General features: G+C 53.7%; 11 protein-coding genes, 1 non-coding gene and 1 pseudogene across 23 annotated transcripts; 8 read left to right on the top strand and 5 right to left on the bottom strand.

The window, feature by feature from the left end:
• The first annotated feature begins 8,117 nt into the window (after positions 1–8,117).
• On the top strand, positions 8,118–8,246 carry LOC149854629 (small Cajal body-specific RNA 15). The gene has a single exon (XR_016438822.1).
• Positions 8,247–14,022: 5,776 nt separating this feature from the next.
• Positions 14,023–15,517, top strand: LOC149854628 (C-type natriuretic peptide 1-like). The gene is made up of 2 exons (XM_090024679.1): positions 14,023–14,115; positions 15,212–15,517. Exons 1-2 carry the CDS (start codon positions 14,023–14,025, stop codon positions 15,515–15,517), a joined length of 399 nt encoding a protein of 132 aa, XP_089880805.1.
• A 9,176-nt stretch (positions 15,518–24,693) lies between these two features.
• LOC149854627 (U2 spliceosomal RNA) lies at positions 24,694–24,822 on the top strand (annotated as a pseudogene).
• A 1,293-nt stretch (positions 24,823–26,115) lies between these two features.
• On the top strand, positions 26,116–26,794 carry LOC149854626 (natriuretic peptides B-like). The gene is made up of 3 exons (XM_090023680.1): positions 26,116–26,259; positions 26,335–26,566; positions 26,663–26,794. Exons 1-3 carry the CDS (start codon positions 26,119–26,121, stop codon positions 26,686–26,688), a joined length of 399 nt encoding a protein of 132 aa, XP_089879806.1. The 5' UTR covers positions 26,116–26,118; the 3' UTR covers positions 26,689–26,794.
• A 17-nt stretch (positions 26,795–26,811) lies between these two features.
• Positions 26,812–33,556, top strand: NPPA (natriuretic peptide A). Its single transcript, XM_090023679.1, has 5 exons — positions 26,812–27,323; positions 27,433–27,757; positions 29,953–30,270; positions 31,827–32,112; positions 33,349–33,556. The coding sequence occupies exons 3-5, from the start codon at positions 30,151–30,153 to the stop codon at positions 33,363–33,365; spliced, it is 423 nt and encodes a 140-aa protein (XP_089879805.1). The 5' UTR covers positions 26,812–27,323; positions 27,433–27,757; positions 29,953–30,150; the 3' UTR covers positions 33,366–33,556.
• Positions 33,557–42,641: 9,085 nt separating this feature from the next.
• On the bottom strand, positions 42,642–63,601 carry CLCN6 (Cl-/H+ antiporter 6). The gene is made up of 23 exons (XM_090024037.1): positions 63,514–63,601; positions 63,362–63,424; positions 63,215–63,280; positions 62,824–62,889; positions 62,215–62,281; positions 61,404–61,510; positions 61,075–61,201; positions 60,332–60,399; positions 59,703–59,761; positions 58,262–58,394; positions 57,367–57,480; positions 56,952–57,118; positions 55,281–55,407; positions 54,838–54,964; positions 54,382–54,535; positions 54,130–54,289; positions 53,887–53,993; positions 53,088–53,274; positions 52,379–52,536; positions 51,761–51,917; positions 49,974–50,081; positions 49,136–49,261; positions 42,642–46,440 (listed from the first exon to the last, which is right to left on the bottom strand). Exons 1-23 carry the CDS (start codon positions 63,580–63,582, stop codon positions 46,360–46,362), a joined length of 2,598 nt encoding a protein of 865 aa, XP_089880163.1. The 5' UTR covers positions 63,583–63,601; the 3' UTR covers positions 42,642–46,359.
• Positions 63,602–63,751: 150 nt separating this feature from the next.
• On the top strand, positions 63,752–72,348 carry MTHFR (methylenetetrahydrofolate reductase). The gene is made up of 12 exons (XM_090024473.1): positions 63,752–63,839; positions 64,543–64,788; positions 65,804–66,042; positions 66,452–66,562; positions 66,781–66,974; positions 67,599–67,849; positions 68,082–68,216; positions 68,550–68,730; positions 68,919–69,101; positions 70,822–70,923; positions 71,165–71,284; positions 71,726–72,348. Exons 2-12 carry the CDS (start codon positions 64,553–64,555, stop codon positions 71,921–71,923), a joined length of 1,950 nt encoding a protein of 649 aa, XP_089880599.1. The 5' UTR covers positions 63,752–63,839; positions 64,543–64,552; the 3' UTR covers positions 71,924–72,348.
• An 832-nt stretch (positions 72,349–73,180) lies between these two features.
• C12H1orf167 (chromosome 12 C1orf167 homolog) lies at positions 73,181–97,190 on the bottom strand. 5 transcript variants are annotated; one of them, XM_090024426.1, is made up of 21 exons: positions 97,051–97,190; positions 89,231–91,092; positions 88,460–88,500; positions 87,728–87,947; positions 87,376–87,551; positions 86,761–86,858; positions 86,098–86,383; positions 83,168–83,349; positions 82,616–82,802; positions 81,623–81,821; positions 80,926–81,092; positions 80,689–80,812; positions 80,263–80,417; positions 79,490–79,698; positions 78,804–78,948; positions 76,472–76,730; positions 75,828–75,936; positions 75,374–75,605; positions 74,643–74,778; positions 73,982–74,092; positions 73,181–73,479 (listed from the first exon to the last, which is right to left on the bottom strand). In XM_090024426.1, the coding sequence occupies exons 1-21, from the start codon at positions 97,106–97,108 to the stop codon at positions 73,420–73,422; spliced, it is 5,016 nt and encodes a 1,671-aa protein (XP_089880552.1). In that variant the 5' UTR covers positions 97,109–97,190; the 3' UTR covers positions 73,181–73,419. The 5 variants fall into 5 exon arrangements, with proteins under 5 accessions (XP_089880552.1, XP_089880551.1, XP_089880554.1 ...); XM_090024425.1 differs by having other exon boundaries at positions 86,098–86,386; positions 97,051–97,189; XM_090024428.1 differs by having other exon boundaries at positions 86,200–86,386; positions 97,051–97,189.
• A 345-nt stretch (positions 97,191–97,535) lies between these two features.
• On the bottom strand, positions 97,536–109,115 carry AGTRAP (angiotensin II receptor associated protein). 5 transcript variants are annotated; one of them, XM_090024420.1, is made up of 5 exons: positions 109,020–109,115; positions 103,396–103,430; positions 102,378–102,489; positions 101,071–101,269; positions 97,536–98,453 (listed from the first exon to the last, which is right to left on the bottom strand). In XM_090024420.1, exons 1-5 carry the CDS (start codon positions 109,044–109,046, stop codon positions 98,344–98,346), a joined length of 483 nt encoding a protein of 160 aa, XP_089880546.1. In that variant the 5' UTR covers positions 109,047–109,115; the 3' UTR covers positions 97,536–98,343. The 5 variants fall into 5 exon arrangements, with proteins under 5 accessions (XP_089880546.1, XP_089880545.1, XP_089880543.1 ...); XM_090024419.1 differs by lacking the exon at positions 109,020–109,115 and adding an exon at positions 108,763–108,886; XM_090024417.1 differs by lacking the exon at positions 109,020–109,115 and adding an exon at positions 108,342–108,708.
• Positions 109,116–113,290: 4,175 nt separating this feature from the next.
• Positions 113,291–127,791, bottom strand: DRAXIN (dorsal inhibitory axon guidance protein). 2 transcript variants are annotated; one of them, XM_090023132.1, is made up of 7 exons: positions 127,667–127,791; positions 120,976–121,454; positions 119,675–119,862; positions 118,719–118,830; positions 117,528–117,617; positions 117,156–117,245; positions 113,291–114,585 (listed from the first exon to the last, which is right to left on the bottom strand). In XM_090023132.1, the coding sequence occupies exons 2-7, from the start codon at positions 121,430–121,432 to the stop codon at positions 114,473–114,475; spliced, it is 1,050 nt and encodes a 349-aa protein (XP_089879258.1). In that variant the 5' UTR covers positions 121,433–121,454; positions 127,667–127,791; the 3' UTR covers positions 113,291–114,472. The 2 variants fall into 2 exon arrangements, with proteins under 2 accessions (XP_089879258.1, XP_089879259.1); XM_090023133.1 differs by lacking the exon at positions 127,667–127,791 and adding an exon at positions 124,273–127,654.
• Positions 127,792–127,983: 192 nt separating this feature from the next.
• On the top strand, positions 127,984–134,258 carry MAD2L2 (mitotic arrest deficient 2 like 2). 3 transcript variants are annotated; one of them, XM_090023136.1, is made up of 9 exons: positions 127,984–128,398; positions 129,142–129,193; positions 129,590–129,708; positions 129,997–130,068; positions 131,271–131,371; positions 131,474–131,568; positions 132,572–132,645; positions 133,004–133,096; positions 133,663–134,258. In XM_090023136.1, exons 2-9 carry the CDS (start codon positions 129,154–129,156, stop codon positions 133,702–133,704), a joined length of 636 nt encoding a protein of 211 aa, XP_089879262.1. In that variant the 5' UTR covers positions 127,984–128,398; positions 129,142–129,153; the 3' UTR covers positions 133,705–134,258. The 3 variants fall into 3 exon arrangements, with proteins under 3 accessions (XP_089879262.1, XP_089879261.1, XP_089879260.1); XM_090023135.1 differs by lacking the exon at positions 127,984–128,398 and adding an exon at positions 128,427–128,533; XM_090023134.1 differs by lacking the exon at positions 127,984–128,398 and adding an exon at positions 128,573–128,977.
• A 612-nt stretch (positions 134,259–134,870) lies between these two features.
• Positions 134,871–141,905, bottom strand: LOC149854618 (F-box only protein 6-like). The gene is made up of 5 exons (XM_090023131.1): positions 141,523–141,905; positions 141,309–141,435; positions 140,781–140,876; positions 139,559–139,694; positions 134,871–136,228 (listed from the first exon to the last, which is right to left on the bottom strand). The coding sequence occupies exons 1-5, from the start codon at positions 141,794–141,796 to the stop codon at positions 136,082–136,084; spliced, it is 780 nt and encodes a 259-aa protein (XP_089879257.1). The 5' UTR covers positions 141,797–141,905; the 3' UTR covers positions 134,871–136,081.
• Positions 141,906–143,778: 1,873 nt separating this feature from the next.
• FBXO2 (F-box protein 2) lies at positions 143,779–149,738 on the top strand. Its single transcript, XM_090023137.1, has 6 exons — positions 143,779–143,796; positions 145,566–145,823; positions 147,290–147,416; positions 147,504–147,599; positions 147,967–148,102; positions 148,352–149,738. Exons 2-6 carry the CDS (start codon positions 145,574–145,576, stop codon positions 148,484–148,486), a joined length of 744 nt encoding a protein of 247 aa, XP_089879263.1. The 5' UTR covers positions 143,779–143,796; positions 145,566–145,573; the 3' UTR covers positions 148,487–149,738.
• Positions 149,739–217,433: the final 67,695 nt, after the last annotated feature.

Below are 217,433 nucleotides of genomic sequence, written 5' to 3'. Positions count from 1 at the left end.
AAACTCCCAGAGAAGGCACTGCAACTTGTTCACGCCACTCTGTATCTGCAGGCAGCTGAGTGCGGAGCAGGGTGTGAGGCTGAAGTGTGGACAGGCCCCATCCTTCATTCCCCCAGATAAGGGGACCCGCAGCTGCGATAGGGACCTGTCATTCTCTCACCAGGGGCAACAAGCTCTCCAGCACAATCTCAGCCCCTTGTTTCCTGCCCCTGCTCCCCAGCTCTCTGCCCCAGGAATTCCTGCCGGCCTTCATTCCACCTTCCACAAATGGCTTGAAAAACATGTCCACCCAGCAGCCCTGTGCTGCCTGGGTTGGCAGAAACAAGACAGCAGGTTTCTTGGCCTGGAACAGTGGCTCCAGGGACATGAACTGATTGAATGGAGGGTCTGGCTTTGCAGCTAAATTAAGAAATATCAAATCCAGCTGCCTAATCTGGCCTCCCAGGCTGGGGTGATCTATATGGAGTTTAAAAATACAACTCCATTATGGGCCTGAAAAACCCATGCAACAGGATAATCAGGTGGTGCATATGCTAGCATCCTCTATATTTTAACAGAAGCACCACTGATTAGCAGGAGGTCCCCTGGTTTCTTCACAGAAGCCAAGCGGCAGTGCCTTAATTGCCTGGATTGGTGTCACTACAGCACTCAACTCTTTCTGCAGTGGTAAGGAGACACAGACCTGTACAGAGCTTCATAACCATCACAGAGGCAGGTAACTATCACCACCATGTTACCTTGGGATGGGCAGTGAAACAGTGGTCCAGGATACAGCAGGAGATGGTAACAGAGGCAGGAGTTTCCTGTATTACCTCTCATAGGTTCAGGGAGGAACAGACCCAGAAGCAGCTAAAGTTTGAAGGGAACAATAACAAGCATGTGGATGCTGAAGAGGCTTTGTGAGCCACAGATCAAGACGTGGGGTTATTAGTTTTACCCACCTGGAGTCTACATTGGCTCGATTCCCTTCTAACTGCACACCAGCTTTACCCTGGCAGAAAGGCACTGATTACAATGGAGTCTCCCCAGATTTACATCAAGAGATAGAAAAGGGACCCCCACTGATGGAGACTGGCAGAGAGAGCTGGGTTTTTAAAAATGGCCAAAGCCCATTTCACTTCAAAACCTGGGCTATTTCCCTGAAAAGCTATTTTCATAGACACCCACCCCAAAACAGGAAGCCTCACTCAGGGCAACACAACCCCCCTCATTAACAACTTTGAGACAACTCCCTTCCTCAGTGCAAGCAGAGTTGCAGCTAGGACTCAGTGGTGTATCCAGTACTGTATTTGCACTCTAAACTAAACATTCAACCACCAAAACTGCCCCTCTGCACAGCAATAGCACTGGGTGCCCAAAAAGGATCCATGCACCCCAGGCCCGAAGGACTTGTGGTACCATTATGCTTGTCAGATGCCTCTGACCTATCTGGATGTAGGAGTGCAGCTTTATCACATCCTTTCATTGTTCTCATGGCCAGTATTTCAGCATCTCTTGGTCACTTCCTGGCCTGGGATGTGATGTCACAGTTCACAGTGGTCTTTGCACTTCAACACCAGCGAAAAAAATGTACTGTTATGCCCAGGATAACATGGTAACCCCCTCCCCTGCCGCTCACCCTCTTGGTCAAACAAGCCAGCAGCAATGTGAAGAATCTCAGCGGGTGACAGAAGCTAAGAGCACTTCATGCCTTTAGGGTGCTCCAGGCTTGTGCCTTCTTTTAGTAGCACAAGAAGCAGATGTAGTATTGTGTTGGCCTCTGATTAAACACAAATTAAGAGCTTCAAGCTGAGAGCCCTGTTCTTAGCATGCCGCAGGGACTTTGTGGGAGGGTATGCAAGTCCATGTTGCAGCTCTGCTTGCTTTGTCTGCCACTGATCCCTCCTGCAGCACAGACCCTGTGATGACAGTTTAGTTACTGGGTGGGTTCAGATATCGCCGGATCTTGCATTAGGCAGCTTCTATGTGCACTTTCTTCCAAAGCTTCCAGCCAAGATTTTCAAATGTGGCTTTGGGGGAAAATCAATGTGAGACCCCAGATAGAGGGTCGGGACTACATAGCCTTGGCCTCTTCCCTGCTCTTTTGATCTCATTCCTCCATTGGCAACACACTTGTACGTGGGAGAACTTCCCGATGCCTGTCATCTCTTCCTCCTGTCAGGCCAGGGAGCGAGTGTTGCTTAAGAATGATGGATGGGGAAAACATCTGCTCTTCCAAAACTGTTAAGGCCCAGATCTTAGTACTTCAGGGTCTGTGGTGGCCAGAGAGAGCAGGGAGGTCACTTCAAAAAAACCCTGTCTTCCCTCAGAAACCTGCATGTCACTGTTTGTTGACCCATGTGCTTGCTTATTCAGATGCCGATATGTCTCACTGCTCACAGCCTGCATTGCTATCTGTCTTTGAGACAGTACATCCATGCACACTGCCAGTGCACCCAGGCCATATTATACCCCAGATTCTCAGCTGCATGCATTTACACCAGAACATTTGGCCTCAGACACAGAAGATCCCTCAGAGCCAAACTTGAGGATCATGGACAAGGCAAGATGAGGGGCAGGTGTTTGCCTTCTAGGGCCTTGCGTGTCTGATCACAGCAGTTAATCTGGCAAAAAATTCACCTGAAAATAACTGCTGGGTTAGTAGTCTGCTCACGTAGCATATGCAAGGTCCAGGCCACGCACCGGGGCATAGAGGAGGAGGTTTTGGAGCCTGTTCTATATTTTTACATTATCTGTTAGGGGTTGGAACGTGCAGTTGTTTTTACAACACAAAATTACACACCCATCTCATCAGTGGTGTTGTTCTCCATCCTGCACCCTGTCCTGTTGAGGAGCAGTCATGTTGGGAGGTGGAACTACTAGAAGAAGCACACACTGCGCTCTCCAGGCGGCAACACTTTGGCTCCACGCTACCTTACAACTAAGATCCACTTTATATACAGGAATGACTGTCTGGGGGAGAGGCAGGTTTCTGAGCCCAAACACATCTCCTCATGCCAGCTCCATCATCACAGCCTACCATTGCCTTATAGCAGTATAGTTCATTCCTGTGCCCGCACTACGGAGGCTACGGCTGCCTTACCGACACCACGGCAGCCGAGGTGATGCAGCGTGTGCAGGTAGAGGAGTCCTTTAAGTAAATGAGACAGAAAAGGACCAACGCTCCTCTTTTCTCCAGGCACATAGAGTCAGGAGCTGTGTCCTAAAGGGAAGCCAATAGCCCTGCCCATCAGGTGGGATGGGAAGGGTAAGCAGGCCACAGCCTGCCCCTTGCCACCTCAAGGTCATGGCAAGGGCACAAGGTGCAGTGCAGCCGGTGGGCTATTGGTAGGGGAACGCACCGTGTCTGATCCCCCTCGGCCAGGGCTTCAGCAGCAAGCAGCTACAGGGAAGTGTGGAGTCCTCGAGTGCTCAGCGCGACAGGGGAGGTGAGACTGCGGAGCTGACAGCTGGGCTTATCTGGAGCATGAGTGCAGGCTCCAGCCCTGTAGCCCGAGCACCTTATCGGCCCTCCCAAAGTGTTAGCTTTTGAAACGCTACCGCTAATCTGCCAGCACTGACAGGCGACGATGACGATATCCTGCCCGGCTGGCAGGAGGCCACCCTGCCCTCTGCCACAGAAGGACGTGGCTATTTCCAGGGGTTTGGCTCACACCCCAAGTATTTTCTGGGAAAGCAGAGGAGTGCTGTCAAACTAAGAACAGCAAGCTGATAACAATCGCTGCAGCCATGACCGGTTACTAATAAAGGGAAGATCAGAGAGGTCTATCTGCCACCATATTCCTCTTGCAGAGGCCCTCCACTGGCCTTTCCCACTCACACTCACCCCTCACTGTAAATAAAGGGGCTTCACCAGCTCCATCCAGCTCGGCTGGACCCATCTGAGTGTCCCACCGTTGTCTCAGCCCAGCTCCCGACATGATGGATTCTGCTTCCACCGCCTAAAGAGGGCAGGTGCCTGGCTGCCCTGCTGTGCCTGTCCATTGCCTCTACAAGCAGGACCTAGTTATGCCTTAATGCTGGTCCCCAGCGGCCAAACTCAGGGTCATACACGGTCCCTTTGTCAGACCACAGCTGATCGCTCCCTAAAAAACAGGCAGAGACTCCTGAAAGAGGATCATGGACTTCATGCAGCCGCTCAGTTTTCAGTAAGTTCAGTTCCTCTTGGGTACAACGCACAGTGGCAGAGGGAAGAATCAATGCAGCACCTATGTCTGGCCTTGGTGCCTTCCTGTCTGTGCTTACCACCGTCTGCACACCCAAGGGTGGGAGCTGTATAAACCAGCGTGCTTAAATCACGCAAAAAACCTGCCCCTTATCGTGGCATTTGCCTTGGGAGGTAACAAACCCCCGAGATCAGCAGGCCCTGTTCACACAGCTCCAACCCACTCCAGGGCAGATAAAATACTGCTACATTTGAGCAACACTGACCAGGTTTTAATCTGCAGCTGAAACATTCGAAACTTTTTTTTCCTTAAATAAAAGCTCATATCCTGCAAACATCTACCCTGAAAGGCCTGATCAGCACACCTGACGGGCTGGACTTGGACCACGGATGGGAAGCCTGACGCCCTGGCACCCACCCCGTGCTGGGAGATATAACACCTCTACTCATTTACGGATCACCCCCCCCACCACACACACACGCTTTCCGGAAATGCACATGTACGACTGCTCCTGCATTCCTGCACAGGGTGCCAGAGTCCATTGCCTGCCTTGTTGTGGAAGAAGCCTTTGGACCCTAACGGGACAGTACGTACCATGCTCCCAGATGTGACAGGCCATTTTATCAGCAGCGCTTGGCATTTGTTTCGCTCTAGTGCCGTGTTTATTCACGCCGCGGTCCGGGATGGACTCTCTGCTTGCCAGCAGAGGTCACCATGCGCTTCGTTCAGGATGGAGAAGGAGGGGGGCGAATGCAGAGATGGGGCTTGGGGAAAGCAGCATTTGCCAAACCCCACGGGCTGCTGGGAATACAGAGCCTCTCCCTTGCTGCTCCCACCCAGGGCAGCACACAGAAGCCCTGTGCCCTTTCCCATGGCCACACCAAATGGGCCCCCACTCTCCTCCCAACGGCCACATAGCAGGCCTCGATGAAAGGGGAGGTGGCCCGATCTCACATGGAAACCAAGGGTCCTGGAGCACTAACTTCAGTTCGGTCACCCTCCATTCACACTGGTGACCCTGGTCCTGCTCTCTCCCAGCCCGGGCAGAGAGTCACAGCCATTTGACAGCCATTTGACTCAAGCCCAGCAGTCTCCAGGGGAAGACGATGGAACAGCTTAAAACCGTCTCCCCGCTGGGCCTCATTAGTGTCAGCAGAGTGTGATGAATGCATCTGACAAACCTAATCCGGGACCTTTGCCATCAAAACCCAACGCTCCAGAACCACCTCCAGCCTGCTGCTAAATGCCAGGCTGGCGTCTTCCTCCACCCCAGGCAGGAGATGGGGCCGCGCTGCTGAATACCAAAGGACGGCGCACGAAGAGAGGCACATTGGTGAGGGCAGTTAAACTGGGCAGAACAGGAGGCAGTTCCCAGACGGCCCCCGAGAAAGGTGCTGGGTTCCTGTCCTGCACTCCCACAGAAACGGCCTTTCAGTGCAGGCGTCTTCCAAGACGAACCCTGGAGGGTGATACACCCAGCTCCCACTTCTCCTCAGCCATGCCCCCTTCAACGAAAGAGAATTTTCCCCAATGGGAAATAACTAAACAGTCCAGTCTTGGCCTGCCAGGTAGTCATCAGATTGCCCGAATCCCTTCACGGCTTCCTTGCAGAGACTTGATGGGCTTCTGCAGGGACAGGGCTGCCTGCTTCTGCCACCCAAACATGCCTTCAGGTCCTACCCAGCAGCCCCCTACTGCCCATCCCAGGGGGAAAGCACTAACAATAAGATGGCTCCAGCCTGGAAGGATGGGAAATGACAGCACCAGACTGTTCACGACATCTGGGACACGGGCCAAATTCTGCTCTCAGAGAACCTGCTGTAAACCCCGTGGAGATGCTCCAGATTTACCCCAGTGTCAGGGAGCCAAGTGGGCTCCTGGCTGTCCCTCAGGGCTGGAGAGAGCGGGCACTGCAGGATGCATCGAGAGGGAAGGCAGCAGTGACAGGGAGCGAGGTAAGCACCAGCCACTGGGTAATTACCAGTTGCGCGCAGGCTCCTGACGCTGTGCACTGAACCCTGGCACAGCTCTGCAGGAGCAGGTTCAGGTACCCAGGCAAATGTTAATGTCTAATAATGAGGGGCCTCTGGTGCCAGCGTCTATCGGGGACCCGGTGAGCCTGCTTTGACGAAAGCACTGCGCCCACGTCACTGCCCTTGGAGCCAGGAAATGCCAGTGAGGATGGAGGCGGCTCTGTGGGTCAATAAACCCAGAGAGAGGCGGATAATGGAGTCCTGCATCACTGCTCAAGCGGGACCAGAATGGATTAACTGGTGTCCAGCTAAGCAGCTCACTCACCTCCAGCCTTGGGACTTAGTCCCCTTCACAGCCAGCTCTGAAGCAGGGGCAGAAACACTGCAGGAGGCATCTGGCATGTTGTCTGTCATCAGCAAAGATCTCCCAGAACTTCACACACAAAGCTGCAGGATGCCGCTGAAAGCCGGTGAGGGCCCTGGTCCCTGTGTTATGGGTGGAGAAGCAGAGAAATATGTGCTGTACCTGTGTCTGGTGCAGCGTCACACAACCAGCCCCCGGCAGACCTGGCATGGGAGAGCCCAAGGAGCTGGTGGAATTTCTCCAGCGAAGCAAAGTTGTGTCTGAAAACGCCAGCTCAGTGTTCAAAGCAACTCGCGTCCTACCACTCTTTGGGGCTTTCAAAGCTAACATCTTACCTGGATTCCTGGTTTGCAATCAGTTAAAAACAGTGGTTTCAATCCAACTCGGACTGGAATCAAATTCCAAAACCCCAAAGACATTTTGTGAGCCACAATCCCTGTTTCACCCCAGCTTTGCTTGCAATCCCAGAGCCCCTTGCTTGAACTCAGTGTCATGCTTCTCCACTTGTAAGTGTAGGGCAGTGCGAGAATGAACTAAGCAGCCTTGGGGTCTGAGTTCAGTGCCATAGGCTCATTTCTCCTCTGGCTGTCCTGGGTTAGAAGCTGGACTTTACAAGGACCACAATTTGCAGTTTACATTAGGCCTGATGTATTCAGGGGTCCCTCATGTGGATCCAGTCTCATCACTTTAGACGTCCAAAGGTAAGGACATTTCAAATATCTAAAGGGCCATGGGCAGGCAAGGTGCACGTGAGCCGGACAAGAGTCTGTCTGTATGCACAGAGGAAGCAGGATGGCATGAGGAGGCTGAACAGGAGTGTGGACACAGGTAGCACCAAATTTGTGCTGATCAAGAAGCCACACTGCCTTAAACTCCCTGGGCACGTCTACATGTGCAATTAATGTGAAGCAATAAACTTTGGATCTTATTGCTCCAGAGTTTATTTTCCCAGGTGAATGGTACCACAGCATGCTGAGCCAGGTCAGAGCACCCCTGGCTGGCAAGGGACCCCAAGGTTAGCTTGCCAGCCTGGGGTGCGCCAACCCAGCTCAGCGTGCAGCAGAAAGGCTGGCTGGGGCACGCAGGTGCTCCACTGTGGGGCTAGCCAGCAGGCAGCCCCCGTCCCGAAGCACCCTCATGCCCCGGTCAGCTGGGGCAGCATCTGCACATGTGGCGCTGTGGAGTAAAAAATTCCACAGCAGAATAGTACTTGTATTTACAAATACTATCCTGCTGTGGAGTTAATTAGTTTACTTCAGCCTAATAGGGCTGCAAGTGTAGACGCAGTGTTTACTGGGGAGCTAATTTGTCTTGTGTAGCTGCATCCCCTGTGGAGAAACCTGCTGGTATTCTCAGCTCTTTGCGAGGGAGATGGGACTGCAAAAGCCTCACCAGAATTTTTCCCCTCTACTGATAGCCCTCCCACCAACTACAGCCTCTTTGCTGAATGCATGAGCCTCATGAAGCAGTCACTGCAAAGGCTGCTAAGCAGGCAGTAAGGCTGGCCTAGTGGTTTAAGTACTAGGCTAGCATGCTAGTACTACAGGTTCAAATCCCACTTCTGGCTTTTAACAAGAAGAGAGATAGCTTCAAAGGCATCAGATGACTACTTCTGTGGAGGGATAAGAAAGTGGAGCCTGTGAAGTTAAATAGCTCTACTGGTACTATCCTCCTAGATTGATTTGGTAGAAAAACAGGACCTGGCTATGCAATGGAGTCAGGGCTACTTGTCTACCAACAACCTGTTTTGCTTAATCTACTAAATGGAGACCACACTGAAAGGTGCACATGTGTAATGGGGGGCACTGGTTACCAGAACAAATGACTCATGGAGGGTGCTTGATGGAGGCTGGTTCTCTCTCCATCACAAATCATTAAGCGAGATGGAAGGTGAAGCCTGTGGCCTGTGCCGAGAAGGAGAGACCAGATGATCACAGATCTTAAGGCTAGAAGGACACATTAGGAAGCTACTTCTGTGGCAGCTGTTCACATGCTCAGAGTGATGCTGGACAACAGGCTGGCAGGGGGAGCGAAGAGGATGTTAGTGTCCCAAGATACCCACAGACACAGAGAGCTTCTGCTGTCACCTTATTATGCAGGGAGGAATGCAAAGATCCTCCAAGGGGGAGGGCAATGCTTGCCTCTCATCAGATTTGGGGAGACAGCTCCAGTGTCACAGACTAACAGTCCAGGTCAAGTATGTTCCTGACCTGTTTCTCTCTCCCTTTAACCTAGAACCACCACAGAAATGGTGGTGATATTATGCTGGCACTGAAAACCTTGGGCCACTCCAAGAACACTTGTCCAGCCCAGCGTCATCCAAATGCAATGACAATGAGGCCAGTTTCCTTTCAGTGGCAAAGTACGTCCTTTCTGAGGACACCAGTGAGAACAAAAGTTGGTCAGACCTCCCCGGTAGCAGTCCTGGGAAAGGAAGGAAAGTCCAGTGGCAAAGGGGCTAGTACTTCTGCCCACAGGACCCTTCAAAGACAGTGAAGAGCTCAGATATTAGTGAGAGGGGTCACAGACAGATGCTCAGACACAGTCCATGCCCCCCACCCCCCACCCTGGACTCTCAGGCCACAACACAAACAGCTTCTCCCTCATATTGCCTCATCCCTGAACCTCTTTCAACTAGAAGCTGCCCCATCCCCTGGGAAGGGACAACAGAAAACTCCATGAAGCCCCTCTTGAGTCACATTGCCCCTTGTTCTCAGCCTGGTCCAGCAGTTTGCTGCAGCCTAGGCCCTGCTGCTGCTGTCCCAACACCTTTTCAAATCATGCTTTTCCTGGGACACGACACTGGACTGAAGTCTGAGGTCAGGGTGAAGAGGTTCAAACAGGAGTGACTAACAAGGTGATGGGGCCTGCAGGCAGGAGCAGGGAGAGCAGCAAGCAAGTGGAAGGGGAGAGAGAGTCACTTGAATCCTTTTGTCTGCCAGATCCCAACCCAGGTCCTGCTCTGGCATGTGCCTGGTGCTAGCAGCAGGTGGACAGCAAATAGAGCAGTGCACTTGAATGTGTAAGTGAGGGGGATGACAAACAGGGCATGATCTCAGTGTGGCGCGTGACCAGAGACCCCAGGAAAGTCCCCAGCATTTCGACAAAAGCTAGACGTTCTGATTGTTGGGACTCATTATAGCGTCCAAGGGACAAAACATGATCCACAGCCAGCACACACAGAAACTAAACTCTCTCGTAGCCCCTGGCAAGCCCAGGCAAGGATATAGGCAGGGGAAGCAACACCCAGTTAATTACATCTATCTAGTTATCAAGGGTGCTCAGGCCAAAGCCTCTGGCGGGGATAACACATGTGCTGCCAGCACAGGCCAGTGCTAATACTGCAGCTATAAAGATAATAGAATCATAGAAAATGAGGGTTGGAGGGACCTCAGGAGGTCACATCTAGTCCAACCCCCTGCTCAAAGCAGGGCCAGCCCCGGCTAGGGTGTTCCCGCCAAGGCTTTGTGTAGCCGGGCCTTAAAAACCTCCAAGGACGGAGATTTCACCATCTCTCTAGGTAACCTGTTCCTGTGCTTCACCCCCCCACCCCAGTGAGGTTTTTCCTAATATCCAACTTAACTCTTCCTTGCTGCAACTTGAGACCATTGCTCCTTGCTCTGTCATCTGCCCCCGCCGTTCAGCTCCATCCTTTTTGGAACCCCCTTCAGGGAGTTAAAGGCTGCTATCAAATCTCCCCCTCAATCTCCTCTTCTGCAGACTAAATAAGTCCAGTTCCCTCAGCCTCTCCTCAGAAGTCATGTGCCCCAGCCCCCAAACCATTTTTGTTCTTTCCAACTTGTTCACATCCTTTCTGTAGTGGGGGGCCCAAAATTGGAGACAGGACTCCAGGTATGGCCTCACCAGGGCAGAACAGAGGGGAATAATCACTTCCCTCCATCTGCTGGCAGTGCTCTTACTTATGCAGCTCCATAAGCCGTTAGCCTTCTTGGCAACAAGGACATACTGCTGGCTCATATTCAGCTTATTGTCCACTGTAATCCCTAGGTCCTTTTCTGCAGAGCTGCTGCTTAGCCAGTTGCTCCCCGGCCTGAACCGATCCATAGGATTGTTGTCTTAAGTGCAGGACTTTGCACTTGTCCCTGTTGAACCTCAAGAGATTTCTTTTGGGCTAGTCCTCCAATATGTCTAGGCCACTCTGAATCCTAGCCCTACCCTCCAACATATCTACTACTCTCCCCAGCTTGGTGTCATCTGTGAACCTGCTGAGGCTGTAATCCATCCCATCCTCCAGATGGTTAATGAATATATTGAACAAAAACCAGCCGCAGGACCGACCCCTGGGGCACTCCACTTGATACCAGATGATTTCCCTTCTCAGTGGGGCTCCAGTGTGATGCAGCTGCATTGACAAAACTGCTTGGCAATCTAACAATAGCCTCCTCCTCTCCCATCATGAAAAGACGCTCAAATCCCCATCTCTTTTGGACACATATTGCCAAGGATATAGGTAATCCTAGTGCTTTAAGTTGGTTTTCAGATGAATAACTGGTGAAAATGCTGAACACAGACACACAAATTGCTTTTACATACCCAGTGCCAATGAAAATTTCAGCCTCATCAAAATGACAACCAGGAGAGCCAGATGGCTCCTCACTGCTATTTTCTCCATAACACTTTAGCGCAATGGCTTCCAACTTCCTGCACAGCATGTGCAAGAGGAAGATTCATTATTCTCCTTTTAGGGAAATTCCCATTGTTTGCCAGGGGCCCAAAATGTCAGGCGTCAAGAGCAGGGAAGTGATGGCACTATAGGAGAAAAAACAGCCATTCAAAGCAAATACTTTCTGATTTCAAAGCAAGTTGGTACCTCTCCAGGAACTGGGACTGGCCCAAGCACATAGCCATCTATCGTGATACCCTCTTCACCATAACATCTGAGGGGGGACTTGGTGTTCATCCATAAGTATGTAAGGGGTGAATATCTGGGAGAAAAAAACCAGCTATTCATGAGGGCACCCCAGGGGAGGACAAGGAGCAATGACCATAAACTGTTAGAGGATGGTTTTAGGCTGGATGTAAGGAAGAACTTTTTTACCGTAAGGGTGACCAGAATCTGGACTAGACTTCCCAAAGAGGTGGTGCTCGCCCCATCCTTGGGGGTCTTCAAGAGGAGACTGGACGGGCACCTGGCTGGGATCATTTGATCTCAGCAGTATTCCTGCCCGCAGCAGGGAGCTGGCCTCCATCTTTTGAGGTCCCTTCCAGCCCTTAATTTTTATGATTCTTTGATACTGGCCAGGTCTTCCTGACAGCCTCAGGAGACTCCAACTGTAACAAGTCTAATTCATGTCTTCACCCTTTGGGTACAGGCTCCATGCCTGTTTGCCTGTGTTCAGGATGCAATGATAGTTTTGAAGATGGGCAGAAACAGGTTCAGTTTCTCCTGTTCCCACAAGCATTTCAGTGAATCCTGGCTGACAGCAGCTGCAGACAAGCAAGGAAAAACATGATTTTTTTGGTGACCAGGGCCTCAAGGCTATAAATGATGGACCTGTTGATTTAGAAAGGAGAGTAGATCCCCATAGTCCAATTATGAGAATCAATCATACAGTGAATCAAAAGAAGGCTTAAGGCACCTTCACCCACCCCATAACTGAAGGGGAAGTAGGTCAAGAGATCCCTGACTGAGATCAGCTGGAAGAAATTCATGCAAATGAAGAAACAAGCTCATTTCACAGAAAGGCTCCCAATGAGGGGACACGCCAAAAGTAGCCTCATGTGACAGATGATCTTTTAAATTCCTCTTGGGATGAAGTCATATAGTGTTGAAGTGGAGACAACTGCTAACCTAGAAACATGGATGCACCTGAGGCTCCTACTCCCAAGGGCATCAGGAGAGGAATAGATGTGGTGTTTGAGACTGGCTGGGGTAGGGAACACCTTGGCATGAGATGTGCCATAAAACAGGGGCTGGAGCATAATGCGGAGTAGCTGAATATACACGGACACCCCAGGATGCCCCTACCATCGGTTTGGAGGACCCATGGCCCTGTGTAGTCAGGCTCCCACTGGCACGTCATGCAGAGTCACACAACTTACACCCGCATGGGGGTCTGTCCGTGGGAGACTGGAAAAATCAGTAGCAGCTTCCCAGGGACATGATCTGTGGGATTAAACCCAACACCTATGGGCAGGCTGCAGCTGGCCCCGCACAGCTCTGGAGTGGGAAGCTCCTCCCAATCTCCCTTCTGTGAATTGCTTCGCTGTCAGGGCAGAGGGACGGGGGCACGAGCTGGGGTGAAAGCATCTGTTTCCATCTAGAATGAAGGCTCCATACAGGCCGGGGGGAAGGAATATAGGCTGCACCTACTCAACAGGGATCAGAGCTGCCTCCCCACCCCAGAAACCACGTCATGCAGAATCCCCTACTGCAGCAAAGCCCCAGGCATGGGGCCCTGCCCTGCAATCAGCCCAATCTGCCTCTAACCCCTGTGCTGCCCTATTGCCCTGGGGAAGGTTGCAGGAGGAAGGAAAGAGATCCTTGGAGAACAAGCAAGAGGGGGCAAGAGGTGATCCCAGGCTTTCCTCCAGCATGGGGTGGTGCCTGCAGGGGATTTCAGTTTGGTCCCTTAGAAGGAGGAGCCTCCTGCCAAATCCACCCCCAGAACACAGTGCTCAGACATCCCCTGAAGTCATGGGCATGGAAGCAGCACTAGGAGCTGGCACCTTCTTGATGCCCACGGGAAATTTTCCTGGGGGAAAAGGCGAAGTTAGAAGGGAGCCTGTAGTGGAAAGGGGCTCAGCTGTTGTCAGACAGGGAATCTTCCTCCCTTTGTAATGCTGAAGCCAGTTGGGAATCCTCTCCCCTAAGCAGGTTGCAGCACCCCCTTCCCACCCAAGCCAGCAAGACCATGAATGCCAACCAATGCAACTTGCTGGGACAACCGGTCATACTTGTAGGACTCGAGATTCCTTGGCACTCTCCAAATCCCAGCCTGTCTCCTCCCTGAGAAGAATTCATATTTATTTATACTAATATCATTTTAATTAATAATCATTGTAGAACACCCCAAACCTCTCTGCATTTGCTGCTGTACAAGAGCCAAGCAGCTGTATGTGGAGGGGGCCTGCAAGTACACTGCACTACCCATCTCATCCCCTGGTTCTCAGGGTTTTGTTTCTGCAAAGGGACCAAAAAAGCCAGCCCAAGGTTTAGCAATGAACTCAGGCACCATCTAGCTAAATCAATTGACACACAGGTAGCATCAGGAAAGCAGGCAGCAGGGACCTCAGATCCACAGCCACAGAGCGATGCTGTGCTGCCAGAGTGCAGCCCCAGCCAAGGGAGAAGGGTTAGTTCCCTCCTCCCTTTGGGCTAATGAGAACAGGTCAGCACCTCTTAAACCAATCCTTGCTCTGGCAGGAGCTCCAAGGTGGGCTTGGGAGGGGTGTGGGGGGGGTGTGGGGGGGAAAAAGATAAAAAGGCTGGTACGAAGCAACGTTGCCACTGGAGAGAACCAAGAGGAGGAGGAATCAGAGACACCGGGGTACAAGGATGAAACTCAAACTCATTCTCTGCTGTGGATGTCTGCTGCTTCTGCTCCTCAGCCAGGACCAGGCAAGGGCCAAGCCCATTTCCAGCTTGCAGGTAAGAGACTGGCTGCTCCAACTGACAACCAGGGGCTTCTCCTTTCTTAGAAGTTGGGGGTACTTGCTCTAAAGCTTAAGATAAGCTAGGGCTCTTCTTACCCATCTCAGGGACCAGAAGATGCTCCGCTGGTAGTAATGCTTAGGAGCACAAGGCTGGGACACATGGGCTGTTGAGTGGGATGAAAGCTGTTCATTGCCCAAATTTGCTCTGTATTGATGTAATAGCAAGTGTTTTTTCCCCTCAAAGGTGTTGGAGGAGATTTAGGGTCAGTCTGGAATTGGGTGAAGCCATAAAACTCCGGGGAAGCAGCAGCTGCAGTTTCTTTCCCAGAGCACAGGACTCCCCCGACAGCCTTACCCAGGCATCAGCAGTCTCAGCCCTTGACTCTGCAGGTTCACCTGACAGCAGAAGGGCTAGGGTCTGCTTGCATGGGTTACACAAGGAGGGGACTCTCACCTTTTCAGGAGGATTCAGCTCCTTGCCCGAGAGCCGGGAAAGCCAGACACATTGTGCGTGTGCAGGAATATGACACAATAAAGCAGGGTACTTGGACCAGCCATGATTCGGTGCTTGAATTAATCTGCCAGCATCCCACTACTCCTACCTGTCCTGCAGCCCTCCAGCCCCCAAAGAAACACTTGACCCAGCACCAGCCTCAGCTCTCAACCCTTTCTCTGCTTCTCTGATCATCTCCTCTGCCTATTTTCCCATCCTCCCAAAGCACGCTTGCCCTGGCCACTTCCACCCTGTGCCCCCAAGCCATCCCGGACACCAGGCTCCCACATCCACCAGAGACTCAGCCCTCATTTCCTTTGTCAAGTTTCCAGGCTTTGGTTTCCTTGTCAAATTAGGACTAATGGTAGCTCATTGCAATAGCTCATGGCCCTACAGACAACACCAAGGTAAGGTATTAGGAGGACTAGAAAGAACTGAAATCATGGGCATTGCTTTCCAGGGTCATTTATAAACATTTTTCCATTAAAATAGGTGTATTTAAAGTGAGCACAGACCAAGGTCTATATGAAAATAAACAGGAGTCCCTGAACCCCACCTCCCTCCTGATCCCCTCCCCGACGTCTTTTGCATCTTTCAGAGCCTGTCCAGATTGCTAGATGAGGATGTGGAGCATCCCTTGACTTCAGAGGAGAGGGACCATGAGCAAGAGGACGTGATTCCCACAGGCACCTTTGACCAACAGGCCCCTGAGCTCCAGTGGGCCCGGAAATCCAGGGACCAGTCGGAGGGGGCCCTCCTCAGTGATGCCGCTGTCCAGAGACTCTTCAGCGACCTCCTGGGTTCATCCAGGACACACAAAGGCAGAAGCAAGAAAGGTCTCTCCAGGGGCTGCTTTGGGGTCAAACTAGACAGAATTGGATCCTTGAGTGGACTGGGGTGCTAAGTACTTGCTATGGTAAGACAGCAAGAGTTAGACTGTGTATATGTTGGAGGGGTGGGGTACGGGGATAGAGAGGGAAATTGCTTTGTAAAGGTCCCTAACGTAACATCTATCCCTCCTTCTCCCACTCACAATAGACTAAAGCTACCTTGGCACGATGTCTGGTGGATACTTGGCTCATTCACAGAACACCCCCAATGCTTCCTTTATGTGACTTACATGTCGTCTATCCCAGCGAAGGCTTAGGGTCGCATATAGTAAGAGAACGGAAGAACTTACAAGAGCAACTAGCACATCAAGACAAAACAGAGACCCTACCAGCACTTCGCTTCCCTCCTCCACATCAGCTGTGTGCGCTTCATCCCACTGAAGACGTCAGACCAGAAAAGCTTTTGCCAAATCCCTAGCGACACTGGTACGAAAGCAGAGAAGCCGCCTTGAGCAGGATAGCTGACCCTGGCTGTAGAATAGGGAGAAGCCAGTTACCCTCTTGAGTCCTTTCCCATGATAATTCCTTCTGCTTTCTTGACAGGACTTCCAAGACACATTGCCTTTCAGTGAGGTGTTCACCCCTGATAGCCACCAATTCACCTACGGATGTACTAACTGACTCCCACCTCACCCCAGCCCTCATACACTTGACTGCTTAGAAACAGACCAATGCTACCTTGTTTGTTTGCATCAAAAAAACCCTTAATTTATATAAAAAACCCTTTTCTCTGGAATTTAATAATGCAAGTATGTTGGTCTCATTTATGTGCAAAGAACGGTCCCCATTGTATCACAGACATCACAAATAAATGGGGTTTCACACTCTGGTGAGTTCATTTTGAGCCTTTATTCTGTTTTCTTCCTTCTAGTTTATCATTCCTGGGGACAAAAGTGATTCCCCGATTTGTCAAATCGATAAAATAAACACGATCCATTCGAGTTCACCTGTTTCAGATGGTTGCTCAGTGGCTACAATGGACAAGCTAGAGGTTGTTTGGCTAAAACCTGGCATGTTTGAAGGTTTTAAAAAAAATCTTTAAGAAAAATCTCTCATGGTAACAAGTTGGCAACACAGGTCAGAGGCAAGGCTGATGCATCAACTTCACAATTGGGCATCACTAGGGTTTGGATCCAAGCCATGAAGCTCTCTATGCTTTGAGCGGAAAGGGGGAGCGACTTTATCTGACAGCAACAGCAGGCTGTTATACTCTATGCAGACCAGTCACTAGAAGAGTATGCAATATTGTCTACTACCATTTTACACTGATAGGAGGCCCTTGTGCTTGCCTAATCCAAGATGTCACTTTAGCCAAGATAAATGTGGAGATGCAATTAAAATGCCTTGGGGGAAATATTGCCTGGCTAAGGCACAGTTATGCTTGGGGGGAGGGGGGAAGTCCTCCTTTAAAGGATTCCCACTGGCATCCTCTAAGACGAACTAGCTCAGGAATTACAAATAATCTGGGTTATTTCACTCTTCTCAGGAAAATCTGCCCTGAATCTAGCCCAGCTTTCCAGTGGCACCAGATTTGTTCACTGTTACTTGACAAACACAATGCACTCCCTAAGGTCTGACGACACAGTGCTGCTGGTGGTGACCACTCCACCTGTGTGCCTGGTCCGATTAAAACTGGTGGGGCTGTCCATGTAAATGCTCTGAACAAGGATCACATTATGGGCATGGCTGTTCATTGCCAGCCCAGCTCTACAGATGCACAGACCAGAACCCCAGTTGGTTTTGCTGAAGGCATAAGCTGTGCAAAGGTATTCCTGTCCACTGTTGCCAGGAACACCCTTAAAATCAGGTTCCCATGGATACTGCATGACTCTCACATTGAGTAAACTCCTTGAAACAAACACCTTGCACCAATGCTTGTTCCTGGCAGCATTCCCAGAAAGGACTCACAAGAGAAGCATATGCACTGGTTCCAGCCAACTTTGCCAGTAAATGAACAGCAAGGAGCACCAAGTGAAAGAGAGCTAACATCGTCCCAATCTTTAAGAAGGGGAGGAAGGAGGACCCGGAGAAGTACAGACCAGTCAGCCTTACATCTATCCCTGGGAAAAATCCTGGAAAAAATTATCAAGGAGCACATCTGTGGGAGCCCGCTGGATAATGTGATGCGGAGGGGTAACCAACACGGGTTTTTAGCAGGCAGGTCCTACCTGACTAACCTAGTTTCCTTTTACGACAAGGCCACCCATTGTTTAGATGCAGGAGTTGAGGTGGATATCATATATCTGGATTTCAAGAAGGCCTTTGACCTGGTATCCCATACCATCCTTATAAATAAACTGAGGGGATTTGCCTTGGATGATTACACGATAGAATGGGCAGCAAATTGGCTCAAGGGCCGCACTCAGAGGGTGGTAGTGGATGGGTCGGTGTCCACCTGGAAAGATGTGGGCAGTGGAGTCCCTTAGGGCTCAGTTCTGGGGCCGGTGCTGTTCAACATTTTCATCAGTGCTTTGGATGAAGGGGTGGGAAGCACCCTGTCCAAATTTGCAGACGACACAAAATTATGAGGTGCAGAGGAACCAGATCCAGGCCGATCTAGATAGCCTGGGGAAGTGGGCAGAGAGCAACAGGATGCAATTCAATAAGAACAAGTGCAAGGTGCTGCATTTAGGGAGGAAGACCTGCCAACATACCGACAGGCTGGGGGCGACCTTCTCAGCTCCACTGAGGCAGAAAAAGGTCTTGGAGTCACTGTTGACTCCAGGATGAACACGAGTCGTCAGTGTGAAGCAGTTGGCAGAGCCAGTCACACCTGGTCGTGCATCCGTAGGTGCTTCACCAACAGGTCCAGGGAGGTGATTCTCCCTCTCTGAGGCACTGGTCAGACCGCAGCTGGAGCACTGTGTCCAGTTCCGGATGTCGTAGTTCAAGCGGGATGCGGACAACCTGGAGAAGAGCCACTCATCTGATTAGAGGCCTGCAGGGAAGGCCCTACGAGGAAAGGCTAAGGGATCTTAACCTCTTCAGCCTCTCCAAGAGAAGGCTGAGAGGGGACCTTGTGGCAGCATACAAATTCATAAGGGGAGAGCAACATGAAGTAGGCGACGAGCTGTTCACCAGGGCACCCACTGGGACAACAAGGAACAATGGCCATAAGCTACTGGAGAGTAGGTTTAGGCTGGACATTAGGAGGAAGTTCTTCACGGTCAGGGTTGCCAGGATCTGGAATGGGCTCCCAAGGGAGGTGGAGCTCGCCCCATCCTTGGGGGTCTTCAAGAGGAGACTGGACAGGCACCTGGCTGGGATCACACGATCCCAGGGTTGGTGACTCTTTTCTTGCCTGCCGCAGGCAGAGGGTCAGACTAGATGACCCACTGAGGTCCCTTCCGACTCTGTGAATCTAAAATTAGAGGAAGCTGAGAGCACTTTGATAATCAGCCCCGTAAGCAGGTATCTGGCTTCAGCCGGAGACATGCCCGTGGCTTCTGGACCTGATTAAGGGTTTCACATCAACAGTAGCTTCATAGGAACTCTGACTTTATTGGATTTGCACCGTCCTTTGTCAGAGTGGAGATTTGCCCAGTAGAAGGACCCCAGGGAAGAACAAAACCAGAGTCTCACCCTAGGGCCTAGACATTGCTGCTAATTTATCATCAGAGTCCTGATTTATCATCAGACATTGCTGCTAATTTATCATCAGCATGGCATCAGGTGGGTATCACAAAGCACAGGATCCCTTAGGAATAATGGCGCCTGCAGGGCCCCTCTGACTTCCTCAAGGTATCAGTAGCTCCTTCCCTCATTTACCTGTGGTTTCATTTAATCCTTTATAAGTCCTTTTAGCATTTAAGGACCTCCATCGGTTTTATTCTGGTTTCTTTCTCCCTTTCGGCCCTTGTTCTTTCAATCTTAACATTCACTTTAGATGTGAAGATATAAAAGCTGAAAACACCACCAAAAATTCTCTAAAAGCAAAAAACATATTCGATGATCCAATGTAGTCACTGCAGCAATAGTCCCATAATGGAAAACCCAGACACTGCTCCTGAGAGCTGTTGACTTAGAAATGGTATTTAAAGGCCTGTTGTTTGGGAATTGGCTTCTATGTATAAAGGTATGCATTGTAAGGGGCCAAGATGGGCAGCTGGGGTTAAATGGATTTCTAAATAGCTTGGGAGACGCACACAGCTTCTCATGGCCCTGAAAGCAGACACAAGCACAACACGGCCAATGGATGGACAAAGCCTGAGAATGAAGCGGGGCATGCCGTAGCACAAACAAAACTGGTGCCATGGGTGACCCTGTGTGTGCTAAGGTGCAGCGGGGTGACAGCTGCAGGGTGGTGGCCCCTGCTGTGATGCCTGCCAGCTGTGGAGGAGATGGGTGCAGGGGGGTCCTGGGGCCCTACATCCCTAGCTGCTGACAGGTAAAACTCATGCCAAGACTGTGTCTGTCCTGGGGCAGTTGATTGTACTGATTCTTTCTTCTCCTTAGCCTGGTTTTGTAGGTGCTAATTGATGCTCATTAAGTTGTGATGTAGCAGCTAGGTCCTGTGTATTGAGCTGGTCCGAGTGAATCATGGTTAACTGGGAACTGGGAACACAGCAGCTCAGCAGCCAGGCCTGCAGTGATGTCTCCCCTCCCGCCCCAAGATGGACACAGTCAGTCCCACAGCACCCATGGCACCAGTTTTGCTTGGCCGCAGCTTGCAGGGCAGTTCCCTCCAAACTCCTGCACCCATCTCCTTAAAACTTGGCAGGCTTTGTGGCCTCAGTAAGGGCGACCAGCCCTGCAGTTTTGACCCCCCCATGTTGTAACACGTAGACGTGACAGGAGTTTTGCTTTCAAGAATTTGGGGTGCAGTTTCCCCCAAACCCCTGTACTGATCATCTTGAAGCTTGGCAGTATTCATCCTCTCCGCAGAGTCTACCACCTCTGAAAATGTCATCCAAATCAGACAAAAAAACAACAGCTATAGATATTTCATTGTTTCCCCACTATACCCTACGGCCGGATCTCTGAAGCGCTTCAGGAAGCCGAACGAGGCCAGTGCGCTGACCTGGACGTGCTGCTCAAGACCCCAAAGTGTCCAAAGTTTCTCCGGATCCGAAGCCTCACATAGCCCTATGTACTACACTGTCCCATAACACAAGATAAGTGACACCAGCAATAAGGCCTCAGAGAGCAGGGGGGCCTAAGTCTCGGTTTTGGGGGAACAGACCAAATTAGGAGAAAGCCCGGAAAGCTACGTGGGCGTGTGACCACAGAGAGACAACCAACCAGAGATAGCCACAGATGGAAAGTCATCATCGGGAGTCACCACGGGGGAAGGAGAATACAAAAGCAGAAACTTGGAATTAACAGAGGGTCCCTCCCTTTGTCCTGTCCCTCCTTGTCATCCTCCTCTTCTTCCTTGAGAGGGGTTCCTATCCCCATCCCCCGGGAAGGGTCCCTGAGCCCGCCATGGACAGAGGGCATACAAAAAGCCTGCCTCATGTACCCCACTGGGGGGCAAGGGGGGTGTTGTGGGCCTTGGCATCTCACCTCCAGACTTCTGACACCTAAGAAAAAGAGCCTCAGAGTGGAGCCTGCATCCTGCCCAGATGTACCTGGACTCCGATGACAGCCCTAGGATTGGCAGATACAGAATTGCTTGACTGTTTGTATTGTTGCGTTTTTGTTATCACTCTGTATCAATAAATTTGCCTATTATTGACTGGCAGGTGTTGTGGTCAGGTCGGTCTGAGGATTGTACCAGCCTGGCACAAAGGTATAAGGGCTGGGTTCCTAAAATCCAGTTTCAACAAAAGCCTCTGGCTAACTATCTTGAGTAGTTTTCCCCCTGCTCATTGCTTATTCTATCTAAGAAGCCAGCTTTTCTTTCCCCTTCATTAATGCCTTGGCTGCCCCAGCGAGAGTGAACAAGACTGTCCCATGCTGGTGAAGAGCATTTGAATCATTTGCTTGGACACGTCCGATTTGTAAGCATCATAGCTCTGAAGTAAGCCATGAACTCTATTATGCTCCATGCTGGGTTTCATCGGCACAAGGGCTTTAACACAGAGCATTTCCTCTGTGCACCTGAAGCACAGAACTGGAAGGGTCAGAGTCCAGCCCTGAACAGGTGCAGGACTTGTTGCTCCTAAACCATCTCAGACAGATGCTGATACGGCTGCTTCCTGAAAACCTCCAACAAAAGAGATACCACAGGTTCCCTGGGCAGCTCGGCCCGATGTCCTCTAGTTCTGACACTCAGGGAGTTTTCCCCTGAGCTTTAATCAGCTCATTGCTGTCCAAGGAAGGATCACGCCAGAGAGAGGTTGAGCAGAGGCTGGTAGATTGGTTTATATCCCAAATGTAGGTGGAGGTGTAAAGGGCTTGTATGGATTATCCTGTGCTAGGCCCTGGCCCTGCCACCAGATCAGTATGTATGAACCCCATCCCTATGCATTCTGCCAGTCTCAGGATGGGGCCATACATGGAAGAAACAACGCAACAACCCTCTCCCTATCATGCAAAGACTTTGAGGCCCTGCACAAAAATAAACACAAGCTTAAAATAACAAACCTGCCACTAAAGGCACAAAGAAAGTCTCTTCTTGGGAAATGAGAAGCAGGGTCTGTGCACTTGCTGATAGCCAGGACAGGAAACATAGCTAGTAAGGCTACACACTGCGCAAATCAAAATTTTAAGCTAATTGGATCTGGATTTGTGTCAGCAGCTCGGGAACTGCTCTATACAGCGGCGGTTCCCAAACTCTGACAGATTGCGCACCACCAATTTAAAATGATGCGACCTTAAGTACCACCAGCAAATTTTTCAGTTCAACATTAAGTACCACCAGCAAATTTTTGTCATAGATTCATAGATATAGAAGTAATTATAATCAATCTGTTAATGCATACCACTGACAGGTTGTCTGCATGCCACTGGTGATACATGCATCACAGATCGGGAACTGCTGCTATACAGCTTCCTTCTCCACTTCAGCCAGGCTATACTCAAACCCTGGAAATAGGGATGCACAGACAGAGTCTGACAAATGTCTTAGTATTTAATGTGCCTGTGTCTCCAAAAGATTTGCAGATGGTTCAAGACACAGGCTTCTTTCCCAGGTAGAACTGGGTGACAAGACAGGCCTAATGTGATCTGAGGAGGGTGGCTGTGTTGAAGCAGAACAATTAAGCCACTGGTGCCAAATAGGTGGTAATGGGGGGTGGGGAGAGCTGAAAGTGTAATTCTGCATATCTTAGCACTGTCAGGATCAGTGATTTGCTTGTCATCAATCCCCACACACTGAAAGAGGCAGAGCAGTTTGCCGTGTGTGTGCTTGTTTGTAAGCACTTCAAGCAAAGACCCCCCTTTTCATGTGTTTAGGTAGGAGCTGGGTACACAGCTGGCTCTGGTGGGCTAACAGCTATTTACCAGTAACTGAACTGCAAAAATGAGTGCACAAGAACCTGTGGCAGGTGCATTTTAAAACATCCCTGCATTTCTGTCAGATTAGCGTTCAAGTTCATTGAATAAGGAACTGAAACAAAAAAACACATGCTATCTCTGACTGGATACAGCTAAGTGACACTCTGAATTTGAAACAATTGAACTGCAGGGGTTTTGAAAGGGTTGAACTGCAGAGCCTGAGCTCAAACATCACATTCGGTTAAGGAAATTGCTAGCAAACATTCATAAATTAAAAACAAAACAAACAAAAAAACGCCCCCAAACCAAACCCTAATCACAAGCTTGCTCACTGCAAACTTTCAGCTCAGCTCTACAGTTATTCTTGCCAGTTCTTTCACTAAAATTAGGTCATTTCAAACATGAAGGCCTCATTGTCCTCCTATTTTCTTCAATTAATAGAGTTGCATTAGTGTTGCCGAAGATGACCCATTGGAGCTTCGAGTTGTCCCTGCTCTTTAGTTGCTCTTACTTAATGTCATGCCCTGTTACGTATTCCCAGGACCAGTCTACTCCAAAAATGCAGTTCTCCAGAGACAGAAGGGAAAGAGGCCAGACTCTGATTTCAGTGTATGCCATCCAAGGGGAGTTGACATGGTGTACCAGACTTGCTTCAGATACATGGCAGTGACATGCTCTGAGGTCTTCCCTCTGTGGCCATTCTGCAGGGGGCCGTTTGCAGACACTGAGATCTCAAGAGCTGCCACGGGGCTGTAGAGCGTACCAGACTGTAGAGGCCTCTTCCTGCTAGTTCCCCTTGTTCCCTCCAGCTTTCCTACACTCCCACTTCCCTCTTCACCAGCAATCTCAGACTTGCCACAAACCACATCTGCAACCAGTATGATCGAATCCCGTGAAAGTCTTGGTCTGTGGTTTCAGAAGCTGACCACCAAGCGTTCCCCTGGAGTCTCGCTTCCTGAACAACCAGAACTTGCCGCTGATCTTGGTGTAAACCCAGGGCCAGGAAAGGTGCTCTAGATTTATACAGGTGTAAAAAGCCCAGATGCCTGTGGTTTAGCACTGCAAAAAGCCCACTTCTGAGCAGAATCCTGCAGGAGACAAATGAGGATGCATCTGAAATGCTCAACAACTCTGGTTCCATATAGGATGCTGGGTTACCAGGTAGGCTTATCACTTGGGCATTTGTGCCAGCAGTTGAAAAAATTTTAAATTTCTCAAAATGTAACAAAACAAGCGACGGCACTTGAAAGGTCCCTTAACTACACCCCTGAAGACTCAAGCCAGGTGCATTTGTGCTGTAAATAACTCACTCATTACTGTTAGCATTCAAAAATTCACAGCAGACCTTTGATGCTAGCCTGCTCGTAAGATGCATGAGAACGCTCTCTCTAGCAGTGTCATTTCAGTCCGTCCAGAGCAGTGGTGTATGAATCTGCAGGCTGTGGCTGTAAAAGGTGAAGAGACCAGGGGAATGGCAGATGTTCTGTGAGATGCAGTGAAATGACCTGCCCAGGCTAAAAAGCATCACTGGCATTTTACCAAATATGCCTAGTTCCTGCAGACCCCATCAGGAGAGATGCCCAGCTCCTCCCAGGATGTGACCCTGGGTCCGAGTCAGACCAGCAGATCTCACTGTCCTGCCACAGAGCTACATCTATTCTTATTTTCCTGTTAGCCTCTTAGTTTGCTGGCATCACCCCTTACCCCCCGGCCTCCACTGGCTCATCCTTCCCTACCACGAAAAACATAACCCACAGGGGAAGCAGTGTGACCACGTGGGCGAGCTCCCCAGGGCAGGTGATTGTCTCTGATATGTCCTCCATAGGAGGTCTATATTGAGCAGATTCTTTTTGGTATTGGGTGGTGGAACCGGAGCGTGCTCCATCCACTCCATGCATTGACCTGGTATTGCAGTGCTTCCAGGACCGGTGCAAAAAAACAGAAAAACAAAACAAAACAAAAAAAACTTCCTTTTCAAGGCCCTGCCCATCCTCACGCATCACCTTCAGCATCAAGAAGTCTATTCCTGGCCCTGTTCCAGCCCACAGGCTCTACCTCCAGCACTCACTCATTCACAGAGCCTCTTCGCTGCTCTCCTCCAGGGCCAGCCTTAAACCTCTCCTTTGCCCTAATACCTACTAGACGCCTGACAGACCGCTGGCCTAGAAAGAACCATACCCACCACACTCACCCATGTGGTCTGGGACTCCCCATCTTTCTGCATCCATCTAGTGTCTGGTGTCCAAAATTTGGGGCAGAAACTCTCTTTTTGTTGTATATAGTTATACAAATCATAACAAAGCCCACCGTCACTATTGATACGAGAGTCCCTTTAACTTCAGCAGCAGACAAGCTCCGAGGCCTTGAAATGCAGTGGAAATGCTCCCACCAACTTTGGAGCTGGCCCCGAGGAATCAGTGATGACAAGATGAAAATGCTGCGAGGCACCAAGAGACTAGGGCCACATCGGCACAGACAAGAGGAGCTTGTAGATGAAATAGGCAAAGAATGGGACTTGCACAAGGTCACACAGCAAAAGAGATATGAACTGTACCTAGGTGCCCTGACTGGCCAGGGCAGTGCCCTTCCGTAATGGCCACCCTAAGGGCTGTAGGAAGACTCAGCAAATCCCTTGGGATCAGGCCCAGCACCCATGAAAACTGTACCCTTTTGCACTGGACGGTGACCACTTCAGTGGGAGATTCACAGAGGGTTCGACTGCAGCTGATACGTAACAGCAGGAAAGGCCCAAGGCAAAACCAACAGGAGAAGGAAGAGGATGCTAGGCCTAGCACTACTAGCATTGGCAAGCTGGGATGTTTAAACTCATAGAGCATCTCCATCCTCTCCTGGGGTTTTCCAGGAGGCGCGATCTTGCCTCGGGAATCGCTCACCCCGAGACATGCCACGAGGAGCGGGAGGCGCAGGGCTCGGTGGGCTGCGAGTGGCGACCGCTGAGCCTCACCCTCTCTAGTGCTTAAGTCATTGGGAAGGGGCGAACTGGCTTCCAGCAAGCCAGGAGTGGGGCGGAGGGGGCTCACAGGCAGGCAGGTCCCTTTACCGCCAAGGGCTGGCAGGCCCCGTCGGGGGAGGCAGGAGCCGGCTTGGGCAGGGCTGGGAGACGGGGCCGCGCCTGGCCCGGCCCATGGCCCCGGGGGGTGCCGGCTGCAGCCAGCTGCCCGCTCCGCACCCCGCTATAAAGGAGGCCCGTCGGGCGGCGCGGCCAGCCGGCAGGATGGAGGCCGCCCGGCGCCGCGCCCCGCCGCCGCCGCCGCTGCTGCTGCTGCTGCTGCTGCTGCTGCTCTGGGCGCCCGCGGGGGCCCGGCTGCTGCCCCCCGACGGCCCCGGGCCCGGCCCCGAGCTCCGCGCCCTGCAGGTAAGTGCGGGCGGGCGCGGGCGGCAGCGGCCGGGCCTGAGCCGGCCCCCGCCACCGCCCGCCTGTCCCGCGCAGGCCCTGCTGCGGCTGCTGGAGCCCCGCGACGCCGGGCCGGGGTCGGGGCAGGAGCAGGACGGCGCGGACGGGCCCCCCGACGAGCCCGGCGCCCCCGGCTCGCCCCTGCCCGCGGCCTGGCGGAGCCTGCTGGCGGCGCCGCGGCGGAGCCGGCACTTCTCGGGCTGCTTCGGCACCAGGATGGAGCGGATCGGGGCGCAGAGCGCGCTCGGCTGCCAGCGCTACCGAGCCCGTACGTGCCGGGGGGGCGGGGCGCGGCGCGGCGCGGCGCGGCGGGGGGCGGGGCGGGGCCGCGCGCGGCGCTCACGGCCTCTCCCGGCCCTCACAGGCGCCTGGCGGCGGGCGAGCAGCTGAGGCGCGGCGCAGACGGAGCGACCCCCGCGGGCGGCCCGGCCAGCACCGCGGACAGCGCCGGGGCCGCCCCCGCCGCCGCCAGCCCCATTAAAGCTCCCGTGGCTCAGCCGCCGGCCCGGCTCTTCCTTCCCGTCGCGGCAGGGGAGGGCGCGGGGCCGGGCCCTGCGGCGGGACGCGGGCGGGCCGGGCCCTAGGCCTGGCTGACGCCTCCCGGGCGCCGCCCGCCCTCGCCCGGGGCCGGCTCGGGCCCGGGCAAAATCCGGCCGCCGCCAGCGGCGGGCGGCGCGGGGCTGGAGCGGAGGGAGGCGGCGGGGGGCAGGCCGGGCCGCCCGCCCGCGGGGGAGGGGGCAGCTGGCAGCGAAGCAGCTGCATCCCCCGCCCAGCTGCCCCTGGCCGTGGGAGGCGCCGTGAACCAAGCGGCCCTTCCCGCGAGCTCAGGCCAGGGCCCCCAGCTAGGACTCGGCCCTGGGGGCCCGCGGGGGGGAACTCTGCCCAGGGGGAAGGGAGGGGCAGCCCCAGCCCTGGGGCAGCTTTGTGTCCCAGGTCCTGCACCTCCCTGCCCCCTCTGCAGTCTCCCCGGCCCCAGGGGCTCCAGGGACCAAGCCCTTCACGGAGCACGACCGCCCGTGCCCCAGGTGACTGTATACACCGCCACAGACGCTGGATATGACATTACTGACTCCTGACAGAGCGGCTCCCTACAATAAGAGTTTCCTCCATGGCTCATTTTAACCCCCTGTCTAGAGCCACGCGTTCATCAGGGAGCAAAAAGGCTAAAACGGGGTGGAGGCCAGACCTGGCCATGCCTGACGACACTGACAGCTGAGGAAGCAGCGAGGAAGCACATCTCAGGACACGGCAGCGGCTGGTCGCTAAGAGGGCTCCGCTGTGGGGAGCCCAGCTCGCCGCTTCATCGCTGCTTCGGTCTCCCCAGGACCCCATCGCTCGGGGATAAGCCCTGCTGTTCACAGCAGCTTTGCCCGAGTGAGGACACTGGGATTCAACGTGCAAGGAAAAGAGAGTTGAACTATATTGATTAAGGGCCCAGACCCCACCGTCATATACTCTGGTATCTTTAATGCAGCTGTTGGGAGGTGGGAGTGGGCAAAGTGTGGTCCTAAAAATGAGGCGCACAGGCAGATTCTCTTCCTGTCTCTGCCACGGACACCCTGTAAGAGTCCAGTTCAAGTCACTTACCCTAAACTCTTCAGATGCGGTCACTGTTAGTGTTCCTGGCTTTCTGGGTCAAGACCTAGATGAAGACCCTGATCTCTGATTTTCAAGAGTATGAGACAGTCCAATACCCATAAAGTCCACTGACCTGTGCTCTGAACAGGGAGTAGCACACTGAGAAATCAGGGTTTAGGTGCCTCGTATTAGTCACTTCCCCACCCCAAAATGTGTGTGCATATGTGTGTGTGTGTGCGCATGTGCCTGTGTGTGTGCGCATGTGTGTACATTTTAGACTGTCATCTCCATGCCCCTTAGTCCCCATCTTCAGAACAGGGATAATAAAAGCTCTTTGCATAGAGGTGTTGTGAAGACAGACACATGGCCGTCCATGAAGCCTTCAAAACCTACAGAGCCCAGTGCCCCAGCAAAGCCCACAAAGCAGCTAATTGTTCTGCCTTCAGTGAAGGATTTGAAGAGCATGCAATAAATAAAACAGAGTCACCCCAATCAGGAGAGAGCAAGATAGCCGAGAGCTGTTCACCCACCCTGGGCACTGACAGAGGCAGAGGTCCTGTGGAAAAAAATTGGGTATGACAGTGTAATTATGGGGCCATCATAGCACCTACGTACAGAGAGCCAAATTGAGGTTGCACAGGAAAGCTTCATTTTGGCATTTTCTAACCTTTGAGCGTTTGACTTGCAGCCTTCATAATGCCCTATTCAAGTTGGGGATTTGCGCATGCGTACGCACAGTGTTTATATAGTCACACACACTGTATGCGAACAACAAGCAGCATATCCTTTTTAATAAATATTTCAGGAAATTCTTTTCAAGCTCTGACTTTTCATCATTTAAAACGCTGGAGATTCACTCAGACTAGGAAATGCAGTGCCGGCACAGAGTCACTCTTTACCTTCATCTCTAACACGGGAAGCCAGTCATGCAAGATGCAAAGTACATTGTATATTTCATAGCTTAAAACACCCTTGCAAACCGAGACACCGTTACTACCCCTCCTTTTACTCATATAGAGTTGAAAAGTAAATGCAGATAATTTAGGAATATACAGATTCAGCATAAATCACTATCAATCACTATATGGACTTCTAAAAATCAGCTGAATGCTAGAATAGTGAACTCTAACAAAACAGAAGCTATTTGTTCTTGCACTGAATACATGCATTTGTGTACACCCCCTCTAACCCTAACCCCCGCCCCAGACATGCACATTCTCTTAAACCAAGTTTTGAAAAGCTTCACTCAGATCTCACAGCACAAACATCCTCTTTCAAGCTGACGCAACCGTGTGCCAAATTCATTGCACATGTCTCAGGAGCAGTCTCCTCTGAATGCGATTCCCTCTGCATTTCCTTGAAGTTACTTACAGTCAGACCCTGTAGTCCATGCTTATGGAAAACTCCTATCGACTTAAGTGTGACTAGCGTCCCAATGCTCAAAGGCATGGCAGTTGCCGTTGCTAATAAAGTAATTCTGGAAAGGCTCAGCAACCCTAAAGTGTCCCTCCAAGAGTTATTAGTATTACAATAGCGCTGAAGCACCTCAGATCAGGACCCTGCTGTTGTAGGCAGTGTACAAGCAAGTAACATAAAGACTGTGTAGTGTAGCGCGATTGCCTTTAAAACCATGGAGAAGAAAAGAGCCCAGAACCAGAGATTTTCAGTACATGCCATAGCATGCAGCAGCTGGAGGTCTTCCATGTAACAGGGAAGTCTGTGAGACACTTGATCTCCTAGAAGGAAGTTTACCTTCCTCTGTTTCTACTCTCCCTGAAGCTCGTGTCTTTGGCCTCTTCTTTCTCTATATAAGGCATTTCCTTCCCAAAAAGCTCCTTATTAAGCGGAATCTAGAGCCATCTCAAAGTTGTTTTCCCATCCCCGTGAATCGGACTATGGGGGTCTCTTGTAACAAAATTGCTAAGAATTTCTAGCTGGACTATGTAATCTCAGTGCCTGGTATCAAGGAGGGGAGGGTGGGGAAAGAGCGACATGAAATCATTGACTTGTGACAGACATTCCTCAGTAGCAGCCACCTCCTAATGACAGCTAATAAAGGGAATCTTCTTTTGACAGAGCTGCATGCCTGCTGTAGGACTGGAATGTACCCCCGATAAACCCCCCGATAACCTAGGAAGCAGGGATCACACCCAAAGAGTATAAAAGAGCAGCCAGAAAGAGGAGCAAACAGAACGAAGGAGTGAGCCATCGAGACCAGAAAGGACCTCTCAGAAGCAGCTCCAACTTGCTCCTATTCCAAGCCAACCCAGCAGGATGGACACAAAAGGTTCATTTCTCTACGGGCTCCTGTTGCTGCTGCTCTTCCAGTTCCAGTCCAACCGAGCCAACCCCATCTACAGCCTCAGCCCTGCCAAAGAACTGGCCAGCATGGAGGTGAGGACTCTGCTTTGTAATATTAGGCTATTAGTGTTAGTGAGGTAGGATGGGGTGTCACCTGTTCTCTTTAGGGCAGCTACTCCATCCGGCATAGATTTACAAGCAGAAATCTGGCTGGGGCACCCCACCATTATACGCCCTGTCAGCTTTAACCCTTTGCAAGAGAGGGCTTGCATTCTGCTTGGGGAACCCTGAAGTCCTGAGACCTTCCGATCCCTTCAGAGGGATGCCGAGAGCCATCCAGCTGTGGAGTGCCTGCCTCCTCAGCACAAACACCTGCTCTGAGCAAAAGTAAAGGCAAGTCCCAAGAGGGACTTCAGAAAGGGGTGGCTGCCACTTTCCCAGGGAAGAAAGGAGACTTGGAAATCTCTCACTGAATCACAGGTGCATTAAAGCAGAGAACAGTGAAGCTGTCAGTGTGCATTTACACGGGCAGCACGTGAATACGTGAGCTGGGGTGGGGTACTGCTGGCACCTGTCTTACATGGACTTTGTACTGTTTGAACAGAGACACTGCGTGCTCATTCAGAACAGCATCCAGTGCTAGGAGGTTATGTTTATACACAGGCTATATTGCTATATCAGCCTAGGGTTCAATACAAAACTAAGGCTCAACCTTGCAAGATGCAGCGAGGTTAGCTGGGTGCTTAAAACTAAACATGTACCCAACTGCTTTGCTGGATTGGGACCAGAGAGCGGCAGATATGCCCCGATGCTGCTAGAAGACTGGCAAGAGTTAAGCCTAAATTCTTTGCACGATGCCTCCAAGCTTGCCAGGTTCTGCTCCTGCAAGCTGCCAAAGGCAGTACATCCAAAGAGACCTGCTCCTCACCCCAGGGCATCCAGCCCTAGGATCAGCTCCCAGCTGATCCGAACAGTCTTTGTAGGCAACCTGCTCCTAGGGTAAGTCAAGGCAGCACCGACCAATTTAAAATTTCCCCCCGAGGACAGGCTTAAAAAATGCCCATTCTACTGAGTTGCACTGACTGCAGCTTTGGGGCTTCCTTCAAAAGCTTCCCTATATAAATCCCATTGCAGTAACCCAAAGGTGGCAGAGATCGGGTGAATCGGCGTGAGGTCTGCAGAAGGCTGCACAGCTGGCAGCCTCCTGGCTAGCCCAAGCTTTGCACTGCAGGCAGCAGCTTCAGCCAGAGACACTGAGAGATGGCCCCAGAAATGCCCCACAGCTGTGCACCATTTGGGAGACAGTCAGGTACATCCTTCTGGAGAGGATGCAGACCTGGATTTCACTCCTTCCCCAATGTACTTCCCCTTCCCTGCAAGGAGTGTCACTGCCATCTGTGCCAGCTCCTCTCACCTTTGCTTAGGGCTGCATGGTGCTTTTGCAGTAAGAAAAAAAAAAAAATCAGACCAGTCTGGGTTGGACAAGGAGGAAACAAGAGCTGCTGGTCCTTGGTAGCCTGACGGTTCTCCAGTTTGCCCCCACTGCACCCCCACTTTCTGGGATGAGGGGTGATACCAAGATAACATGGGTGGAAAGGAAAGTGAGAAGCCCATGGATATGGAGGTTGAAGTCTGCTTTTCCCTTGCAGGCACTCCTGGAGAGGCTGGAGGACAAGTTCTCACTGATGGAAGCCCTGGAGTCTAGCCCCGACCTGCAGGAGCCTAAAGCCGAGGAAGAGATGCCAGCAGAGCTCTTAGAGGACAGTGACGTCCCAAAGCCTGAGCCCAGGTTCACCCCTAGTGCCTCTCAGTCCTACCGTGACCCCTTCCTCAAGAGGCTGAGGGGGCTGCAGGCCCCCAAGATGATGCGCGACTCCGGCTGCTTTGGGAGGAGGATTGACAGAATCGGGTCCCTGAGCGGGATGGGCTGCAATGGTGAGTCCCCTTATAACCCCCCTTGCACACATTGGCCATCAGTTCTCACTCCCCCTATACTCACCCCAGCCCTTCAGTTTTACCCACTCTCACTTCAGGGCCCTCTGCCATGCTTTCCCTCTGTTTAGGTATCCTTCAAGCTCAGGCACCCACCACCCAAGCAATGCTGCTTCCCTTCACTCTCCTCCCAGACTGGTGCCTTGGCTCCCCCTTGTCCAATGTTCATCTCACCTTAGCGAGACAGTTGACTCAGTGGGCAAGAAACAACTCTCTGGGCCTGGGCCTGGCCCTGCCATACCCTGTGGATAAGTCACTGTGCAAACTAGTGGCGCTTGATAAAGTTACCTGAACACTGGGCAATGCAAAGTGCCTAGATACCATGGCGGTGGGCACCACAGAAAGCCTGGGAGATTGTGCTTCAAGTGCCAGAGATATCCAGGTTTGGAAGAGATCATACACATTTTCAGCCTTACATGAGGCTCACATTGTCACTGCCTCACATGTTTGCTTAAAGAAAAAAGGAAAGCTCCAAAAAGAAGGGTTTTAATGAGGGTTCGATAGAAAAGCTCCGCAGAAACGGCCTTTTGTCCGTATCCACACACTTCCTACTTCAGCCAGCCGGGACTGCAAACCAGTGCATCAAGCTGGTCTGCTTCCCGTGTCCCTGCCAACAGACATGCCACAAGGAAACCCAAGCACAGAGAGGATGGGGAGTCGTTTTGTTTGGTACAGATTTAGGACTGGATCTCTTGCTGGTGTGAGCCAGAACAGTTGAATCAACAGGGCGATACAGGTTCCCACCAGCTGAGCACCAACCGCAGTAACTAACTAGTATCAGATAAATCCTCTTTTTGAGGAGGTGGGGAAGGGAATATTTTAATACCATTTTAAAAAGACAGTGCCTTCATTAAGAAGCGCTCAGGCATGGTTTCTAATATTATGCCCTAGACATCTTTTTACTTGCGTTCTCCTTCCTCGACAGCATATTAGCACAGCATGCGATACCACTGTGCAGCTCTTTCAAGGAGATCTATGGATGAAAGTTGCTACACGTTTCACAAAGCAGAGTAAAGCCTCAGGGGCAAAGTAGTTTTCTAGAGGTTATGCAAGAGAGCTGCCTTGGGCAATTTGATCTGATTTTTAGTCAAGACCTCTGGCGAGAAGGGTGATGTGGGTAACTACAAGCCCTGAAAGGCACAGCAAGTGGCAATAACTTCTCCTCTGTTTTGCTTGCAGGCTCCAGGAAGAATTAAAGCCACTTCCCAGCACTCTTGAAGGATGCTTTCCAGTGCCCATTTCTCCCCGGATGCTTACCATGTGCTTTCTAAACTCTGTCATGGAAAAAAGTTGTGCCTATTTATTTATTTTTATTTATTTATTTATTCAATGTTTTATAAAAAGAACATTTCTTACTTTCGCACCAACAGATCATGTTGAAATAAAACTAACACATTAGTCTTCTAGGCTGGATTTTTCTCTTGTTTGTTGCATTAAAAAGGATGTGGTTTTTTTCCTGAATCAAAGTGCGTATATTTTATGAAGTGCTCTCATCTCCAGGAGGCGGCATCTTACTGATTTACTAGTGATGGACTTCAGAAAACAGCATAGCCGAGCTGGCGAGACGTGAGGGGAACACCTACACCCCTCACTGCCATACCTAAGCCAGATGTGCCTGCTATTAGGATTAGTTACAAGAGCAAGAGACTTGTGCTCATATGGATTAGTCCATTAGGGGAGCCAGTTGAAGCTCTCTCAGTAGGAGAATCCTCTTGCTGGTACAAACTCTCTCCATGGGGCACAGGCTGCAGAATGGGATGGGCCACCTGGGCCATGGCCTGACCAACTTTTAGCACATTAATTTCGCTAGCTATGCAGTTAAAAGAAATAGCTATACAGTTTTAACCAGAATGACAACTGTGGATTTGTGGGTTATATAAATGAACGTGCTAAAAGTGGGCTGGGTGGCCCACCCTGTTTTGTGGCTTGTGCCATGGGGGTTTGCTGGAATAGGTCTGCCCACAGAGCTGTGACCAGCAAGCTCTTTACAACATAGGTAGAAAACTGTTAGGGGTTGGTTTGCACATTTCTTACAAGGGGAGGAAGGGCACATAGCATGTGCTTAACAGCACAAACCAGAGACAAATCAGCAATCAGGTACTTTGATTAGCACCTGCAAAGCATAGCATTTGTAGCGCTTGTGCTGCAGACCCCCCGGGCTCAGAGCCCTGGACTGCAAGCACGAGTCTCCCGGATTTGGGGGTGAGTGTGAATCCCACCATTCTGCAGCCATTTCTGTTTGGTCTTCCCTGGACACCCGTCTCCACCCTGCTGTGGTAATCACAGCCACATGAACACATAGCGAGTTACCTTAGGAACAGGCCTAGGGCCATCTAACTGCAGCTCCGATGGATTCTGGGCTAGCACCCATGATCCAGAGCTTTCTGAGAATGGGTATCTAAAGCTTAGCTTCCACAGCCATCCCTCACTTTTAGAGAAAGCCTGAATGCTAAATATACAGGTTGATTTTCCCAAGTGCCTAACCTACATCATGCTGTTCACATGGAGGTCACCCCAGCTCCAGGTGCCTCCCACTTCTGCAAATCAGCATGCACACTTGGGCATCTAAGGCTAATCATCAGCTTCTGCTTCCACACACCCCAGAAAGCTGTGGTCCACAAGCCAGCAACCTGTTTGTCTTTGCACTGGTGCGCAGATCATGAGACCAGGTCTGATCTCAGATGCACTGGAATAGAGCAGGAGCGACCCCACCAGAAGCAACAGAACTATGCCAGAGTGATGGACAGGGAGATGGAGCCACCTGGGAATTAGTGCTTGCACCAAGCTTAAAATTTGGCCCTCAGAAACACCAGGAGGATGTGGCTATATTGCATTGCAGGGGAATGGAGGACGTGGTCTCATATGCTCCTGATCGCAGCTTTCCCTGTTGCACCCCCCCATGCTCCTTGCTGGGTGCAAGTCTCTCATGCCTACAGACCCACACATCGGTAGGACTGACACACACACGGTTTCTGATCAGCTGTTGCCTGACATGGAACCAATATCCTCCAAGTCACTGCTTGCATGAGTATAAGCCTCCCAGCTGCATTTGACCTTGGGAGCTTTTCTAACAGGACGAGCAGTAACTAGCTGCCTGATGGCAATTCGCTCACACTGCCAACATCACCCATAAGAGGCCACAAGTGGCAGAAGGCAGTGATGCAAGCCAACAGCATCAGAGAGGGTTTCTTTGCAGGGAAAGCCCACACAACAGCATCCACATAGTCTGTGCAGTTACTGGGAGACACTGGAGCCTTGCCTTAGCCATGTAAGTGATGGTTACTTGGAGTTTTAAAAGGCTCTCAGTAAACTAGTGGTATTCTGTAGCATCCCAGCTATGAGGGGTTGATGGATGCAAACCAGACACAAAGACCACCAGCTGCCACAACCCAGGTCAGGGAAAGAAGGAACATATTTGTCATGCCTCCTTTTACTGGCCAGCCAGCTTTTTCCTCAGCTAGGCCAAAATCTGAACTCAAAACAGATGGTGCACTGAGGAGGGAGAAATGCTCACAGCATGGCATGATGAGCTGCTTTGATTACCAGTGCTAGGTTTGCTGGGAGATGAATAACAGCCCACCGTCTAGAGCAAATTTCAAAAGTACCTTGCTTGCAGGTGACTCAGCAACTGACTGGAGCATGGGATGAACTGCAGCTGCTGAAAAATAACGCATCTTCCTCCCCATCGCTATCGCAGTCACTAACAGGCCCAGTAATGGAGTTAAATACAGAGGCTTAGAGGAACAGCTGCTAATTCCTTCCCTTTTATACCTGGGAAGAAATGAGTGCTGCCTTGACTGCACGTCCACATGCTTCTGGGAAATGTAGTTCCAGCCACATCATTTAAAAGAACCTGCTTTAATGAATGAATCTTGTTTGGTGATCACTGAGTGATGAGTTGCTGTCAAGGTATATCATGTCAGGCTACTTATTTGTAGGGGAAAGCTGCTGATTCTTTATGGAGGGATAAATTGACCCACGTCCCAGTAGCTGAATGGCCAGGATTTTGGAGGGGAGAGAGAGGAGTTTTGTGGTAAGAGACTGTGCACTCACAATCTGGAAACTTTGGTCTCAACCTTTAGAGCAAGGGTGGGCAAAATATAGCCTGAGGGCTAGATTGGGCCCACTGAGGGTCTGTGTCTGACCTGCGGTGGGTCCCTTGGTCCCACACAGCCCAGGCATGGGGGGCAGCTTGGGCCGTAGCATACGCAGCTGGTCCCACTGCTCCTGGGCATGCAGGAGGGTTGGGGCAGCTGGGGGCCGGACTCGCTTCCTGGCAGCCCTAGCGGCAGCAGCTCCTCCCAGCTGCCGCTGCCAAACCTGGCCCTGCTGCCGGAGCACCCTGGTCCATGCGCCCCAGACCCACTGCTGGGGGTGGGACCTGTGGGGGTAGGGCTCTCAGCCAGGCAGCTAGGATGGGACCATGGACTGTCAGGGAGCAGTATTCAGGAGCAAGACTGGTGGGCAGGGCTAGGGAGACCCTGGGGTCTTGGGGCAGCGAGAGCAAGGGGCTGGGACCTGGGACACAGCTGTGATCTGCTGCTCGCATGTGCCTGCGATGGGCGCTGGTGCCACGGGACCTGAACCCAGGCACAGTCTTGCCCATCTTTCCAGTGGTGTCTCCGTCCTGGAGCTGGGCACCTAAAGAGGAGGAGGAAGCATGGGTGGTGAGTGCAGCTAGGTCTGAGATGCGAGCTTGGTGCCATCAAGACAGTGCATTTGCCTAGAGGCAGAGACGTAGGAGCCCAGGGGACTTTGCCAGGAGAAACCCAAGTACTTGGGGACTATAGGCACCACCCGGCCTGGGCATGGCTGAGTGGGAGTGTTGAGGATCTCAGAGATGCCTATACATTGGTCTAAGAAGCCTAAGATGGCCTAGTCCCTTTGCAGATAAAGCAGGGCAGTGTTTTCCATAAAGGCAACATGCTGCCGCCTTGCAGCAGAGACTGAGGAAACTCCAGTGCTGTCCCATGGGGCTGGTCCCAGCAGGAGCACTGTAGGAGGCAGCCATGAGACATCGGCACCATGCGCCAGGCCAGTGAGAAGCTGCAGGCTGGGGAAAGCAATAACAATCCTGGCTCGAGCAGCACGACCAGCCCCTGCTGGAGCCGCATTTCATCGACACATCAGGGCTTTGCAAATCCTCCCTCCCTGCCGGCCCCCCGGGCACAAAACACTCAGGAGGGGAGTGGAACGTGCTAAAAGTGGAAAGAAGAGTCTGGGCTGCCCGACCCGCTGGCCAGGTGACTCCGGCAACCCCAAGCCAGTTCCTGGTGGAACGAGTCTGTGTTTGCTGCCGGCCATAAGTTAATAGCCCCTGCGGTCTGGGAGAAGCTGGTTGAGGGAGGTCATCTAGGAAAAAGCATCCCCTGCTCACTGAGTTTTATGGCTAAGCGTCTGCAGGAGATCGTGGAGCCAGGTCGGGAGCACGGGCTGGGGTCCCGTAGAGCTGGGGAAGTCTGCGGCCAGAGGGCCGGCCCAAACTCAAGGTGCCAGCTGTGGTCAAGGGGGGCTGGCCCAGGACCAGCGTCTGCATGGAAGTGCCAAGTGCGTTCCTTACACGGGAGGGGGACAGTGTTGTCCAGTGGTCTGAGCTCAGCTCCTGCAGGCATGGGGTAAACCACAGCTTTGTTCGCTGCCTCGGTTTCCCCACTGCTGGGTAGCTATAATCACACGCGCGTGCCTGCCAGGGGGGTTGGGAGAGGCGGCAGGAGCTGGTCTGTGCTGGTTGGGTGAAAATTGCCCTGGGTACTGAGGAGCTGTGGGGTTTCACGGTTCCCTTCTCTGCATCTTCCTGGCCCTGTAGCCCACTTGCTGGTCTCCCCTGGCAAATGCAGCCCCAGCCCCAGCCCCAGCCCCAGCCTCTCCTGGGGCTGAAGCTCACTGGACTGCACCCCTGCCTCTGATGCAGCGTGTGATCGCTGGGCCCCCAGGCTCCTGCTTGCTCTCCCCTTCTCACTAGCTGTGAGGCGGCGTCGGGAGCACTGGACCCGGACTCCTTTTCAACGGCCCATGGGGAAGCTCGGTGTCAGGGCACCAGCTCAGTTGAAACTCCCTGCCTTCCTGCAGGCTGCCCCAGCCTGAGCTCCAGTGAATCTGTGTCCGCAGGACAACCCCCTTTATCCCTGCTTACAGTCTCAGCAGAGACACCGAGGCCCAGGCGGGCTCAGCTCCTAGAGCACCCAGTTCTCCCCAGCACCCAAGGCGCATGCTGCTGGGGGAACCATGACTAGTTACTGGAGCTGGGCAGGACCAGTGGGCCCCTGCTGCCAGGCCCTGCACAAGCCCGGAGCCACACAGGGCTTAGGAGCCGACCAGCCCACAGAGCTATTTCTCCAGCCGTTTAAGATCAAACATTTTCTTTCCTCTCCCTCCTGTGCTACTCCCCACCAAGCCTTGACCCAAAGTCCAGGAAATAAGAGGCTGAGGGGCTGGCGTTGCTCTGCTGCATCCCCCAGAAGAACTAGGGGCAGAGGCTCGGCGGTGCCAAGGAGCGTGGGGCAGAACAAATCCCACGGGGCTTTCCCCGATGAACGCTGCAATGTACACCCACTAGCTCTGGCCCCAGGGAGCTGAGCCCAGTTACAGCTACAGGGGACAGGGAGCCCCTTGGGGCAGGGACAGCGCCAGACACAAGGGGCCCTGGCCCATCCTTGGAGCTCCCAGGAAACAGTACAGATAGCAAGCAATTAAGACACGAGAGGGTGTCGTCTTTACATGCCATTCTCCCCTGCTGAGAGCATCCTTCCTCAGTACCACTCCCACATGCCTGGCCACGGCCACAATGCCCATTAGTGTTTGCCGGCCAGTTGTCCAACGCTTGTCTAATTGTTTCTGCGAGAGAGAAGCAAGAGCCCAGCGGCCTCACAGGGAGATAACGGGGTGCATTTTTGGTGCTTCTCTCACACATTGGAAGTGTGAAACCTCTTGAGACAAGTAGGCAGGAATGCGGGCCCCGCCGGCAGTCCTGCTGGAGCCATCCCTGTCCAGGCCCTGGCCCCGATAACTGTAAAAGGGAATCTTCTGCTGGCTCCCATTGCCGATGCTTTATCGTGGGCGAGTGACAGAATGCAGGGGCTTCGTGCCTGGGGCATGACTCTTTCCACTGTGGTGCATATAAGTGGAGGGGGACAAGACTGCCAGCTCACAGCAGGAAGGAGGAGAGCACCAGGCCAAGGGAAGACGGGAAGATGGGCCTGTGGAGTACAACTGCCCACCAGGTCTCCCTGCTGCTGACGCTGCTCTTTCTCATTATCACTCAGCTCCAGGGACAGGTTAGAGCCCATCCCACGTATGGCTTGGTCTCCACTCCTGAACTAGCTGATTTAAAGGTAGAACGCCGAGGTCTATGACGCTGGCCAGGGTGAGCAGGGAGGGCTGGCTCTGCTGCCCTACTAGCTCCCGCCGAGGCCAACATAACGCTCTCCTGCCTGACATCTCTCTTTCTCTCTATGCATTTTAGACCCTGCTGGAGCGCCTGGAGGACAAGCTCCCATTAGAAGATGCAGGAGGACTTAGCGAGGGAGCTGCAGATCACAGGAACCCCTGGGACAGACAGTATCTTGGACCCCAAGGGGAAGACCCTGCCTTGGGGCACGGGAGCTGGGAGCTGCAGGAGAAGCCTCCTTCCAGCCTGAGGAGCAAACTGCAAGCCCTGCTGACCTCCCCCCACAGCTTGAGAAGGGCCTCAGACTGCTTTGGCCAGCGGTTAGACAAGATAGCGGCCCAGAGTGGGCTGGGATGCAACAGATACAGGGTAAGGGGGGCTGGGAAGGGGACTGTGATGGGGCAGCCAGGAGGAGGGCTCTGGTGAACCATGGGCCTCTGTTTTGTAATGCTTCCGCTGGAGCCCCCTCACTCCCTCCTCATCACAGGCTGTAGCACCCAGGCGGCTAGTTCTAAATCCCAGGCTTAAAATACACGTAAGAGTGAGTCACCCAACATGCTGGTCTCTGGGGCCTGGCTATGAGGGGTGAGCTGCTCCTGGCTGACAGCCCAGACCCCTCTGCTGTCGTGCAAAGAGCTCCTCGCACCAGGCCCTGGGGGTGGGGGTCTCAGACCCCACCTGAGACAACCTTCTCCAGGGCCATGCTTTGATTCCAGAGGGGGGGAATTTGCCACCTGCTACCATGAAGGACCATAATCTTTAGGGTCCATTGCTCAGGGGGATATGGCAAAACTCATCCCCTCAGAGGCAGCTTGCACCTTTGCATTGCCATATCACTACACGTGCTGTACATACATGGAACCAACCCCCAAAGTGCTGGAGAAACCAGCTAATGCCAGACCAGAGGTGGTGGTAGGGGAACAGCATGACTTCGTTAGGCAGCCTGATCAGAGGAAGAGACCTGTAGGTAGGGGAGGCAGAGCAGAAGTACTGTTTCATCTGCTCTTTCTTGGCAGCACCTAGCAAAACCTGCATAAAGGCAGGAGGGGGAGTGCAAGAAGGGCAACACCTGGGAGGTGCTGGGCTACGAGGCTGGCACAACTAGGCATCAGCATGCCATAGAAGCTGGCAGGGCAGGGACCTCCGGCAGAGATGCCCCTTAGCCTGGGAGCAAGGCTGGACGAGGTGTTGGGAAGAAGCTAGGTGTTGATAGAGGGGACCTGCTTGACCCGGTCAGCTCTGCAAAGCAGCAGTCTCATATACATACCCATACAGCACCTAGCACCATAGGGCCCTGATCTCTAGGCACTAAGATAACAAATACTTTGACTAGATTTCCACCATTACAGCAGTATGACCTCTTCTTCCTGCATTTTTGATGCTAGGCCTGGAAACAGGGACGATCCTTATCTTCCCTTCTCTGAGACCCAGGCATCTACAGCTCAAGAGAATCAGAGCTCCCTGAGCTGGCCCTGTTATCCCAGATGTAGTAGGTAGTGTTTGCCTGGTAGCCACCTTCACTTGCAAAGCAACCATGTGCCTCTCCCCACTGCCCAACCTCACGGTGGAAGGACCGACTCTCTGAAGCACGAAGCGGAGCAGCGCAGCTGTGAGTTGAGCTTCAGCACCTTGGACAGAAAGAGCAGTCCTGGCTCTTTCCTTCAATAAAGGAGTGCAATAAGAGGACAAGGCTCATTTGTAAGTGTGGGTGGTTGGTTGTGGGGGTAATTAAAATGCTCGACTGTAATGAGCCCACCACCCCCCTGGGAAAGAATTTAAATCAGGCACTGGGTTGCATTAAGCATAGCTGTGCAACCATGGTATTAACCCACCTGGGCTGCCAGGTATAAAATGCAAGGCAAAGCAGGAGAGGAGCACCCTGCCCTGCCCCACCCTGGTGCTTTTTTTCCAAGCAATAACCTCACCTCCCATCATGACACCTTGGCAGAGCCTGTCAGTCTCTTGGTCTCACTCCAGCCAGCTGCAAGGCTATTGTGGACAGTAGGGAGGCTGAGCTTGCGCTGTGCTCTCAGACAATGTCCTGAATAAGGCCTGCATCTGGACTCCTGTTTTGGAGGTCGGGGAGGAAGCCACCAGGCCTGGGCTCCCTCTAGAGCAGACAGGAGAGGCAGAGCCTGGTGCTTCCTTGCTTCCTGCATTTAAACACACAAGTCCTGAGTTGAAGCCATTCCCCTTGTTTCTACCCCGGACACTCAAGGCAATGAGCAGGAGGGAAGTACAATAGTTGGTAGCGCAGCAGCAGTAGCATGGGGTAGCATGGGGATAGATGAACAAAGAGCCAGGACTACCCAGTGTACGATGCTGTATGAGGTGCAGTGAGGGGAGAGGGGCAGTCACCAGTGCTGCCAGTCTCCAAGACTGCACTGTGGGATCCCTTGGGCACCTCTGCTCCACACAATGACTGGGACCGGGGCTGAATTGAGCAAGTCCCATTTCTTACCAGAGAGAGGCAGTCACACACCTGGGGAAAATAAAGCCAGCGCCAGCACCCATTAATGGCTAGGGAGGAAATCAGGATGAGCTCCAGCTAAGGAAAAACCAGAAGAATCTTGCGTACAAACACCTCTCAGGCGTGGGATGGAGGAGGGGGGAAAAAATAACCCGGAAGAATCTCATTTCCTGTACAAAAGGACCAAGCCACAGCAGAGCACATAGGAGCAGAGGGGTAAGGACACCCAAACAGTACAGGCTTTAAAAACAGGTTTCTGAAAGGGATAAAAAAACTGCTGCTTTAGGGTATAATCCAGGGGGGAGCCAACCCTTCAGCGGGGCAGGTACAAGAAAATGCATCCTGCAGACAGATGCCACCTTGCTGTCCAGAGGGCTGCTTCCTTGTAAGCAACTGGTACTGGCCGCTGTCAGAAAGGGAAGGGACTAGAATAATCACTCGTATCAACAATTATAGTAGTTCTTGCTGGTGCCCTATCCACAAGTGCCATTTCTTACATGGAAAAAATTCTGATTTTTTGAGTTGGGTCTATTTCACCATTGATTCCCCACCAAATCACAGGTGTCAAACAAATAAGCCAAGCAGAAAGAGAAAGAACCCACGAGGCCCAGGACGTGCAGAAGGATACACACCAACATTTTACTCTCAGACAGGTTATGGTTACACAAATATGTCCCAAGTGCCAAAGTTCAAAATAAAAATATATTCATACAAATTTAAAAAAAATAGTTTATGTACACCGTGGAATCAGCTTCCGTCATCTCCGAACAGAACAGTGCAAAAAAACCAAACGGAAACCAACACAAATGAGATACGTTGCTACAATCGGAACAACTCACAGGACAGAGGGGTCACAACCTGAACCACTACGAACACTGCACAGGGACCTGGGACACCGAGCCAGTGCCCCCCACTGTCCCAAGCTTTCGCCATCAATACTGAGCCAGTACTCAGACTCTGTTCTTTAGTGTTGCTCTGAGTAAGGGTTACAGGCACCTGTGTTAGGCTGATATTTCTTTGTATGCCGAGGAGCAGCCAGTGCCAGACCAGAAGCAGTTAAACATGTGAGGAAGTTACAAGACTGGCTAGGGGCACGGGGAAGTCTGATGAGGCTAACAAGAGCCTTTGGACCCACCACCCTGGCAGGCGAGACGTGCTGCGTTACAGACCGCCATGCTGTTCCATTAGCCCCTCGGACCCAGGTGCTATGGCCAACCCCGCTAGGCAGACGCAGCAAGTCCACTCATGGATTTCGCTTCAAAAGACCAGCGGGGTCCCATCCCCTGCCCCAAGCTGTGCTCTCTAGCACAGCGAGAAGAGGAAGTCGCTCCCTTTGCTGGAGGTTTGTACATGGGACAGGCGGGCAAAGCAAATGGCACTGGAAGAGGGCTGGAGCCAAGCAGCACAGGGTGCTCAGACATGCCTGGGCAGTACCTTTCAGCCAGGTTCGTTGTCTTCCAGAATGAAAATGAGATGTTCAGCCACACCCTGCACTGCCCCAGCCCGAGGAGGAAGAGAATGGGACAGAATTAGCTCAAGGCAACGGGCTAGAAGGGAAGCAGGAGACCAAACAGGACTTGGGAGAGATGAGGTGGGAGGGACAGGACTGGCACTCAAGGGGGAAGAGGTAGGCATGGCAGGGTCTGGTCAATGCCAGCAGCACATCCTGCAGCATCCCAAACTCCACCCGAGGGAGGTCTTCACGCTGCTTTAGTGGGTTGTTCTACTGCATGACTGGGACCAACCCAGGAGCAATGGCAGCGAGCTCTAGAGAGGCTATTTCATACCTGCAGCCTAGCTCTGGAAGGAGAAAGGGGCCACCTGGAGCTCTTTCCTGGATATGTTTGTTCTCGCTCAGAACAGGGACACAGACATCCTTGTCCCCAGAGCACAGGGGAAGCGAGCTCTATAGAAGCCACCTCTCAGCGCTCCTCACAGGGACTCGGGGGAGGCTCACAGAAATCCTCCCACAAGGCAGAAGCACACGTCCAAATCTATTCCCTGGGTAGCTATTTAGACTAACATGGCATAGCAGCTAAGACAGCTGCCTTTGGGAATGACAACGGCCCTGAGGAGCACAGCAGTACTACTCCCACCCAGCGACACAGTCTGAGTGAAGGCACAAGATAGAGGGGCTGGCACTAAGATCCCTTTGCTTCACGCTGTGGGGCTCACACCTCACCTGAGCTAAGCAGAGAAGGCTCCTACAAGCGAGCAGGACTGCTTAGAGCGGTGGCGGCAGAGAAAGGCAGCTGGAAGGTGGTGGAAATGGGTTTAAACTCCCACCCCAGAGGGCATCCCCAAGCCAGAAGGCACGGTTCCAACAGCATCCAGACAACCAGAGGAGCCAGAGGCTGAGGGCAAGGGTGCGGTGACAGGCATCAGGCTTATCTCATCATACTCTGGATGGCACAGACCTTTGCCCGTTCTGAGAACAGAAGCAGGGCTCAGCCAGAGGTCTGCTATCAGCCTCCAGTGAGGGAGCAGAAAGGGAGAGGCCTGGAGAAGGTTGACAAACTCTCACGGGAGACACTGTGGCAGACCCTCCAGGGACTTGCCAACGGCAGCAAGGAGTCAATAACCCAGTCTTGGCTTGCACTGTGCCTTCCTTCTGCAACAACTCGTCTACCTGCAAAGATCAACTGCACCCAGACCCTACAGCTTGGGTCTATTCACACTGCCACCCTACGCAGATGAGATCTGCTCTGAAACCAGCTTGGTCACCTGGAGTATCCCCCCCCCACACCCCAAGGCAGAGGCTGTCCCAAGAGCTAGCCAGAGTGGGACACTCCTGCCACCTCACTGCAAGCAAACCAGTGCACCACAGGCCCCACCAGTTTCACCCTGAAGAGGCCAGACACTCCCCTGCACATAGGACACAGAAATGGTGACTTCTGCCCTCCAGATAGCTCCTAACAAGCCAGGAACCCAGACACGTCCTCTTGGCACCCAACAGGTTAACAGGACTGCAGGGAAGCCTCTCTCAGAAGCATTCCCTGGGCTCCTCAGCCCAGCCTCTCCAAGGGAGCAAAGCAAAAAAGCTCTGTGCTTTATCAAGCCCATCAGAGCCTGGGCCCCTGGAGGCAACGAGGCCAGCTTCCCACAGAGGGTTATCTGAATGCAAACCCACAAGGGCAGGAGCCTGCTGGAACAATACAGGTGCTGGCCAGGATGGTACCTGTTGAGGCACCAGACTGGCTGCGACTGGCTCCAAAGTGCTGCCTTGGCCCTCCAGGCGATTCTGCTGCCGCCAAGATCCTGGTGCACTGGGAGTTGTGGACAGCCCCTACCACTGCTGCTCTTGAACCCAGCAATCACAAGCCTTGAGTGCCCCTGCTGCCCTGTCAGCATCACACCTCTGCTGCCCACAGCAGGGATGATGTGGACTGAGCCAGTGGATGGGGGCAGCAGCTGGGAGAAGCTTGTGAATTTAAGCAGGAGGAGCAACGCATTCCTCTGGGGAGTGAGGAAGTAGCCCTTCCTCCTTCTCCTTAGTCCTAGCAATGAAAACACCCTGGGATCCCCAGGCCTGAACCGAGACAGCAGGCCACAATGCCTGTATAACACTCCTATGAGGCGTTCCACTGCATTACAGGAAAAAACAAGAACACCCTATATAAAAGCTCTCTTCCAAGGGGAATCCTTGGCCACAGCTAAGGGGGTGAGGGGCTGGGATCACTTTCTCATGTCACTCTGTGAAGCATTCCTCATCCAAAAGAGGCACAGCTACAAGCTACTGTGGATTCCTGATTTGCACCAGCAGCTGATTGCTGAGAGCAATGGGACAGCAGGGATCCCAGCACTGGAAGGGCAGGAAGGAGCTTGGAGAAGTGACATGAACAGACATACACCAGAGAAAAACTGGTGCAACTGGGGTCTCCTGGGGGGAGAGAGCAATCTGGGAATAGCCATTCACCTAGGAGCGGGCTCTTTGTTAGCAAATTGCAGTGTCTGATTTCAGCCATGGCAATGGTGCCTTCTCATGTGAGTAAGGCACCTGCTGCAGGAGCAAGGAGGGAGACAGAATAAACGAGGAGGTGGGGGAGCATGGTTTTTACCCTGTAGGCAGAGCAGTGCCAGGGCAACACCTGATGCCAGACCTGGCAGGAGCAGGGAAGGAGCAATGTTTCGGGCTCAGAGTGGTCAATGAAATGCCTCTCTAGGCCAGCCAAAAGCTTCAGGTGCAGGTGTTTCCTTGGTCCTCTGGCCAGCTAGGTGGTCTTCAGTCCCCAGCCTCCGTGCGTGAGGAGCCGCTCCGCAAGGCGGCCATCTGGGGTCCAAGCGGAATGTGGGTGTGATGGAGGGGGTGGCACCAGGCTGGGCTGGGGCAGGGTCAGAGGGTCTGGTAGTGCTGCCTGAGCCGCGCCTGCAGGAACTCGTGCGTCAGGTTGTGTCGAGTGATGATTCCCACGATCTGTTTGGAGGAGACAGAAGGATGCCCCAGTCACCCGCAGCTGGGGTGCCTACATGCAGAGGGTGCAGTTCAGGGAGCTTTTTTGTCTGACTTGAGAGCCGAGGGAGAAAAGTAGTTCTCAGAGAAGCTGGGTGTGAACCTAGAGCAGAAGCCAGTGCAAATTCCCCCCCCTCACTGCTGTTCTGCACCCACGTTCCACGTGAAGGACACCAGCAGACTGCAGTGGGAGCAGCACCGCAATGGGGATGCAACAGCTCAGTGCCCTGAGCACACAGGAATTGCTAACCCATGCAGCCCTGCACAAAGGGAGCTGCAGTAGCAAACCTATGTTAACAGGGATATCCTCCCCTTAACACACCTAAGTGCAGTAAGGTGGAGATAAGACCTTAAGTCACCAATTTTCAGCTTCTGTGATTTAACTGGCATGTGCCCTATAATAGCCCCAACTTTTTCAAGGCAGGTGCATACCTGTGTGAGTATGAAGGGTCACTGGTGCCTGAGTGTACAACTGCTGGGTGCCTACCAGGCAGCACTGTGGGTCAGGGCGTGGAGGAGACTGTCAAATCTCCACTAGGACTCTGGTGGCAGAGCCTGAAGCCTTGAAGTCTGAGCAGAGGCTGAATGACTAGATAGGGAACAGAACCCAGCACCCAGCCCATTTCCACATTCCTCCACAGAGGTGTTTTGGACAACACACACAAGCACCAGCAAGAGCTTGTACCATCAGCTGGCAGGCTTTGAAACACCTCTTCCTGTCTCACTCTTGCCACATCTGGCTGGGCCTTTAGGGCATTTGTACATGTTTCAAAAGCACCTGGCCCTGCAATGCATACATTTGTATAAGCGGCAAAATATGCGTCAGTGCTGAGAAAATGGTGGTGGCATGGTCTTGAACTAAAACACAAAGATGTTTTAGCTCAAAAGTGCACTGCTGCCATTTTCTGCGCACTAACATGCATTTTGCCGCCTATACAAATGTATGCATTGCAGGGCCAGGTGCTTTTGAAACATGAACAAATGCCCTAAAGGCCCAGCCAGATGTGGCAAGAGTGAGACAGGAAGAGGTGTTTCAAAGCCTGCCAGCTGATGGTACAAGCTCTTGCTGGTGCTTGTGTGTGTTGTCCAAAACACCTCTGTGGAGGAATGTGGAAATGGGCTGGGTGCTGGGTTCTGTTCCCTATCTAGTCATTCAGCCTCTGCTCAGACTTCAAGGCTTCAGGCTCTGCCACCAGAGTCCTAGTGGAGATTTGACAGTCTCCTCCACGCCCTGACAGATGGACTTAATTAATCAAATCTGCTGCAATACATTGAATCTTTGGCACGTCAGAGCACACAAATGTGTGTGTCTAAATGCCCCTAGCAACTCCTAGCTCCACTCCAGCTCCTGGATTAATGAAGGAGGTTGATGCTTGGTTTATGGGAAGCTGATGACACCTGCTGGTCACTTTTGGCTACTGAAGGTGCCAGGTCAAGATGTCAAAAGCAATTAAGTCCAGAGGCAAAGGGAAGCGTCTGCTTGAGAGTGCATCAGCTGTTAGGAAGTGCCTGTTGCACGTATCACTACAGAAACAAACACGTGTGCCAACTCTGAATGAAACAGAGCTGAAGTTATCATGGTTTTGCTATGCTCAGGCTAGAAATAGATGTTGACTAATGAAGCTGATCAGTCATACTGTAATGTATCCTGGCACAGCTGATTGCTTCATCAGGTGAAACACACATTGCCCCTTGTCCCACCATTAATGGTGGAAGACAGGGGCAACCTAATCTCCCTTCCCACTCAGATCGGTCCCCATGATTGGTGGGGAGAATATATGGCTGAGCAGGAAAGGGCCTTTCCCTGATCAGCTAGATTTCCTCCTGTGATTGAGGGGGATTGGTCTGGCTCAGCAGGGAACCACAACTTTCCCACTGATGGAGAGGCACCCCAGATTCCCTGGGTTGCCTCTCTAAGCAGGGAAAGCAGGCAGGTGTCCCTGGAGCTTGAGGAAAATCCCAGAGCCTTCAAAACCACAGGAGCTAGACAGCAGAAACAGCTCAGGCTGCTCTACCTTCCTACCACAGGGCTAAAAGCATCTGCCACACCACTGATTTATTCTTTAACATGGTGCAAGAGGGTAGCAATGTCTATGGGCTCACTGTTTGGGCTGCCAGAAACATTTTTATGGTAGGACAAATGAGACATCAGGCAATATCTGTTTCTGCCCTTACATCCTCACAGAGGCATGCGCACATGATAGCTGCATGGTAACAGCTTGCACTGAAGTCAAAGGATTCCAGTGCAACTGGTATCTACCTAAACCCCAACTCTGTCGTTTCTGTGCTTTCCACCTCCTGAAGGAATACAATGCAAATCACCATCAGAGATGATGTCTCCACTCGGTACTCAAGTATTTTATTACCAGGGCTCGTTCTGGCCTAAATAGTGCTATTTGTGAAGAATTCTGTAAAGTGGCCCAAGATCTGGGAGTGGTAACAATCAGGAAAAAGCTTCCTGAGGTTGCCAACCAGGGCTGAATCCAGCCCACAGACAGGACAGTGGCTCAACCTCACACAAAGCCTCTTGTAAAGCTTTACAAGAGGCATCAGTCAAGGCAGTTAAAGTGACATCCAGATGCCCAAATGTGTCCCTTAACAGATTCCCCTGCTCAAGTTAAGGGTGGTAGGGACAGCGCATCCCTCCACCAGAACTCACCTCTCCCACAGCATTCACAACGGGTAAGTGTCTGAGCCCCATGGTCCTGAACAGATTGAAGACTTGTGAGACATGAGTGTTTGGGGAGACTGTGAAAGGAGATGGGTTCATATATGGTGTGACATCCTAGGGGAAAAATAAAACAAGGGGTTCAATTAGTGTAATTTCAGAGCAGGCGTCGGTGGCCCTAGAAGCTGACATGGGGTTACCAAGGCACCTAACAGCTGACTCCAAGTTCTCCTTCTCTGCACTGGGGAGGTGCCCCCAAAATCCTTTTATTTCTACACACCACATCCTAAAATAGGTTTCAGTGCTGCCATGAACTTCTGACTGCTGTTAGTCCAACTGACTGGGCAAGTGCCAAGTCTTCTCAAATCCTACCTGAGAGTAGAGAGATTGCCAATATCTTGTGTTTTGCTCAAACCCAAGACCCAAACCCATTTCTTCTCACTTAGACCACAAGACAAACTGATCTGAAAGCAGATTACGTTGTCCTGGCCCAAAATACCCACTCATATCTGAAATACGAGTGTCCACACAGAGAGCTGTTGCAGAATTGCTGTTCCAGGCAGTTTTCCTACACACACAAGTCCCGAGGCTGGCAGATGGTAGCGGAACATAGCTTTTCAGTCACCATTACCCACAGCAATTTGCATCTGTACCTATACATAAAATACCACTACAAGGGGGACAGAGCTTGAGTTTGGCACTGAGCCCTCCTATTGGGTTTCCTCAATCTGAGGTTATGGAGGAACCTTTTTAAAAAGGTATCAACATTTCTGTGCCTCACAAAGAGGGTGCTACAACATAGAAGCAAGCTCCTGTCAGCTTCTCTTACCACTATCATGCGTGGATTGAGCAACGTGAGGTCCAGGTCATGAATATCTGGGTAGCGGGGATAGTCCTCGGCCATCTCTGCATAGGACAGGCGGGGCTGGTTGGCACTCTGGAAAGCAACGGTATTCCTATCAGCCGAATGCCTGGGGCTGCATAAGGGCACAGCAAGGATGTAGTCCACACTGACCACCCAGGCCCCACCTCCGCTCTCAGAAAGCTACATACATGTGGAGAAGCATGGTCAGAGACCAATGCAAGGGAGTGGGGCCAATGGAAATGGGACAAGCTGCATTTTCAGCAGAGGAAAGGACTGATCAGTCTTCTGATTCACTGGGGTCTAAGTCCCCACCCTGTAAGGCAGCACCAACAAGCTGGTGGGGGGAGGGTGGGGCAGCATATAGGCAAACAATTAAACATTAGTATCTTCCCTCCTTTCCCCACTCCTGGCAATACACCATGCATTTGGGCCTAGAACCTGCATCCTTCTCCCAGGCCTGCCTAGGTGGATAGTTGCAGTCAGGGGCAGATCCAGGATTTGGCAAAAGCAGGTGCAAGAGCAGCCACCCATGCTGATCGGGTGGTTGCACCCCTGCTCCCACCCTCTTCCCCACTGCAACCCACTAGTGAAGGAAAACTGGGCTGTAGGAGCCTCCGGGGACTTTTTAAAGTTTCCCAAAGCAGGTAAGCTTCCCCCGCCATGTTCAGAGGCATGTCCCCTCCTCTCCCCCAACCCAAACTCTACTTGCTGCTGATTTTCCCACTGGGAGGGGAGGGGAGGGGAGGGAAGGGGCAGCTTTAGAGCTACTCCTGTTTGCTCCAGCTGAGCTGGTTAGCTGGGAACAGTGGCAGCAGCAGGGAGTGGGTGGGTTCCCTCAGGAGGAGAAGTGGGAAGCCATTGTTGCTATCAGTGCTGTAGATAAGCCCAGCCAGAGCAGGCAGCAGCGCCGGAGACTCCCCTGCCCCTGGGACAACAGAGAAAGCAACCACAGCAGGTGGGACACAGAGGAAGGAGGGGAGGGGACTGGGGCTGTGCGAAATGGATAGGTTTTGCTTTGGTTTTGGATTTGGCAGTTTCAGAGAACAGTGATTCATTTCCGTGTTTCGGATCACTGTTCTGTTTTGATTTGGTCGAATCCGTTTCTGAGTTTTGAGCCTTTTTTTTTTTTCAAAGTGCTGAGAGGCTGGGGCCGGGCAGGGCAGCCATGGGGGCTTCTCTTGAGGCTCCTCCAGCTGTGCCTGCCTCTGCCCCAGCAGGAGGAGCCACAGGAGAAGCCCCCATGGCTGCCCTGCCCTGCCCCAGCCTCCTGGCGCTTTAAAAGGAGATCTGCAGGGCTGTGCTGGACTCTTCCCAAAATGTTTTGGATGGTTTGGTTTTTTTTCTTTTCCGAAACGGGCCGAAACACTTCTGAAATGAAACAGCTGCAGAAATTTCGCACAGCCCTCTGACAGAGACAGAGGAGAGGTGGCTCTGAGCACGGAGGGGAAGGGAGGATTCTATTCCACTTCGGGACTTTCCTGAAGTCCTCAAAAGCTCCAGCGGCACGGACCAGTCTGACATGGGGTTGCAGCCGCATCACTGCATCCCCTCAGGATCTGCCCCAGCTGCACTCATACTCATTTCAAAGCCACAAGGCAGAATTTAGTTTAACCAGCTGCAGCTTCAAACTGAAGATGAGACTGACCATGCTGTAAACCCACCCTGGGTACACTGTTGGCCCATCCACTCCTCCCAGCTGGCTGTGAGGGGACAGCGGGCTCAGAGTCCTTCCAGGACCCTGCAGCACTCACCGACTGACTCTCAGAGTAACACACTCCACGGACGAGCAGCGTGACCAGCTGTGAGCGCAAGATGAGGCCATGAAAGGTAAGAGGTCGGAAGCGCTCCTCCATGGTCCACTCCTCACTGGGAGACTGGTCCGGGTACAGGTTGGGGTAGGGGGTATATCTGCGACAGAAATGCCTTGTAACAACCCCCACCGACTATCTCACATGGTAACGGCAGAGAAGCCTTTACCATGACACTCTGCCCCAATGGATGTTAAAGGCCATCCCTGTACGCAGTGCCCTCACCAGAGATGGACAAACGCTTCCCCACCACACAGAATGTAGCCAAGAGAGGCCAAGTGACTCACAGACCACGTAAGGCAGCAACAGAAGAGCCAAGCTAGGATTTCCCAGGGTCCAGACACCAGTGCAGGGCTTGGGAGGAGCCTCAGCCCAAGCCCCTGCTCTGCCTCAGTCTTCCCATGAGAGGAGTCTCAGGCAGATCACTCCAAGTCCCAGGCCACAGCTCCTCACAGATACTAGTCCCACCCCACTGCACTACTGAGGTGCCTGGCCCCTGTGGTGACAGCAGGCAGGTAAGTAAGGTTCACAGATGGACATATCCTGTTCCCCTGGCCCCACCTTCTCTCCAGCATTTGCTGCAGCAGGTCCTCCTTCTCAGGTGGCTCCTCTGTGGTGATGTGCTCGTCACACATGTTGCGCAGCTCACTAGATGGGTAGGACTTCATGGACTGGCTTCGCTTGCGTTGCTCCCCTGCCCGGGTGAGGATACTAGATTTCTGCGGGCATGAGCAGAATTGTGAGTAGCCTGGACAGTGGGTCACTGGTCAGATTGGGGCAGAAACCAGCCTGGCCCCTTCTAGCCCAAGCCGTTGGTATGGTTTTATGTCACAGGCAAAAGGCTCTCTGGGATGATGCACTGCAAGAATGCCGGGATTGGCTGCATCCTTCTTGCAGAGTGAAACTAGAGATGGAGCAGGGCTGCCGGTTGATCAGCATCCAGTTGCTCTTTTCAACAATCCTTCCCAGCCAGCTTTAAGCGTCTCACAAGAGATCATTTCCCTTCCACACTGCTCTATGTCTCCAGGAGCAGTTCTACAGCCTGAACATTGTGCTGTTGGAAAGCGAGTTTCCTCCTGTTCGGCCACAGTCTACAATACAAGGGATGGGCTGAACCTCCAACCCCACCACCCAGGGACCCTAGGATTAATCAGACGACAAACTGGGCACTAGGGCGGGTATTGATCCTGCTCCAGCAGCAGGAGAGACCCAGCCAGGTGCCTTCCTACAGGACAGCAGACGCCCACCCAGAGGCTTGCCACCTCCTCACCTTGAATTTAATGTTGTTACTGATGAGCTGGTTCCCTTTCATGAACTCCCTCTCATTGCCTCGGTTCTCAGTCACCACTGGGAAGGCATGATGGACGGTCGTGCGCAGAATGCTGACCAGGGACTGGATGCGGGTGTGGGGGTAGACGTAGGTCAGGTTTGGCTCCATGACGTCACTGGCTCGCAGCCTGCGGCAACCGAGAAATCCAAAGGGGATGCAGGGATGCTGCTGGGAGCAGGTGTGCAGTCACATGCCAGCATGGGGCAGGGCTGGTCCCATGCAGAAGTATACCAAGCAGAGCAGATGGAGAACAAGAGTTCTCCAACAACACCCAAGGGGCTGTTGTTTCTATTAATGAAGTGCTAAGGCAGTGATGTTTTCACCAGCCCCTTACCAATGTACCTCACAGGCTCAGATCTGGCATGGCAAGCAGGATCTCTGCATACAAGGGTAATGCCCTAGGGATCTTCTGCCAACCCCAGGGAGCCCTGCCACACCGCCACCCGTCAACGGAAAGTGGGGCAAAGGGAAGCTTAACAGGTACATTATACAACACATTCTTAGCTTCCTCAGGCAATACAAACTTCACTCTGGAGATGAGAAAAATTGCATGCCCTGCCCAGAAGACGGAGACTATGTGGGAGGGCTTGCCTGACACCCAGTGTTGTCAAGCAATGAAACCCCACTCCTCTTCCACAGCAGCCCTTCAGTTGTGGGAGCCTCAAGGCACTTCCCAATGCCCTCGGAGAGAGTGTAACAGCCCTTGATGGCAAGTACTGGCAAAAGCAGCCCCCCTTACTTGTCCGTTTCCACCTCAGTCTCCCACTCAAGCAACGGCACACCCCGCAGGGTCACGTGGATGTCATAGATGCCCTTGTTGAAGAAATCCCCTGTCCATTTGGCCACCTGGAGAGACAAGGAAACCAACAGCATGACAGCATCTTGTGCGAGAGAAGAAGCAGGTCAATGCACGGAACCGATACCCACAGATAGAAGCTGGAACCAAACCCCGGCAAGGAGGAGGAGGAGGATGTGGACTCACCATCAGTGTGATCATTATCGGAAGTCCATACGAGATCTCGTTGGTGGACTCTATCAGGATAACAGTGAGACTAATCGTCATGCGGACCACGCCCCCAAGGAAGGCGGCCGCCCCGATCAACGCGAAGGTCCCTGAGTAGATGTGGTCTAAGCCAATGTAGCTGGGGAGGAAGGTCAGATGCGGTATTAGGACAGGACTCCAGCACAGCTGATAGGAGACTGGTGGCAGCCCTACCACACGCGCACGAGGCACCTTTTCAGGAGGTTGGCGACCAGCCGTCCGAAGGCAGCCCCGCAAAGCAGTGACGGAACAAACAGGCCGCTGGGCACGGAGACCCCATACGTCCAGCAGGAGAGGAAGAAATAGAGAAGGAAGAACAAGGAGAGTGTGACTGGGCTGAAAGTACCTGCAATACAAGAAGAGTTATGACCGAGGGGCATGGGCTGGCTCAACTCAGAGGCAGTCTCACAGCCCACCACCTCCTCTGGCTTACAGCTGACTCTCCATCCCTAACTAGCTCCTTCCTCTTGGAGTCAAAAGCTGGGTGAAGACAGCTGGCAAGGAAGAAGCCAGGGGAAAAGGCACAAAAGCCAAGGAAAGCTGAAGAGACCCTTGCATAAAAGCACCACAGAAGGGCAAGCAGGAGGCTCTGGAGAGGCTGAGGGGGGCACGTGAGGGCAGCCCAGGCTGCCTCTCATGACTGCTCACCGTCCTGGTGGAAGAGCTGCAGGATGGCTGACTCCTGGGGGTTGAAGAACAGTGTCGCCATGTCGTTGTAGGTCTCATTGGGGCAGAAGAAGGTCTTGATGCTTGCGTTCAAGTCCTCAGAGGAGTCCTGACCAATGGCAAGACAACCCTGTCAGGCTATGGCAGCATGCTGGGAGCTGTCACTAGGGCAGGACTGAGCCTGCCTGCAACAGAGACCATGGGGGAATCAAACCCAAGACTCTGAGGATTGATCTGGGGCTTGACGTATACTTGGCCAACAAAAATAATACACAAGCACCTGCTTTGCCAGGGACAGCTCCACACCCCAGCCCTGCAGCACATGGGTTCTGCTACTGAAATTCTACACACACAGGCATTATTTGCAGACAGAGGCTGCTGTGTTGCTATGCATAGCAGGCACTTTTGTGGGGAGAAAGTGTTACCTGCAAGCTCAGGGAGCCATTGCCACTATGGTTGGTGGAGGACATCTGTCGGCACTCCCCGAGCACCATGGAGGCGACAAACACCACAACGGTGGTGGTGAGTGACACCAGCAGGCTCTCCAGGACCCTGTAGGCATAGAACAGGAATCCTGCACCGAAACTGCATTGCACGGGCACTGGCATATCCCTACCCCCTGCACGGAGCTCAGCACTGCTCTGAGTCACAGTGGGCAGAGACTGCTCGATGCTAGCCCTGCAAATTCCAGCTACTCACTCCCACTGAAGCTACCAGCACCAGGCCCTCCTGCCCATCCCAGCAACTGGAGACGACCTTGCCAGGATCTGAGATGTGGCTCTAAGCTCTCCCCCATCCCCAAGCCCTCTCCCTTTAGGCACAGCCATGTGACTATTAAAAACAACATCCCAACACAACTTTTAGTGGCCAATGAGCTTTTCTCTCTCCTTCATAATTTGTTTTTGCCAAGTTTAATTAAGTGGCAATTTCTCATCATCAGGGATTCAGTTAGGTAGCCATTTCTTTTCCCAATGGAGTAGACACAGTCCAGCTGTTAAACCCGATTAAATTAGCTAGGCAGTTCAGTAAGAAGGACTAGGGGAGGGGTGGGGTGTGGATGGTAGTAGAGTCAATTGCTCCTTCAGCCACTTCTGGGACAAGACCCAGACAGCCCCTGCATGATGATGCGGTACACTGCAGACTGTATTTTCGTAGCTGAGAAGCTAAGAACCACGGATCTGTTTGTGTACGGCAGCTTTGGTAAAGGATCCCTTCATACTCATTACAAAGGAGTCTTGGCTACTTGTATACCACAAGACATCACAGAGAGACCCGGATTGTATCAGCCACCCTTAGCACCTTCCACCCTTAGCACCTTCTTTGCCTCACACCTGGATTTTAGTGCAATGTTTTGAGCTGCTAGGTTTCATAGATTTCATAGACATTAGGGGCTGGAAGGGACTTTGTGAGATCAAGTCCAGTCCCCCCCCCACACCCCATCATAGGCAGAAAGTCAGCTGGGATCAAGTGAACCCAGCAATGAAAACATCCACCTTTTTTGAAACAGTGCAGAGTAGGTGCTTGCACCACCTCTGAGGGGAGTTTGCTGCTCCAGACCCTGGACACTCACACCGTAAAGAACTTTTTTCTTAGGTCGAGTTTAAATCAGCCTTCCTGAAGTTTATGGCTGCTAGACCTTGTTATCCCTTGGGGAGCTCTGGTGAACAAGTGTTCTCCCAGGTCCTGATGTAACCCTCTTCTATAATTGTAGGCTGCTACCAAGTCACCCCGAGCCTTCTCTTTTCCAGACTGATGAGTCCCAAATCCCTCAGCCTCTCCTCATACAGCCTGCCTGCCAGGCATTGGATCATAAGAGTGGCTCTCCTCTGGACTCTCTCAAGCTTATTCATGTCCCTTCTGAAGTGAGGGGCCCAAAACTGGATGCAGTACTCCAGCTGTGGTCTCACCAAGGCTGAGTAAAGCAGGAGGAGAACATCTCTGGTTTTGCTTGAGATGCATCGGTGGATGCATGCCAGAGTTTGGTTGGTTTGCCAAACGAGGTTTTGGTGTTGTAAATTCATGGCCCCTTCTGAGGCATTATGGGCAAAGACAGTGCAGACACGTGCAACAATGCAGGCAGGGGGGAGCCTGGGTACCTGACCAGCTTTGGCTTGGGGTGCACGTTGCGCATGCGGTACTTGGCTAGCCTCTTGTTCAAGCAGTTGAAGGTGGCTCCGAGAAGGCCCCCGACGATGCCCATCAAGATGAAGAAGCCCAAGTCCACAGCCGTCCAGAGGTGGCATTTCTTATCAGATTCTGAGCACTGAGAACCAAAAGGGAAAGCAGAGATAAGCAGGAAATGGAAGAGCACGTGGAGTTGCACACAGGACATGCCAGACTCCCTCAAGTCAGTCTACTACAAGCAGGGCACCGCTGACAGCACTGTCCACAGAACAGAACCGTATTTCTGGAGGAGGAGCTCTTTCCCTTCTGCAGGATTCTACAACTAACTGTATGGATCTGGGCAGAGCAAGGACCACTGATGGGCAGGGGGAATGACATACAACACACCTTGAACTCGCCAAAGTTGAGCAACCCCGGGAGCTGGAAAGACCCCCAACTCCCAAACTGAATCCCAGAGCGGAAGAAATTCAAGGTGAAGGTGGCAGCCATGGAGCAAAAGAGCTGCAGAAGGAAAGAACAAAAACAACTGAGGTCAACAGCAGCGAAGCCTTGCCTTTGGGTAAGAGATGATTGCATCCTACTAGCACTGAAGGAAATGCAAGGTAAATTTTAGCAGCTACTTTTTGTAATCACAAGGGATCACCATGGTCACCTAGTTTGACCCCCAGGGCAACACAGGCCTGAGCATATTGTCCAGAAATCCCTGCAACACGCCTGCCTATAAGTTCTCTTTGGGACACTGACCGGCTACAGTGAAAATAAATTTGCACAGAACTAATCCAGCTTGTTGTTGCCTTGTCCTTAATTGGCTCTGGCTGGTGTTTTGGACTTGGCAAAGCCCACAGCTCCCTTTCTCCACTCTGGAAGAGGAGCCTTGCAGCAGTCTAGTAGTGACAAAGTGCTGTGTAGGAAAAAGCCGGGTCACATTCCCCCAGGTAACTGCAAGAGCCAGATTAAACTCATTCCAAGAGGGGTGCCACAGAAATGCCAAGCGGAGGCCATGTCAGCACAGTACCCGAGCAGGAAGGAACCTAACCGCAGCCTTTGCCCTCACATAGCATCTGCCTAGTGGAAAAGTGGGGGCCAAGCCAACTCTTGGTGCTGCCCTGATGCTTCTCAGCAGCCCCTTCCTGAAGGCATTTCTGCTTCCTGGCACCAAAACTAGCAGTAGCTCACATTGGCCCATGAAGCTTTGGGGGAGTAGGGAGTGGGGCTTGGCTTGCCTCTGGACCACCATGCTGGGACACCCCCTCTCTGGGAAGGAGCTGACGTCACTACTCACCACTTTCCATGTGAGCCCCTGGTTCCAGAAGGAGGATCCCTCCTCCAGGCTGAAGAGCGTGCCCCCAATTGGGGCCCCAAAGGCAGCCGCCACACCTGCAGCAGCTCCAGCAGACACAAAGTCCCTTTTGTCCCTGGGTGAGGAGGGAAACAAGGACACTTCGTCAAGGCAGTCTTGGAACAACTCTTTGGCCCCCATGGCCTTTCACCTCCACGAAGACAAAGGGAGCTAGAGGAATGTGGTGCTATGCAGCAAGCTCACAGCGAGCGGGCACTTCCTTTCAAAGAGGCTCACATTGGCCTGGTGAACTGGTACAGTATGACAATCCTATCTTCATGCTGCCGCAGCCCTCTGAATGGACAGGAGACCATGATTTGGCCCATCCACATGAGGGAGTCTCACCTGGCCACCAGGTCCCTGCTTCAGGGAAGGGCTCCCCTCCAAGCATCGCTTGAACATCTGAGCCCCCTGGAGGGATCTGTATCATCAATTCCTATCCCTTGGGGAACCCAGCTGGGACCGTGCTCTGCAGCCAGGACCCAATAACTCTGCTCCAGCAGCACAAGGGAAACCTGAAAAATTCCAACATGCCAGAGACAACCCCCGCCAAGAGCCCGTGCCTGCCCCCAGCATGAGGACTTTCTTCTCATTGGGCACATGCAGCAGAGCTTTGAACCACAAGATGATTCAGAGGGCAGCATGAGAAGGCAGCTGGCACCAGGCTATTACTGGTACACTTCTTTGAGCTCATATGCTTCTTAGGATAAAGCTTTCATAGAGCTATGTCAAGTAATTAACTACATTCACATGACGCTTTGCTAGTTGTGCCAAGAGTCTGTGTGAACTCGGCACAACCTTTAGTGCCATCAGCCGTTTCAAGAATCATTTAGCTAGAGTCTCTTCCTTCTTCTCACTGACCCGCAGAAATTGTGCGTGCCTTGCATTTTTACATTTCCTCTCTGAAGCCTATGAGATGGTTGCCAGTAAGAGCAATGTATGCTTGGGGCTGGCACACTTTCAACATGCTTCACACATGCTGATTGCCAAAAGAGAACGAGCTAATTCTACAGAACTGAGCTGGCAGCAAGGGAGCTGTGAAGAGGCCGGTGTGAAGTTCTGTGCTGCTGCTTGCTCCATTTCAATTGCTATGGTATCATGACAGACCAAGAACTGGTAATGTGCACTGCATATGGCTGATCAGTGATGGTCCCTCAATCAATTAGTCATGTTGTACTGTTGCTTGCAGTCACCACAGGGAACAGAGTAGCCTGCACTGTCCAAGGGCTAAACCTACTTGGAGATAACGTGGGATGCAATGGTGCTGCCCTGAGCAGCAGGACCCTGGAGAGCAGGATTCCCAGGGAGGAGTTCAAAGCCTCACTGACTGACCCATTCAGTCCAGACCCCTACTTCCCTGAACAGCCCCACGGAGAACACGCACCTGTCACTGCGGAAATAGGGGAAATTAAACTGGATCTTCCTCAAAGAGATACTCTGAAACTGGAGAGAAGGACAAAGTCAGACATGGGTGAAGGCAGCCCCATCCTCCCATAACATGTAGGAGCATCCAACCCAGGACCCAGGACTACTCTGTCTGCCTCTGCCCTGAGGCTGCAGCAACAAGAGGAGTGGGGAGGGAAAGCAGACAAGGAAAATTGTTATTCAATAAGATGGTTGGCTGCTCTCCCATCAGGTCTTGCTTAGAGCGTTTGATTTATGCCAGGGTGGAGAGCTGTGTCCCTGAGGGACTGTTGCAAAGCAGCTGCAGCTGGCCACTCTCCAGCACCCTTTTTTTGACTTCCTCTCAGCCTGTGAAGGAGATCAATGCCCAGTGTTGCACCCCTGTGCAGTTCCTTGGCAGATGCCCTTGGTGAACTGGGGGCAGCTTTGCCTCCACATCTCAGTACAAAGAGCCCAGACTCCAAGGCCACATACAGGGGTTCTGTCACTAAGTTTCTAAGAACCCATCTCATCCCAACCCATGTCTTACTTAAGGTGAGAAGGGATAAACTGCAGAGCATGCCCTGCCCAGCCCAGCCCGGAGAGCAGCAGGGCACTGCCAGCACTCACCTGTGGCAAGCCAGCACCCACCACAGCCCCACTGTGGATCATGGGACCCTCCTTCCCCACAAAGAGACCTGCAACACACAGAGTGCTTCACTGCATGGCTCTGTTGGTCAGTCTGGCCTGCTCCCTCTGGCCCAGCTGTGACAGGCAAGGGCTCCCAGCTCCTTTGCAATGGGCAACATGCAACAACACACCTCCACACAGGGTGTTTCCAACCTCCCCATAACAAGGCAAGAGCAGACAACAATCGCTGACACATGAGAGCTCACTTCTGGGTTCTGGGCAGCGTCAGGCAGAAACATACACTGCAGGGTGCAGCTCTGCACTGACATGTGTTTCAGCACAAGAACTTTCTACCCCATCGGGCAGAAATGCTGCCCATGCCTTGCACAATCCCACCAGAGATGGTTTCACCCAGGTGACAATCCCCACAAGCCTTGTTCAGACACTGCCAAGGAGCATCTTGCTTGCTGGTTCCCACCTGCCTTCCACAAAGCAGCACCAAGTTCCCTGCCACTAACTGGCCTGCTGGAGCTCTGTTCTTCACTGCCAGTGTTTAATTCATGGCTCGTTATCATTTCCAGATTCTGCAGCCACCCGGAAGCTTGCACTTCCACCCTGACCCAGCTGCATCTCCGCAGAATCAAGGTGCATGCACAAACAGAGACAGAAACTTCCACTATTGCTTTTTGCATGCAATGACTTCTTGTAGCCTGAGGAAAACCCACGCCGCCCACCCCTCTTACCTCCAGCCACACTGAAGAGCACACCCAGAGCTTTGCACACTAGCGTCCGGAGCCGGACTACCCCAGGCACCTTCACCCCATTCAGGTAGCATTTGATCTCAGGGATGCCAGAGCCAGCGGCCACCGGCTGCAGAAAGGAGACAATTGCACTAGGCATGTCAGCGTCCAGCTTAGCAAAGATCAGACACTGATAAGTCCAGAATGTGCTGCCAGACTTTATTTTTAGTGCCTGCAAAGTCCTTGAAGCAGAAAGTGTAGCAGGAGGGCAAGAGCCTCAGCACACCTCCTGTGTTAGATAAGAAGGATTGGGGTGGGGAGCACGGTCTCACCTGGATCAGGACAAGCAGGCTGGCCAGGAAGACGAAGGTCAGGTTGAAGCCCAGCAGCTCCAACAGGGACAGAGCGAGGCAGCCCTTCTCACTGCACTCCTCCACTGCTGTGGGAGAGAGTCAAGGAAAGGGGCATCTCCTGCAGAACGCTCTGTGAGACCTCCTCCTAGGGGCCCAGCCTGCCTCGTCCCCTCCCAGCCAGTGTACTCACCACCGCACCCTGGAAAGCAGAGCCCCAGGCCAGCCCCCCTCCCAGCCAAGCTATCAGAGACATCTAGCACAGCATGCTTTCCCTGGAGCAGCATTCTCCAGTAGGCTGTCACAGGGCCCAGCAACAAAAGAGAAGTGCTGGTAGCATCTCCTGTGCATGAAGCAGAAGAGTCAGGGCAGCATGAGACTGGGGGATAAAAACAGTCAAATGAGACTCTTCCAGCAGGGCATGGGATGCCCTGCTCAGCTCACTGTACCTGCTGCTAGCCCGAGGTAAGTCACGTTCTGATACCAAGGGGTATTAGAGGGGTCGGATACAAGGTGAGCCCAGTGTGAACCTCACTTGCAGCTCCAAACTGGCGTCCCATGCGGGGGAGCTTTGCCAAAACCTCCGGTGTCAGAAAGCCCAAGTCAAGGGGCATCCATGCTACCTCATGGCCAGACACCTCTGCCTTAGAGACTGGCCCAGCTGCTGAAGCAAAGCCCATGAATTATTAAATCAAGAGGCATGCAGAGCTGAAGAGCTGTCCAGGGGAGGCAGCCTTTAGGAGCAATGAGGTCACCCAGCACAGCACAAAACCAGGCAGAAGGTAAAGGATACAGCTTTGTACCAACCGGAACTTGAGCTGGGAGAAGAGTCGGACTGAGAAATCTACAAATAGTCCCACCTAGGAAAAGGCAGCAGCAAGTATGAAAGATGACCACTCACCAGTGCCACACACCAGCCTGCCACGTCCTGGGAACTCGCCACGCCCAGGTCTCGCCAGGTTGCATCAAACCAGAGACAGACCTAGACCCAGACCCCTCCTGGCTTCAGGCACCCTGAGAGGTCTAAATGCAGGCAGCAAAGCAAGCATCCCTAGAGGCGGTTAACACAGTTCTGCTCCAACTTAGCACCCTGCCTCATCAGTCTGCTCGTTAGCTGCTTATGGCAGATGCTATCCCCCTAAGCAGAACACTGGCATTTGGGGAATCTGCAAGGAAAACCCTGTGAAAACACGATTAATCAACAGCACTTGCAGAGAGAAGAATGCTACCCCATAGGAACCAAGTGAATTTCAACCCCCTGCAAGTCTCGGGGAGGCCGGACCAGCCTTGGACCCAGCTCTGCTTTTAAGGAAGCCCAGGGCCCTCTCCTGTCGTGAGCTCGTGGAGACCGCTGGCGTCAAGCCCTTGCATGACTCCTCACTGCACCCTGCAGACTCCTTACCAGGCCCGTGCAGACGCCGATGGCAAAGACCACCACCCATTTGACCGCTTCGTACCTCCGGCTTCTCTGTTTGGGGCAGAAAAACAAAGGCAAGTCAAAGCAGCGTGCGGCGGGGAGTCAGGGGATGGGAGGATTGCAATCGCCGCTTTGGATGGAGCCAGAGAGAGGAATCGGCACAGACGAGCCCCCCCGGAGGTGACACCCAGCAGGGCTGGGAGCCCGAGCCACCGACACGAGGCTCGGGACAGGCGCCCCCAGGGCCGTTTCCGCCCTCCTGCCAGCGAAGCCGAGAGCCGCACGGCTTTGCTCCCGGGTCAGACCGGCGCGCGGTGCCAGCTCTTGGCGTGGATCCGGCTCCCCGGGCCGGGCGCGACAAACGACGGGCTCCTACCTTGTTGTCCAGGCTTTCCAGCACCTCCAGGTACGGGTCATTGATGCAGCGGTCGTAATCCAAGCTCTGGAAGGACACCCCCTGGTTAACGCCCCAGCCCCAGGACGCACGCCCAGGCCCCGGGGGGTGAGGCGCCCGGCCCCGCACCTCGTAGTCCTTGCGCGGCAGGATCTCGTCCTCCTCCTCCTCGCGGGTCTCGCCCAGGATGGTCTGCGGGGGGGAGCGGGGTCAGGGGCGGCGGGGCGCGCAGCGCTGCCTCTCCACGCCTCCCCCCGCCCCGCCCGCCCGCCGGCCCGTACCAGCTCCTCGGGGGTGCGGCTCTCGCGCTCCCCGCAGCAGCGGCAGCAGCAGCAGCCCCGCGCCGCCATCTTCCGCCGCCCCACGTGACCCGCGCCGCGTCGCAGCCCGCCAGCCAATCAGCTCGCTTCGTGTCGAGCCGCCCCGCCCCCTTCCTGGCAAAGGGAAGTGAAGCCGCGCCGGGCGCCGCCATGCTGGGAGAGGGCCCTAACCCCGGCTCCCGTGGCACGTGACCCGCGAGGCCCCGCCCCCGCCCGAGGCCCCGCCCCGTCCCGCGGGCCCGGCCGGCATGGGGCGGGTGGCGTTGCGCGGCGCGTCGCGGACGGAGGTGAGCGGGGCCCGCCCGGGGGGAGCGCGGCTGCGGTAGTCCCCGCCCCCGCCCCCGCCCGGCACCGCTCTCCCGCGGGGCTGCCGGCCCGGGGGCTGGCCGGGCCCGGCTGTGCGCAGGGCAGGGGTGCAGGCGCGGGCGGGGGCAGGCTTGTGCAGCTCCGCCGAGCGGCCCCGGGGGGATCTCCCCAGCACGCTGTCATGTCAGGTCCTGGATCGCGCTGTGCAGCCCCTGCGCAGCCATTGCTTTCCATCGGCCCCGGGAGGCTCCTGGCCCGGCCGGGGGCCCACGGGCAGGGCCCGGCGGGGATGCCCGGCCAGCTGCGGGGACATTTCCCTTCCCCTTTGCCCTCTGCGCTATTTTAGGAACTGCTGCAATCATGAGCAAACAGCGACGCGGCTGCTCTTTGCACGGGCTGCGCTGGCAGGAGGCTGGGCTTGGCTGGCACGGCGAGACCAGGCCGCCGGCGCCTCGCGGGCACCCACGCTGGCGCAGGCTGCGAAGCATCGGCCTGCTCGCTCGGGGGCCGGGGGCAGGGCGGCACTGGGGGTATCGGGGCCTTGGCGTAGCTCCGCGCCCGTCTGAGCTCCTGCAGGCGCAGCCGTCCCGGGCGCTGGGCTCCTAGCAACGCCAGGCGCAGGGGCGGGGCAGCTCGGCCAGTCCCCAGCCCCCCGGGCAGTGACGCCGCCTCTGCCCTTCCCAGAGATCGCGCCATGGTCAACGAGAGTCCCAGCAGCGGCAGCTCCGGCTCCCGGTCGGACGGCGGGAGCAGCAGCGGGGGCGAGAGCTCCAAGGACAGCTCGCGATGCTCCACCCCCGTGCTGGACGCCGAGCGCCACGAGCGCCTGCGGGAGAAGATGCGCCGGCGGCAGGAGGCCGGGGACAGGTGGTTCTCGCTGGAGTTCTTCCCCCCGCGCACTGCCAACGCCGCTGTCAACCTCATCTCCAGGTGTGACCCCAGGAGGCAGGGCAGCTTGGACTGGGGAGGGGAAAGAGCCCGCCTCCCATCCAGGCAAAGGAGCCGGGAAGGGGGCTGTGTCCTTTCTGCTGAGGAGGGAGGTGGACCTTTGGGACCCCCTGGGAGTGCCACGCTGGGGCTGCCAGGCAAGGGGGGTGTTTACCTGCTCGTGCTGAGACAGAGTGGCCCCTGCCCGGTAGAGAGAGGTTAGGACCAGTGCGGTCCACGTCCCTGGACCTGCACATCCTGTGCGTCTCTCGAGGCATCCAGACCTCTGATGTCCAGCACTGTGCTGCTCTCTGCCGTTTTCCCCGGGGCGAGGGGCTGTGTGTAGGGCTGCGGTTGCGGGCACTGCAGACTTCCTGTCCCTTGCTCCTGGTTGTGAAGCGTGTCTCTGTTCACACTTCACCCAGATGGAACAATTTGGCTTACAAACCAGATATCTGTGTCTCAGCCGTCATCATCCACAAGCTGCTCAGAAAGCCGAGCCCAAAAGCCAGCCTGGTGTGATGGGCATTGGGCAGGGGAGTTGCGGCCTCACACAGCAGCCCAATCTTGGAAACCCAGAGCTGTGTGAGATGTCTCAGTTCATCTTCCCCTTGTCACGGCCCCCTGCAGAAGAGGCAGGTCCTCCATAATCCCCATCATGCTCTCTACCCTAGCCTTGCCTTTAGGTCTTGCAACCCCCAGGTCCTCCCTGAGCGAAGCCTCCTCTCTATTAAGGGCTTATCCTGGAAGACAGGCCTAGATTTCCTGCAATCCCTGGCTGCGCCCTTTGACTTCCTTGAGCACTGTCCCTTCAGTGGTGTGGGTCTGTTGGGTCCTTGGAGCCCCTTATAATTTCTTCTGGTCCCTCTTGCTGTCACTCGCTTCAGCCCCTCTTAAGCTGCGCTGATCATGTCCTGTCAGCCTTCGTCCCCCCTGGCAGCAAGCACAAACTCCCAGATATGGGCTAGTCAATCCCCATGGTCTCATGCCAGACCCCATCCGCCATCACACTCTGCAGGTTTGACCGCATGGCAGTGGGGGGCCCCCTCTTCATTGATGTCACCTGGCATCCAGCTGGGGACCCAGGCTCTGATAAGGAGACATCCTCTATGGTCATTGCCAGCACAGCAGTCAACTACTGTGGCCTTGAGACCATCCTGCACATGACGTGCTGCAACCAAACCAAAGAGGAGCTCACGGCATACCTACACAAGGCCAAGCACTTGGGGCTGAAGAACATCATGGCGCTGCGTGGAGGTGAGAACCCCTAGGCCCCTAGGCATTCCTGTCACCACTCTTCCAAGGTAGGCGGTGACTGGCACAAGCCAACATAGAGGCCAGCTGGATAAATCTCTGCCTGAATCTGTGTTCTCTTGCCTGGAAGTGCCTGATCCCCTCGAGGTTAGTTAACAGTAGCACTGCACTCTTTTCTGGGCCATGCAGGGTTTGGAGGCTCCTTCCATTGCTGGAGCTGGAAATAAGGATTGAACTGGATATTGTTCGGAAGTAGTGGGGGCAAGGGGCACGTCGGTGGAACAGAGCTGTGGAGCCAGCCGTCACAGAGGCTGAACTCCCCTTCCTGTTAGTGGTGGGCCACGCTCCTAGCTCTGCTTCCCTTTCACGCTGGATGAACTGTTGATGTGACCTGTGTCCCCTCGTCCCTCAGACCCCATTGGCGAGGAGTGGGAGGAGGAGGTGGAAGGATTCAACTATGCTGTCGACTTGGTGAAGCATATCCGTTGTGAGTTTGATGACTACTTTGACATCTGTGTGGCAGGTAAACGTGTCTTGTTGCGCATTGGCTGGGGACAGGGGGTCTTCTGAGACTGGGGAATTGGTCAAGCCTCTTGGCAGGCCACAAAGCGCCGACTTGCTTGGGTTTGGTTGGGGTCTTAATGGCGTGGACATCTCACCACCTAGCAGAACTTATCTTGGTGCTCTGTAGGTGAGAGGGAGCCCCACATGCCAGCTCAAGTCTCCTTGCTCTTCCTGAAGGCTATCCCAAGGGCCACCCTGATGCAGAGAGCTATGAAGCTGACCTGCGGTATCTGAAGGAGAAAGTCTGTGCTGGAGCAGACTTCATCATCACTCAGCTCTTCTTCAGGTCCGAAACCTTTCTCCAGTTCCTAAAGGACTGTCAAGCCATTGGTATCACCTGCCCTGTCGTTCCTGGGATCTTCCCAATCCAGGTGAGAGCGGGGTGGGATGACAAACATCATCAAACTATGAAACCTAGAAACTGTGCTATGGTGGGCTGGAATGGGGAATTTGCTCACTTGGGGAACAAGCTCGTTGAGGTGGAGATGACAAGTCTCAAGTGTGCTACCGCCTGCCAGCCTGCTCCTTTCTCCAGAGGTCCTCACTATGCAGTGGGTCAGTCGGAACCCACACCCAGGCTGGACCAAGCCAGCCACAGCATCTCTCTTCCTGGTAAGGGTTTCCATGCTAAAACCACCACTCGGGACAGTGTAGACTAGGAGGGAGGTCTCCTGGCTGCGTGCCCCTGGTGCCTCTCCTACCTCAATTGAGCCTCTCGAGCCCTCGCTTCCTGTAACAGTGGGGAAAGTGAGGCACAGAGAGGGTAAAGTAACCTGCCCACAGTTGCACTGAGAACTTTGGGTGAAGTTGGGAACAGAACCCAGGAGTCCCAATTTAAAAGCTCCTAATTTTGGCCCCAGAAAAAGCCCCCTCCCCTGAGCTGGGCTCGTTATGCCACTGAGGAAGTGGGGCCTGGAGGGAGATCCTTCCACAGCCACTGTGAACCCCTCTGTCATGAACTACCTTCCCCTCCCCCTGCCTTTTCCCAACACCAGGGTTACCACTCCCTTCGCCAGCTGGTGAAGCTGTCCAAGCTGGAGGTGCCACAGGAGATCAAGGATGTGATCGAGCCCATCAAGGACAACGATGCAGCTATCCGGAACTACGGGGTTGAGTTGGCCGTGTCCATGTGCCGCGAGCTGCTGGATAGTGGCCTGGTCCATGGGCTCCACTTCTACACCCTCAACCGAGAGGTGGCCACCACTGAGGTTCTCAAGCGTTTGGGCCTGTGGAAGGAGGATCCCAGGTGAGCGGGGAACTTTCCTGGCTTGCAGACCAAGGTATGAGCCTCTTAGGTCCTCTCTTGTAACTGGGGGAGGTGCCATTCAGGACACAGGGACGCCCCGGCTGTATCGGCTTTCTCCTTTCCAGAGGGAAGGTGCATCCAGGTCAGATGCCGTGACAGGCACCACCTACAATCCTAGTGTGGGGGATCCAATAAAGAGAAGCCCTTCTACTACTTCCTGTTCTCCCTTCAGGCGTCCTCTGCCTTGGGCAGTCAGTGCCCATCCCAAGAGGAGAGTTGAAGACGTCCGGCCCATCTTTTGGGCCTCCAGGCCAAAAAGCTACATCTACCGGACTCAGGAGTGGGATGAATTTCCCAACGGCCGCTGGTGAGCCACCAACGTGGGAAGAAGGATGTGGGAGGGAGTGAGGTATGCAACCAGCCAGGCAACCCTGAATGCGCAAAGGGCTGGGCTCATCTCGGGGTCCTGCTGGAGTCTCATCAACAATGTGTTGCTACAGGAACTGTTCCAGCAGTTCCCAGGTTCTTGGAGCTATGTGAGCAGGGCTGCTGGGCAGCTGCACTGGGACAGCAGGTCTGTGGGTCCCTGGCTGGGCTCTCTCCCTCTTCCTGGTGGGCAGGCTTTCCCTTCTCTTAGTTTGCTGTTCACAGTCTGTCTAGGGCAGCCTATTAATCCAGCCTCTTCTGCTCCGGCTTGCAGGGGCAACTCTTCCTCCCCAGCCTTTGGGGAGCTAAAGGACTATTACCTCTTCTACCTGAAGAGCAAATCGCCCCGGGAGGAGCTCTTGAAGATGTGGGGGGAAGAACTGACCAGCGAGGAGAGCGTCTTCGAGGTGTTCACCTGCTACATCTCTGGGGAGCACAATAAGAATGGGCACAAGGTGAGTGACAGCCTGGGGGAACCGGTCTGTAGAAAGGAGAGCTGGAACCTGGGATTGCTCTCCTTAGCTGGCAGGGCCTGCATGGAGTCTTCTTCAGAGGTGGTCTCCCTGGAGCTCATTGCCAACCTCAGGCCCGTGCATGCTGTGGTGAAGGGAGGGTGATCAACAACCTATTTCCCTCCCTGCAGGTGACCTGCCTGCCCTGGAACGATGACCCCCTGGCTACGGAGACCAACCTCCTGAAGAAGGAGCTGGAGAAAGTGAACAGGCGAGGGATCCTGACCATCAATTCCCAGCCCAACATCAATGGGAAGCCATCCACTGACCCCATCGTGGGCTGGGGGCCCAGCGGTGGCTACGTCTTCCAGAAGGTAAGAACATCGTGTTGTGAGGCCTGGCAGGACCAGCACAGCCTCTCTTTCTGGAGGCTATGGAGTTTCCACCATGAACTCCGGTTTCCTTCCCAATGGCTCATGGCTGAGCAAGATGGAGAGCCTTGACTCCCCCATCTCTGAGAGTTTGCTCCCATAGCTCATCATCATCAGTGGCACCTTCTTTCTTATATCAGTTTGTCTATTTTCAGGCTTCAGCCATTGGATCTCATCCTAGTTGAAGGGGGCCCTTTATCTGAAGTCTTCCACAGACGAGCAGTGAGTTCCCTTTCAGTTAGTTTGCTCTGGGATGAGCTGAACAGATAGAGCTTCTCACTGGCAGGCAGGTTTACCAGGTCTTTTCTTGAGGCTGCCCAGAGCGGACCAGTCTTTCCCATCACCTCTTATCCTCAGCCCTGTATTGCCTGGCAGTGCTCCTTTAGTCAAGGGCATGCTGTTTTTATTCCCTTTCATTCCTTCCCCTCTGCCCCAGATCTCCTTCCTTGTTGCAAACACCTGCCTTAAGAGACCGTCTTCCTGCCTACAGCCCGAGCCCAATGCCAAGTCCTGCCTCTGGGGGCATGCAGTAGGGGGTGCTCTTCTCCCCAGGCCCGTACACACCCAGTGGCTGTACATGCTGAGGTCAGAAGTGCCATTTTAGGAATGTGTGCCAGATTAACAACCAAGAGAGTGGAGGTGTTAAAGACAGTGTGGGTCTTGGGTTCCAACTTGGGCAGGTAATTGGACTTCCCTGAACCTCCTAGCCATATCTCACTCCATCCATTCCTGGCCTGAGCAGCAGAGCTGTGCTCTGTTCAGACAGTGGCTGTATTTCACCTCAGAGGCAGGTCTGCTCTCACTGGTGACTAGCAGCAACTTTCCCCTCACCTCACTTGCCACACAGCCCTGGGACCTCTCCCCTTTATAGAATTGCAAAGCCTCATCATCATGCACCCCTCATGGGTCCAGTCTTCCAGCAGGGGTGACGCCTAGGAACAAAGAACCTAATTAAAGGGATTGGGGTGGCTTGGAGCTGTTGGGCCGGCAGATGGCCAGGGCAGCTCCACAGAGATTTCCCTAAGAGCAAAGAAATCAATCATCCTACACAATGGCCAGAAAATGGATCCAGGGGCGCTTGGGGAGGAATGGGAGGGGGGGCGCTGGTGGGGGCCAGCAAAGCACAGAGCATGGGGCACATGGAGCTAGGCTGTGTCAGCTCATGTAGAGAAGACTGAACAAAGGAGGTGCTGCTGTGAGGGGGAAGGGGCTGAGGAGGGGATGGCTGCCAGGGGAGGGCACCACCCAGCAAAAATGCCAGCCTGGGGCTCTTAGACACAACCTCCCACCCTGTGCCTGCTGCTTGCGGCCACATGGATCGCTGGTGTGGCAGCTGCAAACGCTAGCCCAGCACAGCTCAAGTGGTAATACAGAATGGGTAACTTTGGGCCCCTTTGCTCTGACTGTAGGAGGCAGTCAGGCAAAAGAGACTGGGCACTCTGAGCCCATTCCCAGCCCTGCCATATTGCATGACATGCCCACTCTGTGCCTTGCCCCCCACCCCAGCCCCACAGCATTGCTTGTGCCCATCTGAGAGGGCAGGCAGGGGGGAGGCTGCTCTTTGTAGAGTCTTTCTGAGTTTAGCTGCAAAGTCAGGCCCCAGACAACTCAGCACTGGCTGAACCCAGCTTTGAGCTCTGTGCTTCCTCCCCAACCCTTGCAGGCCTACCTGGAATTCTTCACTTCCAGTGAGATTGTCACGGCCCTGCTCCGAGTGCTGAGGAAATATGAGCTCCGGGTGAATTACCACATCGTCAATGCCCGGGTAAGGATGGTATGGGACAGACATGTCCCTTGGGGGCAGGTGGGGCCAGCTGATGTGCTGGGCTTCTGGCTGCACCATGGGGTAGGAAGGAGGCTGTGTGGCCAGGATGGGCGAGGCTGTTACCTGCAGCACTTCCCTGCTCTGGGTCATGCTGGCTGGGGCTGTGGGAGGTTGGGTGTGTTTATGACTGGGCAGGCTCCTGTACCTTCTTTCTTATATGGGACCAACCTTCTCTTGGCAGGACGAGAACATCACCAATGCACCCGACTTGCAGCCCAATGCTGTCACCTGGGGCATCTTCCCTGGCAGAGAGATCATCCAGCCAACTGTGGTGGACCCTGTGAGCTTCCTGTCCTGGAAGGTAAGGGCCCACCTTGACCCACAGGGCTGGGGGAGCAGAGCTGTCTACTCCGCTTGGGGCAGCACTTGTGCTGAGATGCACTGAATCCTGCCTTCAGGAGCCAGTCTGGCTTGAGCAAGGACCTCAGGCTGCTGTCTATGCAGTAGAAGGCTGGAGAGGCAGTTTGCCTTTCCCAGGACTGGAAATACGCACTGTGGGGTAGCTCTGACATGTCAGGTCGAGGCCAAGGCTCTGTCTAGCCCAGTGCCCTGCCCCTGACACACTGACAGGGCACAGGTGCTTTAGAGTACAAGCAGCAAGGCCTCCTCTTGCCTCCATGAGGAGGCAGCATTGCCCTGCAAGAGGGATTCCTCTTGGTGCAGCCTGTTATTCTCAGGGGCCCTGGCTGAGGCTACAGCCCACGGACGGGTCCTCACCCTTCTGTCTTGGCCCCCTTGACAGGGTGAGGCCTTTGCACTGTGGATTGAGCAGTGGGCAAAGCTGTATGAAGAGGAGTCGCCATCACGCATGATCATCCAGTACATCCACGACAACTACTACCTGGTCAACCTTGTGGACAACGACTTCCCGCTGGACAGCTGCCTTTGGCAGGTCCTGGATGACACCTTCGAGCTGCTCAGTGCCTCCACGCAGTGCTGACCCGCTGCAGGCCAAGGCACAGCTGCAGCAAAGGAGAGTGGTCCCATTTGGCACCCGGCCATATTCCCTCTTACACATGCTCTTCCTGCGCCAAAGGGAAAGGCTCTGCAGAGAACCCCAACAGTCCCCATCCCCACGGTGGACTTGTCCCAGCCCTCTGCTGTCCCCTTATGCACTCGTGGCAGCAAGGACCAACCCAACCTCTGCACCAAGGCCTGGGTTGCTCTTTCCACAGGTCGCTTGAGCAGGGCCCACCACCCACAAGGACCATGCCCTGAGACTCAGCTCAACTCTCAGCTACCCAGAGCCCCAGCCCCTGCCTCACCTTGTCAGGACTGGGACAAAGAATTCTGCCCAGCCGGCCCCCCTCTGAGAGTGAGCAGGACTCTGGCCCTCCCTGTAATAAAGGTTTGTCATGTGAGCCAGTCTTGGGGTGTGGAGGAAGGCTGTGCCATCCTGTGCCGCTGGGCTTTGTCTGGCCCATTTTAGCCACAACACAGGGTTGCAGACGGAGTTTGGAGTCTCTCAGAAAGACCCTCCCTGTCAATGGAGACGCTAGCATTGTGTGGAACAGCTAAAGGCCTGCATGCCAGAGCTGCCAGGAGTGCACACACATGTAAGCTGTGCCCTGTCTACGTGGCACTCTTCCAAGCCGGTAAGAGCTGGGCCATAGAGACAACCCTGGGTGTCAGTGTGGAGCACTCCAGTGCACGCTCAGTCTGCCCCTCCTGTATAGCCAAGGTGAAGCTGGTGCCAATAATCTGGAGGTCCCTGCCAAAGCCCTCCTCCGTCTCCCCCCTCCAGGCCTGGGGAGAAGCCTGCCTAGATTCCCTCACCCCATTTCCCCCTTCAGACAGACCAACATAATGGCAGGGCGTAACTAGGGAAGGGGGTGGGAGGTGTCAGCAGTGAGCTTGTCTGGGCTCAGCTGCTCCCAGCAGGTACCTTCATCACCAGCCCATTCAGTGGTGAAGGGAGCCTGCAGGGCAGGAGCTGGCCACCCGCTGCATGCCTTAATGAAGGCAGCATGTGGGAGCTCTGGCTGCCTGTGAGGGTGGGAAGGGGCAGGGCTATAAATAAAGGTTGGAGCCACTTAGAGGAGCTGGGGTGGGGAGATGGCAGCAGAAGGCGCCTGCTCGCATCTGTGAGCAGGGTATGGAGTGGAGTGGAGGGTGAGGGCCTGATTCCTTCCACCCCCAGCAGCCCTGCCATGGCTGGCTTCTGGCACCAGAGCACAGGAAAGGCCCCATTGTGGTTTACCCTTTAATTGAACTGGAACATCTCGGCCCTGCCCTATGTGCAAAGACAAGGACGGAGTCCTGAAGCCAGGCAGCAAGGAAGCAGGGTTTTGCATGGCCTGGTAGCACCTGGCTCTCCAGGCTGGGAGGTGCTGCCCCTGGGAAGCACATGGAAGGGACCACCTCTTAGTCCCTATGCCTGGCTGTAGCCTCACATGTCCAGGACATGAGGCAAGTCCAGGCAGCTCTCCTGGCAGCTCAGCGGTGTCCTCTGCCCTGGCACTGGGATGCTGCCAGCTTGCGCCACCTTCCAAAGGCCTGGAGGAGAGGGAGGGGAAGTCAGAACTAGGGTTTCCTCATCCCCACCACAGCAGCTCAAGGGGGTTGCTGGGGGCCCCCTGTGGCATCACCCCTCTGACCTGGGCCAAGCAGGACATATAGTCTGAGCAGCGCTCGCTGCTGCCCTCAGACTTCTGCCCAGCTGCCAGCATGGCTCTTGGGTTGGGACTAGGACTCTCCCTTATAGCAGGGCCTGAGTGCCTCTGCTTGCACTTCCCTCTCCCACTCTGTTGCAAAGACACGCCCTACAGCCTGGGTGAGATCTGGCCTGGAAGAGCGCAGGCCTGGCTCAGCCCCTTCACCCTGCCCCTCTGGCTGGCTGGGCTGAGGGCAGGACTGGCTCACTGTCCATACAGTGCCTGGCACACCAGGGCTCAGATTGGGAGGGGGAGAGGCAACTCTGGGTGCTACAGCCCCACCAACTACATGTGGTGCGGAGAATTTGGGCTCCCCCCTTAGCGAGGCAATAGGGTGCTCTCACCCAGGACAGCAGGCTCCGGGCTTCGTCTTCCAGGAAGTGCTGGGACACGCAGTGCTGCAGGTAGCGTCTCCGCCATGTCTTCCAGCCCTGCTCCACCAGCCGCTGCCAGGCCTGGGGGAAGGAGGTGGGTAGGGAGGCCTGAGTACAGCCCCCTCTGCCCAGCACTGCCACCTGCCCCTACTTCCTGCCCTAGCACCCAGCTGCTTTGCACGGGCCCCCACCTTCTCAGGTTGCCTGTCCCTGGGCATAGCCAGGAAGGCAGGCCCCTCCTTGAGACCTCAATATAGTCCCTTTTGGTCCAGCCCATTTTCATTCTCCAAGCCAAACCTCAATGAGGCTGTCTGCTGGGTGCTAGCAAAGAGGCCTTCCCCCTCTGCCAGCACCAGCCCCCCGCCCCAGCGCTGCAGGCACTGTGCCTGAGGCACAGAAACCAGTAGAAGGAATGGGCCAGTCACCATGTCCTGCAGATCAGGTCCCAACAGCTGCTGTGCAAGAAGCACATGAGCTGGAAACACAAGTCAAGACTCCAGGGATCATATGCTACCTGGAACTGGGCCTGCTGCAAGTCCCCTGCCCAGCTTCCCCACCTGTCATGCGGGTGCTGTTTGGACGTGGGCTTGCTGCATGCCTACTCCCCACCAGTCCCCAGATAGCTACTCACCAGCGCTCGCCCCAGCAATGCTGCCCTGCTGACATCCTTCCACTGCAGCCAGGCCCTGGCCAGGCAGTGTGCTTGCCTGTCCTCCCGGCACTGCCGGAGCAGCACAGCCAGGCGCCACCGACGCCAGTACCTGACCCTGGAGGAGCAGGAAGTCACTTGGGTGAATGGCCTGTGCTCCTGACCACCAGTGTCTGCAGCCCCCATTCCCCCCAACCATGATTCCTCTCTCTTGGTGAGAAGGCAGGTGAGAGTCTCCCCACCACCCAATACCAAAAAGAATCTGCTCAATATAGACCTCCTATGGAGGACATATCAGAGACAATCACCTGCCCTGGGGATGCCTTGCCCGCAGTGTCTGCTCACTGACAGAGGACGCAGAGCTGCATCCTGCTTGGAGCAGTCAGGCTAGGGCTGGTAATCCAAGCCCTCCTGCCAGTCCAGAGGCCTCTCTGGATACACAAGCCACCCTGCCAACATGCCCCAGATCTCTGCCCTTCCTGCAGGGACGAGGCTGCACCTGCCTTGCTCCATACACTCCATCAGATGGCAAGGACTGCCTGTCCCCTTGCTGCCAGCTGATGCTGCCCCGGTGCCTGGCCCACCCAGCACCCCCAGTCTGCCTTGGAGCCCAAGGCCTCCATCCCAGACTTCAATGAGGTGCCTCTGGCAGCCCTGCTTCAGGAGCCTTGCTTCCTGCATCCTGGCACAGACTGTCCTGGTGCCCTGCTTACCCCAGTTCCCTGCTGTCCCGATCAACTGGTAGGAGCTCCAAGCTGCTTTCTGGGGTCCACACGTATTGAGGTGGGTCTCCCACTGCCAAGCCAGGCCTCTCCAAAAGTGGGTGGGTGGGCAGCCTCTCTGCCCTGCTTGGGTTCCTGTAGATCGCCAGCCAGCGGCGGCAGGAGCTCAGGAGCAGCCAGCAGCAGGTGGATGAAAGATCCCTGTCCCTACCTGGTCTCTGCTCTAGAGGAGGAAACACAGCATCACGCAGAGCCTGGTGCTATGGGGATATAGAGAGGGCAAAGGCTCTTTTCTCCTTAGCTCCAGGTGAATACAGCCCATGGCCTGTACCCTAGCAATTAAACCAGCCATCTCTTCACAGGACAGCCCAAGCCACTGGGCAAAGCAGCCTGTCCCTCTGCTCCTCTCTCCCACAGCCCCCAGACAGGGGTTTTGCATACTTACTCGTGGACCAAGACAGCAGCATCTTCCGGCACTTCCGAGTACCCAGTGTGGCACTCCGCTGCCAGCAGCACTGGGACAAGATGGCCGCTTTCGTCCAGTAGTTGCAGGCCTGAAACCAGAGCGGAGGGAGCAGCTTCCAGGACCTGGTGCACAGCAGCAAGGAGGGGAGCTCTCTGCTCGTGCATCAGACCCACACTGACATGTATGTCTGTGTCCTTCAGGGGTCACATAACGGGCTAAGTCCCGGGCTGCAAATGCCATGGGGCTCACACTCCAGAAAACCTTGGATACGAAGTGAGCGCCACGGAGTTGCCTGGCTATGAAGAGAGAGTAACCAAGGCCCTGTCTGCTCCACTGAGATGTCATTAGCTCTGCTTTCATCTAAATTTCCTTCTCCTTCACTATGGTGCTGTGCCCTAGCTCACGGCTGCCTCCACACCACAGCTGGCCACATTTCAGTGGCCCAAAGGAGGGAGCACAGCTTGACAAACAGCCAAGTGCAGGCACAGTTCCAGGCCAAAACACCTTGTCCTTCATCCCTGTATTACCTTGGGACCTGGCAACCCCCGCTCAGCAGAGAGAGCCGTGTCCCCCTGCTCCCCCACTGCCCAATTCACCCCTACCCCATGACACATTCTCCTAACCTGCTTCACCCCGGCCACGGAGTCCAAGTGCAGCACTTGGCGTCCCCTTGTAGCCCCCCTCCAGCGCCGAAAGGCTCTTGCTGGCACCGTGCTCTGCTGTGGGCAGGCCCCCTCTCCCTGCTTGGCTCTCAGGAACTCTGTCCTCCACTGCACAAAGCACAGTGCTAAGAGGTGCTGCTGTCTGGTGCCCTCAAACTCGGAGCACGCCTCACGCTGCTTGCTTCTGGCCATCGTGGCCTGCCACCAAGCCACAAGGCACCTGGAAGAGAAAGGGCAAGGGCTAAGGTTTTCTGTGCCATGCTGGGGTGATGGGGCAGGCCCCAATCCTCCCCACCACATGAACCATGACCTTTTGGGCTCCTCCACAGGGAATCTGGTACCCGGCAGTGGGCACCTGGGTACCACAGCTTCATTTCACTCTCAGATCAGGCACAGCCACAAGCCCTAGCTACACTGTGCAACCAGCATGCCCCCAAATCCAGAGGAGTGTCCCTGGGGTCAGGGCAATGAAAGGGCCTCAGTTTCTCCAGCAGTCATGCCTTGGCCTTTCTGCTGAGACCGTCTCCAGTGAGGTCAACTCATGGTCACCATGGTGGTGCTTCTGTGGCAGGCTCCTTCCAGGGGGAACTAGAGCAGGGATGTAGGACACCAAGTGATAGCAGCTCTGCTGGCTACACCACTGGGTCAGATGTTGGCTGCTGGCCTGGAAAGGAAGGTGCTGTTTTGCATTCCTGTTGTGCCAAGTTCACCTAGAAGCTGAGGCATCTTCACCTGGGGTAACTGGCCAGATACCTATCCTGCAACAGTTTCCTGTGTGGGCTGCTTGTATTGCAAAATAAGAGCATCCACACACCCAGGGGTCCAGAACAACTGTGGAGCTTTCAATTTCATCCTACCTCCTGCTGACATGACCCACATCAGAGCCTTTAAAGCAAGCTCAGAGGCCACCACTGAGCTTTTCACTTCTGGCCTGTCCCTTTGTTCTGGGCTCCACGAGTCTCCATTATGGAAATCATCCCAGGTATAAACAGGTCTTTGATTCACAGGGCCTCTCTTGAGATCAAGCAGGGCTATAGAGGGCTGTCCTTGTGCAGAAAGCTCCCTCTTTCGAGCAGGCACAACTCTGCGCCCCTGCAAGTGGGGGAATCAGACAGTGCTCCCCCAAAGGCAGGCACATGGAGAGGTTAATACCATGCTGTGGGGATGGGCAACCTGGGATGTGGCCCTCTCATAGGCAGTCCCTGGGTGGGTCACCCACAGCCTGAACCATGACAGTGAGGGTTGCTTATGAGCCATGATTACCACGGGCATCAAGTTCCATGCATCTTCTGCCCAGAAGAGGCCAAGAGTATTTGTGATGGTAAATCCTGCAGCTCCAAGTTGTTACCTGGGTGCTTAGCATCATTCTGCAATGCCAAAGCTGTTTGGCAGAAACAAAATAGAAACTGGAGGCTGTATGGGGCCAGCAGGTGATAGGCAGAACTCCTCATTGTCCTGCTTCAATACTGGTGGCTTTACATGGCCCTAGGTTGTCAGTATTGAACCCCTCGCGCAGGGCACTGGGATGGAGGAAGTGCTTTATCTCTGTGTTAACCCACCCTCTGCTGAGGGGGGCTGGGAGGGCAGCCTGAGGTAGCCTGGGGTGCGAGTCTTTCTTCTGCGACCCCATGCTGCTTCCCTGCCAGGGAGCGCCTGGTCCGACTGTTCATACAAACACAAACAAACCAGCCCAGCTGGCCTCCAAATTGTAGGTGCTGTCAAGGTGAGATGCTACAGGACTTCAGGCCAAGGGAGCCATCCTGCTCAGGGGACAGTGAATAACCACCCCAGCCTGGGAACAGGGCTTTGCCTTTCCCAACTGGCAGCAAGCAGGGGCCTTCCTGGAGCAAGCCTGGACAGGAAAGGGGAAGTAAGGAGAGGCAATCCTGAACCTGCTGAGGCTGCCAGAGCTGAGATGTGTGCAGACAGTGGGAGCCAGGTTGGAGGTTTAAACCCACTTTCCCCAGGTTCCTCTGAGTGCCTAGTCCCTCCAGGGTGACCCCAAGATGTTCCCTTCTGTGGCAGGAAAAGCCCCACTGCTACCTCTGACAGAAAGAAGAGGAAGTGGGCCCAGGGCAAGGTCTCAGAGGAAGGGACACTGCTCATATCTGTCTGGCCTAGCCAAGCCCTGTCTTCGGCAGGGAGGGAGGGCACAGGGAGCACGAGGCTCTGGGTCACAGCTTCTTGAAGGAACCCCCACCTCCTCCTGCCCAGCCCCAACCCAGCACCTTGGCTCCATCCCCTGTAGGTGCTGGAGCCCCAGCCCACAACCCTGTGGTGGGAGCAGACTAACCTGCGTAGGAGGAGCTGCCCCCAGCACAAAGCGGCATCTCTCCGCTGCCCAGCCTGGCAGCGCCACATCTCTAGGACCATCCTCTTCCTCACCTGGGCGCTGTGCTGAGCCCACTGCTGCTGCAGCCTCCGTAACGCGCTCTGCCCTGAAACCAAACACAGGTCCCCAGTGAGAGCAGTCCCCAGGGCTTGGCAAGGCAAAGACCAAGTTGAGGCGCAGACACAGGACAGGATCATGAGAGCACACACCTTTGCCCCACCTCACGCCATGCACTGCAACCCCCAGCGAAGGAGGAGGGAGGTCTGCCAACTCATTAGGCAATAACGAGTTCAGGTGAATTATTCTGCTGCAACCCTGTGGTCCCTGAACTCTGGGGTCACTCAGCACTTTGCTGTGTCCATGGGCTCAGAACTCACCTTCCACCAGTCCAGACCAAGACAGCTACAAATCCCCATGAGCTAAGCAGTACAGGGCATATGACACACAATCAGCCAATTCTGCATGCAGCCAAAGGGCAGTGATGCCCACCCACATTAGCCCCTCCACTACAGCACAGCAGGCTGAATGGAAAGAGCCTAAAAGAGAGACCCCATGCTTACCTCTAATACCAGCACCAGGAACCCAAAGCCACTCCTCTCCCAACCCCTCAATGAACCGCCAGAACAGCCAGGCTTGGCATAACTCACTCTGCCAACACTTGTGCCAGTGCCGCAGGGTATCTGTGGCCTTCTGGTGAAGCCGACGTATGTATCTCCTGTCCGCCTCCACCCTCTGGCTCAGCCTCTGCTTCCACAGTGTGAGGGCAGTCTGATAGTGATGCAGACGGTACTGTCGGGACGCAGCGTCTTTCCGCCTCTTATCTTCCACAACCCATATGTGCCAGCTGAGGAATACCCTGCAGTGGGGAGGATACAGGACACATGAGGGGCTGGGGAGAAGTTCACATGGCTTCCCAGGGTTCATGGGCTTCAGGCGGAAGTGAGGGATTTGGCTGATGGCAGGAATTATGTCAGAGAACTGGGGCTGAGGAATCCCTTCATGGCGAAGGGGCTCACCCCTGATGGCATCTGCATCATGCAACTGGCACATCTACAGCGCCTCCTGGTCAGGCTCCTAGGTGTTGCACGAGCACAAACACCTCATATTCCACCCTCCAGTCCATTAGAAAGATAGACCAAGAACCGGAAGGCAAGAGACTTACTCAAGGTCACAAAACAAGTCAGTGGCAGAGCCAGAAACAGGACCTGGGGAGCCTGACCTGGGTGTAGCCCCTACACTGCACCGCCTCCTACTAGATAAGAAGGTCCAGGAAGGCCCAAGTTTGATTCCTCCTTACTGCAGCTTGCCTGTATGACCCTGGGCAGGTCCCTTTGTATCCCTGCCTCAGGGCCCATCTATGAAATGGGGCAGCAGCCCTCAGGAGGTCTCTAAGGATAAATGGGTTCAAGGTGGTCCTCACCGGGCCAGCTGGCTGTACTGATGGTGTTGTTGGATCTCAAGAAGCCTCTTTGTTTGGGTTGCCCAGGCTGAAAAGCATTTCTGCAGGAGCCGCCGTGCTATGTGGTGCCCAAAGGAGATGCCGACACGGTCCAGCTCCTCTGCAGAGCAGCGCGCCTGGAATACAAGGGGCTGTCAGGAGTCCACAACCTGGCTCAGATGCCCTGGGCCCCTCAGTTGGTGATACCAGAGGCACCTGCACTTCTTGCTACATGTAGCCAGCAAGGCCTAGTGCTGGGAGTCCAAGGCAAAACTGCCTTGCTCAGCTGGCACTAGGGCTCACAGCTGGAGGGGAAGAAACTCCTTCCCTGCCCGCACCTTTGCCTGATGGAGCACAGACAGGTGAGGCCTGTGGACATGAGCCATACGGGGGCACTTCAGTCATTACCTGCCATGCATTGCTCGGCAGCCCTGTTTCCTCCCACGCCAAGGAGCTGCAGAGCGACTGGCCCTCGCTGTCTGGGCTGCACTGCCCCAAGGATTGGAGGTGACTTCCAATGAACCAGCTCCCCCTGCAAGGCATGGACACTAGGTCACTCCCTCCTGACAGGGCAGGGGAAGATGGGGGAGCAAGGAGCCAAGAGCAGCCTCCTCCTGGGCCTTACAGAGACAGAAGCCAGCTTACCTGCCTGGGGGGATCTGGGGGAGAAAAGATGCCTGGAAGTAGAGCTCTCCGCACAGCTCACCTGGCCCTGGTGGGCAGAGAGGCTGCTGCAGAGCAGAGCTGTGCTGGAGCGGGCAGGGGCCGTCTTCAATGGCCAACATGGAACAGCTGCTGTTCTGGCGGCTGTCCTGATCACACACAAGGGAAGAACATGGTTGTGAGGCCCATGTCCCCAGCAAGATTGTGCCATGAAAGGCCATACCTAGACACCAACGCAGCCCCCCCACAGGGACTTGGGCAGCCCAAGGGCTATGCAAAGGCTGCCCTGATGGCAGCTTGTCCCATGGCACTGCAGTCAGTGGGGAAGGGAGCCAAGTCCACCACCGTGCTAGCCCCATGAGGAGCTGCTGGCAGGAAGAGAGCAAGTGCAGCAATCATCAGTTGTGCACCAAAGAACTGCATCCTGCAGAGGCACCTGCAGCCCAGCCCCTCCCACTGCTAGGGCCCTGTCCAGGGCCCCCAGCCCCTCCTGCTGGCTGGCATGCAGTGAGGATGCAGGAGAACCTCCTGCCCAAGCAAGTGCAGAGCAATCATGTGAGGTCCCCTCATGCCTTCTGCCCTACTATAACCACCCTGTCATGCCGCCTCTCCATGCACTCCGTACAGATATAGATCCCTTGGGGGCCCTCCTGGATCTGAACCCCCAGCAGTCCCTCACCCTATCCAGGGAACTCCAGGAGACAGGAGGGGCTGGTGTGCTGCTGTGAAAGCCGGATGATGCTGAGGACTCCTCTGAATCCAGCCAGGCAGGAGGGCCCCTGGGCTGGTGGCTCAGTGGATCCAGCTGCAGAGCCCTGTGGTGCCAGTGCCTCAGGGCCTCCCGCAGCTGGCGCTGCTCTGATGCCCGGGAGAAGGCTCTGTGAAGGGAAGGTGAGGTTGCTGAACCTGGCTTGAGGCCAGGCTGGGGCAATTCTGGGGTGGATGTGAACTGTGTCAGGTCTGCCTCAGTGGAGGCACTGGCACCTCCAGGCCCCACACTGGCAACTTCAGCAGAGGTGCCAAGGACCCAGCAGGAGATGGAGGCTGGATCATGAGGGGCAGAGGCAGGGCAGAGCAGGCAGGCCTCCCTCCCTGACTGCACTAATTCAGCATGCCTGCATGATGCTTTTTGTGCCACACGTGCAGCCCACAACTCTGCTTCGGACTCATGGTACCCACCTCAGCTCCTGTGAGGTCCCTAAAGCTTTCCATGGAAGCCCTGGTCTTTCCACAGGGCTACACCTTGCACCAGGGCAGCAAAGGGGATGCAGCCCTACCCCCACTAAGGCTCCGGGCACATGACAGTGAGTGATCAATGAGACTTGCCATTCAGAGAAGAAAACCCAGTCTCTGCCCTTCTAGACCACCAGCCCCTACTCTTAGCCCCTTCTTAACACCATCTTTGCTTGCTCTGCTAATGCACGAACTTGGGCATTCTCTGGAACAGGTTCCACTGTGGTCACCAGGAGCTCCCTAGGGCTTGCAACTGGTTGGAAAGAACTGCTCACTGGATATCTTTTCGTCTACGCTGACAAGAGGAACACCAAAGCAACCTACCCAGAGGCAGACTTGAGCTGAAGGGCAAAGTGGTTTCTCATCTCAGGGCCCCAAAAGCTACCTGGCCCCCAGACCCCCAATGGATGTGTTCAGCGTTGGGTATTCTAGCACATACTTGGCTTGCTGTTGCTCATGGAGCCTTGCTCTCCATCTCAGGAATATCCTCTGGAGCTTCACTCTCTGGCAGTGGTCATCCAGAGAGCTGCCTCCTACTCTGAAGGGCCATCTCAGGATGGTCAAGCTTGGCAGAGGGTGGTCATCCTCCGCTGCAGGCCCTCTGGCAGCCGAGCTGGGTCCTTGACCTTTGCAGATCACAGACAGCAAAAGTTTGTCAGGAGCTGGAAACTCAGCCTGAGATGGGGCAACAGGCAGAAGCTTTCTCACCTCAGCCCACTTAGGGGACAGCTCCCTTACAAGACCTCCCCAGCCTTCTTCTAAGCATATCAGGCAGGGCCATAGAGTGGCTTGGCTTGTAGCATGCCGAGCCTGGATCACTCTCTTCCCAAGGCCAGCGTTCATGATGATATGTTTTATATGAAGCCTAGCAGGCTCAGATCAGGCTGCCCTGAATTAAGCTGCTGAACTGTCGCCATAGCACCAGATAGGGGCAAACAAAGCGTAACCCATCAGTATCACCCCTTTCTCCCAGGTCTAGCTGGGCCCTCACTGTAGTATCGCCTCCGTCTCAGGAGAAACAGGTCCATGGTTGTCAGCTTGTCTGCTTCCCTGAGCTGCAGTATGAGAACCCACTGCTGGAAGGATTTTCTCAATGATGCTGCCCGGTGCTGTTCCAGACTGCGTTTGCAAAGTGTCTTCTGCTCAACAAGCTGCTTCCATGCACAGAAACACCTGAGAAGACCAAAGGCAAAAATAAATCAAGCCTCCCTGGCTGACTTCCTTGAGAATGGGCCATCCTTGTTCAGAGTACTTGGGCATTCTGGGGACTGTAGGAGTATTGTCATGGGCCCTTGAGCCAACCTCCTTCCACCTCTGAGTTGAGGGGCTGACTCCAGACCAAGAGATCTTCCTAACCTGTGGCTGTCTATTGACCATGAAAATGAATTGGACTACAACTGGAGTTGCAGCTAGCAAGGGGCGTGAAGGGCAATGAGAAGAGTTTCTACAAGTGTGTTAGCAACTAGAGGAAGGTCAGGGAAAGTGTGGGTCCCTTATTGAATGGGGGAGGCAACGTAGTGACAGATGAGGAGGAAAAGCCTGAAGTACTCAATGACTCTTTTACCTTGGTCTTCACAGGCAAGGTCAGCTCCTGCACCAGGCAGCAGTCTGGGGAGAAGGTGAGCAGCCCTCAGTGGTGAAAGAACAAGTTAGGGACTGTTTAGAAAAGCTGGATGTGTACAAGTCCATGGGGCTGGATGCAATGCATCCAAGGGTGCTGAGGGAGTTGGCTGACATGACTGCAGAGCCGCTGGCCATTATCTTGGAAAACTCATGGCAATTGGGGGAGGTCCCAGATAACTGAAGAAGGTCAAATATGGTGCCCATCTTTAAGAAAGAGAAGAAGGAGCATTTAGGGAACTACAGACCAGTCAGTCTCACCTTATTCCCCTCAAAAATCATGGAGTACGTCCTCGAGGAACCCATTTCTAAGCACTTGGAGGAGAAGAAGGTGATCAGGAGCAGTCAGCATGGATTCACCAAGGGCAAGTCATGCCTGACCAACCCAATTGCCTTCTATGATGAAATAACTGACTCTGTGGATATGGGAAGAGCAGTGGACACAATATACCTTGACTTTAGCAAGGCTTTTTATACAGTTTCCCATAGCATTCTTGCAAGCAAGCTTAGGAAGTACAGGTTGGATAGAATGGACTGTAAGGTGGGTAGAGTGCTGGCTGGATCGTCAGGCTCAAAGGGTAGTGATCAATGGCTCTATGTCTAGTTGGCAGCCAGTATCAAGTGGAGTGCCCCAGGGATCAGTCATGGGGATGGTTTTGCTCAGTATCTTCATTAATGATCTGGAAGATGGGATGGAGTCCACTCTCAGCAGGTATGCAGATGACACCAAGCTGGGGGGAGCAGTAGATATGCTGGAGGATAGGGCTAGGATTCAGAGTATCCTAGACAAATTGGAGGATTGGGCCGAAAGAAATCTCATGAGGTTCAACAAGGACAAGTGCAAAGTCCTGCACTTAGGACAGAACAATCCCATGCACTGCTACAGGTTTGGGACCAACTGGTTAAGCAGCAGCTCTGCAGGAAAGGACCCGGGGGTTATAGTGGACAATAAATTGGATATGAGTATGAGTCAGGGGTGTGCTCTTGTTGCCAAGAAGGATAACAGCATACTGGGCTGCACTGGTAGAAGTGTTGCTAGTAGATCAAGGGAAGTGTGTATTCCCTCTATCTGGCACTGGTGAGGACACATCTGGAGTACTATGTCCAGTTTTGGGTCCCCCGCTATAGAAAGGATGTGGAAAAGTTGGAGACAGCACAGCAGAGGGCAATGAAAATGTTGAGGGGTCTGAAGCATATGACTTCTGAGAAGAGTCTGAGGGAATGGGGCTTATGTTGTATGCAGAAAATAAGAGTGAGGGGAGGATTTAATAGCAGCTTTTAACTACCTGAAGGGGGTCCAAAGAGGATGGAGCTGGACTGTTCTCAGTGGTGACAGATGTCAGAACAAGCAGCAACGGTCTCAAGTTGCAGCAAGGAAGTTTAGGTTGAATATTTGGAAAAAATCTGTTACTAGGAGGGTGGTGAAGCACTGGAATGGGTTACTTAGGGAGGTGGTGGAATCTACATCCTTGGAGGTTTTCAAAACCTGGCTAGACAAACCCTTGGCTGGGATGATTTAGTTGTGGATGGTCCAGCTTTAAGCAGGGGGTTGGACTAGATGACCTCCTGAGGTCCCTTGTAACCCTGATTTTCTACGATTTTATGAATTAGGAAATTTCCAGCCAGTACCATCCCCCTCCCCGCACCCAAGGGTGTGCATGTACAACACCAAATCCACAACCAGCAACTGCCAACCACCAGAAAAGCCACAGAAACTGAACTAACCTCTCAACCCTACATGTGCCCTGTCCAGGACAAAGGTGAACTCCCTGGTGGGAATGTGAAGGGCAGGCCTGCACAAAGCCATGTGCGCTACCCCACTCTGGCTAAGGAGAGGAACTCAGTCAAAGGCACTGAATTCACACCCCTGAATGTTCTTAGTCTTTAACATTGGGGCTACAGGGAAGGACTCAGATGGAGGAAAAAAGTGAAGCTAGGAGTGAATTAACCTCCTTTATACCTGAAGATCAGGGGCCAAACTTCAGATGAAGCCACAGAAGACAGGAGTTGGGCTCCCCCTCTCCTTGTCTCCACTGATGATATCACAAGACCCTGGAGCCCCAGGAAGAATCCTGCAAGCCTGGCAACCTCTGCTGCGGTGTCTGCACCATGGCATCAGAGCTGTGGGAGGATGCACCGCAGCCGAGTTACACATGGGTGGCGACCTCCTGCCTGCCCATGACAGATCTGCCTCATGTCAGAGCCCTAGGCTCTCCCCATGCACACCAGATTCACCGCTCTGAATAAATATGGGTGTAAAGGGGGATGGCTTTGCCCAGAACTGAACCCAGAGTCCCCAACCTGGCTGGCTTTGTCTTTGTCCGGCTGCTGTCTGGACTTTCCTGGAACAACGCACCCCAAACTGAGCCAGCCATTCCCCAGACCGTGCCTTCTCCTGCGTACCGAGCTGTCCGTTTTCTTTGGAGCCGAGTCACCAGCGACCAAACCTGCACTGCCTCCTGGCTCCGGGACCGCCATGCCTGGAAGATGCTCTGGAGCCGCTTTCTCTCCAGGAGGGCACAAGCTTGGCTTGCTCTGACCTCCTCTCTGCCCAGCAGCTCCTTCTGCAGGCACCACAGTCGGAAAGCTGCTGTGTGACACAGTGTGGGGGAGGGAGGAAAGGAAGAGAGATGTCAGCTCTGAAGATATCAACACCTCAGCCTCAACCCTAGTGGGGTATGGGGCAGCTGGCAACATCTGCTGGGAATTAGCCCATACAGTAGCCACAGCACCCGCTAAACTTGCTGATTAAACGAGGCAAAGGACTTGTTCAACAGCATCACAGGTGTCTGATCCACAAAGCTACTGAACTGCCCCCACTCAACCATGCCCCATGCTCTGCAGGATCCAGGAGAAAGGCATAGCACTCCTTAGACATCCAAGCCAGGCTGTGCCATGCTGCCACCTTCCCAGGCTAGGAGCAGGCATGTCTGAGCCCCCCACACACAGAAAGTGAGCACTTACCAGCCAGGCGCCTCAGGTCCCCGATGGCCTGTGCCCTCTGCCCCAGGTCATTAGCCCTCTGCCAGTGATGGAGTCGTCTCCACAGCTCTCCCTCCACCCTGAAAGAGTCCTGAGTTAACCTCCAAGTCTGCTAGAGCAGGCACCCACAGAGCCAGAGCAGGGGACAGGGTTGCAATCCAGGCCCTGCGGCTGTTTGGAGCTGGACTCAGTGCTTCTGCCACAGAATTTGAGGGGCAAACAGACCCACCCTTTCACTAGGCCTGCTTTCCTGCCAGGGCCTGAGGTTCTCTGACCCCATTTCACAAGTAGAGCTGGCAACTGGATTCCAGAAAGAAAAAGAGTGCTCTCATCTCCTCCCGGTCTCAAACACAGAAATCTGCTCCCAGAGCACGAGAAATGCATTGGAAGAGGAGCTGTTTGATGCTCAGAAGCTGTGAACATAAACAGGAAACCTTATCCCTGGAGACAGAGCTATGGAGCCAGGGATGCGCATTCTAGTGCTCTGCACTTCCTCAGACAAGATCTTGGTAATACAGAGTCCCCTTGGGCCATGCTTCTAGCCCCATCATCATCGTCCAAGATGAGGAGCCGTGAATGAGAAAAAGTTCTGCATACCCACTGCTCAATGCTGCTTCTCTCAAGGGCCCTGTGCCCAGCTGGCATTCAGTCAGGGCTGTTCCAGCTGGACCTTGGCTGCACCCAACACTGCCGCTGGGCAGATCTCTGGTCTGAAGGCTTAGCTCACTCTGGGAAGTTCCTCTTCTGCTCTGCTTTGCCATTGCCTTTTTCCACTGAAAAGGGAGCAGCACAGTGAGACCCTGCCACAAACCAAGCCTGTGACCTACCCACACCCTGTAGCAGGGGTCCAGGCACATCTGGGCAACACTCCCCATCCCCTTGCTCTCCCTTCCCCAGCAATCCTATGTGGCAGGTAGCACCTCCTCTGCCATGCCCTACCCACTCTTACCCTGTGGAAACTGCCAGCCAGCATGGCCAGGGTGCATCTCTGCTGGGCGGTCTCCAGCTGAGTCTTCCTCAGCTGCACAGCCCACTGTAAGGCTGCCAGCCCCTTGCGGAGCAGCTGCTGCTTGTACAGCTTCTTGGCAGTAGTTGTCTTCCCAAGGACATGGCTACTCCAGGCCTGGAGACATCTGCTCAGCAGGTGCTGATTGCCTGGGAGCTGAGCACTGGCAGGGAAGAGGAACTGAACCTCACCACCAGCAAACCAGAGTCCCATCCCACAAGACCCACCTCAGCTTGCCCCACCACTGCAGGGTCTGAAGGACCCCAGGACTCTCCGAGACAGTTTCCAGATTATGCACACAGCTACAGCTCTCCACCAAGCAGAGTCGTAAGCACTGTGAGGTCAGGGGAGCTCCCACTTCTTATCCCAAAGGCCTGAGGTTGAGTTCCACAGCAAGACTTGAGCTTGGTGAGCAGCCTCGAGGATGTGTTGCAGCCTTACAGATGGCACTTTGTGGATGAGATATTAAACCAAGGGGTTCGTCTCTCCACCAGGGAAGGCAGAATTTCTGGCTGCTGCATCCATGAGGGTAACTCTTCTCCCAGCCCTACCCAAAAGTATGCCGCTGAGTGCAGCACAAAACCATGAGCCCCAAGGAAACACTCCCTTGCCAGTCATTCCCCAGCACAGCTCCCCTCACATGCCCATTAAGCAGACACACAAAAGCCATCCTACCTGCTCTCCATCTCCAAAGCCAAGAAGTCACTTCCTGGGATCTACAAGCAAAGAGCAGATGGAGAGGAGAGAGCCATCACCAAAAATTACTGGTGTTCAGCGAGGCTATCACAGCTCCTCACAGCCTGACCTCACACCTAGCATCTCCCTGCTGACTGGAGAACACGCACCTCCATGTCAAAAGCCTGAGTGTCCTAGCAATGTCATCTTGGGAACAGGCTCATTCTGCACCCTCCCTTCAATCAGCCCTTGCCCTGCAAGTATCCCTATGGCTTCCAGCATGAGGAAGGATAGAAAGGCTGGATCCTCATGAGACAAGGGAGCAGAGCTGCCTTGGCGCTCTCCATCCCAGAGCAGGCCTGGGAGGATGCAGTGCAAAGGCAACAGGCTGGTTCTTGAAGAAGGGGGCATTACAGAGAGGGATGAGGGGCACATGGGATGCCATAAGGCAAGGTTTATGCTAGGGCTCCTATCAGTCAGAAGGCACTAGCCCTTGTGACAGGAGAGCACACACTGCTCAGAAGGGTCCGAGAGGACGATAGCAGAGCCTCCCTGGACCCAGACAGGACAGGGACAGCAGGGGACCATGGTGTGAAGGGTACAGCAATCATTCATACTGGGAATTCAGGCTTTTGGGAGCTAGAAAACTGCCTGAGACTTGTTTCCCTAGGCCCCTCCATTCATCCTTCCCCACTGGGGGCAAAGTGGGGACCAGCCCCCTCCAGGGCATAGGGTGGGGGGAGCAGGGCTGCCTGCCAAACATCTCCTTACCCAGGCTGGTGCAACATGCTGCACCTGGCAGTTGACTTCATGGGGTGGCAGATCCCCAGTGCTCTTCTCAGCAGGAGGCGTACAGACAGCCTTGATAGAGAGCTCTCTCCTTCCTCCCTCTCTGGCAGTGTCCGGACCATCAACATCACGGGCAGCCCAGGAATATTCGTTAGAGCCTCGTCTGACTGTTACACTGAGAGGGCTAGGGCTGGACCTGGCTGCAGGCGGCCTCCTATTCACCACAGTTGGTCTCTTGCCTGCAGCCAATGCAGCATCATAAAGCTCTGCTGGCTCCCTGTGGTCTTTGCAGTGAGGGACAGAGGCTCCCTCACAGCTAGAGTGAATGCAAAGCTGCTGGACTGGAGCAGCCCCTGTTTCTGCAGGAGGAGAAGTGACTCTCACACACACTTTCCTTGGGGTCCCATCTATGGCTACACCAATGTTCATCTGAGCTCCGCTGTGCTGTGTCTCCAGTGACACCTGCAGACCACCTGGGTATCGGCTGGGTGGCAGGTCCTCTCTCTGAGACACAGAGCAGGGGGGAGATCTGAATGAGGGTTCCTCAGGGAAGTGAGTGGTTGCGTGGCCACATGCCTGTGACCTGTAGCCGAGGTAGGGAGAGCAGTCATAGGGACTGCCTGCTTCAGTATCAACCAGACCAAGTGGGCCAGCCTCAGCGGAGAGGGGCCCTGACCAAATTCCTTCAGAGACGCTGGCTCTCTGGGTGTATAACTCTGTGGTTCTGTACCTGTGATAGATGGAGGTCGGCTCAGTCTCACTTGTTACTGAACCGAGACCCCAGGCCTTAGCAAATGGGCTGCCCCATTTCATCCTAGCTTGAGCAGCCCTAGTCTTTCCCCTGGCACGATACTCTTCTGCACCCTGGATGGCAGATGGAGAGACATCAGGAGCAGAGCAGAACCTGCACGTGACGGGAGAAGACCTGGACTCCAAAGGCAGGGAGCCCAATATCCCCATTGCAGCAGTCTCTTGCTTAAGCTTTTGGATTGAACAGTGCAGGCTGGCAGAGGCCTGGGAAGACTCCAGGAGAGACCGAAGGGCTGGAGGATGGGCAGGGGACTCAGCCAGACCGGGGGAACTCAGTCCCTCCAAGGTGAAGCTAGGCCCAGGGCAACATGAGGCCACATTTGCACTGGAGCTACCTCGGGAAGAGGTATACACCACTGGCCTGCAATTGAGAGTGGACCTGGCAGAGAGGTCTACAGACACTACAGCAGGGGACAGGCCATCTGCACTGGCTACAGATAGGTTTCCATGCCCTGCACTGCGAGCAATAAGAAGTCTGTGTTGCTGCTTTTCTGTCCACTGCTCCTGGCTCTGGTTCCTTCCTTCTCGGGGGTTCCAGCAAGTGCGGTGCCCACAGGACAGCTCACAGGAGCCAACCCCCTCTTGCAGACTCCTGGCTGGAAGGCCAGCGCTTGCATCCCTGCAGCTCCCCTCTAGACCAGTAGTACTCAAGCGGGAACATCTCTGTTGGGCATCCCTGCGGCGTGATAGTGCTGCAGGGAGGCGACGACTGCCCTGAATCACGTTTTCATTGCCGCGCTGCTGCAGCCTGGAGCAGAGGTTGCGTTGCTGCTGGAAGCAGGAGTTGGAGAGCCGGCCAGTCGCATCCCAGAATGGCTGGGGAGGGCAAATAAGGTTGGTCTGCACCAAGCTTGGATCACGCTTCCTGAGGTCTTGGCTTTTCCCAGCTGCTGCAGTCACAAGGCTCTTTCTGCTACGTCCCACTCCCCAGCCAGGTGTGACAGAGACCGCGGCAGCATCAGCCCAGTGATGAGCTCGATGGTCAGTGCCAGGATCTAGATGGATGTTCACGTTCTTTTGAACATTTTTGTGCTCTGGAAAAAGACAAGCCATAGAAATATAGACATTTATAAGCAGCATAGATATTTGACCCATATATCCAAGTCTCGCATATGGCACGGACCCCCTTACAGTGGGCTCCTCCTTCCAGTCTGCCAGACTCCCAGCACTGAAATATTGTGGGCATGACCAAGGTCTTGGCAAAGAGATGCTCCTAGCTGGTAGGCCAGGGGGAGCTTCAGGGAAACGAAGGACCTCGTCTAGCATCATTCACATGCTCCAGCAGCCTCCCATTGTCACCGCCCTGGTTAAAATCAGCTCAGGGCATCTTAGCCACAAGTCCTCGTTAGTGAACAGTGAAGCTCTCTGAGTTTTAAGGATGCTTAGGCTCAATAGCCATGAAGCAGGGATCTCCCTACCAAGAATCAGTTGAAACAATCTGAGCGGGGTGGCTTGAACTGGAGTGTTTTTGCTCACTCACCTCTGTCAGCAGGGCTTAAGTCTCTTCTACATTTCAGTAGAGCTAGTGGGCTGGGGGATACAGCAGTGACTGAGGTGTTTACACTGCAGGTCAGTCCTGTGGCACAGATGGACATGAACTGCATTGTAACCATGCCCCACAATCAAGCTACAGCCCTGCAAAGAAATTTTAGGATGCAACACACAGAGAGAGCAGTTTAGTCCTGGCTGTGTTCTACATACATGGAGGGACATCTTGCACAACGACCAAGCACCCAGGACCTTAATTAGCCATCTAGTCTCTGAGTCATCTATGTCCCAATCCCACCCCAGGATGGATGCTCCAAATCACACCTGACAGCCTATAGTAGCTCTAGGCAGCTTCATGCTTTCATACCCCCGTGTTTGCAAGCAAGTAAGCAATAAATCTCACCCTTCTATCAATGTTTTTTCCTCTCTATTCTCTCCTAATGCTTATCAGAATTTGGTGTCCCTGCTCTTCCATTTCTCTTAAGACTGGAAATCACCCCCTTACAGCTACACAGGACTGCTAATGTGGCAGGCCAGACAAAGCACCAGAAACAAGGAGGGGAAAATTGAAGAAACAGCTTGAAGTCAGCAGTTTGACCATTGGATTTTTTTTTTTTTTTTTTGAAGGCAGCGAACGTGAGCTGAAATATGATGTTGCAAAACGCACACAGAAGCCCTATTCAGCCTGCCTGGTGAATCAGAAATGGAACAGCCAACACCAACAGTGAAACAAATAGGGATTGTCTTGTACACACCAAGAGCATTATTTATGACATCCAGAAAAGCAAAAATCAATCGGCTTTAGCTCCAGCATCTCAGCTTCCAAACTAGGCACATCTCATTCTTTTTCCTCGAGAAAGTGGTCCAGCTTGCCCACCACTAAGATCAATTTTCTGCATGTTGTCTCTCTCTCATCAAGAATGGGCCCTGGTCTTCACATACAAACTCTCCCATTAATCTGATCAAAGCTGAGAAGCAGACTTGATTATGGAAGTCCCAGATGACACTCACTTATGGCTCTGCAATGATCCTTGGAATGGCTGTTGCCACCTTTCATATGCTCTCAGACATATTGCCAGTGGGAAGATTTAATTTCCCCACCTCCCCCAATTAATTAGGAGCTGGCATCAAATGAGTGAACAGACTTCCTGGATTGGCGCTGCCTTCCCCACAGCGCTTGTTCTTGTATGAAGCAAAGTCACAAGGTGCATGCAACATGACGGCTCTTTACAAAGTAATTTGCTGCCTTAAGTGTCAGCCAGGAGTAACAGTCCTGAACCTTGGTCCCTGAACCTCCTGTCAACCCTCTGCTTGTAGGGTGGACAATCTAGGAGCAAATGTTCTCTCACATTCACACAGGCTATCCCACTGACCTCTTGCTGCCAAGCATGCACATGCAACTGGGATTTCATTTCAACAGTTCTTTTTGCCCAATTCCTGCCTAAGTGTCCAGTCCAGGAGAAAACAATGGCCTTTTACACTCGTGTTAGTTCACCCTTTCAGAAACATCACTAGGGACTTAACGTAGATCCATCTGAACACTTCTGAGCAAGCTGGAACAGCAATAAGGGACACAAGATTTGCAATTGTTCCTGCCCCAGCCTATCAGCAACCTCAGTCAAACCGGACTTAACTCTCTGACCAAAGGGATTCACAATATTTTCTTCTAACACCAGTGACAACCAGGCAATTTTATTTTAAAGGACCAATGCAGCCACTCTGCATTTCACAGCCTTGGGCTACGGCAGGAATTCCTGAAGGTGAAAATGAGCAGAAAATAAACGTGAAATGAAAGGTCTATTCGCATTGTCTAAGGCTCCAAGGAAACAAACAGAACCATGAATGGAGGGGGCGGAGAAATAGGATTAATTCCAGTTAATTCAGGTTTAATACCAAGGTCACAACCAGCAACAAAGCAAAAGAAAACCATGCTAAATGACACAATCACGTACACAGGAGGTGAATTTTTTTTCCCCATCGTCCAGAGGTTAAAGCTGCTCAATTGTTACCTTGCGCAAGTGGGAAACCTGCAGCATAAAGCAGTGACAGATCACCCAGCAGGTGGGTTGGGTGTAGGGGTTTCCTGTCTGCTCCATCTACTTGCTATGGTGTGTAGTCTCTGCACACCTAAGAGGGCCACAAGCACACACCAGACGCACACACTCTCCTGTGCTGTTGATACTAGTAGTCACACACTCTCCCCCGTCCCTTAGTCAGCAGGCGTGCAGCTTGCACACTCAGACTGCCAAGAGCCCTGGGGAGGCCCACGCACAGCACTGGGATCTGTACCTGGTAGGAGCCAGGAGGGAGCTCTGCCCCAGGGCCGTGGCTGGAGGAGCTAGGCTAAGCCGCTCGCAGCTGGAAGTCAGTCTGGCTGTGCATATCCCAGGCCCTCCTGGCTGCAGGGGCCATCACAGTCGCGCTCTCCTCCTGCACTAAGCCACTTCTCGTGCCGGACACTACTCACTCCGAGAGCCACCGCCGGACATGCCTCTCCTCTGGCCAGCGCCGTGGGAATGGCACAAATGCCTCTTTGTGTCCATTTCCCTGGACTCAGCACAAACCTGCAGCTTTGTCCCCTTAATGCCCCGAATCCGGCAGCCTGGGTGCCCCAGCTGAGTCGCTCTAAGAGGCTTATCTCCCCCGCTCAGTCGAGCCGGCATCTCATTAGGGCTGCAGATGTCCACAGCACAGGGCCTCCGACCCAACGCAGCCACCTCGGCATCGCCTGGCAAGGCACCCACAGAGCACGGCGAGGAGCCACGTAGCCCTTGGCCCAGGGCGCGGGCGGCCTACCTGTGCTCAGCCCCCCACTCCGCACCGGGGGGACGTTCTCCTTCCTCATGCCCGCGGCGCCGTGCCCTCGTGCCAGCCTCACGAGGGAACCGGGGCGCGGGGCCACGCGCCCACCCCTGGGGAGCACCTGCCTGGGCTGGGGGGGAGGGGGGACGCTCAGCTGTGTCCCTCTGTCCTGGGCCAAGTGGGGGGGGCGGGGGGCGGAGCTCCCGCCCGACGGTTAGCGCGGGGCGGAGCCAGGGGCGGGGCTCTGCGCCCCCCCCTGCCGGGACAGCCCCCGCCTCCCGGGGCGACCCAGCCGGCCCCCGTGCAGGGCCCCGCGAGAGGAAGCGTTTGCTGGTCGCGCTGCTCCACGCGGGGGAAGACACCGCCTCACCGCCGGGCGGCGCCCCACGAGCGCGGGCTCCTCCGAGAGCGGTGCTGCCGTTTGACCCTGGCGCCAGGCCCAGTCGCTGAGGTGGCAGGGATGGCCATGGCAGGGGGACCGGCAGACGCAGTCCCGCGTTGGGTGTAACGGCGGGCTCCAGATGCGGAGAGCACCTGCGAGCCGCCTTGGGCTCGCAGGCAAAGAGCAGAAGAATGGCTAATTAGTGGCTGCCAAAGATACGGCCCGTGGGCTGCACGCTGCCCGCCACGTGCCGGGCAGAGCTCATCCGGCGCGGCCTGCCCGCGGCAGCAGGCCGGTCGGGGCTGTACGCTGCACACAGTGGCCCTGCACACTAAATCTGGCGCCCGTCTGGATCAGGCCCACCGGCTGTGCTGGATGCAGGGCCACTTTGGTGCAGGCACCGCATGCCATGCTGAGCTGGAGGTGGCACGTGCTTCATGTAGCGCGCAGGGCTGGGCTCAGCCACCCGCTGCATGTGGCATCCACAACCAAGCCCATGGGTCTGGTGTGCAGGCCCACGGCCTGCTGCAGCTGCCACGCGTAGAGCACGCCCCAGGCTGGCCCCACGCACGTGCCCTGGACGGCTGCTATGTGCTTGTCAGAGGCGAGCGCGTGCGGCACACAGCACGCAGGGCTGGAGCCAGAGCACATGCTGAAAACTTTTTGCAGGCTGGATCTGGCACACGGGGTCAGCTTGTGGGCCCAATCTGGCCCTGCACCCCACCCCTGCACCTCTGCCCCCCATTTAAACAAACTTACTTAGTCTCTCCAGCTTTCTAAATTGTCCCTTTGAGCCCCTGTCTCCTCCCCTGTACCCCCACTCCCCATTTAAGCAAACTTATTTAGTCTCTCCAGCTTTCTTAAACTGTCCCTTTGAGCCCCTGTCTCCTTTCCACCCCTTTAAATGCAATAAAGCATTTAGGTCAGAGACGTCTCTGCAGGAAGCAGAGGCCAAATCAAGTTATCCTACAGGTCTCCAAAAAAGCTTGCAGGCTTGTTGTTTTGCTTCACAAAATAGTTCATAAACAGGAGTACATTCAATCCAACCCTAACTTGCAACTAGGAAACCTAAACAAATCCTTGAAAGATTCTGAGATTTCCAAAGCCTTCTGCAGGATTTGGTAACATTCTCCACTAGGAATTAACAAGTGTCCAGGGGACCTGGATTTTTTTTTTTTAATTTGTAGGAAGTCCCACAGTTTCAACATTTGCAAAACAAAATGTTTTCTGTTTCTGTATTCCAAAACAGAACGAAACTTTCGAAATGTCCAATGAAACACAATCTAAAACAACAACAACATTTAGATAGAAATGCTTTGGCATGGAAGTCTATTGTTGTTTCCATGTGATTTAAATTGAAAATTTTAAAATGGAAACACTTTCAAAATGGGAGGGAAGGAGAGATCAAAACATCTTGTTCCACAAGATTGAAATAAAGTTGAAACATGTCATCAGAACACTCCCTTCCATTGTCTTCGTATTTCCAGGCAGCAATTCATTTTGACAAATCAGCATTTTCCAAAACAAGGGGAGGGGAGAAAGGGGGTTTCCATGGTTGAATTCCTGGCCATTTCTACCTACTGGGCTGGTTACAGACGTGGGGAAAAAAAACAAATGACTCTTTACTTTCAGCTCGGCAGGCCCCTGCACTGAGCGCAATGCATGCCCTAAAGAGGCACTGTGTTAGTTTGATTCAATCAGCTATTAGATGAAAGAGCCAAAAAGCCCCACTGAATCATTCAGTCTATACAGACAGTGGGTGAGCCGGGTCAAACTAACGTGATGCCTCTTCTGGGCAAGCACCAAAAAGCACCGCTGAAGTACCCAATCTATGGATGGTGGGGAGCCGGGCCAAACTAATGCTCTGCCTCTTCCAATAAAGCCCTGTTTTGTTTTGTTTTTTCACATTTATCAGTGTCCCAGATTTCCTAAACAGTGTAAAACTCTTGACCTAAACCACGTGCCTAAACCAAAATCAGAGATGGGGAGAAGCCAGGTTTAGGACTCAGTCCTCAATGTGACTCCTCTGTTCATATGCAGCTCCCATGGGGCCTAATTCCCTGTTGCCTGGCCAGACAGTCACCTCCCCCCCCACACATGCACACACACAAAGTGGGCGCTAACAGCTGTTTGTAGAGGAGCACAAGAATTCTCATTTTCTCGCATTAAACCCGTATTTGTGACAAAGGCAGGAAGCCAGACAGCAGCCAGCCTGCCTTGCTCCTTAACTAGTGGTGTCCAACAGTCACGAACATGGGACTTAATACAAAGAGCTGGAGTCTGGAGACTGATGAAAATCAAATGGCAGATCCATACTCACTAGAGACTGTGCAGCAGCAGGCAGTCAGGGAAATCCAATTGTCCAAGGGTAGATCCATAATTCAAAAGATGTTGCCTTGGAAAATACTAGGCTTTCCAACTTCAATAGCCTGTGGGGATTTCTCCCCCCACCCCACAACATATTCACACTCTCCTTCTCGATGAATCTGCTGAAGACCCCCCTGCTCAACATCAGCTGCAAAAGGTTGAAAAAACACACGTTCCAGTACAGTGTATTGTACCGACTTCAATATTTGCAGGCAGGCCCAAAGCCCAATACAGCCAATAAACAGCCACCCAGTGGGCTTTACCCAAGCCCCTCAGTCCAGAAACTCTGCAGAGCGGCGACTCTGTTTGTTCAATACTTTTACCGCTTCATCCCAGGGAGTCAAGAAATGAAGCCGCAAGCCCCTGGGTTCTCCAGACAGTGCAATGGGAGGCAGCAGGGTGACAGGTATCATTTGAAACCCAGAACTCGCTCAGAGGTACTGCGTTACATTTTTATTTGATGTCTTTTAGAAAAAACAAGTCCAGTTCTCTTAAAAAGCTCAACAGAAGGCCACAGAGTGTTTGAAGGCACAGTGTACTCACAGCAGGAGCATGTCACCCAACAAGAACCCTGTGCACTACAAACCTACACACAAACACCAGTGAATAAAACCCAAGAGTTAACAGCAGGAGCAGGAGTACAAACAACTCGTGGGCTCAGCCGCTCCCCCCTCTTAACCAGGTTGCGTGCAGACGCTTACCCAGCACAGGCTGTTACTGTTAAAAGCATCCGCCACATCTTTGAATGTGAAACAGCCTCCGGGAACTCCCAGAGATCAATCAAACCACTCGCCCAGGAGATCAATCCATAGGACCCAGGGTCACTCCCCAAGTCAGTAGGCAGCTGCACAATCAGATGGACCATCTGGAAAATGGCCAGTTTCTCTGTGAATATTTTGGGGAGCGCAGTATACCTGGATTGCAGAGGCAGCAGTGTTGAGGGCTTGAGGAAGGAGGAATTAAGGTGCTTATACAGACAGCAGTTAAACTCTTGTAAACTGGGACAGGGGGAAGGGGGCTAGACAGAGCCCTAGATCTTTAAAACAAAATGACCTTTCTGAGGTCCCACCAGGACCTGATCCATCTAAGCAGCTTCAGGGAAGAAGCTCAGAGGAGAGGGGAGTACCACCAGTTCCTTTCCTCCTGGTTTGGTCTTGGAGCTTCCTCCGACAGAAACGAGCAGGGAAGGATGGGGTGGGCAGTGTTGGCACCATCCTGTGCTCTGCTCTTGGCAAGGGAGGGTGCCTCAGTAGGGACGCGGGGCTGGCTCGCTGTTTGGCTCAGGGTAGGGGTGAGGTGCATCTTGCCGATCGATGGACTGGTAGGCACTGCGGTCCCGGCCTACGCTGATGTTACCTGCAAGGGGAGATGAAGAGGAAGCTTTCAGGTCATGCCTACTGCTGTCCTGCCCAGTGCTGGGTGGTCATCCTGCCACTCTACCCAGCCCTCATGCATTCAGTGATCAAATGGACTGAAATTTTAAATCATGACCTCCAGGCCAGAGCATTAGTTGACTAATTAGCACAGAGATCACATGGGGATTCTCCATTCACCATTTTGCTTAGCAAGAAGCAAGGATGGCATAGACATGGCCCCAGCCAGCTCACCCACACTGCTAGTCCTGCCTAGCTAGCACCGCTGCTCAGCACTTCCCCTGTGGGTACAACGGTATCAACAACCTATCCATCACAGGGTGGTACAACCCCTCCAGCCTGACTGGCTTGGCACAGGAAGGACCTAATGCTTCAGCAGAGAAACTGCTGCCGCACTTAACACTGAAACAACCTAGATGATCTGCAGCCCCCGGAGGGGGCCACGGACCAACCCATGGGAAGGGTCACTCTGCCCACTTCCAAAGCACAATGATGCCAATAGGCAGAGGGGCTGATCTCAGCATCTGCCTCCCTCAGAATAAGCTCCCTCAACCTGCAAAGCCTGGAGGTTGGGTGGAATAGCTGTCAACACCTCCTCCCAGCACAAGTCAAATGCTGCCAAAATTTAGCTGGTTGCCACACAATCAGGCAGGATCCAAGGAGAACAAATGTGCCTTGCAGTCAGTGACTATCCCTTTCCTCCATGCCCCCTGCCTCGTATCTCTTGGAAGCTGTCTGCACACCAAGCCAGGCCTTGCCAGGGCACCACAAATAGTGGCCTTGGGTTACAAACCCTGCTGCCCTGTGCTGTATACTGGTTACAGTGCCTGGTTGCAGCCCAGTGGCTGTGCCAGGGAGAGCAGCTGATCATTTGTTGTGACCATGAAAGTGAGTGAGCCAGTGCTAGTTGCTGACATGTGACAGCCCCCAGTGTGAGCAGGCAGAGGCTGCCGGACAACAGAAGGGGACAGTGCAGAAACAGACAGAGAGGATCAGGCAGAGTGGGGAGGAAGAAGATGGGACAGCTGCATTGGGACGAGGGTGCCAGACTGAAAGAAGAGGGTGTGGTGCCAGCATTAGCCCCAGAGTGGGTGAACCTCGTCAACTCAGCTCAGCATAAGGAAGCACTGCTATGGTTATAACAGGAGCCACCTGGTACCCCAGGGATAGCCCTGTGCAGACAGGGCCTCCCAGTGGGTGCAAATCGGGGTGACTGCTTTGAGCCCAGCACTTTGGGGGGGCCCACGGAGCAGGGCAGAGTGGCCATGCACTGCCACCAGTGCCATGTCCGGCCACTCGGCAAGCCCTCCTCCCCCACTGAATCCACTGCTGATTTCCTTGTGTCCAGGGGCAGGGACCTGCTTAGGCCAATTTGCCCTGGGCCCTGCACCCTGCTCAGGTCATCCCTGTGTGCAAGTGTCACTCCAACAGTGCTGGCTGGACCCACAACTTAGTGGTGAATGGAGCCCTCAGCAGTGATCCCTGCTCCTCCTGCCACCAGCCCAGAGTCAGGAGCACAGTGACTGGGTGGTAGACCCTGCCGATGGCTCGGTGCACAGTGAATGTGTCCAAGCCACCCCTGGGCTCACCTCCGACTCAGGGGAGGGTCTGACTGCACACTGATGAGTGGCATGACAGTAAGTCTGGCTGGGGTGTGACTGGGTTCTCTACATGCCAAGGAGCTCTTGCCCTCTGGGTGCTCTGATCTTCCATGGGGTGCTGCCTCTCCAGAGCCAGTGCAGAAGCAGTAGGAGTAGGGGCCACCTCATCCCTAGAGCTCGGCAGCTTAGAGCAGAAGCAGGCATGCTGATCCCAGCTGCGCCAGGGAGAGACGAGCATGCCATGCTGATGGCTTGGGGGTCCAAGGGTTCAGAGGATGCTGGGCCCAGAAAGCGGGGAGAAGGTGGCAGCACAAATGACAAGTCACATGTTCCCACTGAGCTAAAACACTCCTTGCAGGCTCCTCCCAACCAAGGGTGCCCAGCCGGAGCAGTGCAACAAGCCGGCAAGTTCACACAGGGCCCTGTTGTGTGCACAGTGGGGAGGGCAGGTGTCAGTTGCTCCATCCTGTCACAGTGAGGAGGCTCAGTGTCACTCAGTGGACCCCACAGCCCATCAGCTCACCCCCACACACAGTGTGCAAGGGGCTAGGCCTAGGCAGACAAGGCAATGGAAGCAAAGAAGGGAAGCAGCTTGCCTCAAGCCCATGGCTGTGGGATGATGCTGGGATGGAGAAAGGCTTCCCTTTCCCAGCCAGGCCTGCAAGGCATCAGCCCTTCCCTCACACAGACTTCCCCTTCTCCCATTTCTACCCCATCTCAGATCACAGAGCTGGGCACATAGGCTTCCAGGATGGCACACTGGGACGCAGAGGGAGAAAGAAGCAGGTGGCTCAGGCACGTTGAACAAGAAGGACAGTAGTGAAGTCAATACCATCATGTGCAAAGTGGCTATCAGATGAGGACTCCAGGTCTGCAGTGGAGAAGAAGTGCATCAAAGGCACAAGGCAAGAGGTCAGTTGGAAGCACAGAGAGATGGGGAAGAGACAGAGAGAGCAGGTGGGAAGGATCCCAAAGGAGAAGACGCCCTGACGGTCCTACCTAGGTTGAAGACATACTCTCCCCCACGCTCCCGGTACATGTGATAGACCAGGAAACAGGACATGGGCTTGAGGAGGAGGCTGAAGATGGCCATGCCGGCACTGAAGCGTCTTGAGTCGGACAGTTTCGCTTCCTGGGGGTAGAAGATGCTGATATGGATGATGTCTGTGAGGATCGTGAGCAGCAGGCCAGTCAGGAACTGCAAGGGGGAGACAAGGGCATTGCACTCTCCAGCAGGAGCCCGCACTAGGGTTTCCAGAGCAATGTATTTAGCAGTATTCCTTAACAGGCCCCGACCTCTCAAGGACCAGTCTAACTGCTTGGTCTCACATTTATGCTGCTACATTTCTCCCCCTTCCCATCAGTCCAGTCCTTTGGGTTCTCCAGCTCTTCTCACAGCACCTTCCAATCCTCCCACATACAGACAATGCCTCCAATCTTCATTCCACTGGCAAATCTTCCAGCATGTGTTTGCATGAGCACACCACTGAACAAGACAGACCTCCAGCCAATTTGTGAGGAAATCTGCTAATAACTTCCCTCCAGCCGACTATTCCTCACCCTCAGTATCATATCTTCTCTCGTTTCCAGTCCCTCATCCACACCACGTTTCCTACTAACCCCTTCTTCAAAAGCAGTTCCCCAGGTGTAGGCAACATATCAAAGACTTTACTGAAGCCCAGAGAGGTGAAATCTATGGCACCTCCTTGTCTGGAAAGCCACTTAATTTAACCAAAGACGGATATTGGATGAGGCCCATAACTGATCCTTACTGGCCTCCCCAGGCATCTCAGTCCATTTCCCATTTTTCTCTTTCCCCTTTTTATTCTTCTAAGGCCCCACGTGCTACTGTGTATACCTACAGGTCCACGAGCATGACCTCTGAAGAGCACGAGCATAGCACCTGGTCTCCAGTGCTACAGCACCACTGCCAACTTCAATCCATGTACACAGGATTCTGTTCTTTTAACTGGGTACCACTACACTGGTCCCAGTTTCTTGCCTGCTACTTACCCCACTGCTCACTCCAGTTATCTGCATAAGTCACTGGCGCGTGTAGAGCTCTTCAGTCCCATGCTGCACTCTGCTCAACAGCCCAGTGTATGATGCTAACAAGGGGCCATGCTTAGCCATGCCTACACATGGGGCACACTTCCCTGTGGCCCTGGCTGCCGGAGAACCTGCTCTGTCCTTTACAATGCCAGGAAGGGTTAGGAAGTGGAACCAACTGGAAGGCATTTTGCTGTGCTGTCCATGACCCTCCCTTCCACCCGCCCCTGCCCAGCAGGGAGTTGTTCTTGGCTCACCATGCATATCGCGTCAAGGGAATCCCGCTGAATGATGGCCCAGACCCCCACTGCCAGGACAGTTAAGTTCCCCGCTAAGTAGGAGACTGGAATCCAGGAGATTGTGCATGCCCTGGCAAACACAGCAAGGAAAAAAGAGAGAGAAACAGTGAGAACATGCCTGGCATGACTCTCACATGCTCAGCTTTCAGTGCTCAAACACCTGCACTCCTGGGGCTCTGTGCACAGAAATGCTCCTGCAAGTCAGGGTAACCCCCCTCTGCCAGGCTCACGAACCAGCCCAACCTACTCCAAGATGGAGCTGTTCCTCATCATACCTCTACATCTGTAGAGTTCAGAGCTTCCATCTCTGGATCTCCATTGAAAAAAGATCAGACAGCTACTGCTACAAGACGCCCATGTGTGCCACTACTAGGTGTCTTCAACCCTCCCTGGGAACATACCTGCAGTCTCTGGTAACCTCTCCAGAGTTTTTTATCATCTCAGAGCCGACACTGGGATGACAAAACTCAAGTACTTGCAGCATGGTGTGTACACCCCTCACCTAAACCCACTACAAACAAAGGTGTAGGCTTACAACATGTGGCCCCTCCATGTACCAGTTCACCATCTCTAACAGGGGATAACACCCCTGCCCACCCTCTGAGAACAGGAGAGATCCAGGCACTGAATTAAGGGGCTCATGTACGTATCAAAAAGAGGGAAAAAGCATGGGGCTGGGTACTCAACTTGTTCCCTTGAAACCAATGGAGCAAATCTGAGAATCAGGCTCCAGCAGCAAAGTGCTCATTCACCCCAGGATATGGCAACTATGCTGGCTCAGGGAGAAGAACATCTCCTGCTCTCCCACCCAGCACATGTCTGAGAAGGCAAGCTGCCCCGGCCGTGGGAGCTCTCTTGGGCTTCTGATCTAGTCCAGCCCAGAGCCCCCACCCCCGCATCTGTGCCAGGGCTCCCAATCCACAGGTTGGAGAGCTCTGTTTTCAAGCCTGGCTGAGCAGAGGACAGAAGTACTTACCATATTGTGAGCAGCCAGTGCACCACAACGATGGCCTGCAAGACAGCAGAGAGGAAACAGGTCAGTGAGCTCAAACCACATGGGAGGCTGGAAGTGAAGAGCCACGTATCAGCTTTCAAAGGCACCATGGCAGCCTGTGACCCGGGAGAGCACAATGCCCCGGTTTAGGGCTCGCTTGCAAAATGCAGGGTGCCCTAGCCCTGCTGGCTTCCAGATTTCAGCCAAAAGCTCAGAGGGTATTTATAGAAAACATCAGCCCTCAAGACACTTCATTACTTAGAGCTGGAGGGCAAGACCTTCCAAGGATGCCCACAAAAGTCAACAAGAGGGAAAGCAAGTCACAGGACACAATCAACGCCAATAGGATCGGGACCACCTGTCAACAAAGCATCTCGAGTCTTTCAAAGACACCAGAAAACACAGTTCCAGAAGAGCTAGAAGACCAGATGGCTGCCCCATAGGACACTTCTGCCCTTCCACAAGACACACGAGCTCTCACAAAAACCCTACAGAATCTCAATTCACTGCCCCAGCCACAGCTCCCCCCTTGCACTCGCACCCCGAATACAAAACTAACTGCCTCCAACTAATATTAATAACCAATAAAGCTGCACCATAGGCCAGGAAATTCATATGGATGCCATAGTCTCACAATGCTCTGTGGGCCATGCATAGCTGTGACCCGCTGCCACAGCTGGGACTGCCTGCAAGTCCCAGATAGCTTGGATTTTTTTGTGACTTCAAAAGCTGTTTAAAAAGGTTTTAGTATTTTTAACGGTTCCTGAACGGATACAAAACCCTTACTTCCACCACCTGCATCCTGCCCCAGAGACCAGACCACTGCTGCTAATCAGTGAAATGCAGGTTGTTCCCGTCTGAAATGGAGAAATGCAAATAGCTTTGGCTCAAGAGACTGCACAATATTGGGGAAATTATTAATGAGATAGTATTTAATTGCACATTACATACTGGCTGGACCCCCTGATGGCTCATCGGTTAGCATAATTAGACAGAGTTTGATTTTTTTTTTTTATAGCTGTCTATACCAATATTGCAGTAATTAAGTTACAGCACAGGCTTTGCCATGGGGAAGAAGGAGGGTCACAGCAGTGGCACACTGGGACTGAATGCAAGAGAGGATCATCTTCTTCCTCATTCCTAGCCCAAGTTACCCGACAGCTATCCCAGGACTCGGGGAACTATGCAGGGGTCTCGGTGCAGCCCAGAATAGTCTCAGACATCACGGGATGGAAGGAATATGCTTTTCAGAGCGATTTTCACTTTGCCATATAAAGCAAGTTGTTTTGCAGACAGACTCCCGCTGAGAGAAGTGGGAGGGACTGGCTTCCTTTCTTTTTCCTCAAGGATTTAATCCCAGATTTGAGAAGCACTGAAATTTCTCTCTCTAAAGAAAGGAACAGCTTTACTGAGCCCCAAGTGAGATCTGAGAGAGATATCATGGGTAGGGAAGCTTTTTATGAACATGTCTCCCTCCACCTGCCCTTGTAAGGCTCCCAGGTGGAGGGGAAGGACGGGCATGTACAAAGCACTGACCTGGAAGCCAGACAGGCGTGTGGTCAATTCCTGGTTCCACCATTATTTTCTGCACGTGACCTCGGACAAACCACTTAATCCCTCTGAACCTGAGGTCCCTGTGTGTTAAGTGGGGACTGTATTTCCCTTCCTACTTGGTTTATTTTGTTCTAGTCAAATTGTAACCTCTTGAGATGGGAACGTTTCTGATGACATCCTTATTGCTGTACAGACACAAAAGGGCTCAACTCTCACGGGGAAGGGACTCAGGTGAACCTGTCTCTAAGTTCTTCACCTCCGGCAGACATTTCTTCCTTGGAATCATCTGGCTGCTTTGGCCAGCTGGATTCTGATCTTTGGGGGACAAGTTAGCTCACGAAAAAAGCAGGCCAAGCAAGCCAACTGCAAGCATACTGAGAATGACCTTCCCTGCCACTGGAAGCCACCCCGCTCCTCTCCCACACTGCCTTATCCACCCCGATTTGTGAGCTGCCTTACCCAAAGTGACAGGAGTATAGGTTGCAGCCGTGTTGGTCTAAGGACATAGGCAGACAAGGTTCTTTGGGTAAATCTGACATCTTTTATAAGACCAACTTAAATAGCTGGGAAAAAAAAAATTTAGCAAGCTTTCGGGTTTAACAACCCTTCGTCAGGCTGAGGAAGTCGCTGCAGTTGGTGTGTGCTCTTTCTGGATGCAAGGAATAGTAAAGAAGCCAGAGGCTGGGCTGGGCTGGCCTGCATGCAAGACAGGCAGCCAGTGAAGGTGTAAATTGAGGAGTCAGTGGGTGAGAGAGGCAGCAGGAAGGGGAGGGGGGAGAAAAGGGGGATGAATGTAATTTTTTTTTCCAACTATTTAAGTTGGTCTAATAAAAGATATCAGATTCACCCAAAGAACCTTGTCTGCCTATTACCCAAAGATTAGAAGGCACGTAGCTGGTTTTAAGCAAACTCAGCATTGTTAACTCTTTAGATTCAGGACGATGACAGTGCAAGCCTTAACTTCACAGCCTGTTTTGGGCTGATCCATTCAGGTCACGAGGGAGACTTTTCAGCTGAGAGCACGCACCATGTTGGCGCCAACAACACGGGGCCACGCGCTCTTTCATGCCAGCCTGGGTGCCCCCGCCCCCCGAGCAGCTCAGAGGCTGGGATCTCTCCGAGTTGTAGCATTGCTGTGTTTCTTGCTGCTCAGCCAACTGCCTTTCTGAGCCACCCTTCTCCCATGCTGCCCCCAAACCTCCCACCCAAGGAGTTCAAGCCAGCAGAGGGGCAGAGAGGAGCCATCTCATTCCTCCAAGCTCAGTTCAGCCTGAGACAAGACCTGGCCAGTGGCCTTCCCAAACTGAGGCATTGGCAATATTTTATCTTAGTTGCTGCAGAGACCGGAATTGGCACAAGAACGACTCCTACATCACCACTGCCCCAACTCACATGAGGACCTCCTGATTGTGATCCCTTTGCCTCACAGCACTGGCATGGCCCCAGGCCGAGAGGAGACAGAGCAGAGATGAAATGCTGTATAAGGGTGACAGGAGAGGGGGGAAGGCTTCCTGGGAGAGGGCGCAGGGACAGCAGTCAAACAAGGACATACAGAACCGGTGGCTGGACACCTGATGCAGCGTTCCTGCCCAGTCCACAACCTCGTGTGGCTTTGCCCTGCAACGTACAGGGCGCTCGGCAGTTCCAGCCAGGGGCCCTCCCCTCGCGATCCCACCGAGACACCATGGGCATGGGGACTCTGCACCTGCACCCGCACCCCCTGGCAGGCCCATGCAGAGACTTCGTGTCTACAGCAGTGTGCCGCCAGAGCAGCACACACCCACAGACAACGGGCACCAGGAGGCATCTGCTCCACATCTTGGCTGTTTGGAAAGGTGAAGCTCCATGCTCTTTTGCTGGGGTATACTGAAAGCGGTAGTGCAACCTTTAAATCAGCAGAATACAAAAGCTGCTGCCTTGTACGCAGCTGGGTGAGGAGAAAGGCTATTATGGCCAAAGGGTCTGCTCCATGAAATCCTTGTAGGTGCCCTCTCTTCTTTATTGCAACTTCCCAGTGCCTCACCTCAAAGCAGGGGAATAAGGCATCCTCCCCACTGAGGCCCTGACAATGCAGCAAATTGCAGGCACCAGCATCCTCTATAGCAACACACATTTCCATGGCAACAGCACCCTTGAGCACTGAAGGACCAGCCCCGAACTGGTGAGCCGCTGTCTGGAGTGCCGAGGGCGGTGGGCTTCCAGATGGCAATGGGCCTGTGCTTCTCCACACAAAGGGGGACCCACAGGCAGCTGTGCCCCTGATGTGGCTTGGGGACGCTCTTCTTGCAAACACATCAGGGAGTGATCTGCTACAGCTGTTGACCATCCGCAGTCTGCACTGCCATCTGTTCCCATTCGGTAGTGTGAGCTCCCCTGGGCACAGAACTGGAGCTCCACAGGGTAAAACCAATCCAGGAACAGTTCATCCAGTGGCTAATCCACTTCCAGAACTTAACCCAGCTCAGGGGGGCAGCACTGGCACCCACAGTCGCCCACTCTTTCAATGGCAAACATAGCTGCAGTAGCCTCTGCATATTAAGGACTGCTAGGGTTGTGGGGCGCAGCAGCATCCCCTGCACGCCAACTGCCAGCTGTTCAAATGTGGCGCTAGCTTGCAAAAGTGCATGGGAAGCAAGACAGGGGGAACAGCAACCCTGGGTGTCTGCCAGTCCCAAGAGCAACACACAAGGAACATCCCCACATGCAGAGAGCCCGGTCATACGTGGCACCTACCCAGGATGCTGCACAACCGGCACCAAGCAGCTGAGCTGACCCAAAAGGAATTGGGTGTGTGAGGGGAGGCGGCACAATTTTTTTGGAGTTATTCTACCAAAAAAACAGCTCCACAAAGGCAGACAACCCTCACGCGGCGCTCCAGCCCCCCAGCCACGTGCCTGGACGCCAAGCAAACTCAGTCAGAAGCCAGTTCAAGAGCACTCACGCCCTTTTTTTCATTTCCCCTCTCCTAGGAAGGACACGCTTCTCACCAAGGTGTTGATTCGCACTTACACTTGAGGGAGTCTCTCTTTCTCTGCACAGCCCTGGCCCCCAGCTTTTCAGCAGGGGTTTCAAACCCTGCAGGTTAAAAAATATCACACGCACCAAGGTTTAGTGATCAAAACCCGGGGGGTGGGAATGGTGACCTTCCTTCAGAGACAATCCTTGCCCAGCACCACCTTATCTGAAAACTTGGCAAAGGCTGAGCTTGGCAAAGGGCAGCTATGTTGGACGACTCTGAAAAAACCTAAATGAATCAAAATGAACCACCCGCTGCGTCTCGCAGCCTCCGTGCACGCAACACCAAGTGGCGCCTGTGGCAGGACTAGGTTAATAACTAACAGGGTTCATATTGCAAGAATGCATTTCAAACCTGCCTGTCCTCTCCCTGGAACGAAGCTGGCCCGTTTCCCGATGTTTTGCATCGCAGGGGCTGACACAAACTTGCATGTGACACAAGCGTGACAAGCGCTTCAGGAAGTCCCTGGCTCCCGCGCTCTTGCCCCCACACCGCCCGCATCCGCCGAGCATCAGGTCCGCGGGGGGAAGAGGCCTGAGCCGCAGCCAAGGCTCCTGCAGGCACCAAGAGCCTGAAGAAGAAAGCCGGGCTGAAGGCTGGTGCTGGGGCCGCCGCCCTGCCCTCGTCCCCGCCAGCCTGAAACAGCCCGCTTGCGCCCCCGCCCTCAGGGAGGACCTCCCGAGCCAGCCGCTCTGCTCCGGGGCGGCCAGAGGGGCCCTGGCGGGGCCGGCGGCTCCGTGCACCGGGGACGTCCCGGCCCGCCCCGCCCCGGCCCGCACCTTGAGGTTCACAGCGGGCACCTCCATGCTGCAGCGCGGGGACCCTCCGGCTCCCGACTCGGGCCGGCTCCGCCCCGTGACTCCCCGCCTGGGCCGGGGCCCGCCCGCTTCCCTCCCCTCAGCGGCGGGCGGGACAGGCTGGGGCTGCGGAGAGGCCCCGCGGAGGCGGCCCCCGGGGGTGTCGCGGGCAGCTCTGCCAGTGCCTGAGGGTGCCCCGCGCCTCCTGCCCCCGTCCCGTGCCACCCCCGGAGAAATACCTCTTGTGAAGAGATGAGAAGGCTCATGCCACGCCTAGCGTGGCCATTATAGAGGACACTCTGGTTTTCTGCTACTCTGTCCTCTATTGATATGAAACTGGATGCCTTTATGGCTTCTATTTTTCTCTTGAAGACTGGCAGCCAGACTATCCTCTACGATGGCCACCCTTCCCAGCCCTCCCACTGTGAGACCATTTGACAGCTTTCAGCAAGGCATGGGGGAAATGAATGAATCCTTCCCCACTGTGAAGGAGGTTCATAGCAGACAGCTAGGCAGGGATCAGAGGTCCCAGCATCCCACTCGCTTAGCCTGTGGTCTGACCTCTGGACTGGATTTCTCCCTGAGCCATTTCAGAGGCAATATTAAGGATCAAAGAGCATCATCTTCCTCACCTCACTTTCCTTGTCCTCCAGACACTTAACACACCTGCCCCTGCAGACTGAAATGCTTTAATTGAATCAGCTGCTTCTTGCAATCCCATTTCACAGCAGAGATGAAGCCTCTGAGAAATAAGAGAACAGTTCCCAGGGAAGCAGAATGTGAAGTAGATGAGTCATGTCATAATCTGGTTTACTGTTGAAGTGTTGCAATGCAAGGCTAGGCAGGAAGCACTGGGGAATCCAGGACAATAGTTAATTTAGAACCAATGATCTTCCCAGCAGACACAAATTTTGCCCTACTTGACCTGCCTGTCATTGCATCTATAGTCCCCCTGGTTGCTGAAGTCGTCGTGTTTTGGGATCTAGAAAATGCTAATCAAACGCCAAAGTGGAAGTGACCTATTATTTGTAAGGCGCTAGTCTATGAAATGCCACACTGAGAACTGAGATCATAAACAGCAGAGCCAGCAAGTGAGAAGAGGGCTCAGCACAGGACAAGTTTACTTGAGAAATGCACTACTGCTTCTATTTAGTTACACTTGGACTCATGCATCTAGCTTAGCTCATTATTGCTGATCAGGGCTCTTCGGGGGCTGTCACAGATCCTGCCTTGTAAAAGTCCTCTGAGAAAGCTCCTATTGCACCTGTTTTCCCTAGAAGAGGCAGAAAATGTCTCCCTTGTTGGTACATTCACCTTGGGTGATGAGCCACTTCTCACTTCCCCATTTCCTACAGAGGCTCTGTCTACCCACAGAAACTGGTGGCCAAGACTTTCAGAAGCAGCTGCTGATTTCAGACACTCAGCATGACACAGCTTGAATGGACGGGTCTAATTTCCCATGGTCCTGAAAACCCATCTCCTGGCAATCTGGGCCTTCAAATGGTGAAGATGAAGTCCCAGGATGGAAGCAGCAGACACTTCACCTGCTAGTCACCCGGTATAGACAGACTCACATTGGAGGTTTTCTCTTGTCCCTTGCAGGGCTTTGGCCCAGGCTGAAAGCATGGTTTGGTAGAAACGCTCAGGTGATTATGGCTATTCGCAAAAGCAGAGTTTGCACAGTTGATCCGTTTACCAACCAGAGACTAAATAACTGATTTGTTGAAGCAACACCTGGGGAATCACAGCACTGGAGAAAGGACAGTGTCAATTCAGAGACACATCCCTGCTGCAGCCTGGTCATGTTGAATCTGAGGATCATATCACTGTTTGCATACAGCAAGACGTATGACTCTTGATTCCTTCTGAGACTTTTGCTTGGTGCAGAGTGAGACTGAAGTCATCCCTCATACAGCAAGCACCACAATTTGGATAGATGTAATTGCCGTTTAATGCACGGCCTCCTTCCACAATACAGTACTTTCCTTCTCCTTTGTTCTTCGGTGTGTCGTGCAATTAGTTCACCCCTGATTATTACATCCTGAGCTTGCATGTCACGGACTCAAGGGATTTGGAAATGACTTAATGATCTCACAGTGATGAAAACAACATGAGCCATTGCACACATTATGCATCTGCACGTCTCAGGGATGTCAGTCCTATTTTTTCTCTCTCCTTCTCTTTGCTCTTACCCTGTAAATTGCCTTACCACATAACTGTGTTGCAGCCTCCGTGGCTGCCTTCTGCTCATTCCTGGGATGTGATTTAACTAAAGGACACAAACACAGCAGAAGAGATAAGCAAGAGGTTCAGGAAACCAGGCTCCTGCGAGAACTGGAAGGCAGCGGGGAGCAGGTTGGGGAACTCTTATAACTAGCTGGCTGATTCAGAGCAGCTCAGCTGTGACCAAATAGCAGGCAACTGGGTGGCCTGTGCTAAGTATCTTGGTCAGGGCTGGACACAGGCATGGGCAAACCAGGCAGCTGCCCAGGGCCCAGACAGAAAGGGGGCCCAAAAATGGTGAAAATAATAATTATTATTATCATTAGCTCTGGTAAAGAGGGGCCCAATATTAAAAGTTCACCTGCCAGGAGTCTAGGTACGGTGCTGATCCTGGTGGTACCATCACTAACCCATCCTGCTGTATTCTTGGCAGTATAAGGGAGAGGACTAGGAGACTGCACTATTCTCTACTCTCCAGACTGGGCTTTGGGTCAGGTATCAGCCCTGCTCAGCCAAAGCAGTGGGATCCCCAGGTGAGCTCTGAACACTCACCTCCAGACCCTGGCTGCACTGTGTAAACCCAGGGAAGGTACGCAGGGCTGAAGCTAGACAGACCCTTCCCCTTCCCTTAGAGGAGAAGGGTCTGAAAAGTGTTGAGACCTCATTCATGGGCTACTTCCTGGCCTGGACTAGACATAAGCCTGGCTGGGGACTAGGGAAGCTGGGGGATCCTATAGACACCGGTGGAGAAACAGCAGCCTCAGGTACTTCCAGTCATGAAAACAGGCCCAAGCAAAACTTTCCTGTATATTTGTTTGTGCAAGCCAGTGATTCTCAGCCAGGGATGCCTGGGGGTCTTTTCAAGGGTGGCATAGGGGGCCACACAAAGTTAGCACTGGTAAATGTGCCAACAGAGAGATTCACAAGACAAACCCAGAGATTTCAAATAGGAATCCATGGTGTTAAGTCCACTCTGACCCCTTGTGGTCTTTCTGAGTTCTTTGCCACAGCAGATTGTTTTATTGTATTTTTCATTGTCAAAAACTAAGGGAAAGCTAAGAGCTGGAATTGTCTGAGGGGTGCTTTGAATATTTCAAGGGGTGTCTGAAGCCTCAAACGGTTAAGAACCACTGACACATACGGACTGGGGGCAGCATTTAAAGAGCTTAGGCCTTTTCTGGCTGAACCCAGAGCCATTTCCTACCCTGTAGCCTGACAGCAGAGTAATTAGCAGTGGGATGATGGTGCTGAGATGCACATGATGCTAAAAGGGGCACAGTCCATTATAGCCCTCAAAGCCAGTCCCCAGGGCTTTAATTTGTGGCTCCCTGGGGCTCTCAAAGAGCCCGCTCATCTCCCTGTGGCTCATCATCTCCACAACTGTCAGGAGTGTCCCCAGGGGTCCTGCAGAGCTCATCGGGCTGGCAGCTGCCGTGATGATTATGTCGACTCAGCAGGTCGGCCACTCTCTGCCCGGCGTAATGATGCTCCCCCTTAGAGCTGCAGCTCTCAGTGACCGGCGTCGCTGGGACTCACAATGGAGCTGCAAGGAGGGGTGGGCCGTGAGCGGGTGGCGAGGTGGGGGCTGTCACTCACCTCTACACCACGTGTTCCCCTCAGTGAAGGGCCCTTTGGAAATTGCTCCATGAAGCCCTGCTAGCCTGGGGCTGGGCATGATCCAAGCCCACTGGAGTCAGTACAGTCCCTCATGCAGATGCCTTTGACACTTCTTTCCCTGTCCCTCCTTTTTCAGCACAGGGGTGGTGCCTTTAGTGGCAGACCAGCTTCTGGCCACTGCCATGGGGCTGGGAGAGAAGCACAATGCCGGTAGCTCTAACCAGCTATCCTTGTCCTCTGCCTCACCTAGTGCCACCCTGACCCAAAGACACACTGGGGAGAGCATGGGAAAGCTTTGCTGCCCAGTTGCGCACCAGCCCTGGCAAGCTGGAAAATACTGCTCCATGGTTAGACCTCACCAGCCAGGCTGGCATTCAACAGCTCCAGCTGCTCTTGCATTAGCTTTCTCTTCAGCTGGGCCATGGCACTCTGTGCAGGTGATCTGTGGCCCAGCTGTTCTGTTGCCCTCCTAGGCTGTGTACCACATGTGCCCTCTCTGGCTTGCCTTTTACATTTAAATTCCTGAAGCTTCCCAGTGTTTTGTAGCTGATCCTCAGTCCTCTTCCAGAGCTCTGAAGTGTCCCTCAAAGCTCCCCCACCCAGGCACAGCCCCTCTCCTGGGCTCCTGTCCCAAGCCGGGCCAAGGCAAGGCAGCAGCAGAAGCCGAGCGCAGGATATCTATCATCTCTTTATTTACAGCTCAGTGAAATGCACATGCAACACGTCACAGGATTTACTACCAGGCAACTGCTTGCCTCAGTCATTGGTTCCAAGGAAACCCAAGTTCCCCCAGAAAGCGCCTAAACAGAATCGTTAAAATGAACCAACTCAGAAAGGGTCGCCAAATGAGTGACAGCTGCAGGCCAGGAGGCATCCCTATGGCCCTGCCCAGCCAGGCTGTCCTTTGGGAGCCAAGGCAGAAGGGCTGGGAACGGGAAGAGTCCCTAAGCAGCAATGGGGAGAAGAGCCTGGCAGTGCCTCTGGCTCACTGAGCCGCGTGCCAGCTTCTGCTAGCAGGACAGTTAGTGTCTCATCTCCCTACATCTCAAAGCTGCAGAGCCCAGAGACAAACTGTCCAACCCCCCTCGAATATATGCACCAGCTGAGCCCTCTTGCCAGGAGCCCCCTCACCAACTTGCCTGAGGTCACTGAACCAGACTGCCTGCCCAAAGGGAGCTCCCTCTACCTCTGAAGGCTGGAATAAGTCAGCTCCTGCCCCTTGCCAAGAGCTCTAATCGATCATGCCCTGCCCTTCTGTAGCAACTACAGTATCCAAAGGGGCTCCCAAGTACGAATGGGATGAAGCCTTCCCACTTTTCCCCACCTTCCCATTTTACAGAAGGGGAAATGGAGGCACAGAGAGGTGAAGAGACCCCCCTATGATCTCAGAAAGCCAAAGGGAAAGCAGGAGTCCATGCCTTGCAGAGAGCAGGAGCCCTCCATCCAACTGTCCCCAGAGGCCCTCCCTGATTTCCCACATAACATCCAAACAGGGGGGTCCAAGAACATTCGCTTGCCTGGCCCAGCCCTTTCTGTTATACCTAAAGAAGCAACAAGGACGGAGTCTTACATTCCCTTTCCCTCTTCAGAGAAGCATTAAAGTTTAAAAGGACCTCCCTGCTACTCCAGTGGCTCCTAGCATGGTGGTCAGGGGCTACATCAGCCCATCTTTCCTGGATGGCTGAATGGGAGAAGGCAAGGGAGGTCCTGAGCGGGGATCCTGGCACAGCAACTACTCTAATCTCGTCCGACTCCTTGAGGCCCAGCACGTCCAGAGCCTGCAGCTTCAATCGTTTGGTTGACGTTTCCCCACCCCTCCCCATTGCTAGATATAAATAACTCGCCCCAGTTCCTACACATTAATGAATGACCCCTGATCGCCATTGGCTGACTCGGGCTCCACACAGCGCCCTTTCCTGCGGGTCACTCTCCGATTCCGGTGAAATTTGGCATAGCAGCGTAGTCCTGCAAGGAAGACAGACGTGGTGAGCTGGGTGGCTGGGGGAGGTCCATGTGTGAAAGGGATACATGTCCACATGGGTATAGGTACTCAGGTGGGGCTGGGCACACAGGTGAAGTGGGGGCATGTGCATCTGCAACATCAAGTATATTGGGACTGGCTACAGCTAAGGCTGGGGCTGTTTCAGCAGCACTGATGCTCCCGCCAGCAGCTCATGTCTAATGCGTCTCACTCTTCTGCTCAGTCTCACCCATCACCAAATCTGAGGTGAGGAAGGAACAATCCTCACAGATCAGAGGACTGTGGACTCCGAGAGTTTTGCCTCCCCCTGGAGTATGGTCCTTTTTCAAGGATCCAAGCACCTATTAACCAACGCCATCACTGCAGTGGCTAGGCTTTGGCAGTGCCTGGGTCTCCCCCGATTATACCCATGACGTGCTGTAGGACACTGATGGTGTTCTGCGCTTTGTGCCTTGTAGGTGTGGGTGAGGTTCTGAGCTGGTGACTTTGGGGATTCCTCGAGTTCGACTGCCCATAAACACGGGGACTAGACCTGATGGCTCGGAGACCCCTTCCAGCCTCAGGTTTCTAGGATATCCTTCCAACTATGGCCAGGTGTGTGACAGGATCCTTTGCAGTAGGGACTGTCTCATGTACACCAGTCCGGGCAAGCCTTTTGGACCAGAAAGACAGAGAAAACCCATTGCCTGAGCTGGGACTTGCAGGGGCTAACAGGCCGGGGACTCTTTTCTCAGATGCTGCTTAGCTTGCTGATTAAATCCCTTCTATGCACCTTTCTGGCTGGGAATTTATTGGCCTGGGTAGGATGTTTCTGAAGCACCTTTGAATTTTCTTGATGGCCTGCAGTGCCTCTTATGGAAAGGTCATTTATTCTCCCTCTATTGCTCCCTATTACTGTTTAAGCAATCTCTCCTCTGGGAAACTACTGCAGCCTTAATGCATGACAGCAGGAGCAGCAGTGGCTGTAGAGTGTCCCTCTCTATTTATTCCTCTGAAACTTCCTGAGAGGAGGTGTTGGCTTTTAATAACAGTGATCAAGAGCCTGATCCAAAGTCCACTAGACCTCTCCATCCATTTAACTGGATTTAGTTCAGGTCCTGAAGTGTAGGGAACAGGTGATGCTGGTTTTTATGGCCTTTGATGAATTGCTAAGAGGCAAGTGCTAGGAAAGTAGCATCTGAGTTTAAAAGTGATCAGTAAATAGCTTTTCTAAGCAGGGATGTGTCCCCTCTGGGGATTTCCCTGGTGACTGATGATCTATCAGCTCCCAGCACTCACCAGATCTGGGTTTGGGGCCTCCTGCTTCACTGGCTGATTTACACTAGCTGAGGGTACCTCAGCCCTACAAACTCCAGCCTTTGCTGCCCTTCCCTTGGGTGATGAGCAATGGCTGTTGCCAAGGCAAGTTTCCCCCAGGCTGCTGTGGTGATCCCCTGGAGGAGAGCATTTGGTCTCCACTGCCTGTGCAAGGAGGCAGCTGATACATCTGCTCCAAAGCACTGGGATCAGTTCGGGGAACATTTATCCCCTGGGAATGGGGCTGATGTCACAAGTCATGGAACAGATGGCTCTTCGGTGGGATGCCCCTGCTCTGGGCCACCTCGCCCCTGAGGGCTGGAAGGCTCACTCTCATTACCTATCCCCTCAAGCCATTTCCACCCCAGGAGAAAAGTGCACATAATCCAAGCCTTGCTCAGGCCTATATTTATCCTTCCACCACATCCCCTGTGATGCTGATACATGAAGAAGCCTGCAGACTCTGCATTAACTTAGCCCATCTCAATATGAGCCAGGGCCAGGAGCAGCCCTCCAGGGGCTTCCATAATAAACAACCTCCTAGGGCCAATCTACTGCAGCATCACGCCTGAATGAGACCTGGGCCTGGCAACCCACGCGCCCCCCCAAGGAGAATATGGCCTCTGCATTCTAGGACCTCTCTCCATGTGTCTTATCACAAAGGAGAGAAAGGGGTGACTTGGCCAGAGCATAAAGATACCTCTATGGGGAACACAGCTTCGAGAAGGGGCTCTTCAGTCTACCCCACAAAAGCCTAACAAGATTTGGAGCTGGAAGTTGAAGCTGGAGAAATTCAGGCTACAAATAAGGCACAATTTTGTCCCCGGGAAGGGAGATTCCACCTCAGAATCGTTGTTGAGTCTCCGTAGCTGGCAATTTTTAAAACCAAGATCAAGGGTCGATTAAAAGAGCTGCTCACACTGAAATTCATTCAGGGCTGCCCAATAGCCTGTGTTTTGCAGGAGCTCAACCCGCTTGGTGGTCCTTTCTGGCCTGAGACTACTAAGCTCATAAGCTCTATGGACTCATTGTTCAGTCTGTTCCCAAGGGGTCAGCACAGAGCTGCGAGTATCCTCGTTGTACGGGTGGGGAAGATAACAGATTCAGCGACTGTGGGCACAGAGTGAGCTAACGGCAGAAGCAGGGCTTGGACTTGGGGGTCCTGGCTGCCTTCTTGCGGGCAAAGGCCCAGCTGCCTCTGTATAGCCTAATATGTCTCTGGACCTGCTCTGAGGAGGAAACCAGAACTTGGACTCACCTTCAGTGCACATGCAGTCATCGTAACACTTGTTGTTAAGGCCTCGATTGTGTGGTTTGCAGAGGTGCTCACGGAGGTCACAGCATGAACCTGCCAACACAGCAAGCCACCAGCCACGCAGTCAAGAGAGTGCGCAGCCAAGGCACCCCCCACTCCCCACGACTTACACCGACCTCGGGCAGCATTGCTCTGCATGCTCTCTGCCAGGTCCTCTACAGCCTGAGCAGTCTTCATGCTCACCTCTGTACCCTCTCATGGAAAACCATAATAACTCTCCCCACAAATCTCACAATCCAGTCCAGAGACCAAACGCAACAAATTTGAGATCCGTCTGTGCAATCAGTGATCTTTAGGTATGAGGCTGACCCTCACCTGGGAGGCAATCAAGGTGGTGGTCGCATGGCTCTCCTTCAGCTGGTGAGGTTTCATTCCCACTGTTGGGGTTCTTACTACGGCGTTTCTCTAGGGAGGAGAAGAGTGACTCGTTGATGAAACAGTTGAGTTTCCAGTCAACCAAACCTCGCAGGGGTCCACATGGCCTGGTCTGGTGAAACTGTCCCAGTTCTCAGCTACTTCAGCCTTCTTGCACCTTCACTTTTGCTATTTCAGACAATACCTACCACTACTTGGATGGAGTGGGAGGCCTTTGAAAGCTTCAGAGACCATTGCCCTTTGCTAGAAGCAGACCCAGGACCAAGTTATCCAGGATCTAAGGAAGTGCTAATCAAAAGTGCAGCCCAGTCCACTCTCTGCTTTTCCACAAGCTTGGCTGCTCGCTAAGAACAGAGGAAGTCTCCATTCTAATCTCTTCTACCTCTAACTGATCGTAACCCAGATAAAAACTGATGGACAGGCCAGGAACACAATGCTCCAGAGTATGAAACACAGATGGACAGAGGGAGGATCAAGTAGAAGCCTAAACAATCAACTATGGTTAATTGAGTCAATTGTAAAAGCAATACAATCAATGTCTTGATTGTGTATTTGCTCCTCAAGTACGTCTAAGGATAGGATCACAGCAGTCTCGGCCACCTCCACTGACAGGTCTATTCTATTTCCAGCTACACATGAAAGCACCAAATAAATAATGTAATAAGGCACAGAAACCATTTACTTTTAATGGAGAAATCTGAAGCAATTAGAACAGAGCGTGCGTCAACTAACGAAACGAGAGGAGGAAAGCTCGCGAATGCCACATCACATCCCGACAGAGCACCCTCCTGGTTAGGTGAAGGGTTCAGCGAGGTTTGCATGGAAACAGAGACATGGCTATGATGTGCGTTGGCCTGAAAGTTTCTCAACTCGCTACATGCATCCTCATCTTGATGAGAACACAGTTTGGAGGCAACCAGGCAGGGACCTGATAGCCATGACTAGCTCTACAGTCAGTCTAAATAGGACACCAAGACAGTTTAAAGCTTTTTCTCTCCCCTTGCATTGCCACCATCAAGCCTTTTCTTCCGTTTCCAGCACAGTTGTGACCACTGCTCCCTTCCTCATCCTGATCTTAGAGCACAGGTGGAGAGGGAAGGGGCGATAGTGATTCCACTGGAAGTACAGTACCTTTCTTCTTGGCAGATGGCCACATTTCTGGCTTGAGATCTTCATAATCTGTCCAGTCGAACAGAGCCATGTCCAGGGTGGGCATCACATCCCCATCCTGCCTGATACGGACCTGCAGACGACAAGGAGCAAAGTAGTAAGTAGCTTGTCTCTTGGAAGTGACTCCTATATAAAGGTCTTCAGGTTCTTTAGGACACTAATAAGCCCCCACAGTCCCTTCCCCTGCTGCCTTGGGAAGGGGCCACAGCAGACAGGAAATGTGAGGTAGGGGGAATTTGAAGGGGGAGATTGGCCATACTCCTGCTGACTTCAGTGGGGATGTTAGATCAATGCCATGTGCTGAAAATCCCCCCTTTATGGCTTCAGAGCAAGTCAGCTGCAGACCTAGTGGTACAACCCATTAACTCCTGCCTCCTTGATCTCTGAGGCTGTGCTTCCAAGCAGAGGAGCTGACTTTTACTTTTGCCAGAGGGGACTTAAGATGATGGACATGTGGAAAGTTTTACACATTTTAGGTGACAGCCCTCTTCCCAAGGGGGGCCAGGGCCCTCGAGCCCCCACATACTCCGCACTTTTGCTTCCAAGAAGGATAGACAGAGAGCTCCTGGGAGGCCAGCAGGGGTTGGGCAGGATGCCTAAAATCAAAGGACATCTCAGTGAGGAAGAGGTGCCCCGTTGCGTCTCAGGAGGGGAGCCAGGATAGAGCTTGAGTGGAAGGAGATGACTGGAAGGGGTTGGAAGGGAATTATACCTCTGGGGAGGTCTGGGCATCTCATTGTGGGTGCAGGGAGAAGATGGCCCTGAGCAAACCTTGCCTCCTCTCCACAAGAGCCCGCTGTCTGTAAGTGAGAAGGGATGGCCATTCTCAGCTGGAGGAACCAGTTACTTTGCTCCCTTCGTCCCTTGGAAAATCCCAGCCAATCACCTATACCAGGTGTGTAGTAGCTGCCCCGTACCTGGGGCCGAGGGGACGTGGCACGAAGAGCGGACGGCTCCTCAGTGGAAGCGGCTGTGTCTGGCGTGGTGAAGAGGAGCTCAGTGGGGACCAGGCTGCTGGGATCTTCCCCCGGGAGGTTTGGAAACTGCTCCTCAAAGTGCTCCGGCTTCTTGTACAGAGAGCTCAGCCCAGGGTCAGGGCCTTTGCCTGCCAGAGGTGAGAAGGACACAAGCTTCATCTTCAGCCCTCTGCCCCTGGGGTGGGGGGCTGTGAAGCTCTCCCCACATGGGCAGTGGGACCACAGCCACCTTCCCATGCACATCCACTGGGATCTGAGGGCAGGGGAGGGGACTGATTCCTGCCCATCCCATTCCAAGCCCATCTCTCACAGGTGAGGCTCAGAGAGGACCACGCCATCTCTTTACTGTTATTATAGGATAACATTTGGTTAATGGTGGCAACAGGGAGCCCCAGCCCTAGACCAGGGACACCACTGGGCTAGGTGCTGCACAAACACAGAATAGACAGCTTGCAGGGGGACTGCAAACTACGAAAAAGACAGCCAGAAACCCAGAGTCAATGGGAGGGGAGAGACTGAAATAAGGTGAACAACAGCCACCAGGCTCTCAAGTTGTGTAAACTGCTGCACTACACTGGCTGGAATGGAAATGTATTGATTTTCCCCAGCTGAGGGCTTGGCCCTGGGAGAGCTCACACAAAGAGCTCCAGCCAAGAGAGAAACCAGCTCCTTGTTACATTACAGCAGCTTTTGGATTGGGTGATTTTGCACCTGCAAAATCGACATTTTTCACACGACTCTGCTCAGTTGGCTTCTGACCCAAGCTGGGAAAATTCACATTCTGGTGCCAAAACGTGTCCCCCTCCCCCCATGCTCTCAATTTCCCCCCACGTGGGTTTTTCTTTCATTGCTAGTTCTGGGCACATTGCAAGGTCAGCCTTGGAGCTTCTGCCCACGCCTGCAATTTGTTGGCTCATCCCATGGCCCACTGGAGCAAAAGCAACAGTATCAATCATACAGTCCACAACTGAACAAACTCTCCCCAGGCCTGAAGCCAATGGCGTGGCCAGGGCTCCCTCCTGCACCAAACCAAGCCTGTTTGCACCGAACTGCAAGGAACCACGAACACCTCCGACGTCAGGGTTCCCCTTGTGCCCACTGGAGAGGGTGGCTCCCCAGCTCCCTCTCGCACACATCCCACAGCAGACATGCTCCACTCTGCCCAGCTACACACCCAGCCGCTCATGCACATACGTGCATGCAATTGAAGGTGCCATGAGCACCCCATGGAGTCCAGATACCTCTGTGCTGTTTCAGCCTGTCCCTGCGGCTGTGTCGACGGTGCTCCCGACTCTGTTTCTTCCCCCTGTCAGATCCAGGGGACTGGTTCTCCCTCTCGGAATAGGGGAACTCAAAGCCCAGAAACACATCCTTCTTTTGCTTCAGGGCAGCAGGCCGTTCGACGGCTGCCAGGGCTTCCACCCCTGGAGGCCTGCTCCCTAGCTTGAGGGCCTCCTCCCCCGAGATCTGCCCTCTGGATGCTGCACCGTGGGCCCTGTCCTTCCTGGCCACACCGTGCCTGCGGTGGTGCCCCATGGATGGCGGAGGTTGCCACAGCTCTGGGCTTTGAAAATGGTTGTTGTTCTCAGGGGTGGTTTTGGCCTTCGCACTGGTGTCCAAAGCGCTCGCTGGGCTGATGTCAGAGAGAACCAGGACACATAGGAGAAGGAGCATGGAGGAGTCTGGGGAAGTTGCCATAATCCTGGGTGCGTCGCCTCACCTGGGATTCAAAGAAAATGCAACCAACATCTAGGTCACGAACACATAGACCCAGCTCCCATCCCACTGCTGCCCATCCTGAGGGCCAATATGGTCCCCTTAACTCCATCCCACTCCACCCCCCCTCAAACTGCATGCCTGCCTGCCTCCAGGGACTGCGATTTGGACCCTGTGAAGAATGTGGGGGCTTTCTGCATTTCTTTTGAAAATCTGGCATGCCTCAGTTTATCCTAACTGATGTATTTGCTACCAGCTGGCTCCCAAAGGGTTAAGCTCTGGGGACACTGGAGCCCAGCAGTAGCAGCTCATCTCTGCAGTTCCCAAGAAGTAAAGGACTCCAAGGTGAAAGGCCTGGTCCAGCACAAATGGGAGGCATGAAGCCTCTTGGGGGCAGGATGGAGCAGCACAGAGGCAGAGGGAGGCTTAAGAGTCAGCCCTGAATGAGAGGATGCCCAGGGCTTGGGGAGCGCTCCCTCCTTGGTTACCTCTGCCTGTCCCAGCCTTGGTTACAGGCAGAGGAACAGGCAGGGCCTGCAGGGGACCTGCGGTCCCAGTTTCATGTGCAAATTAAGGTAATTAATCAACCATGATGTCTGCTTTGATTCCTGAATAGCCCCCTGCCCTTCCCTTTCACATCCTGCCAGCTGAGGGTGTGGGGATGGATCCCTGCTCCTACAGGCAGCCATGGGGCAGCGAGGCACCAGCTGTCGGGCTGGAGTAGACTGCCAGCCACGTTGGCATCCCGGGCTTGGCTGGCGCCAGCACCTCACAGCTGGCTCCCTCCAAATGAAGATGTCAAGAGGAGTAGAGCTGGAAGCAGATGGTAGCTTTGCAGGACAGGCGGCAGCTGTAGGGCCAAGCAGCCTGGCAGGTTGTCAGAGCCCTGCAGCATCATGCCAGCCAGGCTGTGAAAGCCGGTGGGGCAAGGGCGACCCTGAGAAATCATCCACCATAAACCGGCAATGTAGCCGGGGAACAGCACTGCTCGGCTCTGGGAGGCAGGCAGGGTGGGAGCAGGGCTGAGGACTGGCAGTCCTGGGATCCTTCCCCTGCCTTGATGTAGACAAGGCACTTCATTGCTCCTTGCCTCAGTTTCCTTCTCTGTGGCCAATAATCCACTGGTGGCCCAGGCCTCAGGTTCCAGCTACAGAGCGCTCTGGGACAAGACACGGAGCATAGGCATCACTCTCCAGTCCTCTCTGCATTCAGATTTCCCCATGACCTTTGGCTTCTTTACTGCTGGCATTGCTGTGGTCAGATAGGGCTTCAGGCAAGCGCGCACACACCTTCCCCCTTACTTCTGATTTGCTTTGACCCAGGCCTAGCCCACAGTGCTGCACCCATGAGCCCTTCCTGCTGCAGACCCGCTGCTAGCGTCAGTAAGGAAGGGAGAGAAGGAAACAGGTCTCATTTCCTTTGCTGTTCGCCTTGCTGCAGCTGCCTGACCCGGGCAGGAGGAGGCACAAGAATTCTGGTGTTTCCCTGCAAACTCCCAGCTGTAAACTAGATTCAGTCTCTGTCCAGAACATCTCTGCTAAAATCATGGAAGCTACTCTGCATTCACCCCTGCATCCTAGAGTAGCACTGGGACTGGGTAGAGGAGCTGATGGTCCACCTTAGCTTCAGGAGGCCCCAGAGAGCAAGACTCCAGCACCAGGGAAGCTCAGCATGTGTGCAGGAGGCCTGCTGGGCTAAACTAGCATCAAGGGCACGCATTGAAGCAGCTTTGCCCAGGCCCAGGGCTGGAAACAGAAACTTTAGCATTCATGCCCCTCACTGGTATGTAACTGGGAAGGGGAAGCCTTGTCCTCCAGGGACAAATCCTTCAGTCCTCAGGTCCTGTAGAGATGCCCCAGCAAGCTCTGACAGCACTTTGCTAGGGCTGCTCCACACTGGTGCTCAGCGAGCAGGAGACAGCTATCACAGGCAGAACCCTGCTGTCTGTTTCTGCCCCCTGAGGTGCGACCATTTACACCACCAGTGTGCACAGCATTCTGGAAAGGACGTGTTCCCCTACTAGTAAAAGACAACTCATGGTGTGAGCACTGCGCTGGGGCACCAGAATGCCCCATTCGGAGTCCTGGGCATGGGGGGGAGGCGGGGGCGCTGCAAAGTGCTATAGGTAGAGTGAGCATTCATCAGCACACGCAAGCTGGAGTGACCACACACACCTCTGCCTCACCTAATGCCCCAGCAGCCACTCCAGCAAGGCCAACGCACAGTATGTGCTCTGAGCCTCACATTGTTCCTCTGCATTTGGGACACTGCAATACTCATTGGACATAAGAACCTAAGAAGTGCCACACTGGGTCAGATGAATGGTCAGTCTAGCTTAGTTCCCAGCCTCCAACAGTGCTAGAGAAAGTGAACGCTGATGAACCAGATAGATCTAGAGCAGGGGTGGGCAAAATGTGGCCCGCGGGCCAAATGCGACCTGCCAGGCCATTCCATCTGGCCCATGGGGTCCCTAAAAAATGTAGAAACTTAATATTTATCTGCCCTTGGCTGCCTGGCATGTGCCCCTGGATGGCTTGCCAAAACTCAGTAAGTGGCCCTCCGCCCAAAATAATTGCCTGCCCCTGATCTAGAGTGATCTAAACCCTATTGCCCTCCCTCCATCACTGGTTTAGAGATGCCAGAGGAAACATCTCCAACTGTTCTGTTCACAGCTGTTAAGAGATCTATCATCCATTAATTTGTCTGCTCCCTTTCTGAACCTAGCCAGGCAATCTACCTCCACTACCTCTGATAAAAGAGTTGGAGCAAAGAAGCAGGATCTCAGCCACTCAGGGCAATAAAGACTGGAAATGGCATCTCACCTTCTCAGCTGCAGGAAGCTGCCTGCTGGTTCTGATCATGTGTGCCAAAGGTCCCAATGACTTGTGCAGCCACACGCCACTCATGCTAACTTGGCGTCTCCCAGGAGCTCTTGGGGAGACCAGAGAGAGAGTCGGAGGCAGGACACCGCCAACGGGGCTCAGCACAGCTCTGAACTTCAGTGGGAGCTTGGCAGGAAATGGGAAAGCGAGGGGTGTTTCCTGAGCTGCTTTGCTGGCATGAGGAGTCCGGCAGGGGCAAGCTGCCTCCTGCCTGCACTAGGGCTGAGGGCAGCATCAATGAGATGCTGTAGCCCAGTGCTGATATTGTACCTGTCTGCAGAGAAGCACAAGCTGGGTTTGCTGCTGTCCCACCAGCCTGGGCCTAAAGGAGAAGGTATGGGATCCCCCAGTGCCAAGATCTACTTGCAGCCTCCAATGTACCCTGGACTTTCCCATTCCCCCAGCCCAGATCTTTCCCTGAGCAGGCTGTAAAGTTCACCCCCAACCATGGCATCCTTTGCTTCACATGTATAAACCACATGCGACCCTATCTTGCTTCTCCCCCTGCGGGACCCCTGCCATATCGCCCAGGTTCACTCCAATGTAAACCAGCCTCTGCCCTGACTGTAGCACTCCTGGAACCCACAGCACTCCAGCTGTTTGGAGACAGAGACAGCGTCGCTCTGGTATCTCCGCTCTGCTCCCCACCACAGGCTGAACTCTGCATGGGGGTCGCAAATAAAGAACGTGGCCCTGCAAAAAGGCCATTTCTGCAACTGGCTTTAAAATAAAGGCACGTTATGTAGCATCAGATCCCCATTCCTGGGGCTCAGGTGAGCAACAACAGGATGAGCAAAGTCAGCTGATCCCAGGGTTCCTCTCTCGGCACTGCTCAGCCTGCACCCAAGACCCTCTTTCCTTTACAGGGGCAGGGGAACGTGCCTCCGAGTCTGCAGCACCCACTGAGCTTTCCCTGACAGGATCAGCACCTGCTAAGGGAGGGGAAGTGTCTCAAGCAAACACTGCCCAGCCCATGGCAGGCCTTGCAACTCTGCTGAGTGCAGACAGGGTGGCTTGGGGGCTCACTAAGGGGAAACGGAGCCTTTCTTAGGTCACCAGTTCAAACCAAACTTGGGCTAACTTTAAGTATTCATGGCTCATGTACGAAAAGAATGTGTTAGGTCTCAGCTCAGAGCCCCCAGAAAAGCATTTCTATTGACACTGTGGCTAAAGCAAGGATATCAGATTCATTCAGGCAAGTGGTCTCATCTCATCTCACAACTCCAGCCAAATGCCCAGTGAGGGGAGGAGGAGAGCAGGAGCCCCTGGACAAAGAACACTGGGACTCTCGAAAGCCGTCTGGCACCGAGGAAGCAGCTTGCCTGCTCCAGGGCTGTATCAAGATGGATCTGGAGTAAAGGCTCCTGGCCAGATTTAGCCTTGGCTGCCATGAATTTGGCTCACTGCAGGAGGGCTACAGCTTAAAGATCTCCCTGTGCTCCAGGCAGGCACAGCAGCCACAGACCAAACCTGTGCGTAGCTGCATGTGTGTCTGCATCTGCGTGTGTGGCAGAGGTGATGGACAATGAATCCCAGGTGCCTGTGCCAGGGCTTCCCATAAATAAGCCTCTGTGGGGTGATGGATGGGCTGGGAAGGGCCTGGAGGAGAATAGATTCAGTGCGCGCTGAGCTAGCAGCATTGCCTGGAGCCGGAGGATGGCATTGTGCAGATAAATGAGGTTTCTCTTCCCTGCTGGGGCTCACTCCATCTGCTTTGCCGTTTCTGGAGGCAAAGGCTGGAGAACTTCGTGTACAGTCTGCCGAGAGACCCTCCCACTTCCCAGAGATCCCCAGGGACACAGGCCTGCAGGGACCCCAACTTCTCCCTCACCCCCTGCAGGCAACGCCTCTGCCCAGACTGGGGGCACTTATTCCTGCATGTCCTGGTTGCCTGCTTAAGTAAAGAGCTTTTTGCCTGAGCTGTCCCCATGCTGGCACTGCCAGCCCCCCCATGCAAACAGCCACTCAGCCCCACACACCAGCCTTCTCAGAGACCCCATGTTACCCTAGGCCTGCCTCTTCCCACTGCCCACACACTCCTTGAACTCCCCTTTCTCAGCCCTGCCTGCCCTTTCCATTGGTCCCACACCAGTCCCTTTCCTGTCCGCATCTGGAGCTCTGCGTGCCCTCAGCTCCCTGCCACGTGCCCCCATGAGTTAGGAGCAGAAGCCAGTCTTTGGACCCGAGCTGTGGCAGTACCAGCTCTTCCCATAGCAGCCAGCTGCAAACACCATGCCACAGGCTGCCAGCCTGAAACCTAAAGAGACAAGCAGTTTGGTGCACCTCGTGGGTGACGTCCCACGGCTGCAGATACTGAGCTCTTTGCAAAACTCTCCTGGCCCCAAGACCTGGGCTCTGTTTTTATATAACCCAGCACCCACCTGGGACCTGCCAGACTGGTTCCCAGTAGAGAACGGGTTGGAAGGCTGCCGCCTGCAAACTGAAGAGGGGCACCTGGCTGCATACACAAACCCTCCGCTCCGCCCCTCTGCTAGGCCTTTCCTGGGGAGGCTGATGCAGCTATCACCAGTGAGAGATGCGTGACCTGCTCTCCGGCAAGGCCTGCTCTGCCCAGGAATGAGATTTAAGCAGCAGCGGGGCTGCGATCAGCATCCCAGACATGGTCACTGGGCGCTGAAGGGTCTCCAGCTGAATGCACAAGGCAGAGTGACAAATGGGGCCGATCAATAGGAAAGGTCACTAGGCACCAGGCTGAGAAGCAGCAGTGATAAAAACACCCCCAGGCCTACACCACACAGGGATTTGGCCCGGTATCACCAGCCATGAAGCAGAAAGGGGGCACGGCCCCCCTGCGCCCCATCAGACCAGGAGAAGGAGACAGCTTGCGCCTGGGTTTCGGCGGTTCTGGCCCCCGACTCCCCGCCAGAAACTCCCGGCAGTGGAAACGCAACCGGAGAGCGGTGGAGCCCGCGGGGCACCTGCCTTCTCCGAGAAGCCACTGGCCCGGCAGCCCCAGGAGGGCTTCGGGCGCAAGCCGAGCGCCTGTGCGGGAGGAAGGGGGAGCCCCGCCCGAGGCGGCTGCCCGCCGGCGCGGAGGAACTTTCCGCGCGGGATCAGGTGCGGGCGCGGAGACGTCGGGCGGCCCCGAGCCTTGAGCAGCGCGGGGGGATCCGCGCCGCGCCCGCGGACAAAGGCGGCGCCGCGCCGGATCTGGCCCCGAGCCGCCCCGTCCAGCCGGGCTGTGCGGGACAGGGGACACGGAGGCGAGCCGGGGCCGGGGGAAGGAGCGAGGGCGCGGGGAGCTTTCCGCGGGGCGCCCGCCCCGGGCCGGCCAGGTGCCTTTGTCTCCCGCGGGCGCGGAGGCGCTGCCTACCTGGTGCCGCGGGGCGCGGAGGAGGAGGAGGCCGCGGCGAGGGGCGGCGGGGAATGCGCGGGGCAGCCCGGGGACGGCGGGCGCATGGTGCGGGGCGGGGCGGGGCGGCTCCCGGCGCCGCCGATCCCGGGGGGAGGAGACAAAGGCAGGAGACAAAGGCAGGAGGAAGCCCCCGGCCCGGGGCAGGGCCGGAGCGGGGCTCCCGGGAGCCGGCGCCGCGCACCTGTGCGCCCCGCCCCAGGGGGCCGCGCTGCGGGAGCAGCCCCCGCGCCCGCCGGCGCCGCCTGCTCCAGGTGCCCGGAGCCCGGCGGCGGGCGGGGACCCACGGGGGCCCCCCCAGGAGCCCCCGCCTGAGCCTCGTGGGGACCGCCAGAGCGCCGCCTCACGCGGCCCGGCGTGCCCCGACTCCGAGCCGGCCGCACCCCGCAGGGGCCCGCGGGTCAGGGCAGGATCGGGCCCCGAGAGTGGCTGTGGCCCAGCGGTCGGTGCCGCCGCCGCCCCCGGATCTAGGCGCTTTCCTCCTGGGGCCCAACGGGGAAAGCCTCCTTCCTGAGCCCACCACCGGCTTCACCGATGCCCAGGGCCGGGCGGGAGGCTGCCGGCGCGCGTGCGTGTATGCCCGGACGCTCCCGCCGTGCCGGGCAGTGCCCTCATGCCCATTAACGGAGCCGCTGAGGCCGCGTCCAGCCCGCCTTCCTGCCCGCTTGCTCTCGTGGCCGGAGGCCGGGCCAGGTTAGCCGGCTCGCGCGCGCTGCCCTCGGGCACACCGGCCCAGCCCCGTGTCCACGCCGCCGCGCTGCGGGGCGCTCTCCGGGCCGCCCCACGGACTGAGGGGCCCACGCGCAGCTCTGACGGGGCCGCCTGCAGGCAGGTGCTGCTCCAGCGGGAGCCTCAGGCGGGCTGCGAGCGCGGGCCGGTCCCTCGCGTGATACGTCTCGGGGGGCGGCCGCGGAGCCGCGGCCCGGGAGAGCGCTGCCTCGCCGCGGGCCGCCCTGCGGGGTCGTGCTCGGCGCTGCCGGGGGGGGGGGCAGAGAAGGGGACGACCGGCCCCGGCCCCTTTTCGCGCCTCAGAGCAGAGCCACGGACGAGAAGGGTAGCGGGGAGCTCCGGAGCTCGCACCCAGTCCCAGTCCTGCTCCAGGCGGGCCCGGAGCCGCGGGCCCGGGGACGTCCCTGCCCTGGCGGCGGGCCCGTCCAGATGTTGCGGGCGGGGCGCGCTAGGACCCGGCGGGGCGGGGCGGGGCGCATACGTCACACGGCGGCGCCACCGCGGAGGCCGGGCCGAGCCGAGCGCGGCCGCCGGAGCCGCCGGGTAGGGCTCGGGGTCGGGCGCCTAAATCCCCGCGGCCGCAGCCCCGCGGGCGGGGGGACGAGCGGGGCACGCGGCCTCGCCCCCGCCGGGCTCGGGGCCGGGGCCGGGGCCGGCGGGGCGCAGTCGATGCAGGGGCAATTCACGCCTCTCGCCCTTGCTCGCAGGTCGGCGGGACGATGACCACCCTCACCAGGCAGGATCTCAACTTCGGACAAGGTAGGGCCGGGCCGGGCCGGGGGCCACCATGGTGTGACCCCCGGCGGGCGCGGCGCTGGCCTGGGTGCGGGGCTCACGAGGCCTGTGTCGGGAAGGGAGACGTGCGAGACCGCTTTCGGGCCCGCAGAGTTTGCGCGGCCAGATGTCTCGCTCTGCTTGCCGCCCCTTCCCCAGCTGGCTTCGGTTCTTTGCTTCCTGTCCCAAACTGCTGTGTAACGTCGCCCTGCCGCTCAGTAGCTGACAAACCCCGCGCTAATGAGGGTGGCAGCAAGTGTAAAATACTTCGAAATCCCTTGGGGGGAAAGTCACTGGAGCGTATGGTACAGGTGCTGCAGCTGGGAAGCTCAGTTTTCCTTCCCCTGCTCGGCTCCACCTCCCTTCCTCTCCGCTCCCCAGTGGTCGCAGATGTCCTCTCTGAGTTCCTGGAGGTGGCTGTTCATCTCATCCTGTACGTCCGGGAAGTTTACCCTATCGGCATCTTTCAGAAGAGGAAAAAATACAATGTACCAGTGCAGGTAGGCGACCCCCCCGTCTGCAGGTGCACGGGCTCCGTCTGGGACACTCCTCGGACTAATTCCTCCTAGGAGATATGTCCAGACGAATTTCCCCATGAGGCAAAAAGCCGTTGTCAGATGGTAGCAGCATCCAATAGCTCCTGTCTGCTGGATGTGGCCTGCCAAGCCAAGGGTGAAAATTTCCCCTTCTCATTTTCCACCCCATTTGCCAGGGCTGCTGCTCCCCCCCTGCCTTTGAAAAACCAGGTTACTCTTATTCAGTGCTCACTCCTCCTTCTGCTTGCACAGATGTCCTGCCACCCAGAGCTGAACCGGTACATTCAGGACACCCTGCACTGTGTGAAGCCGCTGCTTGAGAAGGTAAGGCCGTGCCAGCCCCCAGTGGGCAGGATATATGCCCTCCTATCCACTCCCTTCCCCTCTGGCTTTGCTACAATTGTGCAATTGTTCAGTGCAGTTAGGCATGCAGGACCTCCCATGGCTAGTGATCCTGTCTTCTGTGTAAGATATAGCTGCTGAGAGAGTGAGAGGTCCACTGTGCTTTCATAAAGCTTTCCCCACACCCGGGTCCAGCTTTGCATTTTATTACCTTGAGCTTGCTTCAGGGCCACTGTGGCCTTAATTACACAGTATGTTACAAATGAATCCCAGAAGATTAACATGAATTCTTAACAGCCACGTGAAAATCACTGGGAGTAGTCTTGAAAACAAAGTCAAGCACATGCTTCAACTCCTGATTCTCTCTGTGGGTGAAAGGGTCTGGCTGTCTGGAGCTCATTGCAAGATCGGGCCCCTGGACCACTCTTCACTCCCTGTCGCTGCTCTGTAGCTTGCCATGTCCCCTCAGCCTGATGTCTGAAAACAAGCCAGTTTCACTTCCCAATGCAGTTTTCAGTTCGTTTCACCTTTGAGCATTAGCACAGAGCTGCAGTGTTGAGGTTGCAGATGCTATGGGAAAAACCGTTGGCTTTTCTGTTCTGAAAGTGGCGCTTCCACTGGGTTTACATCTGACCCAAAGCACTTCCTAAAAAACTTAATCTTTACATAAGATCAGTTTTGGAGCTAAATTTGCCTTACTGTGGCTCCTTGAACCTACAGCCCTGATACAATCTCTGTTAATTCTCCTGCTCTGGGCATGTGGAGGCAGAGCATTGCGATGATACTCCTACAATGAGCGTGAACCGTCTGTGGCCTCTTACTGTCCCAGATTTGGGCATGCAGAGAACCTGCCTTAAGTACCATACTCTCAGACCAAGCTCGGTGTGAGTGGAGGCCTCCGACCGCACTTTGGCCATTGCTCCCCTAGAAATGCAGCGTCAGGAGATGGGAAGGTTGCATTCTGTGGAACACATCTCCCTGCAAGTCTTGGGGTAACTCCTGCAATTAAGACCCCTTTGTGGCTATTACAGTGACAAAGTGCTTGACTGTGGCCCTGTGGCAGGCATTGTAAAGCATGGGGATAAAACTGCAGCAAAGCAAGCCAGTTCCTGACTGGGGGCAGTGGAAGGGCACGGGCTGGCACGGAGCTCTCCCTGAGCATGGCTCTGGATTTGTGCTTGCAGAATGATGTGGAGAAGGTGGTGGTGGTGATCCTGGATAAAGAGCACCACCCAGTGGAGAGATTTGTCTTTGAGATCACGCAGCCACCTCTGCTGTCCATCAGGTAATGGTTTCCACATGGCTGGCCAGAGCCTGCTGCCCTCTCCCTGCATGTGAACTGTTTTGGTGGTGAGGAGGCTCCATAACAATCCCCTTCTCCATCCAGCTCGGATTCCCTGCTGTCCCACGTGGAGCAGCTGTTGCGTGCCTTCATCCTGAAGATCAGCGTGTGTGATGCTGTGCTCGACCACAACCCCCCAGGTAGGGTCCCAGTGCCCAGAGACTGTGGGGCCGCTTTCCTCTCACTTGTCCACGCACATTTCTGGGCAGAGCACCAGTGGGAGGTGTCCACCGGCTCCTTGGATGCCTTTGAGGACCAGTGGGTGCAATAGGGGATACTCATTAGCTAGATGGGCCTTGGGGCCTACGATATTTTGAATGTTACAAATAGACAGGTAGGCCCCAGCCTCCCCTTTGTTCAGTGGCAGCTTTGCAGAAGCATGATGTCAAATGCTTGGCCAGGAAAGGCAGCACCGTATCACTGAGCTCGGGGCCCTCGCCCAGCCAGCCACAGCAGTACCTGTAAAGAGAGCTAGGCTTTATATAGTGACTTTTATCCCAGCACCATTTCAAAGTACATGGATACAGCATGACTGAAATGCAACCAGCTCTAGGGTGGGGTGTGCAAGAGCACAAGCCACACTTGTGGATAAAGGTAGGTCTGGCTTAGAACGCGGGGCAGAATCCTATTTCCACACCAAGCTCTTTTATCCTGAAAGTCTGCAGATGTATCTGGGCACAGAACCTAGAAGTGGAAACACAACCTAGTCTTCAGCAGGATGAAGGCAGGCACCAAGCGTCAGGGTTGTGACAGGGGGTCTGTGCCATGGGGAAATGGGAGATGATGCAGGAACTCTGTAACAGAGTTAAGGAAAGCCCTATTCCCCCTCAGTGCTGCAGAGAGGGATGGGTTTGTGGAAGGGCAACCAAGGTGGGGTGGGGGATAGAGGAGCCTGGGCTTGGGGTGTGAGGTCTAGGCAGTGCTAGGGACAGCACTGAAGTGAGAGCCAATTATCTGAGATGATACACTTTACCTTAATGACCCCTGTGGGAAAGGGCTGTGTTGAAGCTTTCAGTTTTCAGTGGACATGGGGCATGGAGGCGTCCGTTAGTCAGCGCTCAGCGCAGTGCTTTGCTTGCACCTTGGATGGTACCTCCCAGGCCCCCTACCATGCAATGCCAGTGCCTCCCTTTTTTCTTGCAGGCTGCACCTTCACAGTCTTGGTCCACACACGGGAAGCTGCCACACGCAACATGGAGAAGATCCAGGTGATAAAGGTGGGTGACACCCTTCTGCAGTAGGTGATCTAGGCCTAGCCCCTGGCTAACGGGCAGGTATGGCCTGGGGTGTTGCCTAACGGGGAACTGCTCTGTTAGTCACTGTCACAAAGAGAAAGTCCACTGCTGCTTTCGAGTCCCCGTCCAGACCCAGCTTTGGTTCCTTGCATGCCCTCCTCTTTCCTCACAAGCCCTCAACTCCCTCCTTACCCCTTTACCGCAGGCTTGGAGCTGGGGAGATGAGGAGCAGCCTTGGGCTGCCAGCTCCACCCAGCCCTGCTTCTATTTGTAGTCCTCCTGGGAGCCTAAGGAAGCTCTTCCCTCCCTGTGCTAAGGCTGTTGTCTTCTCTGCCCCCAGGATTTCCCATGGATTCTTGCAGATGAGCAGGATGTGCACATGCATGACCCCCGGCTGATCCCCCTGAAGACCATGACCTCTGACATCCTGAAGGTGAGCAGAGCTCCCGAGCCCTCCCTGAACTGCCCAAGAGGCTGGTTGAGGGGTGGCCGAGCTAGGGCCAGCTGTAATGAGTAGACTCTTCCCTGTGTAAATCTAGAAACACAGGTGTGTGGTGGGAGGCACCACCAGAGCAGAGATGGATGGGTTTTTGGATTACCACTGCCCCCCTTCCCGCATAATTTTTGGTCCACTGGCAGGTTTGTGCCAAATTTGGTGACTTGTCCAAAAATGTGTCAGCATTTTATAAGCCAAGTGTTTTGTTTGCTGCTTATTTCAAAATGGGGTGTTGTAATGCCAATATGTTTTCTCAGCATAAAATAAAAATTGCTGCTGTAGCCAAACATTCTGGAAGCTTCGCTTTGAGCTGACCCCAGACAAGGACTTAAGGACTTTTTTTGGACCTTGCAATGAACAGGAAAAAAATTGTCATTCACAGAACTCCTCTCCCCAACCACCACCCGAGAACAAAAGCATCAAGCTAGTACTGCACCTTGTGAACAGCCGAGTGCCTCCTGCAGGGTTTTTCTTTGCTTAATTGCTTCCACAATCTCTTCCAGATGCAGCTCTATGTAGAAGAAAGAGCCCACAAAGGTACCTGATTCCACCTCTTCTGATTACTTTCAGCCTCGTTCAGACCTCACCAGATCTTTCAGGGGGATCTGGTGTCTTCTGCTGGGACACACTTTATCTCAATACCAAGCATTTCTTCAGCTGGCTTCCTGAGCCAGTGACTCTGTGTTCATGGGGCATCTTCTGCCAGCCTGGCTGCCACTGGGTTAAAGTGCTCTTACCGTTGTATATAGAACTGACTCCAAACATGGAGCAAGAGCCTGTACCTGTGTATGTGTGTGTGTGACTACAGAGATTGTTACCACTAGTCCTGGGGTGCAGGGGGAAGAATGCAATGTGGCCAATGGGTGGAAGTCAGGGCTTGAGGTTTGGGTTTAGGAACCTGCCCTATCACCCCAGATACTTCTGTGTGGATCCATTTCATGCACCTCTGAGCATCCAGCTGGGTACAGCCTGGAGGGAGTTTGCGCTTATTAGCCAGACTTATCCCTGCTGAAGTTGCTGGACTTGCACCAGGGAGGAGTGTGTCCCCTGTGATTGTCGTGTGTGGCTTTCAATAAACATGGAGTGTGTTTTAGCCTAACAGAGCTGCTCAGGGGTCTGTTAAATCAGATGCCCTCTGGCAGAGGGGTATGTACTGATCAGAGCAATCTCTCTCACCTCATACCTAACTGGCTCCTCTTTCTCTCCAGTACCAGAAGCTGGAGCCCTGCAGGTTTCCAGGGCCAGGTAGGGAAGGCCCTTAGATCCCTTGGGGTCCAGGTGGTTGTACAGTGCTGAGCCCCTGATGCTACATGCTTACCAGCAGCACAACAGCTTTGGAGATGTGATTGTCCTCATCCCTCAGACTTCCCTTTTTCCCAGCAGACAGGTTGGTTGCTCCCAGCCTCTTCTCTCTCCTTGTAAGGAAGATTTCGATTCAGAGCAATGCTAATATAGGACAACTCTGCTAATCTAGCCTGGGCCCCAGCTCCCCCTCCTGATATGCTGCTGGCTGTGCAGGGTCATGCGACTCAGAGCTGGCATCTCTTAAAGAAGAGCTTATTAAGATTGGTGCCAGCTTAGCTCTACTCAGCACTCCCTTTGGGTCAGGACCAACATGTTTAGACCCCTGCCTGCATGGCCTCCTCTGCTGTTTTCCACAGCAGCAGCACAGGACCCTGCTTTAATGGAGAAAGAGGAACAGAGGCACATGTTCAGAAAAGAGGTTTTATTGGTCAGAATCTGTCCATGTGGAGTGTACATGTTTCTCTGCATAACCCCAGTGCAAGACATACCAAAGTGCTTTGGGTACATAGGGATGAGAACTCCCTCAAGCCAGCTCACAGCAGCAGCCACCTGGGCCCTTACAGCATAAGGCAGGTAGTCTGCAAAGAGGGAGTCTCCCCTCCAATCCTAAGTCCCTCTCTGGGTGTTAAGAGCAACTACACCTTCCCCCATCAACCCACTAATGCACTGCAGGTCAGGTGTACAAAGAAGAGGCCTCAAGTTTGGGGGAAATGTCCCCTGGGACCAAATGGCTCAATCGTGCTTTATTTGCCATTGGGCTCCAGTTTCTGCCAGTCAGTGAGATGTGGTACTCGGGAGACAGAGGGTCCGGGGGGGTCTCGTTACAGTATAGCCTGGAGGCCTGGCTGAAACCCCCCAAGGCACTTCCACCTTGTCTTTATATTTCTGAAAAGACTCTGTGGCCAAGGAGGACTGGGAGCTCAGGGCAGAGGGCATGGAAGCAGATTTTAGTCAGGCCACTAAACTCTTGCTCACATCAAAAAATCAAGTTCCTGAAACAGTTGGAAGAAGGGAATCCAAGCCCATTCCCCCATCCAATGAAAAGCAAAGCCCTCTCCAGAGCAAAGCTCTCCATGAAACCAAGACTCAGGCCCCAGGCTAGATAAAGAAGGCTTTTTTCTGAAACCCATGAGATGGTTTTATACTCTTGCAGATGTGGTCCTCTTCTTTCCCTTCCCCCTGCTCAGGTCTCTGTTAAACCCAAATACAGCAGCTGGTTCCAATTCTCTTACAAAGTGACTCAGCCACAGCTGACAACCCCTGCTTTAAGCAGAGGTAGGTGCCCTCAGCTGACAGCACCCTTGGGTGCTCCCTGGCATGGGAAATCTTTGAATTGCACTGGATGAAGCCAAGAGAACGAAGCAAACATACAAAGGGTTGTTTCAGATGGCAAGGCCTACAGGAGGGTGTGCTCAGTCTGACAAGCAAGTGATCCCAGCTCCAGCTAGGGTATGAAAATATGGAGACCAGAAAAACGAGATGACCAGAAAAGCTGACTTCAGGTGTGAGACTGGCCTGGAGATGCTCCCAAGGATTCCACAGGTGACCACGTATGATGTGATGCCCTCTGAGGACAGCCCTGAGGTGGACACGAGTTGTCATCTCCCTGCTCTCCTCTCACGCCGATGTCCCTGGCCCAATGGTGATACTGCTGTTGGTCACACGGATCCCGTACCAGCCAGCCCAAAACTGGGTGTCCTGCCCGCCGTGTATAAACAAGATGTAGCGAACTCCTGGCTTGTAGTTGTGGAAGGTGTAAGACATCTGAAGGTGAGCAAGGAGAAGCAGTGGGGTTATCCCAACCCAGTGGTTCCTGTATCAGGTACACTAAGAGCCTTGGCCTGGGGAGGAGCGTGCTTCCAAATGCTCCCTTATCTGGAGGTGGGAGACACATTTGGAAGTCCTAGCAGGGCTTTAAGAGGGGGTTTTGTTAGAAATGTAAGCCCTGGCAGCCTGGGGTTGTATACAGTTGGATACCAGAGACCAGGGGTGTCCCCGGGGGGGGGGGGTGCAACCGCCCTGGGCCCCGCACTTTGGGGGGCCCCCACAGACAGTGCTGTACAGGCCCTGCTGCCGCCTTCTGCAGGTGGCTGTCACCCCCACCCCCTGGGTCCTGCACACCCCTAGGGATGGCTCTGCCAGAGACTGTTAGTCTTCTTCCTGTTCAGCAAAGCAGGTAAGTGGAGGCTGAAGGGTCTGGATGAACCCAGGCCTCCAGCTTTCACCATTGTCACTGCTGGTGAAGAATTTGTTGGGGGCAGGGGGAGGGGAGGGGAGGGAGGCGGAGAAGAAGGCATTTTCAAAGTAGTTGGGGGCTGCAGACATGCCCTCCCATTAAAACACTGTCCCAGGGATTTAGACAGCCCTTCCATTAAAACCTCAGGCCTCACCTGCACTGCAAGATTTTCGTGGCAAAGCTTACCTTAGAATCATAGAATCAATGAGTGGGAAGGGACCTAGACAGATTGAGTCCAACCCCCTGCCATGGGCAGGAAGAAGCGCTGGGGGTGGGAGGGGTCATAAGACCCCAGCCAGGTGCCTATCCAGTCTCCTCTTGAAGACACCAGGGAAGGTGAGAGCACCACCTCTCTGGGAAGCCTATTCCAGGTTTTGGCCACCTTACCATGAAGCAGTTCTTCCTAATATTTAACCTAAACCTATCCTCCCTCAGCTTGTGGCCATTGTTCCTGGTGACTCCAAGGGGGGCCCTGGTGAACAGACTTTCCCCAAGTCCCTGCTGGTGGCCCCTGATAAGGTTGTAGGCAGCCATAAGATCCCCCTCTCAGTCTCCTCTTGCGGAGACCGAAGAGATTCAGGTCCCTCAGCCTCTCCTCATAGGGCTGGCCCCCAACCATACGAGTGGCCTCCTCTGGACCTTCTCCAGGTTCTCCACGTCCCTCTTGAAGTGCGGCGCCCAGAACTGGACGCAGTACTCCAGCTGTGGCCTGACCAGCGCCACATAGAGGGGGAGCAAGACCTCTCTGGTCCTGTTAGTGATGCCCCTGTTGATGCAGGACAGGGTGCGGTTGGCTCTGCCTCTTGCTTCATCACATTGGTGACTCGTATTCCTCAACCGTGACTCCAAGATCCCCCTCTGCCTCTGTGCTGCCGAGAAGGTCAGCCCCTAACCTATAACCATAATGCTGGTTCCCTCTCCCCAGGTGCAGCACCCTGCACTTGTCCTTGTTGAACCGCATCCTGTTCAGATCTGCCCACTTCCCTGTGTCAGTCACAGCTCTGCATGCATCTGCAATCAGCCTGAAGCCCTGCCAGAGCCCACAACTCCTGCCAGCCAAACTGGGAAACCCAGGTGGTTCCCAGGCCAGCAACATAAGCCTCCCAGCAGCACAACAGCTGTGTGGATGCTGCACTACCTGCAGAGTGTGAGCAGTCCTCTAGCACAGAGTGTGGCGTGGGCTACCATCCTTCCTGTCAGAGCAGCAACCAATTAGTGCCGGTCTGCTAAGCCTCAAATGACTAGCAGGCCCCTCCCATTTACTGGAAATCCCTAGCTTGGCCACTCCTAGGTGGTCAGCCTCCAGGTTGTTTTAGAACAACATATTTCTTCCTGCTGGCCCTCTGCGAGTAAAACTTGATCAAATCTCTGTGGTGGTTTGGGGATGTGCATCTGGGAAGAAGGAGCAGGGGTAGGAGGAAATCAAGCTACTCCTACCACATATACCCTGCAAACTTTTTCAGGCCTTTCTGTAAATCTTAGCCATTGTCAGGGACCTGGGTTTCTGACCAGTCACACTCCGAATCAGCAGACTACTGCCTTTTATAGACTTTTGGTGGTGCATAGAGAGAAGGCCCTTTGCATTATAACCAGAGAGCTTGGTTTTCTCCACTTCAAAACCCCCCGCAATTTTCAGTTAAAAAAAAATAGTAACCCAACTCCACATTTTTCTGTGATTTAAATGAAATGCCACTAATATATATGAGAGAGAGGGAGAGAGAGAGGAGATGTATACATCTAGTGGTGTTTCATTTTAAATCATGGAAAAATGTGGAGTTGGGGTTGTTTTTTTTTTACGGAAATTTGGGGATTTTTTAAAAATCGGAGAAAGCCAGGATCCCTCATTATAACACTATTATCATCATCATCACCACCACCATCACTACTGCTACTCTTCCTCCTCTTCTAAAACTAAACCCATGCAATAGCTTGTTTTTTACATTCAAAATTTGTGGATTTCTAAACTCTACATTTTGAAACCCAGACAAAACAGTGGTGCTACAGCATGAAACGTAACTAAACTGGTCTCGTTTTCCATACCGAATAAAGAGGAAATTGACTAGAAGAGGAACTGAGAAGAACAGGAAGACTTAAAAAAAAAAAACCCACCCAAAAAAAACCATGTTCAGATTTTAGCCATTTGAGGTCAGGGACAGGTGAGCACATATATTTTCAAGAAATGCTTCGTTTGACCACAGTGTTGTCTATACCAAGGCTTAGCCCAGAGTTTGGTAAAACATGACCACCCACCTGCATAGGTGCAAACCCCTCCTGTAGGCATGGGAACCTGCCAAATTAGGGGTAATCCTCCTACCAACAAGGCCAGGGGTTCCTTACTTCTGGCATCCATGTTACAAAAAAGTGGCACTGGTGAAAATTAAGCTGAAAGGATGAGAGAGGCTATGTGGGTTCTCTCAGCCCAGTTTAAAAGCAGCTCAGTTCAGCTTGAGGAAGAGCAGGATTAAGATGAACTGGAATAGCATGCACACAGCTTCTGGCATCATTGCAACAGCGCTGGTTTAGATACAACCCTGTTGCTGGACAGATGGAACCTCATACTACACTTGAGCCAGGTTTAGGACATTGCTGTGCTGATGCTTCAAAAGAAAAGGAAAAAAAAAAAAAGAAAAGGTTTGCAGAAAGTTTAAAGGTCCCACTCAGACATTTTCTCCCATCCAGTTTTATTCTGGGGTCTCTTTCAGGCAAGCAGGCCTGAGCTAGAGGAAGCCAATGTGGGACTATGTGCTAAGGGGAAAAGAAATTGCAGTTACCCAGTCACCAGTTGGATCCAAGCTGCATGTTAAACCCAACACAGAGCTAAAGCTACCACCCCTACAGCTACTGCCCACATCTCTCACCTCCTTCCACTTCGCGTCACTCCACTGGTCTATGATCACCGGCTGAGGACAGAACTCTTCGAGGACAAGGTGGTCTGCAGAGAGCAGCTGCACTTTGAGCTGGTACTGGCACCCACAATCAAACCTGGCAGCGTACCTAGGGAGCCAGCGAGAAATCAGGCTCTGCAGTGGCACCTGCTGGGCAGCATGTGGCTAGAGACAGGCCACTGCCGCTATCACCATGGCAAAGACTGATAGTCTTTACAGGGGCTTGCTAATGGCCTTTGGGAGAGAAAGCCAGCAAGCATTGACTGCCTATAATGGTACCTCCAGCTCTCCAGTAATGCCAAAGTGCTGATGCTTTACTCAGCCCCTTTTGTTGGAGGATCTCAGTGAGAAGGGCATCATCCCCTCAGGCATGGTGGGGTAGACAATCTGGAGCTCAGTCATTGTCTTCCAAGCACTAGGGCATGGTGCTTTCCAGATACAGCAACAAACCTCAAGTCTGACTCAGGCTTTCATTAAGCCCATTGTTAGTAACATCGAGTTAGTTTAAACTGGAAAGGACAACTTGGTCTTGGGTTGTGGGGACTAGCTGTGATAATATAGGTCAAGAGACTCAAGAGTGTCAGTAGTAAATTTATTGCTTCTGCAGAAGGGTAGACTCTCATCTTAAGGACCGAGAGCTACCTAGAGGAATTTTAAATTTCTATATTTATATGGGTTTTTTTACAAATGCTTAGTTGTGTGCGCACTGAGATTAGTCATTGTTATGTAATATATTTTTTTGTTAACTCCTATTGCAAAAGATAATTATAGCTATCATAAGGGCATAAGGGTGCTTTTCTCTTTTCAGTTGGGTCATCTTTTTTCAGCTGAGTCACCTTTTTCTTTCCAGTTGGGTCAGGTTGGGCCCCAGAATAGATTTCTTGTGTATTACTACTTACATTTTTTTAAGATTATATTTAGTATTTAGTATTTCACATTTTAGTCATATGCATGGGTTAAAATTGCTTACTAATCAATTTGTTAGACACTTAAAATACTTGAACTTATGAATTTATAAACTTATGAACTACTTATGCTTGAACTTATAACCTACTCAATTAAGCAAGTTAACCTATCTTTTGTATAACCATCAGCTTTAAGAGGCTGAGGGTCACCATTCTCAGCATGCCAGAGTCCCAGCTGGCATCCACACCATACCCCACGCAAAGACTCTGGCTTTTATGCCTGTACTTGCCAGTCTGAGATGATGATGTCAGGCCGGTGCTTATCCATCAACTCTTCCCAGTATCCTTCTTTCTTCAGATCAATGAGCTGGGACTTCAGGCACAGCCTGGGATACAAAGGAAGGGGGTGTTCAGCATCAGCACAGGCCGCTCCCTGCTTGGGGGCAGGGCGCCCTGCTGGTGTCCTATTGACCTGCAACTGCGTGGTGCTGGAGGGAGGTGTGAACACTACGCACTCTGTATCGGGTTGGGACAAAAGGTGGAGGGGAAGTCTACATCTAGATTATAATCCACCAGGTGCTCATTAGAGACAGGAAAGTCCAGAGTTGGAGGGAGTTCCCCATCTCCAGGAGGCGCTTTGCTTCCCCCAGTTTCTTGCCATTTGCTGCCCTTGAGCCGGTGCCTCAGCACCATCATCCTTCCCATCTTTACCTCCATAGAAGAGCCAGCCTGAGCGACAAATTCCTCCTATTCACAGCGCCGGCGGCTGCTGGTTTCCCAGCAGGGCCCCGCCAACCCCGGCTTCAGCCCCAGCTCACCCGTAGGACGTGACGAAGTACTTGCGCACATCAGCACCGGGAAAGGAGTTGCCGTGAGTGCCCGGCAGGCCCTCCACCTTCCACTTGTCTCCCTCGTTGGAATCGAGCCGCCAGTGCTTGAGCTTCTCTAGGGAAAGGCAAGGAGCAGAGGCAGCGTGAGGCCGGGGCCGGCCGCCGCGGGACACGGGGGGAGGGGCCGGGGGCCCGCACGCACCTTCGGCCCGCGGGTTGCGGAGCAGGTTGCGGCGCAGGCGGCAGAGGAAGTACCAGACGCGCCAGTCCGGCGGCGGCGGGCGGGCGGCGGGCGCCAGCCCCTCACGCTCGCACTTGCGCTTCCACAGCGAGGGCCGGTCCGCCACGGCCCGCCACTGCGTGCACACCAGCCGGCAGCTGCGCACCAGGTCCCGCGCCGGCACCAGCGCCAGCACCTCCAGCAGCGCGTCCTCGGGCAGCGCACCCAGCCCCGCCGCGCCCCGCTGGCCAGCCATGGCCCCGCAGCGCCCGGCCCGGCCCGGCTCCGGCCTGCAGACGCCACGGGCAGCCGGCAGCGCCCCGCCCGCGGGCCCGAGGGCGCCCCCCTGGTGGCGCCGGGGAACCGCAGGCGAGCAGCGCACGCGCGCCGCGGCCTGGTCGTGCTTGGAGGCGTCCGATCCCGCGCCCCGGGACAGCGTGCCTGCCAGCGGGCCTGGGAGCCTCTCAAGCCCCGGGGGGACCGGGCGCTGCCAGCTGTAGCACCCTGCCTGGTTTTTAGGACAATTGGGTGGTGCTTGCTTCATTGTTCTGGTTTTTGAGTTCCACTCAGTCCATCTGGTCTGGGCTGATTTGACCTGGAACATTATTACAGTGTCGCCCCGAGCTGCACACCGAGTACATCGAAATAGTTTCGTGCGCGGCTGTGCCAACAGGAGTTCAGAGCTCCAGGAGCTGCCCTGAAATGACCCTGTAACCAGGCCTGCAACGGGAAGCTGCGCTGCAAACCCGGTACCCTCCTTGTCAGTGCTACCAAAATTAATCACACCAGCACTGTGGTAGAGCGGCCCCAATTCACGCTTAGTGCAGTGGGGCGGCTGCGGGAGCCCTGCGCCTTTTGCGTCTCCACTGCACCTTCCTATTACATCTGAAATGAGGCTGCAGGTTGGCAGGCCGCACCTGACCCCATCCTCTGCAAATAATAGGGCATTCGAATGACCTTGCTTAGCCTCACCGTGGAAATAGTGTAGGCTCCTATTACACAGACATGCAGCCAGTCATTTGACACGTGTGGGGAGTCTGGGCCCTGATGAAAATCAGCCTGGAGGTATTTCAAGTTGGGATTTCCACACCCCAGCCCCCCCTCCTGCCTCCCAAAGATTAGATGCACCGCAAGTCAGAGGCCACTGCAAAGGGGATGCCTGCACACAACCCAACAAGGAAGAAGGGGGTGAGAAAGCAGGAGGAGGAATGAAGAGAAGCCCAGATGGAGGTGGGGACTGGACTGTAATTATGCAGATACTTCAAGGGGCGGAGGAAGGCCTTGCAACTGCAGCGCGAGGGGACTAGAAGCTGGGTTCGAGGAGGAGGTGTCAGTAGCTCTGAGATATTCCACTCGCTCTTGCAATTCATTGTAAATAAAAACCGGTGTCTGGGGGAAGGACTCTGCTTCCTGGGAGCAGAGGTTTCCCAGTATGGAGATGGCATCACCCTACGTGCCCCAAATAGCTGTGCGCTCTTCCATCCAGGCACACACCAACTGCAGAGGCTTCCTCAGCCTGATGAAGGGTATTTGTAACCAAAAGCTTGCAAAGAAGCCTTTTTCCAACTATCTGAGTTGCTCTAATAAAAGATATCAGATTTACCCAAAGAACCTTGTCTGCCAAATAAGCTGAGCACCGTTGATACCCAAGCCTGAGACCTCTCCTCACCGATAATTAGGATATGTATACCATGCTCAGCTGTGTGATCCCTGTACTTCACACCCACCCACCCATAAGCAAAATGTGGGGGGGAGGGCACTTCTGACACTGCAGCAATCCAGGACTCCCCTTACGTGGGCTTCTGCCTGGCACAGGCCAGAGGTTGGCGTCCTGGGCCAATCCAATCCCGTTCCCATGCCATGAGGCACCTAAGGGAGTGCTGCATGATGGCAAAAGGCAAGGAAATTGCACCAAGCACTATTCAGACCTGGTGACATTATCCTTCTTCTACCAACTGGGGAAACTGAGGCAATGAGATTTGCCCACATTCACACAGTGACCCAGTGGCGGCAATGGAGGTAGGGATCTGTATGCCCTGGTACCCGATCCCATGCTTACACCATCCCAGGCAAGCCTCCAGGCAGGTCAGCATGAAAACGCAAGCCAATAAATGAGGCAGCTGCAAGTGGCAAAGGCTACTGCACTGCCCCTTTAAGAGGGGAGCCCATCCTGCCTCTGACGAGGAAGACTCAGCAACGCTTGCTTGCGACAGATCAGTCCAGAGCGGTGCAGCAGCCGCAGAAGCAGCGGCTCAGGTAGGAGCATTTCAGCATCTCAGCCCCATCCCTTTTGTGCTGACGGGGTGGGAGAAGGGCAGCTGCAGGCATCGCTGCAGTGGGATGCAGCCCTCTCGGAGAGCATGCACCGGGTCTGCAGCACAGTCCTTTCCCCAGAGCCTGCTCTAGGGCTGCGCTGGGGCAGAGTCCCCCAGATCCATGCTGCTCTGCAAGGCAGCAGGTGCATCTCTACAGAAAGGGGCAGTACAATAGAGTAGGGCAGGGCTGGGCAGCCCCAAGGGGAAAGGAGCTGGGAGGGAGCTCTCAAGTCATTCATTTTATGGGAGAGGAAGGTGAAGTAAGAGGGTGAAAGCAAAGTTGCAGCCCATGTCCTTACAAGGCCTGGGGGAGAGTCAGGCAAAGAGGATGAGAGGTTAGAGCCAATTGGCATGCAGTGAGTTTGTCTGTCGGGTGCCCTGAAGTACCTGTGGGTGTCAGAACGGGGGCTGGAGCCGGCACACCTTATTCTGCCTGCCTTCGCCCCTCACAGTTTTTCTGCAGGCTGAAGTTTGAGCCAGGAACTGTTTGCTAGCAGCAGCCGGTGCAGCAGATTTGGTGCCTACTGCACGCGAGCTCAGGAGCTGGAGCTGGGGAGTTCACGCTCCTGGCGGCCATGCCCCCTGTATCCCTCTCTGCCTTGACACAGCACCGTACCTGCCGGGGCCTGGCTGAATGACTACGCTGGTTGTTCCACGGGCCATTTAGGGGATATTTTGACCCCTGGGTTCCACTCCTTGCTGGCTGCGCCACAAGACGAGCTGAGTAGCTCTTTGCTATTGATAGGCTCTGTGACTTGCTCCTGGCCAGTCTGGAAAGGTCTATGCAGGCAGCATCTCCCTGCAGTCTCAGCATCTGCCAGGTGCAGGGATCTGGCTGGACAGAAGCACAGTCATGGTGCATCCCGTGGGGGTGGCACGTGGCTCTCAATCTGCATACTCATCCCTGGGTCCTTCTGCAGTTGCTGGGCCTGGAGGGGCACGTGCAGGGACAGGGAAGGCCTCCAGGGCAGTGCGCCAGAGCAAAGGGATGCTTTGGATCCTGTTGCCAGGGTGACAAAGCTCCAAGAGGCAGAGAGAGTCCCAGAGGCCTTGACTGAGAGATCTGCCAGCTAAGCAGGCCCTGTCCTGCAATAGGACACGCTCTGACATGCAGGGCTTGCAAATCCAGGACTAGCCAGCCTCAATCTGCCTTGCTGTATAGGGACTGATAGGAATGCCCGTCACCAGGGTTTCTGGGCATCGTTCCAGGACGTACAAGTCCTGGAGGCACCCTGAATTTCTGCTGCCTGCAGCTTTTCAGCAGAGAGGGACTCCATGAGCAAGCTCCTGTGTCCAGCATCTTTTTCAGTGCCAGATTCCCACATACGCGCATGATGTTTGTCGGCGCGCGCTGGTGCCTCACGAGGTCCCAACTCTCTCACCCACAAGCTCCGCTCGAGGCCCGCTGCCTTTCACAGTTCAGCTGACGCATCCAGGCTGCTGGAGCTCAGGGAGTGCCATCTGCCCTCAAGGAAGGACAATCCACTCTCATGCTTCAGGGCACAGAGCGGTTGGCAGTCAGGAGGCCTTGAGGTTAGGAATTAACTCGTTCCCCCTGGAACGTTGCTGCCCGTAAGAAGGTGCTGTGTGTGCTCGGTGCCAGGCTCGGGGCTTTCTTCCCCCAAAGTCCCTTCCCGAAGCTGGGAGACAAGGTCCAAGGGCCAATGCAGGGCTCTTGACTCAGCAGATCCTTCCCCATCATTCTCCCAGGTGGCAGGATGGACTCCCTTCCAGAGGCAGTGCTCATCCGGATCTTGGCCTTCATCCCTGCTGTGGACCTGGTGCTGGTGTGCCGCCTGGTTTGCTGCCAATGGAAGAACCTGGTAGACGGAGCAGCTCTCTGGATCCTGAAGTGCCAGCAAGAGGGCTTTGCTGAAGAGGAGCCCGCGGAGGAGGCAGATAACTGGCAGGTGTTCTACTTCCTCAGCAAGAGGAAGAGGAACTTAATCAAGAACCCGTGTGGGGAAGGTGAGTGCCTCCACCTTGCAACCCCCAGTCCCAGTGAGGGGCTGAGGAGAGGGCTGGGAACTGAGCACCATCTGTCCCTGGCTCTCTGAGGAGTCTGTGGGATGGGGCAGTACCTGTTCCTATTAACCCCATAGCCTCTTATCTTGGGCTTCCCACAGGTGGAGCTGGGGTGAGGTGCTGAGTCCGTGTGAGCTCACCCTCCGCATGGGGGTTTTGCTGGGATGTGCAGAAGGGAAATAGGCTGGGTGAGAGGAGGAACCAAAACCCACCAGTGTGCCTGGCATTAGTGCTCCATGCAGCCCAACAGCAGGAATCCTGGAGGGGATGCTTTGCATTTCCAAAGCAGAGTACAAGTATTAACTCAGCCTCACATGTAGCCCTGGTACTACCCTCCTCCTGGAACAGGAGGCAGGATGAAGGTGGGTACAGGACTGGGCAGCAGGAGACCTGCTGCCCACTCAGAGGCAAGTCATTTGTGGTCACAGGGCTTCCTTGGGTACTCTGCAGAGGGGCTGGCCAAGCCTGCCCCTTCCCCAACAAAGCAGAGGCCTTTTCATGCAAAACCCAGGCAGCCCATTGTGTTTGCAAACACTCCAGTAAAGGCCATTGGCAAGGCCAGGAAGGGAGCTGGTGGCAGAGCTGGGGTTGGCACCCAGGACCCCCGGCTTCCTATTCTGGGCAGCCTAGGAGAGCTGCGGGCACCTCTCCGCTGCTTGGCTGCAGTCTTCTGGGCAAAGTCTGGAAACCCCCACAGCCAAGGGAAGGCAGGTTGGAGTTCCCCACCCGTGTGGACAAAGCAAAAAGCTGATTGCAAACAAGGAATAAGAGCACCAAAGTTTACCGAGACAATCCTTCCCTCTTTCACAAGCACCTGGGTTTGTTACAACTAACGTGTTTTGAAAGTCTGATGTATTTGCCCCCGTTCGTCCTGACATCTTGCTCCAGGAGAGAACAAGATGAGTCAGTTCTTCCCGCGCCATCCCTGCTGTACTGGTGCTGGAGGTTTTGACACATGGTAACAAGGAGCACTCGTTGGAAATGTCTCTAAAAGAAAGAGCAGGGAACCGTTTCCCTTGGGGGACTTGCCACAGCTCAATTCCAACCCAAGCAGGATTTGGGGTCTACAAGCATCTCTCAGCGGTCGGGTTAACACACAGTATCGCTGTGTATTTCCCATCAGACCTTGGTCCAATAAGTGCAATCTGTCCTGAATGCTAAGCAGGGCTCTGCAGCAAAGGGAGGTTGAGGAGATGGATGCTGAGAATGAAAGTCTGCATTACAAGATCCTTACACTGCAAAGGTCCCCCAGAAGTTAGCATTTTTAGTGTCAGTGGATTGTCAGTCTGGTCCTGAACTGAACTCTCATCATGAGATGGGCTGAAGAAACCCCTGTGCAGCAATGTTGGGCCTCCTGGAGCCCATGTGGGAGAGAACCCAAGATCTTTCTCTTGTTATGCTATCTGCAGAGGATCTGGAGCACTGGGGGGATGTGGCGAACGGAGGTGATGGCTGGAAGGTGGAGGAGCTCCCTGGGGACTTTGGGGAAAGCTTTCCCAGCGATGGAGTCCACAAGTACTTTGTCACATCTTATGAGTAAGGCTGTCTTTTATGTCCCGTCCCCCCACCCCCACACTTGAAGGGGAGCCAAGGCTTTGCTCCCTATTAACCCCTTTGTTCCAGGTGGTGCCGCAAGTCTCAGGTCATTGACCTCCGGGCTGAGGGGTACTGGGAGGAGCTGATGGACACCACCCAACCTAAAATTGTGGTGAAGGACTGGTGAGTGGAGAGGGGGGCTGGGAGGAGGGAGATGGGGATAAGAGGCAGCCACTACGCCTCCTGGCCCTGTCTTCCCATCACTGCCCACATTGATAAAGGTCTGGCACTGGGAACCAAGATAAGGCCTGATTTTTTTGGAAGTGCTGAGCTCCCAAAGCTCCCATTGCAGGCAGAGCAGTAAGAATGCCAGTGCCTGAGAGAGCATGGATGCCCCCTTGTTGCTAGCACTCTTCAGTGACTGGGCAGCCAACCACTGGGGCTTTGTTTTCTGGCCCCAGTTGGGTCTCACCTGAGTTTGCGGCTGCATGATATCCAGCACAGGCTCAGCCGTTCACCTCTGAGACACTGGGGCTGGGTCTGTCTTCAGGTATGCAGGTCGCCGCGATGCTGGCTGCCTTTATGAGTTCTCTGCAAAGCTGCTGTCAGAGCATGAGGATGTCCTGGCAGAGCACAAGAGCGAGACCATTGCTATTCCAGAGGACAACGATGGCAGCTGGAATGAGGTGAGGCACGACGACCAGCTGGGGAGGCAGGGCAAGGCATGTGGGGGACAGCAGGTCAGCCCCGGGGGCAAGTGGGAAGGTGGAGCTTTCCCAGCTGCATCCTCTTGCTTTCCTCAGCCCTTGTACCAGGGCTATAAGGTGGGGTTACCATGCAGCTCAGCAGCCTGCTAACCCATTAAGCCTCTCTCTGAGTGGGGATTCAAGGTGGGCAACTTTCTACAAGCCGTTTTTGTTTCTCTTCCCTCTAAGGCCTCTCACACCTTCTCTGACTACGGCCCAGGGGTCCGCTTCATTTGCTTTGAACACGGTGGTCAGGACACTCTTTTCTGGAAAGGCTGGTATGGGGTCCGCGTGACTAACAGCAGCGTGATGGTGGAGCCATAGCCTGGCCACGGGCCCTTGGGTCAGGCTAGGTCCTGCTCGCCAGAACTGACTTTCAAGCCCTCCGTGGCCTTCGTCTGGTTTCTGCATGGTGCTGCTTCCGGAGTCAAGGCTGGCAGTCTGGGCCACGAGCATATAACCTGCTGTGTGCGTGTGCGTGTGCGTGTGCGTGTGCGTGTGTGTGTGTGTGCACGTGTGTGTGTGTGTGAGAAAGAGAGGAAGTCCTGTAAGCTAGAGCCTACTGAGGCTTTGGGACACATGTTGCCTCCAGCACTAACCCCTCCTCCGCCCTCGGCAGATGCTCCCACCTCCAAGTCCAACCCAGCTAGCTACCTTTTGAGGGGGATGCGGCCTTCATTTTTTTGGAAGCTTTAAAGAGCGAGAGAGAGGCCTGTAAGAACCGGACCCAGGAAACTGTCAGTTCTTGTCCCTGCTTTGCCACTGACTCCCTCTGTGACCTGGGTCATGTCTTTTAATCTCTCCCCTCCCATTTATTAAATAGGGATACAAGTTACCTGCTTTCCTTCAGCCTGGCGAGGGAAGTCTGCCTAATGTGTGGCTTAGAGGGCGGACAGCCGCGCTCTAGATAAAAGCCTCCAGACAACACCGTTGGCTCTGTGCTGCAGAAAGAAGGGACCCCTCGAAGCCATCTCTGCCCCAAGGCTCCTCAGACTCCCTGGACCCTAGACACTCTGCTATTAGCTCTCCTTGCTCCAAGGCTCTTCCCCTGCACCTGGAAATGGCACATCCCCCTCCAGACCAAATGCTTTCCTGCCAGACCATGCTTAGGTGCATCTCCCCGCCCAATACCTCGCCAACTTGCTGAGGGCTCCAGGTCACAGCACTAGCCTTAGTTGAGCGCAGCTTCTGCTGAGACAGTCTTCTGGAAGAGGGCTCCCTCCCCTGAGTAGGCTGGCTGAGTGTTGAGGGAGCAGGTGTGTGTGAGTGAGAGAGTGGGAGCAGTTGTGTGCATGTGTGTGAGTGCATATGTGTGTGTCTGTGTGTGCATGTGCACATACATGTACACGTCCTCTTTGCTGGGCCTGCCAGGGCAGTGTACGCAGTTTAACCCTTTAGCACCAGGGCACACCATTATCCAATACAACACGCTCACTTTTTCCTTTGCAAAAAGCGAGAATTTCTGAGCCACCCCAGCCCTGCGCCTCGCCAGGCTCTCTGCGACTGGCTATGCCCAGAAATGTGGGCCCACATGCATCCTCAGCCACTGAGAACACCCCCGTGGGTGAAGGCAATAAACAAGGCTCTTGTGAACATTGCTTCATCTGGAAGTTTTGTCTGCACCTCAGGGCTGAGCATGCTCTGCGCCACCACCCTGGGGGATAGGTGGGGGCCTATGCCAGCAGCCCCCAGACAAAGGGGCCTATGCTAGCAATCCCCACCCATTCTTGCCTGGTGCTGGATGGTCTCCAGGAATGGCACATGCCCACTTTCCCAGTTGCACCCTTGTCTGGCAGAAGCTGGCAGATCTATAGCCTCTCTGCGGGCAGGAGGTGCACCCTCCATCATGGGTCCAGAGAGCTCGGGTCCACAGGCTGCGAAGGCACAGAAGTCTTTTCCCATGGAGCATCACCTCCCCCAAGCTTCAGCTCTGACAACCAAAATATGTGGCTTGTCTGGAGACCCCAGCTTGGCCTGAGGCAGGGTACCCTCTGCCTCACAGCCCTCTCCCCTGCCTGGCTCCAAGATCCTAGAGCTGAACTGAGTCTCTGACTTCACAGCTCTTTGCTCTTACCCCTTAGGAGGCTGAGGCCAGGTGTGAGCTCCCTGCCTGCTGGCAATGGGTCTATACCCCACTGTGCTCACCTCACTGCTGCCCACACTGTCCTTGCGGGGCAGTATTCACCCAGTGCCTCGCTGCAGTGGGGCAAGGGGTCACTGACATACAGCTCAGCACCCACTTCCTGCCCCTTTGTCGGAGAGGGTCTGTGCTATCCCTAGAGCACAGGGCATCACACAGCCCAATGCCACTGGACAGCTGGCCCCTGGCTGGCCCAAAGCCATGCAGTCAGGACACCACCCTGGGATTATGCTCCCTCTAACTACAGGCTGGAAGTGGGAGCAAGTCCTTGCCCCAGATGTTCAGCAGAACTGAGTGAGCTCTGCTGAGCATACACCGCTGGAGGGCTGGCTTCAAAGGGGACGGCCACGTGGGCTGGCACCAGCTCCCTTAGTGCGTGCAGGCCTGACGTTTACCTCGGCAGGCACTGGGTGTCCCCAGTGCTCCACTGCCGAAGGGGCTTGCCTACAGAGGCAACTTAAGCATGCTCCTGCAAGACCCTGGGCACTGTGGGCATCAGCAAATCCAGCGGGAGCCCCAGACAAGGGAGGTGTGGCTCTGGGGGGAGACAGGTTGGCTCTGAAACAGATTCCTCCCTGCCCATGCTGGTCCCAGAGGGAATTTTTTCCCCCACTGTTGAACATGCTCAACTCCCCAGGCAGGGCTTGTGGGCCTTCTCTGTTACACTGGCTGTAGGAACCAGGGGCCACAGGGTGGGCAGTACCCAGCCTTATCCCTTAGATCTCCTTAGTCTTAGGACTGCCCCCCTTTCCCAGCTTCATTATGCACAGCTCAGCTCAAATCAAGGGCTACACTTGTGGGGGGGGGGGCCCAGGCAAAGTCGCGGGGTAATAAGGATACAGTGGAAGGGGCAATGCATCCCCACTCCTGTAGCCAAGGCTGGCACCTTGTGCCCACCAGATGGCTCTGTGGTACCATGGCAGCTGCACCATTGCTGCGGATGTCCTTAGCACAGGTCTCAGCGGAGAAGGGATGCCACCTACCCACCCTGCTGCAGCCATTTGCCCAATGCCATTGCTAAAAGCCCCTCTCCAATGGGTGCCTTCCACCCAGCCCTGCAGCACACCTGGGCCTAATCCACCACAGTCTAACAAGCCAAGCTGCCAAGCTGGGAGTTATCGTAGCTCCTTGCTGCCAGGCGTGTGCCTGACTCCTGTAGGCACCTGAGACAGCCTGGCCCCATGCCTGTTCGAAATGTCACATGTCTGCCACCTCTTGTGCTGCAGCCTGAAACCATAGACTCATAGAAAATAAGGGTTGGAAGAGACCTCAGGAGGTCATCGAGTGAGTCCGACCCCCTGCTCAAAGCAGGACCATCCCCAACTAAATCATGCCAGCCAAGGCTTTGTGTAGCCGGGTCTTAAAAACCTCCAAGGATGGAGAGTCCACCACCTCTCTGGGTAGCTGGCTGTTCCAGTGCTTTACTACCCTCCTAGTGAGAAAGATTTTCCTAATATCTAACTTAAACTTCCCTTGCTGCAACTTGAGCCATACAGAGTCCTTGAATACCAAGAGACCTGCAGTGATGATGCTCTCACCCTGCTCTCTGCAGAATTCACTGTATAAGTCATCCCTCCTTTTAAGCTCACCCTCAAGCATCATAGCTCTATCCTTAGACTGCCACATATTCCAGGCACAGTACAAACATACTTAAAAAGCAGTTCCTTCTCTTCTGCCTCTGCCCTCCCTCACCCCCGCAAACTACCAACCCTTCTTCCCTCACCCAATCTTAAATAAAACCTCATTGTCATTGGTGCAGAATGGGGCCACCTCGAACAGCACGCGCAGAGGCTCAGAGCAGAAAGTGTCTACTGTACCACACTGAACTGGCACGGCCAGACTTGGGGGTGAATAGGTGGGGTATCAGGAAGGCTGAATGATAGTTACCCAAACTTGGTCAGGACACTGGCACTAGCCCCCCTCTCATTGTGGTGAGCAGAGCTGTAGGCCCCTTTACAGATACTCAGCCAAGTGTCATGAGAAAAGCACTAGACCCAGCCCCTTGCCTTCCACACCAGCTGGCATTCTCCTTCAAGGTGACATCTGCCCTCAAAAGCAGCCAATCCTGCCTCCACACCAGGTGCCTGCTGGCGTGCCCCTGCCTGGAAAGCCTGCCCTGGCCAGCCTTGGCTATAAATGCCATCAGATTTACAAGGGTTCTTTCCTAAGAGCCCCTGCAGTCAGTATCTCACCGTGGAGAAGAGCAGAGCAGACTGGGGCCTCAGCGAGGGAGCACCAGCATCCATCTTCTTTGCTGGGTCTAACTGAATTTTCTCACGGAAGCTGCTCTCATTGCCCATGTGGCGGGGCCCATGGGCAGACGGAGAAGTCAGCGCCCCTGCCCGGAAGCCAGGGCTGTTCAGAGATGGGGGAAAGGGGAAATCAATCTGCCGTCTCCTCCTCTCTCTTGACCCCAGCTGCTCTAGACTGTTCCCAGAAGAAGATGGTTTAGGAGATTGATTCCCTTTAAATCAAACGGGTTTCCCAAGCCAGGGCTGGGGGTGGTGCGGCCACATGCTCCAGTACTGCTGTAGTGGCTGTGTTGATGCTTGCAAAGGCAGGATGTCTTTTCCCTCTTGGAGCCCACATCTTTGTTTTCCTTTGTTTCAGAAATGCTTCCCCTCACCCAGAGGCAGCCAGCCAACCCCTGCCTGGTCCTTCTCTTGTCTCATTACAGAGACGAAGTCTGCTGGTGAAAGCAGGTAATTGGGAGTTAAGAGACCTGGGTTATGTTCCTAATACAGCCAGTCTCCCTTGTTCCCGAGCTGGCTACTTCCCTTTATCACCTATACAATGGACGCAACGATGCTTTTCCACCTCTGGAGAATTTTTCAGCTGCTCAGGTGCAAATAGCTACATTGTGCCAAACACTGAAGCTCCTAGGTGTAACCACCGCCCTCCGTGTAACACAACTCTGAGTAACAACGAGGCTCCTTGCTGAATGAGTGGTCGCCAGCCCAAACACAGCTGCAGGCCACCTCCCAATGCAAAGGCACAAAAGGCTGCTCTGGGATCCCAAGTGTGTGGGTATGGGACAGGGCTGTGTATTGGCAAACAGAGAAACGGCAGAAAGCCAAAGATAGGCAAAATGAGCTTTAAGAAATGCCTGGAAATGGAGGTGTGGGGGCTGCATGCACTGAAATGCTCTCGTCTCCTCTGAGTCGCCCTGCATTCGGACACAGGGAGCATAGAATAGTCTTTGCGGATGAAAAGACTTGCCTCAAAGACACCTGCCTTCACCCACGATTTCTCCCTCTAACAGGGACAACCTGCTGGACCTCAAACTTAGGCCGACTGCTCTGTCTAATGGCAACAGGAAGGTTTGGTTATTTCCACGGAGCCCTTAGTGGCCAGAGACCTCATGGCTGAAAGGGTTTCTATTCTTCACCAACTCCCAGTCGTCAAGTCTGTCTGAACTGGCCCCACTGAAATCAATGGACTCCCCCAGGGCCAGAATTTCACCCCAGACGTCTGTTCTCCACCCCTGAGCTCTACTCTAGACCAGTGGTCTCCGAAGTGGGGTGCGTGCACCCCAGGGGGTGCGCAAGACAATCTATTGGGGTGCAGGAAGAAAATATTAGAACTTCTATTTAGATGTATATTTATATAAATATACAGATATTGGGGGTGCGTACTCAAAAATTTTTTACTGATAGGGGTGCGCGATCAAAAAAGTTTGGAGACCACTGCTCTAGACTAGGACCCAAAACCGAGGTGCTATGCTGCACCAAGGCCAGTAGAAGGCGCTCTGGCTATGAAGGTGTTTGAGCTTCTGGAGCTGGTAAAGTTCCCAGAATAACGCCAGACATTTCAAATTCACTGGTGTATTCAGGCTCCTGGTTCCTGAATCCAGCTTTCTCCTAGACGTAAGCTCAGGCTCAGCAGATGCTTTTCCTTCTCCGCATCCCAGTTTCAAAGAAACGCTCCCAGCCTCTGCTTCTCCAAGCGCCTTCTAGTCAAACAAATCCCGAAGCCTCTTCCTCATTGACAGTGCAGGCTTGCTTCCTCCGTTCATCCCAGGGATGCACCAGTCCTCAGGGTGAGACACTCTGATGCAGCCCAGATGGTTCGGGCACAAAGAGCCACCAAGTTCAAGCTACAGGGCTGCAGACAGGCATGCAAACCTCTCTCAATTCCCAAGAGGGTGCTGGGAACTGCAGTGAACCCAAGCATGAGTGTCAGTCACTGGAGAGCCCCTTTATGACCCTCCTCCCCCTGTCCAATCTTCTGTAGGCTCCCTAGTACAAGTGCCATGCACTGAGCTGCCAACTCTGCGTCCTGCAGCACCTGGCTTCTCCCAGCGGGGCTTCAAAGAACTGACCTGCCTCGCCCCAGCGCGTGAGCACCAGCAGATCAAAGCGGGGAAGAGGGAGCTGGGCCTGCCTCTGCATCACTCCTGTCCATCATGCCTTGTTATTCCCGTGCACAGACAATTTGACAGGTGGCTCCTGTACAGCACATGCCGATGGGTTTCCTCTCTGTGCTCGAAGCTGTTTTGCAGGGGCTGAGACCCCCAGAGATCTCCTGTGGACAAGGCCTGTGCTAAGAGGGAGGCTGGTTTCTGATCGCTTCACGAGCTCAGGCATTAGCTGGTTCCCTCTTGCCTGATTAGCCAAGACCCAGAGGGCTGCTTCCTGCCTTTGTCCAGGCATGGGGAAGCTGACTGCACTGGGCTGACAATGCCCAGAAGGTCCTTGCTGCGCCAGAGGGAGATACGGATGGGCGAGAGGCTTGTGCATGCATCAGCGCCTCCAGACTAGTCCACAGACCTGAGGAGCAAACAAAGCCAATGCCCCAGGAGTGACCGTTTCCCAGGGGGACTAGCCAGAGTGCTGTGCGTTGGAGAGAAGCGTCCCACACTCTCTGGATGCACGTAAGAGCTGGAGACAGGAATCACAGGGACACGGCATGTGCCCTTGGTAACCTCCCTCAGATGCTTGGAGCAGCCCAACTGCTGCTGTGCTCCCAGGGGCAATAAGAGGCCCATGGACCAGCAAAACGGCATGTCCCTCCCAGCATAGGAGAGGTCATAGTAAAGGTATGCAGAGAAGAAACCAAGATAGAGGGAAAGGGCCTGGCTGGGCAACAGGCTGTGGTTGGGGGAGAGGTTACTGCTTCCCCAGTGGAGATGAGCTGGCTTCATGCAACTCCTGGCGTGCTCAGGAAACTCGGCCTGAAGAGATCCAAGCAACATCATCAGAGGGACTCCTGAGGGAAGCAATCTGCTTGCACTGCATTTCTCTGTTTGCTACGTGTCTGAAGGTAACTGGAGAGAGAGGAAGAACCTAGAAATCAGTGTACACACACACACATGCACGTGCGCGTGGACTTCCACAAACTGTAGTGCTTCCTAGTGCCCCCCACCAGCCAACCCCATCCCACCCCACCAGGAACACATGGCTGCCACTCTACTTCCTTTGAATCGCATTGAGCCCAACCCAGTCTGGCATACGGGAAGCAGTAAAACAGAGCTGTCCCTCAGGGTGAGGTCTGCTGGCGGGGAGCCGTCCAGACCCTCCCTCGCCGTCGCCACCACTAGCCGCAGCAGCGGAGAAGGCAGCGATCGGGGTGCGGAGGATGATGCATTCATTCCCCATGAAAGATGGAAATGCCTCTTGGGGTGGGCAGGGGGTGGGTGGAGGGGAACGAAGTTAAGAGCCACAACAGTGGGACTTCCCAGGGGTCACACCGTCGAGAGGTGCCATTTCCACCTCAACACGCGCTGAGTGGCTCCTCTCATTAATATTGACAGATTGAATATTGCAAAGTGAAGCAGATAAAATCCTGATCCCGATATGAGTAATGACTTTGCATTTTTTTGTAAATTAAACCTAATCTCATGTTGACTCTGCTGAACAAGGAGAAATAATGAAGAAGATTAAGATGAGATCTTGTTCACTCTTGCTGAACAAAAGCCAATTAATTGCCAGCAGGATTATTGTGAAGTCTCTCGTCTTAGACAAATACAATCAGATAGGGACTAGGTGCTGGTGGAAGCGGCTTGCTTTGTGGAAGCGATAGCTCTGGCAGGATGGATGAATTTAATGTAAGGACTTAGTTAGTTATGCAAGGCCTGGCTCCTTGCTGCTTCCCAAGGCCTCTTTGCAACCAGATGTTGCTCACCCATCTGCCGAGATAGTGTGATGTCAAGGGATGTTCCTGCCTGTCTGCTCTGTCTCTCTTGCTAATTTGTCAGGGAACGGACAGCTTCAGAAAGGAGCCAGGATTATATAGGATTGAATTGAAACTACTGCTTCCCTGAGATGTCTGGGAGAAATGCACCATTAGGATGAGGACCTGGCATTCAGTGACTGCCTTTGGAACTGGAAGACATTATGGGAGATAATGGAAAATGAAGGATGGGGTGCAAGAAGGGTCAGGGAAGCTGATGGCACGTAGCGAAAAACCATGCTCCCAGTCGGCTGGTGAATGTGGTGAAGGGGTAGGAAGGGGACTGGAAAACAGGGGCCTCCAGAGCCTTCACAATTCAGCCCCCTACATTCACAAGCAATCAGTAACCAGGGGAATCCCCAAAATCACCACTGCAAACACAACTCCAAGGGACCACGTCCCAAACACCACGACCACCCTATAATGTGCCACATATAAAAGCAGGGGGAACGAGGCGTTTGCAACCAGCAGGACAGCAGGCGGTGACACTGGTGGTCTGTGCACATGATGGCCTTGGATAGCAGCCTAAGGGGCCAGCAGAAAGACTGGGGGACTGGAGTGCAAGCTGGCACGGCTGGGCCCTGAAGGGAGACAAGGCCTCACTCTCCCCAGGCCTGATTGAAGCAGCAGAGTTAGAGCCGAGAAGCCACACACTCGGTCCATCAGTGTTCCCACTGGTCTGCCAGCACCAAGAGCTCTGGGCATCCTACTAGGGAGGGCAGCCATAACCGCGGGAAATAAAAGGCAACAAGTGAATCTGTGGACAATTTACTTGGAGAAAATACTTTTTTGCTTTCACCGCGGTTCCAAAAAAAAATTAAACCCAGTCAAAGCCTGCAGCTCTCGCGCTGACAGACAAAAATGACTTAAGAGGAAAAAAAAAATGGGTAGGGAAAGTGATTTTCTTTGCCTGCGTCGCCAGGGGAATTAAATCTTGGGTTTTTTTCGTCACCACCAACTGGAATAATCCAATATATTAAAGCTAATGTGCTTTTTGTATTTATTGCTGTGTATTTGACCTAACACAGTTTTATTCCTACATTAAGAATAAAACCAATCCGGGAGGCAAGCTGCAAAGCCCTAGATCAATTACCCCCTCTCCAACAGCAGGAAAATGAATTATTCCTTGTAAAAGGAAAAAAATAGAAAATAATAATAATAGTAATAATAAAAAAGCCTCCTTTCTCCTTCGGCATTGAATTCTGCACTGCAGATTCAGCTGAGTTAGATAAAATTGAGCTCGGTCTCCAAGCAACATTTAAAAGAATCAATGACTGTCCTTCACAGAAATGTGTACGCATCATCCTACTTGATCCTAATTCTCTGACCGCTACATTACTAGAACCCAGGGATGGTTGAGAGACAACTAATAAGCCAGATTCAGCCCACAGACTGCACCTGGTGCCCAAGGGTCACGGCTTATTAGCGCAGCAAAATGCACAGAGCAGCGATGGAAAGGTAAAAACATACAGGAAGGGTGAAGTCTTTCCATAAAAAAGGAACCACTGTAAAGCCATGCAGTGTAGTTAAGCTATGAAAGAACTTAAATAATATCACCTTAACTCTGCCCATTTCTGGCTCAATAAAAAAACCAGTGCAGCCAAGACAGGAAGACTGTGCCTTCAGTGGGCTAGCAGCAATCCCTCGGTGATGCCAGGTTCCCATTGGCTTTTGCAAGCAGGGAGAGTTTCAGAGACATGCACCTAAATGTGAAACCTCTTTCCTGCCTGAGATCTCCAGTACTAGGGAGAACACTTTTTCCCTGCCCTAAGCAGGCTATCACGTCAAAGCCTGGGAGAGTCTTACAAGTAGGTACATTAGAGCTCTTAAGGCTATTAGAGCACATTAAAGCTATTAGCTTTATTCCTAACCTCCATGAGGATAACTCACAGGTGCCTCAGCATTGAGGACTCTCAAATCTGCACAGAATCAGGTCTTATGGGTCCAGGGAACATCAGCATAAAACAACCATCCAGTCTGTCTAGAGAGGTCCTTGCAAATGCAGACACTTCTTACTGGGGCCCTTTACAATCATTAGTGGATGTTCTTAAGTATTATCCAAGGCCAGTATTACTCAGGAAGTGTTATCCCCATTTCACAGCCCCAGGTTAAACAAAGTGACTGACCCTGGAGCTGCACAGAAAGCCAGTACCAGAGCCAGGAACTGATGCTTGAACCCCTCTTGAACCCCAGCCCAGAGTCCTATCCCCTCAGCAAACCTTCCTCTGGATCTCTGCAGCTGATTCCCCCACAGACACCATAAAAGATAACAGTCAACACATCCACCACACAGTTTGGAGCAAGACACTCTAGTGCTTTCCTGAGACAAAGCCTTTGTGGGGACACAGCACCATGCATTGCAGTCGGATAAAGTCATTTGGGGGACCTCCTGTTTTTTCCCCAGACCACGGCTAACAGGCAGAGATAAAGGGATTTAAGGCACATCGCCTGAAAAGTCCCGTGCACTCAAACATTTGGGTTTTTCATTTAGCTTGAACCACAACAGCGAGCCCAGACGTTAAACCGCAGCTAATTTAGAGCGGCCTGTTCTGGTAGATGGATTTCTCGCCTTTGCTCCAGTGACTGCTTTGTACACTCAGCCTCAACTCCAGCCTGCCTGGGAATGCTTGAATTATTGATTGCAGCGAGTGTGAACCGGCCAGGCATACTCCAGCTGACCCTTTCCCTTTTTGTCCCAGCCTTGCCCGCCACCGCCTGCAGGCAAAGCGGGTGACATTTTCTCTCATTGTCAGGCCCAGTCTGTGTCAAATTGGACTCCTGTAAGGTTCGTTTTTTATCAGCAATGTTCAGCCAACATCGGTCTGGAGTCCACGGTGCCAAGATGCTGTCACTGTGGACCTAGGCAGAGAGGCGCTAGTAGTTTAGCCAGGGCTGCTACCATCAGCGTAGGCAGGGACAGGCAGTCTGGGGCTATCTGTAATAGCTGGTCATCTCTCCTCTCTGCGGGGGGACACTAGAGGGCAACATCACTCTCTCTCGCTCATGCAGAGTCTTGTTAAGGCTCTCAACCCTCCTGGGTGCTCAGCTGCATAATGCCTTCTCCCAGCACCAGAACAGCTGGACAACAGCAAGAGTTTTGCTTTTCCTCCCCACCGGTCACAGCTGCTGCGCCCTTCCCTTTGACACGTGCCAGCGGGGAGCAGATAGTGGGGGAGACCTTTGCTCTGCAGGGATCATTAAAGCCTGCTGGTCTCTCTTCCCCCATACCCTCACACCCTGTTCTGGCACTGTGGACCAAGGTCCCCAGGGAGTGTCACTGTGGACTAAGTCCTGGAGCTTCTGCTGTTTTGCTAGTGACATGTGGGCTGAAACCCCCAAACCAGCCAGGCTTTTCCAGCTTGCTTTGAAACTGTTGCTTGCATTTTCCCTTCCGCAGAGCCTAATGACCTAGGATAAGAGAGGCTCACATTGCCCAAGCTTCTCCCTTCCTCTTGCAGCTGAAATCATTAGAGAGTTGGACAAATTTTCCCCATGTGGCTTCTGCAGACCAGGCTGGAGGGGTGGGTGGGTATGGGAGACTGGCAGAGAAGAGAGTCGTCATGGGTATAGTATTTGGTGCTGCTACAGAGGCCTGGCATCCAAGGGTCTCACTGCATATTAGGCAGAATGTGCCCCAGGTGGGGAAACTGAGGCAGGAGATGCCCAGCATGACCGTGTCAAAGTCAGAGACAGACTCCCACATGTCCTGCCCACCCCCCACTTCTCTGCTGTGGGTCATGCCACCACCCCGTCGGAAGGGCACTGGCAAGAGTGGTTGCCACTTCCCCTCCACTTATGCTGGGCTGCTCTGGGGTCTCCAAATGACAGGAGATCCCCAGGCTCACTCCCTTGTTCCTTCCGTCTCTGTACACCCTCAGCCCCCGCAGGAAGGGAGGGATGAAGACAGACCAGGAACCAGGAAAATGAGTTGGCCCTGCCTGGTTTAGGAGGTCCCTAGGTCAGGGGGAAAGGGGAAGGCTTGGGGGAGCACAGTGGAAATCAGGTCCTGCAGCATGCTGCTGCCAGTGGGAGAACAGGACAAGCCCTGGAGGTGCTAAGCCAGCCCCATGTGTCCACAAAACAGCATCTGGGGCTAAGTGGGGCAGGCTGGGATCCTTGGGGTCATTACTGCCAGTCCCTACTGCCTCAGCAAGGCAGGCGGCTGGGAGAGGCACACAGTGCAGAGTGCTCTGCTATGGGGGGAACGGGGGCTCATGGCACGGGACAGCCTCGCAGTAGAGAGTGTCCAGGGTGATGGGCCAGGCTGCGATGCAGGGGCAGAGGTGCTGGCTCTTTGCTACCCCTGCTAGGCCTGGGAGCTCTTACCCAGCGGCATCACAGGGGCTGAGATCTAGTGCGTGGGTCCCCTCGGCCTTCAATCTACTGAGCCTGAGAACATTAACTTCTCACGAGCTCCACCTGATTGGGCTGGCAGGTGCCCTCTCCCTCCTCTCTGCAAACACCCCCCTTTCTATTGAGATGTTAACCACATCATTAAACTGCTGGGGCCCTGCCAGGGAGCTATCATCGGCATGGCCCTGCCCAGCCCCTGCACAGACGCTGATTGCTTCCTACCCCCGTGCTGGGCTCCGGCCCCCCGCAGTCAGCGGCGTGAGAAGAGCAGCATCCCTCTCGAACCGAGCCGCCTGGAATCGATTCCGTTCTACCTGCTTAATTATGGAGATTGGGGCTTAAAAGCTTATTCAGACTCAGTCTCTCCAACACGCAGCTTTGAACAACAGAGGGGTGGGATGTGCCAGGCTTGGAGTGGGAGCCCATTCCCCCCACCCCACCTCCAGGCACACACTTTCCACAGGCCCCATCCCCTGCTATCACTGCCCTCTGCTCTGCAGCCCGGGCCTCTGCCTCTGAAGCTCGAGGCCTAATTCAGGTAGCAAGAGTAGGTTGTTATCCTCTCACAGCCCTGCTGCTGGGCAGGGATGCAAGACCTGGTGTTACACGACTGGCCTGTGCTACACAGTGAAGGAACTGTGTTTCTGTGCAAAGGGAAGTCGCTCCATAGTCCTCTGCTTTGCAGCCAGGAAGTGTGAATACCCAGCTTGTGGCATCAGGAAGAGCACAACAGGGGTGAGGCAATGGTCAATCAGGCCCCTTATGACCCTGTCTCCACCAGAGCAGCCAAAGAGACCCTGAGATGCACTTTCCTTGTCTTTCCTACACTCATCCCGGCTAGGCTTCAGCTGCTTCTCACCACTGCTTTCTCATGGAGGAGGGGACGGGGCGGGGGGCATCCCCCTTCGTTCCAGTTTGGCAGGGCTGGGATTATGCATCAGTAATATTTCGTCAGACTGTGCGGACAGGGATCCCTCCACACTGGCTGCCCCTCAGACGTACTGAGATCAGGCATAGGGCAGGAGGGGAAGCAGAGGCATACGGCCCTGTCCCGAGTCACACAGCATCACCAGGGCTTGCAACTCCCAAGCCCGTGCTGCGGCCTCTGCGCTGCATGGCCTGTGTTTGGTTTCCCTGCCCAGTCAGGCTGTGACCCCTGCAGGGCAATCAGCCCTGTGCCATTCATTCCTCGCTCCCGAGAACGGAGACCGCCCTCCTCCTTGGGCCCGGCCTTCGGATCCGCTCATTAACCCTGCAGCAGGCTTGCCTTCATCAGCATGCAGAGCAGCAATTACCTGGCTCATCCGCACAGGTAATCAAGAGTCTGAAGCTGGCCTCAGAGACAGCGTAGACCAATTAGCTGCTCCAGACTATCACATTCCCACCTGGACGTGGACCTGGAAAAATGACCCTACGTGTATCTGCAAATCACTAGATAAGGACAATTACCTCCATTAGAAAATAGCATGGCCCCCATAGATGGTGGTAGCAGCTTGTAATGCCCATGTCCGTACAAATCACTGGGACTCGAGTGAGACATAGAGGATGGAGGGTGGAGCGGGGGAAGAAGAAAGACAGAAAGGAGGGAGATCAGAGGAGGAAAAAATGTATCCTTGGCATGAGCATATCCACGTGCGACTGCTAACATATGGGGCCTGTGCATAAGTGCATGTTCAGTTTATGAACAGGTGGAATCAAATCACTTTTTTTTCCACTTGAACGGAGCACCCAGCTCCACACCCTTCCTCCCGACAGAGGGGACAGCTACTCCCTGCTGAGATACCCTTGGAGGGCAGATAGGAAACCCCGAGTGCTGGAAGCAGAGGCTTGCAACCCCAGTTCTGCGTGGCACAAACATCTCCTTCGTGAAACCCATGGACACTGTGCTCTGACCAGGGGAATCACTGCATATCCCACCACGACTCAGGACGTGCAGGTCACAAGACCACAACTCCTCTAGTTTCGCCAGTGCTTGAGTGGCAACTCATCTGCTTCCATTCACGCTCTCCCAGGTGAGCTCAGCCCAGCACACTGTGACTTATGGACACCAGGCACCACCTGCAACAAGTAGCATCTCCTTCCCCTTCTCTATGGGGACGGGCACCGGGAGGATGGAAGTGACCATGAACCTCTCAGCCAAGTCTAGTCATTGATCAGGCAATGGAGCAATGAGCCAGCAGCATGGCATTATCTACTGTGGAGCACATTATTCCCCTGTGCTGCCCCGAATCACAGCAAACCCCACTCGGTCTTCCTGCGGAAGGCCGGGGTGTTTCCTCTTACAGCCTTTTTTGTAAATTAATTTCAGCAGCCTCATTATGAGCAATAAATAATACAGCTGCACATGGCAAGGAGCTCCCTAGTGGTCTGGGTGGAGAAACTGCTTCTGGTCCCAAAAAAAATGATCCTTCTGAAAAAAGAGAAAGCTGTGCTTAATGCCTCTGAAGAGATTAGTGAATAATGAACGGAAATCCTGCTCCCTGGGGCAGGGTCAGAGGCAGCTCATGAATAATTCACAGCTGCTAATGGGAGACATGAATAACAACATTGTGCTCACACTCATGGGTGCTGGGGAAGGGCCAGCGAGCTGAGACTGTCTTCAGAAACACGAGGCCAAAGGTGCTCTGGCATGGCCAAGGGATGCCAGAGGGACCTGGCAATGTGGGCTGGGCTCCAAGGGAGAAATAATGGACCATGCAAAGCTGAGAGCAGGGCTCGGTCTGCATGAGGTGCACGTTTTTAACAGCTCTGGTGTGCCCCAATGCCTTGGTGCTCCTGGACGGGTATCCTGGATCCAGCAACAACCCGCAGGCCAGACCCCAGCATCAGGCTCTCCTGAGCACCAGCTTATGGGGCCGGCACATCTTGGACTCTACTGCCGAGGGGGAAGGCAGGTCCACAGGGCAGAACTGGCTTCTCAGCCAAGAAGGTAATCTGTCCTGCTTGCCTGGCTTCGCCCCCAGGCCTTCGACTCGTTTGTTTCCTTTTGTGCCTGGTCCCCAGCGAGGCTCCAGCTCTGTGGGTGCGTGAGCACTCCCCAGCGGGGCTGCTAGTGGCCGGCAGAGCTCCTTCAGCAAGGAGAGCGGGACTGACGACAAGAGGCGAGGGAGGCTCTTTTTTGCTCCTTTCTGGTGGAGGAGATGTGCATCTACCATGGTGCACAGCACAGGCCTCGGGTCCTCCTTAACCTTCTCCATTCTCTGCCCTTTTCCCACCGTCTTCGGTCTCTCCCTTTCATCTCACCCCTCAACCAGATGTTCCTGCTTCCTTTCCTTCCTTCCTCTTCATCCCCCAGCCACTCGCTGCCTCCTCTCCTTGTGCTTCACCTCTCTGCCCCTTTGCCTTCCCCACTGTTCGACTCGGCCCTTTCTTCTGGATACGATGTAGGCTCTGAGGGCTATTTACAGGGCTTGGCTGCAGAAGCCATGCACGAGGAGCTGCGACTGATCACAGTACTGCTCTTAGCAGCGTGGTCCTTGCCATCTCAATAGGCTCACATCACAGTTTCTTCGGAGGAGAAATCCATTAGGGGTTTGCAAGGTGCTCAGCTGTGCTGGGAACAGATACATGGATACACTGGAAAGGAGCAATGGTCATGGATGAACTAACACAGCAGGTGACTTGGTCCTCCCTGTGCTAGCCGTGGGTCCTTGCTCACAGCTCAGGCTCTCTGGTCTAGTCTAAATGTTTTCTTATTCAGAGCATCTTCCCCGTCATGCGGTGCTGAAATGATGCGGGGACTGGAAAAAAACAACTGTCACTCAGCTGAGCCACCTCATCTCCTGCTTTGCTTCTAATGAGTAACAGACACTTCTCGAGCACCTTTCAGCCCAGCAGCTCAAAATGCTTTCAGCTTCACAATATGCTTAAGTGAATAATTAACCTTGAAAAGCTGCTCCGAAGCAGGTAAGGAATATTAAGAGATTGCTTCCTACGCAGCCAAAATGCAGCCACCTCTGGGACAGAATCGGAGCTGGGAGATAATGTGGAGCAAGACATTTATTTCAATGAGATTTGCCTCCATTTTCTGTGTATGAACAGTCACCAAAGAAGATTCTCTCTAATGTCGTTTTTTTTTTATTCAAAGATATTTCCCAGATCATTCCCGCAAGCGACTTGCTTGGTTTGTACTTTGCTTTTGAAAGTCAAACTGATTTTCTACTGGAGGCGAGAGTCACGTGAGACGTTACCAGCTGCCTGACTGGGTCAACAGAAATCTTCAGCTACCAGGTTTCCACTTTTGTTATTTCAGTTTTTAAAAAAGTGAAACTGTTCTGCTAAGAGTCAGAGACAGTTGCTTAAAATTTTCCCCTCGGAGCCAAGGGGCGTGAACACCAGTCAGCATAATTTATTTATAGAGTCCCAAGATCACTTCCAGGCATTTCGTCCCCATATTTGCCCAGTTCAAGGTGAAAAGAACTGAGAGCAGAACAGGTCGTATTACACAGCTACGTGACACTCAACTTTGGGAGAGGAAGAGAGAAAACATGGCATCCAACTGAAACACGGGGGTCAATTTAAGCAGACAGGATATAATTAATTGAGCTGCAGTTTGCCCAGGTACTTCACTTAACATTTGGTGTCCTATGGAAGATGCCATACAGCATTTAATGATTTCGCCCCTTGGCTCAAGAAGCTCCGAGTCAGCTCTCTCTCCTGTACGCCCACAGCACATGCACAAAGTCTGCACCTCTGAATGCAGCAGGAACCAGCGTTGCTTTGCTCAGGAGTCCAAGCCTGCTGCTTTCCAGGCAGTCCCTAAACCCTATCTCCAATTGCCCCTAAATGTGGCCCCAGCACCTCTCTGGCCTTCTCTTGGTTTCTCCATCAACCCATGCTTCAGCACCTAGGTGCAGTCTACAGGGTTTCTTTGGACCTCTAGCTCCACATGCACCATGCAGTCAAGTGCCTTTGTTGACGGCATCCGCGGGTTCAGCTGTCTCTGCACAAGTGGGCAGTTATTCGCTCTGGCATGTAACCAGAAGGGAATGTGCCCCATTAGTCTCATCAAGCTCTGTGACCATCCCAACACCCTCTGAAATGATGATAGCTACATCAGCAGCCCACAAAGAGACACCCCTAGTTGACCATCCAACCCTTTGTTAGGCCGTGAAGGCTTTCTATGCGCATCTAGAGCCGGCCTGCCGCACCCAGCGTGCCAGAGCAATGCAATGAGGGTCGAAGATGAGACAGCGGCTTGGCCAGTATGGGAGGGGTAGTCAGGTGTAACTGTCTCTTATCCCACACCAGCTGGATACAGGATGGACGGGGTGCCTGTGTACAGAGACTCGGGGCATGACACTACTACTCTGGCTCCTGCAGGGCAGAGGCTGTTCCCACTCCCTGTGTCTGACTGGAGGGACTGGTGACACTCAGTGTTTGTGCCACTTGCCCAAAGAAGCCTCCAGGCTCCAAAATGCTGATGCCCTTGACATGCCTTCATGCCTTCCCCCTCCCCTCTTTCCGGTTACTGTGTGGACTCCCTGCCTGGCCCTGCTCTCCTGGCACCACGCTCGCTCAGCCACAGGCTGCCCATCTGCACTCTGGGCCTCATGCTCCCCAAGAGACTGTAATGGATGGCACCAATCCCTTGAAGCTGTCACCCTCCCTGCAGCCGTGACCTGTGGCCATGAAGATGAAGGCGCCCAGTCATCCAGCCCATACGGCCAATTGTGCCAAGGGAAAGGGGGAAATAAATTCCTTCGTGATCCCCCACAGGAGCTCGGCTTATCCCCAGAGCAAGAGATTCAATTACCCTTATCATTCTGTTAGCTTGCTTGGCTGGAAATGTTATTAGCAGTGATGAAATTATCTGGCTCCGTTTTCCACTGGGGAGAAAGGAGGAGACCTTCTGCAACAGCTGCTGCAAAGCAATTGTCTCCACTACCAAGACAAAGCATTCTTCCAAGGGTTACCAACTCCAGGACCCCTTAATGTGAAAGACCTGCTCCAGAGGCTGTTCTCCACATTGGTCCTCTACACCATTGAATCCTCCTGAGTTCAAGGGAACCACGAGTCCCTCCAGGCCAGTGTAGGGGAGACAGAGGAAGATAAACCTTCACGTTTCTGGGCACAAGGCAACAGCCCAAAAAGAGAGGTCAGGAAGATGGTTATCCTAGAGATGTCAATTTGAAGGGCCTTCACCTTCTCCTGGAGTACTAGGTACCAACCACAGATGGTGACCCCGTGCACTGCTGCGTGGCGCTGGCAGTGACATGAGAAGGAGAAGGGCTGCGGGCACTGGCCAGGCAGGGAACGCGAGCCCCGGCTAGAGCACCATGGCAATGATCTCTCGATCAGGCAACATTGTGAGGACTGTTCCCCACACTGTGACATGCATGAAGTCAGTAGAAACACTGGCCGAGTCTTGAGCAAGGCAGTCAATCCACCTCGGGCTGTGGAGGAGAGGCGCTGCCTGCTTGAGCTATAATGACTCCAGGGCTGTTGCCCTCCCAGTTGGGGTGAGAGGGGAGCTGCAGCCAGGGCTGGATGCTCCCCTGCTCCACGCCATGTCTCCAGTGGAGCAGCAGCTTGTCACCTGCCCCTATGCAGGGTGTATGCACAACAGCAGGCAATAGGTGAGTTAAGCCTGGCCACAAAAACAAGCAACCTATGTACGTCCTCCCCTGCCAGGACCCTCGGGCTCACCATCACCCTTTGAGGACACCCTAAGGGGGTGTCCCAGCATAAGAAGCCCATATGACTAGATGATCTACTCAGGTCCCTTCCGACCCTAGAAACTATGAAACTATATGTGTGTGTGTAGGTACTAGAGAGAGATGCATGCATGCACATGAAGGGCAGGGCAGGAGTGCTATGCCTGTATGTGTGCTGTGCGGGGCAGAGGGGGCTACGCTGGCTGCGGGATAACCCGAAGCCCCAGGCACGCTCCGCGTATAGCAAGAGGGGCTGGGCGTGCAGATAGGAGCAGAGTGTGACAGTAGCAGGGGCCAGAGGCCCAGCAATGCTGTGTCAGAGAAGCAGGCGGCATGGTGGGTTCAGACTGTGGAGGGGAGAGGACGTGCCTGGGCCTCCAAGGGGGAGCAGCATCCGCAGGTACATTGGTACATGGCAGCCGGCCTCAGCTAATGGGAGTGGGTCTGGGGGCAGAAGGGGCACAGGGAAGGAGGAGCAGCAGGTCCCTGGCTGGCTTGGCCCCTGCCATGAAGCACATTGGAGATTCGTCCCTGTTTTTAAGAAGGCACTTACAAAACAGAGCAGAACTGATCGCCCAATGGCGCCTGCGGAGTGCGCCTGTTTAATTGAAAATGCCATCTGTAATTTAAATGTCAGAGCTGGGACGGTTATTAAAATCCTCCTTGATTACTGTGCCTCATTTCACAGTTTCAAAACAGACAAGCAGCAGCTGCAAATGGGCCATGTAACGCGGCACTGCCATGCAATTAATTACCCCCCTCCCCTGCCTGTACCCACCTATGCAGCCCACCACCTTGCTCTGTCTCAGCCTCAGGCCAGTGGGGACCCAGCTCTGGGCCACACTGGGTCCTGACCTGGAGATTAGCCCCTCTGCAGGGCCCTATCAGCACAGCATGGCCCCCACAGGCCTCCCTCAAGCTGCCCCCACCTCCTTGTTTCTCAGGGTGGAGCTGGCTTTGTGGCTTGCATGATTCAAAGATCCTGGGTGGGTGATGTCTGATCTTCCCCCACCCGTCCCACAGCAGAGCCGGGCACGGCAGAGAGACCCAGCTTGGTGAATTCAGGTCTCCTCTGACAAGGACGTGCAGAAGGGCAGCCCGGTGTCTGCACCGACTCTCGGTAGCTGGTAGCAGGTGCTGCCTCAGCCCCCCAGATCCTTGCTTTCAAGGACTCCTTCTACAAACACTTGTGAACTCCCTGCGCCGAACCTTGTGACAGTCGCAATCAAATGTTTGCTGGAAGCAAATCCGCAGCCACTATAAGAAGTCACAATGTGTGCTGGATCAGCTACACAAGCCAACCTGCCAGAGACTAGATCCCAACCCTGGCTCAGAGAAGTAACTGCCCCCACCTCTGCCAACCCCCCCAGTCTCCCCTGCCTGAGCATCCTTACGAACCCAGCCTAACACCATGGCTTATCCTACTGCCCCTGCTGCAGGTTACAGTGGCCTCGATCTGGTTTGCTGCTCTCTCCACAGCCACGTGGCTGGCCTCTTGCCTTGTGCTGTGGGCTCCAGCTTGGTCCTCCCACGTCCACATCCACCACAGATGGGTCCTGGAGGCTGTGTAGTCTCGGACCCTTACGGGCCACGCATCCAGAGTGGCGCCTGTTAAGCAGCATTCAGGCTCTGGAAGGGCCCTGGCGAGGGCCAAGCAGGCCAGGGCAGAGCAGAAGGGGGAGGGAGAGTGGGGCAGGGCCCCCCCCCAAAGCCAGCCCTGTCCCAGTCACATTGCCCCCACCCCAGCAATGTTCCTCGGGAGAGGTGGAAGAAAGCGTAGCAGCAGTGGCAGCAGAGCAGCTGCGCTGGGGGGGCGGCATGCGTGGAACAGGCACTATTAATCATTGGGACGTCGCAGTTAATAAACTGCAGGGCACCGGTAAATTACAGTCAGCGCCGTGGGGGCGCCCGGGCCACCGAGCTCCCACTGGCACAGGCAGCCTGCTCCACAAATCATCCCCTGCCTGCACACACCGCGCCAGCCCCCTCCTGCCTCTCACGCCCCGGCACGCTGAAAGCCTGGAGTGCCCCCCACCGCTGGCAGCAGGAGGCTTTTGGCAGGGACTGCCTCTGCAGACAGACGGACGTCGCTGCCGCGGCCGTGGGACCCGCACAGGAGAGCAGAACCCAGGTCCCAGAGACGTGGCCAGATCCAAGCCCGGCCTCGTGTCCCAAATGACTGGGCCTTCGCTGACAGTAACTCTGAAGGAGCCGGTACAGTTAATCAACCCTGTGATGGGGGCGTTCAGAGCACGACTAATTAGTCATTAATTGTCATTGTCAGCACTGGAGGAGGCTTCGATGAGTTTCCAGCCAGAGAGCTGCTACCAGCCCCCTCTTCCTCCCTCTTTCTCCTCTCCTCGTGCTGTTTTCCTGGGTGGGGGGGAAGAAATCAGCCACCCCTTTCGAACAGCGTGGTGCTCACTACCTGGGAGCAGAGAGACACCATGCTCGCCCGCTGGGCAGGATGGGCCCCAGGGCAGGGACAGGAGGGGAGGCCGGGAGTGGGGGCACACGGGAGGGGAGGAGGTGCCAGTCTGCACGCCAGCCATTGGGTTGTCACCTTGCACAGTCCGCTGTGCACAACCCCTTGATGGCTCCAGGCACACATGCCACCCAGCCCCTTACAACAGCTCCCTCTTTTGGTACCGGGTGCTGCCAGCCGCCTCCAGGAGGTAGCAGGGATCTTTGGTGGGTCAGCTGCCTCCCTCGGGAACAACCAGGTGGCCTCAGATGCCGTGAAGGTAGGGGGTCAGGGGGTTGAGGGCCACCTCCCCAAGACACGCGAGTGCCCAGGAAGGCTGACTTCAGACGCAGCCACAGGCCCGAGTCTCACAGTCACAAGCTGCCAGCATCTTTAGGGCACTCTGGAGTGGGACTATCGATTTCCTCGTTACCCAGAATCCTTGATCCTGAATCATATGAGCAGCACCCCTGAGGAGGATTGCAGGCTGGCTCTGCATGGGTATTGGAAGCAGGGCTGTAATGATATTTTATCTATCCAGCCTGGCCTGTGATGAATAGCCAAGTCATACAACATCTCAATATCTCAGAAAGATGCCAATACATGGTACTGAAATTACTGGAGTTTTCCAGCACCCCTGAGGCTTTCTTTGCTACTAACCATAATCCCCAGACAATGAAGCAATTGGACCTACGTTACATTTGCTTGACCAAAGGGTCTTTAAATTATGCCCCGTTCCAAACTGCGGTATTATGAGCCGGCAATCAGAACCAGGAGGAGGAGTGAAGTCCGCTGGGTCCCGATCCCAACCTGCCTCAAAGAGCTGTTGCCGAATGCAATGCCTGTGCAAAGCACCTGGACATCCCTGCGCAGAATACCAGCGCACAAAAAAGCTTCAGCTGGTTGCAAGCAGGTGCCACGGTGACACAAACAAGCCCCAAAGAAAAAACTTGCATCTAAGACACCTCCTTTTCCTAATTTCACCCATTAGCCAGAACGAGGGCTGATGTGTAGGAACAACCCGACCTCCTACAATTGACATGATCCAGATAAAATGGCTCTCCTCTCAGAGCTATCTTGGCACTATGATGCCAAAAGCAACTTATTAGGGTTTGCAACAAATAAAGAAATAAACCCCCTCCCCCACAACCTCAACCTTCTCAGCTGATTTTAATTTTATCCCTTCACTTCCCAAAGCAAAGGACATAAAAAGAAATAATTACAAAATTAGAAAATGCAGCCTGAGATGAACAGGGCAGAGGGTAATTAATCCAGGCACTCCGCTAACCCTATAAAGTCCACTGTAATTAGATTGTAAAGCACCATGGTTTATATTAACCAAAAAAGAGAGAGAGAAAGGGAGAGGGAGGGAGAGCACGAGTAAGAGAGATGAGAACAAACAGATTTATACTACAGAAAATCAACCCATATTAAAAAAGCTGTAATTAAAACCATAATCAGCTATAACGATTAATGAAACCCGTTCGAAGAACACCTTCAGATTGCAACATTAAAAGTGGCCATTTTTAAAGATAAATTTAACATAAAAGAAACAGTACTAGAGAAGGACAAACCGGAGGGGAGTCGCTGGATGAGATTTCCAGGCTGAGAACATTATAAGGTCTGATCCGGCAGTCGAAAGCTCCCACCAACAGCAGGTGGGGCTCGAGCCAGCCTGTTGGGACCAGTCTCACACTCCTTGCGCCATGCCTTCAAAGGGAACAGAGAAGGTAAGCAAGATTTGGCCTTAAGGTAGGGATTTTCAAAGGATCTTTAGAGCATTGGGTGACTAAATCCCCACTAAATCCCACCCAGTTCCCTTCAAAAGCTTGTGGGGAAAAGTTATACCCTGGGCAAGCTATCTTTTCATGTTGCAGGTTCATTTTTGCCTTGTTTTCCCAAAGTATAGATATGGCTGTGAAAAAAAATTAAGGCTGGAAAGCAGGAGGGGCAGCAGCAGGGACAAGCCACCTTGCTGGTTTTATGTTTGGGGAAAAAAACTCACGGTGGGATTATATGGTGGGATTGCCTGCAATAGCAGAGGCCTGGACCCACCAACCCATCCAGGCCTATTTAATATAAGAAGGGCAAAAAGCAACACAAAATGAAAAAAGCCCACATATACCAGTGCTAACAATAACTCTAACAACAATCTCTCTCTTTCTCTGTTTGTAGAGAGGCTGACTGGGAACACTTGATCTTGAAAGCCAAGGCTGTACAGGGACTGAGGGGAAAATACTTTCTTTGCTTTAGATTACAACTAGAACATCAATACCACCTAACCCAGCCCCCACCAGTGCTATTTGTGGTCCACTAGGGGTTTATGATACCCCCCAGTTGAGAAGCGGTGAATTATGCTACATAGACTGCCTTGCTTTAGCTGGAATCATTCAGTCTTTCCAGCTCCAGCCCAGTGACACCAGCTTTCACTGGCCTGTCTGTCCTTCCCTCTCCCATCCCCATGGTGTACATCAAGGCAGATGCTACAAATCCCGTCTTTCACCCCATGGCACTAACAGCATTAGGACTTTGGGAGGGTCAAAACCTGGACTGGAATCCCACAGATTTCCCAAGACCCCTAATTCCCTGCAAAATGAATAGCATCTCAGTCCCCTCAAAACCCTCAGCTGCCTCCTCACCGGGTCTATTCCTCTCCGCTCCATCTCTCTTCAACAACACGTTGTACCAACCATAGGGAGCCCATTGCTTGGTAAGGGGCCACTTCACCCTCATACTGACTTGTACCCTAAGTCTGTTGCGCCTGTGTTGTGATACTCCAAAACTGTGGCAAAGCATCAGCACCCCTCTCAGCAGAGGTAGAACAGCCACCAGTAGCCACTGTATCTTCCCAGTCAGGCCAGTCTAAATTAGTGTGGAGTGATGCAGAGCACTGGTCATGCAAGGTCATACTTTGAATCAGACACACGTGCACTCAAAGTCCTGCTGGGCTGTAACTGGCTCCTTCATCATCGACAGCCATTGATCTTGGGAGGCCATGGAGACTGTGCCTTTGGTGGGTTCCTGGGCTCCACCGCAGCTTCTTCAATGGCTGAGGAGTCTGATGTGCAACAAGCAGACCCTCCAACAAGATGCACATACAAATTCAGTTGAGCTTGTGTTGATATGCTGAGTACCATCTTGTCCTCCCTGCCTCTGACGCCTCTTCTCTATCTCATCATTGACCCTCTCCATCTCAAAGCGATGTAGGTCCTGCTTCATGGAGGCTTTCCACTCACAGTGGTCCAAAGCAATTGATTCCCAGCATTGGCCACTGATGCGCAGCTCACAAAGGGTTTTCTTGCAGACATCAACAACACAGGGTTTGGGCCATCCAACCTGATGTTTGCCAGTGGCCAGCTTGCTGTAGAGTATGTCCTTGGGGATTCAATCATTGCTCATATGATTCACATGTCCTAACCAACAGAGGCATCTCTGTCTCCGGAGCACAAACATACTGAGTATCTTGGCCTGTTCCCAAACAGCAAAGTTGGAGATTTTGTCATACCCAGGATACATTGGCTCTTTAGGTGTCTGGTAAATGAGGTTAGATTTACATTCCCAGTTTAACCTGTTCCACTTGCTGCGAGGTTAATACAGATCTCCTGGCCAGTTACACAGGGTTATTTATGGACAAAAGGTTCACACTGCAGAGGGAAAGGAATTTTTCCCTAAGCTAGCGGGCAAGGACTGAAGAGCCTTTTCACCATCCATTGGACACCTTGATGGAAATCAGAGCGTCCCCCATAATGGATGTAAACGGAAGGAGATGGACAGTGGTGGACCTCTTCTTCTCTGTGTCTCCTAGTGCCTAGCTTACAAGGGACACACTGTTTTGGCTCCAAGGCAGAGGTCCTTTCCCTTTGCAGTGCAAGGGTCTGGATCTACAGGAACCCTACGCCAGTTCTGCTCTGCATCATCAATTACCTGCAACATTAAACCTGGCTCCAGGATACTGTTATTAACACCCAAGAATAATTGTCTCCTCTTTCATAAGAAGCTAATTAACAACATGCCATGAAAGTAAAATAGATTCCATTAATTAGTATCATAATCTGCCATTATTCCTAGCTTAATAAATGTATAAAAAATGTCCCTTTGAGCAGCAAGACAGGCAGCATGATGGAGAGGCCTTGTGGGGAGGGAGGTCAGTGTGGGGAGGTGTTCAGTAAGCAGTGAGTTCCACCTGACAGGGGGATGTAGGAGGCAAGAGCGTCTTTCTCTCCCTTCAGACTGGATCCGCAAGCTGCTGAGTGCGCTGGCCACGATCCAGCAAAGCACTTAAGTCCCCGCTTAATTCTAATCATAGCTGTTATCCCACTAACAATTAACCCTGACCTCGTTATCGCTTTGAATAATAATACACAGCATATTTAGTGCTATATGCATATGCAAAACACCAATTAATGCTCATTGCATCATTGGGAGGGAAGCATAACAAGCTCCCTAAATCTGTACCGTTTTACCCAGAGGGAAACCGAGGCACAGAGAGGCATAAGAGAAGTACATGGCTGAGGCTGGCTTGTGGGTCAGGTCTGATCACTTACTGGCATTCATTTCCTGCCTGCTGTGGCTGCTGGGCCTGTGGAGACATGACAACACGGCAAGGTGCAGTTGGGGTTGGGGGGCGCAGCGGTTCCACTGAGCTAGCGAGCAGCGGCTGGGCTCAGACCCTGCAGGGCCCATTCACTGTGGGGCTGGTCAAGATAGCCTGCCTTAGCTGGGCACCCTCCCCCAGCACAAGGACCCAGCAGCCCCGCTTCCTTTCCAGGAACACAGACTGGAAGTGTCAGGCCAGTTAAACCAGGAAGGGACTCAGTGCTTAGGGCCAGAGGACAGTGGTCTGTGCTAAGGAGCCCCACGGTACACGGTACAGTAAGTCCCAATCAACTGCCAGCACTGAGTGCCCTTGACTTGCAGTGAAACAGGTGCTATTTTACTGAGCCATTGTTTTCAGCAGCACGACTGCATCTGACCTTGCAGAGAACATGTTGCACTTTCCACCGCTAGCTCCCAAAGCACCATACAGGAGATGAGAAAGGGTTAACAGCTCCCTGTTACAGACGGGGAGGCTCATTGACATGGCAGTAAAGCAGCTCGCCTCGCACAGGAAATGCCCAGCAGAGCCGGGATTAGAGTATAGGTCCCTCCAGTCCCAGCCTGAGGCTCCCATTCGCTAGACAACAGCTGCCCTCTGCAGTGCTTGCTACTCAGCTGAACATCCTGCCTAGGGAGACTGGCCTGAAGCTGAGAGTACAAGGGCTGCTGCCTAACCTGCAGGGTTTAGGATTCCCCTCTCCCTGCCTGGTCCTCCCTGGAGCAGGTGCAGGGAAAGGGAAGGCTGCCTCCCATCCCCACTGCTGCTGTCTCTGTCCTCAGCTGAGCCCAGCCCCTGCGCAGCCTGGTTGGCTCTGGTGTTTTCCCCACTCCACTGGGGAAAGCAAGGAAAGTCGCAGCAACAGGCAGGGATGGGGGGCAAGGGAAAGGGAAGGAACATGCCTCCAAGTATGAAGGGAAAAGGAGGTGGGATTTTCATATGCTTTAGGGATTTACAAGTCACTGGAGGCTCCTGTGGTGCTCTCCAGTTCAAAAAGGGAGGGTGGAGCCACACCGCGGCCCCCCTTCTGGATCCACCCCTGTGCCACAGGCCTGTGCCCCTGCCCACATGCCAGCGATGGTCAGAGCAGGACTTTGTTAGGTACCTGGCTTCTGCCCCAAGGCTTTGGCCTTTTCCTAATCACCCACAGAAATCCCAAGGTTTTCAATAGTGCAATATGTCTAGGACCACTGCTCCAAGAACAGGAGCCAAGACAGCAACGCTGAAGTATCAGAGGCAAGATGCCTAAAGGAGGAAGCAAATTCCAGGTGGCTTCTTAGGGCAGAATAGCCGAAACTCAGCTTGTGTCTGCTCTACTCCAGAGGCATAATGTTGCCCTCACATTAGCTTTGTCCTTGGATCATTTTCTGATCCAGATGTCACTGATCCCAGCAAGCTGTCACGTGCCTACAGCAGAGTTACGCAGCCCAAGCGGATGGAGGAGAGAACCAGACCCTGCGCACCTCGACACAGGGCCCAGCTTCCAAAGTGATCAGTGCACTGCAGAGTTAAATCACTTTTAGCACTGGTTTTAATTTAGAAGGAGCCAAGATCTCTACGAAAAACCCTTTTAATAATCCTAAAAAACACCCTCAGGATATTTATTCTGCACCTGAATATGTATTTACATGAAGGATTCATTATACTCCGCAGAGCAAAGGATGGCACATTTTTAAGAACACTTATAAATATGTATTCACCTGTAGACTGGAAGAATAATCTAGGTTTGAAAAGGTCCATAATTATGAAGTTACAAGCGAGTCCCTAATTGTCCCAGAGGGACGGGGTGGAGGGGGGAAGAGGAGACAAGCGGTTCGAGTGACAGGGTAATTATGTGAAGTGCTGGAGATGCTCCCAGCACCCAGCCCAGCATTGTGGTGGGAGGATGCACTGTGATCTGTCTCACAGAGGGAGGTGGCTGCCACAAGGCAAAGCTGCCACTGCTTCAGACACCAAGGACTTCTCATTATCTGGGGGTCTGACAGGCACCAATAAGACAGCCATGAGGCACCGGAGACCCTCAACGTCCCTTGCCTAGGCATCCGCAAACTGTGCTGCGGTTACTTAAAAAAAAAAAGAACAAAGAAACAAAGGTGGCACAAGCCCAGGGCTTCACCAAGGAAAGCGTCTAATTAGCAGAGCATTCCTATGGCTCCTCTTTCTCGCTCTCTGTTTGTTTTAATTAAAGAGTTAGCGGCAGGAGATGGTAGACTGACAGCAACAGTCACCCCCAGAAGCGCTGCGGTGCCAGAATAGGTATCTCCCACCCTGGGCCTCGCCTCCAAGAGGGTTCACTCTCCATCTCCTATCAGGTTGCAACAGCCAGTCACTGCCTACATCAGCTGTTGCCAAAGAGGCCAAAAGCCTCCTGCCACAAATTTGGGGCTGGAGCGGGCTTTGTGTACAGACCTTGCTCCTCCAAACTCAGGGAGATGTAATTAGAGTCCCTAACAAATGGGCACTTGTTTTCAATTGGTTTCGAACCGTGAGCTTGCAAAGGTGCTTGGATGTAGCCAGCGCAGCAACTGCATTCTCCCAATGTGAAGATGCCCTAGGACCCTGCTCAGCAGTGTCATCCCATGTATCCAACCGGCTCTGCAGGCCCCAACCACCCCTGGCAGGCAGACCAAGATACAAGACCTCACCAGGCTTGGTACGCAGCCTCTGGCAGCCAGCTCAGGGCTGCAGGGACACGGACAGAGGCCACGCGGAGACCTTCCCTCCTCACTCACTCCGATTCAACCCTATTTGATTTCAAAGCAACTCTGGATTCATACAGGAGGACAGAGGCTGCTGGCAGCTATCTCATCGCCTACTGGGATTTGCCATCCCTGTTGGCACATTCGAAGTGGGGGCAGAGCACCATGGGGTCACAGGAGAATGCCCCTTGTGTCCCTGCAAGGTGCAAGCCAGCTGGGAGCTGGACATGGTCCGTTCCCTCACGTGCCTGTCCTCTGCTGCCCACAGTTGATTGTTCCTTGTCCGCCGCCTCTCTTGTTCGGTTTTCCTAATGATGCATCACTGAGGTTTTGCATTCACATCTGTCCAGCCTGCAAGCAGCTCTCAGCACCCCCACTCAGGTCTCCACAGCACCTAATTACAGAGCAATGAGCAAGTTCCACAGCTCTTTGATCATCTTAATGCAAAACCCTGCTGGGCCCCAATGCAAACAGACGGGTGTGAGGCTGGCAGAGGGGCTGAAGCCCACCCATGACAGCTGGTTTCAACAGGATGGAGCAGTGGAGCTGGTTGAACCTCCGCTCACCACTGGATGTGAGCTGAGCGACTGGTATGACTGCCCTGTTTGTTGGCAGCTCTGAAGTGCCAGTTTCATCCGATGGGAAGTGGGAATTTTAGTTCTTTGCACCTGCAGCAGGAAGCCGGGCAGGGTGGGGGCCTGGGAGAGATGCAAGGCTGAAGGGGCCACACTGACAGCAGGAGACTCTAAGGAAGAACACTGTTTTCCCTATCCCCGATCCCTCCTGAGATTTTTACTTAGCCACAGGCCTCCAGGAGCTCGGGTGATTGCAGAACAATGTGCGTCTATCCTAGAGTGCGGCAGAGAGAGGGCTCAGGGAAGGGCTGGCAGCGGTCCTGAGGCCCCTGCAGGCAGCTCTGCATCTCACCAGAGCAGCAAGCCAGGGGGCAGGAAAAAAGGACTCAGAAATGAAGCCTGCCCCTGCTTGGAGTAGGCCAAGGTCTACCCTGGTGAGCTCCTGCCCTACAGAGACACATGCAAAGGCAGCCTGCCTGGGTCAGACCAGACTCAACTACCCACCTTCCCAGAATCTCCTCGTCCTTTGTGCCCCTCGCAGCTTCTCCAGAGCAAAGTTAGTTCAAACTTTGGTGGTGTCACTGCGGAGGAATTCATTACTCCCGTCTGCGTTTGGATTTAAGCAGCACCTAACCGAGGCTCCGGGAGCCCTCCGACATCATTATAATACAATTAAATGTCAGCAGCATTAAAATGCACGATCAGTTTGACAGGAACTCAGCCAGCCACCTACAGAGACTCATTTCTACCCTGTTCAGGGAGAGTGCCCTCAGCCTTCTCCCTGAGCCTGCCTTTGCAGCAAGGCCCAAAGGTCACCAAATCCAGAGCGCTTTGGAGGTGGAGGAAGGAAACATGCTGAGGGCATCCAGGAGGTGTCCAAAAAATGCTCTGCCACCAACCGCTCTCTTTCTTGCATGAGGGCATATCCAGTGCCCCTTTTTGAACTCCGCTGTGGCACAGGGTGAGAAGTGGTCTCTGAGGATGCTGGTTCCAGTCCTGTCAGGGCTGCAGAGGGACCTTGCGCTCCACTGCAGAGACCAGCTAAGTAAAGCAGGAGTCAAAATACAGGAACCTTCTCCCATGGCAGAAAAAGGGTCACAGGCCCCGTCCCAGCTTGGGGGGTAAATACAGCACACGAGACAGCCGAGGGACAGAGGAACTGGTCAGCGCATCAACACTTTCCACCCACCTTCTCGCTCTTCCTAAGGAAAGCGGGGTGAGCGATGGGTTTTTCAGGTTGGGGCTAAGCTAAAAAAAGCAGGGGGGAAAATACTACCTTCAGCTTGAATTGAGAGAGCCATGTTTCATATAGGTTTTTTACAAAAAATATTCTGTTTTGCATTGACTCAAAACATTTCATTAGACCCCAGCCAAAACATTTCATTTTGCTTTCTTCTCTCTTTCTTTCTCTTTTGTCTTTTTGGTTGATTTAGGGCAAATTTGAAACAGAGACATGCAAAATGCTTCAGGGATGTAAAAGTATCTGAAGGCAATGTTTGGATATTTTTTGAACTTTTCTCCTGTTTTCTCAGCCACATTTGACCTGGGTTCTCCCATACTTCTGGCTCATCCCAAACTCTACATGTTGGTGAATTTGGTCAAAATCAATTTTGGCCAAAACCAGCGGCTGACCAAAAATAACTTTACCCAGCGCTGTCCTTGAGGTTTCCTCCCCGAGTTCCTCACCAGAGGAATGGATAGTCCTTTTGCCCTGAGTCCAGAGGTAATTCAAGGAGAGCCAGAAGGCCCAAAGAAAGAGCACGCAAGAGTTTTATTTAGTTTTTCTTTTTCCTTAGTCTTTTTCTGTATGACCCATTCCTCTCTCCATCTGCCACCTCCTTCAGCCATCCTTCCATATTCCATCCTCCCCTTCTCTCTTCTCTCAGTAAGAAACTTTCTCATCTTTCCAATCCTTCTCCCTGCATCTTCCATATATCCCCATCCCGCCCACTGCTCTCTCTTCCTCCACCTCTCCTCATCTTTCTCCTGAACAAGGACCACCAGCAGGCACCAAGGATCATTCTCACCCTGGATACGCTCCAATCACAGCTTGGAGACCTTGGCTTCTGTGCCTTGGCCTTGGTTTTCTCCGCATGGCTGGATTCCTGTCCTGCACTGCAAAGCCAGACCCAACGACCATGAGCGTTGAAGTGCTCTCGCATTTCTACATGAATTATATTTGATTTCCCTTTCTTTTTGATTTGTGCTCCATCTTCTTTTTTTTTTAACCCAGCCTCATGCTGGGATTTTTTTCCTGATTTCCCCGAGATGTTCAGGTTTCTAATTAACCGGAAAGGCTTTTTATTCCTTACAATTCTCCAGTTATGAATAATGATTCTGGCTCATAAATGAAAATTGCTTTTCTATTTAAATTCTCTCGATTTTTTTTTTTTGGGTAAAGGGGGGAAAAAAAGGAGGTAAGAAGCAGTGGCCCTTGGGTCATTTGCAACTTATTAATTTCAAGCAGAGCTCTTAGCTAGCTTATTAACACGGAGCGTGCTATGGCAGAATTTAATGGCTGGGATATTAATTACCTCACAGGCTTTTATGCATAGAAAATGGTTTATTTTTATGTTACAAAGCACGAGTGGTGGGGAAGTCAAATGCCAACCTCCTAGGAGAGTATCCAGGAGGACTCTTTAGCCCCTGGGTTCGTACTAGCGTAGCAAGCTCTAGAGGCATGCCAATGGGAGATGACAGTGGTTGGGCTTTCTTAAGCAGTGGGCATCAGGGCTCTTCCATTTCCCTCCTGCTTTTTTGGCTTCAGGATGGAGACACCAGGCTTGATTTTTGACTCTGCTCAGGCCCAGGGAACCCCAGCTAGAGCTTGGGCTGCCTCAGCACCTCTGCAAATCAGGCCTTCAAGCTGGACATCTCCAAAGGGAGGCACCCTGAGCTAGTGTCCATGTCGGAAAGTTCTGGCCCAAGCATCTTGCCCAAAGGCCAAAGCAATGAAGAAATGGCAGAGCTGGAGACCGCTCTCTGTCCTCGCTCCAAAGTTTTGGACTTGGGACACTGTGCATTGCTCAGGCCGGGGCAAATGGCAGAGGCCAAGCCCTAGCTGAGCAGCTGAGAATCCCCCGTGCCCAAGACAGCTCCAGGCTGGTTCTGAATAGGGTAGCTGGCTCCTTTGCCAGTGGCCCACACCTCCTGGGCAGGAGGCACCAAATCACAACAGGCTGGTAGGTTTACAAGACTACAAGCAGGTGGTGGCAGTCAGGCCAGCCCCAAATACACTCTGAGAATTAGGAGGTAGAACACGTTCCCCTCTTCAGGGCATCTCCTCCCACCTGGCACCAAGCAGATGTTGGTACAGGTGAGAACGTGGGCTGTGTGTGTGTGTGTGCATGCGCGCGTGTGCATGCTATATATACATCCATTCACTCCCACATCTACACAGTTGCCCCACAGATCTGCATAGCACTTGCTTTCATACAGAGCTTACGGATGATCTGGGCCCATTTCACTGTAATGCGTAAGACATATCACACACACTTAGCACAGCCACCCGTCTCTGTCCTCGCTGCCACTGCAACTCATTAAACCAGAGCCACACAGCTACATCTAAGCAGGATGCAGGTCAGGCAATTAACTTTATAAACAGAAACAAATAAAATACTACAGAGTTTCACAGCCCCTGCACAGAGCCTTACTCTGATGCCTAGAGCTGGTGGGTTTTTTTCTATGAGAACTCAATCACAGGAGTCACCGCAGCCAGAAATGCAGCTGGCCCACATCAACCTGGCCTCCCTGCCTTTTACCTGGCTTGTGTGAAACTCCTTTTCTAGAGGAGCCAGCCTTGCAACTCTCCCATTGCTGTCAGTAGACTTTTGGTTGGGTGCTCTTAGAGGTTAGCAACCTGTCTCAGACACACCTTCCTCAACAGCACTCATTGTTGCATGTGATGGGACCCTACCGTGTCCCCAGATCCAAACGCCCTGTGTCCCAGCGAGGCCACACGCAGTCCCGGCCCTCGACTGCTCCTGGACTAATGTGAACATCCAAGTGCTCAGCCAGGAGTTCAGAAACAAGCTGGTGTAGAGGAATTGCTGGGGAGGTTCCCAAAGGGGAGCTGCATGCCCAGAGAGACAGCACTTAACATATGGAAAGTGGGAGGCTGTTCCAGGCGTTAATGAAAAAGGAGCGAAAAACAGGAGAAGACTTCAAAAGGGAACAAGCAAGAGAACAGATTTACAGCAGGGGTGAATGCCACCCTTAGTAGAGAGCTACAAATTACATAGGCCCTATCCTGAAAACTGAGGCTGCACTGAAAACGATGCACAGCCCCCATAGTGCCCTTCTGCCCGTGGCTGCAACCCACCCCAGGCGAAGCAATGCCAGCACTCACTAAAGCCTGGCGCCAGGAGGTGGGGATGTTGGGATGGGGTCACGTTCCAGCCCTGGCAGACGTAGAGAGAAGCTAGAACTGACTCAGCCACTGCAAAGCCCAAGGGGCCCAACATTTGAAAGAGAACTCATGATTTTGAAGCCCCGCTTGCGAATCTGGAGGCCTGACTTGAGGGCTTTGCATGCTTCGGGGTGGTGCGAGTAGGTGACGGGGAGCGCAGGGAGAGAGGATGGGGAGACGTGTCTGGGGGAAGGACCGGAGCTGTCCCAGTTAGAGAAAGGAGCCCGACAACCCCAGAGGAGAGAGGAAGCTGGTTTGTTTTTTCTCCCGTGAAGAAGCCAGCAGACACGAGGCTGTCACCGAGAACTGGCAAATTGCCTCGGCTCCTGCAACACGCTGCAGCTTATGAAGCCACAACCCCGGGAGACAGAGCCAGTGTTTCTACAGTGGGGGCAAGGCAGAGGGAACGGCTTCAGAACCGGCAAGGCCCACGGAGCCCGTGAAATCCCACCTGCAGCCGGGCCTATGTTGGGAGTCCCCTCTGCAAATGCAAGCTGGCTCCTTCCCCTCCTGCCGGCTTGGATGGAATCGCATTTTTCTGGAACAGCAGCAAGGTGCTTCCAGAGTTTAATGGGTGCATAAATCAAGTGAACTATCTGGACCGAGGCAGGCTCGAAGCTGACCTTGGGATGACCGTGGCGTACAGCCTGCAGTGGGACCTCTCTTTGCCCAAAACGCGGTCCTCAGGCAGCTGCTGCTGTCACCAGGGCTGGTTGGAGGAAGAAATACTGCTGGCTTCCCCTCCTTCCATTCCCCCTCCCCTCCTTCTTTCCTTCCCTTGCAGTGAAAATAGGAGGTCATAAATGTGGCAGGCTCATTAACTAGAAAATACATTTCATACCATACAAACGAAATCCAACTGACTGGCAAAATAAGGGAATTTTATTGCTTCGCTCTTCATGGGTGAGAGAGGAATTCAGACCCCGGCTCAGGAAGTAATCCTTACTTGGCGTGGCACAGGCCTCAGCGCCCACTGAAGTCAGGGGAGACATCTCAGCGAGAGTCGCTGCGGACTCCGGCGCAGGTCTAAGCACACACTCACGAGCTTTCCTGAAGCAGACCTTTGCCTCCCTATTGAGACCCTCCGGTTTCCCCATGATGCTCCTCCAGCGGACACCAACACCCACCCCAAAGGGAACTTAGAGGGCCAAGCCCACATACTCCTGACTTGCACCCTTGCACCCTGTCAGTATATCCTTAGGGGCGAGAATGAGCCCCTGATCCACACCAGCCTCCAGTGCAAGAAGTTTAATTCCTGTCTCTGTCAGACTCCCCCTAGGATCTTTAATAAGTCACTGACTCCGTGCCTCAGTTTCCCTTTGGTAGAATATGACTAGCAGCATTGAGCAACCTTGCAGGGATGTTGCAAGGCTGAACACCTTCCAGGTCAGGAGTGGCTTAGAGACTACAATAACAGAGCCACATAAGCACTCAAGATGCGCAGACGTCATGATGCAAACCTACGCCCAAAGCCTGCGGTTCGTGCGGATCTACCGTGCCTTAAATTTGGATCCTGCATGAAACAGCACGGGTGAAGCCACCTCTCTCCAGTCAGCAACACCTCCCATGGCAGAGAGAACGAAACCCAGGAGAGGGGCAAAGGCCCATTGTTTCCATATGGGTGGTGAGCAGTGGGGCGGAGTGGGGGGGGTTTAAAACCCAGGAGATGACGCATTCAGTGACTGCATTTTACGAAGGGCCTGTCACATCAGTATGCAGCTGCCAAGGGACAAGCTCAGGTTAAACGGTGTTTCACACTTTTCATCTCTTCTCTCTGTTTTTGAAGAGCTTTGTAAATGCTGTCAGCTCTTTTTTTAAAATATAACGCCCTTTTCTACGCTCGTCTCTTCAAAGCAGGCAGATGCGCCGGTGCTCTTTGTACCTTGTACCACTGCATCTGTTGAATATGGAGGAGCATTCCTCTTATTATTCCAGACTCAGAAGGATCAAAACTAGCATCTCAGGACTGCTGCAGGGGCTAGTGTTAGATTAGGACCCAAAAGCATAGAAACTCCTCCAACCCCTTCTGTATTCCCTCCCCACCACCTCACAGCTCCCTTCTCCTCGGATGGCTGTCCATGATACCTACCTATGTCTCCTCAATGTCACCTTCCAGCACTAGGCACAAGCCAAAGTAGGAAAACTCTCATCCACATCTGCCTGAGATGCAGATGTGAGATCTGAGGAAGGGTAAATTATCACGTCTATGTATCAACTATACGGTTGGTCCAATAAAAGACAATCACCTACAAAAATCTTTGTCATCTACATCTACCACCTTGCACACCACCACCCCCAACTTGGAAGCCACCTTTTAGCTGAACAAAAGGTGATTTTGTGGGGAAAATATTCCAGTTTTGTCCAAAAAGAATTCCGAATTACTATTTTTTTGCCAAGCAACTTTTCAAAGCTCTCAGATTTGTTAGGGGCAGGATGCATTTCCCTTATTAAGAGCTAAAACTTTTCAAGGAAAATAGGTTTCAGCGGTAACAAAAAACCAAAAATAAAATCATTCGTTTCGGTCACAATTTGCCAGGAAACAGCCCTTCCCCAGGCAGCTCTAACCAAAGGCTTCTCATCCTGCTGGCCTTACTTGAACTCTGTTCAGACCTTACTCTGGCCGCATTTATCCCCACAGTCTCTGAATACAGCTTCCTTCGATCTGCTGGTGGAAACACAAGAGGCTCCCTTGCTTCCACCTTGGACTTGCCTTTGTCTGACCAAATGGACCTGGAGTGGGAGGTCTCTAGAAGGTGGAAAAGGGATTTGGAGGCCTTGCAACAGCAGCAGGGGACAAGACATCACAGGGCAGTATCCTCTTACTCCTCCCCACAGTCAGCTGGGAGTTGTGGCGACAATTATCTTGGTTTAATGAGAGGTCATTAATTCCTCCAGGCAGATATTCCACAGCCATCAACAGCCCAAGGGTCAAAGCACTTTCTGCGCTGAAAACAATCAAAGCAGAACCACGCGGCTGAGTCTTCCCCTATTTTAATGGCTGCTCCGAGGGCATTTCGGGAGTCTCTTGTTTTGTGACAGCTGGAGTTATGGGCAGTTCTGCGAAAAAGACCTTTTTATGGTGCAGATAGATGCTCTAATCTCTTTTAATGGGTTTTCCAGCAAAGCCTTTGACACAAATTCTCATTACAGTAATGCTTTAATGCAGAAAGCATTCGTACGATTAGGATAAAGTCCTCAAGATCTCCTCTTTATAGAGTTTTTTATTTTGATGCCGGTTTTCAAGTCGCACAGCGGGACTTGCATTAAAAAGCTGCCTTGTACCAACCCACCTGGGCATACTCCAGCCTCTTGGCAAGAAGCATTTCTCAGCTGCCGGGGCAGAGCTTCAGGTGAGGTAACGGTGCATAAGTCAGCACGGAGCAGCCCAGGTGAGGCCAGTGCCACACTGATCTGGCCGACTCTGACTTGCATGGTGCACTACTCCTCTCTCAGCAGTGAGCTTAATAGCTCGGCTTCCAGAGCTCTTCTCCTTTTTTTTGTATCGATGCCTCCCTCTGATTCAATCGTATGAGAAGGACAAGATGATCACGGCTCCACAATGCCTGTGTGTTGTTTTAGCAGGAGTCAAACTCCCCTCTCTGCCCCCCCCACACTCCCAAAACCCATAAATTGAGCTATCCTTTCCCTCGGCCAGTCTTCTCAGCTGAGCAGACAGGGCCCAGGACACCTGTAGGTGAGATGGACTTTTTGGATCAGGGACTGGGACAGCAGGGGTGGGTCTATATTTATACAGTGCCTAGTACCACGGGGCTCAAATCTCTGATAGTTTTCGCAGTAGCAAAGCAGCCAGAAAGACAGCCAATATTAGGAATTTTTCTGGGTACATCATGTGGGCTGTGGGTTAGAGAGAAATCATGTTAGGAAGATGCTGACTGGTGGGTAAATAAAACTGGGGGTGAGGACAGAGTCAAGGTGGGGGTTAATGTCAAGCCAGGGCATCAGCTCAGCAAGCTGAAGACAGGCTAAATTGTGTTTCTCTCTAATTTTTTTTTTTTAATATATTTTTCGTGTTCCAGGCCAAATCAGCCAAATCAAGTCCAAATCTGTGAGTCGGTCCAGAACTGTACAACCGGCAAACATCCTCCATCCCACCTGGGGCTTCAGATGTTTCCAAATCATTTGGCCGGCATCCTACATCCAGGCCCAAGCCTGGAGACCTGGGGTTCGGAGGCCCCCAAGTTTCACCTGCCCTCGGCCATGTGGCCACAGGAGCAAGGTAGGGAGCAGCCTCCTGTTTCCATAAAGCGGGCTTAAGCCCCAACGCCTCGGTGGGTACTAAACCACACCAGAAGAAGAGTTATCCTAGGGAGGGCTTAAGGAAAACTGCCTCCGTGGACCCAGCTCCGTGGTGTTTCCCCTGCGTTTCTCTCTAATGCACAGTCCCACAGGCAGCAGAGAACAGAGTTCCCCCACATTTCTAACTGCAGACTGCTGCAGGCCCTGCCTGCCTTCCCCCCGCATCCCCTTCGACTCAGCCAAGGGACTGGGGTTGGGTATCGCTTCTGGATTTGAGACCCCGCTGCCTCGGAGTTGCTCCTAAGCGCCAGTCAGAAAGCGAAGGTCTCTCTGCAGAGGTGCTCCGGCCTGTGCGAGATGTAATGATGTCTTCTGGCTCTATAACTCTCTCTCTCATCAGCTAGAAAAGAGACGGGCCCAGAGAACAGGAGCGAGCGGCTCAGAAACGGCTTTCAGCTGGCTGCCACCGAGAGCTAAAAATAACACCGAGGAAGAGGCGCCTTAAATCATCAACTTCTGAGCTCTCCCAAAGTTTTCCACAGCTCTGCACTGTAATGACTGGTGATAAATTAGCCAGGCTCCTGTTAATTCATCCTGCTGTTCCCACATGCGGCTGCCTCGCAGCCCTGGCTTTGGAGCCTTGCCTTATGCATGGCTCGGGTGGCACATGAAGAGGGGAGGGAGGGTGGAGAAAGGCTGCCCCCATTTCTCCCAGTTCCTTTCAGCACGACACAACCGCTGCCAGACAGAGACCGATTCAGCCGCTCACGGTGTTGAGAGAGATTGTCCCTGCAGCCTGGCTGGATATGTCATGATTAGCTGAGCAATGACCTATCCCAGTGTTTAAGCTGTGCCTGCTACTACAGCTGTGGACAGAGGGGATGCCTTGTGGACAGGTCCGTGGGAGCGCCATTCTGCGGGTGCGTATATTGTAACGGGTGCACGGGTTTCCATGAGGGGGTTAAGGAGGCAACGATCAGTGACTAGAAGGTGTATATATATGTATAACCTTTATATAAAGACATATATGTTTCAAGAAAAAAAAACCCAGCTGCAGACAGAAGAGGATTGAAAAGGTTGTAAAAATCCCCTCTGCCCTCCAATAAAGGACACAAATCCCTCTGAAATCACAACCAGCCTCCAGCTAAGCTGAATCCCAGAATTCGGGGCTGCCTCGAGCTCGACTGGGGCTCCACTGTGCACTGCATGCATGCACGTTGTGAGACAGCCTCAACCTCAGAGATCCTGCCTCCCAAGTGAAGCAGTCTGATGGCTGGGAGAGGAAGAAGTCCAGTCTTTTCCCAGATGCCAGCCTAGCACCCACTGGCCAACACTGCCTCAATGACTGCTTCCATCTGGCTTCTTCTACAACCCCCGGTTTCAACAGGGACGTTTCCAAGCCAAGCAAACATGGGGAGATGCTCTTCACATCATCACCCACGGTATGATCCTGGTTCCACTGCCATCACTGGTAAAAATTCTCATTGGCATAAGTAGGGTCAGGAATTTTCCCTGTGATTTTCACTCACAATGTCTAATGGTCCAGTCATACCCCCAGCCAGGGGCAGGGACTACCAGCCAAACAGCCTGTTCCCCCATCACAGCAGGCAGGTTTTATGCTGAGTGCACTGTGCTGGGCAGGATCTGCAGAACTGTACATAGAGACCCAGGCCGGGCAGATGCAATCAGTAAGGCTCACAGTTATACACTTCACTCACAAGTCTCGGGGCTTTGACTGAAGGAGCTCTGGGTATCCAGAGACACAGCGCTGACCACTTAACTGCTCTAAGACGTTGCACAGGGTCAATACCTGTCACTGACTTGATTCCTATGCTGAGTACCTGGGAGAAAAGGGACCAGGTGAACAAAGGGCAAGGGGCCAGCTGCCTTATGGGAACATATGCATGGGGAAACACACGCACAAGCTCCGGCTCCCCATGTGAGTAGATGAAAGCGCTCTCCCTGGCACGGCTGGGAGGAAAACAAGCCTGGGTTCCTTTGCATGAAGAGTGACAGCTTGCAAGGCACGCACAGGTTGTTCGTATTGAAGAGACACTGCCGGGTGGCAGCTGCGATGGAACATAACGAGCCAGACAGACATGTACAAGGGCTGCGAAGAGGCAGAAGTGACAGCTGAGGAAGGAGAGCAAGTAACAAGGGGGCATGCCTGTGCTCCAGTTACTCATTTGAGGACAGCATCAAGGTAGCCTGATGCGTCCAGGGCAGGCCAGCTTTGGCCCGGCTGGACCACGCATCGAAGCAAAAAGCAAAGGCATCGATGATGTTCTACAACCAGACAGCCTGGCTGGGACCCTTGAGGTCAGAGGGTCAGGGCAGTGGGGGATTTACCTCCTTCTTCAGCATGGGGCTTGGTCCCTATGCTAGGATCCTCTGAGCATGTATCAAACAACTACTTCGAGGCCCTGCAGTGGCCAGGCATTGGCAGCACTCTTACGCCCTCTGCTTTTACTCATGACCTGTTATAGGGTCATCTCGGTGTTCTGGGTCTGGTTCCTTGTCCAGGTGGGGGAAGGTCCCAGGGGAGGATTTTGGGAAACCCTTGAGTCATGGATTGCCTGTAAAATGGGGCTGGACTCGATGGCCCTAGAGGCTCCTTCTAATCCTGTGTTTGCAGCCCCAGAAGTCTGAAAGGAGTCACCTAGAGAGGCTCTTCCAGAGCCTTGCTGCCCCTCTGGGATGCAAAGAAGATACAGCAGGAGGCTGCACCGGCTGGACTCCAGATGCTGGGAAGGAAGGCGGTAGCATGTTTCCTTCAGTATGCCACATGTTGCAAGGACCCGAGGTGGTGCCAGAACCAGGCCCAGACAAGGCTATCAATTCCCAGCTTGAGCACGGGCATGCCAAGGACTGTGCAAGGGACTGAACTGTCTCACTTTGTTCATGCAATGGAAGCAACACTCTCTCAGGCAGCCTGGGAAGGGCAAGAAGGTGGAGGATGAAAGCAGAAGGAGGGAGCATGGCACAACTGTACCCTCTAGGCACTACAGAGATCAGCCAGAGAAAGCGACTAGTGGACACCAAGCTGTTCTCAGACAGGCAGGGTGCAAGGTAGTTGCTGCGTGCAAGGTTTGGCAGCCTGTTTTATTAGAGGAACTTCCCTTTGGCACCTTTGGGGGGCTGGTGTTCTCGGCTGTTCCTACAGGGACCCAGAGAGACAGCAAAGCAGGGACAGCAAGGGCTCCACCCAGCATTTGGTGCCAGGGAAGGTGCATCACATTACTGCTCTGGTCCGTGGTTTGCACCCACCCAGCACATGTCCTGTGGTCACTGTAGGAGGACTAGAAGCAGAAGGGCATGGAGCACCCTCACCGCATACTGGAAAGGTCAGAGCAGAGGGGACACAGAACATCTCACTTGGGAGGACCTAGGCCAGGAGGACCGGCTCATGCTTGTATAGCTCTGTTGGTGTTTGAAGAACAGTACCAGTGAGCTGATTACAGCAATACTGTGTTGATATGGGCCTGGACCAGCCTCCCTGACCCACTCACTCCCAAGTCTGGGGGAATTCCAATCAGTTTTGGAATGAGGATTTGCTCTTTGCAGTCCTCACTCACCTACAGTAGAGCAGGTTTAACTTTAGATGACAACAGTGCATCACTCCAGCACTTATGAAGCAGTGTCCTCTAAGGATGGGACTGTGCAAAGTGCTGAGCCCCCGTGGTTCCAAGTGGTGTCAAGATGAGCTAAGGCCACTTGGTATCTCAGCAGCCCCTGACAGCATCTTCCACACCCTACTGAAACCTCTGCGAGTCTTTCCATTAGTTCAGTGGCTTTGGCACAACCCCTTTTACTAGCATGGAGTTCAGCTCACAAACCACTTTTACAATAGTAACAAATCAATGAGCATCATTTTTGCTGGGCTTGGGTCCATCTGTCGAGACCACAGCACTTGCATTGTGCTTCCGAGAGCTGAACAATCTCAATGATGCAGGGATGCCCAGAATTATAGGATAGCTCAGAGCCATCGTATACATAATTCATTAGCATCAACCATTTAAAAAGAATAAAATGAGAGGGAAACAAATTAAACAACAAACGACAAATTAGGCCAATGGCACAGCTAGCGTTTGCAGAGCCCAGCCTACACTCATCAACGGCAATTGTTGTGTACCAAGCAGCAAACACGCTCGTAAGCTGCAATCACTGCCATCTGTATGCAGCCATCTTTTACCACCAGGGGACCAGTGGACCTCCAGCCCCTTGCAAATAAGTGCTTAGTGCACAGTGGTGATGCTCTTACCCGCTCACAGCTAGGATCGAAGGAGGTCCTCTCCTCCCTCCCCTCACATAGTCATGCAGTAGCACCATCTGGGGTGTCTGGGCAGCATTCTGGCACGGCATAGCTGATAATGCATTAATTAATCACTGCCAAATGGTATTAAGTTTACAACGTGATGAAGAGAGAGACACAAGCTCTGAAGCCAGCAACGCATCTGCTGAGACTGTGGCAGTGGCAGCACTGTTCCTTCTATGGAGAAGCCTTGGCTTTCTCAAAACCTACCCACTTACCTGCTTTCATTGCTCAGCCTCCCCATCCCCACAGACCCCTGCCTCATGGGGTCCCACATATGTGCACAGATAAAGAAAAAAAACCCCAGGCAGCAGCCAGGCAAAGGGCACATCAGCCAACCAGGGTCTGTCAGGTTAATGGGAAACCTGTCACCTGAAATGTCACTTGTGACATTGTAATGATTCAGTATTGGTCTGAGGTCTCCAGCCCACTTCTTATCGACTGAATCAAGTGCCTTCTATTAACAGGAGCCATTGTAAAATGTGGAGACACAGAGAAATCAATGTGCTATCCGACCAGCCGGGCCAGGGAGATAAAGCTGAAAGGACTGCTGGTTAAACAAAACCAAATAAAACCCAAACAAGAATTTCCATTCTTCCCCTTCCCCTTCCCTGCCTTCACGTGCCAAGGCCTAACAAGAGACCAAGGAGCCTCGCTCTAAGCCTGTGGTAACAAATGAAGTCAAATACACGATCAGCTCTTTCCCAACTCATGTTCTTGCTTGTACTTGACATTTGCTACAGTCTCAGCACCGCTCCAGCTCCCAGCTGGGGTCTGAGCAGGATTGTACATCGAGGGAAGGGGAGAGAAGCAAAGACAATGTCTAAGCACCTGCATCTTCTGGGCTCACAGCGAGAGGCAAAGCTGATGCTTATGATGAGCTACCACCGCAGAAAAAGCACTGGGACTCTCTCCAGACAACAGATTCCTCTAGCATACTGGTCACTGCCTGTACTCCTTGGAGAGACTGAAGAAGGCCAAACATCCCCAGGGTGAACATGGAAGAGCTGTCCCCGAGGCCTGTAATGGAGCAATTCTATCAGATCTGGGTTTAGCAGATGACGCCCCTGCTGCCCCATGAAGTAATAATTGATACAAGACCAAGTCACTTTCCATTAATTTAATCTTGCTGGGAAACGATGCACTGGTAAGAGAAGACGGATCCCGGGGTTTGAGACTCTGTTTTATCACTGTCATGCTGTACGACCTCAGCTGAGTCATGTAGGTGCAAAAACTTTTTCACTTTAGATGTCTCCATTTATGCATGCTGAGCTGGAAGGGCTTGAGCCGCAGAAGTGCTAAGGACCCACTTCCTTTCTTCAAGGCTCAGGGGTTGCATGTGCCTCGCTAACAGGGCCCAACACATTTTAATTGGGCTTCTCCAAAACTGAAGGCATGTACAAAGAAAGGGGTGCTTCTGAAGATGTCAGGCTGAAGATTTGAGCTTCATGGTTCCTTCCTCCTACAAAACGGGGAAAGTGCCGTCTCCCTGCCAAGCCTTTGCTAATGATTCCTTGCAATGGGCTCAGCTGAAAGATGTTATGCAAATACCAAGGTGCAATATTTTACGATTGTCATCCAATACATTTTGATAGGAAAATCAATTCCTTTGGTCCAAATTACCTCTATTAAAATCAATCTCTTGCCTGGTATTTAAACGTCAATTGCCAGAAAAGACGCACCTTCCTCTGGCAGTAAAAGTAGGTCTCTTTGCTCCTTTTAAAACCGACCAAAGCTTTTCACAGCACATTGCCAGTAAAGGGAGATGTTGCAAGCCTCTCTGTTTTCCACCTGGTGCTCTCCGTAATAAGACTGCTCAAGTAGATCCAACAGGAATGGGGATTTTTATAGAGAAACAGGAACAAGGTGCTTCATACTTCAAATGGGTTCATTTTCTCTAGTGCATGGCCGGTTAAAATTGGCAGCAGGTTCAAGTGCCAAGAAGGCTTTTGTTTTTGCTACTAAGCACATCTGCAGCAGACAGGAATTTCAATGTCTCCCCCAGGGCCCAATTTCCCAAGGCTCTGCCCCTTGCATGGGCATTTGCAGTGTCAGCACATGCGAGATGCCACTGCTCCCATATGGCAGGGGCTTCACACAGCTGTGGTCTCCATCCAGTCCCCACCCATAAGTCTCCATTCAGGGGGCAAAGGGTCACAGCCATGCCCCTCAGCCAATGCAGGTAGTGCAGGTAAAACAAGGAATAGCAGGAGGTTTTCCTTGGCCAGGTTATATGCCAACGGTGCACCAAAGCCATGCCTCATTACAGGGACCCTAGTTGGGAATTCAAATCTCTGTGTTCATTTAATCCCAGGCTCCCCAAAAGCTTCACTGAAGCGACACTTCCCCACCCCACAAAACTCCTCCTTCACCCTGGGGAGAGCTTAATTTCTGCATCTGGCAGAGACGTTCCAATGCAAACATCCCATCCGGCATGAGCGATTGTTATTGAATCTCTGCTCTATTAACTGCTTGTTAATGGATAATGTAGCATTTGCCGGAATAAACCTCCATTTATCATCTCCTTCACTCTGGCACAGGGGAGAGCAGAGCCAGGGTTACTCTGAGGGCCCCTGGCTTAGCACTCCTAGCCAGGGATGACGGGCGTCTCTCCTCGCCAAGCACCCTCCTGCCCTGCTGCTATTTGCGCACGTTCCCTGCTCAGAAACGTAAAAGAGACTGTTAATCAAGTAGCACCGTAGGACTGGGAAAGAGTCATGTTGGGAAGATCATCTCCTGCTGCCTGCCAGACTGAGGGGCAGCTGCTTATACGAGCCTCGCACTGTGCCCTGGGCTGGCTGGAAGACTTCCCTGCTGCTTGGCTGAGGCACTAGGATAGAAGCAGACATGGCACCTTGCCTGAGGGCGGCTCAGCAATTGCCTCTTCCTGCCTAGGGCAGACCTAGCAGAGGATCTCCCGAGGACAGCATAAATAAGGCTGCTGTGTAACATGAACAGAAGCATCAACCCCACTTTTCAGGGTGCTGTCCCCACGGGTACCATCAAGGTCTGTGGCTCTGGAGCTGGCCAGGTGCTTCTCGAAGATTTCAGTGGAAAACTCCCAGCATATTCCAACAGAATCACTCCAGGAAGAGCAGGAGGGGTTGGATGGGATTTGTCAACTTAAAAATTGTTGCGGAAACCATGAATTATCATCAGGCCGGTTTTCTAATCAGGAAAGGTGGAGATTCCAGTTCAAAGCAACTTTTGTTTTAAAAACCTTCAACTAAACTTTATCCATTTTTAATTAAAACTTATCCAAATCTTAATAACTGGGCCCAAGCCTTTTTATCTGGATTTTCTCTCTGTGCAAACATGCAGATTTTGACTTGGTTTCAGCTCAGGAAAATGCCTCTCGCTGGAGTCGTCTTACAAGATGGGACTCCACTTTCTGCCCAGTGCAGTGCTCATCCACTTGGTGGATGAGAATTACTGCCAAGGTGGCTGCAGACTGCCCCTTCTCCTATATCTGGGCACCTCCCAGCTTGGGGAAGGTTGGGCCCTGGCTTCGAACATGATGGCAGGAGCCCTTTTCCAGCGATCACGCATGCAGGGTTGGGTCCAGTTGCAGAGGCAGCACCCAGGCCAGTCATCACAGACTGTCAAGACCTGCACTCATCAAGAAGCCACTCGAAGGGGCCAAGATTTAGCTTCACAAGACAGCCTAAGAAGAGGCCTGCATAGAAGTGGACGTGAAAGGGATGCTCCAAACTGTGATCCAGCCCACCGATTACTACCCCTTGGTCCTAGTCCATGTGGGTACTAATGATGCGGCCAGGAGAAGCCCTGATTGCCTGATGGTGGACTACCTCACTCTGGGGTGCCTGCTGAAGGAGATGGGCACACAGGTGGTTTTCTCTTCTATCCTGCCAGTGAGCGGAGGTGGAAGACGGGATGCAACGTGCATCGCGGAGACCAACTGGAGGCTTCAGGAATGGTGTCTCGAGGAGGGCTTTGGCTTCCTCAACCATGACCCACACATCACGATGAGAGACATGCTTGGATGGGATGAGCTCCACCTTCCCCCAAAAGGTAAGCGTGTGTTTTCTTCTAGGTTGGCGGACCTCTTCCAGCGAGCTTTAAACTAGGCTTGTCGGGGGAAGGGGAGGATGAGGGTGGAGGAATTATCGGACTGCCAGACCAAGCAACGCCTAGACCGACGAGTAAAATGTATACAGGTAAGTGACAGGGGCCAGGGCAATCTGAGATTAGGGGGCCAGTGCACACACCCACAGGAGGCCTCATATGCCTCTACACAAACGATCGTAGTATGGGGAACAAGCAGGAGGAACTCACCCTCCTGCTGGCTGACACCAGCCCGGACATAGTGGGGATCACGGAAACGTGGTGGGACTCAACACACGACTGGGCAGTGAATGTCAAGGGCTATAGCTGTACAGGAGGGACAGGATAGGAAGGAAAGGTGGGGGCGTGGCGCTCTACATTAAGGAGGCATACCCATCCTCATCAATTAATAAAGAATCAGAGGAGGGGCACTCTGAAGTGCTTTGGGTTAGGATACAAGGCAGTCGAGGGGAAAGAGACTTAACAGTGGGGTCTACTACAGACCTCCCAACCAAGGGGAAGAGCGAGACCAGGAATTCTTAGGTCGGCTCACGGAGGTAGTGAGGTCAAAGGACGTGGTCATCATGGGGGACCTGAACTTCCCGGACATCTGCTGGGAAGAGCAGTCAGCCAGGTCTGACCGGTCACGTAGGTTCCTAGCCCAAGTGCAGGACCTCCGTCTAACCCAGGAGGTGCCCAGCCCCACCGGGGGAGATGCCTTGTTGGACCTGGTGCTGGCCACGGGCGACGACCTGGTGCGGGGGCTGCGGGTGCTCGACCACCTGGGCGACAGTGATCATTGCCTGCTGGGCTTCACCATCCAGCGCAAGGTAGCAAAGGCCAGCAGCAAGGCAGCAGCCCTGGAGATCAGGAGGGCCGACTTCACTGAGCTAAGGAGAATAGTTGGGGAAGCGCTGAGGTCCCGGGGGGGAGGGGAGCCAGGTGTCCAAGGAGAGTGGTTGCTCCTCAAGGAGACGATCCTCCAAGCCCAAAGAGAGGTAATCCCAACACGGACCAGAGGGAGCAGGAGGGCACACAAGCCCCCGTGGCTCACCATAAGCATCCGGGAATGTCTCCTAGCTAAAAGGGAGGCGCACACCCAATGGCAGGGAGGGGCCATCACCAGGGAGGACTATTCTGCAGTTGCTCAGGGATGCAGGGGGGTAATTAGAAAGGCCAAGGCAGAGATGGAACTGCGGCTAGCTTCCCAGATTAAGGACAATAAGAAGTCCTTTTTTAAATATCTAGGGGGTAAAAAGAAGGTTCTGGGTAATGTGGGGCCCTTGCAGGACACGCTAGGAAATTTGGTCATCACATCAGACAACAAAGTCAACATATTTAACTATTTCTTTGCCTCCATTTTCCTGAGCAGGGACCAGAACAGTCACCTCCCTGCTGGGTCCCCCTCAGGCCCCAGGGGAGGCCACCTAGGCCAAGGGCTAGTGAGGAACTAGTTAGGGAGCTTCTGGAGGGACTGGACATATTCAAGTCAACCGGCCCGGACAATCTCCACCCTAGAGTACAAAGGAATTGGCCGAGGTCATTGCAGGACGCCTGGCATGGCTTTACAAGCACTTGTGGTGCTCTGGTGTGGTGCCAGAGGACTGGAAGAAGGCCAATGTGGTCCCCATCTTCAAAAAGCGGAGGAAGGAGGACCCGGGAAACTATAGGCCAGTTAGTCTTACCTCGATCCTAGGCAAGCTGTTCGAGAAAATTATGCTGGCACACATCCAGGAGGGGCCAGCAGGGGACTGCATGCTTAGGGGCAACCAGCACGGGTTCATCAGAGGCAGGTCCTGTCAGACCAACCTGGTGGCCTTCTACGACCAGGTCACCAAATCCTTAGATGCAGGGGTAGCAGTGGATATCGTCTTCCTGGACTTCCGGAAGGCTTTTGACACTGTCTCTCACCCCGTTCTCATTAAGAAACTGGGGGGCTGTGGTGTCGACACCCACACAGTCAAATGGGTCACCAACTGGCTGGAGGGCCGCACCCAGAGGGTGGTAGTGGATGGGTCATTTTCTACCTGGAAGGACGTGGGCAGTGGGGTCCCCCAGGGCTCGGTCCTCAGGCCCGCACTGTTCAACATCTTCATCAGTGATTTGGACGAGGGGGTAAAAAGCACCCTGTTCAAATTTGCTGATGACACTAAGATGTGGGGGGATGTGGGCACACTGGAAGGGAGGAATAGGCTACAATCGGACCTAGACAGGTTACAGGGGTGGGCAGATGAGAATAGGATGGGATTCAACACTGACAAGTGCAAGGTGCTGCACCTGGGGAGGAAGAACCGGCACCATACCTACAGGCTGGGGAACTCCCTTCTCGTCAGGGCAGAGGCAGAAAAGGATTTTGGAGTCATCATTGACTCCCAGATGAACATGGGCCGGCAGTGTGGGGAGGCAGTCAGGAAGGCCAACCGCACCTTGTCATGCATCCACAGATGCATCTCGAGCAGGTCCAAGGAGGTGATCCTCCCCCTCTATGCGGCACTGGTCAGGCCGCAGCTGGAGTACTGCGTCCAGTTCTGGGCGCCGCACTTCAGGAGGGATGTGGACAACGTGGAGAGGGTCCAGAGGGGACATTCACATGATCAGGGGGCAGCAGGGCAGGCCCAACGAGGAGAGGCTCCGGGAGCTGAACCTGTTCAGCCTCCACAAGAGAAGGCTGAGGGGGGATCTAGTGGCCTGTTATAAACTAGTCAGGGGGGATCAGCAGGCACTGGGGGAGTCCCTGTTCCCCCGAGCACCGCCAGGAGTGACCAGGAATAACGGTCACAAGCTGGCAGAGGGCAGGTTTAGGTTAGACATCAGGAGGCGCGACTTCACAGTCAGGGCGGCTAGGGTCTGGAACCAGCTTCCAAGAGAAGTGGTGCAGGCTCCTACCCTGGGGGTCTTTACGAGGAGGTTCGATGTACACCTTGCTGGGGTCGTTTGACCCCAGTACTCTTTCCTGCCATGGCAGGGGGTCGGACTCGATGATCTGCTCAGGTCCCTGCTGACCCTAGAAACTATGAAACTATAAGTGAGGTAGGATGCTGCTGATTTGACAGGGGTATTCTGCTGATCACCGGGACACAGGGAGACATGTCTATTAAGACTCAGACTAATCTAAGCTGCCTTTGAAAGGAATCAAGGGGAAGCCCACCTCGAAGGGGAGAAAAACTCAGCAATATAGCTGGACTCCTCCCTGGCAGTTGCCAGAGCTGTGAAAGATGCCTATGAATGCTCCATTTCCCCAAGACAGCACCACACCACCATTTTTCCCAATTAATCTCCAATTAAACACTGACACGGATGAGTCAGAAGGGATAATGAGGAAAAATGCTAGGAACAAATTCAGTTAGAGCTGAGTCAGGAGTACTCAGAGCCAAAAATAAATAAGACTGGCATCAAGGTTGGGAAACCTTGAGCCTCGGTGAGCCCTGTTCACATAACCCAGGGCTCAGTGCGTGTCTGTGGCTCATGTCAAGAAGAGGAAAGAAGTATCATGGCCCCTTATCTGCTCCTGACAGAGAACTAGATTTCCAATGAAAAGCATGGCAGAAGGATCACAGCTTTGGGAGACGTGCAAAGCTTTGGAAACGGGACCCAAGGCTGACATACCCAGCAAGCCCCTCCCTGCTCCCATTTAACTGACTCTTACTACTGCTCACATTGCCATAGCGCGAAGGAGGCCCGATCACAACACAGAACGGGAAGGTGGTTGTTCCCAAAAAGCTGATGATCCAAGGTAGGAGACAACAAAGGGAGGGAGGATGATGGAGAGGTTGGGGAGTAACAAAGAAACTAGAGTGCACAGCATGGCTGGCAGCTCACCGGCTTTCCAAGCACAGTCCACGGGCTTGTAGGCATCTGAGCAAAGAGAAATGGAAGGGGACAATGAGGTGGTTTTGGGGGTGTTTGAGGATTTCTCTGAAGCAGGAGGGGTGTCGTGCAAGAAAGCACCAAGGAAATGTTCTGGAAACACACAAGCGGGGGGTGCAGGGGGCCGGCTGGCCGACTGGTCGGAGAGCCTTTGCAGAGGTCCGTCCTGGCTGTGCTGCCCGCAGAATCAGGGGGAGCTGAAGAGAAACTGCTTGTTGCTGTTCGGTCTGCCCTGGCCTCCGAGGTCCTTGGTACAGAATTTGCTCTCGGCCAGCGGCAGGCTGCGGTGGTAGTTGCTCTGCACCAAATGGGCAAGCTCCCCCCACCCGCCCAGCTGATCAGGCCCCAGCGCTGAGATCAAATGCAAGTGTATGATGCGTTGGCATCTCTGACAAGCTGATGTGCCGAGGAGAACAGGGCCTCAAGGAAATCATTTACCTGGAAGACAGAGGAGAACAGACAGGAGTGATGGGGCCTCAAGGATGGGCTCCGCAGACCTCCTGTGCCGTCTTAGTCACTTAGTCTCCTTGCTTCATTCCTGAGTGCCAGGTCCCTGGACACCACAGCAATGGGGCCACAAGACTACCTCAGATACATGGACAATTTGTACGACCCTCCAACAGCACAGTGCCCCCAGCTCCACATGGACCCCCACCCCAAATCATTGTCTGGTTCAGTGCAGGTTGGAAGACACCATCAGACAATATGGCTTGCCGTACCACTTCCAGCAGCATCTATGAGGACCATCAAAGCACTAACTTGGCCTAACTCTTCTTAGGCCGAACAGGCTTTTTTATTCCTTCCTGGGATGCTTCAATATTCCCGTAAAGAGATCTCAATCCCCCAGGCTATTTGTTGCTTGGATACCAGTGTGAGGGGTGGGAAGTGCCCTGGGACCAGGCTAGAGAAAAACCAAACCTCCCTTTGCTGCTAGGAAACTTAACTGGAAATAGCTGGCAATAACTCAGGCCAGTGAACAGCGGTGATTTGATACCACTCGGCTCAGACGGGGCAAAGCAAAAAATCAACGAGATGCTTTGGACTGGTGTCAGAGGGGCAAGGAGAGCGTCAAGCGAACACCGAACCCAGTGGGGCTTTCTGCTCTTGGCTCTTGCTGAGCTGAGAGCACTTGGCTTATTTTCCACTGAGAAATGAGCTCAGAGATTGAATTCCCTGGTAATGTCCTCTGAATGCCTCACTACCACTCTCAGCGCCTGCTGGAGTTTGGCCTCTTGTGAATCTTTTCAACAAATCCATCACTTTTTGGCACTGAAGAGCTCATCTCCAGCTGGATGGTAAAGGGGCCACATGCAGAGCCCAAGGGTCTGAGCAGCACAGAGGGCAGCAAAGACAGCAAGTGAGCAGAGTGCTCGATTGGCAGATAAGGAGCTAATGCTGGCAGAAAATTAGTTTTCAACAGTGTTGCGCTGGCTGGGGAAGGAGGAAGAGGTTGAGCACCTGGACACGGGCAGCGGGGAGGGTCTCACAATAAAGAGGACAGATGCTCCAAGCAAACAGCAACCTGGTGTCAGTAGTGCTAAGTGCATGCACACGGGATTTAAATCAGGGATTAAAATTGAGCCTGAACAGGGATGGATGGAGCTGTGCAGCCAAATGAGAGGAGTGGAGACAACATGACCCCGTTTGGGCATCCCGAGGGCCTAGGGATGCTCCTACTGCATCAGAGCAGGGGCCCAGCACTGCGGCTCCAGGAGTGAGCGGTGCCATGCAACTCGGAGGGAGGTGCAAGCAGCACTGGGACCCTAGCCAAACTAACGCCACGTAGCTGGAAGCTAGTGGATGCACTGGGGCCTGAGTATTTCAGCCTTCCCCCCTTTTTTAAACCCTTGCTCTTGGGATTCAGGGTGCATCTGTTATTCATAAAAGCCCATTCAGAACGCCTACAGGTCCCTGCTGAGACTGAGACGACACCGTGCTAGGTGCTGTCTAGATGCTGCAGGAGAGAGTCTCTGCCCCAAAGGGCTTCCAGTCTCCAGTGAAGGAAGGCAGGAGAGGAAATTCAGAAGCAGAGAGCAGGGCAAGAACAGAAGCCTGGACTCTCAAGTCTCAGCCCATTGAGCCACCCCAGTCCTTCACCGCATTCAGTCCACAAAGGGCACCGAGAAACGTCCACACCATGGGCCCCCTCAGTAGTGCAGCACCCCGAAGGAAAGACCCCTGCCCCACCTCCGGGCTGGGCCCACAGAGCGGGACCATGCCCACCTCCTGGTGCCACGCAAGCCTGGCCTCCACACGCCGTTCCCCCATACTGAGTGGGGCTGTTTCCGAAGCCAGGGCTCTATAGCAGGGACCCGAATTTTGCTAGCGTTGCTCGTATTGCTGCCATGCTGGTGAGTGCCCGTCCCAAGCCACGAGCCCCCAGGGCAGGTTGCAGCCTAGCAAAGAGGCTCATTAAAAGCTGAGCGGTGAGGGGAGCTGCGGAGGGAACGCCGCACGAGCTGGGAAGAAAGCAGGTCGCCGGGTTTCTCGCTACGCCAGCGGAGGGAGACGGGGTCTGGCCCCTGGGCTCCAGAGGTGAGCAGCTGAGCCGTGGGGCCCAGAGATAAAGGCCGATTAAAATGCACGACGGAGCAGAGACCCAGGGCTCATTTTCAACTTGTCAGGGGCAGCAAAATAAATTACAGAATAAAATCCTAGAATGACAGAATAATGAGCAATTCATTTGAAATGTAAAATAAATAGGTAAATCTCCCGTGAGCGGGCAGGATAAATGGCATTTGGCTGACATTTGGCGATTAAATTAAACAGTAAAGACCTCGTGAATAATGGGCTGTGGGATTGGATTTGGAGGGCAATATTTTTGTAAGATGGTGGGGGGAGGGCACAAGGAGGGGCAGGAGGATTTCAGATTTTAACCCATGGCTGTTTCTAATGTCACACAACAAACAGGAAGGCACACGGGCCCTCAGAGGCTGCCCCCCGGCCTCAGCCCAAGTCTCTGGGAGTCCATGACAAGACCCCCCCATTGGCCCCAGCAGGCTCCGGATCAGGCCCGCACATGATTCATCACAGAAAGGACTGCCCTTTCCATCCCTGGAAGAGGGGGACTGGGCAAGAGGGGTATTTGCCACTATAACGAGTGCCAAAAGGTCAACTTTGGCCATATAGGTTTGTATTAGCATGGCTAGTTCAGGAAGGAAAAGCTCTGCCCGACTTCAGCTGGCACTATGGGGGTGGGAAGTAGCTCGTTTAGCAGGGAAAGAGGCATGGTCCCCGGGGCTCTTATGACACTACCTCGATGTCAGCACCTGCTTCTGGAGTTTCAAGACCGAGCGGCGCTGTGGAAGCACCTAGAGGCAAGGTTGCTGGTAGCTATGCTGCTGTCAGAGCCCACAGCACTGGGGGCTGTTCACAGAGCTCAGACTGGATAATCCAGGCCCACCAAGGAAGGGTCACTCTTCCCGTTCACAGATGGGAAACCATGGCACCGACATATCCAGTGACTGCCCCCTTGCAAGACGAAGCAGCCGCAGACCCGAGCACCACGAGATCTTCAGGCCCAGCAGCACAAGCTCACCTCTCCTTCCAAGCAACCTGTCTGGGGTCACAGAGACAGGAATTGATAACCCCCAGCAGTCCTGGCTCCAGCGGCTATGGCACATCTAGCCAAAGGCTGATCAATGCTGACTTGATGCAGCAACCTGGGTCCTTTCAGGAAGTCTTCCCAGACCCTCGAGAGCCCTGAAGAGGGGAGTATGACCTAGGGCTGGATGCCATCCCTGGGCTAATAGCTCATAAGAAGCCAGGTGCCACTGGCTCAGGGGCTGGATGCATCCCAGCTTTCTGACCACAGCCTGTGGGACAGTGAGATCTAATGTCCCATAAATCACCACTGCTGGAGACCCCTGCTGTGAGCTGTAGGGAAGCTGGGACTCCCAGCAGTGCTGCAGGGCTATTTCCTAGTTGTACCGGGTAATGAGGTGCAGTAGGGCCACAGGGCAGCCCAGCCGCGGGCTTCCAATGGCTGCAGCAGGGTCAGGGAGGGACACGAATGCAGCGATGAGGGAGGGAGTGGGGCAAGCGGGGTGTGGGACAGTGCTTGAGGGGCTCATCTGGAGGACATGGCTCCTGCTGCTACATGCACCCAGGGACGGTACAGGGGCTTGTGCCCCTGGATCTGCGCCAGGGGAGGCGGGCCGGGGCTGCGCCGGGCTCTCTGTGGCGGGGCCGGGTTGCACTCAGGGGAGGCAGCAGTGGTGCTGGGAGGGGGGCTATGGAGCAGGCTGCAGCCACCCCAAAATTCACCTTATCCCCCCCATCCCCTCTGCCAGCTCCACTGCCATTACACTCCCTGGGAAGAGCAGCCTTGACTCCAGCCCACAGCAGCAGCCTGTTTCCACCCCCCACCCCCAGATCCAGGGGCACGTGCCCCCCATGCCCTCCTGGGGTGCATGCAGTGGTGGGAGCCTCCACCCTTTCCCCATGTTGGGTGCCCTGGACCAGCTGCTTGCGCATTCAGCCCCCCAAATTATTGTTTCTCCCTCCACCTATGGGAGCACCCGCTGGGAGAGGGCTGTCAGGCCAGGCCTCCGAGCCAGAGCAGTACCACACTTGGTAGGCTGCAGGGGAGGGAAGATCCTCTGTTAAAAAGCTGCTGCTTCCTGACAGGGGACTTTCAAAATGGAAATGAACCTGAGCACTCAGCCAGCCCGGAGGAGCCCTCCACCTGCTACGGGCTGCCCAGTGCCTCCCCAGACAGGCGGACACCTGGGATTCAGTAGCTGAGGTTGCAGCCCCTAAACGAGAACCAGAGCTGTCCTGGTAATTGCAGGGACCCCCTTTCTGAGCACCCTCACATCCTCCTCAAATTGAGTCCCCGCAGCCCTCTTCCTCGCCCCCATTCAGGGCATTCACTCCTCCGACCTCAACCTCGTCTCCCTCCCACCTCACCTCTCCCTTAGCTCAGCTTTCATAGCTCCCTCCCTCCCCTGACCGCAGCTGCTGGAATTATGTGGGTATTAGCAAAGGATTATGTTATCAGGGCTTCCTGGGTAATGGCAGCTGCCGCTTCTTGACCTGCGGTTCTGAGCTTGTTCTTTCACTTATCAGTGACAGGCAGAGCCCTCCTCGACCCCTCCTGCTATGACCAGCTAAATCCAGCTGGGGCCCAGAACTGCTCTGCCTAATCTCATCATGGTCCACCACCCTCCCTCCCGCATCCGCCAGCCCCTTGACACCCCAGCCATGTTCGTGCCCCCGGGGGTGACTTCCTGGCTGGGGCAAAGAATGGCTCCCCCGTCCTTCCACGCTGGTGGTAACCTGGAAATAAAACTGTGTGAGCTACTGATGGTTTCTTTGATTTGACCCCTGGACTCAACATTTTGTGTCCGGTCAACCCCCCCAAAATATTACATGACTTGTTTTTAAAGTTCTTCCCATCCCCCAAATTCTGGTTTGGATCAAAGCACATTTCACTTCCTTGCATTTCCCCACCCTCTCACAGCTATTTTTTTTTTTAATGAAATCCAGCTAAATGGTGAAGCATGCTTTCAAAAGAAAATAAAAAAGTCTACACGTTTCAAATTAAAAAGAACCTAAGCAACATTTAGGCTTTGCCCAAAATATATTTTTCCCTTTCGATTTCTTTTAGCCTACACTGCTCATTGCAGCATTCAGTGAATTAACTATGCATTGCTACTGGCAAAGGATTTTCTTCTATCCTAGTGATTCTTAGTAATAACCTCTTATTTTCATGAGACCTGTGCCATACATATGCTATCAGTAACCCAGCTCCTCTCTGATATTTTGGTGGATGTTTAATGTCAGGACAATAAAAGCCATAAGCTTCGGGCTGTGTACAGTTCTTGTTATCACCCTCCATAGCGGAGAGAGGTGACCGAGTGAGGAAGAGAACAATCACAAGATTAAGCGGATGAAGTAGTGAACTTTTGAAGAGGTGCTGGGAAAGCTTAATACGCAGGTCTTGGTCACACTGTTATTGTGGTTGCCCCAGTTGTGCTCGGTGCTATACAGCCTCATAATAAGACTGCTCCTCCTCGTAATCCTGTTGTGAAAGTAAGAGGGGTAAAAAGGCAAAACCTTGCTGTTCCAGCAGGAAATCAAGACACAGCGCTATTAAGCACCAAAGTATGAACCTGTCGGTAACTACTTACCCCGTGGAAATAACACAGGTAGACATTCACTGGTGCCGACCACAAAAATTCTCTACGTGACTCAAAGACTCAGAGCCAAGTGTTGAACGCTGATGTCCCAGCTCTCAGGGCCATGCTGTAACCACCAGGCTCTCTCTCCTTCTCCAAAGGGACAATCCCTCCCAAAATTCAACAAGTACCATAGACTCATTAGAAATCAAAGAAAATGAAGTTTGGAAGGGACCTCAAGAGGTCACCTAGTCCAACCCCCTGCTTCAAGCAGGATCTTCCTCAACTAGATCATCCCAGCCAAGGCTTTGTCTAGCCAGGTCATAAAAAACTGCAAGGACTGAGATGCCACAACCTCTCTGGGTAACCTGTTCCAGTGCTTTATTACCCTCCGCACAAGAAAGTTTTTCGTAATATCTAACCCAGCAGTTTCCAAACTACGACAGATTGTGCACCGCCAGTTTAAAACAATACAACCTTAAGTACCACCAGCAAATTTTTGTCATATAAAGTAATTATAATACATCTGTTAATGAGTATACCACTGGCAGGTTGTCTGTGTACCACTGATGGTACCCGTACCACAGACTGGGAACTGCTGATATAATCTAAGCTTCTCTTGCTACAACCTGAGACAAATACGTGCCGCTGCTAGTCGTCCCCGGGGATCACACATTCCCGCGTGTGGGAATCACTCTACAAGAGCAGGTGGCTGTGCTCCTCGTTGTTCTGCAAGGTGCCGGTCACACCTGGAGCTGGGGACCCGAGTAAAGCTAGACTGAGAACGGCAATTCTGTTTCACAGAGGATTCGTGAATCTGGGGGCTCCGTTCAGGATCAAACGGTGCTGAGCATCAAACGTCTCGGGAAACCCAATTGCCATTCTGCACATAGCTCTTATCTTGAACCTTCGCCTCACTTGTGCCTCAGAGCACTCGTCTGTAAACCAGGGGATTATATGACTCCACGGGGAGATAGTGAGAGCAGCAGGCAATTAAAGCTTGTAAAGGGTTCTGAGAAGCTCAGTCAGGGAGGTGTTATACACAGATGCAAAAAGCCACTGAAATCTTGCAGTCACATACAGCCCATGGATGCCAGGACTACGCAGGTTTGATTCACCTCTGGGCAACTCAACTGATATGGATGCCGTTTCGCCTGGTTTCCAAAGAGAACCAGGCTGCTTGCACTGGTGAGTGGCTTCCTGGCCCCAAAGATGCAAAAGCGCTTGAGAAATCAGTCCATCCTTGTGCTGGGCATGAATTCTCTCACACTCCCCTGCCTGGCAGCCCCTTCTGGCCTGGAAATTGGCTGCTGGCAGCACTGGGGAAGTGAGAACGTGGAGGACCTCTACCTTAATAAAAGGCATGGGGGCTGTACAGAGGAGCACTTCTGATGAAGCCACCTGCTGTGCCTGTGGGTACACAAGACTGAGAAGCAGCTCTTCTCTGTGCAGACAGCAACCTCACTCACGCTGCTTTCTGGCTCTCTTCATATACCTCTATAAACCGAGGCTACCTGGCCTGCTTGGCTGACCCATGGCACAGGCATCAGAGATGCCTCCTCCAGTACAGCCCAGACAAGCCAGATGGAAAGAGCTCAGTACAACCTGGCCGAGGCCGTGGGGCTTGGGAACCGGCTCCTGTGCAAGCCAGGCCGTAGCACGCAGCCCTCCAGCTAGGGCACTGGGGCTGGGGATGTCCAGTACCATGCAGGAAGAAGTGCATGAGAGGGGGGAAAAGGATTCCCCCAAGGGGCTTCCACAGACCATCACTAAGGTTACAGGACCAACTCTGCCCTCCATTATTCCAGTGCAAATCCTGCAAGACTGCCCTGGTCTTGCTCTTATGAAACTGGGAGCAGGGAATTTGAATGCTTCTTTCAGCACAGCCAACACAAGGGCTCAAGGAAGCCCTTGATGGACCCTGGCTCTTCTTCCTCCAGTCCATTGGGACCGGAGCTGGCTGTGATGGCAGCAGAGGGAGCTCTGAGCTGTGCAAAGGGGTATGGCTGCAGCCTTGCCTACAAGCCTATCCCCACTCTGCAGCCAGGTCCCCAGAAACCTCAGGACAACACTAAGACCCTGCCGACGTATCAGCCAAGCTGTGTTCCTTAAATCACTCCAGGGCCCTCCTGCTGCAGGACTCACAGCCTCTCCAAGGTCAGTATGAAGATAGCTTTTCTCTAGCGTCTCATCCTGCTTCCAAGCCCCGGTGGGGAGGGAGTTGGAGGCATGCTCTTTTCCTTGTCCTCTCCCCCTCTCGCCCCCAGATTCATTCATTCATTCAGGCCATGGACCAGATCTAGACACACCAGGAACTGGGGGGCCCATGGGCTGCATCTCAGCCGGGGGCAGGATTGGGAGCAGAAGTACTGTGGAACGGTTCTGTCACCACGTGGGAACGTGCTCCCTTCAGCCGTGACTCCCGAGGCAGACCAGGGGGCTCGAAACACATGGCACCGACTGGTAGCACTGTACTGCCCATGCACACACTTACCTGCACTTCCTCCATGCTCAGCCTGCCCCTCCTTTGCATCCCTCTGCTTCCTCCAGCCTCCTCCCTTTCCATGCCTTTCTCCTCCTGTAGCGTATACTATAGTTTATCAGCACAGCCCGAGAGATTAAAAACCCTGACAAGAAACATCTCTCTTCCTGATGGGGAAAAGAAACAGAAAAAGAGCCTTTATCTGCCAGACAAAGTGACACAGAGGGGAAATAGAGCCATTAAGAGCTGCCAAGGCCAGATGCTAAACCAAGGGCCTCCTCCCTGTGAAAGGTGACACCAGTGGAGATCCGGTGGCTCCCAGAGACTTTACTGCTCTGTGATCTAGTAGAGAGCGCCAGAGCGAGAGGCGAAGCATTGCTATGTATAGAGAGCCTGCGGTTCACAGCGTGTGCAGGGTCAGATAGGCAGGGGTGCAGATCCCACCACACCAGAGCAGGCAAGGAAGGGGGCCGTGCATCAAGGCTGAATCCCAGCCTCTCCCAAAGGTTAAGACCAGGGGATGCTCTTGGCGCCCTTTCTAACAAAATGCCAGCGAGCTCCGAACAGCAAGCCGCCCCGGCAATGGGTAATCGTCAGCCTAATAAAACACTGAGGCTGCAACACCTGAACCAACACTGAGCGTGAGCGTGGAAAGGAAATTTAATTGGAAATGTTGTCTGCAATTTAAATGTCAAAGGAGAAATCATCCCAGCGCTCCCTGCTGTTCCTTGCTATAAACTGGCAATTTCAGCATCTGAGCAGGGGAGACAAGGAAATGTCAAGGAGGCGCTTTGCATATCAGCTCCCGTTCAACTCCCTGGGCCTGGCTGGAGGGCTGCTGGGGAGACGGGGCAATGTCGGCTCCCACCTGGGCAGGCCTGGGGGTGGTCACAGCTGCGCTCTGTCTTTAGCCGTTCCTTTTCCCCCTTCACTTCAGTTTAGCAGGAGGGCAAGGGCCTGATGTGAGTCATTAACCTGGGATGGGAGCGAGAGCAAGCTGCAGAGGGAGTCCCCAGGGCAAAGCCCGGGGGGATGGTACCAGCACCAGGCCCTGGCCAACCCTCAGGCCTGCACAGGAAAGGAGCCTAGGGGGCACTCAGTGGCTTTCGACACCCAATGGCTGGCTGGGGTCTCAGCAGAGGGCCCTGGGTCAGGCTTCCCTGCTCGTCCCTGCAGGCAGGCGGTGACAACATACTGATGTGGGGCGAATCCAGCGGACTCCACTCAACCCCACACAGCCCCCTGCCCATTTCTGGCCCCCAGGAATCCTGCTATCAGAAGCATCGAGCTTTCGGTAGCCCACCATCACACAGGAAGGGGCAGGCACGGCAGACAGCATGGGATGGAGGGGCTGAGCCTCTGTTCGCAGTGCCCATGGGTTTCACCCCTCTTCCTGTCCTGGAGCATCCAGAAGCAGGTGGCAGCTTCTCATTTAACCCCAAAGTTATTCCACCCCCTTGATCAGCAAGAACTCAAACTGGAAGGGTGCTGTTTAAGCAAGTCACATGGAGGCTGGCCAGGGCTCCCAGACCCCAGGCCAGCTTCTCGTAGCTGTGCATGTGGTTGACCAGTAGGTGGGCTCCTTGGACGCCAGGTCACCCTGCCATAGTAACAAGTGGGGTGACTGGGGTATGGCCAGGGTTTTCCAGATCCAAGGTCAACGTCCCACAAGAACAGAGTGGTTTGACCTGGGGCCTGCGTGGAGCTTTCTAGACTACAGGTCAACCTGCCATAGGAATGAATGGGTTGACATGGCCCTGGGTCAGGTGGCTGCCAGCTACCCCTGCTGCCTGCTACCACTCCAGGAGCTCTCCGGGGCCTGAACACACCAATGGTCCACAGCACCTGACCTGAAACCATTCAAGGCAGCCCGCTACGTTTCCCCAGCTCTGGGGCCCAATCCTGACACCATATTCAGAGGCATTGGGCGTTGGCTACAGTCAAGGCTGGGGATTTTGACTGGGTTGTGCCAATGCTCTGGCTGGAGCTAAAACCTGGAGGTTCCCAACAAAATGTCTTGCCCCACCACTCAGAGTCAGACCGAGTGCTACATTTGGGAGCAGGAAGGAATTTTAGCTCATGGCCAGATTGAAGAAGACTGCAGGGAGTTTGTCTCCCTCTGTAGCAGGTGTGGGGGGAGCAGAGGTTGTGGGGAGGGAAAGCCCCTCTTCCTTGGATCTCTCAAGCTTATTTTAACAATGCTTGTAGCAGCAGGACACTAGACAAGGATTTGTATGGGATGGTTTGGCTACGGATGATCCTGTCTTGGGTAGGGGGTGGGTCTTGATGACCTCTGGAGGGCTTTTCCAGCCCTCCTCTTGTATGATCCTATGGGATTGTCTATGCTGCCTCATTAGCCAGGTGTGCAAACTTTTCTGGAACAAGGTCTCCCATGGGCAAGCTTTGAAGCACGCTTTCCATGGGCTGGTACAACTCAGTGGCCTAAGCAGTTGTGGGACGTGCACACCTGCATGTGCATGTGCACGCACAGGCAACTAAGCAAGATGAAGGCAAACTCATAGAAGCACCCAGACAAAGACCAGAGGGGCTGTTTGGGGACTGGACTGTGTCATCAAGCCGTGAGCTCTGTACTGAGGGCTGTGATGACCTGTTTCCCTTGGAGAAGCACTGATTTGGGCAGGTCCCACATCCCATAGTGCTGCTCTGCTGCACGCCGGATTACCCAGCTTTCCCCCTCCCATCATACAGCAAGAAGAGACAGAGCCAAAGCCCTACCCGCACCCTGCCGTTTGCTGACTTGCATCTCCTAAGGGACGGCAAAGCTTGCTCCCATATAGACCCCATGAACTGCTGCCCAAGGGGAGCAGAGCACCTCACTCACACTGCCTGATTTGCCACCTTTCCTCAGGAGCAGCCGCAACCACTAACCCACTTAGCCTAACCTGTCCCTTTAGCTAGAGCCGCCGTGTTTTCGCTGTGGAGTGGCTCAGACGCTGGCTTTGTGCTTGCTAACGTGCCTGCATCTAGCTGTTTAGCAGAAGCAAACAAATGCAACCAAGTGCCCTTGTAGAAATGTCACCTCTGGAGAGGTTTTTATTTACTTGCTGGTGTGCTTGCTGCTGGTTATTTAGACGGAGCTGACTGTATTTGTTTTCAATGGTAGAGCGAGAGGTGCTTCCTCTTTGGAATGGGGATAGCAGTTACATTACCTCTCCTGTCCCTTCATTTCCCTTCTCCCTTTGTATGGAGTGGCTGGCATTTATTATTCAAGCAACTGGAGGCAGGTTTAGAGTGAACTTGATGCCGTGACCTCAGTAAATGCGTAGGAGCCCGTTTTCCCCTATGACCTTCCTCCCTCCCACGGCTCATGCAGAATAGCCAGAGAGTCATGCCTTTATTTCAGCAGTACAATATACATGTCAGCTCCACACATTCAGCCCAGACCATATGCTTATGCTTAAAGGCATTCGTTCTAGGGTTATCATGGGCCGTGACGGGGTTGGATGCATGGTGGAGTGCTGAGGAAGGTAGGCATTGTATATTTTCCAGCCACAAAAATCAAGTTGATTTGAAAATCTGCCTCTGCATTGGAACAAATTAATTCAGGTCAAGGGGACTGATGTACAGGCTCAAGCATTCGGCTGAATAGGAAGGGGATGCTTATGTTTAAAGCATGAGTTTAAATTGGAGCTAGATGGAAAATGTTCATCAGTAAAAGTGTTCTGAGAATCATTAATTAAGCTGAACTGCAGATGAAGCGTTCCACCATCAAAACATTTCCAGAGCAAAAACTTCTTAAATGTTACAACTGCTCTGCTGAAAGGTGGGCATTTTTTTCCACTTCTAATGTCGGATGAAAACCGCGGCCAGTGCAACTGCCTGTGATGCACAAGTCCTGGACTTCCCCCTAGCTCTAAGGCCGGTGCTGAATTGGGGCCCTTGTCCTCTCACAGGCTCAGCTGCACTAGTCACTGAAGGCTGCTCCATACTTAAAAAGCTGCAACCAGCTAAGCCATGCTGATGTAGGCTGTGATTTTTAACTCAAACATGGTTAAGCCAGAAAATGTGGATGCCATCTTGTTCCTGCAAAGGGGCTTTATTCACATAGAGTGGATTTGAGTTTGGCAAAGTGAAGCAACCTCTACCATCATAAGCAGTTATACATTGGTATAATGCAGCTACACAGATGATCACTTCTACCCCACCAGACCCCACAGCAACTTTGAAACCAGTCAACAGCCTCACCCCCCACTTCTTCAGCCTCAAAACACAACCACCACTTGGGAATGATTTCACCCCTAGGAAGGGAGCAGGACTGGAAGCCCTCAGTCCTGCACAAGTGGCAGGTTGAAGGCCCACATTTTGCACATGATATGCACTGTGGGGGCGTTATCTTTTATGCAAGTACATGTACATCTCCATGCACAGCAGGCATTTGTGACAGAGATAATTTAGCTAGTGGAAACCATTTTGATCTTTTTTTTTGGTGCGGGAACAGGGGAGGGGGTGAGATTTCCACTGCAATTATTTTTTATGGAACAATTCTATTTTTCCCCCCAAAAGTCAAACTCGTAAACTGCTCTAATTATATAGCTATTATATTATAGAATTATAATTATATGTGTGCGTGCGTCTCTCCCCATATATTAGCACACATCCATACACACATCATTGAGAAACTAGAATTCCCTGTTTTGCAATGATGCGCCGCTGGGAGCTTGTAAGATATCAGGCTTAACATAGCTACATGTTTATAGAAGAATGCGTAGATTCTTGCTTTATAGAAGAATGCTTGTATTCCATTAATATTAACTTCTGCCACTTCAAAGCAGGCACACCGTAACTAATTGAACTTGGCTTTGCAGGCAGAAGAAAATGGCTTTCATGTCTTGGCCAAATGTTACAAGTTCTCCAACATAACTTTTCCTCAACATGCAGCGTAAAGAGGAGACAGGACGGTGTTGTGCAAGGCGATGGCTTTTATTAGCATTCATCTGCTGTGACCTTCATGCTGCGACTGGCTCTGGCGGACTGGCCTTTTGCGAGTCACGCAGCCCTAGCGCGCACGTGCAAGCCAGATGAGGGATGGCGCGTGGAGTAACGCTTTGCAGCTGGACGGGACCTTTCGTCACCAGATTTCAAAGCGTGCTGTGGAGCTGGTGGAGGGAAATGCACCTTCAAACTCCCGTTCTGTTGTCACTGTTCCTGTTTGGAACAGCAATAATGCTCTGGGTTTCTCACAGAACAGAAACTTGGATATTTTGGGGGGGAAATGACCCAAAGAACCTTGTCATTTCAGCATGGTTTTCATACCTGAGCCAGCTTATTGCCTTCTGGGGACAGCCCAGGGAGTCTGGAGAGCACAGCTCCGTGCCCCCACCCCAAACCACTCTTCTCCTGGGGACTCTGATGTACTCCAGGGATGCAGGGGGACAGGCTCACATCCCTGCTCTGCTTTCCCTGCCACATCCCAAAATATCCTTCATCCCATGCTGCAAAGCAGGCTCCAGCAGCGCAGGCCACATGCCAGGGACTGCAAGTTTCCAGCAGCAAGAGAAGTCAGGACCTGAGACAGAAGCTGCCTTTTCCCTTTGCTATTCTTCCCTCTCCTTTCATGTGTCCCTGTGGTCCTGCTTCCTTCAAAGCAGACTCCACGAGCAGCAGAACAGCTCTGGACCACCTCAAGCATTAGCCCTATCTGACAGATTTCAAGATGGTGTTTTCTCCCTGCACAAGCCTCCATGCTGCTGGAGGGGGAAAGGACTGTCAACATGAAAGCCTTGCTCAGCAGCTTCCATTTCAAATAGTTTGGCTGCCTTTAAAGTGGGCAAAAGGGCTTGTAAGGTGGTCATTAAGATGGGAGTTGCTAAGAGCAGGACACAAAGCCCCAGACCACACTGAAGGAGCAGTTTAACGTCTCAGCTGGGGCTTGACCCCAGGACACCCCTCATTATGCCTCAAACCAACCCCCTTTGCTGTGCAGCGATGAGCTTTAGCACTGCCCTTATGGTAAGTCTGGGTCAAAGCACGCTGGGTATCAATAGAGGTTACGTTTAATTACTGAGGTGTTATTAGCGGGAGATGCATCTCTGTTTAAGGAGGAGCAGTCTTTGCTCCGAGGTTGTGCCTTGAATGTGCAAAGGGATTAGGCCCTTGCCTAGCATGAAGCACAGAGAAGCATGGTCTTTGCGACAAGACTGCTGGGACAAGGACTGGGAGGGTTTTTTTCCTAAGTCCCACAGGAGCAGGAACCGGCTCATCTGCAGTCAAGTCAGCAATGTCAAAGCCCACGTTCTTTGTGAGACTCGGATTTGGGCTTAGGATGACAAAAATCCCATGACTACCTCTCTCTCACTCTCGGCCTCGTGTAGACAAAGCACATTTAAACAAAGCAGGGAAGTCTCTGGATCAGACTGGCTTGCCCGCTTCAAGCAGGTGCTGAAGGGAAGGTCTAAGTGCCTGGCATGAGGGCAGCTCTGTGCACTAAGCGGTACTACCTGCAATGACGGTGGCCTGCCTTCTCCCGCTCGGGTCTGGTTTCCAAGGGCTCTCTTCCCTGGCATTTGCTGGATGCCCACTAGCCCCTTCCCCCTCCTCTGAGAGCAGAGCTAGGCTGTAGCGAGATGAAGCAAAGCCAAAAAGAAAAAAACCGAACCCGCCACGCAGTATATCAGCCTCTGCCACAAACAACCTTTCCGACGACTGTAATGTGGTAAGAAATTCTGCGCGTTCAGCAGAAGCGGGGCTGGCTGCGAAGGTTACAGATATTAAAGTACATTCACGGCACCGCGTTAAAATCCCCAGCAAAGTCACAGGCTTGGCAATTTGATGCAGCCGGCCGGACGCTGATCCCTGCTGCGCTGGCCTCCGCGGCGTGGAGCCACGTTGCCGGCAGCAGAGTAAAGGCGATCAGAACTCGACCTCCAGGGAGCATAAAGCGCAGGTGCGTTATTTCCAACGTCCCCCTGCCCTGCCAAGTCGCCGCATGCCGAAACAGCGATTAAAATACAATAAATCATCGTAAAAGCCACCCGCCTGCATTAGCATTCAATCGCTCCAACCAATCGAGCGCAGAGAATGCAATTAGGAAAACATCCAAGGAGGCGGTGGCGGGGAGCCAGGCAGCGAGGGGACAAGAGGCTGCCAGCATGGGCTGTTTCATAAGGGCAAGAAGCTGTCTCGGTGGGATCACCCGCCCCTCAAAGCCAAGTCCCCTGGGGGATGATGATGGCTAAGGAGATTCTGGCGATGGGCGAGGGTGGGATGGAGGAAAGACGAACACTGAAATCCAGCCATGGCTCACCCCAGGTAGGGCCACAGGGCTTGTCCTGCCACCACGGATGGCAGCAGAAAGCCTGTGAAGTGGGGAAAACACTGGAGTGGGACTCAGACCCCCTGTACAGGCCTTTAGGATGTGCCCTCCCCATGCCCTCGCATGTCCCAAGAGGGCTGCTCCTAAGCATCCCCCACCCCCAATTCCAGCTCACGGGAGCCAAAGCTGGAACTGCTGTGGCGCAGCTGCTCCCGGGGTGCCCCTTCGTGGCTGCTTGAGCCCTCCGGGGGGCATCCACCCCCGCGGCATCGCTGGGCTTGGCCCGTGCGAGTGGCAGAGGGTGGGTAGGGTGGGCTCAGAAGCAACCCCATGGGACAGGCCAACGACGTCCTCCCCCTGCTTCAGGCACTGTGCAGCATCAGCCACCACGGTCCAGTCTGGCCAGCCTCTCATCTCCGTGGCAAAGCAGCCATCGCGCCCCCTCTCCTCCCCTCTCATCTGTTGCGTTGCGTGGGGGACGGAGCAGGAAGGTCACTACAAGGCCAGGCAGAAAGCCCCAGGTCACGGCAGGGGGATGCAGTTTGGCGTCTCCCGTTGGCTCCCCCTGCCCAGCACCATATTGCCGAGGAAAGCGTCCTTGAGAAGTTGGCTTCGAGAGCTCGCTGTTTCCCAGTGGCAGCAGGCCGCTGCTCCATCGCAGACTAATCGCCTCCTGCTCAGCGGGGCACCCCAGTGTTTACAGATTTCCGGGTTTTGTTTTGTTCTTCTTTAAAGAACATCGACTCCATAAAACAACAATTAGCTGGCCTCCAAATTTATGAGTGTAATTTGCAGTGCCATTAAAGCATGTGCAGCCATGGCTTTCATGCAACGGTAATTGTTTGGGCTTCTGTCGGGGAGCCAGCACACGACACGCTGCTGGGCTCTGAAGGCTTCACAGGGAAAAGAGAATAAAGAGCCTATTGTCCTTCCTCTCCCTGGGAGAGCCTGGCCAAGTGGCGAGAGCATCTGGCCCATACCAGTGGGGAGAGCGCTGCAGCCGTGCCCATCAGCCAAGCTGCAGAGATGGCAGCGTCGGCCGTGACGAGCGGGAGTCACAGGGCTGGATCCTTCCCTGCGATTTGACATACAGAAAGCAGCGCCAGTTTGCTCCAGCTGAGAATCCGGCCGGCTCGCTCTGACAACAGAAATTGCACGCGCGCACACACTTACTCCCGCGAAAGCCTTTGTGGAGCTGAAATGAAGGGAAGCTACAAGTCAAGGACAGCTATTCACAAGGCTGCTACAGCCTCTCACGCAGCAGGGCTCTGGATTGATTGAGGTCGCCAGACTCCACTACACAAAATGGCCCTAAAAGAAACTGCTGCCCTCCAACAGCGGCTGCTGGGAGGCAGGCGAGGCCCGAGGCTTGAGTGTGCAAGGCTGTGATGGCTCTCTGCAAGCAGGGAGTAGGTAGGGGCTTTCAGTCCCAGTGCCCTGCATTTTGGAGGAGGGCAACAACTAGGAGAGGGCAATGGGTGTGCAACATCCCCAGACTGAGCACAAAAGCCGCTGGCCCCTGTGGACACAGAGCCCTTGGAGAGTCGCACAGCCCCAGGGCTGGGACGGAGAGCTGGAAGCCCGAGCACGCACCAGAGCTGGAAGGACAAGCTGAAGCCACAAACCACTGACCTACACCAGAGTCAGGGAGCTGAGGGGACACAGGAGGGTGAAGGAGCATGTGCTTAGCTGCTCCAGGTGTGAAGGAGAAGTGCCAAGACCCTTGGTCGTGGTCTGTTCAGCCCCTTCATGGCTGACTCAGAGAGAGGGACATTGTCATGCAAATGCAGGCTTTCATGAGCTTAGAGGAAATCTCCAAGAGGAGACTGGATAGTCATCTTGCTGGGAGCCACCTGACCCCACCTGTCTTTCCTGCCTGGTGCAGGGGGGCTGGACCCGATGATCTCCTGAGGTCCCTTCCAGCCTTGCAATCCATGAATAGTTCAGAGGCAAAAGCTGAGCTTAAGCAGCAGAAACTCATGCATTTTGATCCAGTCCTAGCCGGTGACATCAGGACAGCTGGGCTAGCCAGGGGCCCGGCTTAAAGGTTGCAGTCAGACGGAGAAGGAGAGCTTACAGGAAGGCAGTGTCAGGGGTAAGCACAGCTTCCTAGATGCGGCCATAGCAGAGGCACCCAGGTCAGATCCACCCCTGGGCACTCCCTGCCCCTACCCACACTGACTGGCACCTCTGCATGCTCTGGGCAGGGGTGGGGCGGGCAACATTAGGAGGGGCCCCATCGCAGTGGGCAGCTCCTGAAGAAGCCCACCAGGGTCCAGAGCTGGGGCAGGGGCCAGGCAGAGGAGGAGACTAGGCATAATGCTGCTGTAGAGATGAGAGGAAAGCACAGAGCTCCTCCTCCTCCCACGCCTGTCACTGCCTTGCCTGGCAGGGTCTCCCCCATGTCCTTGGCTCCCATGGAGCAGAGCTACCCTGCCGGGTGCTGCCTGCCCAGGCCCCAGTGGGCTGGATCCCCAGGGGCCTCTATCAGCAAGACCCCACTGCAGAGAGCAGTGGGACCTATACGACTCTTCCCAGTCACTGGCCTCCAGGGGTTTCACCCATGAGACCTACTTGCCCAGACAGCTTTCCACATGCCAGTTCCTGCCATTGCTAGGCTTGTGCAGCCCCAGTGCGCGCAGCAAAGGAGGAACCTGGCCTCAGGTCGTCACTGCTGGGTTATACATGCGTGATGTGGGCAGAGAAGCAGTGGCAGCCATTCATCTAGGAAAGGCAAGGAAGAGACTTCTCTAATGCAGAGGTGAGAGAAAGCGTCAGAACAGCCCTGTCCTGCATCCCTCATCCCTCACAAGCCAAGCTCTTAAGTAAAAGT

This window comes from Crocodylus siamensis, chromosome 12 (assembly GCF_052110815.1).
Source record: "Crocodylus siamensis isolate JL-2025a chromosome 12, ASM5211081v1, whole genome shotgun sequence".
Taxonomy (NCBI): domain Eukaryota; kingdom Metazoa; phylum Chordata; order Crocodylia; family Crocodylidae; genus Crocodylus; species Crocodylus siamensis.
Note: the sequence above shows the minus strand (reverse complement) of the source record. Positions and strands in the feature narration are given on the sequence as shown.

Excerpts from the sequence above, each read along its gene's own strand:
- NPPA (XM_090023679.1), top strand. The coding sequence starts at position 30,151 with ATGGACACAAAAGGTTCATTTCTCTACGGGCTCCTGTTGCTGCTGCTC. Across the intron at positions 30,271-31,826 it reads AAGAACTGGCCAGCATGGAG|GCACTCCTGGAGAGGCTGGA; the intron begins GTGAGGACTCTG and ends TTTCCCTTGCAG.
- AGTRAP (XM_090024417.1), bottom strand. The coding sequence starts at position 108,389 with ATGCAAAACATCGGGAAACGGGCCAGCTTCGTTCCAGGGAGAGGACAG. Across the intron at positions 101,270-102,377 it reads CCCTTGACGCGATATGCATG|TTCCTGACTGGCCTGCTGCT; the intron begins GTGAGCCAAGAA and ends TCCCCCTTGCAG. Across the intron at positions 98,454-101,070 it reads AGAGTATGTCTTCAACCTAG|GTAACATCAGCGTAGGCCGG; the intron begins GTAGGACCGTCA and ends CTCCCCTTGCAG.
- CLCN6 (XM_090024037.1), bottom strand. The coding sequence starts at position 63,582 with ATGGCGGCGCGGGGCTGCTGCTGCTGCCGCTGCTGCGGGGAGCGCGAG. Across the intron at positions 54,965-55,280 it reads ATGGCTCCCTGAGCTTGCAG|GACTCCTCTGAGGACTTGAA; the intron begins GTAACACTTTCT and ends GCCATTGGTCAG. Across the intron at positions 51,918-52,378 it reads CAGCAAATGCTGGAGAGAAG|ATATACCCCCTACCCCAACC; the intron begins GTGGGGCCAGGG and ends TTTCTGTCGCAG.
- DRAXIN (XM_090023132.1), bottom strand. The coding sequence starts at position 121,432 with ATGGCAACTTCCCCAGACTCCTCCATGCTCCTTCTCCTATGTGTCCTG. Across the intron at positions 119,863-120,975 it reads CAGGCTGAAACAGCACAGAG|GCAAAGGCCCTGACCCTGGG; the intron begins GTATCTGGACTC and ends CACCTCTGGCAG. Across the intron at positions 117,246-117,527 it reads CCACCTTGATTGCCTCCCAG|GTTCATGCTGTGACCTCCGT; the intron begins GTGAGGGTCAGC and ends CTGTGTTGGCAG.
- FBXO2 (XM_090023137.1), top strand. The coding sequence starts at position 145,574 with ATGGACTCCCTTCCAGAGGCAGTGCTCATCCGGATCTTGGCCTTCATC. Across the intron at positions 147,417-147,503 it reads TACTTTGTCACATCTTATGA|GTGGTGCCGCAAGTCTCAGG; the intron begins GTAAGGCTGTCT and ends CCTTTGTTCCAG. Across the intron at positions 147,600-147,966 it reads AAAATTGTGGTGAAGGACTG|GTATGCAGGTCGCCGCGATG; the intron begins GTGAGTGGAGAG and ends GTCTGTCTTCAG.
- C12H1orf167 (XM_090024425.1), bottom strand. The coding sequence starts at position 97,108 with ATGGATCTACCCTTGGACAATTGGATTTCCCTGACTGCCTGCTGCTGC. Across the intron at positions 87,552-87,727 it reads TGGCTGGCAGTTTCCACAGG|TGGAAAAAGGCAATGGCAAA; the intron begins GTAAGAGTGGGT and ends CTCCCTTTTCAG. Across the intron at positions 75,606-75,827 it reads GCTGCTGTCTTGGTCCACGA|AGCAGAGACCAGGTAGGGAC; the intron begins GTAAGTATGCAA and ends TTCCTCCTCTAG.
- MTHFR (XM_090024473.1), top strand. The coding sequence starts at position 64,553 with ATGGTCAACGAGAGTCCCAGCAGCGGCAGCTCCGGCTCCCGGTCGGAC. Across the intron at positions 68,217-68,549 it reads GAATTTCCCAACGGCCGCTG|GGGCAACTCTTCCTCCCCAG; the intron begins GTGAGCCACCAA and ends TCCGGCTTGCAG. Across the intron at positions 70,924-71,164 it reads ACCACATCGTCAATGCCCGG|GACGAGAACATCACCAATGC; the intron begins GTAAGGATGGTA and ends TTCTCTTGGCAG.
- LOC149854618 (XM_090023131.1), bottom strand. The coding sequence starts at position 141,796 with ATGGCTGGCCAGCGGGGCGCGGCGGGGCTGGGTGCGCTGCCCGAGGAC. Across the intron at positions 141,436-141,522 it reads CCGCAACCCGCGGGCCGAAG|AGAAGCTCAAGCACTGGCGG; the intron begins GTGCGTGCGGGC and ends GCCTTTCCCTAG. Across the intron at positions 136,229-139,558 it reads GTGACGCGAAGTGGAAGGAG|ATGTCTTACACCTTCCACAA; the intron begins GTGAGAGATGTG and ends GCTCACCTTCAG.
- LOC149854626 (XM_090023680.1), top strand. The coding sequence starts at position 26,119 with ATGGAGGCCGCCCGGCGCCGCGCCCCGCCGCCGCCGCCGCTGCTGCTG. Across the intron at positions 26,260-26,334 it reads CCGAGCTCCGCGCCCTGCAG|GCCCTGCTGCGGCTGCTGGA; the intron begins GTAAGTGCGGGC and ends TGTCCCGCGCAG. Across the intron at positions 26,567-26,662 it reads CTGCCAGCGCTACCGAGCCC|GCGCCTGGCGGCGGGCGAGC; the intron begins GTACGTGCCGGG and ends CGGCCCTCACAG.
- MAD2L2 (XM_090023134.1), top strand. The coding sequence starts at position 128,864 with ATGTTGCGGGCGGGGCGCGCTAGGACCCGGCGGGGCGGGGCGGGGCGC. Across the intron at positions 128,978-129,141 it reads GCGGCCGCCGGAGCCGCCGG|GTCGGCGGGACGATGACCAC; the intron begins GTAGGGCTCGGG and ends CCTTGCTCGCAG. Across the intron at positions 131,372-131,473 it reads CCACCTCTGCTGTCCATCAG|CTCGGATTCCCTGCTGTCCC; the intron begins GTAATGGTTTCC and ends TTCTCCATCCAG.
- LOC149854628 (XM_090024679.1), top strand. The coding sequence starts at position 14,023 with ATGAAACTCAAACTCATTCTCTGCTGTGGATGTCTGCTGCTTCTGCTC. Across the intron at positions 14,116-15,211 it reads AGCCCATTTCCAGCTTGCAG|AGCCTGTCCAGATTGCTAGA; the intron begins GTAAGAGACTGG and ends TGCATCTTTCAG.